Source organism: Muscardinus avellanarius (genome assembly GCF_963383645.1).
Source record: "Muscardinus avellanarius genome assembly, chromosome: 6".
NCBI classification, from domain to species: domain Eukaryota; kingdom Metazoa; phylum Chordata; class Mammalia; order Rodentia; family Gliridae; genus Muscardinus; species Muscardinus avellanarius.
This window is the reverse complement of record NC_137791.1, coordinates 136059513-136345060: the sequence shown is the minus strand read 5'-3', so window position 1 is coordinate 136345060 and position 285548 is coordinate 136059513. Positions and strand designations below refer to the sequence as shown.

Below are 285548 nucleotides of genomic sequence, written 5' to 3'. Positions count from 1 at the left end.
AGGTAGAATGTCCCTGGGTTCCATCTCTGGTTCTGCAAAATAAATAAATAGACTAAAAAATAGAACTAGGGGTGTAGCTCAGAGGTGCAATGTCCCTGGGTTCCATCCCTAGTACCGCAAAAAAAAAAAAAAAGGTGGAGGGGCACAGGACTCGGGGAAACCACCGCCCCCCCCCCAGCATGGCTTGGAGCTGAGACTCCAGGAGCACATGCCGAGGACCTGCCCTGGGTGCCACGGGAGGAGCCCAGGAGCAGCGATGCCAGCTCGCCTGCAGGAGGCTGGCACTTGATTTGTATTCACAGGCCGCTGGGAAGCCGCTGGAGTGTTTTAAGCGGGGGAGTGAGATTACTGGCATTTTTACAGCCTTCCTCCTGGCCGCAGTGAGGACGGGAACATGAAGTCACTTAGGAGGCGACCTCTCCAACGTCCAGAGAGAGGCCATGGTGCTGGAAGCTGCCGCAGAGACAGAGCAGGGGACAAAGGAAGGAACCCCTGCAGACAGCCATCACCCCTTCCAGGCATCCCTCCTAGTGACACAGGAGTAAGAGGGGACATCACGTGTGACAGGTCCAGAAGGAGGAAGGAGGAGGCATCATCTCCAGGGACCATGGAGGCGTTGTGAGTGGTACCCACCGAGGTGACCAAAGGCTCAGCGGGCACCGGGCCGTGGAGGGCTCATGGAGGCCCTGTTATGAGGCCCCTGCAGGCGCCACAAAATGAGGCCACATGGGACGCCGGCATCGAGCCTCTGACACTCCAAGTACCTTAGACGAATGTTACTGTTAAGCCCTGCCCAGGGTCAGGAAGCCTCATGATTATTGAGGACACTGAGGTCCTCACACTGGACCTCGCCACCTCCGCTCCGAGCTCCTCAGGGTGAAGTATGCCCGAGCTTACACTCAGGTACCTCTCAGTCTTGTGGCTGGAGGCAAAGATACCAGCAAAGCATGTGGTCCTCCAAGGGAGGGCCGGGTGCCTAAGAGACCCGAGAGTGGCTGGGTGGGGCTGCGGGAGGAAGGAACCCTAATAGAAAGTTCCAGGCAGCAGCAGTGATGGTCATTGTTCCCCTTTGCTGAGCACCTGCTGTGGGCCAGGCACGGCTTGAGGGAAGAGCTCATCGACCCCAGACCCCACCGTGGGGGCAGGAGGGATGAACAATGAAGGAGAGGAAGGCAGGCAGGGTCCAGTAATCAGCCCCAAGGATTCCAAGCCCTGCCCCCCAGCTAGAAGCTTCACCACCATCTGTTCTCAGGGCCTGGCCAGCCCCGCCCTAGCCCAGTGGTTCTCAGAGGGCCTCCCTGGCCCCACAGCAGCAGCAGCTGGCTAGAAAGGCTGACTCCTAGGTCCTAACCTGACCTGCTGAGCTGGAAGCTCTGGGGTCTGGCCCGCCGGGAGTCTGTGTTTTAACACACCCCCTGGCGCTCTGATGCCCACCAAGTCTGCTGCGTCCACCCAGTGTTCCAGGCCCAGCTGCAGATCAGTCACCTCTAGGAAACTCCCAAGGGCCAGGTCCACTGCTGACCCCAGGCGCTGTGAGGCTGTGACCCCGATGCTCCATCATCTCTAAGATGCCTGGGAGACTCGGTGTGCAGCCAGCCAGAGACCTACTGGCATCCACCTTAATCCCAGCTACCCGGGAGTCTAAGGCAGAAGAATCACAAGCTGGACATCAGCCTGGGCACCTAAGTGGGACTCTGTCCGGAATTTTAAAAAAGAAGAGGAAAAGAAAAGAAATAAATGGCAAAATAGGAAAAGCACAATAAAAATTAATTTATAACAAATAAGGATTCAAGAGAGAATAGATGCCGACGGTCTAGCTCACAGTAGGACCCCGATAAACGATGCCTCTCTGAAGGAAAGCGGGGCAGCTGAACCTCAGGCAAGCCTTCAGGTCAAGACGCGTACTGGCCGGCGAGTCCCTTCCGAATCCGGGAGGAGGAGAGGTGCTCCGCCATTCCAGAGCTTAATCAGACCACTTGCTCATTAAACGTCTTCAGCCTTTTAAAATTATTAAAGGTCCCTAGTGATGGCATTTTAATTTATCTTTATAAACGTGACAAAGCTCAGATGGTGTACCTCCCTGAGCAGGGTTGGCCTCAGAAATGGGAAAAAGGCCCACCTGATGCTCACCAAAAAGGGGGACCTGCCCCGGGGGAGAGCTGGGGTCAGGCTGTTTGCGCCCAGATGGCTCCTCGTCGCCCTCGGCTCTGCCTCTGACACAACAAAGAGGTTCTGTGCCTGCTCTCAGGACAGGAGGGCCGCGGCGACTTTCACACCACAGGGGTCAGAGGTGACGGCTCTGAGCCTGAAGGACAGAGCTGGACAATCTTGTTCTTAGGTTGTCAGGGGCAACGGAGCAAGGCAGGAGGGACAGTGGGTCAGGACCCTAACTCGGGCCAGGAGCCAAAGTCTGCTGTCCAGGCTGAAGGATAAGGCTCCACAGGAGGAGAGCCACGGCGGGCCTGGCCTCACCCCAGCCAAAGAGGGACAGGAGGCGGGGGCGTCCCGGCTCCTGGGGGCGGGAGGAGCTCTAGAGTGTGGTTCTCTGGAGGAGGCGGAACTTCCTCCCCTGGAACATGCATCTCTGTAGACCAGCCGCAGCCTGATGCGAGAGGGAATTAACACTGCAAAAGGGTGAGTCTCCACCATTCACCAAATGTTTAGTGAGCACCTACTATGCGCGAGGCACTGCTCCAGGCCTTAGGGAGACGGCAAGGAGGAAACCGGGTCAGACCCCTGTTCTCTTGGGCTTACGCTCTGATAGAGGTATAGACAATGGGCAAGAACGAGAGGGAACGGGGCAGGCTCCAGGAAGCCAGAGCCCGGCCACGCCCCTTCCACGAGCACCCCTCCCCCACGACCTAAGACCCCCAACTAGGCTCCCCCTCTTAAGGTTCTGCCTCCCAGTATGGCTGCCCAGGGAACAAGCCTTCATCACGGGGACCCCTGGAGAACAGAGCTATACCCCATGCAAAGCGTAGCGCATCACGAAGATACGCCAGCATCTGAACGTGACCGGGCCAGCATCCGGGACGTGTGGACTGAGGTGCGTGCTGACCGCGCCCTCTGACGTCTGCAGCCCTGTGCCCGCACGCCCGGCGGGTCCAGTGTGCATTCAAACCAAGCCCTCTCCCGCCGGGCACTGGGCGGAAAGCACTGCTGCGTGGACTGCGCCCTAAAGAGCAGCCACCCTGGCCAGCACACCTGTCTGTCCCAGCAGGCCCCCGTCCAGCTCTCCACCTGGCCACGCGCCGGCTGTGTGCCCTGGGCCTCGGTTTCCCCATCTGTGAAATGAGAGGACAGGCCACCCCAGCTCCCCCACAGAATGTCAGCCCGAGGGGTTCTCTGCAGAACTGGCTTGGCGGCATCTGGAGGTGTATCCGACGGCACCTCTCCCCTGGAGTCACGAGGCACTGGAATAATAAGGACTAGAAAGTTCTACCTTAAAAAGTCACTGAACTTAGCCGGTCGTGGTGGCGCACGCTTGTAAGCTTGTAATCCCAGCATTCCGGAGGCTGAGATGGGAGGATCACGGTTTGCGGCCAGCCTCAGCTACTTAGTGAGGCCCTTTGCAACTCAGTGAGACCCTGTTTCAAAATAAAGAGTAAAAAATAGGGCAGGGGGTGTAGCTCGGAGGTAGAATGCCCCTGGGTTCCATCCCCAGTACCAAAAAAAAAAAAAAAAAAATTCACCGGCCTTTGATTGACTCTACTGTTCCCAACTTTTTGGCCAGGCAGCCCTTATGCTTCTGCTTAACAGCTCTGCACACCCTCAAGAACCCGGGCTACTCTGGAAATGTGCACGGAGCAGGCGCAGCGGGAGGCAGTGATGTGTTTTTCTGCCTGGGGTGTCGGCTTCCCAGGAAAGTACACTCAAGCAGGCCTTGAGTGACGGGCAAGACCCAGCTGAAGTGGAGGAGGGAGCGCTCTGGGGGGCATACAGGCCCGCGCCCCGGAGTGAGCAGAGGGCCGCTGGGTGCGGCTGAACAGCAGCCGCCAGGCTCTGGGGAAGGTGGGCCCAGGCTGCGGGCTTGTGTACTAAGGGGTGTGTGTGCTTTGCTCTGGGGTCAAAGAGAACCTTCTAGCGTTTTCAAGAAAAAGAATGACGTGGTCAGCTTTGTATCTCAGAAAGTTAATTCTGGCAGCCTCCAAAGGCCAGAGGGAAAAGAGACAGGAAGGCCACTGAGGAGGCCAGGCGTGCTCCAGGGAGCACGGTGAGACCAGCACATGAGGCAGGGTGAGGGGGGTAGAGAGGAGGCCCCGCGCAGGTGAGGAAAGGGGAGGGCAGCCAGGGGGCCCTCGGGTGCGCACCACGTCCTTGGGAAGGGGAGAAGTTCAAAGGTGCACTGAACACAGCCCCTGAGACGTCTGGGATGCCAGGACCGACCAGCCAGCTAGGATAGGCCAGGCGGCCCGCACTGACAAATGAACCCTGAGTCTCCGAGTGCACCCCAAGGTGCATTTCGCTCAACCCCAAAGCCTGACGCAAATAAAGCAGCAGGGTCTCTCCTCCACCTCGCAGCTCTGTGCAGCGCTGCCGTCGCGAAAAAGAAGCTTCCAGATGCATGCCAGGCAGGCGTAGTGCCACCGGCTTGTGATTCCGGTACTTGGAAGGCTGAGATAGGAGGATCGCAGGTTCAAGACCACCCTCGGCTACTTAGTGAGTGAGGCCTTCTGCAACTTGGTGATACCCTGTTTCAAAATAAAGAATAAAAAATAGGGCAGCGGGGTGTAGCTTGGAGGTGGAGTGCCTCTGGGTTCAATCCCTAGTACTGCAAAAAAAAAAAAGGAATCTCCCAGGTCCTGAGATAGCAGAAAAACACCTGCAGGGAAAGCTGGAGGATGTCTTGGGGCACACGGACATTTGGGGGGGTGGTCCTGGGGATCAAACACAAAGGCATCCTGCCTCCAAGCTATACCCTTAGACCATTTTATTTTATATTTTGAAACAGAATCTCGCTAGGTTGCTGAGGCCAGCCTCAAACCTGTGATCCTCCCGTCTCAGTCTCCCCAGTGCCAAAATTACAGGTGTGTGCCCATCCCCACACCCAGCCAAATACAGACATCTGATGAATCCCGACCGTCACTGCCGCGTGGGCAGAGACACTCTTAGAAATAGTGAGCAGAGACATGAATTCGGGCCTGTCTGCTACGGACGACCAACCAGGGAGAAAACAGGCATGAGATAAAATCGGCAGACAGTAACTGCCTCAGAGGTTGTACTTAGGAACTTCAGGGAACGACTCAAGACTGAGTAAAAAAATCTCCTGTTTCCAAACACCAGCTTGTTGCTGGCGTCTAGAAAAAGCACCCAGATATTTTGCTGTGCTTCTCAGTTGCCGTACGGTCGCCTGGCAAGGCGTGGGCAGCCAGAGGGGCTGGCCAGGGCCTCCTCTCTGGCAACCAAGGCCTGAGGGCTGCGCACTCTCAGCCCTCTCTGAGGAGGAGGGTTTTGGGTTTTGTCTGTTTGTTTTGCGGGTCTGGGAATGGAACCCAGGGGCATTCAACCTCTGAGCTGCACCCCCAGCCCAATTTTTTATTCTTTATTTTGAAACAGGGTCTCGCTGAGTTGAGGAGGGCCTAACTAAGTAGCTGAGGCTGGCTGAGAACCGTGATCTTCCTTTCTCAGCCTCCCAAGTGCTGGGAGGACCAGCGTGCGCCACACGCCCGGCTGCTGAGGGTTTTAAAGTCTCCACTCTCGTAGCCGTTTTGAAGAGACTTCGCAGTGTTCCTGCTTTTAGGATTCATTTTAGAAAACAAAAGATTTGCTACCAAATTGTTGGATGTGAAACTGATGCTTCATTTAAATGTAAGAATTCTCACAAGTCAAATTTGGTTGGAAGTCATGGTTGGAAGCATATCCACTTGGGGGCTAATTAACACTCACTGCTTTCCTTGCGAAGGGCTGCTGCCTTCATCGAGACCAGCAAATGGACATGGGGGACTTCTTCAGACTGGCTCCTGGAAGACCTTTTACCAAAACAGAGCGAAGCCACTCTCAGTCTATCGGGGTCAAGGGACAGTGTCAGTTACTGTTCACCCCAGTATCCCCAGATCCCTGCACATGGCTGGGTACACAGTGGACACTGAACTGGTGTATACTGGGTAGGAGGTGGGGGGGGTGGATGGATGGATGGATGGATGGATGGATGGATGGATGGATGGATGGAATGACTGATGAGTGAGCAGGCAGATAGATAGATAGATAGATAGATAGATAGATAGATAGATGTAATACCAGATTATTTTTACCAGGTCCTTGTCTCACAGGGTCAACAAATGAAGACATAGATAATAGAAGGGTAGGCATAAGAGTAAGAAAGTTTATATTAAGCCAAGAAAGAATCGACAAGAGAGACACGGAAAAGCTCCCACAGAGGCGGGGACTAAGAAGGTTACTATTGATGCTTTTGGGAGACTGGCTTTTACCCCCCGCCCTTTATTTTCTCCTCCCATCTTTCTCTGATTGGTCTGATTTGGGTCCTGGGGCCCGATGTCCGTGGTCCAGTTTCAATGCCTGGTCTGAATCTCTTTCACGCCCCTAGAGCTGTCTTGGGGGTTTGGCAGCTCTGCTCATCCGGCGCTCTCCGGTCTCTCCTCCCCCTTGGTGACTCTTGGAATTTGCTCACACTGGTTGCTTTTGGACTTCAGCCCACAGAAGGACCGAAGCTTTGTTTTAACTCGTGCTGTCCCAGCCTGGCCACTGTCATCCCAATACATTATGAACCTTCCCTGTTTATTACAGATGATTTTCCTTAACCCTTTCTGCTCCTAGGTCCTCTGCCCTAGAATCTCCTAGCCATTTCTAACTCCTCAGCTGGATGGATAGATGATGGGTCGGTGAGTGGGTTGGTGGATGGGTAGGTGAGTGGATGGATGGGTGGATGGGTAGGTGAGTGGATGGATGGGTGGATGGGTAGGTGAATGGATGGATGGGTGGGTGGATGGATGGGTGGGTGGATGGATGGGTGGGTGGATCCATGGGTAGATGGGTGGTAGATGGGTAGGTGGATGATTGTGCTGTCACACTAAAAACTACTAGATCTGAACTTCTAAACTGCCACTACTAATGTGACTAGAAATTTGGTAGAAGGGAAAGAGCACTAGATTGGGAGTCAGGAGACCCAGGTTTCAATGTCATCTTTTGACTAACATTCAGAAACTGTGTGAAAATCCCTTTTCCTCGTCTGCTAAATGAGGCTCCCCAGCCCCAGGCACCAGGCAGCTGTTCAGGCTCTCACCCACCCACCTCCCCCTACTCTGAACTTCCTTGGATCCTCATTTCTGTCCACATTTCCCAGTAAGAAATTTACTCCTGGGACACAGAATTCTCAGGTATGCGCAAATGAGGAGACTGGCAAATCCTGTCTCCAGAAGTCTATTCTAGCACTGCACAAAATTAACCGAACAGACATTTCTATCCTGAAAGTTACCCAGAAGCATACCCTCACTGAGAGGGGCTTGTGCTTGAAAACCGCTGAGCTCCAGGTAGGAGAGTGGAAGTCCAGAGGATTCCAGCCCAGGGCTGCTTCCAGACTGCCTCCCAGCCGGAGAGACTCGGAGACTCCTCAGGTGGAACTCCACAGGCCACGTATTTTGTAGCTTCTAAAGCAATCACTAAGAAAATCTAAACATGCAGTTTATAAAAGTTAAGGTGGGACACTAAGATGTTGATTTATCACAAGAGAAAGCAGCAAAGAAACAATATCGCAACAGCAAACAACCCAAGAGACATAGAAAATAACAAAATGGCAATATGCAATGTAATGTCATACTTTACATTAAACGTGAATGGTCTAAACACCCTAATCAAAGGCACAGGTTATCAGGTGGGATAAACGAGCAAGATACCATTATATACTGCCTGCAAGAGATATCTTCCATTCAAACATAGAAATAAGATAAAAATAACAGGATAGAACGGTGATGTTCCATGAAAGCAATGACCATAGGGAGAAGGGGTGATCCTTTTAATATTTAACAAGATAAACTTTAAGACAAAAATGTTCCTATCAACAAAGGGGTACTTTCATAATGACCCAAGAGTCAATACATAGAGAAGTTGCAAAAATTATAAATACATACACCCCTAATAACAAAGCCTCAAAATACATAAAGCAAAAACTAGCAAAAATAAAAGGAAAACGTTGGCAAGTCTACAATCACAGTCGGAGAACCTCTCCATAACTGATATAGCATCCTGGTAAAAGAGTCAGAAAGGATACAGAAGACTTAAACACACTGTTCACCAGCCTTATCGAATGGGCCTGAGGACTGCAGGATGTATGTTCTTTCTGAGGACACATAGAACCTTCTCTAGGATATAAGATGTTCCAGGCCATGATATGAGCCCAAATACATGTTAAAAGACTGAAGTCATACAAAATACATTCTCTGACCACAATAGAAATAAATTAGAAATAACAACAGAAATCAGTGACAACTCAAAGATTTCAGAATTTAACATTGCACTTCCAAATATCTCAAGGAGCAAAGAAGAAATTATGAGAGACACTAGAATATATTCTGACATGGATGAAAAATTCCTATACTACGTAAACATTTATAAAGTGCATAGAGGGATTTATACACTAAAACAGCTACTTAGAAAAATAGATCTTAAATATCCCAAGCTACTACCTCAAAAAACTAAAAGAAGAACAAATCAAACCAAAACCAGGCAGTAGGAGATCGGGATGGTTGGTAAGTTTTGTAAGGTTGCACAATACAAGATCAATATACAAAAATCCACTCTGTTTTTATATACTTGCAAGAAACGATTCAAAGTAATATTGAGAAAGTAATTCATTCACAACAGTGTCCAAAAATAAAACGCGCAGGAAAAAAAATCCAACAAGAGAAACGCAAGACCTACGTGGAAGTCTATCAAATATTGCTTGTAGAAAGTATGGATGATCCAGCTGGACATGGCGCACACTTGTAACCCCAGCATTTGGGAGGGTGAGGCAGGAGGATCGCGGTTCGAGGACAGCCTCAGCTACTTAGTGAGACCCTCTGCAACTCAGTGGGACCCTGTTTCAAAATAAGAATAAAATATAAGGGCTGGGGGTATAGCTCAGAGATAGAATGCCCCTGGGTTCCATCCCCAGTAGCTCAAAAAAAATTTTTTTTAATGAAAGAAAGTATGGGATCTAAATAAATGAATCACATTCCATGTTCATGAACTGGAAGATCTGATACTGTCAAGTTGAAGCCAGGCACAGTGGCACACAGCTGTAATCCCAGTATTTGGGAGGCTGAGACAGGAGGATCCAGGTTCAAGGACAGCCTCAGCAACTTAGCAAGACTCTCAGAAACCTAGCAAAATCCTATTTCTTTTTTTATATATTTATTTATTTATTTATTTATTTTGTAATCATACATCACTTTGGAATACAAGACTTGAGAGGATATACAAGCACATATCATCCAATAAGCCCTCTTCCAATCCCCATCCCATTCCCTCCCCCTCTGTCGATCCCATGCTTAATTGGTAATTATCTTTGATATATTTGTTTACGCACCTCATGAGTTTTAAAGCGCTTCCATCCTCCCCCATCCCCTCCCCTCTGATTGGTCACCTTAATTGCTTCTCAATAGGGCCTTTTCTACTACTCGACTTCCTCCTGTTACCCCTTTCCTCCTAGTTCTTGCTAATTAGGGGAAGCATCTGGATTTTATTTTCTGTGCTATCTCTCTGTGCATGCCGCATTACAAGTTCCGATCCCACTCTTGACGGCCCCAGTAGTGGCCTGGCCACCCAGGGGACTCTTATCCCGACCCTCCTGGCTCCAGCACCGGCTTTGCCTCATGGGAGGCCCCAATCCTGGCCTCACTGGCCCCCGCACAGACTGACCCCTTAGCTGGCTCTACTCCCAGCCTCAGAGGCCCCAGCACCGGCCTAGCCTCACAACAGGCTCCAATCCCAGCCTCGCTGATCCTGGCACCGGCCTAACCGCTCGGCAGGCTCCTATCCTGGTCTCGCATGTCCCAGCTCCATCCTTGCCTCACGACAGTTTCCAATCCCAGCCTTGCTGGCCCTGGCACCAGCCTTACCCCTCGGCAGAGTCCGATCCCAGCCTCGGAGGTCCCAGCACCAGTCTTGCCTCATGGCAGGCTCCAATCCCAACCTTGCTGGCCCCGGCACCGGCCTAACCCCTTGGCTGATGCCGATCCCTGCCTCGGAGGCCTCAGTAGCGGCCTTGCCTCACAGCAGACTCCGAACCCAGCCTGACTGGCCCCGGCACTGACCTCACCCCTCGGCAGGCTCCAATCCCGGCCTTGGAGGCCCCAGCACCGGCCATACCTAAGGCAGGCTCCGATTCTGGCCTCGCTGGCCCCAGCACCCGTCTAACCCCTCGGCAGGCTCCTATCCAGGCCTCGGAGGCCCCAGCACCAGCCTTGTCTCACAGCAGGCTCTGATCCCAGCCTCGCTGGCCCCAGCACCAGCCTAAACCCTTGGCAGGCTCCGAACCTGGCCTCGGAGGCCCCAGCACTGGCCTTGCCTCATGGCATGCTCCCATCCTGGCCTCGCTGGCCCTGGCACTGACCTAACCCCTCGGCAGGCTCCAATCCCAGCCTCAGAGGCCCCATCACCTGCCTTGCCTCATGGCAGGCTCCAATCCGAGCCCCCTCTTCACCCAGCAGGTTGTCCCACGTTCCCGAGGTGCATGGTGGTAATATTCTACCTCTGAGGTAATTTCTTCAAAAGTTCCAGGTGTATTACGTCAGATCTCTGCCTTCCCTGAGTACTTGCCGCTGCCAGTGCGGCTGTCTCCACCATTTCAAATCTTTCCCAAGCTCTTTTCCCATACCGCACAATGTCCAGTGTTCCTAAGCATGCGCGATGGTAGCATTCGACCTGTGGGGTAATTTCATCAGGGTGGATTGGATCAGATGTCTGCCTCTCCCAAATAATCCAAGTCTCCACTGCCATCACGGCCACTGCTGCCGCCACCGCCTTCCTCCTAGGCCTCTGCTAGACTCTCTCCTTACAGATGATGTCCAGGATTCTTAACAATGTAGAGAAGCAGCAGTCCTCCTTCGCAGGGAATTTTTCCAAAAGTTCCAGTTCAGATGTATATGTTTTGTCTGCATCTCCAATATTCTAGCTGCCATCTCGGCCATCTTAACCCCTCTCAAATATTTTTCTTTTTTCTTTTCCCTTTTTTTTTTTTTAAAGAAGAGAGTATGTGTGGTTTGGGGAGGATGTGGGTTCAGGCATTCGGTAATGATGAAAATTTTTTTTCATTCCGGGTGTATGGGGTGGGGGTTGCCTAAGGGTACCCCGCCAGCACCCGCCCAGGCATCCAGGGTTGGTGCCTGGCAGCCCAGACCTCAACGTCCTTCCAGGTGGGGAGGGGGTCGCCTAAGGGTGCCCCGCCAGTGTCTGCCCATCCTCCCAAGGTCGGGGCCAGGCGGCCTGGACCAGCAAAATCCTATTTCAAAATTAAAAATAAAAATGGCTAGAGTGTACCTCAGACGTAGAAAGCCCTTGGGATCAACCCCTAGTACCAAAATATTATCAATTAGACAAATATATATATATATATAATCAATTTAGACATATTGACAATTTTCCAAAAATTTACCTATATCAATACAATTTCTATCAAACTTTCATTAGGCTTTCTTTTTAGTAGAAACTGCCTAGCTGATACTAATTTTTTTTTACAGTATTGGGGTTGGAACTCAGGGGCATTCTACCTCTGAGCTACACCTCCAGTCCTATTTTTTTATTTTGAAACAGGGTCTCACTGAGTTGCAAAGGGCCTCACTAAGTAGCTGAGGCTGTCCGCTAACTGTGAGCCTCCAGTCTCAGCCTCCCAAATGCTGGATGACAAGTGTGCGCCACTAAACCCGGCTTAGCTGATACTAAATTTTAAATGGAAGAGCAAAAGAACTAGGATTGCCAAAATAATTTTTAAAAAGACCACAGTTGGAGGGCTTATATCACCGTATTTCACACTTACTAGTAACCTGACTGTGGGCATCCGTGGGAGATGCACAGATCAATGGAACAGGCCCAAGAGCCACACACACACCCTGACAGATGTTCCTGGGTAACTGATTTCTGGCAAAGATGCCAAAACAATTCAATGGAGAAAGAACTCTTAAAACTCAAGAAAACACACACGCATGCACACACACACACGCACACACACACGCACACACACACGCATGCACACACACATGCACACACACGCATGCACACACATGCGCGTGCACATGCACACACATACACACACGCATATGCACACACGCATGCACGCACACGCACACGCACACACATGCACGCACGCACACATGCACACACACATGCACATGCACACACATGCACACACGCGTGTACACACGCATGCACACATGCATGCGCACGCGCATGCACACACGCATGTACACACGCATGCACACGCATGCACACATGCACGCATGCACACACGCATGCACACACGCATGCGCACACGCACACGCACATGCACACACACGCACACACGTACATGCACACACGCATGCACACACACGCACATGCACACACGCATGCACACACGCATGCACACACACGCACATGCACACACACGCATGCACACACGCACACACACACATGCACACGCACATACACACACAGGCACAGCCACTAAGCACAGGAGGAGGTACTCAGCATTGTTAGTCTTCAGGAAAATGAAACTTTAAGCCAAATGCGTTGCCCCCACACCTGTGAATTGACTGTAGTAGACACAACGCCGCACGTGGCTGGTGGCGACGGGCAACGGCACAGACACTTTAGAGAAGACCTGGTTATAAAAAGTTGCCGTGAACGTCACACAGCAGAATCGCAGAGCCTTTCTTCCTCGTGCACAGGGTGGAATGACATTAACGGCGTCCACTGCACGGAGCTGAGAGGGGTCCCATGCCTAAGACTCCACCCAAGAGAAATAAAACCCACAGGGAGGCCCGGATGCAGACGTTCCTGGCAGCGTCATTCCCAACAGCCCAAACCTGGAGACCATCCAGTGCCCATCACCTGAGGGCTGGAGGGGTGGTGGCGGATTCCAATGACGAAGCCCCCATTGGTCAGTAAAAAGGATTGAATAACCAAGACACGCCACAACACAGGAGAACCTCAAGAGCTGTCTGCCCAGTCAGAGAAACCCGGGCCCAAACTTCCACAGACTATGTAACGGCATTCATTTAAAGGTAAATGCAGGCCGGGCATGGTGGCACACATTTGTAATCCCAGCATTCAAGAGGCTGAGACAGGAGGATCACAGTTTGCAGACAGCCTCAGCTACTTAGTGAGGCCCTCCGCAACTTAATGAGACCCGGTTTCAAAACAAAGAAAAAAAAATAGGGCTGGGGATGTAGCTCAGAGGTAGAATGTCCCTAGGTTCCATCCCCAGATCTGCAAAATAATTACTGAATTAATTAATTAAATGAAAATGCAGCCAGGTGTGGTGGTGCACACTGGTAATCCCAGTATTTGGAAGGCTGAGACAGGAGGACTGTAGTTTGAGGACAGCCTCAGCTACTTAGTGAGGCTTTTTGCAACTCAGTGAGATCCTGTTTCAAAATAAAGAAAAGAAGTGGGGCTGGGGGTATAATAATAATAATAATAATAATAATAATAATAATAAATAGTTGTTATTATTATGGTAGTAGTAGCAGCAGCAATAGTAAATGCAGAGTAAGGGAAATAGCAGCAGTTGTGGCCGGGGCCAGAGTGGGACTGGGGATCCGCTGCCAACAGGTACAGGGTGGGAAGGGATGTGTTCTACAACTCAGCTGCAGGATAGACGCACAAATCTATAAACATTTTAAAAAGTCATTGGCTGGCATATTTAAAACAGGTGGACTTTATGGTGCACGAGCTAGACCTCAATAAAGCTAGTTTTTAGGGGGGGGAAACGTGTCCAGGCTTCTGTTGTTCATCAGCTCCATTTCTCCTGCGACTGTGTTGCGCCAGGCTGGTGGCAGCGACTGGGATGGGGTCAGTCCTGACGGTCGGTGTGCCCCCAGCCTTCACCTCTGTGGAGGTGGGCACCACTGCTGTCATCCACTTCAGCGTAAGAAGAGCGAGGCTCATGGGGCCAAGTGTATTCCACCTCCCCAGCTCCCCGCCAGGCTCCAGGACCTGGTCCTAATGCGCCCTCCAGCTGCCCGCTCCCGGGTCCCCTGCCCAGAGGCACACATCTTCTTGCCTCGGCTCAGTTACTGGGGTGCCTGAGTTACCCACCCCATCAGACCTGGTCTAGGGAATGGGGTCTAAAGTGAGTTGAATGTGTCCCTCAAAAAAATATGTCCAGCCAGAGCCGGGTGTGGTGGCGCATGCTTGTAATCCCAGTACTTGGGAGGCTGAGACAGGAGGATCGCACAGGTTCGAAGCCAGCCTCAGCTACTTAGTGAGGCTCTCAGCAACTTAGTGAGAACCTGTTTCCAAATAAAACGTAAAATAGATCTGGAAGCGTGGCCCAGTGGTAGAAAGCCCCGGGTTACATCCCTAGTGCCACAAAAGAATTAAAAAAAATAAACCAAAAATATGTCCAGCCAGGCGTGGTGGCCACACTTGTAATCCCAGTACTTGGGAGGCTGAGACAGGAGGATCGCAGGTTTCACGGCCAGCCTCAGTACTTAGTGAGGCCCTTTGCAATTTAGTAAGACCCTGCTTCAAAAATAAAATAGGTCTGAGTGTGTAGCTCAGAGGTAGAATGCCCCTACGTTCTATCCCTAGTATGGCACAAAAAAAGAAAAAAATATATGTGTCCAAACTGGGCACGGTGGCACATACCTAATTACCTAGTACTTGGGAGACTGAGACGAGAGGTTCAAGGCCGGCTTGAGCAATTCAGCAAGACCCTGTTCCAAAATAAAAAGGGCTGGTGGTGTAGCTCGGAGTTAGAATGGCCCTGGGTTCAACCCCCAGTGCCACAAAATAATAAAATTAAAAGGGTTGGGGGTGTCACCTAGTGGTAGAATGTCCCTGGGTTCAAGGCTCAGTACCAAAAAAAAAAGGGGGGGATGTCAGAGTCCCAGCCCTCAAGACTGTACCTGTGAGCTTTGCAGAGGGTCTTTGTAGATGTGACCATGTTAAAGCGCTCAGGAAGAAATCAGCACGGGTTTAGGGTGGGTCCTAAGTCCTTAGAAGATGGAGATAAGGAGACACAGAGGAGAGGGCCACGTGGGGATGGCGGCGGAGCCTGAGTGGCACCCCAAGCCCAGGAGCTGTCTTCAAGGCCGGGGGCCAGGGCAGCGGCCTGCCCACTCTCCGCTCTGGACCTGGCCTCCCGAGCTGCACAGGACACACTTCTGTGGCTTCGAGCCCCCCTATGGTGGTGACCTGTTATAGCCAGAGGAGAGGCGGCTGGCATCCAGCCCAGCGCAGGGCCGGCCCCCACGGGCTCCATCCCAAGGAACTAGCGTGCGTTGGACCCAAACTTCATTCTCCCTTGAATTCATCCACTGGTGCGCGCTCCCTCCCTGAGACGGTCGGACAAGTTTGATGGATGGTTTTATCTTTTCTAGAAAATCAGACACTGTGCGGTGACCCGGGGACGCTGCCTGTCCCTCCCCACGGGACACTCTCCACTGCTCTTACAAGAGGCCCTCGTCACCACAGCAACGCCACTGCTGGCCGAGGGCCCCTCGGCGTCAATCCACTTGGAGCAGGAGCCGGGTGCGGTGGGCTCTGAGTTCAAAGCCAACCACCAGGAACAGTGGGCCTCTGGGAGCCCGGGCTTGCCTAGGGCCCTGGAGAGGTTACACGGGGTGTTCAGGTGTAAAAATCAGAGAGAGACCATCGTGCTAGGTGCCCTTTCTAGCTAGTGTGTGTGTGTGTGTTCCAGGGGATTGACCCCAGGATCATTCTACCTCCACACTACACCCCCAGCCGTGTGTGTGTGTGTGTGTGTGTGTGTGTGTGTGTGTGTGGTACTGGGGATGGGACCCAGAGGCTTTCTACCTCTGAGCTATACCTCTAGACCTATTTTATATTTTATTTGGAAACAGGGTCTCATTAAGTTGCTGACAGCCTCACTAAGCTGCTGAGGCTGGCTTAGAACCTATGATCCTTCTGTTTCAGCCTCCCAAGTACAGGGATTACAAGTGTGTACCACCATGCCCAGCTTACCCCCAGCCCCTTATCTACCTATACATATATTTTGAAACTGGGCCTCACTAGGTTGCTGAGAATCTTGCTACTTGCTGAGACTGCCCTCGAACCTGAGATCCTCCTGTCTCAGCCTCCCAAGAATTATGAACATGAATTGGTTTCACCCATTACATAACAGAACTTCATACATAACTGGAATAAAGTACTAATGTTTAGGACCAGCCAAATCTAAGTCCAGGTTTGGGATACAGTGGTCTTTTCTGGTGTAACTTTTTCATTTTCTTTTTTTTTCACTACCGGGGATGAAACCCAGGGGCATTCTACCTCCAAGGTACACCCCAAACCTATTTTTTATTCTTTGTTTTGAAATAGGGTCTCACTGAGTTGCAAAGGGCCTTAGTAGCTGAAGCTGTCCTTGAACCGCAATCCTCCTATCTCAGCCTCCCGAATGCTGGGATTACAAGCATGCGCTACCACACCCAGCTCCTATAATAAAATATTATATTTTGCCAGGCATGGTGGTGCATGCTTGTAATCCCCAAGCTTGGGAGGCAGAGACAGGAGGATCGCGCTGGTTCGGAGCCAGCCTCACTGGCTTAAGAGACCCTGTTTCCACATAAAAAAGTTTAAAAAATAGGTCTGGGAGTGTAGCCCATGGGAGTGTAGCCCGGAGGTAGAAGGGCTTCCAGGAACCCCAGAACCACCAAAATAAATAAATAAATAAATAAATAAATATTATATTTTCTTTTTTTATTGGTGCATTATATTCAAACATCATATTTTCAGTGTTTTATCATTTTCTTTGTAGAGATCTTTTACCTCCTTGGTCAAGTTTATTCCTAGGTATTTTATTTTCTTGTGGGAGATCCTGAGTGGAAGTGTTTTCTGAATTTCTTTTTCAGTGGATTTATGGTTGGTGTACAGGAAAGCTTCTGATTTTTTAAGATTGATTTTATATCCAGACACTTTGCTGAATTTGTTTGATCAGTTCTATAAGCCTTCTGGTTGAGTTTGTTGGGTTTTCTAAATATAGTATCATGTCATCTGCAAATAGTGAAAGCTTGAGCTCTTCTTTTCCTTTTTGTACTCCTTTGATTTCCTTTTCTTGCCTTATTGCTCTGGCTAGAGTCTCTCGTATTATATTGAAGAGAAGTGGTGATAATGGACATCCTTGTCTTGTTCCTGTTTTTAGAGGAAATTCTCAAAGTTTTTCTGCCTTTAATATGATATTGGCTCTGGGCCTATTGTAGATTGCCTTTATGATGTTGAGGTATGTTCCTTCTGTTCCGATTCTCTGCTGCTTTTAGCATAAATGGATGTTGGATTTTATCAAATGCTTTTTCAGCGTCTATTGAGATGATCATGTGGTTTTTGTCTTTGATTCTGTTTATATGATGAATTACATGGATTGATTTTTGTATATGGAACCAGCCTTGCATCCCTGGGATGAACCCTACCTGGTCATGGTGAATGATTTTGATGTGGTTTTGAATGCGTGTTGCTAGTATTTTGTTTAATAATTTTGCATCCAAGTTAATCAGAGATATAGGCCTGTAGTTTTCCTCCCTTGAACTGTCTTTATTCGGTTTGGGTATTAGTGTGATGTTGGCTTCATAGAATGTATTTTGGAGAGTCCCGGTTTTTTCTATTTACCAAAATAGTTTGAGTGGTATTGGGGTTAGCTCTTCTATATAGGTTTTATAGAATTCACTTGGGAAACCGTCTGGTCCTGGGCTTTTCTTTGATGGTAAGCTCTTTATTGCTATTTCAATCTCTTTGATTGTTATTGGTTGGTTTAAGTGTTCTATATCTTCTTGACTCAGTTTAGGAAGGTTGTATTTATCTAGGAAGTTGTCGATTTCCTCCAGATTTTCCATTTTGTTGGAATATAGTTTTTCAAAGTAGTTTCTGATAATCCTCTGGATTTCTACGCTGTCAGTAGTAATGTCTCCTTTTTCATCCCTTATCTTCATAATTTGGGTTGATTCTCTCTTTTTTTTAGTTAGGTTGGCTAGTGGCTTATCAATTTTGTTAATTTTTTCAAGAAACCAGCTTTTGGTTTTGTTGATTTTCTGTACTGTTTTTTTATTCTCTATTTTGTTAATTTCTGCCATAATTTTAATAATTTCCCGTCTTCTGCTGGCTTTGGGGTTCAATTGTTCCTGCTTTTCAAGGGCTTTGAGGTGTGTCATTAGGCTATTTATTTGAAGATTTTCTGTTTTTCTTATGTGAGCACTCAGTGCTATAAATTTTCCTCTTAATACTGCCTTCAAAGTGTCCCAGAGGTTTTGATATGTTGTATCTTTATTCTCGTTTCTAGAAATTTCTTGATTTCACCTCTTACATCTTCTATGACCCATTCTTCATTCAGAAGTGTGGTATGCAGTCTCCACATATTTATGTTGTTTCTCTGGGTCTTCTTATAGTTGATTTCTAGTTTCATTCCATTATGGTCTGAAATGACACAGGGAAGTATGTAACATTTTTTAAATTTGCTAGTGCTCATTTTGTGTCCCAGGATGTGATCTATTTTGGAGAAGGTTCCGTGAGCAGCTGAGAAAAATGTAAACTCCGCTGTAGTTGGGTGCAATATTCTATATGTGTCCCACAGGTCCATTTGGTTAATGGTGTTCTTTAGTTCTGAGACATCTTTACTGACCCTTTGTCTGAAAGATCAGTCTAGTATTGTGAGAGGTGTGTTGAAGTCTCCCAGTATTATTGTGTTGGGATTTATGTGTGACTTCATGTCACAAAGAGTTTGATTTATAAAAGTAGCTGCCCCTATGTTTGGGGCATAGATGTTGATTATTGTTATTTCCTCTTGCTGGACTATTCCTTTTACCAGTAAATGTGACCTTCTTTGTCTCTTCTAATAAGTTTGGGTTTGAAGTCTAACTTATCTGATATCATAGTTGCTACTCCTGCTTGTCTTCAAATACCATTAGCATGGATTACCTTGCTCCAGCCCTTTACCTTGAGTTTGTTCCTATCTTTACTTGTAAGGTGTGTTTCCTGTAAACAGCAGATGGATGGATTCTGGCTTTTAATCCATTTTGCCACTTTATGTCTTTTTATTGGGGAGTTGAGGCCATTTACATTCAGTGTGATTATAGAGAGATAATTTTTAATTCCCAACATGTTAAGATCTTGTTTCTGTTTGAGATACTGTTTATTCTTCTTTGCTTAGTTGTCTGCTGGATGGGAATTCTTGTTTCTTTGGCTCTGGAGTGTATTACCCATTTCCTCTTTGCAGTTAATCTCCTTGAGTATTTTCTCTAGCGCTGGTTTTGAAGACATAAATTCCTTCAGTTCCTGTTTGTCATGGAAGCTTCTTATTTCCCCATCTAATTTGATGGATAGTTTTGCTGGGTAGGAAATTTTTGGCTGGAAGTTGTTTTCTTTCAGAGTTTGGAATATGTTACTCCAAGCCCTTCTGGCTCTCATGACTTGGTTTGGGAAGTCTGGAGTGATTCTAATTGGTTTGCCTCTGAATGTCACGTGGCCTTTTGTCTTTGTTGCCTTTAAGATTCTCTCCTTGGCTTCCACATTAGTCATTTTGACAATTATGTGGCATGGGGATCCTCTGCTCCAATCCTGTCTAAGGGAGTTCTATAAGTTTCCTGGACCTGTGTATCAACCTCTTGCTCTATGTTTGGAAAATTTTCTGCTACTACTTCCTTGAAGAGATTATTGATCCCTTTGGTTTCACCTTCTTTTCCCTCCTCTATTCCTGGTTTCACCTTCTTTTCCCTCCTCTATTCCAATTATTCTTAGGTTAGCTCTCTTAAAATGGGCCCATATTTCTTCAATGTCAGATTCCTGCAGTCAAAAAAATAAATAAATAAATAATAAGAAATAGAAAAAAAAATTCCTGCAGTCAGATTTTTTTTTCTAAATTAGAAACTATGCGTTCATTTTTGGAGTGATCATCTTCAAGAAGCGAGATTCTATTCTCCATGTGGTCTAATCGGTTGTTTATACTTTGAATTGAGGCCTTTATTTCAATGATTGCATCCTTTATCTCTTTTTGACTCTCTCTGAATTCTTTTCGAAAGTCCTCTATTATTTCTAAAGTTATTTTCCTGATTTGATCTTCTAGAGATCTCTGGATTTCTGTGTTATCAGATTCTGATGTTGTGGGGTTGTGGGCATTCACTGTTCCATTGTTATTTCTCTTTCCCATGATTTTGGAAGTTTGTGCCTTCTCTGGGTTCTTCCCTGGGTCACTACGAGTTCACTTAAGATGCTCTGGATCTCGAGTCTGTGGTATCTCAGTCACCACTACTCCTTTACTGGGTTGTATCACAAAGTCTCAGACCCAGGGAGTCAATCGAGGCTGCTTAGACCGTGGGGGGTGCCAAGTTGGATGTTCTCCAGCGGGGAGTTGTGACTATGGTATGATATCTCTGCCACTGCCACTCCCCCACTGGGCTGCACTGCTAAAATCTCTGACCCAAGGAGACTATCTGCGCAAGTCCTGGGAGTGCAGTACTGGGATTTCTCCTCTAGGGGCCACAATTTGACTCACAGTTGTTGAGTGCGCTGATGGAGCTATAGTGAACTCCGTGGATTCGCAGCTGCTGCCACTGGCAGTATGGCACCACTGCCACGCCCTCGGCCATGATGCTGGCATATTTCTTCTCTGGTTTTAAGCTCTGCTCCGAGTCCCTGTGGGGTGTGCTGATCCCAGCCCTTGGGAGCTTTAAACGCTCCTTGCGCCGAAAAAACTGCTGACTACCACCCAGCTGTTCAGCAGTGGCTCACCTCGGCTCGCTGTCCACCCCTCCTCTCTGGCGCCTGGTGGCTGGTTGAGTGTGTTGGTCTAGAGCCGTCCGGTGAACTCGCTGCTGCCGCCAGCAGTAAGGCGCTGCTGCTGCATCCTAGGCTGTGAGGCCGGCGTACCTCCTCTCTGGATTTGAGCTCTGTTCTGAGTCTCTCTCCTCTCTAGAGCCTGGTGCTGCGAGGGAAGATGTAGCCCGCACCGCTCCACACAGCGGCTCTGGCCGCTCCGGCTGCTCTGCACCGCAGCTCTGGCCGCTCCGGCCACTTCGCACCACGGCTCCAGCTGCTCTGCGCCACGGCTCTAGCTGCTCTGCGCCACGGCTCTGGCCGCTCCAGCTGCTTCGTGCCGCAGCTCCGACTCCTCCACACCGCGGTGACCGCGGCACTTCGGGCTGGTTTCTTTCTGGTGTCTCATTTTCCAGCCCTCTTTTTCTCTGTCCCTTGTATTTACAGTTTTTATTTCTTTGCTGGTGATGTTTTCTGGCTCTGAAAGGCGCTGGTTTTATGGTAATAGAGATCGATTAACGGGACTTGTAAGTGCCGCTTTTCTCTGTCGCCATCTTCCTGGAAGTCAAATTTATATTTCCTTGACAGTGTCCTTATGATGGTTAATTTTGCATCCAGATAACCAAGATAAGGGGTGCCCAGATAGCTGGTAAACATGACTTCTGGGTGTGCCTGTAAGGGTGTTTCCTGATGATACCATCATTTGAGCTAGTGGGTAGGCCTCATCCTTTCCTCTAGGGGCCTGGATAGAGCCACCAGGAGGGAGAAGGTTGGATTTATCCCTGTGTTTAGGGGTAGATGGTACTGGGTATTGAACCCAAGGATGTTCTACCTCTGAGCTACACTCCTGGCCCTATTTTTATTCTTTATTTTGAAACAGGGTCTCATTAAGTTGCCAAGGCTGGCCGTGAACCTGCGATCCTCCTATTTCAGTCTCCCCAGAACTTGGATTATGAATGCCTGCCATTATGCCCAGCTGCTGCCTGGCTTCTGGAACGGGGACAGCAATCTCTTCCTGCTCTTAGCACTCGGGTTCTCAGGTATCCAGGCCCTGGCTGTAACCTATACCATGAGTTCTCTGGTTCTCAAGACTTTGAACACCACCACTGATTCTTCTAGGTATCCGGCTTGTACACAGCAGATCCTGAAACTCCCCCGCCTCCAGCACCACACAAGCCAATTCCTTGTAATAACTCTCATTCTAGAAAAAGGAAGATGGCAGCCAGGCATGGTGGTGCATGCTTATTAATCCTAGCACTTGGGAGGCTGAGACGGGAGGATCACGGTTCATGGCCGGCCTCAGCTACTTAGGTCCTTTGCAACTCAGTGAGACCCTATTTCAAAATAAAGAATAAAAAGTAGAGCTTGGGGTGTAGCTCAAAGATAGAATGCCCTGGGTCCCATCCCCAGCACCACAAAAGAAAAAGAAATAGGAGGGCACAAATACTGTGTGCATGTATGCCGTCGTCGACACGATCCACATTACGAGGTGAGACGATAGTGCACCAATAAAATAAAATAAATAGGGCTGGGGGTGTGGGTCAGATGTAGAATACCCCTTAGTTCCATCCTCAATACCAAAAAGAGAAAGAAGAGGAAAAAGAAAAGAAGGGAGGGAGGGAGGGAGGAAAAAAGGAAGAAAGAGAAAAGGGAGACGCCCTCCTGACTCTGTCTCTCTGGAGGCCGCAGCAGAGGGTCACTTCTCGGCACCCTGGAGGGCTCCGCTGTATTCACACTTTTCTCTGGGATGCACAGCTCCTCCTCCAAGGGCCCCCACAGGGGAAGGGCGTGGCAGAGCCCAAAGCAGCAAAACAACCGCTCTTACCTCCCATAGCTGCTCAAGAGGGCTGTCCGGGGACTGAGCGTGGTCTCATACAGCTGCAGAACCATAATGGACCAATGGACTGCCCACAGGCAATGCTAAACAACATGTGGCCTGCATATATGTGGAATAGTATTCAGTCTTAAAAAGAAAGGGAATTCTGACACCTTTCATATCATGGGTGGGTCTTGAGGACTCCGCTCGCCAAAGGACGAATACTATAGGAGTTCTCTGATCTGAGGGACCTAGAGGACTCAAAACCATAGACATAGAGAGCAGAGAGTGGGTGCCTGGGGCTGCAGGAGGGGCTTGGCATCGCCCAGAGCTTCAGTGTTATGAGATGGGCGAAGTCTGAAGGTGGCGGCGGCCATGCAGCTATGTGAATGTGGGTAACACCGTGGGATTCATATTCTTTAAAATGGTTAGGGTGGCACATTTTATGTTCTGTGTATGGTACCTCTTTTTTTCTCAAACATAATGGATTACCTCTACGATCGTCATCTTCCCCATCCTACTCCTCCTCCCCCCCCCATCCCCATCATGTTTTTGAGCTGAGAATGTGCTCCAGTCAGCATTCTTGCAGCTATAATTAAAAGATTCACCATGTCATTTAGAGGAAAGGTTTATTTTCTTAAGGTTTTGGGATCCGTCCCTGTGAGGCTGGGGACCACAGATCTCAGGACATGGCGGTAAGAGGCAGAAGGAGAGTACAGGGCTGAGCTGTTCTCCTCACACCATGGAGGCTAGAAGATAGAATGATCAGGAGGAGGAGGAACTATCTCTTAATCCCGAGGCTGCACCCTAGGGACCCGCCTCCAGCCACACCCTGCCTGCCTCCTGGCTACCAGCCAGGTGAATTCATTACAATGGGTTTATCCACTTCTGGGATTATAACCCTCATGACTCAATTACAGCAGCTCCAGACATTAAGTTCTTTAAGGGACATTTTATATCTAACTATAACCGATGGCTACTAGTTTCCACCCACACGTGATATGATCCATTGGGAATGTCTGCCAGGAGCTTGCTGTGGAGATCAGGGCTTAGTGGGAAACTGCCTGATGGATTAGCAATGTCTGCCATGGGCTTAGGAATGTCAGCAGCTCTGCGGTGGGGTTACCAGTCCTGGCTGAAGGTGTTCAGCTCCTGGGAAACTGACTTTGTTTAACAGGAGCCTTGGGAGTCGCATGCCAGGTACCAAGAGCCACTTTGGGAGGGACATCAGGAGAGGGGAGAGCCCCTCACAAAGCCCCCAGCTCAAACTACAGGAGGCCAGGTCCACGGCAGACCCCCCACTACCCCAAGGCCTCAGAGTTTGCCTGATTCCCTTTTCAGATCGATGAAATCAAATATGGCCTGAAGGGAGAGAAGGACTGAGGAGCTGTCATGGGAAGTCAGTTTCACAGTCACGGGCGCTCCCCTCGGTCGCCGTGCTGCGAGGTGACTGACCATATGATTGAAATAGATTTGCACTAAAAACGTCTTAAAAGCTCTTCTCCTGATTTATACGCAGAAGAAAATACCACAAAAGCGAATGAGTTTTCAACTCAAGTAGCACTTACTCCTGATCTAACTAAATTAGCTCTTTTGAGCGGGCAGCTCTGCGCTGATACTAGTAATAAAAATAACAGTAATGTGCATTTGGAGGGTGTTTTATCCTCTCCAAAGCACAGTCTTTCGCAGCGTACGATTCCCCTCAGCCATGCCGGAGATCAGCTTGACAGGGCAGCAGAAGGGGGAGGCAAGGGCAGGAGTTTCCCGATGGCTGATCACATTTGGTAGAATCAGCACATTTTAAACACACCAGAAAGCTGATCTCATGGTGTCCAGAGGCTAAGAGACAAACGGGCCAGAAGCTGAGCCTTCTCTCTGTTATGAACTGAAGGACCACACTTTTTTAGGGGGGTGTGGGTACTGAAGTTTGAACCTGAGAACATTCTACCTCTGAGCTACACCCCAGCCCGTTTTAGTTTTTACTTAGAAACAGTTTTGTTAAGTTGCTAAGAGCCTTGCCAAGTTGCTGAGGCTGGCTTCAAATCTGCGATCTTCCTGTCTCGGCCTCCAAGTACTGGGATCACAGGCGTTTACCCCGCGTCTGTCGGGGTTCACAGATGTATGTGTTGAAGCCCTATCCCTGGTGTGATGGTATTTGGAGGTAGGTCCGTTGGGAAGTGAATTGGGTTAGATGAGGTCATGAGGGTGGGTATCCTGCGGATGGGGTTAGCAGATTCATAAGAGACACCAACCAGACGTGGTGGTGCATGCTTGTAATCCTAACATTTGGGAGGCTGAAACGGGAGGATCGTGGTTTGAGGACAGCTTCAACTACTTAGTGAGGCCCTCAGCAACTCAGTGAGACCCTGTTTCAAAATAAAAAGAATTTTAAAAAGGGCTGGGGGTGTAACTTGGAGGTAGAATATCCCTGGGTTCTACCTCCAGTACCGAAGAAGAAAGGAAGAAGAAGAAGAAGAAGAAGAAGAAGAAGGAGGAGGAGGAGGAGGAGGAGGAGGAGGAGGAGGAGGAGGAGGAGGAGGAGGAGGAGGAATCAAAGAACATGTTTGCCTTCTCCATGTGGGGATACAGAGAGAAGGCTGTCTGCAGCCAGGAAGACAGCCTACAGATCCTGTACCTGCATCTCAGACCCTCCAGAGCTGAGAGGAAGCAGCACCGGTACGATGCTTTGAATGGCAGCCCAAAGAGACTAAGACTCCATGCCATCTCTGGAATTGGGCTGCTTTCCTGGACTGTGCAAAATAAAAAATTACAAAGGGCTGTGGGTGCACCTCAGAGGTAGAGTGCCTTTGGTTCCAAGCCCCAGTGTGCCCCCGAAATATTTTAAAACTGGTGTTTGTTCAACATCACCTCTGCCAGGAAGTTACCCTGGACTCACAGCCTCTTGGCAGTGCTCCCCGCCCTCCCATGGCCTCCTGAAGGCTGAGCAGGCAGCTCAGGGCGGGCCTGGGAGTTCTTCCCCGAGCCCATCAGATCGGCTCCATTGAAGGTTGTAGAACCGAGTTCAGGATGGGGCGGGCCAGCTGCCACCTGCAAACTCAGTAGCAGCTCAGGCTCTGGGAACTGTGGGCCCAGGCCATCTCCAGAGCCTCCGGGGATACGAGGAGCCTGCAATTGCTTCTAGTTCAAGGATCCTACTATTGCCCCCAGAGCTGCCCAGAGACAGGCAGAGGAGTCGAGCTCCAGCCCTGAACACCGGCCGAAACCCCAACCAGGCTGGTCTGCAGAGGGAGTCGGATGAGCGGCCCGCAGGCGCCTCTGAGCACTGCTCACCTCCTTTGCTCTCAGCTGACCGAGATGCAGAAACCAGCTCCGAGCGGGACCTGCTTGGGGCCCTGTTGCTAGCAAGCCGCAGAGGCCGGACTGGACCCCTTGTCTAACTAGAGGTTCTCACCCCGTGTCTGGACCTCAAGAAGGTTCTGGATCAGTAGGGAGCCATGGGAGGGGGCCGCAGGCAGAAAGCGCTGGCACTGTCCATCTCCTGGGCCCTGCGTCGGGGTCAGCGCCTTTCCTGTAGATCCCTCCCTCCCTCAGAGAGCAAGCCTTGCTCCCTGGCCGCCCTTGACAGTCCTCATTACGTCGACATTAGTTTAATTACAAGTGACAGGCTGGCAGGCTGAGCACCCTGCGTGGGCAAAGGCACGGAGGAGTGACAAGGCAGAAGAAATTTAAGAAGCCGTAAATCACTCAGGGCGGGCTTCACCACGCCAGCCAGGGAGCTGGGCAGAGGGCAGGGCTGGGGAGGCGGCTGGGCGGCTCTGAGGCTCAGGTCTCGTACGAGGACCATGGGAGTCACGTCAGGTCCTGGGGCAGAGCCAGGGTTCCCACTGCCCTTCAGAAAGGGCCCCCGAGGCTGCTCCCCAGGAGGACTGGTACCTCTGTGCCCCATCCCCAGTTCTTTTTTTTTTTTTTTTTTTTTGGTGCTAAGATTGAACCCAGGGATAATTCTACCTCTGAGCTACATCCCATTTAGTTTTTATTTTGAAACAGGGTCTTGCTAAGTTGCTAAGGCTGGTCTTGAGCCTGCAGTCCTCCTGCCTCGGCCTCCCAAGTACTGGGACTACAGGGGTGCACTACACACCCATGCCCAATCCCAACACCGCTATCTCCAGCCCTTTCTGGTTCAGCTGATAGCTCTGATGTCTTCTCTCCAAGAAGTGAAGTGTCACTCCCAGGCTGATGCCAGGAGCAGACGCCCACAGCCCACCCCGCCTCCTCCCCGACCCAACACCTGCACCATCTGGGAGCCAAGCAGGACTCATAAGGCTGCCCTCAGATACAGGACGCTAATCCTCAGGCAGCCCTGGCCCCAGCCCACTCGTAAATGTAAAAAGCCTAGTGAAGAAACAGACCAGCCATACAGGGCACTGAATAGAAAGTGTAGCTCAGGAACAGAATGCTCCTGGGTTCAATCTCCAGTAACACACACACATGACACTTTTGCAACTAAGTAGTATGTATTAGCCTCCTCAGGTTGCTGTAACAAAGTATTGCAGCCAAGTAGCTCAAACAACAGAAGTCAATCACCTCAGATCTGCAAGGACAAGATGCAGGTACCCTGCGGGCTGGTCCCTCCGGGCTGGTCGCACCAGGTGCTGAGGGACATGTGTCCAGGGCTACTCCTGCTCCCGGCATCCCTGCAGTTCCTGGCTCCCAGATCTACCTACGGCTTTACTCGGCATTCTCCCGAGCCTGTCCTATGTCCCGATTTCCCCTTCCTGTAAGGACAGGAATTGGGTTAGGCCCCACCAAGGACTTGCATTTACCTTAAAGCCTCTTCAAAGACAACGAGGCGACATTCCAAGTAGTCCCTGAAGATGGAGACTTGAACCCAAGGACCGTGTGGGCATGGTTGAACCCGTAACACGACGTAATTCACATGGACAAATGTATCTGGAAAAGCAGCATCCCACTTCACCATGGAGACAGAACATTCACCTCCATGAGCCCGGTGTGACCACCATCCAGGTCCACAAACAGAACGCAGCAGACCCAAGGCTGCGTGCCCCCTGCTGGTGACCCGGGGTGGTGCCCCGATGGGTGCACACCATCCTGCCTGCTGTGGAGCAGCTGCGAACCCCACAGGCGTCTAGACCCAGGCCAGCCAGCCCACTCTCTCAGCGCCACCCTGGGACTGGCTTCTGCCACCGCGTCCTGTTGGGAGGTCTCTCTGCCATCCCACGCTGCATGAGGGCAGGGAGCCTACCGTGTGGACACGGTGCCACTCAGAGCCCTGACTCCAAGACAACACAGCCATCCTACTGGGGTCGGGGATCCGTGTCGCCTGTTTGGGCCACTGTGGCGGGCTTCACACACCCACCTGGCCGGTCATTGCTAGGGTGGCAGGTCCCAGAGCCGTCGAAGGGCGAGATCATGCCAACGTCTGATCCTAAACAGAATGCCCTGGGAACACGTTCCCAGCTCCAGTCTTCCTGCTCTGTACAATCAATAACGGCCACCAAATCCGCCTCTGGGGCTGCGGGGCTCCCCCTCTTGGTGACCAGGTCCGAGCACCTTCCAATCCCGAAGCTCTTCTGCAGGGAAGGGTTGAAGCAGGATGCCCGGCTGACTGGCTGCCTAAGTTCAAGACGCTTGAGCCCAGCCAGAGAGGAGGCGGCCGCCCGCTCTCCCCGCCCTTGGGAAGCTAGCACAGGAAGGTCACGGGCTGGAGGACAGCCTCTGCAGGTAATGGGACCCTCAGCAACCTAGTGAGGCTGTTTCAAAACAAAAACAAACATTTTTAAAAGGTTGGGTAAGCCAGGTGTGGTGGTGCATGCTGTCATCCCAGCATTCGGGAGGCTGAGACAGGAGGATCGCGGTTCGCAGACAGCCTCAGCTACTTAGTGAGGCCCTCTGCAACTCAGTGAGACTCTGCTTCAAAAATGAAGAATAAAAAGAAAATAAGTGTAAGGCGAGATCATGCCAACATTTAATCTTAAACAGAATGCCCTGGGATATGTTCCCAGCTCCAGCCTTCCTGCTCTGTACAATCATTAACCATTAACCACCACCAAATCCGCCTCTGTGGCTGCTGACCTCCCCTTCCTCGTGACCAGATCCCAGCACCTTCCAACCCTGAGGGGTGTAGCTGGTGGTGGACTTCAGAGGTAGAATGTCCCTGGGTTCCATGCTCAGTACCGCAAAAAAAAAAAAAAAAAAAAAAGAGGGTTGGGTAGAATGCCCTTGGATTCAATCCCCACTACTGAAAAATAGGTATAGCTCAGACCTAGAACTTTCCTGGATTCAATCTCTAGCACCAAAAAAAAAAAGACCCTTAAAAACTGCAGGTACATGAAGATCACTTGACCCCGATGCGGTTTCTCAGACATAGAAGATAAAGTTTCATGACAACTGCGTCCTGAAAAGCTGCTGCTTCCCTCCATCAAGGACAAGAAGGCCAAGCCCAAGGAGCTGCGTGCAGGGCTTGCAGGCGCGCGTCTCCGGGCCTCATCCGTCCAAGGAGAAAGAGGCATGTTAGGGATGTGGTGTTTTATTGTCCCCTTTTCTTGAAGGATGACACACACCTCCAAAAAGAGGCCGAGCTGCAGCCTCAGCCTTGGTTTCCAGAAGACTCTGCTCAAGCAGGAGGAGACCCTACGCGCCCAGGAGGCCCCATCTCCCTGGCAGGATGAGACCTGGGGGGTGAGAGAACCAGCCAGCTGTGGTGAGGAAAGGACACTCTGGGTGCTGTAATGTAACAAAACGCCAGGAGCTGAGTGGCTTGTGAGCCGTGAGCACTGAGTTCCTGCAGTTCTGGGAATCGCGAGATCGGGGTGGGACGGCCGGGCTCTGGCAAGGGCGCTGCTGGACTGCAGCGGGTCACTACGCAGTGGTGGATTGAAAGGACGCACCCTGAAGCTATACAGTGCTGGAGGCCAGAAGCCCAGCAGCAGCCCTGCCAAAAGCAAGGTGCAGCGGGACTGGCGCCCTCTGCAGGCTCTGAGGGGAACTGCCCCTCGCCTCTTCCCACCTGGCGTGGCAGGGTTCCTGGCCTCGCCCTCCTTCAGCGCAGACCAGCCGCTTTGCATCATGGGCGGTGGTCTCTAGGTCTCTGTGTCAAATCTCTCTGAGGCTGTGTGTGTGTGTGTGTGTGTGTGTGTGTGTGTGTGTGTGTGTGTGTGTGTGTTTGCTGGGAATTGGACCCAGGGACATTCTACACCCCCAGCTCTATTTCATTTTTTGTTTTGAAGCAAAGTCTCACTAACTTGCTGAGGCTGGCCACAAACCTGCCATCCTCCTGCCTCAGCCTCCCAAGCACTGGGATTATAGGCATGTGCCACCACAGCTGGGCAGATTACATTTAAACTAGGGAACTTGGGCTGGGAGCAATGGCACACGCCTGTAATGCCAGTACTTGGGAGGCTGAGACAGGAGAATTGCAGGTTCAAGGCCAACTTCTGTAAGTTGGCTAGACACCGTTTCAAATTAAAAAATAAAAATGGCTGGGGCCCCTGGGTTCGAAAAGAAATAGTAACAATAAACAAACAGGGGACTTTGGGTGAAGCAGAATGCTCTCCACCAAGTGGGCAGGCCTCATCCAATCAGGCAAAGCTCTCAAGAGAACAAATAATTCAGCCACTCTAAGCAAGAGGGAACTCCCCGGACAGGTCTCTGCGGTGGCCGCGCTGCAGATGTAGACCTGCACCCTCCGTCGCTCTGGGAGCCAGCTTCTTGTAATGTATCTCTACACAGGCATACGTCCATCAGCTCTGTTGCCCAGGAGACGGCATGCGTGGTGACGCAGGAGACCTGCCCCTGGGGTCACGGGCTGAGCATTTTGGGGTGAATCGTGATGTCTGCATCCACTCTTGAATGGTTCTGCAAACAAAAAAAGCGTGAGAGCGTACACACTCTTCACACACGTACATCCGTGTACATACCACATATACACGTGTGTGTTCTGGGTGTGAGTGTCTCTCTGCAGGGACACTTTTGGCCATTTCAGTTACCCACAGTCAACTGTGGACTGCAAATATTACATGGAAATTTTCAGGAAGAAACAATAAGACATTTTGTGTGGGTATCTGTGTGGTACTGGGGATTGAAACCAGGGACATTCTGCCTGTGAGCTATGTTGTCCGCCCTAATTTATTTTATTTTTATTTGAAAACAGGGTCTTGCTAAGGTGCTGAGAGACTTGCTAGGTTGCTGAGGCTGGCCTTGAGCCTGAGAGCCTCTGTTTCAGCCTCTCAAGTACTGGGGTCACAGGCACGCACCACCCCATGTAGCAACGGTAAGACATTTCGAGAGAGACCATATTTACCTAACAATTACAGTATAGTGCAGTTTTAATTTTCTTTTTTTGTGTGTGTGGTGCTGGGGATTGAACCCAGGGGCATTCTAACTCCTAGCTACACACCTAGCCCTATATTTTTTTATTCTTTATTGAAACAGGGTCTTACTAAGTTGCAGAGGGCCTTGCTAAGCAGCTGAGGCTGGCTGCGAACCTGCGATCCTCCAGCCTCATCCTCCCAAGTACTAGGATTACAAGCATGTGCCAGCATGCCCAGCTAATATTCTATTTCACAAGTAGTGTTGATCTTTTACTGTACCTAATTTATAAGTCAAACTTTATCACAACTATGTATGTATAATAGGAAAAAACATGAGAGAGAGAGAAATAGGGCTCAGTACTAGCCAAACTTTCAGATGTCTGCTGGGGTCTTAGAACATATCCCCTGTGGAGAACACTGAAGAGAGTGTGTGTGTGCATGTGTGTGTGCGTGTGTGTGTGCGTGTGTGTGTGTGTGCATGTGTGTGTATTAATATGTGTGTATAGTCTTTCTCTGTGCATGTGTTTATGAAAGTGGATGGACACAACACAACTAAATGTTAACTACCTAGATCTAGAAAAGAGTGTGCCCATTCCTTCTATTCTTCTAACCTGTCTATAAGTTTTGAATGTTTTACAATTGAGCTTTTGACCCCTCTCCGTGATTTTTGGGACCAAGTCGAGACTCAGCACCTGCTCTGGAGATGGTCAGGCACCCGAGGGACCCAGGAGGCCTCCGCCCCCTCTCCCACCCTGATTTGGAACTAACTGAGACAAAAAGAGCAGGCATCACCAGCAAAAACAAAGTGCTGCCGTGAGGGGTCCCTGGGCCCGACCCCCTGGAGAGTCTGCCAAGCAGGGCCTCCCTACTGGATCGCTGGTCCAGAGGTGGGAAGGAGGCCCTCAGATGCTCCCAAGCCCTGGGCTTTGACATCAAGGCAAGTGGATCAAAGGGCATCAATGACCTCTGGGGAGAATCTGAGACAGGCAGGGGCACAAGGAAAGCCCCAGCGCCCAGCAAGCCCCCTCCTAGGCCTGCCCTTGATAGTCACCATGGTGGACCGTGCTGGCACTAGGGACCCCCGGCCCACCATGGCCTCTGCCGGGGATCCTGCCCTCTGGCCCTGACCTGTTGGGCAGCTGTGTTGCTAAGCTGTGTCGTTGCTAAGGCCTCTGTCTCCAGAGTATGGCTCATCCCGGATGTGGGGCCTCTTAGCAAGCAAAGCCACATTCAGCCTCATGGTGCAGTGGGACCTGGGCCACACCGGCCCACTGTAGGGATACTGAGGCGGTCACTGCCTGAAGCCAGCTGCACCAGTGTTAAGCAGCAGCCCAGGGGACCACTCTGGACCTGGGACCCAGGGCCGTCACGCTAATGAGGTCCACCAGACCCAGGGACCTGGCAACACCTCTCCTCCCAGCATCCTTCCAGGACCTGGAGTTGGAAGCAACCTGGGGAGGGCACTGATCTGCCAGGGCAGACATAACAGAGTCCAACAGGCTCCAACGGGCCGGGGGGCGAGGCATCAGGGACCTGTCCCTCAGCGCTGGAGAAGCAAGACCAAGGTCAAGGTCCTCCCAAGAGCGCCCCTGGTGTGCAGACAGCATCCTCTCCCTTTCTCTTACGCCATTCTGCCTGCGGATGTCTCTGTCCCCGCCTCTTCTTGTAAGCTGCTTTGCTTTGGATTTGAAGCACCACCCCACCCCAAGCTCACGGGTTGAGGGCTCGGTACCCCACACAGCACTCCAGGTGGGGCGCATGGGACAGGTCTGGACCAGGGGTGGACCACTGGGAGGAAGGTGGACACTGGCGGCAGGCGGGTGGGCTAGACGAAGGAGGTCGCTGGAGGCATGGCTTTCGGGCCACCTGTGAGCAGCTCTGCTCTGCTGTGCCCTCCCTGCCACGACCCAGCAACATGGGACCATGGCCAAAACCAGGAGCCCAAATCGCCCTTTCCTCATTTAAGTTGATTTTTTCAGAGCATTTTGTCATAGCAACAGAAAGCTGACTGCCACATACGGACATCAGCCACACCCGATAAAAGCCCTTCTTAACGACCCGTTTTATCTTCATGCCTTCTATAAAGTCCCTTTCTCCAAATACAGTCACAATCTGCGGTGCTGGGGGTTAGGGCCTCGACCCATGGATTTGGGGAGCACACGGGACCTAGCACCTCAATTCACTCAGCAGGCTGGGGACGCCCCAGTCGTATCCAGCGTCAGACAGGAGCTCGTGGCCAGCACACGGCGACTTTCTCCTTGTGGCAGAGACATGCAGTCCACCAGCGCCTTCTCCTGTCCCCTTCTGCCAGAGATGAAGCCGCCCTCCGCCCTGTTTGAGACGGGGTTAGGGCTGCGAGCCTGGGTTCTGTCCAGCAGAATGTGGAGAGACGTGACGTCCACCCCTCCTGGGCCTGGCTGGAGGGCCCTGTGGAGAGCGGCTGCACCCCGCTCTCAGCTACTCCAGGATGGATAGATCAGCCACGGCAGGCTGCGCCTAGCTCTCAGTGACTCCACTGGTATAGTTTGTCATGGTGTGTGTGTGTGTGTGTGTGTGTGTGTGTGTGTGTGTGTGTTTTACTAGGGCTAGGACCCAGAGCCCAAGGGCATTCTACCTCTGAGCTACACCCCAGCCCCATTTTATTCTTTTATTATTTTGAAACAGGGCTCACTAAATCGCTGAGGCTGACCGCATGCCTACGATCCTCCTCCTGTCTTAGCCTCCAAGTGCTGAGATTACAAACGTGCTCCACAACACACCTGCTTGAATTATTCCATTTTGAGTTCAAGTTTCAAGATAGAATGACTCTAGATCCTATTTGTAAAAGTCAACAACCACCATCTGCCCAGCACAACCACGAGGCACAAATGTAAATAAATTATGCTCGTAAGAAATGGCCACCTGTGAACTCACTATATTAAATCAGTAGCACATGGAGGCCTGGGGGTGTCAGCCCTATACAGAAGAACCAGGCTCATCATCAAATACACCAGACCACCAAATGAGGCAACCCGTCCCCTAAGACCCATGAACGGGGAGCCCCGGGGCCAGACACGGCGACACACCCACCTGTCCTCAGCTCATCCCGTGATGCACCACGAGGTCTACAAGCCATGAAGATTCAACTCTGTCCCCGGCCACAGCTCGGCTCCCTCTCCTGCCTGACCACTTAGGAACTGCGTGATGCTGGCCTAGAATAAGCCCCAGGCTCTGGCAGCTCCCCGCTGGCTGCTCCGACCACTGCAGTGACCTTGCCGCGTTCCTGCTCTCAGCCTTGGCTCCCAGGGGGCTCCGGAACCCCCAAGGCCAGGGCTGGCCGACGCTTGCTCAGCCTCGCTGTAACCCTCTGTGTACACAGTGTACAAGGCGATGTGGGACGCGCGTCATAGATATTAAGAGATTAATGAAATCACTGGGTAATGAGAATTGGAATAAAACAAGTAATAAGTCATAATATTGTAATTAGATGATATAGTTGATTACAGTGATAAGTAATAGGTATTAAGTTTGGAATAAAAGACCTGTGGTTGTTTGGTTTCTGGCTGCCAGGTGACCCACGAGCACTCGGTGACTTAGAGTTACTGTTACTCAACAGACTCTGACCTTATAGGACACGGTGTGGCCTGTGTCACCGGCACAGATGGCAGATAACGACCCCGGCAGTCATCCAAGCTGCCCCTCTACCCCACCCCTCATTCGTGGGGTCCTGGGAGCCACAGAGGGGTCCCCGACATTACACAGACCAGTCCTGATGGGGGCTGGAGGGGGAGGGGTCAGGAGGAGGGAGTTGGGGGAGGGTGGGGCCTCAGGGGGGGTGGGACATTTAGGGGTCTGAGGAGCAGGGATGAGATGTCCCCATCTCCATGCACAAATAAAGGGAACCAATTTCCGTGTGAGGTAGAGGAAGTAGAAAGCTGCTCCAAGGGCCCTTTAGGAGGGAGAAATGGCGGACTTCCATGGCAGAGAGAGCCCAGGTCCCTGCTGGGAGAGAAGCGACAGGCGAGGGCCCAGTGGGAGCCCCCACACTGGACTTTGCTTTCGGGGTCCACCCTGTGCGACCCTGGCACTCACCTGCGCTCCCTGCCCCGCCCCTGCAGCACCAGCGGGAGCCACCCCCAAAGCCACGGGGTCCCCGCTTGTTCTCCACTGGAATGTCTCCCAAGGTCCAAAAAGGGCCCTGCGGCCCGGTGTGAGCGCACAGCCAGTGCCCGGGAAGGTGAACAGAAAAGAGCACAGGTGTGACAGGGAAACTGACGGGAAGCCCCCCCAAACACACTGGGCAGGAAGGCGGACTCCAGATCCAGAGAGGCCTAGTCTAAATCTCAGCTTCCCCTGAAGCCAGTATGAAACCCAAGCCAGTTCACTGAACCCTTCTGAGCCTCTATTTTCCCACCTGTAAAATGAGGCCAAAGGTCCCAGCAAATCCCACAGGGCCGTGGCCAGGGTTAAAGGATTCTGTGGTCAGGTGTGGAATGTTCCCTAGAGAGCTCAAGTATTAATGTTCAGAGTGTGATTAAGTCACGAGGGCTGTGATCTCTGCGGTGGGTAAGTCCTGGGTTCACTGGGCGGTCACCACGCAGGTGGGTGTGGCGGGGAAGGTGGGTCCCAGGGGTGGCCTTAGGGTCTGCACTTTTGCGTCTGAATCCCTTCGCTCGCTCCCAGTCTGCCTTCTGGCCTCCCTGAAGTGAGAGCAGAGCCTGCTCTCTTCCTCTCTCTGCTCCCACCACCATGCTCTGAGCTCTGCAGCTCAAAAAAACTGTGAGCAAATAAATCTTCCTTCCTCTAAGTTGTATGGTCAGTTGTTTTGGATTCTAGCAGTAAGAATGACTGAGACAGAGAATGATCCTGGTGGAAGGGGAGACGGTCTACCAATCACCGCCATCACTGCTGTTATCTATTATAAGCTGCCGCCTGGACCAGGAAGGGAGGGCTCGTGGGCACAGGCCCTGAGGCCAGAGAGCAAACGGGCCAGCACACTCAGGACCTGGGGACTGGGTCCGCCTGGAGCAGGGGTGGCCCGTGAATGTGGCTAAGACAGTTGCCTTGAGTCAGGCCCAGCACGGCCCTCCTGAGCACAGTGGACACGGCAGGGTCAGCTCTGCCTGCGAGCAAGTCGCTCTCGCTAAAGTGTGAAAAGCACACAGGACAGGGGAGGCCGAGGAGGGAGGAGGCGGCTCCGGGTCCAGGTCCAGGTCTGAGATGGTGGGTGCCTGGACCTGGGCTGGGACGGGGAGGGCACCACAGAGACGAGGGCCAGTTAGAATAGCAGGAACCAGCAGCTGAGTGGGAATGTTAGCGCCACCTCTCATAGTCCACAGCCCCGTGGAAACACAGCTGTCACTGTGCAGCGCACTCAGGCCCCACAGCACGAGGCTGCCGGGCAGCCGAGGGCACAGGAGTTGGGTGTCAGGGGACAGAGTCCTGCGCCCGCTGAGCTTCCAAGGTCTGCACCACCCTCCACATCTGAACAAAGAGAACCAGTCTCCATTGGGGCAGCAGAGGACACACCGTAACCCTTGGAAGAAGCGGGAAGACTTCTCGAGGCAAACATGGTCATGGCAGGGCTATGTGTGGCTCAGAAGGGGAGATTACAGAAACCAAGTCTGGAAACCGGAGGGGCTGCAGTGTCCGAGTGCACAGAGCTGGGTGCGGGCCCAGGAGAAAAGATGACCAATGAACAGGCAGCTTGAATGGAAAAACCGGCAGCAGAGGAACCCCCAGGAGAGGAGGAGACCGTGGTCCTGGGCTGGCCAGGAGGGCCAACTTGCAAGAATGCCCATGTGATTTCCAGGGCAAGGGCCAGGCCCTGGGTCCCCCGAGGTGCCCTGCCATAACAGGCAGGACTCAGTTGCTAACAAAGGCACTGGCGGCCTTCTGGCCCTCAGAGGGACCTGCTCTGGTCCTAGTTCTCCAGGGGAACAGAAGCAGCTGTGTATAGTCACCTCTTCTGATTCTTGGCTTCCTTTAACTTATCCTCAGTCAACCCCAATCCAAAAATTCTAAATGGAAAATTCCAGAAATAAGTGATTTATACATGTTAACTTGTGCACCATTCTGAGGACTACGAGATCTCAAGCCATCCTGTACTATCCCAGATAAGACATCAACCATACCTTGTGCAGTGTATCCACACCATATACACTACCCTCACGTTAGTAGCTCGATTAACTTCTTAGCTCTCAGGCTGCTGTCAGGACATCACTGCACTTGTGTTCTAGTGACCCTTGTTTTAAGTAATCACAGCCCCAAAGTCTAAGCCTCGTGATGCTGGTAGCTCAGATGTGCAAGAGAAGCCCTAAGTGCTTAAGTGGAAAGGCGACACTTCCCAACTCAACGAAAGAAAGACATCCGACGCTGAGGTACTAAGATCTCTGTTTCTGTTGTTACCCTCTTTCTATGCCTAATTTATAGCTTAAACTTTTCACACGTGTGTCTTTATAGGAAAAACAGCATACATAGGGTATAGTACTAGCCAAGGTCTCAGACATCTAATGGGGGTCTTGGAACGTATCCCCCACAGAGAAGGGGTACTTGTGTATGGAGACATATGTACACACATGTGCACACACAGTCGGCCCTCTGGGTCCACGGGCTTCAGATCCACGGATTCATCCAAGGATCAAAAATATTTGAAAGAAAAACTGTGTCTGTGCCGAACATGTGGACTTTTTTCCTCGTCATTATTCCCTAAACAACAGATTAAAACAACTATGTACATAGCATTTGTGTTGTATTGTATATTAGAAGTAATCTAGAGATGAGTTAAAGTCTACAGAAGGATGTCCCTGGGTTGTACGTACATGCTCCGCCATTTTATGTAAAGGACTCGAGCATCCACAGATTTTTTAACCCTCCAGGTTTCTGAGAACCAACTCTCCATGGCTCTAAGGGTCAGCTGTGTGTCTCTATACAAGTGCATGTCTAAATGGAGAGATTCATTTTAAGAAACTGACTCAAGTGACTATGGAGGCTGAAGGCCAAAATCTACAGGGCAGGCTGGAGTCCCAGGGAGCACTACCGAGACCGAGGGCCATCTGCAGGCAGAACTCCCTGCTTCTCGGGGCAGAGCCCCTCCTTTCCCTCCTACATCTGTCAACTGATTGGTGCAGCACACCCACACTGCAGAGACTGTCCAGCTCAACTCGAAGTCTACTGACTGACATGTCCCTCTCCCCTAAAACAAACCTTCCCAGCAGCCCCTGGAGGCGTGTGTGACCTGGGCACCGTGGCCCGGCCAGGTTGACACGTAACACTGACCATCGCAGGTGTCTTAGGATCCGCATGCGCCTGGCCCTGTGGTAGGGGGAATGGGGCACAGGATGCAGCCCCATCCTCACCAATTCCAGGTCCACGAACAGTGCCCTCGTCCCCATCCGAGCTCCCGTCCAAGTGAGAGCCCCAGGCAGGCTTCAGGCATTCTTGGCTCCCAATGTGGACTTTGGAACACTTAGGCCAGGATGAGAGATGGGGCTTTGTGGTGCTGTCCCCCAGATCACAGTTACAGCAGAACTGAGCCCCACCAGTGAGCATACCCAGAGCTCACACACATTCATTCATATTCATATTCTCTCTCTCTCTCTCTCTCTCTCTCTCTCTCTCTCTCTCTCTCTCTCCTTCTCTTCTCTCTCTCTCTTCTTCTTTCTCTCTCCTTCTCCTCTCCCTATCTCTCCTCCGCCTCCTCTTCCTCCTCCTTCTCTTCTTCCCCCCTCTCAACATAGCAAACCTGTAAGAATAACACTGAATCCTCTGAGCATAGAGAATTAAGTGGCCCAGTGCCCCAGCCAGCAGCGAGCCAGGCCTGGGGCCTGACCCTCTAGAGGTCTTCAGATGCAAAGAGATGAAGGTCTGAGAACCCATTCCCCTCCCCAGGTTTGCCACCGGGGCTCGCTGCCCCACCCAAGGGCATGAGAAAGGCCACCGTCCGCGCCAGATAAAATACAGGATGCCTGACTAAATAGGAGCCTCAGCCAACAAGAACTCTTTAGCACAAGTATAACCCAAGAGCCTGAGCCCATGCCGAGATCGCAGTGCAGGTGGCAAGCCAGCCGAGGGTGGCGCCATGGACTCTGGGAAGCACCTCCACCACTGGCAGACAGGAGGGGGTGACCTCGGAGCAGGCATGCCGACCCCGCAGGCCAACAGTGCCACCTGCAGACAGGAGGGGGTGACCTCGGAGCAGGCATGCCGACCCTGCAGGCCAACAGTGCCACCGGCAGGTGCAGGGCAGGGAGCGCAGGCCAGCAGAGGGCGGCTGGAGACCTGAGCCCCTGGCATGTCTGCACAGGCTGTGCCTCAGTTTCCCACCCTGTAAAATGGGAGCAAGCCTCCTAAGAGTGGAACAAGGCATATCCCTGCCCTCGGAGGGCCCTAGGGGTCTGTGCTGCGGAAGCACAGTGCATGGAAAGATGCCCTCTTGGCCAACTGACGGGGATGGCCGTGCCCACCCTCTGGGACGTGGGCTGCCAGGGAGGAGAGGGGCACCACGGGGGCCTCAAGTTCTCCCGAGGAAGGCCAGCGCTCAGAGCTCAGCCCACAAGGGCGGCAGGGACGAGAGCCCTGAGGACAGTGCGGGCCTGGGGGAAGGGGCGCACGTCCTGCAGCAGGCCACGGGGCCAGCATGGCCAGGTCCAGCCTGCCTCAGCTACTTAGTGAGGCCCTCCATGGCTTAGTGAGATCCTGTTTCAAAATAAACAATAAAATAGGGCTGGGGATGTAGCTCAAAGGTAGAATACTCCTGGGTTCAATCCCCAGCACCACACATGTGCGCACGCGCACACACACACACACACACACACACACACACACAAATGCCCTAATAGGACCTGCCCACCCACACTGATAATGTCATTCTCTCCCACTCTCTCTCTTCTAGAAAACAAAGTTCAACATGAGTAAAAAAAACAGATTTTTTTTTATAAATCCTGGAATTATATGTTAATGAAAGTGTGCTACATATCACAACCTGTAGAATGCAGCAAATGTTGTTTTTAGAGGGCAATTCATAGCCCTAATAGTCGAACCTGTGATTTCAAATTTAAAATAAAATAAATTTAAAATTTAAAATAAAATAAATTCCTAACAAACGTAGTTATTGAATTGATCAGAAAGAAATAAAAACTCTGAAGAACCTCGTCATTCAAAACCAGATCCAATGCCGGGCGTGGTGGTGCACGCTTGTCATCCCCGCGCTCGGGAGGCGGAGACAGGAGGATCGCGCAGGTTTGAAGCCAGCCGCGCTGGCTTAAGAGACCCTGTTTCCAAATAAAAGTATAAAATAGGTCTAGGAGTGTAGCCCGGAGGTAGAAGGGCTTCCAGGAACCCCAGTACCACAAATAAATAAGTAAATAAATAAACAAACAAACAAACAAACAAACCAGATCCATTGAGCCAGGCATGGTGGTGCATGCCTGTAATTCTAATACTAGGGAGACTGAGACAGGAGGATCACAGGTTTGAAGCCTGCCTTAGCTGCTTAGTGAGGCCCTCCACAAGTTAGAGCATGTTTCAAAATGAAAAATAGGGTGGCCGGGCGTGGTGGCGCACGCTTGTAATCCCAGCATTTGAGAGGCAGAGACAGGAATATCACGGTTGGCTGACAACCTCAGCTACTTAGTGAGGCCCTGCTTCAAAATAAAGGATAAAAAAAAAAAATTAGGGCAAGGGGTGTAGCTCCGAAGTCGAATGACCCTGGGTTCCATTCCCAGACCCGCAAAAAAGAAGGAAAAGAAAAAAGAAAAAATAGGGTAGGGGTAGCTTGGAGGTAGAATGCCCCTGGGTTCCATCCCCTGTACCACAAAAATAAATAAGAAAATAAAACAAGATCCATAAGTGAATCAATAGTTTCCCATTAAGAAATCTCAAGATGTGGAGAGCACCAAGCCCTCAAGGAACAAATCATTCTGATAGTTTACGTCTGAATTGGTGAGTGGAGCTGGGCACAGTGGCACGTGCTTGTAATCCCCTACATGGGAGGCTGAGACCGGAGGATCACAGGTTCAAGGCCAGCCTCAGCTACTTAGCAACAAACTATTTCAAAGAGAAAACATTTAAAAAGGGGTGGAGTATATCTTGAAGGCAGAATGCTCCTGGAGTCGATCTTCCCTGATCTGAAAGAAATCAGCACGATACATGTGACCATCAGATATTATCAGATGAAGGAGACAGGCCTGTCTCAATAATGCAGAATTGGGCTTTGATGAAACCTACCAGCCATGACTTGGGATCAGATAGAATAAAACACTTAGTGAACTAGGGGTAGAAAGAAATTCTTTTAACTTGAAAGAGTATCAATAAACCTTCTGCAAACATAACTTTCCTTGGTGGAAACTTCAGTAGCATTTCCTCTAGTGAGGACCGCAGCAGAGCATCCGCTCAGTGCTCACATTTGACGCTGAACCCAAGGTCCCAGCCAGTGCCATCGGGCAGGAAGGACAAAGCATAAGAAAGGTATGTATCCTCCCGGTACGTAGGAGGCTGAGACAGGAGGGTCACACAGGTTCAAGGCCAGCCTCAGCTGGTTTAAGAGCCCCTGTTTCCAAATAAAAAATAAAATAGGTCTGGAAGTGTAGCCTGGAGGTAGAATGCCCCTGGGTTCCAGTACCACCAAAAAATAAAAAAATAAAAAGGGCTGGAGGTACATCTTAGAGGCAGAATGCCTCTGGGTTCAATCTCTGAGAAAAAAGGAAAGAGAGAGAGAGAGAGAGAGAGAGAGAGAAGAAGAAGAAGAAGAAGAAGAAGAAGAAGAAGAAGAAGAAGAAGAAGAAGAAGAAGAAGAAGAAGAAGAAGAAGAGGAGGAAGAGGAAGAAGAAGAAGAAGAAGAAGAAGAAGAGGAGGAGGAGGAGGAGGAGGAAGAAGAAGAAGAAGAAGAAGAAGAAGAAGAAGAAGAAGAAGAAGAAGAAGAGGAAGAAGAAGAAGAAGAAGAAGAAGAAGAAGAAGAAGAAGAAGAAGAAGAGAGAGGAGGAGGAGGAGGAGGAGGAGGAGGAGGAGGAGGAGGAGGAGGAGGAGGAGGGGAAAAGAAAAGAGAAGATAAAGTAAGTGCCGGAGCCAGCTGGCAAAAGTACAGGTTCCGAAGAGAGGCGTGAGGATGAAAGAATTTAACTCTTAAGAATTTGATTCCGAGAATTTTTAATTCTAATGTGGGGGAAGCGCCAGCCTACTCCTGAGTGGATATCTCTACTGGCTGACCCCTGCTCCTGGGTCAATATTCTCTATTGGGCTGACTACGAGTTTATTTCTCTAGAGGTATTTATACAGTTACAGGTCAGTCAATGTCCTCGTGCCGTCACCACCTGAATACAATAAAGACCGAGTCAAAGCACATACATCACGGCAGGTCAATCAATGTCCTTGTGCCGTCACCACCTGAATACAATAAAGACCCATCCGAAGCACATACATTACAGGTAGGTCAATCAGTGCCCTCACGCCATCACCACCTGACCTTCTCCCAGACCTTTTACTTTGAACTTTCCATGACCCCAAACCTTGTTGACTCTGGGCGAAGGACAGTCAGCTGAGTCAGAAATATTAATTTAGGGGAAAACTTTAATAGCTTCCCACAAGAAAGAAAGAAAGAAAGAAAGAAAGAAAGAAAGAAAGAAAGAAAGAAAGAAAGAAAGAAAGAAAAAGAAGGAAGGAGAAGGAAGGAAGGAAGGAAGGGAGGAAGAATTCTCATGATTCATAAGCAACATGTCTACATGAAAAACCAAAGAAAATACAAAATCAAGTTATTAAAAGTACTAATGACACACAAACAGGCTTTGGGACTTAAGCTCTGTCTAGACAAATCAATTACATTTCTATATACCAGCTACAAACAGAAAATGGAATCCAGAAAGATACCATGTATAATATCAACAAAAATATTATCTAGAAATAAGCCTAATAGCTATATGGAAACCTTCACCAAATCCAGATGGTTTTAGCAGAGATGTTTAGCAGCTAAACACACCCCCTCAGTGCACAGCTCTGTGGATTTTGACAAACACACACAGTCATGGACCCACCAGCCCGGCCAGGACCAAGGGCCTTGCTGTGCTCCTAAGGGCTCTCTGCGCCCCCAGAAGCTCCCATCAGGACCAGCATCCTGTGTGCCAGGGGACACATGGGACACTTGGGAAGATACTCTCGCTACCACAGGATGGGACAGAGTCACAGAGGTGACAGAGAGGAGACAGATGGGATGTCCCCCGTGGGGCCCTGGGGGTGACCTAAAATGCTCTCGGCACAGAGGAGTTGGGCGTTTTGTAGAGTAGGCCCACATCGGTGGGTTTCTCCAACCCAGAGTCCTGATGCAGAGCGGCTAAGCTCCCTGCAGAGTCACACAGCACATGAACAGCCGAAGCCCCAGGGTCCTGCCCCCCACACAACCACCTCCCCTGCCCTGACGCGTCTCCCAGCCTTCCTCTAGTGCAGATGACCAGGGAAGATGTGTGCTGAGCCCGCAGGAGTACTCAAGGACTCTGTGTTGTGGGGAGGTACTGGGGATTGAACCCAGGGTCATTCCACCTCTGAGCTACACCCCCACATTTTTTTTTTTAAATCAAGGTCTCACTAAATTACAGAGGGCCTTGCTAAATTACTGAGGCTGGAAGCAAACCTGTGATCCTCCTGTCTCAGCCTCCCCAAGCTCTGGGATTACAGGCAGCAGAGTAAATATTTTTTTATTTTTTATTTTTTACTTTTTGTGGGTGTGGGTATGGAACCCAGGGGCATTCAACCTCCGAGTTACACCCCCTGCCCTATTTCTTTATTCTTTTTATTTTGAAACAGGGTCTCACTAAGTTGCAGAAGGCCTCACTAAGTAGCAGAGACTGTCCGCGAACCGCGATCCTCCAGTCTCAACCTCCTGAATGCTGGGATTACAAGCGTGTGCCACCACGCCCAGCAGAGTATTTTAATGAGAGTAACTTCCTTCCCTCAGGAGGGCCTGAGGCCGGAGAGTGATAAGGCTGTTGTGACTGACCCTGTCAGAGCTGCTGATAAACGGCACCAAATCCAGAAAGAATTTATCAAGTCCCATTAATAGTCGGCCATAAATAACACACTGGAGCCGGGAAGGAAGTGCCAAGGCAGGAGAAAGGGGTGACATGGGCCGGCTGCCGGCCATCTGTCCACCCCACCCAGCAGCAGCTTGCCCGGCCCCCAGGGGTCCCAAGCCGGACCAGGTGGGAGCCACCACGAAACTCCAGGGTCTTAGTTGTGGGGGGTCAGCTACTGCCATGCCAGAGGCCCCCAGGAAAAGCAGGGGTGGCCAAGCCGGGGACAGCCCTGAAGGCAGCAGGCTAAGCCAGCAGGGACACTGCAGATGGGAGAGACCCCCGTCCACCGGCCAGAGGCCCAGGGACTCAGCTTTCCTGTGCCCTCGGGGCCCAGACACCTGTGGGTCCTGGCCCCTTTCTTTCTTCCTCTCTTTCCCTCTTTCTTCCTCTCTTTCTTTCTTCTTTCTTTCTTTCTTGGAGTGGAACCCAGGGGCACTGTACCTCTGAGCTACACCCCCAGCCCTATTTTTTGGTCTTTTTCTATTTTTGAAACCTGGTCTCACTGAGTCACAAAGGGCCTCGCTAAGTGAGGCTGTCCACAAACCGCCATCCTTCAGCCTCAGCCTCCCGATACTGGGATTACAAGCGTGCGCCACCACACCCGGCCTCCTGGCCCCGTTCAGCTCAGCGGGGTAAGCCACAGCAAGCGTGACTTCCGGGAAATGCCCTCCGGCCTATGCGCCCATTCATTCCTGAGCACCTACTTCATGCTAGGCACAGGCCAGCTGGGAGGCAGACGCCCTGCTCAACTCCCGACCGCCTCCCCTCCGGCCCCCAGGACGCCATAAGACCCTCGTGCTGGTGGGACACTGCGGGGGGATGCCTGGGCTCCTGCCTCCGGGCCCCACATGGCCCTCAGGTGCTCAACCCTGGCCAGGGAGCCCAGGAGGCAAGGCGCAGGGAGGAGACAGCACCGGGGCTCCCAGCTGGAGTTATTGGTCTAGGGGGCTGGGATTAGATCGTCCTACCCTCAATGAGTACCACTAAAGACAGGCACAGGGCTGAGCCAGGCGGAACAGACAGAGACTCACCCTAGGAGACTAAGGCTCAGTGGGGACACGGGCCCCAAACATCCCAGCAGCCCGAGCTCCAGGACACCGGCCCCAAAAATCCCAGCAGCCCGGGCTCCAGGACACCGGTCCCAAACATCCCAGCAGCCCAGGCTCCAGGACACCGGCCCCAAACATCCCAGCAGCCCTGGCTCCAGGACACCGGACCCAAACATGCCAACAGCCCGGGCTCCAGGACACCAGCCCCAAACATCCCAGCAGCCCCGGTTCCAGGACACCAGCCCCAAACATCCCAGCAGCCCGGGCTCCAGGCAGCCATGTGCCCAGGACAGAGACAGGAGGGAGGAACACGGCCCAGCCCCACCCAGCCTCAGGAGCCCACAGAAGGCGAGACACAGAGGCTGGTGAGGGAGGTCGGAGCCAGGAGGGGCTGGAGACGCACGGCCCCAGCAGGGTGACGGGGGCTTGTGGGGAGTGCAGGGCCTGGTTCTCCCCCCACCCCGGCTAGAGTGTGAGGGGTGGAGAGGCCCCCGGTGGTCTAGGGAGGAAAGCAGAACTCGCTGGGAGCCTCCCGCACACAGCGGCCCCGTGAGGTGAGGGCTCCTATCCCCACTTCACTGCTTAGGAAACTGAGGCACAACGGAGCTCTGGAACGGGTCCTGAGCGACTCTGCTAATAGAGCTCTTGCACCAAGATCTGACCCTCAGCGCCCGTGCTCTTCAGGACAATGCTTCTTGTCTCTTGGGCAATGGGGAGCCATGGAAGGCTACTGAGTGCGGGAGTAGTTGGCTGCCCAGTGTCCAGGAGTGACTCGATTGCTCTGTGTGGGGCTGAGGGGAAAGATGGTGGATGAGACTAGTGGCAGGGGTGGGGGTGGCTGGTCAGAACCCCACCTTTTGGCAGGACAGAGCAGCGGGGATGCACAGCCAGGGTCACACCCAAGACCTGTAGGGACAGTGACGGACGCCCACTGCCTGAGCTGTCCCCTTTGGCAGCTCCTCTCGGGAGCTCGGGATGGTCTGGGGGGCCGTGGACCCCCAGCTTGCTCCCAGGCCTCACACAAGAGCACCCACTGTCCCCCCTGCCTGCAGAGCCCGCTCCCCACTCCAGAGGCCCATCTCTGGGCTGTGCAGAAATGCAGCCATGGCTGCCACGCCCGGAACCCCGTTTCCAGAGCCCCGCGGTACCTGTGCCTGGCCGGGCCCGCTGTCTGCTTTGTTTTTACCTTGCAGGTAGAATATCCGGAGAGGAGACTCTGCCGCACCCTCCTGCAGGGCCTCAGTGGGGGTGAAAATCATGGGCATCTCCCAGGCTGGCTGGCAGGGGAGCAACTGGGCCTGTGAAAATAAAATACGACATTCATATTAATGTTCTGATTAGTCACAATTAGAATTTCAAAACGGACCCTGCGTTGATTGAGATCGACTGCGGCCTGTCGCTCAGAGCCATCAATCAATGCCTGACCCCCAACCCCCGTGGGATCCAAGCAGATTTCCCAGAAGAGCCCAGCGCATCCAGCTGGGGGTGCCGAGGGCTGTGCACCCACTGAGACGGGTGGGCAGATGTGCCTGAAGCCCCGGTTCCAGACGTGGGGATTGCAGACCCTGCCCCGGTTTCCATGCCAACCTCTCCCCAAAAGATCCATGCTGGGCAGCCAGGCGTGGTGGTGCAGGCTTGTAATCCCAGCATTCAAGAGGTAGAGACCAGAGGATCGTGGTTCGCAGACAGCCTCAGCTACTTAGCAAGGCCCTTTGCTACTCAGTGAGACCCTGTTTCAAAAATAAAAAGACCAAAAAAAAAAAAAATAGGACTGGGGGTGTAGCTCGGAGGTAGAATCTTTTTTTTTTTTTTTTTTGGTGGTACTGGGGTTCCTGGAAGCCCTTCTATCTCCGGGCTACACTCCCAGACCTATTTTTTTTTTTCCCTGTCCTGAAGTCTGTTAAAGACTTTTTCTGTCCTTGAAGTTGTCTGTTTGCATGACTGGCGTTTTGTCTATTCTGCCAAGAAGTATAAAGATTGTAACAAATCCTGAATAAAGCGGGAGGAGCTGCCATCTGGTCTCCTGTGCCAGAGTCTTCTCTTCACGACCCCGGCTCCTGCTCGGGCTGGACCCCGGCAGAAGACTCCGCCCCAGCCCTGGCACACGACTTATTTTGTCATCTTGAAACTCAGTCTTCCACTCATGGGCCTCTTCCTGTCCATGGCAGAATGGTGAGATTCAACAAATAAAATACATAGGGAGCCAGGTGGGGCCGGGCACCTGCGATCTCGGCTCCCGCGGCGCCTTCCAGCTTGCTGAGTGTTCTCGTGGGTCTAATTTGGACAAAAGTCTTCCCGCAGTGAGCTGTTCGTAACCGCATCCGTGTCGTGGATGAGGCGTGGAGGCCGCCCGTTAACCAGAGCCAGCGGCCGGTGCGGAGCCCGTGCCAAGTCTCTTGCTGTGGGCCATGGGCCTGTCCAAGCTTCAAGAGGCAGGGCCTCTGGGGGTGGCTGTGGTGAGGGTGGAAGGCCCGGGAGGGTCCCTCTGTGCTGAGAAGGTGGCCGAAGCCTGTGAGCACGTGTGAAAACCAAAGTTAGATTAGACCAAGAACACCCAAATGGTATCCTACTGAATCTCTTTGGATGGAAAACTTCACCCTAAAGCCGAGCGTGGTGGTGCACTTGGAATCCCAGCTTTCAGGAGGCTGAGACAGGAGGACCACGGTTTGTGGACAGCCTTAGCCACTACGTAGTGAGGCCCTTTGCAACACAGTGACACCCTGTTTCAAAATAAAGAATAACAAATAGGGCTGGGGTGAAGCTTGGAGGTAGGATGCCCCTGGGTTCCATCCCCAGACCCGCAAAAAAACAAAAAAACAACTTCACCCTTTTCTCAAAAGGGCAGAAATTTTTACTTCAATCAATTTGCAGATGAGACACGTTGGGGCCTCTGCTGCCCAAACGGGCTTTGGCTCCTGCTCCGCTCTTGCCTGGACTCCCCGGCCCCGGCTCACCCTGCCTGTCCTTCCTGCCTCACCCCCAGGCCTGGCAGAAGCCGCTCATGGCATCCAAGTCCACCACCCTGGCTCCAGGCCTGGGCACCAAGCTGGCCTAAACGGTTTGCTGTGTGGACCTGGGGAGGCTCTCCCTTGAAGCCTGGACTCTTCTCATGTGGCTTCATTAGCGCCCTGGAAGAACTGCAACAGGAAGCCAAGGCTGAGAGGGGAGAGAGATGAAGACCGCAACCCTGGGCCAAGTTCAGCAGAAGCCAGAGCCAGCCCCACAGACCTTCATCAGCAACGTGCCTCTTCTTGTGACTCAGTTTCCCCACCTATAAAATGAAGCTGATGGCCATCGATGTTTCTCAGCACCAGCGAGTAGCTGACCCGAGAGTCCCCTAGAAAGGCAAGAGCGCCATTCAGAGGAACGACGGGTCTCCACGCCCAGCACGCCCCCAGACCTTGGCTCCGTAAGACCAGGAAGCTGACCCTCACCTTTTCACCCAACATCCCACACCGTCACCCGGAGGCATATGAGGAAACCCTGGATGGGTAGTGGCACCTGTCTCTAATCCCAACTCAGGAAGCTGAGGCAGGAGGATTGTGGGTTCGAGGCCAGCCTGGGCAACTTAGCAAGACCTCGTCTCAAAAACAGTAACAATGGTTAGGGGTGTAGCTCAATGGCGGAGTGCCCCTGGGTTCAATCCCTAGTACCAATGGAGGAGGAAGACGAAGAGAAGGAGGAGGAGAAGGAAGAGAAGGAGGTGGAAGAAGAAGAGAATGAGGAAGAGGAAGAGAAGGAGGAGGAAGAGGAGGAGGAGACAGGGATCTGGATAGGTACATCACCAAAAGAATTCAAAGCAGGGTCTCAAAGACATATTTGCACACCCATGCTGATGGCATTATTCACAGTAGCTACGAGATGAACGTAACCAACATGTCCGCCGTTGGGGGACATGTGAAGTAAACGTGAAGTTACGTGTCTAAACGTGAAGGCCATTCTGACACACACTCAACACAGACAAATCTTGAGCACGCTATGCTCAGATATAGTTGTTAGGCTGGAAGTTGTGCGCTGTTAGCACGATGTCCTTGGGAACATAATGGGTGGGGTTGTGCAAGATGCAAGGCATCCTGGGAGTGAGGGCATGGACATGTGCACAACCATGACCATGTGCTTGATACCACTGAACTACACCCTTAAAATAGTCAGCTGGAAAATTGTACGTTATGTGTATTTTATTAGAATTACAAATGCAACCCTGGAGAGTCTGGCTTGACATGCACCAAATGGATCAAATTAGGGGCTTCAGCAAAGCAGACCGGGCGGCCGGGACACATGCCTGTGTACCACGAAAACTGCTCCTGGCATCCCGACGGGAGTCGCTTGGTGCTTGCAAAACACCAGCCGGGACTCAGCGCTCAGCAGAACACCCCCCTGGCTGTGAAGCCAGGGCCTGGGCGGGGCCTGGGACTGGATTGTTCCCAGACACAGGCGGAGGGCGGCCAACTCTCACCCCAAGGTAAGCAGGAGGGAGCAGAGCCCCCGCCCTGTGACTCGCCAAGAACACGCAGCCGGTGTGTGCGCAGAGCCCGGCGAGCATCCCTGGCTTGAGCCCCTCGCCCGCTCCCTGCTCCGTGTCTGCAGCGATCCTGGGGGTTCCTGGAGCCTTCACACTTCCCCAGCCTGTATGCGACTCAGCTGCTTCTGTTTGTTCAGCTGGGTTTTTTGTTTGTGTTTTGGGATTTTGTTTGTTTAGGGGTGTTTTGGTATTTTTTGTTTGGTTGGTTAGTTTGGTGCTGGGGATTGAACCAGGGGTGCTGTAGCTCTGTGCTCCACCCCACCCCTTTTTATGTTTTTTACTTTGAGGCAGAGTCTCGCTAAGTTTCTGAGGGGCTCACCACTGCTCAGGCGAGTCTTGAACCTGGGTCCTCCCGTCTCAGCCTCCCGAGGATCAGCGTTACAAGCCCGGTTTACAAAGAGCTTCTATGGCCACCGTTGCAGCCGGTCTTTGAGATGACTTCCTGTGGCCATAGAGATGGGCGAGTGTGGATGAGCTCAGGCCACTGTCCAGCTGGACAGTGAAGAACGAGACAGCAGCGAGGCCCTGCTCAGAGGCAGGCTGGAGCCCGCACGCCTGCGCCGCCTGCCGTGAGCCCCGGCCCTTCCCCACCGCTCAGCTCTCCATCCCCTTCCCTTCAGGATGGTCCAATGCTTGGAAATGTGGCTCTCGAGATAAACTGGAGTGGCTTTGCATGCCCCCATGAGACCAGAGTGCAGGCGGGCTGTGGCCCACGCACCTCTGACTCGGGCCTGTGCACCTGACCCCACGCCAAGGCCATGAACGGATGCTGGAGCGGGGGAGGGGTGGCACACCGGAAGACAGGTGGATTAGACACAACTGTCACAGGGTACTGACCAAAGAGAACCTCCTGGACCCAGTGATCCCAGCAGGGACTTTGTATGTAAACTGCTAATGGCTAGCTGGGTGTGGTGGTGCATGCCTATAATCCCAGGGCTTGGGAGGCTGAGCCAGGAGGATCACAGGTTCAAGGCCAGCCTCAGCAACTTAGCCAGGCTCTCAGCAACTCAGTGAGACCCTGCTTCAAAGCAACAACAGTAACAATAATAACAGCAGGCATGACGGCACACCTGTAATCCCAGTACCTGAGAGGCTGAGCCTGCCTCGGCAACTCAGTGAGACCTTGCTTCAAAACAATAACAATAATAGTAATAATAATAATAATAACCAGGTGTGATGGCACACCTGTAACCCCAGGACTTGGGAGGCAGAGTCAAGAGGATCATGGGTTCAAGGCCAGCCTCAGCAATTTAACAAGACTCTCACCAACCTAGTGAGACCCTGTTTCAAAATAAAAAATGAAATAAGGCCTGGGTTGTAACTCAGAGGTAGAATGCCCCTGACTTTAATTCTAAGTACCAAAAAAAAGGAAAAAATCCTAATGTTTCATCTCTTGGGCATAATCATTGAAAGGGTGTGTGGAGCTGCCGTGCCCAGGTGCTTCTGGTCGGTTTGGCAAGTAGGCAGTGCTGCCCGAGAGGACCTGCTGTCCCTGGAGGTCTCAGGGAAGACGTCCCAGCGTGGAGCCGGGCTTCACACACCCACCTGGCCGGTCATTGCTAGGGTGGCAGGTCCCAGAGCCGTCGAAGGGCGAGATCATGCCAACGTTTGATCCTAAACAGAATGCCCTGGGGACACGTTCCCAGCTCCAGTCTTCCTGCTCTGTACAATCAATAACCGCCACCAAATCCGCCTCTGGGGCTGCGGGGCTCCCCCTCCTCGTGACCAGGTCCCAGCGCCTTCCAATCCCGAAGCTCTTCTGCAGGGAAGGGTTGAAGCAGGATGCCCGGCTGACTGGCTGCCTAAGTTCAAGACGCTTGAGCCCAGCCAGAGAGGAGGCGGCCGCCCGCTCTCCCCGCCCTTGGGAAGCTAGCACAGGAAGGTCACGGGCTAGAGGACAGCCTCCGCAGGTAATGGGACCCTCAGCAACCTAGTGAGGCTGTTTCAAAAAACAAACAAAAATTTAAAAAATGGATATGGTGGCGCACACTTGTAATTCCAGCATTTGGGAGGCTGAAACAGGAGAACTGCGGTTCACGGACAGCCTCAGCTACTACTTAGTGAGGCCCTTTGCAACTCAGTGAGACCCTGTTTCAAAATAAAGAATAAAAAATAGGGCTGCCGGGTGTAGCTTGGAGGTAGAATATCCCTGGGTTCCATCCCCAATACTGCAAAAAAAAAAAAAAAAAAAACCTAAAGGATAGCTTCTGCGAGCTGTCCTCACAAGGGAAGTCTAGATCAGGCACGGTGACACAGCCGTGTGGATGAGGAGAGCGCTGTCCACTCAGGCTGCAGACACTGAGCCCCGGCGGCCGTGGCCACAGGGGTGGGTAATGTGGACACAGCCCTGGGAGCTCCCGGGGGCTCCCGGAGGACAGCCATGCCGAGAGCAACCCTCAGGGTCTCTCAAGGCCAAGCCTGCCACTCGCTTCCCCGTCTCACGTCACCCACAGCCTTCCCAATGGGGCAGGCAAGGAGGAGCCCCGCTTACACCGCAGCAGCTCAGAGTCCCCCCAGCCCGCGTCCCGGGCTTGCAGGACACCCAGCACTGTGTGTACCCGGGGACCCTGAGGGTGGGGAGCACCCAGCAGGCCAGAGACAGACGGAGGGGCCAGGGGAAGGAGGAGACACGTTTCAGACAGGGTGCAGAGGCAGTTTATCCAACCCATGTGGCCTTCAGGGAGTCGGCAGGAAAGAGCTGAGCTAGAGGGGGAATGGGCCAGGGCCAGGGCCAGCAGCTCCCGTAGCTCAGGCTAAGCGAATGAACTAGATTCTAATGGAGCAGGGCAGCGCTGAACGCTCCAGCAGCCGGCTGCCAACGTCTGATCTGCCTTTCATTTTATTTATATATTTATTTGGGAGGAGGGGACTGGGGATTAAACCCAGGGGCATTCTACCTCCAAGCTGTACCCTTAGCACCATTTTTTTTAAACAGGGTCTCACTAAGTTGCTGAGGGCCTCACTAAGTAGCTGAGGCTGTCCACAAACTGCAATCCTCCTGTCTCAGCCTCCCAAGTACAAGTGTGCACCACACACTCAGCTTCTGATCTCCTTTGTTTTTGTTGTTGTTGTTGTTGTTGGGTTTTTTTTTTTGTTTTTTTTTTTTTTTTTTTGGTGGTGGTACCGGGGTTCCTGGAAGCCCTTCTATCTCCGGGCTACACTCCCAGACCTATTTTTTATATATATTTTTGAAACAGGGTCTCTTACGCCAGCGCGGCTGGCTTCGAACCTGCGCGATCCTCCTGTCTCCGCCTCCCAAGCGCGGGGATGACAAGCGCGCGCCACCACGCCCGGCTCAGTAGGTTCTTTAGATGATTCATTAAAACAGCTCCCTCTTCTGCATGGCAGCTCCGGAGCGGGGTCCACACCGTCCCCAGGCCCCGTGGGACCGAGCCCCAGTGCCCACGGCAGTCTGGCCTCCTGCTGCACGTGTGCGCCCTGGTCTGGCTTCTCCCACCCAGCAGCGCTCCACTCCCTGCTGGCATGTTCTAGAAGCATCTCCCCAACATGTGGCATGTTGACGCTTTCGCGGTCGGCTGTCTGGGAACCCAACTGCGTGTGGGACAAGAAGGACAGGCAGCAGGGCCCTCGGCTGGCCCGCAGCAGGCGTGGAGGTCGAGCCAGAAATAACCATCTGTCCCAAGCTTCTGGGGAGAGGCTGGGGGTCACTTATGGGGCACCCTAACTTAGCTGAGCTGGGTGTACAATCCCAGTGGGAGCCGGGCACAGTGGCGCATGCTTATTATCCCAGTACTGGGATGTTGGGCTAGGACCATTGCAGGTTCGAGGCCAGCCTCTGCAACTTAGCAAAGCCCTGTTTCAAGATTTTTTTTTATTAATTAATTAGAACCAGGTGTGGGTGGCACACACTTATAATCCCAGCATTTGGGAGGCTGAGACAGGAGGATCGTGGTTCGCGGACAGCCTCAGCTACTTAGTGAGGCCTCTGCAACTCAGCGAGACCCTGTTTCAGAATAAAAAATAAAAAACAGAGCTAAGGGTGTATCTTGGAGGTAGAATGCTGCTGGCTTCCATGCCTAGTACAGAAAAAATATTAATTACAAGAGCTGAGGGTGTAGGTGAGAGAAAACACCCCTGGCTTCCGCACCCAGCAAAGCACACAATCAGCATCGTCGTCTAGCACAAGATGAGGACCATGAGCCCAGGGAGGTCCAGCGAGAGCCCAGGCCGCAGGCCAGGGAGCAGACACAGGATTGGCTTGGGAGCTGCCTCTTTCCAGAAGTCTTCAGCTCCAGCTCTGTGCTGTGGGAGGGAGGAGGAAGGAAGGAACAGGGACAGGAGGAAGGGACCGCAGGCCGGCACAGACTCCTTAGCACGTGCACCTCAGGGCAGGGCTGGCCAGGGCTCCAGCTGCACTGCCAGCCGGCCAAGGGCACGCAGCCAGACTGGCCTCTCCTGGGTCGTTTCCTTGGACCTAATCAGACCTCAAGGAACAGCACACACGTTGGCAGACGGTCTGGAAACCTGGCATGCGTCCACATCCTCCCCGCCCCCGACAGCACCCTCTGCGCACGCCCCTCCTCGGGCCTCCCTGGGGCTGCAGTGCCTGGTGGGAGAATCCTTGCTCAGCCCTGCCTTGAGTAGGCCAGAGCACCACTGCCAGCTGTGCACCCCTCCGCCTGCAGTTTCCCTGGCAGATCAGTGGAGCGCCTGGAAATTCTCAAGGTGTCTTTTGTTAAGAATCTTTTATAGCTTGAGAGAGAGAGAGATGAAGGAGAGGGGGGAGGCTAGGGAAAATCGAGATGGAGTCATCTTCCCAAACCCCCTAGGACGCATCCACTCAGCAGGGGGGTTTGCAGGAGGGCGGGGTGGGAGAGGCTCCCTGAGCACAGGGCAGCTGTCAGCAGCATGGGAGCAGGGACCGGGCAGGTGGCGCCCCTGGCCCCTGGGCTTGGCTCCTCAGCCTTGTTCTCCTAAGCACTTTCTCTAAGTGCCTTGAGCAGAGCCTGGCTTGTGCGTGAAGCTGTCCAGGCCGGGTTTTCATGACCATCTGCTTTCTAGTCTCCCCAGGAATGGTGAGGGCCTCGAGGAAGGGCCTGGGTCCTCAGCCTGAGAGCAGAGAGTATACATTCCCTCAAAATCTTGCCAACAAAACATGCTGGATTCAGCCAGGCATGGTGGAGCACACCTATAATCCCAGTTCTTGGGAGGCTGAGATAGGAAGATCACAGTTTCAAGGCCAGCCTCAACAGTTTAGTGAGACTATTTCAAAATAACAACAACAAAAAAAAAAAATGGGGGCACAAGCTTGTAATTCCAGTACTTGAAAGGCTGAAACAGAAGGATCGCAGTTTCAAGGACAGCCCCAGCAATGTAGTGGGACTCTCAGCAACCCAGTGGGACCCTGTTTCAAAACTATAGAGCTTGGCAGGGCGGTGCACGCTTGTAATCCCAGCATTTGGGAGGCTGAGACAGAAGGATCTTGGTTCGCAACCAGCCTCAGCTGCCACAGTGAGGCTCTCCACAAATTTAGTGGGACCCTGTTTCAAAATAAATAATAAAAAATAGGCCTGGGGATGTAGCTCAGAGGTAGAATGCCCCTGGGTTCAATCCCCAGTACCACAAAAAAAAAAAAAAAAAAAAAAACTATAGCCGGGCAAGGTGGTGCACACTTGTAATCCCAGGATTTGGGAGGCTGAGACAGGAGAATCTCAGTTTGAGGCCAGCCTCAGCTACTACTTAGTGAGGCCCTCTGCAACTCAGTGAAACCCTGTTTCCAAATAAAGAATAAAAAATAGGACTGGAGATGTAGCACAGAGGTAGAAGGCCCCTTGTTTCTATCCCCAGTACCGTTAAACAAACAAACAAACACAAAAAACTATAAAAAGGGCTGGGGTGTATCTCAGAGGTAGAGTGCCTCTGGGTTTAATCCCTAGTATACCACACACAAAAGAAAATAATAATAAAATAAAATTGAGCTCGGGGTGTAGTTTAGTAGAGTGCCCCTGGGCAACACACACACACACACACGCACACACACACACACACACACACGCACACGCTGTACTGGACTCAAGCAACCCTCCATGCATCTGTCTACACCGCCATGCACCCCCAGCCCTCCATCCTCACGCGATGACATCTGTATGTCCTCCCTCCCCCTCCACCCCCTGATCTCTCAGGAAATTCCCTGGCGCTGGCACCATGCTCACGAAACAGCCCAGCAGAGCCGCAAACGCAGAGACGCGCTGGCGAAGGTTAGTGGGCCAGACAGAGGGCGGCGCGTGGGGCTCCGGGCCCAGCGGGGCTGCCCCAGCCGCAGCTCGGAGGCGGCCGGTGTTGGAGCAGATGGGAAGGGGCGCCTCACACCGAGGGCAAAAACGCTGCACCCCACAAGTGCTGGTCGGGAGCCAGGGCCTGAGCTGGGCCCGGGGACCGAGCCGGGCGGGAGTCGAGTGGGAGAGGGCAGGCACCGCCATGCTAGCTTGTTGGACCTCCACACTGCCTTGGGTTTATACCTTCCATCTTTTCTTTTCATGTTTAATGTGTGTGTGTGTGAGAGAGAGAGAGAGACAGACAGACAGACAGACAGACAGACTGGGGATTGAACCCAGGAGGGCCGTTCTAGCACTCAACTACACCCCAGCCTTCTCAGTATTATTTTATTTTGAGACAGGGTCCTGTTAAATTGCCAAGGCTGGTCTTGAACCTGCGAGCCTCCCAAGTACTGGGATTACAAGCATGCACCCCCACACCCAGGTTTTTTTTTTTTTTGGGGGGGGGTAGGACTGAGGATGGAACCCAGGGGCATTCAACCTCCGAGTTACACCCCTAGCCTATTTTTTAGTCTTTTTTATTTTCTGAAACAAGGTCTCACTGAGTTGTGAAGGGCCTAAGTAGCTGAGGCTGTCCGCGAACAACGATCCCAGGGACTCCACCTCCCAAATGCTGGGATTACAAGCGTGCGCCACCATGCCTGGCCCACACCCAGCTCTGATATCCTTTACTTGATACTTTTCAAGTTTTCCATGTAATCTATGCCTGACTGATTTGGAACCAAAGCAATACAAAGATCCCACGGGCCCGCAGCCCCTGCCTGCCTGCCGTGACCGGATCCCACGGGCCCGCAGCCCACCTGCCTGCCGTGACCAGATCCCACGGGCCCGTAGCCCCTGCCTGCCGTGACCGCCTCACAGCCCGGCCCTGCAATACAAAGATCCCACGGGCCCGCAGCCCCTGCCTGCCGTGACCGCCTCACAGCCCGGCCCTGCAAGCTCATCTGAGGAAAGAGCCCCATGTGGAAGGAGCTCGTGCGATGCTTCTGATTGGAGAAAGGACCGTGGGCTTACTCACTGCGCGACCGGCTGCGTCCCCTACGAGACGCCACGCGCATCCCATGGGCCCATCACCAAACACCAGGGCTATCATTTTTCTGACTTTATTTTTTCTGATCTCAAATATCACAGTCACTCCCGGGAATTCTGGCAGATGCTTCTTCTGGAGCTCCTCCTTAGAGGACCCCGGGGTTCAGATCCAGGAGCGCACGGGGCCTCCAGCCCAGAGTTGAGGCTACTAAGTACTAGATTCGACAGCTCAGCACCCACACTGGCCTTGGCAGCGGCACAGCACCCAGACCAGGCTGCGATGCCAGGGCCGGCCTGCTGGCTTACCCCACGGAGGAGCCATTGTCTATTGTTATTCTCAATGGGAAAGTCCTGTTCCAGGCCCAGATCTGACGCCACCTCTAAGGAAACCTTTCATAAGGCACCCCAACCCAAGTGCCCCCAGGCCCTGGGGCTCCCCAGGCCAAGGCTCAGGCTGCTGGGCAGCGTTTCCTGCAGCACAGAGGCGGCCCGGCACAGCAGGCTCCACTCAGATGGCCTCCTAGCTTGCCTTTCCCAGAAGCCTGTCCTGGGAGGGTGTGCTCAGCTGCTTCCTTCTGATCAGCGTTCAGGTGTCTTGTGTTACTGCTGCCACAGATTTGTGGCACAGGGGGGCATCCCGGCCCCCACCCAAGCCCGGGGTCCCGGAGGCGCAGCTGCTCTGAGATCCTGCAGGGTCCCCACCTGCCTCCAATTTTCCTCTAATGACCAGATCCCTCAGCTCCTGCCCTGATCAATGGACGAAGGAATTTGGGGACAACCTGGGAGGCCAGGGCAAGCTAGCAGCAAGGCCAGGTTCCCTCCGAGTCTAGGTTGTCATCTACCGGGGGCTCCGAGGACCAGCTGGAGAGGGCCCCCCATTTCCCAGGGGCACACAATGAGGATCTAGCCCCTGCAGACCCTGCTCTAGGAGGCGGCAAAGCTCAGCTGATCAGATCCAGGAAATCCTCTTGTTCATGAAGAGGGGCCACTGGCGTGGGGGACAGAAGGCCGGAGAGGTGGAGCCTGAGATGCCACAAAAGGTGGGGAGGCTCCCAAAGGCACACAGCCCCTCCCTCCCTCACCAGGTGAGGGCACCAGCACTTGTCAGGCCCTGACACAAACCTGGGAGTCTTCACCTTTACTGGAGTGAGGGAGAGGCTCCAACCATTAGCTCAAACCAGATGCCACGCCCAGCTCCAGAGGAAGGCAGGAATAGCTGGCCTGGGTCCCAGAGAAGGGGAGGGCCCGCCAGGTGAGGGGGAGGGCTGGTGCAAAGCTCCCCTTCCAAGGGAGACAAGAGGAAGAAAGGAAGAAGTGTCCAGGGCTGGGGACGCTTGAAGCCGTGCTCCCTGTGCAGGCAGAGGCCAGCGTGCCTCCTCCTCGCGGCCAGACACCCAAGCACGAAGGATCCGCCCAATGGCACCCTGCCTTCCTGCCTCCGGCACAAAGCCCACTTCAAAGATCAGTTTGCCAGGTGCGGTGGCGCACACTCGTCATCCCAGCATTAGGGAGGCTGAGACGGGAGGACTGTGGTTTGCAGACAGCCTCAGCTACTTAGTGAGGCCCTTTGCAAATCAGTGAGACCCTGTTTCAAAATAAAGAGCCAAAAATAGCCCTGGGGGTGTAGCTCGGAGGTAGAACGCCCCTGGGTTGCATCCCCAGTATTGCAAATTAAAAAATCAAGGTTTAGGGGAGCAAAATTCACCAAAGAACGAGGTTCCAGAGAGAAAAAACAACAAAATTCCTTGTCTTACCTCGGCGAGCTCCTCACTCGGCGAGCTCCTCACTCGATGAGGGTGTGCAATGTGAGCCCAGTCTCTGCGGAAGACAAGGGCCGCTGTGGCCGCGGCCTCGAAGGGCGGCAGGAGGCCCAGGCGGAGGCCCCTTGGCCTTGGCCTCAAGTGAGCAGAGCCTCAGAACCAGAGGGCCGGGGTTGGAACCGGCGGCAGCTGGCTCCCTCCTCCTCGCCAGCTCTGGACCAGGTGCTAAGGATGTTGTTTCCCCTCCTGGGGTGGGGGCTGCTGACCTCCCCTTCGTCTGCCTCCCCCAACAGAGGAGGAAGCAGGCTCAGGCCAGCTCAATAGCCCGCCCAGCTGCACCTTGCGAGGGCCCACTGGGTCCAATTTTGCTCCGCCCAAACCAGAGGCGGAGCCCCGCTGCAGGTGGGCTCTCCCGGCGCCGCAGGGAGCTTCGGAGGAGGCGCCCTGTTCCCAGTGGAACCTCATTCGTGGGCTGCACACGAGACCGGACCACACGCAGCACATGCAGGCTCACAGCACACGTGACGCACACGTACACACATGCACCCACGCATGGACCCCAGACCAGAGACGCCAGGCTTCAGCCACCAGAGGCCACGCGCTGTGGTCCCTGGGGAGGGATCTGAGTTTGCATGGGTGCAAAGCCCCAGACTAAGGAATGGGACTGGGCGGGTAGCGTCCAGAAGCCACCTCCGTCCTGGCACACCAGCCCCAGGTGCCCCTCCAAGATGCCAGGAATGGGGGTCCCAGTGCCCGGGAGTCATCTGTGAGGCTGAAATGGGCCAGATGGGAGCATCAGCTCACTGTCAGCTCCCACGTGGAGCCCCCAGGCCACAGGCCCCGCCCCCAGACTTGGAGTGCTGAGTCTGGGAAGGGGTGGGGAAGCCCCGCCCACTGCTCCTCCCGCTGCTGGCACCACCCCCAACCCAGGAGGGCACGGTCTAGGGGTACAGATCCACATTTCCCACTCAAAACACTTTTTTGCGGTACTAGGGATGAAACCCAGGGGCATTATACCTCTGAGTTACACCTCCACACCTATTTTTTGGTCTTTTTTTTTTTTTTGTGTGTGTGTGTGTGTGTATCTAGGGATGGAACCCAGGGGCATTCGACCTCCGAGCTACACTCCCTGCCCTATTTTTTATTCTTTGAAACCGGGTCTCACTGAGTTGAAAGGGCCTCACTAAGTAGCTGAGACTGTCCGCGAACTGTGATCCTCCAATTCTCAGCCTCCCAAATGCTGGGATTACAAGTGTGCACCACCACGCCTGGCTATATATATATATATATATATATATATATATATATATTTGAAACAGGTCTCACTGAGTTGCAAAGGGCCTCGCTAAATAGCTGAGGCTGTCCGCAAACCACGATCCTCCAGTCTCAGCCTCCCAAACGCTGGGATTATAAGCGTGCAGCACCACACTCAGCCAGGGACCTCATTTTAACTTGATACCTCAGTAGATCTCCTGTCTCTGAATAAGGCCACATTCTGGGCTGCTGGGGGTTAGACTTCAACATGTGAATGGGAGCACAGTCGACGTGTAACACCAATGCCAGGCACTGGGGCCTTGCAACTCAACCCACTGACGACGGGAGAGAAGCGGACGTCCATGGAGGGAGGGGGCCGCGCTCAGGCGAGGGGTCAGCTGTGGGCAGGAAGGTCAACGGCTCTGGGAGCGCTCAGCTCCGGCATCTGGCCTGTGCTGAGGACGCGCGGCTGCAGCTGATTGGAGGGCACGCAGCCACCTGGCCGTGCTAGGCTGACGTGGGCAAGGGCGCGCACGCTGGGCCCCATGGGTGGCCACCGTCCCAAAGCCAATTCAAGGTTCCAGACTTGGTGAGGATTTCCCATCTGCACCATAGACTTGTAATATGGGTGGGCCAACCACCTGTTCAGCCTTGTTTTTGTGAGAAGTATTTAATTTGTTGGTGGTATATATGTTTTACTACTTAGAAGAAATTAATTTAAATTGCTCAAGAAGAGCACCTGAAGTGCTTTAATTTGCTTCCGTTCCAATCTCTCTGCCAGGATTGTGGCAACATCGCCCTTCCTGTGTCTCCAGAACTTCTTTAAACCTATCCCAGGGATTTCTTTTACAGAACTGATTTTTTTTTTTTTTTTTCCGGTACTGGGGATGGAACCCAGGTACATTCTACCTCTAAGCTACACCCCCAACCCTATTTTTTATTCTTCTTCTTTTTTTTTTTTTTTTTTTTTTTTTGCAGTAGGTACTAGAGATGGAACAACCAGGGGCATTCAACCTCCGAGCTACACCCCCTGCCCTATTTTTTATTCTTTATTTTTAAACAGAGTCTCACTAAGTTACAGAGGGCCTCACTAAGTAGCTGAGGTTGTCCATGAACTGTGATCCTTCGATCTCAGCCTCCCAAATGCTGGATTACAAGCGTGCGCCACCACGCCCAGCTATATTCTTTATTCTGAAACAGGGTCCAACTGAGTTGCAAAAGCCCTCACTAAGTAGTTGAGGCTGTCCATGAACCACGATCCTCCCATCTCAGCCTCCCAAATGCTGGGATTACAAGTGTGCGCCACCACGCCTAGCTCAGAACTAAATTTTTATTTTATTTATTTATTTATTTATTTTTTGGTGAGACTGGGGTTCCTTGAAACCCTTCTACCTCCGGGCTACACTCCCAGACCTAATATATATTTATATTTTTGGAAACAGGGTCTCTTAAGCCAGCGAGGCTGGTTTTGAACCTGCGTGATCCTCCTGTCTCTGCCTCCCAAGCACGGGGATTACAAGTGTGTGCCACCACGCCTGGCTTTAATTTTTCAAATAGATGTAATATGAAAGTTGTCGTTTTAACTGTGTTTGAGTGTCCAGTTCGGTGGCATTAGGGACATCCTCACCGCCCTGCAGCCGTCAGCACCGGCCACCTCCAGAACTTGTTCATCTGCCAAACTGGAGCCCCGCCCCTGGGCCCCAGCCCCTCCCCGCCCTCCCGCTGCCCTTGGCAGAGGATGTCTGCTCTGAGTTTTCCATTTGAGGAGAATCCGACAGCGTCTGTCTTTTGTGGCTGGGTTGTGGCTTGTCCCACTAGCACCCATCAGGGCTCATCCATGCGGCACAATTTCCCCTCTTTAAGGCTCATTCGCTGCGTGAGGACACCATGATCTGTTAGTTTACCCACTACTTACTGGAGAATGGAGTCCCCCACCTCTCAGCTGGGGGACTGAAACCGCCCGCACGAGGGTCTGACGGAGCTCCTGCTTTTACAGCTTTAAGATAGCTGCCCAGGAGGGGACTTGCTCGTCAAACAATAAAAGACAGCTGGTGCACGCTTGTGATCCCAGCCCTCGGAGGCTGAGAAAGGAAGATGAGAGTTCGAGGACAGCCTCCACTACTTAGTGAGGCCCTTTGCAACTCAGTGAGATAAGACCCTGTTTCAAAATAAAGAATAAAAAGTAGGGCAGGGGGTGTAGCTCGGAGGAAGAATGCCTTGGGTTCCATTCCCAGTACTGAAAAAAAAATTAAAAGGACAGCTGGGCATGGTGTTGCACGCCTATAGGAGGCTAAGATAGGAGGATTACAGGCTTGAGGCCAGCCTTAGCAAGTTAGCAAGGCCCTCAGCAACTTAGTGAAACCCTTTTTCAAGATAAAAAATACAAAGCCGGGGTTGGGGGTGCACGCTTGTAATTGCAGCGCTTGGGAGGCTGAGACAGGAGATCACACAGGTTCGAAGCCAGTTTCAGCTACTTAGTGAGGCTCTCAGCAACTTAGTGAGACCCTGTTTCCAAATAAAGTATAATAGGTCTGGTAGTGTAGCCCGGAGATAGAAAAGTCCTTGGGTTCCACCCCCAGTACCACAAAAATAAAAATAAGAAATAAGAAATAATACAAGCTGGGCATGGTGGTGCACACTTGTAATTCCAGTACTTGGGAGGCTGAGACAGGAGGATTGTGGATTGATGGGCCAGACTTGGCTACTTAGGCCCTCCACAACTCAGTGAGACCCTGTTTCAAAATAAGGAATAAAGAAATAGGGCTGGGGGTACAGCTTGGTGGTAGAATGCCCCTGGGTTCAATTCTCAGTACTGGAAAAAGAGAAAAGGAAAAGGCATTTTAAACCTTTAAAACTCAGCAGCACTGTGAACTTGGGTCTTTCGGCTGGCAGAAGAGGCTGGCCAGTGGATGCCTGTCTGAGTTGGAAATGCAGACCCAGCCTGGGAGCTCAGCCAAGGCTCCGGCCCTCACTGCCCGCCGCCCCTGAGGAGCACCCTGGCCTGGCCACGCCATGGTGCAAAGCCAGCGTTCACTGTGGTTGGGTGGCTTCAGGGCCCCGGGCAACAGGCCACAGTCCAACTGCCAGGCCGAGCTCTGCTTGGCTCTGCCCTGGGCATACACTGGCCTCAACAAGGACGGGCTCGGCAGAGAGCCATGGAGCCGCCGCAGGCAATCAGACACTGACTGTGCAAAATAAAATAGCAGTGAGTGTGGGGCTTCTAGCACAGGGTACACTCACAGAGACACAGACAGGTAAAAGGACATGGGCACGCAGGTGTGCGCGCACGTGCACACACGCTGGCAGGAGAGAAGCCCCACTCCCCCTGTGTCCGTGGGTCCACGCGGGCAGCAATGGTGATGGGAGCAGGGGGGGGCTCTGCCTCCACTTCCAGCAACAGCGAGATGGCCTTGGACGGCCCACCTCCAACCCCAGGCTGCGGCCATCCTGGCTAACTTCATGCCCATGTCGGGCACTCTAGCCTCCCAGGGGATTCTGTGGCCTCTCCAGCCTCTCCTGGCGCAGAGGGAGGAGAGGGAGGAGAGTGCAGGGTGCCCGCTCTCTGCCTGCCCTCCAGGAGCCTGGCATCAGCTATGGTGGCTCCAGCCAGATGCAACCCAGTCCCATAGCTCCCCAGCTGTGCGGGCCACGGCCACCTGCCAGTGCCAGTGCCACGTGCCCCTACTGCACCCCAGAGCCACCCGCTCCCAGGGCAGACCTCCATCCACCTGGACAACCGCATGGGACAGAACCCCAAGGGGTGGAAACACCCACCGTGGGCGGGAGCCACGGAGACTGCAGGGTTCTGCCCGGTGGCCAGAATGGCGGGCACCCTGTCCTGCCAACAGGACACCTCCCTTCTTTGCTCGGGGGCGCTAATCTTCACGAGGCTGTGGGGACAGAAGGTGACAAGGCCTGTGGCTGGCATGTAGCAGGCGTGTGCCTGGCAATTCCCTTCTGCCCCGCAGGACACACCATTGGAGGCCTGGACCCTCCTGCTCAAAATTCTGCATGCTGGCCGGGACAGAGTCGTCACTTTCAAGAGCCTGGTTGGTGTCACTGGACCAGGGACACGCAGAGGAGGGTTTGCAACCTCCAAAGGTGTGCGGCCAGGGGCTGCTGCTGAGATGCACAGCGGCGGGGGGCTGGTCCCGTGGCCAGCTCCTTTAAGGACCATGGAGGAGGTTGGGGCGAGGGCGCTTCCAGGCCACTGGGCAGCCTGCTAATCGAAGCGGTCCTGTCTACAGGGCAGTACTGGGAGCAGCAGCGTGGCGAGGTTCTGAAGCCTGCTCAGCTGCGTCCCTGCGGGTGCCGCTGGGTTTAGCTTGGTGTGCTTGTGCGCGTAATTGGTTTTAAAGGTCAGGCCGCGTCTTTATGACACGCTGGTGTTGCGCGCTCTGGTGAGCAGCGTGGTCTCGGATGAAGTGTCTGGCCTTTGGAATCGGAATCGGGCCCTGCCCTGTCACAGAGGTGATGACCCAGAATTGCCGAAGAACCTTCCAGAGCTGGAAGAAAATGTGCAGATCAAAGCAGAGTCGGCCTCAGCCGCGCTGAGTGAAACGGGGATTGGGATCACTGCGAACAAATTCAGTTAAAATAAAAGGCACGTCATACACTGGCTGGGGAGTTCCAAATGGTGCTGCTGTTACCTGGCTGAGACGCCGAGGTACTGAGATCATGGCTTTTATTTTTCACTGCGTCTTAATAGAAAAGACCAAGAGACACTAGCCAGGTGTAGTGCACACACCTGTATTCCCAGTACCTGGGAGGTAGAGGTAGGAGGATCACATGTTCAAGGTCAGCTTCAAAAACTCAGCAAGACCCTCGGCAAGGTAGCAAGACTCTCTTTCAAAATAAAAAATAAAAAGGGTTGGGGTGTTGCTTACAGGTAAAATGTCGCTGAGTTCAATTCCCAGTAACAAAAAACTAAGAGACTCTCGAAGTTAATTTCTCAAATGTACCTGTCTCATCTTCTGAATCACTGCTAACAACCCTTCTCAATGACTCAATGAGTTAGCTAGCTATTGCTGCATAACAAACGGCCCCAAATCTAACGGCTCAAGACAGCAACCGACATTCCCACCAGCTTTTGATATTTATGTCTTTTTCACTGAGGTCCAGTTGTTGTGCCCACTGTGTGTAGTGACCTGTGTTACGGCCACGGGAAATTCCTCGGTGGCCATGTCTCCATTGCCTAGCACAGCACTGCTGGCACAGCCAAGGTCCCGGGGCCAGAGGGGCCCTGGGCTCCGACCCAGGTTCCAGCACTTGTTGCCTGTGAACAGTGGCGGGTCCCGTCACTTGTCTGAGCCTCAGTTTAATAGTAGCTGAGAGGAGAGAATGAGCACTGGGCATCCGAGAGGATGGAGGTACGGATGAGTGACAGGTGAGCACCCTCCCAAGCTGCAGAGCAGATGAGATGGTGTGAGTGAAGCAGAGAGGTCTGAACCAAGTTCTTCCAGCGGCAAGGGAAGCACGGGTCGCCCACACTCAGAGCTGGTGCAAGGCTCACAGAAGGCTCAGGGGGCACTGTTGCTCGTGTCCCCAAACAGCCTCTGGCCCTTGGTCTGCAGTAGAACTTTCGGTGGGGAGTAGACTCTGGGGGACTGGGGGGGGGGGACCACATATCCCAGCCTCCTCTGCAGCTGGGCGTGGCCACATGTGAAGCCTGTCTCTTTTCACAGCAAGCTATTTCGACCTGATTGCCTGCAGCCCCTTCTGGTGGTATTTCTCTTACCCCAAGTGCGACCTTTCCAGTTTAGAGCCCGTGCGCCAGGAGCCTGGGGGGGCACCGCTGCCTGGCCCTCAGGTCCCTCCTTCCAGAACAGCTTCCTGGGGCCATGGGTCACGCTGATGAGAACAGGATCTAAGGATTAGGAGGACTCCACTCAGGGTGCTAAAGGCCAAAATAAAGACACAATAAAGCAACAGACACACCCGCCTCACCTGACTAAGAGGTGGCTTAGGCGTATCAAACCAGGTTCCCATTCTGGGGCTCTCTCAAGGTCAAAATCGAGGCAATGGGCAGGGTGGCTCGGCCTGCAGGCTCTGGGGAGGGCTGCTCCGCTGCAGCCAGCTGGTCAGCAGAGTCAGCTCCTAGGGCCGCAGATGAGAAGCCCCTCTCCTGGCCTCGGCTCCTAGGGCTGCCCACAGGCCTTGTCATGACCCCTCCACCTTCCAGCCGGCCACGGCAACACACCCCAGGCTTTCTCACGTTTTAGATCTGACTGTGCCTTCTGCGTCAGCTGGAGGAAATTTCCTGGTTCCAAAAGACTCGAAAGGTCAACTCCCCAGTCATCTCTGCCTCAAGGCCAGCTGCCTTGGGACTTAATTCCAAGTGCAGAGTCCTGCTCCGCGGCACCTGGGCTAGTGTCTGATTGAATAACGGGCAAGGGCTGAGGGACTGAGGGTCCATCTTTGGAATTCTGTCTGCCATACCCATCAAAACCCATGTCTTTCTAAAGGAAAGATGAAAATCCACCCTGCTGCAGGGCCATAGTACGGCCGGGGTTAGCAGCAGACACTTCTGGTAGTCAGATGTAGGGTCTGGCTTCAGCCCTGAAGCAAGCCGGCTCAGTGGAAGATGTCCTGAAAGCTCTTCCTCTCCCCACCTGCATGACCTTATGCAAGTCACCTAGCTGGCCTGAGCCCTACCCCCTCCTGGCCGCATCCTTGGGCTGACCCAAGAGAGGCCATCTTGGAAGCACCCCGTGCAGACCAGCAGGCAGCTGTCACCACCCCCACAGTGGAGGTGAGGAGATAGAAAGGAGATAGGCAGATAGGGAAGAGGCCTCATAGAAAAAGCTTAATTTCCTGCTCTTCCAAGGCTCAGAGATAAGAAGGACCCAAGCTTCACAAAACCATCTGTTTACTAATCAACAAACCCAGGAGACATCACTGGAGCAAGTCTGACACTCCTACTGAAAGGAGACTCTTCAAAGGACATGCAAATACCCTGTGCAAATTCTGAGAGCTGCTTCCCAGAATTCCCCAAATCCCAAACCCACCACAACCAACAGAGGACATGCAGACATATATAAACACCTAGCGCAGCCACAAAGATGGTTTTTCCCTCTCAGAAAACCCCTCCCCTTTGGGGAGCGTCTCTCAGATCGCGTTAGCCTTGAGAGAAGGTGGAGTGCGACATCAAGTCTGACCAGGGCCTCTAGGGGTGACCTGCACCTCTTTTCTGGCAGATTGCGTGGACTCTGGGAGAAAGTAGTTTGTAATTGACGGCACTTGGCTCGGGCAACACTCGGCTAGTGACCTGAAGGCAGCTGCTGGACACCAAAGCCCCGACAGCCCTAGAGGTGTTCTGCCACTTTCCCTATTCCTTTCTGGCAGATCGCGTGGACTCTGGGAGCAAGCAGCTTGCAACTGAAGGCACTTGGCTTGGGATACCCTCAAGTATTGTCCTGAAGGCAGCTGCTGGACTCCAGAGTTCCGACAGCCCCTTTGGGGTGTTTGGCCACTTTCCCCTATTCCCTGCTGCTTCCAATAAACCTTTTTACTCCCCTTCCTGCGGTCTGCGGGTGTCATTCTTCACTCGCTGCACACAAGAATCTGGTAAGGAAACGCCGAGATTCTTCTCAAGAAAGTTCGTTTATCTTTGATGAAACACCGGGTTTCTTCTCAAGAACCCCCCCCCCCTTTCATCTTGGGGGCTCAGAAGAAACCCCCGTTTCAGAGGTGCTGTTGTGCCATCTGCATGGCCTTCTTCTGAGGACTTTCTTCTTTTAAAATAACACCCATCCTTTAGAGGGGCACCGCATGCTGTTTAGTTTGCTTTTCCTACACCCTGCTGCCTCCCAGGCCCCGCTGGGCCGCCCATGACCAGTGTTGGACCGAGCTTGATAGCTGATCAAGCTTGAAGTCTTCTCACACAGAACCTCCTTCTCCAGGATTCCAACGGAGCGGAGATGATGTCGAGTGCGATGAAGTTCCAGACCTCAGGGTAGCCTTCCCAGGGCACCTGAGCAGATAGCGTCCCAAGAGCGGTTCCAGATGTGGCCACGAGGTGGCAGCACGGCGGGCCAGAGTAGGGGAATCCCATTGCTCTGGGTGCGGATAGCCGGGTGGCTGGCCTGGACTGTGCACTCTTCTCTGCACAGGAGGAAGACCATCTGATTGATTCTGAGTCCCCAAGAGAAAGGAAGCTACCATTACCATCTCTTTTAAAGCTCATAAATGACAAGATCCCAGTTTTATGGGTCAGCAGATTCAGGATGACAGCAATTAGGAGACTTGGGTAGAGCCGATGAGAAACACAGATGTTTAAAACTTTATACCAGAGCCGGGCGTGGTGGCGCACGCTTGTAATCCCCGCACTTGGGAGGCTGAGACAGGAGGATCGCACAGGTTCGAAGCCAGCCTCAGCTACTTAGTGAGGCTCTCAGCAACTTAGTGAGGCCCTGTTTCCAAATAAAATGTAAAAAAGGTAAAAAAGGTCTGGGAGTATAGCCCAGAGGTGCCTTTGGATTCCACCTCCAGTACCACCAAAATAAATAAATAAATAAAAAATAAAACTTTATACCAGAAAGCCAGCCATAATGGCGCCTACCTGTAATCACAATACTTGGGATGCTGAGATAGAAGGATCACAGGTTCAACGCCGACCTCAGCAATTTAGCAAGACTCAGCAACCTAATGAGACCCTGTTTCAAAACCAAAAAGGGGGGAGGCTAGAGTTATAGCTCAGAGATAGAATGCTTCTGGATGCTTCTGGATTCAATCCCCAGTACAAAAAAAAAAAAAGTTTATCCACCAGTGACGACCACTATCAGTACATCGCCACTTGTGTTTCACCTTTTTTTCTGCAGTGTTTTAAATCAAATTCCAGACACTGTAGCGATTTACTGGAAATGTTCCTGTCTGCACCTCTGACTAAAAGGACATTTTTCCATAACCACTGGGCTGTTATTTCCAAATAAAAGTATCAATAGCTCCAAATTCCAGTTCATATTCTAACTTCCCCACCATTTAGCAAAACTCTTTTCTACAATTGATTCGTTCTATCATGATCCGAATAAGTTCCATACATTTGACTGAATTCTCTTAGGTTCGTTTGTTGTCTACCAGTTCCGGTTCCGTTTTTCTCCCCGCGGGCCCCAGGTAGTCAATAACCAGGTCTTTTGTCCACGGAGCATCCCACATCCTGGGTCCGGCCGCGGGCCTCCTCTCACAGGCGGCACGAGCGCCCGGCAGGTAGGAGGCGCTCAAACCACGGAGGTTGAGTCCTGGCAGTCCCGGCGGGAGGCCCGGCCTTCGCAGTCAGGACTGCGCTGCCAGCCGAGCGCGGAGCGCAGGTCCGAGCTCCCGCGGAGGCCCCGGGCTCGGGGCGCAGCACGCTCCTTACGGGTGTGAGGAGCAGCCGGCTCGCTCCGATGGACGAAAGCATTCCAGCTGTGAGTCCACGGGGCTCCCCCAGAACGTGTTCCTGTACTCTACTTTCTGTGTGATGTCTTATTTTGAAAAATCAGAAGGTGAGAGCAAGCTAACACCGACAGGCCCCTCACTTAACATCGAACTTGCTGGGGCATCACCTCCGCTTCCCAAGTCGCCTTTCCGCTGGCTGAACGCGGACGCAGGCAGCGCGGCGGCGCCGGGAGCGCGCCCTCCCGCCTCTGAATCGGCGCAGCCGGCCTCCCGGAGCGCGCTCGCCGCAGGCCGGCGGGGTCCCTAGAGTCCCTACGGCTCCCACAGCCCGCGCCGACCCGGCGTCTGGGCGGGAACGCGGCTCCACCCGCGCTCCGAGCGCCCGCCCCGCCCTTCCCATTGGCTCTTCCCCGCCTCACCCCGCCCACAGAGAGGCTCCTCCCCTTCTCCTCTCACCTTTCACCTCACTTTGGACTCCCAGGGGCCTCAGACCCCGCCCACTGAAGGGGGGGGGACTGTTCCGCCGTGACTCGCTATTATTGGTCACTACTATGTGTCCATCACAACACAAGCGGTCTCAGATTGGCTCAAGAGAACAGGTGGGGCGGGAAAGTCGGACCGGCGGCCTCCGCGCATGCCCCGTGCGGGCGGCAGGAGCAGTAATGGCGGCTCGGTGTGTGCGCCTGTCGCGGCGCGGTCTCTCGGCATTGACGTTGTCTCTCAGGTAAGGGCGCCTGGCCTCCCTGGGCTGAGGAGGCAGCGCGGGTCCTCACCGCCGCTCCGACCCCGGCCTCCTCGGGCCCGCGGCGCTCCGGCGCGGGACTCGGGCTCCCCTCGGGGCCTTATCGCCGGGGCCGCGATCCCGGGCTCCGCCGCGCGGGACGCAGACCACCCCACCGGGCCTGCCCCGCGCCGGGGCTCCCGGGCGCCTGGAGCGGAAGCGTGGGGCTGGGGCTGGGGCCGCGCGCCGGCGTCTGCAGCGAAGGCCCGCGGCCCGCAGGTGCGTGGTCCCGCGCACCGCCCACCGCCGCCAGGCTGCCCGGCTTTTCCTGGGGTTGAAGAAAGTTGCCAGCGGAACCCGCCACTTGTCCAAGGTCACGTAGCGAGGCGCTGCCCGGCTGGGTGGGGCCTGGACGTCCGAGCTTACGAGTAGCCAGCGCTGCGCGCACGTCTCAAGGCCAGGCCAGCTCGGGGCAGTTCCGTGGGACCGATTCACGGGCTTTTTCCACTCTGCCGATCGCCCCCTTCACGGGCTTTTCCCACTCTGCCTCAAGCTCAAGCTCCCGCTCCACCTTCACCTTCCTGGGAGTGTGAGGTCAAAAGGGCAGCGAAGCCTGCTGTGGGCAGTTTGTTTAGACAAGTGCACACTCCCCACCGAGGCCTACTAGAGCTACCGCCCCCTGGGGCTTTTCTTTTGGTTTGTGTGTGTGGTACTGGGGATAGAACCCAGGACTGGAGATTGAACCCTGGGGCATCCTACCTCCTCTGAGCTACATCCCCAACCCTATTTTTCTTTTATTCTAAGTTGCAGAGAGCCTAAGTAGATGAGGCTGGCCACCAATCTGCGATCCTCTCTCCCAAATCCTGGGATTACAAACGTATGCCACCATGCCCACCTAGCTTCTGCTTTTTTTTTTTTAAATCTCACCTTTTAGTTCAGCAAATACTAAAGTACTTTTATATTGTCCCTCGGAGGATCTGCCAAGAAGCAAGGTAGTGACTAAATCCCGAGAAGCTGCTCTGGCCAAACCCTGGGTAGCAGCAGGGCAGAGTGAGAGCTGATACTTTTCCACCATCTGGTGAGACCAGGCAGGCAGGTGAGGCGAAGATCACTTACATTGCAGGCATGAATGCCAGATTAAAGTCGTGTACAAGACCACGGGGACCACAAAGTGAACCTCCTGGAGTACTTGAGTAAAAGGGCTTTTTTTTTTTCCAAGTTGCTTGTGGTTTTTGTATCTGGAATTAACTTGCCAGGAAAGTGACCACCAAGTCAGCCTCATTTGTCTCTGAAATTGTGGCTTTGTGGAAAGATGCTCAACTAGGGAGACCAGGCAGGAGAGCTGCACGGCAGTCAGCGCTCCAGAGCAGCTGCGTGTCCTGAGGGTGCCTCTCCTGGGATGCAGCCCAGCTCTGATTCTGGGCCCTGCTGCACTCCTTACGGTGCCCGGCTCCTGTGTTGGCGGGAAAAGGTCTGTGCAGAGCGGACCTACAGAAGGGCAGTGTGACTGTCAAAGCCAGGGCAGAAACAACTTAGAAGACAGTTTTCAAGTTCTTAGCTTTTCTTAAACCACAAGTAGAAATGTAACAAAGTTCATTGTTTTCTACCTCTGACCATAAATGACCATTCCTTTTCTGTAAGCCTGGGAGACATGGATACATACATATGCAGCATCTCAATTTGTCTTCACAAAAATAGGAACCTGTTTTATGTGGTCATGTGCTCCATTAACTTCTATCAGTGATGGCCTACGTGGAGGACAGGGGTCTCTTAAGACTTGGTGACTCTTTAGCCATCTTGGTTTACATTACACAATAGCCCAGTGACATTTTTCTTAGTGACAGATGTGAGTTCTTTCTCTGTAAGCTGCCTTTCTTAACAACACCGGTAGTGCATCCAGAGGACAACTACGTAATGCATGTAAGCATCTTTTCATCAGCTGCATGATACTCTGGGCTGTAGAAGCACCGTTTACCCATTTCCTTGTTTGTGAACAGTGTTTCTGGCTTGTCACAGCGCTGACATAAACATCCTTGTATGTGAAGCCTGTGTAATGATAACTTTCCCCTTCGTTGAGGCAGTTGTCTTGAAGCCGAGAAGGCCAAATGCAGTGATTGTGATTGGACGGTGGCATAATTGGAGCGTCTGTTGGTTCTGGTCAAGAAACCTGGGATTTAAGACAGACGTTAAAGGCTTTGTGACCTTGGGCTTATCACTTAACCTTTTCATATGAGAGCACTTCCAGGATTCATCGCCCCTCATCTCCTGTTGCCACACCTTTTTTAGGAGTGCCCTATTTCTGAGGTGCGTCTTCCAGTCCACCTTAATCCTTTGGTGTAATTCTCAGCTGTTCTGCAGTGTTCCTCCTGGTCCCACCACCCCAGGCTTGCTGCCTCCCTGTCCTGTCTCTCAGAGCGTCTGAGCACAGTCTTTGAGTATAGGTCTCTTCCCTGTTTTGCATGACGCTAAGGCTCTGTGTGCAGGTCTCACCCAGTCCATATTTGTCAGCAGTACCAGCAGTGGCCTCACCTCTCATAGTAGCTGCCCCATAAAGAAAAGGTGGGGTCTGGGCCTGGATCTCAGAAGACTCCTAGCATTCGAGAGGAGGAGCTTAGGTACACGTGTTAGTTTAAGCAGGTATCTTAAAAGGTCTTGTATAACTACAGTCACAAACCGAAACAGCTGGGATACATTCTGAGAACTATGTCATTATTAGGTGATTTATTACAAACCTAGCCTAGTAGACACATGGGCTCTGAGGTATAGCCACCGTCACATTTGTGGTCTGTTGACCAAAATAATGTTATGTGGCATATTTATCTTTATTACATTTGAGATAGATCTGTTTGCCCCCAAAATTCAATAGCAAATAGCTTAAAATTATCCCACATTCTAAACTCTGTATTTGGCTTTAACAAGCAGAGGATCTGTCAGTTTCTGACCTTTGGGTTTTGCTGTAGGTCCTCTCCTCGGCTGCTGTGCACAGCTACAAAACAAAAGAACAATGGCCAGAGTCTGGAAGAAGACATGGGTCACAGTGAACAGAAGGCAGATCCGCCGTCTACAGACAAGATCCTTCTGGAAGAGAAGGTCAAGTTGGAAGAGCAGCTAAGAGAGACTGTGGTAAGGACTCGTGTTCTCTTGTAGGACACTGGCCCAGCCGAACTGTTTCTCAGGCATCCTCACAAAAGATCCCATGTTTCACTGATGACAGATCAAAGCTAGAGATGTTTAGTCACTTGTCCACCACCACTGAAAGTGGTCTTTACGAGTAGGAATGCTCGGTATGGTTGTTAAAGCTGGGGCTTAGGAAAGAAACCAGAAAATTATAGGTGTAGGGGCACACATATGGTCATGTGTTGCTTGTGTGGGGTAGGAGTTCTATGGATTGGCTAGTAATATGATAAAGCAGAGGTGGCACAAATCGAGTTCCTTAAAGACAACCGGGCGTGGTGGCACACGCTTGTAATCCCAGCATTCAGGAAGCTGAGACAGAAGGATTGCAGTTCGCAGACAGCCTCAGCTACTTAGTGAGACCCTTTGTAACAGTGAGACCCTGTTTCAAAACAATTAAAAATAGGGACGAAGGTGTAGCTTGGAGGTAGAATGCCCCTAGGTTCTATCCACAGTACCAAAAAAATACATATAAAATATACATATATATACACTAGAGCCGGGCGCGGTGGCGCACACGTATAATCCCAGCATTTGGGAGGCTGAGGCAGGAGGGTTGCAGTTTGCAGACAGCCTCAGCTACTTAGTGAGGCCCTTTGCAACTCAGTGAGACCCTGTTTCAGAAAGTAGTCGGCCAGGCACGGTGGCATCTGCCACCTGAGGTCTCAGAGCCAGGACCTGGCCTGGCGCGGGCTGCCTGAGAGCCCTGTGTGAGCCTCTGCACTGTGACCACCCATGACTGAACAGCTGCTGTGCAGAGACCTGCACAGAGCCGGGCAGTAAGTGCTACAAAGGGCGCTCGGTGAGCGAGCCTGTGGGAAGAGTGGTGAGGGGTGAGGAAGGGTCCAGAGCTCCCGTGAGCAGTAAACAGCGAGCCCTTGGGGCTCACGGCAAAGGTGGGGGGTTCTCCATGCGGTAGAGGCCTCCGTTTCCCCCAGGGAGGCCGCCCTCATCCCTCGCCCTGCGCTTAGATCAGAACGGGGAGTCGAGCTCACAGTGCTTCCTCTTCACTAGACATAGCGAGGAGGTGTAATTAGTCCTCCGGATTGAGCCTCTGCTATCCAGAAGCACAAAAGCACTAACGGATCTTGTGTGTATGTTGACTTGCAGTTTGTAATGTTGATTCGTGTAAATCGTTTTTCTTTTTTCTTTAGGAAAAATATAAACGAGCTTTGGCAGATACTGAGAACTTGCGGCAAAGGAGCCAAAAACTAGTGGAGGAGGCAAAATTATATGGTAACTTAATTTATTTATTTATTTATTTATTTATTTTGCAGGTCTGGGGATGGAACCCAGGGGCATTCGACCTCTCAGCTACATCCCTGCCCTATTTTTTATTCTTTATTTTGAAATCGGGTCTCACTGAGTGCAGAGGGCCTCACTAAGTAGCTGAGGCTGGCCGCGAACCACGATCCTCCCGTCTCAGCCTCCCAAATGCTGGGATTGCAAGCGAGTGCCACCACGCCCGGCTTATATGGTAACTTTAAATATTACGTGCTTGGGTCCCCAGGAGAAGATAATAGGAACAAGGAAGGGGCTGCCCCTTTGTACGTACCAAAGCAAGACTGGGCGGCAAGTGGGCACCCAGCAGCCACCCCCCACCCCATATCTTCAAGATGAATTGGCAGTTCAGGTGTCCACTGAGGGGCAGCGGTTACACAGCCGAGGCAGTGTAACCCCGTGGGCCTCCCCTTGCAGACCTGGGGCCTGCAGTAAATGGCTAGCATGCCAGCTCTCCTTCCCATCCTCGAGCGGTTGCTGTCACTGCGGAGCTCCCCGTGCCGCCTGCGCTGTCGCCATTGGGTGTTTTGTCGCCGCCTTGCATGGTACAGTGCAGTTCCCTGAGGCTGGGTGACTTGCCGCACCTCAGCACATCACGAAGCTCGTCGGTGCTGACACCGACCTTGCCACACGTCACAGGGCGACTGTGCCTGTCGTGCGAATGGGACCTGAGGCCACCCTTGGAGCGTTTGCCGAGGGACTCCGGGGTGTGGATGAGGGATGAAGGGGAGGCCCCGTGGCTCGCTGCGAGTCCTTTCTGGGAACACTTCCTCTCCTTGGGTGCTGCCACCTGTGTGTCCCGCGGTTACTCCTCATTTCTGGTGATATGCGATTGGGGGCCTGCCTCGCCTGCAAACGCCTGGGCTCTTCCCGCTAAGTGACTTCAGATTAAATGGCCTTCACACTCAGGTCTGTCTTCCAGGACCCCTCCTGAGTTTTAGACCTATACTTCTTTCTTTCTTTCTTTTTTTTGGCGGGTCTAGGGATGGAACCCAGAGGCATTTGACCTCTGAGCTATATCCCCTGCCCTACTTTTTTATTCTTTTTTTTGAAACAGGGTCTCACTAAGTTGTAGAGAGCCTCACTAAGTAGCTGAGTTTGACCACGAACCGCGTGATCCTCCAGTCTCCGCCTCCTGAATGCTGGGATTACAAGCCTGCGCCACCATACCTGGCCATACATCCTTCTTGACATCTTTGGAAGTCTTGAGATGGTTTTGTTTTGGTACTGGGGATTGAACCCCAGGGGCATTCTAACTCTGAGCTGCACCCCCAGCCTTCTTTTATATTTTTACTTTGAAACAAGGGTCTTGCTAGATTAACGAGAGTCTCACTACTTGCTGAGGCTGGCTTTGCACCTGCACGCCTGTCTCAGCCTCCCAAGTACTGGGAGTACAGGTGTGCACCACCACACCCAGCTTTGAGGATATTTTAAACTTCATCTTCCCCTTTACCTGGCTTGCTTCCTCATTTTAGTAAGTGAAACCAGCTCCCACCTCAGAAAAGGCTTTGGGGAATTTTTGTTCTTGTTTTAAATAATCAAGGCAAAGCCAGGCATGGCAGTGCGTGCCTGTATCCCCAGTACTTGGAAGGCTGAGATAGGAGGATTGCAGGTTCGAGGCCAACCTCAGCAGCTTAGCAAGGCTCTTACAAGTCAGTGAAACCCTGTTTCAAAAAGAAGAGAAAAGGGGGATAGCTTAGAGGTAGAATTCTCTTCTGTTCAATCCCTAGCACCCCCTCCCCCCAACACACACAGTCATGGCATCAAAATTCTGGGGTGAACGTAATTTGGCCAGGCATTGTTAAGCAGCCTGTGTGCAAAGTAGACGGTCTGGCCCACCCGTGTCATTGGTAGGAACTGTGAGCCGTCTCCTTTCACCCTGACAGGCATCCAGGGCTTCTGCAAGGACTTGCTGGAGGTGGCAGACATTCTGGAGAAGGCAACACAGAGCGTTCCAAAAGAAGAAATCAAAGACGACAACCCTCACCTGAAGAGCCTGTACGAGGGGCTGGTGATGACTGAGGTCCAGATCCAGAAGGTGTTCACCAAGCACGGCCTGCTCAGGCTGGACCCCGTCGGAGCCAAGTTCGACCCTTATGAACACGAGGCCTTGTTCCACACGCCAGTCGAGGGAAAAGAGCCGGGCACGGTAGCACTGGTCAGCAAGGTGGGGTACAAGCTGCATGGGCGCACCCTGAGGCCTGCCCTGGTGGGGGTGGTGAAGGACGCCTAGCGGCCTCCTCGGGCCTGTGGCTCGTTACGTTGCTTGCTGTAACTCTTTAAAGGTGGAGCTCTTGTTTCTCATCTGTGAGTACCTTTGACCTTTGTCCAGCCTGGTTGGACGGCTTAAGCAAGCAATGGCTAAACAGAAAATTAAGCCGCTTGCACAGTTGCGTTCAGGAACTCTGATTCGGGAGTCTAGTCACTGGTTCTTAGTACCACGTGTTTAATAGCCGCGTACTTCCAGAAGAGGGACACCAGGACTCTAGAGTGTCGTGAATAACACTGTATCTGCCCAAACTGGTGATTGCAAAGTATCCTAAACAAATAAAAGGTCTTCGGGAATGGCTTGGCTGCCTGGCATGCCCGTCTGCGCCGCGGGGTCCGTGGCGCGGTACAGCGCTGAGTGAGCCGCTGGTGGCCTTGGCCCACTGCGCAGCCCGGGAGGGAGGCCAGCTGGCTCGCAGAGGGTCCTGCTGAAGAAGACGAGCCTGCTTTGAGAAGAACGTGCGCTCACGCAGGGTTAGTGTCCAAACACTGCAAACGGGCAGCCTGTGTTGTCTGTGGAGGTAGGAAATGAACACATGGACGTTAGTATCAGCACCGTCTTTATTTTGCCAACTGAATTTGACCAAGTAAGTTCCTTTCTGTGTTTTGCCTGTCTCAGCGTGTAAACCTATATTCAGCTAAGGTCCCGTAAGATGGGCCACCTCAGAATACCAAGACCACAGTCTGGCTCTACTTTAAATGTTTAATTTTTAAATTTCGCTTAAGAGGATTAAAAACACACTATGTTTATTTTCCTACCTTCTGTAACGACCTTTTGTCCTTGGGTGGAGACGCAAGCATGAGTCTTCCCCCTCCTCCACTCTCACCCTGGAGCTGTGCGTGGTATACTGGCGCCTTGTACATGAGACAGCAACCCTCCGGCAGCTGCAGGCACTGGGCACAGGCCTGTTACAGTGGACACGGACCACAGGAGTGACTGAGAGAAAGCCCCGGCTGCAGTCACAGCACGTGAGCTGTGGAAGCGGACTGGAAACTGGCGGAAGGACCTCCTGCTCCTCATTTACAGTCACCCCTAGGGCTTAGGTCGAATGAGGTGTGTGATAGATAAGTGAGAAGAAAGGGCCTTCTGTCACCTTCGTTAGGGTGGGAGGCCATCCCACTGCAGGTCCAGCTCCTGATTAGGAAACACTAGGGCATGGTCCCTGTATTTTGCCAGTAATTTTGAAAGAGGCAAGTAATAGTCCAGTAGTAAAAAAAAAAAAATCTCAATTTTTCTACTTTAAACATTTTCCTCCTTTCCTTTAAAGCTGCCTTCAGTATTCAAAACGACCTTATGGAACTGAAAGCAGTGTAACCGTAGAGGACCCATGCCCGGTCCAGCTCCGCCCTCTTTGCGCTGTTCCACTGTGGGCATGCCCATTCGCCTCCCAGCTCGCCTGCAGGACAGCCTGAGCGAGGAGGTGCTCGACGCGGCTGCGTGTGCTGCCCTCCCTGCCTTCACAGCCACAGCCGCCGCTGCCAAGGGCCCAAGAGAGCAGCGGTTTAAAGTTTGCTAGAGAATAGGGCATTGCAGATGTTGTATTTACACAAAGCACTTCCGCATCCTCGGTTTGGCCTCCTGGGGGAGGACTCTGTGAGATAACTCCTTTGGGGGGGGGGGTTACTGGGATCAAACCCAGGGCCATTCTACCCCTGAGCTAGAGCCTGGCCTGATTATTCTGAAGCGGTCTGAGTTGATGAGATCAGCCTTGAATCTGCAGTCCTCCTGCCTGAGCTTCACCAAGTACTGGGATTATAGGTGTGCACCACTACACCCATGTTCCTTAGAGTGTATTTCAAACATCCGCCACTAGTAGGAAAACATCTTTTAATACGTACACACTTGCACTGGACATTAGATCTGTTCTTCTCCGTTCTGATAAAGCGCCTGGGTGAAGGCGGCATGGGCCAGGCTGTACCAAGCGGACAGTCAGAACTAGATCGGACTCCAGTGACCCTGAGAAGGTTCTGGGAGCCAGCCTGCCTTGCCACAGGACTGGTCTTTGGAGGGAGGGATGGCTGCTGTCAGGGACCGGGCAGCCCGAGAGGTTTTCTGCCCAATAGGAAGCAATTCTCGGGAGTGGGGGGTGCCAAAGTGCCACCCTAAAGCACGCCGCGTCTGCTATGCCTCGTTGGCACGCTCCTACATCTGTGCACTCTAAAGACCCCGAGAACAGCGGAGGAAGAAGCAAGCGGTGACACTGTTTTGTTCTCAACTTGTTTAATATGTCAAAGGATAATAAAAATGGTAGTCAGAGTTGCAGTTTTAATACATTCTTGGAATGTTGGCCTCCCAGAGAGCATTACTTCAAGTAGCCGAAGAATGACCTTTCTGGACTTTAAATTCTGCAGAGACCTAGTTCCATAGGGTTATGGCGGCTCTGAGCTAACAGCAGAGGTGAGGGCTGATGTGCGAGCGGCAGCAGGTAGGCGTAGGAGGCAATCCATCCTAAAGTTACTTTCCCTTGGAACAACATATTAATACTTCAACATAAATTAATTATACATTCATCATGGTGTTTTAGAACAGTCAAGCCTAAATAAATTCTTCATACCATCAAAAAGATATATTTACATTAAAACTGCATAAGCACAGAGGTTTTCACTGGCTAGCGCTTGGCCTGGGCCACACATTTACAGGATCCTCTGCCTCTCAAGCTTAATGCAGGTCTGGCTATCATTTTATAGGAAATAAGACTAAAACAAAACCTCACCAAGCTAGGACTCTGGTGTTGTAGCTACTCAAGGAATGAAGGACAGCTGAAGCCAGTGGCCCAACTGAGCTTGCATCAGCCGCCTGGCAGACCCGAAGCCCTACCCGAGCCCCCAGCTCCAGAGGACCGTCTGGGGCCAATTCTGCATTCCGTCACAAGAGCCCAGCAACCCGCTTTGAGAACCACCGGCTGAGCACCCAGGAATTAGCACCATCGCCGTCCTGCTGCGTGGTGGCTCCAGCTCGCTGACCATGGTCACCTACAGGCGGGGCAGGCGGCGTGGAGCGCCTTGGGCAGCACTGCTGCTGAGCAGGGATGCAGTCTAGTTCTGGCTTGGCCAAGGGCGCGTCAGCAGCCCACGGCGCTCCGCAACCAAATCCACATACAGTGTATTTGAAATATTTTATTTAATGCTGAAAAACTTACCCTAAGAGAGAGAGGATGTAAAGACAAAGGAAAAGGCACGTAATCAGGCTGTCCTTGGGAATGAGGAGGCTTTTCTTTGCAAATAACTTCACTGTAATGTAATTTCAAGCCCATACATTCTGGGAGGTAAACAGGCTCTTCTACCTGTGGGGAAAGGGACAGATGAGCTCGGGAGGGACGTGAGTTGGCCTGTGGTCACTCCAGGGACTCTAAAGCAGGGTTTGGGCGTGAGAATCCTGAGCAGCTGGAAGGCAGGCAACCTTCCTAAGTTTGGAAAGGTACCATGCCCATCCTTGAAGAGGACCCCAGAAACAGCTTGCATGGGGCGGGTAGGAGCCCTTTCTGAGTCTGACTGAAGCCTGAAGGGAAGCGGCACACGGGTTCCGAGGCACAGCCCAGGCACCCCTGCCAGCCAGCCAGCCCCACGGCTCTGCCCGGCCATACCCTAAACAATACACTTAGCAGGGCTCACGTGGTCATATTTTTCAGTGGGAAAAGTACTTGGAATTGTGATGAAAATCCTGAGGAAGCTAATGCCCGAACTCAGAACCCTGAGCACTGAGCCCTGAACTCTTTAAAATGGGGTCTTCCAAGAAAACGCACTACAGGGGGTCACACATTAACGGGCACCCCAGGGACCTGAAGCCCCACTGTCCCTACAACCCTCCGCTAACCGCTTTCCTGTTCTCAGGACAAGGGTGCGTCAGGGGAGCCTGCCCAGGGACAAGCTCTCCCCGAGCAGGCGGCAGGGTGGGCTAGGCACCTGGGCCCCCAGCTCGCATGGCCACTGCTCACAGGAAGTGGAAGCTCGCGTGGTCGCTGTGTAAGCGGTGTGAGGAAACGTCCGAGCGAAGGCCCCTCCGCCCCACCTGCTTCTGCTCCACAGTGGAGGGCTCTGCCTGGGCGGCCTCCCAGTAAAGTGCCGGTGCCCTGGGCCACACGGCTGTCTGCTGGGGGCAGCGGTGGGCTCAGAAAAGGGGCGCCATGGCAGCCCTGCCTGAGAAGAGCTTGTCGGCCCAGCAGGAAAGCCTCACTCCTGGCGCCCACAGCACAACAGTTTTTGTACCCTAAGGGAAGAAGGCTCACTCCAAACGGAACGCACAAAGGCAAGTCGTCATCTTAAAGGGCTTTAGGACTAAGTCAAAGTAGACACATCTTGGTCTCCCCCATGACCCAATAAAGGATTGTTACTATTGCTTCTTTCAGAGGACCACAAAGAGAATCTATACCTTAAAAAGGAATTCAATTTGTCTAAAAGCGCAAGGATGTGGGAAGGACGTGCTCCCCGGCCCTCCCCAGTCCAACGTTTGGCTCACAAGCTGGCGGCGAGAGGCTGGCCTCCCTCAGGACGCGTCCCTGGATATCCAGCCGCTCTCTGTGAGGAAGTTCAGGATCCGCTTCTTCAGCACTTTGTCCAGGTAGCTGGGCAGGCGGCTTTTGGAGGGGATCCCTTGCCGCTTCTGGAGATGGTCCTTAATTATAATGGTTTTCACAGTCACGTAGCGCGCCGGACTCAAATTCAAAGAGTTACAGAGCACCTTCTCACGGTCCGACAGGAGCTCGAACCCAGGGAGGTTCTCGATGGCTGCAAACTCGCTGTCTTTGCCGTCCTCCTTTCCCCGCTTGGAGCCGGCCATGTTTTTGTTCTCCTTCCTCCTCTCCCGTTTGTGCCTGGCCGCCTCGTACTCGGCTGACTCTTCCATCTTGGTGATTCCGTTGCGCCGATACCGCTGCAGTTCTCTGATCTTGGCCCGGAGCATCTTCTCTTTGTGCATGTTTTCAAAGAGATCGTCGAACTCCTTGCAGGACATGAACTGGTAGAGCGGCCTCAGTTTGAGCCGCAGCTCCTTCTCCTCCTTGGTGACCTTGCGCTTCAGCGCCTTCTCTTTCTCCCGCTTGTCCTTGCCCAGGAAGGCCGGCACCAGGTTGTAGTCGCGGGCGATGTTCTTCCGGCGCTGCCTCTCCTTGAGTTTCCGCACGTACATGTCCACATGTGCGCGCTTGAGCTCGATCTCCACGTCATCATCGTCGTAGTTCACCGAGAGCCCGCTGATGAGCGTCTCGGCGTCCTGGTCGTACTCGATCTCATAGTCATCCCGCAGCGGCATGTAGCCCAGCTGCTGCTGCTCGGCCACGGAGATGTCCAGCGGGGGCAACGGGGTGGTGAGACTGGGCGAGAGGGGGCCGCCGCTGGGGCAGGTGTGGTCGGTCACCCGGTTCGGGATGGTGTCGGGGATGCAGGCCTTGCCCAGGTTCCCGTGGATGTACATGCTCACGTAGTGTTCCATCACTTCTTGGGGCGTCCGGGAAGCTCCAACATGAGCAGCCATGTCTTCCTGCAACAACAACGTTCACAAGTTATTTCTAAAGCCAGACCACTGCCTGTCTCACACGAGCCCCACTGGGGGTTGGTTTACTGGAGGACCTCCCCTGGCCATCGTTACCCGCCCTCCGGAGGCACTGGGGTCCCTTCTCTCCAGGTCAGTGCTGCAAGGAACCTGCGCTGATCCTGTGCCGGGAGAGACCTGGAGAGCTGTGAGCACAGCCCATTGTGGGGCTGGCGGCGGAGCCGGGATCTTCCGTGGGACGGACGAGTGTCGGACCCTTCACTCTCGGGCTGGGTGCCCTGGGACAGGGGCAGGGACGGCTGTGACTGAGGACCTGACCACAGGAGGGCGCACGCTTGTGTTCCTGCCTCCAGGAAGGAGAGGCCAGCCAAGTGCTCTGGAAAGCCAGTCTGTCTTTCCCGGGCAGAGACTGCAGATGACAGGGCCTTGGCTTTTCAGGGGAGGGGCCTGCTTCGACTCTGCCACTGGCTGCAAGCACACCCTGCTCCTGTCCCTGGCAGCCCCTGAACACAGGGTTATTAATGGGAGGAAACATGGGACTCCCTCAATCTTTCCCTTCTGCCAAGAGGCCTCTTCCTTAAAGGCAACCGCTAAAGCCACTTCAGAAAATAGCTGCGCCAGTGTGCCCTAATTCACCCAGCCACACCCGTGTGCCCGCCAGCCCAGCCCACGGCGCCTCCCCACAGCCCCAGCTGCCCGGGCGGGAGGCAGGCCACTCTCCACGCAGCTGAGCCACGCAGCTCCCCAGCAAGCCGGCCCATCCCTGCAGCACCGTGCTTCTCAGGCCCACCACGCATGTCTAGCTGGGCGGCGTGGCAGGAAGCCTCCACCTCCCCAGGCTCCTCTGGGGCACACACGAGTCAGGACTGGGGACCTTCCCAGGAGACCTGGAGCTGTGGGTGCAACTTCACAGAGCAGGAATGAAGGTAGCGGCCCACCATGAGGACTGGTGCTGAAGGCAGACTCTGGGCTTAAGGGCCCAAATGACATGGCCCCTTCTCTTCAGAAACATCATCAGCAACATCAATTCTGTTCACTTTGTTTTCTTAGGAAGTATTTGGGCCAAACACAACACCAGGTCGTGACTATTCCCAGATGGACACTTAAAGAGTGTGTGACCCAGGCTGGTGGTGGCCAGTCTGAGCCAGGGACCCCCTCCACAGGGAACGGGCCCGCGCCATGGGAAGGCGCAGTACACGCTGCAGGGACACAAGTTCCCCTAGTACAGCAGCCCCGAGGGCTCATTATCCTCCCACCTCCTGCGGTGGCTGCTAGGCAGACAGAATGACCGACCAATCTAATGGGACACAGTGCCTGGCCTCTGCTCTGGGAGGGAGGGGTCCTGTCCGGCAGAGAGCCTCAGCAGACGGCCTCACCAGCATGCCTGCAGGCAGGAGGGCTGGGCCTGCTAAGGCGAGGCAGGGCCAGCAGGGCCCACCTCGGCCTGGCGGCCTCTCCAGCAATAAGCAGCCATGTGAGCCAAGAGGAGGGGCCTCCGGGAAGTGTGCCTGGGCTGAGCTCCCAGGCCAGTGGGGCTGGGGTCCTTTCCCCAGGTGCTCAAAGGTGCCAGGCTGCTTGTCCAGAGCCGCATGGCAAGGGGCAGCGTGGCCCACCACACCTCGCTTGCAGAGAACTGTGCTCTATAAAATATCATTATACTTGGAAGCTTTTAAGGTTAGCACCTCTATGCCAGCCTCCAAAATACTTTTCAATGTGAGTGTGTGAAGTCTGGGGCCAGCCACACTCCCTAGTCCAGGCCTGCAGGTCCGTCCTGGGCCAGCCTGTCCCTCAGTGCTCCCCAAGGCCAGCAGAAACTGGCCTGGCGCAGAGCTGCTCTCTCCAGGGGTCCAGGCCTGGCTCCACCCTCCTTAGCTGTGTGACCTGGACAGACTGTGACCTCTCTGTGCCTTCAGCTGAAGTCTGGAATAATGACAAGCACCACTGGGCAGGGTGGCGAGGAAGGCATCAGGGCCAGGTCCACGGCAGGCGAGCCATCCCTGCACCTGGGGCCCGCTCCGCTCATGCAACTGTGCCTCTCCCTCAGGCCCCAGCCCAGGAGGCTCCACCAGTGTCTCCGTTCAGCCCTGCTGCTTGCTGGTCTGTGACCCAGGATAAGACCCAAATGAAAGAAACGACAAGCAGGACGTCATCTCACTAAAAGTCCTCACGGCAGCCCCACCAGAGCGCAGGTCGTTACTGCCCACAGCTTACTCATCGGGAAAGCAAATCGGTGGCTGCCATCAGGCAGGGCCAGCCAACATGGAACAGGGAGGTCCCACCATCTGCTCAGGGGCAAATGCATCACCACAGCACAGAGCGCCCAGGTCCTGCGCAAGGCTGGACCATGGAGACCACAACCCCTGCACCAAGTACAGCAGGGGCCACAGCTCAGGCAGGGCCCAACCTCGAGGTCAGAAGGGGCGGCGTGATCGCGGGTCTCACACAGCTTGCCTCCTACCAGGGCAGTGCAGCCCTTCAGCACCCATCTGCAGCCACGCAGCTCCACTGCCAACCCCGCCTCACCTGGCCCTGGAAGGGCCACCTGCTCTTCCCAGTGGGCTAGGGCTGAGCTTTGGAGCGGGGCGTGCACTGTGTGAAGCCTCACCAGGGCCAGAAGGTAGGCTTTCTGGGGATACTGGGTAAGAGGGCCCTGCCAGGAAAGGGCAGCCATGAGCAGGGCTGCCTCGGAGGAGCATCTGGGCGCGGGCGGGCGGCGCATGCAGGCTGGGAACAGGAAGCAGGACTCGCAATCCACCTGCCGTGTGTGTGGGCAAGGGAAGCAGAGCCAGGGCCTCTGCTCCTGCGCTACAGGAGCCACTGCCCGCCACACCTGCTGGGTGCTGTGAGGAGGGAGGGAGGGAGCCTGTCACCCAGAGGGCAGGGAGGGAGGCCGAGCAGTGCTGGCTGGCCTCCTCTGCAGCTCCTGACCTGCCACCTGGAGGCAAAGCCTCCCTGGCGCAGACTGTGGCTCTCACAGGAGCTCCTTATGCCACCTTCCCTCGAGAAGGTCCCCACTGGACAAAGCTGCCTCCTCCTCTTGGCCCAGCCATCCCCTCCCATAGCCAGGCCACGCCTGTGCCACCACATCTCAGGGCTGTGCAGCCAGGCCATGCTGAGAGGCCTCAGCACAGTGCTGTCTGCCTCCCGGCTCCCCAGCTCACAGGACGCAGCTGGCCCCAGGCCACTAGCTCTCACTGGCCAGCAGCCTGGCTTCCTGGGGTACCAGGGTGGCCCATCCCGTTCCTCCTGGCCACAGTGGAAAGCTCTGTAAGCCTAGTTCTGGGCACCAAGCAACTGGGCTGTCATTAGCTCCAGTGAGCCTCAGGCCAGAAGAGGGAGGGACAAAGAGCTTTACAAAGTGGTATGCCCCTGGGGAGAAAGAGGGTGCCATTTTCTCAAAAACTAAAGCGAATCCCATGAAGCAATTCTGCTTCTAGGCACTAAAAATAGTGTGGAAGAGAAGCACGTTCAGCAGCGCTATCACAATCACAAGAGCTGAAAAGCAGAGACAGCCCAGGGATCCGTGACCTTGTAAGTAAAATGAGGTACACTCCCGTGATGGAATATTATTTGGTCATCAAAAGGAAGAAATTTCTGGCACATGCCGTAATATGGATGAAATCTGAGGACATTGTGATACATGAAATAAGCCAGTCACAGAAAGGCAAACAGTGCATGATTCCAACCCATGAAAGGCCCCTGGAGTCATGAGATCCGTAAGGACAAAGCAGAAGTGTGGCTGGCTGCTGGGGCTGGGCAAGGCTAGGAAGCTAGTGTTTAGTGGGGAAGCGTTTCAGCGTGGGAAGAAGGCTTTCTAGAGGTGGCCGCACAACAATGTGAATGTCCTAGACACCACTCACCTGGCCACTTAAAACAGGCTCCTGTGGCCACGCAGTGGCACGCACCTGCAATCCTAGCCATTTGGCAGAGTGTGGCAGCAGGTCACGAGTTTGAGGCCAGCCAGGGAAACTCAGCAAGACCCCGACTCAAAATTAAAAGGCGGGGGAGGGGGGTGTTTCAGTGATTGAATATCGGTGGGTTCAATCCCCAGTACCCCAAATAAAGTTAAGATGACAAATTTTATGTTAAATATATTTTACCAAAATAAGAATAGCTTTTAGGTGGCACACACCTGGAATTCTAAGCATCTGGGAGGCTGAGAAAAGAGGATCGCAGATTCAAGGCCTCAGCAACTTACACAAGACCCTCGGGAACCTAGAGGGGCTCTGTTTCATAAAAACAAAAAAGGCTGGAGGTGTATCTTGGAAGGAGGATGCCTGTGGGTTCAACACACACACACACACACAAACTGCAATATTTTTAATAATCTAAAGGCTTTTAAGTGGCATGTCTAAGTATTCCACCTGAGCGCTTCTTGCTGGCCCACCCCTGGGAAGCTGTTAGAAGTAGAGCCTAACAGCCGGGCGTGGGGGCACACTTGTCATCCCAGCACTCGGGAGGCTGAGACGGGAGGATCGCGGTTCAAGGACAGCCTCAGCCACTTAGTGAGGCCCTTTGCAACTCAGTGAGGCCCTGTTTCAAAGTAAAGAATAAACAATAGGCCTGGGGATGTAGCTCATAGGAAGAACGAGCCTGGGTTCCATCCCCAGACCCACGAAGGAAGGAAGGAAGGAAGGAAGGAAGGAAGGAAAAGAGAAAGAAGAAAAAAAGAATAAGAAATAAGAGCTGGGAGTGTAGGCCGGAGGTACAATGCCCCTGGGTTCCATCCCCAGTACCACACACACACACACACACACACACAGGAGCAGTGCAGCCCGTGCCCCTCCTGACCTGGGACTCGAGGGGTGAGCAGCGCAGCCCAGCACGTTCATCAAGCACTGCCAGCTGCTCCTATAAACACGGAGGTTCAGGACTGCCGCTCTGCCCAGCACCCCTTAATGTTGACTACCTGGTATTTCCAGCCCTTCCTTAAAGAAGTTCACAAACGCCACTGTCAGGATGCTAGTGGGCTGGTGACCACAGCCCCCAGGACACAGAAAGCCTGGCCCTGGGGAGAGGGGCCCTGCCTAGGAGCTCCGGGCACCCTTTTCCCACTTGCCTGGCTTTCCAGGAGCCCCTCACAGCTTAGTGGAAGCAGGCCTCCTGCTGTGCCATCAGGAGCCCCTTCCTTCAGCACAGATTCTTCGTCAGGGATGGAGGCCGGGACCTGGGAAATGGAGGCTGCAAGTCCCTAGTCATGCCTCATGCCTGGGGCTCAAGGGAGGCTTTGCAAATTGACACCACAAGCTCATCTACCTCCTTGGGCCACCCCAAGAGATGGTCCCCAATGCCAATCCTCTGCTTCAGGAAGCTGGCTCCTGCCTGACCCCCAGTACACACCCTTGCGTGTCCCCTGCTCCGCCCAGCCACCTGGCCAGCCTCCCGTCCTTCCCAGCACCCGGCGCCTGCAAGGTCACCGCCACTCCCAGCAGCGTTTCACCGCAGGCTGGCACACAGCGAGCACGGGGCAGGCCCAGTCGCTGGCTGAGCAAGCATACAGTGCAAGGCCCCGCACCCTGGGCACCGGCCTTCCCTGCATGGCCACCTGGTGGGAAAGAAATGGCCACTTGCCACTCAGGACGTCACAACCACCAGTCTCCGACAGGGAGCCGAGCAGACGGCACGGTCCGCAGCCGCTGGCACCGTGCGCTGAACTCAAAACCTACAGAGCTTGCCTGAGCCTGACAAGGGCTCAGCCTCCGACTGCCCCTGCAGGAGCGGCCTCCTCAGCCTGCCCCGCTGCCGCAGCCAGTGCTTTGGGGAACAAACCAACGTTCTTAAATGATACGCACGCGCGCATGTGTGTGTGTTGACACTGAGGATAAAGCAGGGGCATTCCACCACTGAGCTACGCCTCCAGCCATATATATATTTTTTAAATTCCAAAACGAGTCTTGAGGCCGGGCACGGTGGCGCACCCTTGTGATCCCAGCATTCTACAGGCAGAGACCGGAGGACGCCGTTTGTGGCCAGCCTCAGCTACTTAGCGTGGCCCTTCGCAACTCAGTGAGGTTTGATTTTAAAACCCTGTTTTAAAATCAAGAATAAAGCCGGGCGTGGTGGCGCACGCTTGTAATCCCCGCGCTTGGGAGGCGGAGACAGGAGGATCGCGCAGGTTCGAAGCCAGCCGCGCTGGCGTAAGAGACCCTGTCTCAAAAATATAAAATAGGTCTGGGAGTGTAGCCCAGAGGTAGAAGGGCTTCCAGGAACCCCAGAACCACCAAAAAAATAAATAAATAAATAAAATAAAATAAAGAATAAGAAATAGGGCTGGGGGTGTAGCTCGGAGGTACAATGCCCCTGGGTTCCATCTCCAGTACCGCAAAACAAACAAACAAAAAAACAGGTCTTGCTAAGTTGCCAAGGATGGTCTCCAACCTGTGATTCCTGTCTCAGCCTCCCAAGCACTGGGATTACAGGTGTGCACCACCATACCTGGCTAAAGGCCCTGCGCTTCTCTGTCTGCGTCCTCCAACTCAGAGCCAAGGGACCCACAGTCTGGTGCCTCTCAACACCCAGCAGACCTGCCCTGGGGCCCCTGGGCCTTGGCCAACCCTTCCCCAGGGTCGCCAAGGTCTCATCCCCGTCACAGCCACACCTGTGCTGACCGTCCTCACCCTCTCCTGGCCTGTGGCTAGCCTTCCTCAAATACAGCCTGCTCTCCCAGGCCCTTCGGCGACCCCCGCCCCCTGCCTCCTCAGAACACCCCCAGGAACCCTATACAAAGCACAGGAACCCAAGAGCCTGACACCACCTGCCACCTGACTCAAACCTGAGCAGGCCTCGTCTCCCTACACCGCCTCCTTCTCCATGCAACCTGCAGCCCGCCAGCTGGGCCCAGCCCTCAGCCAGTGCGCCAGCCCCCCACCCTCCCATGGGGCCGCAGCCTGGCTCCTGCCGAGAGCCCTTCCCAGCTGCCCACACCCCCACTGCAGCAAGGAGGCGGCCTCCGACCCACATTACTCAACGCTCTTGCCCCCTAGGCAAGGCCCAGTCGGCCATCATGGGCCTGTGTCCAGTCCTGGCTCTATCACGTGAGCCGTGGGATCCTGGACAAGTAACTGACGCTCCCGGCTGCCGTCCTTCAGCTGTGAGCTAAGAATGAGGACCCTCCCCACAGAGCTGCTGCGCAGACCACGGTAAATGTAGAAAGAGCCTGGCACAGCAGGGCACGGGTACGCGCCTGTGGCCATAGTACCTAGGAGGCTGAGGCAGGAGGGCTGTAGGCTCGAAGCCAGCGTGTGGCAACTTACTGAGACCCCCCCATTCCAAAATAAAAATAAAATAGGGTTGGGGAATATAACTCAGTGGTAGAGCACACCTAGGCCCAGTCCCCAGGACGGACGGACAGGAGGGAGGAAGGCACGCCTAGCACAGCACTGGAACAGGCTACATATGTCCTACCTGGGCCAGGGGTGTGTGACTTCTGGGTACTGGGATATAAGCTCCGAAGAGAAGCACACACCAAGACGGAGAAGAGCCTCAGGTGGACACAGTGAAGGCCAACAGGTGAAGCCACGGGTCGGGCCGCCGCCGCAGACAAGACGGAACAGCCTCCTACTCCAGGACGCCCGCACCTGCGGCCCCTCAGCAAGAGGGTAGCTCGGGCCCACCCTGAGCCTCCTGATGGCCCAGCAGGCAGCAGGCCAAGCCTGTACCAAGGCACGCAAGCCCAGGGCCCTTCCGTCTGCGGCCAAGAGACTACGGACTGCCTGAGCCCTGACCGCCACTCCAACAAGCTTTCCAGGGTGCTCAAGTCTGAAAAGTACTGTCCCATTTCCAGCCCAGTCTCTCCCACAGGCTCCCTAGGTCTTAGTTCAGGAGGGGAGGGAGTGTAGACAATGCAGCTGGGACGCAAAACTAGTCCATGGAAACCTCCTACCTAGGGCTACGGAGAAGAGTTCAACAGATACACAGAGAGCTCAGCTAGCAGCTGCCCAGCACTTGACGGCGCTTTATCTGGCCCACTATTTTCAGCTGTGACTGTGGCGATAAGCACAGCAGGAAGGGAAGGGAAGGTCTCTCTAAGGCACTGATGATGGAGAAAGGTCAGTCACTGGCCGCGACTGCAGGAAGAAAGTGACAGAAATAAAAAAAAAATGGCGGAGGGGTAAACAGTGAGATCCCCGTCGTCCACAGACGCTGGGCAGCCCGGAGAACGGTGAGGCTACCTAGCAGCCACTAAGAGTCCGAGAGAGGTGACTTGGGTTTGAAGATCGCCCTACTGTGGGCGTGAGCTGGGCTGTAGGAGCTGGGACGAAGCAGGGAAGGCCAGAGTTCCAGCCAGCCTGCACTCGGGTCCGGGCAGCGCCGAGGCTGCACACACTGAAGGAAACGTGTGAGAAGACACTGGGGGTGGCCCCAGTTTGCAAGCTGAGTTCAGAGGGAGGACCGAGGCAGGTGGTCTGACCGGGAGGGCAGTTTAGGGAAGAGCTCCGGGGCCCAGGAGCACCACACGGTAAGCTCCCCGAGGGCAAGGATGGCCTGCTCTCCTTCAGAGCTCCTCACCAGCCTCATCTCCACAAAGCAGATGTTCACTCACACCAACAAGCTGACAAGGGCAGGGTGGGGCTGCTGCAGGGAGGCGGCGTGGCCATACTCTGTAGAGCAGCGTCTCCCCTAAGGACTTGGGAGGAAAATAAAGAGTCCAGGGCCCCAGAATGGCCGGAGGGGGCTGCTCACCTGATGCAGAAGAAACTGAAAATGAAAGCGGCGGGTTTGGGAAGAGGCGCAGAACCACCAGCTCAGAGTAGGGAAAGCTCAGGTCCCGCCTGGCTTCCCCAAGCCCACGACGCCTGAAGACGGCCACATACCCTCAGTGGCCGCGGTGACGGCGCGGCCAAACGTTCTCATTCTTCCTTGCTGGCACAGACGAGGAGTGGCCAGAGGGCTCTTCCAGACTCCCTAGGGAATGACGGCCTTGCTCGGTCCCAAGGAGACAGGCTGACACTCTGGCTAAATGAATGGGTCGGGCTGCGCCTCTTGCCCAGACAGCAGCACCTCTACAGAGCCTCTGACAGCAGCTCCCGGGCCCTGGCTCCCGGGACAGCCCCCTTTGTTCACTAGGTACTGGCCACCCATCCCACGGGGTCCCGGGTGCCGAGGGGCCCACTGCGGACCTGGGCACGGGCGGCCACACGGCGCCACGGGGCGGGCGCGGGGGAGGCAGGGAGGCCGGCGCGGGGGAGGCCGCCGGCGCACACCTGCCGCCCGCCCGCCCGCCCGCGGCCCGCGGCCTCTCCCCCCGCCGCGGCGCTCACCCAGTTCCCGAAGCCGAACTGCTCGATGGCGTCCAGCAGCAGCTGCTCCTCGCGGCTGGTCCAGCCGCCCTCGGCCTCGGGCCCCCAGAGCGTGAAGCGGCCGCCGTCCACCAGCTGGTAGCCGTGGTAGCGCCGGTGGTGGCCGATCTCGGCGCCGGCCGAGAAGCACTCGGGGCACAGCTCGATGTCCTGGCACTCCGTGCAGCGGAAGCGCAGCGGGCTCACCTCGGCCAGGCAGTACACGCAGTACTTCTTGCCCAGCTCCGCCATCTTCCCCCGCTCGCCCGCCCGGCCCGCCGCGCCCCCAGCCGTCAGCGCGCCGCCGCCCGCCGCGCCCGCCGCCGCCACGGCCGCCCCCACCCAGGCGCCGCCCGCGCCCGCCAGCCGGGCCGCGTCCCGCCGCAGCACGCAGGCGCCCTCGGGCCCGGCCCGGACGCCGCCGCCGTCGCCGCGCCGCATCGCGCAGGCGCCCGCGCGCCCCCACCCCGCGCCGGCCCGCCGCGCTGCGCCTGCGCGCCCTCAGGCTGCCCGGGCCGCCCCGCCCCGCCCCGGGGCGGGAGTGGGCGGCGCCGAGGCCGGAAGCCGCGCGGGCGGCCACGCCCCCGCGGAGCCGGCCGCGCCGCCGCCCAATCAGCGCCAGCCGCCGCCCGGCCTCGCCCTTCTATTGGCTATCCCTGGCCCGGAGGCGGGGAGGAGGGGGCGGGGCGTCGGACTAGCGCTGGGCCAATCGCGGGGCCCACCGCGCGCGCGCCCGGTTGCCCGGGAAACCTAACAGCCGGCAGCGCGGGTACTGGGCTGGCCCAGCGGTCCGCGATGGAGGGCGACCCGGAGCAAGCCGGGGACTCCGCGGGGGAAGGCGGAGATGAGGAAAGCGTGGCCTCCTTGTCATCAGAGATCAAGGCCAGCCCGGGTGCCCAGACCCCGCCGGAGCACTCGGAACCGGAGGCCGAGCCCGAGCCACCGGCGGAGGAGGTAGAGACCAAAGAGGGAGGCCCCGCCGCGGACGGGCAGGCCGAGGGCGCGGAGGGGCCGGCAGTCTCCGAGGCTGCGGGCGAGGACCGGCCCGGAGAGCCAGGAAGTCAGGCGCAGCCCGAGCCCGAGCCCGAGCCCCAGCTAGAGCCCGAGCCCGAGGAGGAGCCAGCAGCGGCCGCGGCCGAGGAGACCGCAGGGCCGCGACCCGAAGCCCAGCCGGAGGAACGCGAGGAGGCGGCGAAGGAGGGGGTGGAGGAGGAGGAGGAGGAGGAGGAGGAGGAGGAGGAGGAGGAAGAGGAGGAAGAAGAGGAGGAAGAAGAGGAGAGGGCGGAGGTAACGAGGAAGAAAACGAAGAGGAAGGAGGAGGCCGGGTTACCGATCTCTCTCTCACTGAGCGGGACGGGTGAGGAGGCAGCTGCAGCCAAGGGGAGGAGGAAAGGGGAGGAAGAGGGGGTGGAAAAGGGCCAGGGGCGCGAGAGGGAAGCCGCGGACGGACTGGAGGAGCAGAGGACCCGGCTCCTGCGCGGAGAGGACGAGGACGACGAGTGGTCGGCGGAAGTGCAGAGGGAGCAGGAGCAGCAACTGCGCAGCGAGCTCCTGGACCAGTACCACGCCCTGGTGGTGGAGCGGAACCGCTACCAGCGGTACAACTCGTTCCTGCAGCACAGGATCTGCGAGGCGCTGCGCAGGAAGAAGGGCCTGGAAGTCGCCGAGGCGCCCGACAGGAGCCCCGAGTCCGAGGCGCCCGAGAAGGAGCAGGCGTACTTGCGCTGCCTGGCCATGCTGGAGGACCTGAGGAAGCAGGAGGCGGACGACCTGGAGTGGTACCACCAGGAGCTGGGCCAGCTGAAGCAGCAGTGCCAGGAGAAGCTGGCCAGGGTGGAGAAGGAGTGGCGCCGCTTCCAGGCGCTCAAGAAGCAGGTGGTGATGCAGGCCATGGGCAGCTGCCGGCTGCGGGGCGGGCGCCAGGCCGCCCTGCGGGAGGTGGAGCAGATCCAGGCCTTGGAGGAGAAGAAGGAGAAGGAGATGAGCGCCGTGCGGCTGGAGAACGTGCAGCTGAAGCAGAGCCTGGTGCACTTCCAAACCAGGATGCGGGCCCAGGAGGACCTGGCCGACGGCCTGCTGCTCATTGATTTTGAACAGCTGAAGATTGAGAACCAGACCTTCAACGAGAAAGTCGAGGAGCGAAATGAGGAACTCCTGAAACTGCGCAGCAAGGTCACCAGCAACGTGCAGGTGGTCACCCACGTGAAGGAGAAGCTGCACTTCATGGACATGGAGAACTCGTACAAGAAGGCTCAGCTCCTGGAAGTGGAGGCGCGGGTGGCCCTGGGAAGGGACATCCTGACCAAGACCAAGCAGGCCCGGGACAGCCTGCGGGCCGATAACCTCAGGCTGAACCAGAAGTGTGGGCTGCTGGGTAAGGAGTCGCTCCTCCTGGACTTGGAAGCAAAGGTGGACAAGACGGAGCAGCTCACCCGGCGCCTAGAGTCCCTGAAGCACCATCACGCCGGGCTCGCCATGTCCTGCAAAGGCGTCAGGCAGAAGATCAGGGAAGCCAAAGCCTTCCTCCCATCTTGACGCCGGGAACGAGGAGTCGGCAACATGCTCCACCTCGGCGCACCCGGCCGCCACGCGCTCCCCCTCCATTGCTTGCTGCTCTTAAAAGGGCCTGATAGGCCAGCAGAACCATATTTTTCTCTCATTTTTCAGCTTCCAAATTAGTGCTGACCACGGACTGGGGTTAGCAGTAGTTCCATATGGGAGGAAGCAACATAGGCCCAGAGGGCTGACTGCTTAGGAAAAGCAGTAAAGGTCTTTCTAGAGTTGAGCAGCCCCACAATCTCTGCGGCTTAATCCTGAGGAGCACCGTTCCTCTTCTATCTAAAGAGGGCCTAGAAGTTCAGCAGGTGGGCAGAGTGCAGAAGAAAAGCCTGCGCACTGAGCAGATTATTAAATTCTCTTTGGTATTATCCAGCTGTGAGGCCCTGGTTCTGTAGTCTTTCTTCATCTCAGAAACACGTGAATCCTCTTATGTTTTGTATGTAACCAGGAGTGACTTCTGGTTAAAAAAAAAAAAAAATCCAGGAGGAGCCAGGCGTGGTGGCGCACGCTTGTAATCCCAGCATTCGGGAGGCCAAGACAGGATCGTGGTTTACAGACAGCCTCAGCTACTTAGGCCCTTTGCAACTCAGGGAGACCCTGTTTCAAAATGAATAAAAAATAGGGCAGGGGATGTAGCGCCCCTGGGTTCCAGCCCCAATATCACAAAATTAATAAAAAAAAATGCATGCATGCAACGCGGGCCACTGGTTCTGCAGCAGGGAGGTCTCTGTGAAGTGGCTGTCATGCTAATGGTCCCTTCATCTTGAGAGAGAACAGGTATTTTCAGCTGACTTTGACCTACTGTCGGGGCCAGCCCGACAGTGGCGGAGCTGACGGGAAGATAAGCACCGACGCCCGGTCACCACATGGAGCCGGTAGTAGGTTTGTTAAGCAAGATCTCGTTTATTCTCTATTAGGCAGCCCAGTTTAAAGCAAAAGGCAAGGGGGGATTTTCTGGTCAGGAAACTAATCTGTCAAACTAAAGGTGGGGGGGGGCAAGGAGACGCCCCTTGCATCTGTTCGGTGCTATTTGTTGCAGGTCTCATTGGAAGTTCTGGCATTTGCTACATGCAGTCCATTGATAGCACGCTTCCTGCTACATGTAGCCCATCCATTGACAGCTACATGTAGCCCATTCGGAAGTTTTGACAGGTGTCATCTGGCCGTTTGATGTAGCTAATTTATAGGAAGTTTTGTCAGGCAGTTTGAGCAGACCCCAACAACCTACCAGCTATTAATTACCCAGCTCCACGCTCCCTCACAGCCTGCAAACCAGTGACAAGCAGCTCTCAGCCCAAAGAGCTTGAGGTTGGCACTACCGAGCTAAGCTGCTAAGCAGACGTGTCCTACGTACTGGCCCCACAGTGGGTCGCCAGCGTTCTCTCAAGTAACCCTCATGCCGGAGAGGATGCAATTAGCTAGAGGACAATCTCCTGCGGGTGGCCTCCAGCACGGGCCTTTCTAATTAGAGTATCTGACACCACTCGATCTTGAAGCAGCACGGTCAGCAGTTGCTGAGCCTCTGAGGAAGTCCACAGCCCTCGGGTGCCCCGTCACTGCAGCCCTGTCGAGCCCCACCCGGCCCCAGCTCCCCGCCACCCCCCCTTTGGCGAGGCCTTAGTCTTCTGTACCCATGAGGGGTCCCGCTGGGCAGACTGCTGTTTCTCTGTTCCTGACACCCTCCCCAGGGCCTGCAGCGCTGGCACCTAAGGTACTTGACGAAAGTGGAGGCCCAGACCCTAGCAGAATGCTTGTCTCCTTTTCTCAAGTATCCTTTTGAATGTCTAATATGTGTGAGGCGCTATATGTGAGTCCCATGTTGGATTAAAAAAATAATTGTAGCCAGGTGTAGTGGCGCACACTTGTAATCCCAGCACTGGGGAGGCTGAGACAGGAGGATCGTGGGTTTTCAGACAGCCTCAGCTACTTAGGCCCTTTGAACTCAGTGAGACCCTGTTTCAAAATACAGAATAAAAAATAGGGCTGGGGGTGTAGCTCAGAGGTAGAATGCCCCTGGGTTCCATTCCCAGTACCGCAAAAATAATAGTAATAAAAATAATCGCAGGCACAAAGGACCTCAAAAGTAGAACCAAGGAGTTGGCGCTGTGGCACAGGCCTTTAATCCTAGTCCTTGGGAGGCTGAGACAGGAGAATCACAGGTTTGAGGCCAGCCTCAGCAATTTAGCAAGACCCTGTTTCAAAATATTTTAAATGCCTGGGGTGTAAATCAAAGGGAGAGTGTCCCTGGGTTCACTCCCTAGTACCAAAAAAACAAAAACAAAAACAAACAAAAAAAAAAAAACAAGGAAGGAAATAGGAAGGGCCTGGGGGGCTAGAGTGAAAGGAAACACTGCAGATGCTGTTGGTCCCACCAGGGACGCCCCGGCGCTGGGGCGGGGACCGCTGCCTCTGAAGAAGGGTTACTTCTATGAGTGCCTTTCACCTTGTCAAAGAGCACAGGCCCGAAACACCCAACACAGGCTGAGTGAGACGTCACAGTGCCACATGAGGCCTCAGAAAGGGCAGGGTGTGAATCCAAGGCAATGTCCCTCAGAGTCCAGGCCTCCACCTCGGCAGAGCCCAAGGCCCCGGCGAGGAGACGCTTTTCTTTGGTCTATGAAGTCATCTCATGACGACTTACCACATTTGACTTTTTTTTTTTTTTTTTGCAGTACTGGGGATGGAATCCAGGGAAACTACACAACCTTAGCCCTATTTTATTTTACTTTTTTGCGATACTGGGGATGGAACCCAGGGGCATGCTACCTCCAAGCTACACTCCCAGCCCTATTTTTTATTCTTTATTTTGATACAGGGTCTCACTGAATTGCACAGGGCCTCACTAAGTAGCTGAGGCTGTCTGCAAGCCATGATCCTCCTGTCTCAGCCTCCCAATGCTGGGATTACAAGTGTGTGCCGCCACACCTGGCTCTCATTCTCTTAATTATTGTGTGTGTGTGTGTGTGTGTGTGTGTGTGTTGGTACTGGAGATTGAACCCAGGGGCATTCTACCTCTGAGCTACTTCCCCAGCCCTGTATTTTTTAATTATTTCTTGAAGCAGGACCTTGCTATGCTGCTGAAAGCCTAATAAGTTGCTGAGACTGGCCTTGAACCCGAGATCCTCCTGTTTGACCATCCCAAATATTAGGATTCCAGCTGTGGACCACCATGCCTCATGGTCCACACCCCATTCTTTAGCTGACCAGGGCTGCTGACGTTTCACCCAAAGGCTAAGGCTGAGCACAAGGCCTGTCAAAAGATAATGTGGCACCGAAACTTTGGATCAGGCACTCCTAGCACAAAACATCGCATCTTCCTGAGCCTCGACGGTTCCTCTGTAAAAGGGAAAGAAATGTACTGTGGAAAAATGAGTGTGACCAGGCGTGGTGGCGCACACTGCACCCGGCTCTGAGGCCCCCGCGGGCCAGGCAGGCCCTCCCCTCGTCCACCTGCAGATGCGCTGCTTCATTCCCTCTGCACCTTGGGGATGGCTTTGGGCTGTCAGCACCGCTCCCCAGTCTGAGAACTTGGTCTTCAGTCAGGTAGCTGGAAACAGCCCACAGCTCCGTGGGCAGTGGTCTGACCTCCCCGGAGGGCCGCATATAGGAGGTGCTTGGAGGAACCGGGAGTCCAGGCCGCCCGCCCCCAGGCCCTGTGGTGACGGCCGCATTGCAGTCGGGATCCTGAACCCAGGAGGTCGGAGAGCCAGCACTTTGGAGTCCTTGTATGTATCACACATCTGGAATGGGGACAACAGATCTCCGCAGGGCTGCTATGGAGATTAAGCACCTGGTGTCCAGCACTTGGCCCAGTGCCTCACGTGGCCGGAGCAGCCACGCCACAGCACGTGACCACTGCCAGCCCACATCAAGGCCTGTAGGCGCGGCGGCCCACAGTGACGCCATCCTCCAGGAAGGTGGCCTGGATCTGAGCATCCTGCTGGGGGCAGAGACGTCAGGGTGTCCGTGGTCCCTGGAGGTGACGGGTGCCTGGTGAGCGCCTCCTGGGCCCTCCGCCCTCATAGCCAAGGATGCCACGCCACCTTGCTGGCCACTGGCTCTCACAGGTTTCCATGGTTCCTGAGGAGAGGGTGAGGGCCCTCAGCCCGTGGCCCTTTGTGTACAGCGGTGACAGGACACTCCGTGCTGAGTGAAGCCACGGGCAGAGCCAGGCCTGAGAAGGTGTGGCACGACTGAGCTCCCAGGGGCCCAGAAGGGTGCGTCTTCCACTCAACCCCAGCCCAGCGGCACCTTCCTCTGGTTTAACAAGGCCAGTAGATGGGTTTTATAATATTCCAGCAGCAAAGGGCCCTATGTGAAATTTCTGCTGTGCTTCCAAGTGAGAACTTCAATTTTAAATCAAACAATAGTAGATGCAAGTAACAGTTTTACATGACTTTTAATAAAACCACATATTTACAATTCAAAAAGCCCTACTTTGATATACTTTACTAAATAAAGTCAAAGGTTAACTGTACAAGCAATGAAAACATGATATGCAGCAAAGTTCTCGGGAGTTTTCTATCAGCAACCACTTAAAACAGTCACACTGAGCAGCTACAAAGTGCCCGGGGTGGACACTTCCCAAGAGATCTCAGTGGTGGGGCGGCGCTCCGCAGGAGGAGCGCGAGCAGGCCGACGGCACCCCTCCTCGTGCCTTCCCAGTTTACCTGGTAGCAGGGACACAGTGTGCTACCGTGCCCGCCAGCGCCCTCCGCAGAAGGGCCAAAACCGGGAACGCGGCAGCCTCTGAAGAGGACATGTCGAACTCTTGTGAGCCCTGAATGGCCCCGAAAACTTCGTCTGGGCTGAAGCTGTGGCCAGCGCCCGGCTGGCCTGAGTCTGTGTGAAAGCTCGGTGCACACCATGGATTTATGCAGACCCATCTGACAAAAGCGGCAAGGGCTGGGCCGCCGCACACAGGACTTTCACAGCGCGGTCCTCAACAAGCCCCCACCGCCCTGCTCATCCCCTGCGCGACTTGAGAGCATTTCTATGTACAGTAAGAAAATATATACATCTTTAAAGGACGACGCCCGCCGCAGAACGCAACGTAGCACATCTGTGCAGGACAGAGCGCAGGGCGGGCCTGGGCCTGCGCCACGTTCAGCATCTCGGCGTCAGGAGTGGTTGGGGCTGGAGGCCACCAGGCCACCAGTGAAGACTGAGCCTCCTCCACAAGGCCGGGCGCACAGCCGCTCAGGGTGGGCAAAGCTGTAAAGCAGTATCCACGAGGCTCTGGCTTCCCGGGCAACTAGGTGCGACAGTAGGGAGAGGATTGTGGGAAGGGCACGCTGCGGGGGGGCGGGGCCGTTCACCTGCTTGGTGACCTGGGTACCTCTAGGGCTGCAACAGACAGAGGCCTGTGGGGACAGAAGGCTGCCCAGCTGCCCCACCGCAGCCGAGGTCTCCAAGCTGTATGACAGCCATCAGAGCTCGGCCCCAAGGTCAGAAACTAGACATGGTGGCCTGTTCCCTGGGTTGGGAGCTAAGGCTGAGAAAGGCCCCGGAACAGACCACAGCACTCACCGGACGCTAGGCCGCACCCTTGACCTGGCCTCCCACACCCCAAGACCTACTTGTTTCTGCAGATGCTGGCCTGTCCTTTGGTTATTCAATGGAAAAACTGTTCATTTTGTGACTTTAGATAATCAAATTGCTTATATAAAATTCTCAAAACAGTTAAGGAAAAGCTAGAACAAATAAAAGGTGCCAATGAACTTGAGAAAATCAGTTAAAATGGGAAAGGACTGAGGTACACTGAGAATCCACGAGACTGGGCCATTGGCATGTGGCACCGGCTCCTCAATCTCATGACAGTATATGAAACACACGTGAAGCCAAACGTGGGACACGGGCACTTAGGAGGGCCTGCTGTCCAGGTGACGAGAGCAGAGGGGTCCTGCTGGCAGGGGCAGGTCTTCCCAGGCGAGCCGAGGCCGAGGGCGCCTGCGCGCTCTTCCCCCTGCAGGCCCTGCTCCAACTTCCCACCGTGGCGCCACAGGGGCAGGGAGGGCTCTGGGATGCAGGCCCCGAGCCTAAGGTGCGCTTCCAGCCGTCCTGCTGTAATTGTGTCAAGGCAATGTGGTCAGCGGTCACCACGAAGGTTAGGTGGACTCGCGGGGAGCCCAGGAGCACAGAGCAGCAAGGACCCTCTCTGCAGGCCCCTCCTCCTGTAATGCTGTCTGGGGCAGGCGGAGCTTGAAAACATGGCCTCCAGCTCTGGAGAGATTATCTCAGTAACGACATCAGCAATTCCTTCTCCATCTGAAATACGAGCCGGTAACGTTGCCAAGGTCTCCCCAAATAATGTTTCTCATGCATCTTGGCTAAGAAAAATTGTAATGTACTTTCCAGTTGTTGGCATAATAGCATTACAATTTAATTAACTTTTCTGAAATAGAGGAGGAGGAGCCAGTCACTACCCTCTCTAACCGTGCGTGCAGAAGAAGCCGCGCCGCCGCCGCCCGCCGCCCGCCGCCCGCCAGTCCACTGAGCTGGGTAAGGCTGAGCCTGCTGTGATCTGCAAGAGCTGTTTTGCTGTGTGTGTTTAAGGCCAACTCCAGTGACAGGAATCCAACAGGAAGAGCCTGCTCCCCTCCGCTGCGGCCCCACAGCCTCAGTGTCTGAGGGACGGGCTTCCTTTCTCCGTTTCCCGGCTGTCCTTCTGCAGCGCGGCCAGCACCTGGAAGCACAGAGTTGTACTCGTGAGCACCGCCTGGAAGGGGTGAGAAGCCGCAGGCTGCGCCTCCCTCTCACACACCTTCCGTCCCCCCCGGAGCCCCCGTGTTGTTTCTGTGCCAACTGCCGAGGCTCCCTCCCACCAGCCCTGGCACCTGGGCAGGCCCCTGTGCACACACCCCCACCGCCTCCACGTGCTGCTCCCGCTGCCCAGGCCGCTTCACAAGCAGCCTGGCCCCTCAGAGCCCTCTGTACCTCTCCACAGAGCCGCTCCCTCCACCGTGCCCGCCGGCTCTTGGCCGACACCCTCAGTCTACAAGTCATTCTGCCGCACCGTGTCAGCCCAACAGCAGCAGCGATGCAAAGGCCGGTTCCCTGCCCACCCGCTGCTCGCGGCTCCCGGCCGCACAGGAGCTACAGCCCATCTGATGCACAGGAGCTCAGGCCCCCGGAAGGACCTGGGCCACACAGCTCACCTGCCCAGGATGGACATGGCGACGCCAGGTCACAAAGGAGTGAGGAAGCAGGAGCGCCCGTGTGGGTGCACGACACAATCCCCTCCCTCACCGCTGGACTAACAGCACTGCCGAGCAAGCGGCGCTTCCTGTGAAAAGCTCACCAGCATCTTACACTCAGGCACACCATCCAGGAGAAATGCCACTGAGCCGTGATTCCCACGACACCTGAAACGTGAAACGCCACTGACCACCCCCGGCTGACCCCTAACGTTCTCCCATCAAACAAACAGGCCCAACTCTCTGACTAACCCCAAACTAGCTTCAACCAACAGGTTCTTCCCAGTCCCTGAAACACAGGAAGCAAAATGGTAAGATGGGGGTCGCCCTTCCTTTCTGCGCAGCCTGCGGGAGGGTGCAGCAGTCCTCGTGTGGCACCAGGGCAGCTAGGCAAGGCCCCAGCTTTCTGTCGAGGTCTGGGAGCTGGCCCCACGGTGTGTGGCAGCGCCCAGGGAGCTCGGCCAGCCCTGAGGCTCCTGGCAATTTTCAAGCCAGGCCCGTGTTACCATTCGCGCTGTCCCTCTGCTTACTAACCAGAGGAAGGCCCGTGCTTCTCACACACAGGCTGGAGGCTCATTGAGACATAAGTCACACAGCTAGGTCTTGACAGTTACGCGCGAATACCACCACAGTCGCCTACAGACACGTGGGACCCTTCTGTTGCCTCAAGCCCAGATCCCGGGCCCCATCCCTCTGCGCCCTTTCCTCCCACAGCCCCAACCTCAGCCGCACAGCTGTGGGTTGGCTCCTGCCCCGGCCTCATGTGCATGCTGCAGCGCCTGCTGCTAACCAGCACCCGCGGGTGCCAGCTCATCTTCATGAGCTGCGCACGTCAGACGTTCCAGAGCGTGGCCAGGCACAAAGGTGGCCCTTCCGGCTAGTAAGGCCAGGGGAGGGTGCCGTGCAGTCATGCAGGGCAGGTCCCAATAGACCCCAGGAAAAAGGAGGGCCACCAGCCACTGGGGTGCCAAGTGGGGCGACAGGAAGCCAGAGCGGGAGGGAGGCCTCCTCGCTTAAGAGATACAAGGCGCTATTTCATACACTTTAAAAGGGGCGATTTTACAATATGGATATATCCCACAGAATGTAAATGTTAATAAAGCTGTTATAAAAACAAACTGGGTGCTAAGACCAAAGAGAGATAAGCCACACTGAACCCCACAGAGGCGCCAGGCCCACTCACAGGTCACAGAGGCCTGTGCGAGCAGCCACGGAACAACCAGGATTGCTCTCTCCCACAATCAGAGGGCAAGCAAGGTCAGAGAACACACCTACGGCCTTAGGGCTTGAAAGGCCAGCCTCAGCAACCTACAGGTCCAAGGCCAGCCTCAGCAACCTACAAAGACCGTGTTTCAAAATAAAGACATTTAAAAGGCTGGCTATAGCCTGGAGGTGAATGTCTGAGTTCATTCTCCAATACAAAAAAAAAAAAAAAAAAAGACTAAAGATCTTTTGACCAATCACAACTGCAAGGACCTTATCTCGACCTTGATTCAAACACTACAGAGCCATTTACGCCATTTGAACAACCAGAGATGTGACCCTCAGCGACAGGAGGGACTCGACTCAGGTGGGCAGTACTGGAGGCATCGGAGAAGCCCGGTCTGCTGTGGAGGCTAGGCTGCCATGACGCCCGGAGAACGCGCGATGTGGGCGGGCCCAGAGCTGTGACAGGTGGGGCAGGCGGGGGCTGCTACCCACTCTGCTGGGGTTTTGCAAGTACTGTAAACACTCCCTGGCCTGGCACGTAGGGAGTACACAGGCGTCCAGGCAGCTAGACCCAGGGGCTCGGACGCTCAGGCCCCATGCGCTTTGCTTCCCGCGTCGTCCTGCGATGGCATCCTCTGTCAGGCTTCCGGATCTCTCAAGGGCCCCGGGCAGCACGCTCTCCACGCTGCATGCTGGCCAGCGCCCTGGAGGTAGAGGACAGGAGCTGCTTACCTGTGCCCACTTCTTGTTCCGGCTGTGCATCTGGACTGTGGCGATGGCTGCAAACACCTCGTCGGCCGGCAGGTCCTCGGGCAGCCTGGTCAGGAACTGGGCGCCATGGATGAAGTCCATCCTGGTCAGGATGTCCTCAAACAACTTCAGGATGCCCAGGGCCGTGCGGAAGAGGAACTCCTCCCCGTCCCGACAGAACACATCCCAGATGCGGCAGGCCAGGTCCAGGGGCAGCGACTTACTGTACAAGGTGAAGATCCTGGTGGAAGTGGGGGACTTTCAGATTTAAGAGGGTACAAGAAGGAAGCCTGAATCCCAGTCTGAAACTGTGAAAAAGCCCCGAGTTACAAGCGGGTACACGGTCCCGCTCACTCTGAGGCCGCTGTACGAGCCCGGCATAACTGGACCCCACGGGTCCCGGGACTCGCTGGTCCCAGCACTCCCACTCCCAACCGGTAACCGCGGAGAGCCTCCTGTGCGCTGCTGTGGCATGGCCGATGCTATGGACAACACCACAGGACAGAAGAGCCTGCTTCCCGAGCCTGGACGCTGCTGCAAATAAGACCTGTCTGTGACCCTGCGGCCCGCCACGTCCCCCAGTAGGGCCAGAGAGAGCCAGGTAAGCTTTTCCCAAGGAACTTGGAGATTACAACACACTAATCTTACACTATTTATTTATTGTGGAACTGGGGATTGAACCCAGGGGCATTCTACCTCTCAGCTATATCCCCAACCCTATTTTTATTTTTTTAATTAATTTTTTTTTTTTTTTTTTGCGGAACTGGGGATGGAACCCAGGGGCATTCTACCTCTAAACTACACCCCCAGCCGGGCGTGGTGGCTTGTAATCCCCTTGTAATCCCCGCGCTTGGGAGGCAGAGACAGGAGGATCACGCAGGTTCGAAGCCGGCCGCGCGCGCTGGCTTAGGAGACCCTGTTTCCAAATAAAAATGTAAAAATAGGTCTGGGAGTGTAGCCCGGACGTAGAAGGGCTTCCAGGAACCCCAGTACCACCAAAAACAAAAAAACAAAAAAGAAATAAAGAAAAATAAAAAAATAATAATAATAAAAAAAATAAACTACACCCGCAGCCTTATTTTTTATTCTTTATTTTGAAACAGGGTCTCACTGAGTTGCAAAGGACCTCACTAAGTAGCTGAAGCTGTCTGAGAACCACGATCCTCCTGTTTCAGCCTCCCAAATGCTGGGATTATAAGTGTGCACCACCACGCCCAGCTTTCTTTTTTTTTTTTTTTTTTTTGAAACAGGGTCTTGCTGAGGTTGGCCACAGACCTGCAATCCCCCTTCTCATGTACTGAGATTGCAAGTGTGCACCAGCACACCCGGCTCTAACCTTAACACTTTTAACAATGCAAACCAACAGACGAAAAAGTCAAATAAAGTTACGTTTTCCCTTAAAAATCTGGGTCTCAATCCACATCACCTAACAGTATAAGCCTGAGTGCCAGCTGCCTTGCCAGGGCCAGGTCACCACAGACCAGACCCAGGCGAGGACCGAGCTGCTTCTCTGGACAGTGTTCGAGCTCGCGGCGGCCTGGGAGACACCCTCTGGGGTCTCCGATGCGCCCGCCTGCTCAGCTGCCCTCGATGCAGTGCCTATGGCTGTGCTGCCGGCCTCTGCTCTCCCGCCAACCCTTGGCACCTAGTGCTAGTTGCCACCTTTGCTGACGACTGATGGGCAGCCCAGCTGCTTCAGGACTCCACGCTTCCAGCAGCAAAGTGCTCACTCGCATGGATTCCCAGTGTGTGGGGACACCCCGTCCGCCAAGGGCTGCTCTTCCAGACTGCAGTCCCCGCGTGGACTCAGAGTGAGGTGTTCCCGGGCTGGGAGTAAAGCCAGCACACCTGCCAAGGCCTGACTCTAACTTTCTAGTAATTTAGACCACACGGGACCGCCGATAGCCTCAGGCCGCCAACTCCAGAGTGCAGGTGGCACTGACCTGCCCCCAGCAGAACGCTCTGTCCAAGACCAGAGGGAAGGACACACAGGCAAGGACCTGAATCCCACACTGCACACAACTGTGGGTCAGGGCCACTACCGTTCCAGGCTCTCCCTCGGGACCCGAGCGTTCTGAGACCCAAAGAAGACACAGCAAAGTAGAATCTCATTCACCTCTGATGACGGAGCCGGGAAGAGGCTGCTCTGGGAAAATCTTGCATCCTACAGACGAGAGAAGCCGAGGGCCGACTGTGCTATGCACTGGCGCACCGCCTCCCATGGTGGGAGCCCTGGGGATGGCCGCGGAAGAGTCGGGAGGGTGCTAGGCCCCAAAGGAGACAGGATGACCTGGCCTACGAGCTCTAGTCCTCACTACACCCCAGGGAGGTGCAGCCTCACCCGCACTCCGCAGACGGGAGGCTGCAGATAAGGCAGGGGTGCGGCAGGTCTGTCTGTGGAGCAGGGTGAGCCACGAGCAGCCTCGCCCATGAAGAGGAGGCTCTGGGTGGTGTCCAGCCATGCCCGGAGCCCCCCCCCCACCCTCTACCTGCCCACCCAGCCCTACTCCAGCCCCGCAGCCTTCTCCTCTCTAACCAGCACCTGGAAGGGGAGTGACGCAGTGTCCCCGTGTGCAGAAGGCGCACTGCCCAGTCCTCCCCCACACGGTGGCCAGCCTATGGGAGACACGCTCTTGGGGGAGGAGGCTCTGCGCCCCTGGCAGGCCCATAACCAGAAGTTGAGAGCCACCAAGGAACTGTATGCAGCACGCAAATGGAAACCAAACCTCCCGAGCCATTTCTCTGGGCCTTCCTCCTGAAGGAATTCCATGCAGTGACAGGACCGCTGAGGACCAGTCCACATCATTTCAAAAACACATAATCGCCACATGGGATGTACCACTCGATCCTCTGGTCCATTCAAGACGATATATCAAGACAGGCGTGGTGGCACAGGCCTGTAAGTCCAGTACTTGGGAGGCTGAGATAGTAGGATCGCAGGTTCCAGGTCGCCAGGTCAGCAATGCAACAACTCTCTTGGGAACCTATCAAGACTTTGCTTCAAAACAATAAAAAGAGCTGGGAGAGTAGCACAGAGGCCAACCACCTCCAGGTTCAGTCGCCAGAACCTCAAAAGACTATCACAAGGCCAACCCAGGCCTCGGAATAGCTCCACCACAGCAGCAGGGCGCACTTTGAGCGTGAAGGGCCTCACGCCGTGAGTCAGATGCTCTGGCCGTCCGGTCTACTACAAGAAATGGCCAGGTGGAGCCCTCCTGGAGAGGGATGGAGTACAGCCAGTTCTCAGCTAGGCCAGGCTGACAGAGCAGCACCCAGAGGGGTGCAAGCAGCTGACGCCTCCCGCTGAGAACAGACACACCCGTGGCCCCCGGGACCTAACAGAACTCGGGCCAGGCTCTGGGGGCACACAGGCGACCCACGATGCTGACAGGAAGAGCAAGAAATGGACGGTACCTCAGGGTGCGGCTGGTGCTGGGAGGGAGATGGGCTCTGGGCAGGCAGCAGGGCGGGGAAGGTGGCCGTCCCCCTGACATGGCCTTCTGGGTTGAGTGCCTCAGAGCTCACAGGACCCTGGAGGCCGAGCCTAGAGGCCCTCAGGTTGAGGCCGAAGGTAGCCCGGGCTCACAGTGTGAATGGGCTTCCACAAGGTGGCACGGCGGAGTAGGAGCCAAAGTTCTGCAGTCAGACCCACCTGGACCACAGGCTTCAGGGCGACTGGGTGAGTCTGCGGGGACCTCTGTGCTCAGGAACGGGGCCCTGATTCTGGCTATGACGGCAGCGGTGGTCAGTGCTGCGCGCAGGACAGCTTCCCTCTGCAGAGTTGGTTCTTGCCCTGTTTCCCTCAATCCCCTCTGACCAGAGCTCTCAGCTGCCAGTAGCCAGGACAGGGCCTGGGTCGCTGCAGGCCACTGCCAGATAGCAGTGACGAAAGAACAGTCACTAGCCCAGTACTCCGGGGGCTGAGACAGGGGCCTGCTCGAGACAGCCTCAGCAACTCAGAGAAGCCCTGTTTTAAAAAAATAAATAAATAAAATAGGGTTGGGGGTGTGGTTCAGAGGAAGAACACACCTGGGTTCAATCCCAGTAAGAAAAGAAAAAAAAAAGAATAAATCACGAGCCAGGTATACTCATGGGAGTACGTGGAAGGCTGAGGCAGGAGGATCATAGGTTCAAGGCCAGCCTCAGAAACTTAGCATGATCCCGTTTCAAAATAAAAGGGCAGGGGTTGCGGCTCTGAGGCGGGATGCCCTTGAATTCACTCCTCAGTACCCCTTCTCTCTCTCACACAAACACAGTAAGTCACGAATGTCCGTGTGTCCTGCGCTGAGTTCTCTTGAACACAGTCCTCACCGAGATCTTGCCGCCTGCCTCACCTGCACTAGAACAGAGACAGCGGATGGCACCCACTCGGCCCCACCTAGAAAGTAGCCAGCGTTCCTTCAAGCGCGAGCCGCCTGGCTGTGGGCCCCGTGTGTGGTGCACGTGGACGGCCTCGGGCATCGAGCGCACCACAGCGCACAGGCTCCTCCTCTTGCGGACACCTGGGTGCAGAGCCACACAGGCCAGCGGGGACCCAGCCCCCCAGAGGACGGGGAGACCAGAGAGCGCCCGAGAACCGCTTTGTCCAACGCTGGACACACGTTACGTTTCTGCGCCCAGGCCACACACTGATCACCATGAGAAATGTACTTCCTTTTATATGTGCATAAAAGGTTTGCAAGACATTACTGACTCCAACTAGAATGCTAACACTCTGGCAGAGAAGCCCAACTTGATCAGGCAGACACTGCGATTCTGGACCCCTCCCTTCTCAACGCCTCTTCCTATCCCAGGCCAGCGCACAAACCTAAGGGCCAGGGTTCATGTCAAAGGGAATAACGTGGTAGGCACACTGTCATCCCAGCATTCGGGAGGCTGAGACTCGAGGATCGAGGTTCGCAGACAGCCTCAGCTACTTAGAGAGGCCTTCTGCAACTCAGTGGGACCCTGTTTCAAAATAAAGAATAAAAAACAGGGCAGGGAGTGTAGCTCGGAGGTTGAATGCCCTTGGGTTCCATCCCCAGACACACACACACACACACACACACACACACACCAGAAAAATGGGTGTGGCAGCAGGCCAGGGGCTGCTCTCCTGTAATCCCAGTACTTGGGAGGCTGAGAAAAGAGGATCCCAGGTTCAAGACCAACATGAACCACTTAGTAAGACCAGCTTCAAAATAAAAAGACCTTGGGGTGTAGCTCAGAAGTAGAACGCCCAGGATTCAATCCCTAGCACCACACATACACAGAAAAAAACGAGGAGTCAGGCATGGTGGCACACACCTGATACCCAGTACCTGGGAGGCTGAGAGAGGAGAATCACAGGTTTATGGCCAGCCTCAGCAGCTTGGTGAGGGTGTGAGCAACTCAGGGCAGCTGTTTCCAAATAAGAAACTAAAATAGGGCCGAGGGTGTGGTCCGGAGGTAGAAGAGCCCTGCATTCCATCCCCAGTACCACAGACACACACACACAAAGAATGGACATGGCCAGGGGCTGTGTGTAGTCGGCTGCTGGAGGACCAGAGAAACCTTCAATGTTGAATAAAAGTGCCCTTTAAGCCGGGCATGGTGGCGCACGCTTGTAATCCCAACATTTGGGAGGCTGAGACAGGAGGATCGGATCGCGGTTCACGGACAGCCTCAGCTATTTAGTGAGGCTCTCGGCAACTAGTGAGACCCTGTTTCCAAATAAAATAAAATAGTATTACCCGGAGGTAGAATGCCCCTGGGTTCTATCCCAGTACCACACACACAAAAAAAAAGAGAAGCCGCGATGACCCAGAGCTTGTTACTGCTCCACAGTGACCGCTCCAAGCTCCAAGCTCCAAACCTCTGTTCACATGAATGACCCCAAAGCGCAGCCCACCCCAGGTGCAGACTGTCTGCTCCATGAGCCGGGCCTGGCCTCATTACCACTTGGACTTCCTCTCCCAGAGGCCTGTGCTGGGGAGAAAATTGAAGCCAGCCGCCACCTGCTCACAGCAGCTCCAGGCTCTGAGCTGCCCAGGCCAGGCTTCTGACTGAGTGGCGCCCTCCCGCCTCCACAGAGCCCCTTCCTCAGCTGCTGGCAGGATGCCTGTGGCGTGGCTGGGGCCACCGGCTCCAGATCTCACTTGTCCTCCACGGGACCCCAGAGACTGCTCCCTAACTCAGGTCTGGCCCTCCACCTAGCACTCTGGGGTGACGGCCACGCCCTCTCTTGCAGCCACACCCCTGCACGGGGCGGGCCTGGCCTACTACTCCAGCACACAACTCTGGAACCTCTTACTGGATCTCAGATCACTACGTTCAAACCCGCCCGAGGTTCTGCCCTCAACTGCTGACACTGCCCCACCGCCCGAGGCCCTGGCGGTGCGTGGCACACACCTGCTGCCCAGACACACCTCCTCTAGGGAAGGACAAACAGCACTGTGAAAACCAACAGAATCCAGAGGGGTCAGGTGGAGCGGCAACAGAGCACCCACGTGCCGCGATGGCCCGCAGGGCGGCCAGAGAACAAGGGCGCCTGGCAGGCAGGGCTGGGGGACAGCACAGGCTCAGGAGGGGGAGGCAGAGGGCAGGGCGAGAGGACGCTGCGGGCACAGGAGACTCAGCCTTACCAATCTATCAAGTAGATGTCTGGAGTTAGGTTGTTTTTCTTGAAATGAGCAAATAATTTCGGCAAATTTTCTTCGAAGAATACCTCAAATGCAGCAAAATAGGTCAACATCTAGGGAGATGACATGAAATATACTAATAAGCCAATTGTCAGCACAGGTTTCACATATTCACACCTTTAGAACCTAACAAGTGTCTCTTTATGTAATTGCCGGGTTTTGAACAGCAACTCAGTGTAGGTGCTATCCAGGCACATTATGCGCCAACACAGTCTCTAGTCTCCCAACAGCCTACTAGCTACATCGAATTTCTTCAGTTTATAGAAAAAGGGGTAGAACGTTAGCGTGTCGTAGAGCTGGGACTTGAGACCAGGCCTGGCCCCCACAAAGGCCGAGGCTTTGGGGGCTCATTCTTGTGGAAGACCAGCTGGGAAGGCGGCGCGCCTCACTGCAAGCACCGGCCCTGCCAGGGGAGACAGGATGAGGTCCTGCAACTCAGCTCCAGCCCCTGCGCACCGCAGCCAGGACGCCAGGGAGGAGGTGGCCAGCCAGCACGTGGCCGCAGCACCCGACCTGGGGACTTGACTGCGACTTGCCACAGCCAAGGACGGGCCAGCGGGCAGTGGGCCGCGCGTGGTTGGCCAGGCGTGGGTTACCGACTTCCCGCACCCCTCCTAAGGAAGGGCTGTGCAGCTGGCTCCGCGGGTGCTCGCACCTCCAGCAATGTCTGGACACACTTTTAATGGTCACCCACAGCAGTTCTCAGGCCCCTGCTAGAGAGAAGCCTGCCGGGAGGGAAGGGCACTTAATACTGTGACTCCACGGCTCTCCCTCAAAAACACAGCGAGCCGGGCGTGGGGGCGCACACTTGTAATCCCAGCGCCTGGGAGGCGGAGACAGGAGGATCGCACAGGCTCAAAGCCAGCCTCAGCTACTCAGTGAGGCTCTCAGCAACTTAGTGAGACCCTGTTTCCAAATAAAGTATAAAATAGGTCTGGGAGTGTAGACCAGAGGTAGAAGGCCCCTGGGTTCCACCCCAGCACCTCAAAACAAAAGAAACCACAGGCTAAAACTACTAAGTACAGTTGTTATTCCACATGTCCAAAGGTCTTCAAAATTATCAGAAATTTAGGTAGGAATGTTTGAGCATGTGTGCATGGTACTGGGGATTGAGTCCAAGGGCATCTACCGCTGAGCTACATCCCCAGCCCAATTTTATTCTTTGAAACAGGGTCTCACTAAGTTGCAGAGGGCTTCATTAAGTAGCTGCTAATAGTACATCTAGCCAACCTGATATCCCCGTCTCAGCCTCCCAAGTACTGAGATTACAAGTGTGCACTACCACACCCGATCCTATTTTATTTTTTATTTGGAAACAGTTTGAAGTCCCTGTATCCCACTTACTTCAAACTGTTTCCATAGCCACAATTATAAACACTTATGTAATGACTGTTTCTGTGGGTCTCACTGACGGTCTTGCTAAGCTGCTAAGGTTGGCTTTGAACTTGCAATCCTCCTATCTCAGCCTCCCAAGTACTAGGATTATAGGTATGTACCACCATGCCCAACCAGGAATCATTTTATTATAAAAAATAATTCATAAAAATTCCAGAAAATTTTCTCAGAAAGTAACATCATAAACAACGAAAAGCTAGAATATTAAGTATCAATGAGTTATTTCAAGGGTGAAAATCTCGTCTAAAGACTTTTTCTTTTTTGGTGGCACTGGGGTTCCCGGAAGCCCTTCTACCTCCAGGCTACACTCCCAGACCTATTTTATATTTTTTTTTATTTGGAAACAGGGTCTCTTAAGCCAGTGAGGCTGGCTTCGAACCTGCACAATCCTCCTGTCTTCGCCTCCCAAGCACAGGGATTACAAGTGTGCACCACCACACCCAGCATTCTCCTAAAGACTTTTTTTTTTTGTAGGCCTAGGGATGGAAACCAGGGGCATTCGACCTCTGAGCTACAGCCCCTGCCCTATTTTTTATTCTTTATTTTGAAACCGGGTCTCATTGAGTTGTAGACGGCCTCATTAAGTAGCTGAAGCTGTCTGGGAACCGCAATCCTCTGGTCTCAGCCTCCCGAATGCTGGGATTACAAGCCTGCACCACCATGCCCGGCTCTCCTAAAGACATTTTTAAGTTGCTAACCATTTGTTTTCTTGGAAAGGTAAGTTCTTTTTTTTTTTTTTTTTGGTGGTACTGGGGGTGAAACCCAGAGGCTTTCTACCTCCAGGCTATACTCCCAGACCTTTTTTTTTTTTTAATTTGGAAACAGGGTCTAAGTTGCTGAGGGCCTCACTAAGTAGCTGAGGCTGGCTTCGAACCCATGCGATCCTCCTGTCTCAGCCTCCCAAGCGCGGGGATTACAAGCGTGCGCCACCATGCCCGACTAAGTTCTTAAATGATTACAAAGACAACTGGTACAGAAAACTTAGGAAACACATAAGCTACACGAATCCATTAACTACCTATCCTGAATATTACCAATATTGTGGTGCATTTGCTTTTGCTGTCAAATATGGTAGCAATTACAGTAAACGCTCTATTTTGCAGTCTTTGGGGAAGTCTGCTCACACTCGCGTGCCTACCACTGCACTGGATGCGATGCCCGATCTTCAGTTACTGTCTGCAGGCCCCGATCCCACTTCAAACTGTCTTCACAGTCACATTATAAACAATTATGTAATGACTGTTTCTGTGCAGAATGCTTTGTTCACATTTACAACTCTCCCGGAACTGATTCTTGCAGGTAGATCTGCACACCGACTCTGTGAAGCACAACACCAACTTTTCCTCAGAGGGGCCCTGCTGGCGCGCACTCCCCTGACAGCCACCAATTTAGCAGCAGCTTCTGAGCAAGTTACACTGAGGGGTCCTCAGGAGAGTAAGGAAGCCGACTCCCCAGCTGGCGACAGCCATTAGAGCGCTTGGGTCTGGACGTACATTAGCAAATCAAGACACTGTGAGCGTGTGAGTGTGTGAGTGCACACACGCATGCAGCACGTGTGTTAGTTACTGGGGATTGAGCCCAGTGGGGTTCTGCCTCTGAACTATACCCCTAACCCTATTTTATATTTTATTTTGAAACAGAGTCTTACTAAGTTACTGCTTGCTGCCTTCAAGCTGCAACACTCCTACCTCGGTCTCCCAAGTACTGGGAAGACAGGCTTGCACTGCTGCACGCAGCAAGATCCTGCTGCTCAAAATCTGATGTATCTGTTGAATAAGTGACTTTTCGAAGGCTCAGGAACCGGAATGGACGCAAACCTCAGCTCTTCCCATACCAGATGTGCCTTGGCAGGTCCCTACCCTCCAGAGGCCCTACCTTTGTCTGTGCCATGTGAGGAACCATGTGGTGGCATGACACAAAGCATGCTGGGCTCCCGGGCCCCACCAGCTCCCTCCATCTTGTCCCTGTGGTGAGAGCATGCTAAGCAGACAGCCACCTTTTTAAGAAAAGGACCATGGTTTATCCCGCCTCCTGCCTCCCGCCTATGAGAACAGGCCTTAGGCGGCGCTCCAGCGTGGCAGGGGGCAGCAGCAGGGGTCAGTTTCGAGATGCCCGATGGACAGACCCAGCGTGTGGACACTGCTGTTCAGCGTCCCTGACACACCAGAAGGGCGTCTGTCTGCATAGAACCCATGGTCTTCCCTCGTTGAAAGAATACAATTTTCAGCAACACGGCCTCTCTGAGGGAACGCACTAACACGTTCATGCAGATGGCCACTGAGGACATGTGTCTGTGCGCAGGGCAATACAGAGCCCACGCTCCCCTCTGCCCACAGCGCTCCTTGCTCTGAGCGGCTTGGTGGAGGGAGGTGCCTTCCTTCTTCCCCCACACAATACCCAGGGCGCGTACGCGGAGCGTACTCACAAGGCTGTGGTCCACTCGGAAAAACGCCATCTGACAGGGCTTGTTCAAGAGGTTAGAAAAGGCGATGAAGGCGTCCGCAGCGTCCAGGTTCAGGACCAGCACGGCCGCTATGAAGGACATACCCTGGACCTGAGGGAGGGAGGGACAAGGCGTGTTAGCAGTGCTGTGAGCGCAGCGCGGGGCTGCCCTTAACAAGGGGGCCCAATGCCCCCAGCCGCCTGCCCTCAGCCGCGCGGCCAGCCCATCCGCCCCGACCGACCGTCCAGCCCTCTCCAAGGGGTGAGTCTCAGGCCACCCTCGGACCACGGCCCCCAGCCAGCGTCACGTCCTGAGGCTCAGCGTGCGCCTGCCTTAGTGTGGCTGACGAGGGGCGTGCCCGCGTACACATCTGCAGAGCTGCAGAAGTAGCAGCGGCTCGCCTTTGTGAAATGGTTACTGCCAAAGGCTTAAGAGCGAATGTTAGATCACATGCAAAAAATTAAAATCACAGCCAGCTGCAATGTGATTCATGCTACGGATCAGCCACGCCGGCTCAGTTTCATATGAGGAAAGCCAACTCATTTACCATGAGATGTTTTCATATTCCTAACAAAGAGATAAAGCATTCAACTGGAATATGCATCTAAAATGTTCCAGACAGTATTTTAATTTTCTTTATGGGTGAAAATGTTATAAAATACTGAAAAACTTTCACTTACATAGCCCACATCCGGTCGGTAACAAGTATAAGCGCCCAAAATACTGTGCAACATGTCGTGATAGGGGCCACCCTAGAGGATCGACACCAAAACAACACATGCGTGAGTATGGTTAGTGCCACAGCGCGCTCAGGCCTGCCGCCGCCACCCGCCCCGCCGCTCAGAGCAGCTTTACATGCATTATGCCATTAACACATCAACTACCATCTCCGTCAACAGGAAGCCGGCAGCTCCCTCCCTGAAGCCGCTCTGTGAGCACCTGGTGAAGTACCCCTAACTTGTCTGTGGCCGTGTAACTGGTTCCCATCAGAGTCCAGCAGGCGGCCCCTGGTCAGTTGCGCCCTCCCCGGGCCTTTCTGCCTCCTCCTGTGTGACAGGCCCGCTCAGCCTCAGGCCCTAGAACCTGTTTCTCGGTCCCTTTCCCAGCTCCCCACCCCTTCAAGGTCCCCTTCGTTTCTTCAACTGCTTCAAAAAAACCTATGTCCCACTCTTTCTCCCTCTCCCTCTCCCTCTCCCTCTCCCTCTCCCTCTCTCTCTCTCTCGTCCTAGGGATGGAACCCAGGGGCTTTCTACCTCCAAGCTACACTCCCAGCCCGATTTTTTATTCTTTAATTTGAAACCGGGTCTCACTGAGTTGCAAAGGGCCCCACTAAGTAGCTGAGGCTGGCCACAAACTGCGATCTGAGGCTGGCCGCGAACTGCAATCCTCCGGTCTCAGCCTCCCAAATGCTGGGATTACAAGTGTGCACCACCACGCCCAGCTTAACTCTTTCTTCTTTCTTTCTTTTTGGTGGTACTGGGGTTTCTGGAAGCCCTTCTACCTCCGGCTACACTCCCAGACCTATTTTATACTTTTTTATTTAGAAACAGGGTCTCTTAAGCCAGTGGGGCTGGCTTCAAACCTGCACAATCCTCCTGTCTCTGCCTCCCAAGCGCAGGGATTACAAGCGTGCGCCACCACGCCCCACTAACTCTTTCTCCTAACTGAGCACAGAAGAAAGCCCAGAGCTGCCTCCCACTGTGGTCATGTGCAGTACAGTGACGGGACCTGCAGGGTCCACATCGCACACATACTGTCCACGCCTACTGTGTGCCTACAGCTGGCACAGAAGGAAAACATTCCTGCCCTGTGCCCAGGAAGTCACTCCACAGGTGACCAAGGGGTGTACCTCACATTCTGGCCAATGAGAGAGGAGAAAGGACGACAGCCAGGCTGGGGCCCCTAAGGAGGCAGGCTGGCTGGAGGCGCTTCCTGGCCGCGCTCCCCGGACACAGCTGAGCTTCTCAGCTGGGCGCAGCTCCCTCCTAAGCCTGCTGTGGCCGTCTCTCCCCACCCGCCCTCTGCACCCAACATCACCCGCTCATAACTCGGGACCCACCGACCAGTGAGATTCACGAAGCAGCCCAGTGAGAGGCAACCTCGGCCAGCTGCCAAGCCCACCCAAGGGCCCCGAGCTGCTGCGCCCCCTTCCTAGCCACCCTCTGCTCCCAGATCACACACAGCATTCCTGAGGCCACGCTGGGAAACACTCCGGGGGCCCGGGGGTGGGAAAGCCGGAGGGGCTGGGGTCAGGGCCTGTGCAGGCTGCCAGACCTGGGCTGGCGCCGGGCCTGTGCAGGCTGCGTATGCCGCAGGCAGCCCAGACTCCACCCCCAGGGCGAGGAACGCTGCAGGAAGCGTTTGGGAAGCCTTGGCTGCTGTTGTGCGTTCTCCGTGCTCTGCTCCTCAGAACGGTCCCTCCAGAGTCCTTGTTTTCTTCTACCTCTGCTCATCAGAACGGTTACCAGGCTCCTTCCTGCCAGGGTGGAGCGATCTTCCACAGCAGGGAAGGACTAGGAAGGCCGCGCCCAGGGGCCGCCTGGCCTGAAAGGCCCTTCAAAGCCCTGGGAGGAGGCAACGTCTCCCAGTTTCATTTTGTTCAAAGAGAACTGGTAATCACTAGCACTGATGGAATGCCCGTTTTGTGCCAACCACTGTCAAGGGCCCTGTTGGGGCTAAGAGGACCCCCAGGTAATAAATGAACAAACCGAGACCCAAGACATCAAGCGGTACACCCTGACCGACGGAAGGCTGGCAAGACGGCAACCTGGGACTCAAAGGCTCATCTGCTTGGATCCCAAACCCTTTCTGTAGAGCAGCATTCCCGGGTCCTCCAGCAAGGACGGAGGAGGAGCATGAACCCTGGGGTGGGGCGTGGAGCCAGAGAGCCCTCTAAGGTAAGAGCCAGGGGACTCCTGAGACCACCAGGCCTGCGGACCTCAAGGAGCAGCTCGGGCGGACAGAGCACAGGAGCTGAACTGCGGGAGGGAGAGGGAGCCAAGACAGGCCGCCGGCGGGGTCACTGCCCGTCCCAGGCTGGGGCAGCACTCGCGGGGGTTATGGCCCTGACGGCATGACAACGCTGGGAGGCTTTGTAGTCACCCCCCTTTTGTCTTTTAAAAAGAACCTCGGGCCGGGCGTGGTGGCGCACGCTTGTAATGGAGGCAGAGACAGGAGGATCGCGCAGGTTCGAAGCCAGCCGCGCGCGCTGGCTTAGGAGACCCTGTTTCCAAATAAAAATGTAAAAATAGGTCTGGGAGTGTAGCCCGGAGGTAGAAGGGCTTCCAGGAACCCCAGTACCAAAAAAACAAACAAACAAAAAAAAACAAAACCTCAAGACTCAGATGGAAAGTCTGGCTGCATTTAGAAAGGGGAGGAGGTAAAAGCAAAGCGGGGCCCACCAGCACCACCACGTCCTCGCCACGCCCTCAGCCACCCGCAGGCAGAGCAGGCAAGCAGTGCAGAACGGGGCCGCAGGTCGGCATCTGAGCACCTGAGCTCGGGCTCCTGTGCCTGCCTGTGAGTCCTTCTGACATGGCAGCCACTCCCTGTCCCCAAGGCCCAGGCCTTCTCTAGTCCTCCCTGTCAAAGCACCGCAGTGCTGGAGTGGTGCTGCCCTCCAACTGGCCACTCCCCAAGTGCCTGGCCAGTAGGGTCTCTAAGAGCCTTCCCCAGCCAGAGACCAGTGTCCCAAGCTCTGCCCACGGTGCTCTGTAGCGCTCAGGCAGTCCTCCTTAGTTCTTCCATCCCCAGTGGCCTAGCAGCGCCCCTGGACCACGACATCCCCGCCACCCCATTTAAGCCCCGCATCTCTAGGCCTCACTCTGCAGCCACATGACTGACCTCTCCTGGCTCAACTGACCATGTTTTACTGGTAGGCTGTGTGCACAGTATGGCACTGGAAACCTGGGCCTGACGTCAGAGGGAGCACCCAAAGACTGCCTGCAGGCAGTGAGGTGAAGGGACCCAGTGAGTGCCCACTGACCCCCAAAACACAAGGTCTTCAAAGAGTTCTACTAGGCCTCCAAGCTCCACCTCCGGCAGCACTGGCCTCTGCTCCAACGCCCTCCGCGAGGCCCCACTCTGCTCTCCCCTCCTCTGCAGCTGGCTCCTGCATCTGGCTACAAGGGCCCCACCCATCTGGCCCACCTGCTCAGCAGCCTGGCCACCCACTCCTCGGGCACTGACTGGTCTTGTGACCACCCACAGAGGCTGCGCCAGGAGCTCTTCACGGGATGGAATCGCCACTGAAGCAGACGTGCGGCCGCGGTCACAGTTGCCAATGAGCAGTCACACGTATCTTAAAATGTGTAAATGTACTAACAGAAATATCTACCCTACCTTCCCCAGGAAAACTCCTAGCTTTCAAACTTGGTTACAAATAGACGCAGCTTGGCGCTTGTGACTTTTAGACAAAACATACGTGAAACGAATCACCACTTACTTGCTGGAATATGCAGAGATTAGGAAATGTTCTAGAAATGTCCAGTTTAATAAGCTCCAGGCTGGCTTCTCTGTCTGCGGCTGGAAATCCAGCATCTGTCAAGAGATCCAGAGTCACTGCTCCTAGGCCACCAGGTGGGCCAACCCCGAGGCGCTGGGGGGCTATCAACAGCCACACAGATCGTGCGCTCTCTGAAGGTGCTCTCTGACCTCCAGAATGCGTCCAGGAGTAAAATCCCTAGGCACCAGCCGAGGCCAGAGCATCACCAGGTCACTCTCTAGGTCAGAAACCAAAATGCATGTGTGGGACGCAGAGCAGGTGCCGTGCCGCGTATGTCCTTACTACTCTGCACTACGTTATGCTGTGGGGCTGCAATTCACCAGTGAAAGGACGTTAAAAATCTAATTAGCCTAATCTACCACCACCAGGGAAAGTAAGAACAGCAGGAACGTATATACAAATGAGCACCAGGCACAGACAACCGCTCACCGAATCATCACTGGACTTTACGTATCATTGGTATAAAGTTTATATATATGGCCACAAGAAATTAAAAATACGACCACAAATGACCCAGAAATCCACCACGGAAATCAGATCAGTGTGTAAGAGACCTCTGCACCCCGCGCTCCCTGCAGCTCTTCACAGCCGACAGGACTGGGATCCACCCACTGTGCAGAGGAGACATCGTACACACACGGGAGGACACTACCTAGCCAGAGGAGAAGGAAACCCGCCAGTGTTTACCACGCGGGCGGCCCTGGGGGCCTCGCACACGAAAGCAAACCACCAACCTCATTTGGAAGCAGAACCTGAGAATGTTAAACTCATAGAAGCAGAGTAAAACGGGGGCTGCCAGAGGCTGGGCGGGCAGTGGTCTAAGGAGACAACATTTCAGTTCGATGTGAGGAATAACTACAGGAATGCTATCATTATTTTATTTTATTTATTTTTTTATTTTTTTGGTGGTACTGGGTTCCTGGAAGCCCTTCTACCTCCGGGCTACCCTCCCACGGGCTACACTCCCAGACCTATTTTTTTACTTTTTTTTTTTTTTATGTGGAAACAGAGTCTCTTAAGCCAGCGCGGCTGGCTCCGGACCTGCGCGATCCTGTCTCCGCCTCCCAAGCGTGGGGATTACAAGCGTGCCCACCACGCCCGGCCAGGAATGCTACCATGGTGACTATAATTAATACTGTATTGAAAAATGAAAAGCTAAGGATGAAGTGTTCTTATCCTAAAAGTTATAACGACATGTAATACATATGCTAATTAGCAACATTTAGTCATGATGTATATATTTTTTAAAACCTGTTGTACAAGGCAAATATTATGCAATTTTGTCAACTTATTAACTAAAAATAAAGATGAAATTAAAAGTGAAACAAAATACTGTGAGAACTACTTCAACAGGACACTTGTGTAACATTTCCAACAAATACTCATGGATGATCTGTTTTCTATTTTTTTGAACTCCAATAACACATAGATAGTATTCTGTGTGAGAGCATGGAGGGGGGGTACTGAAAATTGAACCCAGGGACGCTACCTCTGAGATACACCCCAGCCCTATTTTTTATTCTTTATTTTGAAACACGGTCTAAGTAGTGAAGGGCCTAAGTAGTCGAGGCTGGCCGCGAACCTGCAATCCCCCTGCCTCAAGTGTGCCAAATACTGGGTTCCCAAGCATGCACCACCATGCTTGGCTACAAACAGTATTTATTTATTTTTATTTATTTAATTTTGTGGTGCTGGGAATGGAACCCAGAGGCTTTCCACTTACGGGCTACACTCCCCGACCTATTTTCTATTTTATTTGGAAACAGGGCCTCTGAGTTTCTGAGAGCCTAAGTAGCTGAGGCTGGCTTTGAACCTGTGCGATCCTTCTGTCTCAGCCTCCCACGTGCTGGGATTACAAGCGTGCGCCACCACGCCTGGCTCTGCATACGGTATTTAAAAGGCCATCCACGCGGCGGACCCACGGCGGACCCCAGCAGGGGCCCAAGCTTCAGAACCCTCCGTACCTTCAGTCTCCACCTCAGAGCCTCCGGTGCTGAGGGACCGCCACCGCTCCTTGGCCCGGGCAAGACAGATGTCAAAGAGCTCTGGAAGAAAAGGCTCCAAATGAGTCCTGTGTGCGTCACTCTTCATGAACCCCCGGAACGCACAGCTGCTACTGCGTGTGCATCACTCTTCATAAACACCCCGAACGCTACGGCCACCCAGCAGGCTTAGCACACACCACAGGCAAAGAAGGCATGTTCTTCTCTCCCACCTACAGACCACCTGGCCCAACCCACTGCCCTGTACCATGCCAGCCGGCAGGCCCTCATGCACCTTTGCAGACAGAGCAATGGCCCTGGCACCGACACAGTGGGACAATCCCTGGAGAAAATGAGGGGCAAGCAGGGACCCCCTGGCCTCATGTGGCTTTGGGACGCAACACCCAAAGACAAATCCCAAATACCATAATCCCCAAACAGGAAAAGTCCTCAAGTCTAAGATCCTGGGAATAGGCTTCGAAAAAAAATAGTTTAAAAAATTCTTTAAAAGATATTTACGTATATGTATGTCCACACAGTTTTTTTTACCCATTATGATGTATGAATACAATGCATCAATAAAAAATTTTAAAAAGACATTTACTTACTTTTTTTTTTGGCAGCACCAGGGATGAAACCCAGGGGCATTCTACTTGAAGCCACACCCCCAACCCTATTTTTTATTCTTTATTTTGAAACAGGGTCTCACTGAGTTGCAAAGAGCCTAGGTAGCTGAGGCTGTCTGAGAACTGTGATCCTCCTGTCTCAGCCTCCCGAATGCTGGGATTACAAGCGTGCACCCCACGCCCAGCTTTATTTCCATTTTTAAAAGATTTACTTCAGAAACATATAAACACGACAGATCACTTCACAGGTCACTTTACAAAACAAAATAGACAACAACATATTTTTAAGAGCAGAAGCACTCAGTATTTTTGGTGTAAATAACTATTCATAAAGAAACAGGCTGAAAAGCTTAAGACGCGCAGGCCTATCACTGTGGCTGGCAGCTGTGTGCCCAGCCGTGTTACTGCAAGTCATCTGCAGTACTCAGACAACTCTGAACAAAATTGCTCAAAATGTGTGAGCTGGCACTGGAGGCACTGTGGCTTCACAACGCAGCTGCACCTGGGCACCTGCTCGTCACTCTAGGACGGGACGTGTCAAGCCTGCTCAAGGCATCTGCGCAAAGTCCACACTACGCTAATGCACGTTCATGGAGTCACGTTTGCAAAACATGCATAAAACTAACCAGAACTCACTAAGTCTTTACACCGTTTATGCCTCTGATGTTGAGATGAGACGCTTGGTATGAGAATTGTAAAAAGTAATGCTGACAAGCGGGCGTGGGGGCACGCTGTAACCCCAGCCTTGAGAGGCTGACGCCGGAGGCCTGCAGGTTCACGGCCAGCCTCAGCTACTCAGTGAGGCCCTCTGCAACTTAGTGAGACCCTGTTTCAAAATTAGGAATAAAAAATAGGGCTGGGGGTGTGGCTTGGAGATAGAATGCCTCAGTTCCCCCACACACACACACAAAATAAAATGCTAACAACTGAAAAATGGAAAAAACTTTCAAGACAGTAAAAAACTAAAAAGAAAACCAGATACATGACCAAATATATTAGAGTGGCATCGCAGTTCTCCACATCCATCCCTCTACGGAGAATCCTCGCCACGAGGAGCCCCCAGGCCTGGCTCTCCTGGCCACGTGCACAAGTCCATGCAGCCCGGGCCCTGGCGAAGCTCTTCGTGACGGGCAGGAGCGCCCAGGCGGGCCTTCTCCTGCGCTGCTCTGCGCTCAGGCCTCGGCTCTCCTGCCCCAGCACGAGCTCATGGAGACAGGAGGGGACCCAGCAGACACCACCGTCTGTCTGCTCTCCTACTGTGCGCAGTGTTACCTTCAGGCCAGCCAGCAGGTCTGCTGGCTCCTACAGACGGCAGGGACTTCGAGTCACTCAAGGCTCCTGGCATCTCTTTAGCTGGAAGTGGTGCCCGTGCATACCCTGACGCACTATTCAACTGAAGCTTTAGCCCTCACCGCTTTCTGCTCTTTATTTTTTTAATTTTGTAAAAATTTTTTGCAGGACTGGGGACTGAACCCAGGGGCATTCTACCTGAGCTACACCCCCAGGCCAATTTTATTCCTTTAAATTTTGAAGCAGGGTCTTGCGCAGTTGCTGAGGCTGGCCTTGAACCTGCGATCCTCCTGTCTCAGCCTCCCAAGTGCTAGGATTACAGGCGTGCGCTGCCACGCCCGCTCTGCTCTTCTTATACAGCCTCCCTTCTTCCCCAGCAACTGCAGTTTTGGAAATTGCAGTTTTCAGGGTTTCAACATTTGGAATTTTCACATTTTGGGATTAGGATGGGCTCTGTTTTCTCCTGAGGACAGGAGGGAAATGCTACCGCGTGGCCCAGTCTCGCTCACCTTGCTGCAAGAAGTGGAGCCAGGGGGGAGAGGGGCTCAGGGGCAGGCAGAGCTGGCAAGGAACAAGCGCTCCTCCTGTCACGCAAGCGTCGCGAGGGCTCCAACGCGCTTCCATATTTAGAACCTTTCAACAGCTCTTCTAGGGCAGGCTGGTAATAGGTGGTAGCCCAGGCTCAGGAGTCTCAGCGGAACGCACGCCCTTCACTGGGCACATCCGAGCCCCTGCCTGTTAGGAAGCCGCCCTGTCAGGGCAGGCCCTACCCAGCCGCTCAGCTGGCCTGATGCTCCCCAGCTCCCGAAGCTCCGGACCCCACACCACCAGCCAGTCACTGAGGAGTTAAGCTCCCCACAGAATCTTCATCTCTTTATTCTCTGATTATTACTTCTGGAAAATAAAGCAGGTCCCGTGTACTTTCTGGGTGGTACGTGTTATTTTATTAAAACGTAATACAGCCAGGTGTGGTGGCGTACCTTGTAATCCCAGCATTTGGGAGGCTGAGACCGGAGGATCACGGTTCTCAGGTAGCCTCAGCTACGTGGTGAGGCCCTTCGCAACTCAATGAGACCCCGTTTCAAAAATAAAAAGACTAAAAACTAGAGCTGGGGGTAGCTCGGAGGTACAGTGGTCCTGGGTTCCACCTCTGGTACCTCAAAAAAAAAAAAAAAGTAATGCAAATGTTAGTAACACCACAGTACTCCAACAAGTAAAATCTTGCTTAACGACCCTGCTCCGGCCTTGTGAGGCCCTAACATGAAAGCTCTGGTAGTCTGCCATGGCAGGCGGGCACCGCTGTGAAATGCGTTGTCATCATCCAGAAAGCCGAGTGCTCACAAGACAATCCGAGGAGTCTGAGCACCTGGAGGGACGGCTCCTGCTCTCGGCTTCCAGGAGTGAGCTACGCTTGTCATTCTGGCTGGAGATGGACAAAAACCACTGCCAGCTGTGAAGGTAGCAAGACTGCAGCCTCAGGGCAAAGGGGCCCGAGTGTCAGGGTTTATGAAATCGCCCGCACAGCTCACTGGCGGGATGGGGGTCTCCCAACGCCAACTTCAAAGTCCAAGGCCGAGTGTCCCATCGTGAGGGAGCCAGTCGTAGTCCAGCCGGCCAGCTATAAAACTGGAAGTGGAGACACTGCCCGGGCCAAGGGACAGCTGTCAAGATGAGAACAGGGCCAGCCAGGAGGACAGCTCAAGGCAGTGGTCGCCGCGTGCAGACGCCGTCTTCGGCTGCACAGGCAGATGGCGCCCTGGCAGGGCAGAGCGGGAGCCCAACTGTCCTGGAAGGAGGGAGGACAGGTGCCCACTGCCTGTGGCAACGCGTCACGCCCAGCCCGTGGGCACTGCGAGTCCTGAGGGAGCGCAGGACTCGCTGACGGGTAGTGCGCCTGGCCAGGGGGCGGCACAGCCCGACGGACACCAGCCGGACACCCCCACGACCCCGGCCTAGGATGCACGGCACGCTGCCCCTCCAGGGCTGACTGGAAAGGCACCCCAAGTCCAGTAAGCACCCCCGTTCGTGTCTGACCAAGACTGTCTCTCAGGACTCTGCTGAGTGCTGCTGCACCCCACCGCCGAGGATCTGCCGAGGATCCGCTGAGGATCTGCCGAGGATCTGCGGTCCGTGCTCTCCACCCCACCCAGGGCCCCTGCCCTGCACCCAGGAGACGGAGGGCCCCGAGACGGCCCCTCCCTGGCCGCAGCTTCCTAGGACAGCACGAAAGGGACCCGGGCTGCGGCGTGCAAGCCACTCACCGTGGGTGATGTTCAACTCGTTGCCGATGGCTAAGCTCCACACTTTGCCTCTCACACTCGGAGGAATTCCCTGCCACCACAAGTCTCGAACTTTCCTAGAGCACCACCTGCACAGAATGAAAGTTCCTGAGTCTTTTCTCCATGAAGGAAAGAACACACCTGTAATCCCAGTACTTGGGAAGGTGAGACAGGAGGAGAGCAGGTTAAAAACCAACTTTACTTAGCAACTTACAAGAGCCCCTCAGCGAGACTCTGTTTTAAAACTAAAAATAAGGCTGGGCGTGGTGATGCATGCTTGTAATCCCCGTGCTTGGGAGGCAGAGGAAGGAGGATCGCGCAGGTAGGTTCGGGAGTGTAGCCCGGAGGTAGAAGGGTTTCCAGGAACCCCAGTACCACCCCCCCAAAAAAAAAAAAAAAAACTAAAACTAAAACTAAGCCAGGTGTGGCAGCACACGCTTGCAATCCCAGCACTCGGGAGGCTGAGAAAGAAGAATTGCGGTTCGTGGCCAGCCTCAGCTACTTAGTGAGGCCCTCTGCAACTCAGTGAGGCCTTGCTTCAGAATAACAAATAAAAAATAGAGCTGGGGGTATAGCTTGGAGATACAATACCCCTGGGTTCCAAACACACACACACACACACACACACACACACACACACACACACACTCTCTCTCTCTCTCTCTCCCCACACACACACACACACACACACACACACACACTCACTCTCTCTCTCTCTCTCTCTCTCTCTCTCTAAAAATAAGCTGAAGCCAGGTGTCGTGGTGCACGCTTGTAATCTCAGCATTTGGGAGGCTGAGACTGAAGGATCGCAGTTCAAGGATAGCCTCAGCTACTTAGTGAGGCCCTTTGCAACTCAGTGAGACCCTGTTTCAAAATAAAGAAAAAATAGGGCAGGGGGTGTAACTCAGAGGTCAAATGCCCCTGAGTTCCATCCCCAGACCTGCAAATAAATAAATAAGCCAGCGTGGTGGCACAAGCTTGTAATCCTAGTACCTAGGAGGCTGCGATAAGAGAATCACATGTTCAAAGCTAGCCTTGGCAACTTAGAAAGGCTCTCAAAGACCTTGTGAGATCTTGTATTCAAATAAGAAATAAAATCAGGCTGGGGGTATAGTTTGGAGATAAAATGCCTCTAGGAAGAAAGAAAAGAGAGAAAGAAAGAAAGAAAGAAAGAAAGAAAGAAAGAAAGAAAGAAAGAAAGAAAAAAAGAGGGTGGGTGGGTGGGTCATCTGTGAGTGCTGGCCCTCCCTGCTCCCAGGTGTCAGACCAACTTCCCACTGACACGGACCAAAGGGCTCAGCACACAGAGTAGAGGGCCAGGTGCCCCAGAACCAGGCTCTAAAGCAGCAGCAGCAGCTTACACCCACGAGAGACAGACAGGAAGGCCCTCCTGAGAGGCCAGGAAGAGATGACCTGGCGCCCGCAGACTGCAAACGGCCTTGTAGCCGAGCTGGACGGGAGCACACAGGCGGCCTTGGGTGTGAGACACTAAGCCTGGTGGCTGGGCACAACAGGCACACGCTGCCAAGAGACTGGACGACTGTGCCGGCACCAGAACCCCGTGGTGCTCCTGAACACGGCACAGTGCAGCTGCAGAAACCGCCCCGTCCTAATCCCATCCTGACCTTGGGAACCCAGAGCGTTTATTTCTTTTCTTAGGACTGCCTCATCTTCTGACACCCAGAGGACAAAACCCACCTCCAGGACGTGATGGGTGTTAAGAGCAACAAAGTACAAAGCGCCCAGCACCGCATGACGTGGAGCCGTGCACGCTGGACGGCAGGCGTGTGTACCGGACCCACATCCCACACGTGGGCAGTCTAGACGAGGACCGCCCCCGAAACAGCTCCGTGCTGCCAATGCGAAAATGGCCACAGGTGAAAGCTCTGAACGGGCTGTCCGGGAGTGGGCAGCCCACTGCAGGCTCAGCAGCCTGCCCGGACGCACTGGGCAGAAACTGCCGCGGTGCGGCCTGGCTGGAGGAAGCCACCTGGGGCTCGGCCCGGGCGACTCTCGCTGCCCCGGCCACTCCCACGACTCTCAGCTTCCCAGCTACCAGGAGCTGAGCGGCCCTGCACCACCACACCCTGGGTGTTCCTGCCTTGGAGCCAGGGAGCCAAGGACCGACTTCTGAAGCCATGAACCAAATGAACCTCTTCCCTCTAAGTTGCTCCTGTCAGGCAGCTCGGTCACAGCATGAAAGCCACAGGAGGGCACGGACCAGGCTGGGCCCGGGCCACCCAGGCAGACGGCAAGGGTCTGAGAATCAATGCCCCGCTCCTAGGTCCCACTTAAGGAAAAGTGTTTCCTGGAAGCATCCAGCCTTTGGGGAGGAACGCAGAGAAGCAGGCTGAGCATACATCTCTTCTTGGTGGAGACCTCACTGAGCCCTGTAGTGACAGAGACAGCAGGCATCAGCGTGAGCCCCCAGCACCGTGACGCCGAGACAGGAGCGGAGCCGAGCTGGCCTCCACGCCCCACAGCACCGCCGCGCCCGGGGCTCCAACCCACGCTGGACGTACGTGGGCTGGCCCAGCAGAGGCTGCCGCGGCTGCCAGACTGCACCAGCACCAGGGGCCTTCTCCTCCCTGGAGAAGGCAGAGGCTAGAGCAGACAGCTGCAGGCACCCACGGGAGCCAGGGCACGGTGGGAGCAGGAAGTCCCTCCCGGGCGGGAGGGCAGACAGGAGTGAGGGACGAGGCGATTTAGGGCAGGGGCACTGGCGGCCCAGGCAGTGGGCTTTGCGAGGGCCCAGGACAAAAGCAGCAGCTCCTGCTGGTGGCCCCAAGGCCAGGGCTGGGCCCAAGGGGAAGCCGCAGAGGCAGGGCAGGCCGCCTCGCCAAAGGCCCTGTCAGCTAAGCTGCACACACCAAACTCCACCCCGAGTGTCATAGGAAGGTACTCAGGTTTTAACATGGAGCGACACAAAGGCCCGCATCACAGACAGCCAGGTGGATAGACACAGGACGAGCTAAGGGACAGGCTCAGTGTGAGGCAGCAGACAAAAGGGCGGGACCAAGGCGCCCCGCGCCAGGTCCCTCAAAGGCGTCACGATGAGCGCCAGTGCCGACAGCGGCTGCTACGGTGCCCGAAAGACACGGCCGCGGCTCCGCTCTTACACGGTCTCCCAGTGAGGCAAGATCTCGTTGTTCCAGGTGAGGACCGCGCTGCCGATGCTGTCTTCCACTCTGCATCTCTCTTCCAGCTGCCTTTTCCTCCGCTGGGCTTCTTTAAGCTCTAAAAATCATGGTAACGAGAAGCAAGCATCTATTAACGGATGCCCACTAACGCGAAGCAAGGGTCTATAAACGGATGCCCACTCTCAAGCTGGGTCATGTTGCAAAACAGCACGACACTGGAGCAGAACACAAGTTCTGGGGCTCAATTCACACCCCAAGGACTCTGAGATGCTTAGCACTGTGCATTGTAAGTTTTTAAAGAACAGCATGCTTACAGACAAGTATCCAAGAAGAAACACTACTCAATTAAAACAAAAAGACAAACCCCTGAAACGCCCATGGAAACCACAGAGCATTCCCAGAACTGGGCAGCCCTGTGCTCCCTGCCCCTCTGCAGAGGTGACCTCCGGTCACTGCTAACAGCTCCCGACTACTTAACTACTTAACACACAGCAAGCCATGCATTGAGTTCCCTACACTACACAATAACCTCCACGCCCACGGGGTCCGCACCCATGAATCCACCAGGGATGGAAACACTTGGGGAAGGAAACCGTGTCTACACTGGACCTGCAGACCCTCCCGGGCCGCCATAACCATGTCTACACTGGACCTGCAGACCCTCCCTGGCCGCCATAACCATGTCTATACTGGACCTGCAGACCCTCCCTGGCTGCATTAGCCATGTCTACACTGGACCTGCAGACCCTCCCTGGCCGCCATAACCATGTCTACACTGGACCTGCAGACCCTCCCTGGCCGCCATAACCATGTCTACACTGGACCTGCAGACCCTCCCTGGCCGCATTAACCATGTCTACACTGGACCTGCAGACCCTCCCGGGCCGCCATAACCATGTCTATACTGGACCTGCAGACCCTCCCTGGCTGCATTAGCCATGTCTACACTGGACCTGCAGACCCTCCCGGGCCGCCATAACCGTGTCTACACTGGACCTGCAGACCCTCCCTGGCCGCCACGCCTTAAAGTGCAGCGTAACAGTATTTACGTGGCATTTACATTCCTTTTTTGGGGGGGTGGGTACTGGGGATGAACCCAGGGCATACTACCACTGAGCTACACCCCAGCCCTATTTTTTATTCTTTATTTGAAACGGGGTCTCACTGAGTTGCAAGGAGCCTCAGTAGCTGAGGTTGTCCTCAAACCATGATCCTCTGGTCTCAGCCTCCCAAATGCTGGGATTACAATTTCACTCATGGCACTTACGTTTCACCAGGTAATACAAACTTGATTTAAAGTACAGAGGAGGACACATCGGTTATATACAAGACTTCAGCACAGGACCAATGGCTCACAATACCCAGGGACAACTAGACTGCACTGTACTGTGGCAATCCTACAGCACAGAACTCACGTTAGCCAGAGCGCCTCAACAGTCGCCAGCAAGAGCAAACCACCCTGCTCGCAGCCATCAGCAGGCCTCATCCCAGAGCATTCTCCTTCCCAGTGCCGCTGGAGCCCATTACCACTACCTCCCCGCCCCGGCCCGGGCACCCACCAGGCCTGTCTCTGTGGCTCTGACGACTCAAGAGACCCCGCTAAGTGGAATCAAAGGTGTTTGTTCTTTCAGGACTGGCTTACTTTGCTTAGCATATGCCCTCAATGTTCATCTACGTTGTGCATCGACATTTCCTTCCTTTTATTTTATGTATGTTTTTATTTATTTTTGTGGTACTAGGGATTTGACCTCAGGGGCATTCTACCATCAGGTTACACCCCAGTCATTCATATATATATATATATATATATATATATATATATATATATATATATTTTTTTTTTTTTTTTTTTTTTTTGGTAGTACTGGGGGTGGAACCCAGGGGCATTCTACCTCCAATCTATACTCCCAGCCTTATCCTTTATTTTGAAACAGGGTCTCACTAAGTTGTGAAGGGTCTCACTAAGCAGCTGAGGCTGGCTGTGAACCTGCAATCCTCCTGTCTCCACCTCCCAAATACTGGGATTACAAACGTGTGCCACCACACCCAGCTTCCCAGCCCTATTTTTTAATTTTTACTTTGAAACACGGTCTCACTAGGTTGATGAGTCTCACTACTTGCTGAGGCTGTCGTCAAACCTGTTAACATCCCCTGTGAGCCTCCCAAGTACTAGGATTACAAGCGTGCATCACCACATCCAGCAATTTTCTTCTTTTTACAGGCTACATAATCCATCACGTATAATACCACGATTTATTAGATACTTTTTGGGGTCTTTTTTACGGTACTGGGGGCCAAATCCAGGGCCTCACACATGCAAGGCAAACACTCTACCTACCACTAAGCTCCGTCCCAGCCCTATTATATTTTATTTATTGTCATTTTGGTACTGGGGGTTGAACTCAGGGGCACTCTACCTCTGAGCTCCAGCCCCAGACCTTTTTGCTCTTTGTTTTGAAACAGGGTCTCACAAGGTTGCTGCAAGTCTTGCTAAGCGGCTGCAGCTGGCCTCCAATATGAGGTCCTCTTGTCTCCACTCCCCAGTACTGGGATCACAGGTGGACACCACCGTGTGTGGCTTTACACATACTTTAAAATACCCTACACTCCTGAGAGCTTTTCAGGCACTGCAAGGGATTTTACCATATCCAACCACATCTTCTTGTAAATAAACAAAATTCTGCATGTCATCCGGGCTTTCCTTCTCTCCAGTACAGAGTATTTATCACAAAGAGTTCCTTCTCACGTCGGCCGAAAGTTTTATTGACCTTAAGTAAAGCTACCAAGTATGGATAGGAGGAGCGCGTGCTGTTAAGTGCAGTGATAGACTTCACGATCGAGGCCCAGCTCAGGCTGCAGGCCCCACGAGGTGCGGGAGCCGGGGCAGCGGCGCGCTCCAGTACCTCGCTTCTTGGCCTGCACCACCATCTCTTCATACTGCTGCCTGTGCTTCTGGGCCTCCTCGGCTGGCTTTGCAGGGAGATTTCTGGACAGAAATAAGTGGTTTGTCATCATTATAAATATCAAAAGTCTAGAAAAATACACGGAGCATTATTTATAATACAACACACACACATAGCACAAAGGTCAAAAATTACATTTTTTAAAATTACACAGTTCAGCCAGACGTGGTGGCGCACGCTTGTAATCCCAGCACTTCGGAGGCTGAGACAGTAGGATTGCGCAGGTTCTCAGCCAGCCTTACTTACTGAGACCCTCTGCAACTTAGTGAGATCTTCTTTCAAAATAAAGAATAAGCCGGGCGTGGTGACGCACGCTTGTAATCCCCGCACTTGGGAGGTGAAGACAAGAGGATCATGCAGGTTCAAACCCAGCCGTGCTGGCTTAAGAGACCCTGTTTCCAAATAAAATATAAAAAATAGGTCTGGGAGTGTAGCCCGGAGGTAGAAGGGTTTCCAGGAACCCCAGTACCACAAAAATAAATAAATAAATAAATAAATAAATAAATAAATTATAGTTCTTTCATAAATAACTGAATTATAACTATAAGTAGAAAAAAAGAAAATAACATTGCCCATAGTTGCAATAGAGCTAAGTCCTGCTAAACGGTTGCAGCTGGCCTCCAATATGAGGTCCTCTTGTCCCACTCCCCAGTACTGGGATCACAGTGGACACCACCGTGTGTGGCTTTACACATACTTTAAAATGGTGCTTTTGGACTCCATTCTCCAGAGAAACTTTGATTTGAACACAAAGGACACAGAATTGTCGGTGTGCAAGCCCTGAATTAGAGAGTCCTCAGAGCACATGTTACACACAAACTCCCTGGCCTGTTTCTAAGTGTGTAAGGTTCATATTCGCTCTCTGGTTCTTTTCTTCTTGTACTGGGGATTGAACCCTGGGGTATTCTACCCCAGGATAGATACAATTCCCCAGCCCTAATTTTGTTTTGTCTTTTTTTGTGGTACTGGGGATGGAACCCAGGGGCCGCCTACCTCCAGGCTACACCCTCAGACCTATTTTTTATATTTTATTTGGAAACAGGGTCTCACTAAGTTGCCGAGAGCCTCACTAAGTAGCTGAGGCTGGCTGCGAACCTGCATGATCCTCCTGTCTCAGTCTCCCAAGTACTGGGATTACAAGCGTGCGCCACCACACCCGGCCTCCTAATTTTGTTTGGAAACAGGGCCTCTATTGTTGAGGCTGGCTGGCATCAAACCTGCGAGCCTCCTATCTCAGCCTCCCAAGTACTGGGATTACAAGTGTATGCCACCACACCTGGTTTATAGTTTTTTTTTTTTTTTTTAATCATTGCTATTTGGCACTAGGGATTGAACCAAGGAGCAAGCTACCTCTGAGCTACACCTCCAGCCTTTTTACTTATTTTTTTAAAACAGGGTCTCATTAAGTTGCTGAGGTTCTCAATAAATTGCTGAGGCTGGCCTCGAATCTGCGATCTTTCTGTTTTAGCCTCCCAAGTCCTGGGATTACAGGTGTGCGCTATCATACCCTACTTCTATGGTTTTGTTTTATATGAATGTGTTCCACAGTTCCATGCATTCCACTTAAAACAATAAAATGCATGCTCTTCCAGAAACGTGCCTGCGGACAGCTGGCTCCTGATTCACAGGAGGGCAGCAGCCTCCGGCCAGTCCCCCTCATACAATGTAACCCACACGCCCGGGGAGACTTGACACTGCTGCCCCTGGCAACAGGGAGCATGGCGAGCCCCAGGCCAGCCTCAGGGTGCTGAAGGGCCGGTCGTCACTGCACAGTGGCTTGAGCTGATGGTCCTCACTTCAGGGTCTCCCCCACACTCAGTTTCCAAGGCCAAGAATTAACCATAGAAGATAGTTCTTGAGATTGCACCTGTTTTAAATGTCAGGGACGGGCTGGGGCCTTATGAATTAAGTAGCCCAAACGTGCGTGCGTGCGTGCGTGCGTGCGTGCGTCTGGGACTGAACACAGGAGCATTCCACCTCTGAGCAACATCTCTATCTCCTTTATTTTCCCCTGTGGGGCTGTCATTGCGGATTGAACCCAGAGGCATTCTAACTCTGAGCTACATCCTCAGCTCTATTTTATTTTTAAAACAGGGGCTCATGAAGTTGCTGAGATTGGCTTTGAACCTGTGCTGCTCCTGTCTCAGCCTCCCAAGCACTGAGATTACAGGTATGTGCCAACACGCCCAGCTATTTTATTTTTTACTTTGAAACAGAGTCTAAGTTGGTGAAGCTGAACATGAACCTTCACTCCTCCGTCTCAGCCTCCAGGTACTAGGATGCAGGCATGTACCGCCACACCTGGCTTTTTGTCTTTGTAACGTGGGACCTGCTATTCTAGCAAAATGTACTAGAAAAAATTTAGTGCATGAAAATAGATCAGTTGTGACCTGGTACAAGGGAGCGACCCCAGGAGGCCCCCAAAGGTCTCCAAATAGGATCTCCTCCACAGGGAAATCAGAGGCCCAGAACAGGCCCTGCCTCGATCACCCAGAAATGCTCAATGCAATCCCAAGATGTAGGCAGTCCAGGCATGGTCCTGCGATGGCGCCAAGGCAGCTCCAAAATGCTCTCAGAGCATACCCTCCAGGTTTCTTATGGCTACAAACCCGTCTACCATAGTACCTACCTACATATTCTCAAGTGCCAAGTTAAAAAGGGAGGCCACCTGAATGGCAAACCTAGAGCTTCAAGCTGAAGGGTCGAATTCTAAGCCAGCCACGTGGCTCTGCCAGCGCAGTGACAGGGATAAAGGGCTACAGCCCTCTGACCCTCGCACGTCTCCCTGTTGCTACTGCAGCTTTTTATTTGCTTTGGTTTTTATTTTTATTTTGTGTGTGTGGTATTGGGGATCGAGCCCAGGAGTGCTCTACCACTGAGCCATACCCCAGCCCTTCTTACTTTTAAATTTTGAGACAGGGTCTCACTAAGTTTCCCAGGCTGTGCTCAGAGTTGTGATCCTCCTGGCTCGGCCTCGGATGCCCTGGGCTTGCAGGCATGTGCCTGTGCCCAGCGCTTGCTACTGTCTAGGGAGACGGGAAGCAAGCTGCCCCATCTCCTAAAGCAGATCCTCAGACTTACGCTGGTCTGTCTTCGAGGATGAGTGCAGTGGTGGAAAGAGGCTCGAAGTCAAGACTCTTCCTCACATTCTGCCTTGGGGAGGGCGGCCGGCTAGGTTTTCCAGCCTTGTCTTCATATTCCTAGGAAACAGAAACCAGAAATGACTCTGGGCCCGGGCGGGTTACATATAAAGAAGTTACTCAAAGGCAAGAAAGTTGTTTTGTAGTGAAAGTCTTCAGGTCACTTTTTAGAAGGACACACTGCTATTCAGAAGGGAACACTGCCCACCGACGGGCCCACGGCTCTGCGGCGGAGGCAGTGCTCGATGGCAGAGGCCTGTCACTCCCTTCCTGGTGCAAAGTTACAAATGGACTCCGCATCGTGCGGCCTGCGTAAGGACCCACGGACACTGACTCAGGCTCCCTGTGCTGCTTGCGTGGCAGGCCTGTTCTGTGTATCTGTCTTCTGGGCACTGTCCTGGCCACCGGGAAGTCATCACTGCAAGCTGTTATGTAAATAACTTTGCCTGCCGGGAAATCTAAGCGCAGTCTCCGTTCCCACTGAGTCACTGATTTATTCCATGGACTGCAACCACAGAAGCTTAGTCACACCTGGTGACCCACACTGCAGACACCAGCCTGGGGGTTCAGGGAGTGTGCTGGTGTGCTCCTGAAGCAGTGTGCCTGCAAGCACCACCCGCACCCTCCATCCCCGGACATCCAACAGCAATGCGTTGTTGCCCGTTACAGACCAGGCTCTCAGGGCACCCTAAGGGAAGATGACCCAGCTGGGAAGCTAGGACAAGCAAACGCAAGCTGGCCGGGATTCTAACACCCTTCCTGAGATAGGAGAAACGTTGTCATGAGTTGGTGGCTGACAGCTAGGGATGGATTTTACTGCCATTAGCTGCCAAGAGGGGTCTTATTGCTAATATCTATATTATTCTGTCAGAAATGTCCACTGGTGCAACTTAGTGAGACCCTGTTTCAAAATAAAAAATAAAATAGGGCTGGGAGTATAGCTCAGAGGTAGAATTCCCCTGGAAATGTCTACTGGGACTTCTAAAACAAAAACAAAACAAGAAAAAGAAAGGAAGGAAAAAAATTATGGCCTCAAAATACCACGAAGCTGGGTGTGGTGGCGCACGCTTGTAATCCCAGCATTTGGGAGGCTGAGACAGGAGGCTCATGGTTCGAGGACAGCCCCAGCTACTTAGTGAGGCTGTTTCAAAATGAAGAATAAAAAATAGAGCTGGGGGTGTAGCTCAGAAGTAGAATTACCCTGGGTTCCATCCCCAATACCACAAAACAAAAAACAAAAACCAAGGCTTTGAGAACAGGTGGCTGGGGCCGTCTCTGTGCATCTGATGCACAAGGCCGGATGCCAGGCCTCTGCTTGGGCTGATGCACGGTGGTTGCTGTTGTACTAAAGCTGCCTTTCTTCACCTCAAACTGAGAAAGGACTCACTCGGCTCAGGAATTCAAATGTCAGCACCTGCCCGTGCCAGGCACGATCGTGACTGAGCACGGCACCAGCAACAGAGCGCTTCAGGTCCAGTCTCTGGATGTGTTAAAACCTTCCACTGTACAGGAAATCTACCAGATACTGTGTGCAAAAAGGGATTCTGAGACATGCTGCATTCTTACAAGAATCTCAGACCCCTAACAAAGTAACAAAGACCCCTAGAGGCGTTGTTTATGTACCAAGCTGGTCTAGGGAACTGCAGGCCAAGGCAAGGATGCTGGGGCCAAAAGTCAGATGCCCCCAAAGCTGGGTGCCTCGTTTGTGTGGGAGACTCTCCACGCCTCACTGGGACTCCGTGGCCACATGCGGGGCGAGTGTCGTCCCGCTGCACAGTGAAGACAAAGGCTCAAGTGCAGGCTGGACCTGCAAGGCCTGCGCTCTGTCCCTCTGTGGATATCCCCACACGGTGTGGGGTTTCAGAGGGAAAAGGACACAGCCTGTCCCTTGGCCAGGTGCGGCCTCTTGCGCTGCACGCGTCTCAGCATAGAATTCATGCGAGCAGCTCGCAGACAGGAACTGGAAGTAATGTCATCCTGGTTCAGTGTAAGCAGAGCTTTCAACCACGACAGAAACCTCTAATATTGAACTGAGTGCACGGTTAGTGGGGACGCAGGGTCACGTGCATGTTTAATCACGCAGAGTAACACGTGGCTAGAGCAGCAGAGGAGGCCCGGCCTGTCCCTACTTGAAATCCCAGGCAGGGCCTCTCCAAAGCCCCAGGCGGCGCTCCCCATACAGAGAGCTGGGACTGGTCACAGGACTGCTCCCAACCTGACTCTCCTTTTCCCGTGGCCACCTTCGGGGGTCCATGGTAAGCTCACCTTCCACGCCACACAAACCAAGCCCAGAAAGGAAAGGGTGACTCACACCAAGGAGGGGCAGGAGGCCCTGGGAAAACCGTGCTAGGCCCAGCACACCGTGCAGCAGGCACGCAGGCTTGGGAAACAAGAGACTGAGCCCTGACTCCTGTCTCTGCCCTTAACAAGGCACCTGGACTGCTCCAAGCCTCCGCCTCCTTGCTCCAAACGGCAGGAGGACCACGCTGGCGGCTAGCAGGATGACACGGTGCTGGCGACCCACTAGAGAACTGACCCTTTGGGTGCCAGGCAGAATCAGCGGAGTCCCTACTTCAGTCCAACTTCCAGCTCCAAAGTTTCCACACAGGGCCAAGTCAGGCAGGTTCTTGGCTTACGCCAAGTAATGTGCGTGTCACTGCTGGGTGCATCGAAAGATCTGCAGCTGTACTCGCGAAAACAAAACACCTATCCAAGCAACTGCTACCCGGACCACCCTGGACAACTACAGAGGGGATTCAGAGCTGGAGTCTTCCAAGTCGTACTGCAATTCAGTGTAGTTGGCCACAACAGCGTTTCTTAGAAATGAAGCCGCGAGCTGGGTGTGGTGGTGCGCTCATGCAGTCCCAGTGTGGAGGCTGAGCCAGAGGGTGGCAGGTTCAGGTATCCTAGTGAGACGCTCGGCACCGTACTGAGAGCCTTTCTCAAAATAAAAATAAAGACGAAGGGGGTGCTGCTCAGAGGCAGAAGGCCAGCCGGGCGTGGTGGTGCACACTTGCGATCTCAGCATTTGGGAGTCCGAGACAGGATCACGGTTTGAGGACAGCCTCAGCTACTTGGTGGGGCCCTCTGCAACTTTATGAGACCTTATTTCAAAGTAAAGAAAAGCCGGGCGTGGTGGCGCATGCTTATAATCCCCGCGCTTGGGAGGCTGAGACGGGAAGATCGCACAGGTTGGAAGCCAGCCTCAGCTACTGAGTGAGGCTCTCAGCAACTTAGTGAGACCCTGTTTCCAAATAAAGTATAAAATAGGTCTGGGAGTACAGCCCGGAGGTAGAAAGCCCTGGGTTCCACCCCCAGTACCACACACACACACAAAATAATCACAATAATAGAGTAGGGCTGGGGGTGTAGCTCACAGGCAGACCGGCCCTGGGCTCAATGTCCAGTGTCAGTGATGATGACATGATGTCAGTGGAGCAAAAGAGAGGGCGTGTCCAGCAGGGCGGCTTCACAGAGTTCTACCCGTAGTTCTACCTGTGCGCTGGGTCTCAACTCACTGAGGGTCACTTCAAATATGCTTGCAAGTCGCTGTCTATAAGCACCTGTGAGTCGTGTGGACTGAGTCCTGCTGGGGAAGACGTGCCACACCAGCACAGCGGCCGCACACAGAACACACCCCCCCTGAGCAGGGTAAGGCTGTGGGGTGTGGTCTGATGAGCGGCAGGTTCTGGGAAGGAAAAGCTGAGGCCAAGGAACCTGAGCGGGCCTCAGCTAGGCAGGAGGAAGGGGGAAAGGGGTCACGCAGGAAAGAGGAAGCGCGTCCATGAAGAGGCCGGGCGGGTCCAGGCTCCCCCGGCCTCAGCGAGCCCTGCGCAGGCACGGTGAGGCAGGCAGAAGCTCCAGCTGCGGAGATCCTGAGTGCTGTGGGCGGGGAGAGCAACAGGTGGTGGGAGGCCACAGCACTGTGGGAAACATCCCATAATGGCACCATTGAGCAGGGACAGGACAGGCCTGGGCCCGCAGCCCCGGGGAGAGCTTCTGAAAGAACAAGCGCAGACAAAAGGTACCCAGGAGCGGCTCATCTGTGGGCCAGCTGGCGGGGACATTTCGGAAGCTGAGGCAAAGGTGTCTGCGCTCAGCTGATGGTTTCCACGAGCAGCTACCTAGGACTGACAGGACAAGCCCAGGATGGGGGAAGAGCCAGGCCTGGTGCAGAACAGAAAGCAGAGTGAGAACACAGGAGGCCGCGCTAAGGGGCCGGGGAACTGACCTGAGGAATTACAGGAATTACAATCCTGAATTACACTGAAAAGTCGTCAGTAGAGATGAAGAAGAGCCTGCCTCCACAGACATCCGTGTTAAGAGTGACAAGAAAAGACCAGGGTTCTCAAATGATTAAAAGGAAATCCTCCAGGTAAAAAGAAGAGAGGGGTTGCCGATGCTACTTACAGAACTGGAAGAGTGCTACAAAGATAGCCAACCACACCAACAATCGGGCCAGGAGAGACCCATGGCTTCCTGGAAATCTATTTTAGCGAGAAGGAGAAAGAGCCATCCATCAGAACCATGCTCACAACCCGACTTGCTAGCTACAGTGCCAAGACTAACTGTGGGCAGAGCCCTGGGGGGCTTCAGGAGGGCTTTGGGGACGAAGGGCAACCTGAGAAGCCGGGCTTGGGTGAATGTCAGAAAGCACAGGGCCACCGCACCGCCGGGCCCGGGCGCCCTCCAGCACTGCCGCCTGCGGCGAGGCCGCCTCCTCGGCTAAACGTGAAGCTGAGTGACCGTGATAGGGATGGGCGCGCGGCCACGGCAGGACTGACGAACGCCGGAGCGTGGCTGGAGCTCTCACTACAGTGGCCTCTCACGGCATTCCCCCACAGGGGCACCGAGCACAGCCAGGCCCGCCGGGCCGGGGCCGCACCCACGGCGGGCTTCGCGCGTCCTCGGCCTGCGGGGAGGGGCCGCACGCCCGCGCCGGGCACCCCCGCCTCCTCCCGGCCGCCGGCAGGACGCCGGGCCTCCCGCCGCCCTCGACTCGGCCGGGCTCGAGCGGCCAGGCCCGCTGCGGGCCGGAGACGCCGCCGTGTGCGCACACGCTCGCGGCGGGACACACGTGCGCACACGCGCTCACACTCACCATGAACGCCGGGCTCACGGGCGCGCGGCCGGCGGCCCCATGCCCGGGCGCGGCCTCCTCGCTCGGCCTCGGGACCCGCCGGGCGGCGCCGCTGCGGGCGCGGGCGCAGGCCGCACAGTCGCGCGCAGATGGCGCGATCGCTCGGCTCGGCTCGGCGCTCGGCGCTCGGCGCTCGGCGCGCGGGGCTGGCGCGGGCCAGGGCTCCGCAGACGGGAGCCCGGCTGCCCCAGCAGGGGCGTGAGGAGCTGGGCGTTGACTTCTTCATCGCCGTCCTCGGAACTGAACCCGAGTTACTTTGCCACTGACCGACATCCCCAACCCCTTTTTATGTTGAAACAGGGTTTCACTGAGTTGCCCAGGCTGGCCTTGAATTCGAGACCCCCCAGCCTCAGCCTCCAGGAGTTGGCAGTAGAGGGAGGGGAGGGAGGGAGAGAAGGGGTGTGTGTGTGTGTGTGTGTGACATGTATATATATTTGTGTCTTAAGCTATGGCTTGGGTCGTAGGTTTTCTACAACAGATCCTTTTAAATGTCAAGACACACACACACACACACACACACACACACACACACACAATGCATGCTGAGAAGTCACTAGTGGTTGCTCCTGGAGGGACTCACTGGGAAGGATATAAACTTTAGGGGTGATGGAACTGTTAACCTGATACACTTTCACGGAACTAACTGAATGGTACCTGTCCAATCACAGTACGCCACCGTCTGTAAGTTATACCCAACTGAAAACTTCTTCAAAGCCTGCATAGGATCAGAATCGTTTCTGGTCAACACTAAGTTCTCTTCCTTGGCGGACTGCACTAGCTCCCCGGTTCCCGCCCAGCCTAGCAGGTTTTAAGGACCAAGTCACCACCAGGAATTCCTCCTCTCAGGAGCAGCCTGTGACATCCACCAGGGCTCAAGATCAAAAGGCACTGGACTCGGCGAAGCTGGGTCTCACAGATCCTGGGGAGGGGCCTGGAATGACGCAGCCATTGTGGGAAAGTGACAATTTGGCATTTCTTATATAATTCCACATATATTTACTGCACTCCTAGGAATCGACCCAGGAGAAAGACATCCACAAAATGAGGCCTGCATGCAAAAGTTCATAGCATTATCCATAATAACCGAAAGCTGAAAACCCACATGTCTGCTGATCCAGGAAAGAACAGCACTGCAATAAACTGGCACACTTACTATGTGGTGAGCCTTAAAAACACCACGGCACTGCTACGTGGTGAGCCTGGGAGGCGTCTGACAAGGTGCCTGTGTGGCTTTATTTATTTATTTATTTATTTACTTATTTAGCAGCACTGGGGATGGAACCCAGGGGCATTCCACCTCTGAGCTACACCCCCAGCCCTATTTTTTCTTCATTTTGAAACAGGCTCTCACTGAGTTGCAAAGGACCTCACTGAGTAGCTGAGGCTGTCGGTGAACCACAATTCTCCTATCTCAGCCTCCCAGATGCTCGGATCACAAGCATGTGCCACCACACCTGGCTTGCATGGTTCCCTTTAGATAAAAGATTTTTAAAAAGTGAAGTTCCAGAGAGAAATCAAATCAAATCAGTGTTTGCCTGGAGGTGAGAGTAGGTCTGGCTAGAAAGAGCAGGAAAACAGCCCTAAAACCTTGGGTGCTAAGTTTTCTAAAATGGGACTATAAGCCGGGCGTGGTGGCGCACGCCTGTAATCCCTACGCTTGGGAGGCCGAGACAGGAGGATCGCACAGGTTCAAAGCTAGCCACGCTGGCTTAAGAGACCCTGTTTCAAAATATAAAATAGGTCTGGGAGTGTAGCCCGGAGGTAGAAGGGCTTCCAGGAACCCCAGTAGCACCTAAATAAATAAATAAATAAATGAAAGAAATGGGACTATAATAATAAATAATTGTATAAATTTATTAAGAATTGCCATGCATGGATGAGACCCTGTATCAAAATAAAAAACAAAGCTGGGCATAGTGGTGCACACACTTATAATCCCCATACTTGGAAGACTGAGATAGGAGACTGAGACAGGACCACAGGTTTGAGGACAGCCTCAGCAAGTAGTAAGACCATCATCAACCTAGTAAGACCCTGTCTTAAAATAAAAATAAAGTAGGGTTAAGGATACAGATCAGAAGTAGAATGCCCCTAGGTTCAATCCCCAGTACGACAAGAAAAAAAATATGTCAAGAATCCCTGAACATTTATAATGAGCAGATTTTGTGGTATCTCTTTTTCTTTTTGCAGTACTGCAAAAGGGGATCGAACCCAGCGGCGCTCTACCTCTGCGCTACACCCCCAGGCCTATTGTTTTATTCTTTATTTGCAAACAGGGTCTTGGAAGGTTGATGAGAGTCTCACTACTTGCTGAAGCTATCCTTGAACCTGCATAATCCTCCTGTTTCAGCCTCCTAAGTACGAGGATTACAAGTGTGTGCCACCACACCCATCTTTTTATGGTAGAGTAATTGTATTTCAATAAAGCCAGTGTTAACAAGTAACAGAAGGGTACAAGGAGAGGTTGACTCTAGCTACTGAGATTACGGAAGACCTTATTAAGAAAAAGTACCCAAAATATAGAAATAAGGCAAAAACAGGCTGGAGTGGGTCCTTTCAATTCAGACGTGGTCACCACTAACATGCCTGCCTAAAGATTAATACTCTAGGAGCCAGGCGTAGTGATGCACGCCTGTAATCCCAGCACTTCGGAGGCTGAGAAAGGAGGATCATAAGTTTGAGGCCAGCCCGGACAACTTAGAGAAACCCTGTCTCAAATAAAAAGTAAAAAGGACTGGAGGTGTAGCTCTGTGGTAGAGCAACCCTGGGGATTGGACCAAAAACCAAACAACAAAAAGGCCATCATTCTCCAACGGACAGCCTAAGGCTCTGAAATTACACTGTAGAGTCCTGTTCACTTGACAAGGTAATGCCAAAGATGGCGTTTTACTGTCTCTATGGTTAGTCTGTTCAAATCTAACCTAGCGGTCTTGTCCTAATCATTTTGTGATTTTTATGCCTATCTGTATACTTAATTCGGTAAACACTTCTGGAATCAGTTTCACATCTTATCTCAAGGCATGAGATAAATCTCTGACATATAGTCATTTTGTTTAAAGGTAAACATAATGAGAAGTGGGCAGACCTTGTTTACACTGAGAGAATAAAGGAAGAGGCCGGGATGTGTTCAGTGGTAAAGCACCTGCTCAGCAGCAGGAGGAGGGAGAAGGGCGATGTAACCAAGGCCAGCACACAAACTCAGCTGGGTCCTGGCCTAGGAGTGCAGTTTGGTACAACTGAGGAAAATGGTCTGGGTATCAGATGCCACCGTGGAGTTACTGCTAATTCTCTTGGGTAAGTTTTATGGATGTGCAGGAGAATGTCCTTACTCCAGAGAGCCACGTGCTAAGGTATTCAGGAATAAAAATGGAACATGGCATCTGCAACTTATTTTCAAATGGTTTGATATTTTTAAAATACAGGCACATAGCTGGCCATGGTGGCACACACTTGTAATCTCAGTACTTGGAAGATCTCAAGTTCAAAGCCAGCCTCAGCTACTTAGTGAGGCTCTCAACAACTTAGTGAGACCCTGTTTCCAAATAAAACATAAAATAGGTCTGGGAGTGTAGCCTGGAGGCATAAAGCCCCTGGGTTCCATCCCCAGTACCACACACACACACCAAAACATATATATATATATATACATACATATATATATATATATATATATATATATATATATATATATACACACATGCCAGAGGTGGTGGTGCACACTTGTAATCCCAGCATTTGGGAGGCTGAGATGGGAGGATCTCAGTTCGCAGCCAGCCTCAGCTACTCAGTGAGGCCCTTTGCAACTCGGTGAGACCGTTTCAAAATAAAGAATAAAAATAGGGCTGGGGCCAGATGTGGTGGTGCACGCTTGTAATCCCAGCATTTGAGAGGCTGAGACAGAAGGATCCCCCCCACTCAAGGAAAGCCTCAGATCTTAATGAGGCCCTTTGCAACTCAGTTCTAAATAAAGAATAAAAAATAGAGTTGGGGATATAGCTTGGAGGTAGAATGCCTCTGTGTTCCATCCCTAGTACCGCAAAACAAAAACAAAAACAAAAAAATACAGACACAACCAACTGAACACACCAGCCTGTCCATGCTGGCTGATCTGAGAGAGGGGTGTATGAGTTCATTATCCTTTGGGCCCGCTATGGGTCTGAATTTTCTTCGCAAGAGCAAGAGACTCTTAAGAAGGCTGGGTGGCGGTCCTCCAGGTCTCATCCTCAGTACCCATGATTGCAGAAACACTCCCTGTCCTCCCCGACCCAGCGCCAGGTTCTGGCTGGAGACCAGGCAGTGCAGTCACCTGGAGCCATGCGTCCTGCCTCCAGCCAGACAGCCAGCAGGAACAAGGTCTCTGCCCCGCTGTGGCTCCAGGACGGGCAAGCAGACAGGGTCCACACAGCCTGGTGCTCAGAACGAGCTGAGGGGAGCCACAGGGGGCCCCGACCAGCCTGCAGAGTCAATGGTGACTTTGTGGGGCAGGACTGTGAAGCAGCCTCTCCAGCCTCCTACGACACCTGGCCGGCCGACACCCCAGGCCCACGCGCTTTAGACGCTGGCTCACACTGGGAGCCTGTACATTCGCTCAAGTGAGTTCCGGGAGAGCGATGCTCTAAGTGGGTGCTGAACACACAGTTAAGCTATGCTTCCCCAAATACCCTGTGTATCTCTTCTGGTAGGTTACAGCAATTCTGTCACTTATTTACTTTTGAGGTGCTAGGGATGAAACCCAGGGCCTCCTGGATACGCTATGGAAGCACTGGACCAGTTCACTGAGCCAGAGCTACACCCCCGGCCGTCGGTCTTATATTTTAGAACTGAACACCACTCACCAGGCTGACGTGTTGCAGTGCTGGGGCTTGAACCCAAGGCTGTGTGCATGCTAGGCAAGTGTTCTATCACTGAGCTGCCTATTTACTTTGACACTAAGGTGCCCAGGCTGGCCTGGAACTTGCAATCCTCCTGTCTCGGCCTCCCAAGTAGCTGGGATTGCAGGTGGGCGCCACCACACCAGCAGCAGGGGCAGTGGGGGGCAGGGCGGATGGCCCTGGTCCACACAGAACAAGCTGCCATTAGATCTGCGGGGCAGGACTGAGGTGATTAGCCAGCCACGCAGATTGGATCGCGGACAGCCTCAGCTACTTAGGCCCTTCACAACTCAGTGAGACCCTGTTTCAAAAATAAAGACTAAAATATTTGGCTGGGAGTGTAGCTCGGAGGTACAATGCCTTTGGGTTCCATCCCTGGGACAACAAATTAAATAAATTTTCATTTCTCTCTGGCAAATTCCAAGAGTGACGTTGCTGGGCTAAATCTAAGCACGGTCAGTCCTCCATATCTGCACGTTTCCATCCAGGGACTCAACCAACTGTTGATCTAAAGTAATTCCAGGGAAAAACCCCACATCTGTACTGAATATGTTCACTTTCTCACCATGATCCCCTAACGATACGGCGTAATGTTACACAGCACTGACACTGTATACGGAAAGTAAGCTAGAGGTTGTTCGGACACTAGTTTATATGAGGGACTTGAAAGTTCAAAGATGTGGGGAGCTGCAGAAGATCCTGGAACCAATATCCTGCTAAGAAACCTCTCAACTGTTTTTCCCAAATGGCTGGACCATTGTGCATCTCACCAGCAACGGCCAGCCAGGCCTGTGAGTGACACTGAGCAGGAGTGAGCTGCCCGCTTTCAGGGTGAGGGAAGCACACAGCCCGCCTCTGTTAAGCGGTCTGCTGGCTGCACCGCATCCGCCCAAGTCCTACCATTTAGGAAGTTCCCTTCCACTACTTGGCTGAGAGGCTTTATCAGAAATGGATGCTGAGCCGGGCGTGGTGGTACATGCTTCCAACCCCTGTATTTGGGAGGCTAAGACAGGAGGATCACAGGTTCACAGCCAGCTTCAAAAGCTTTGTGAGACCCTACTTCAAAAGAAAAATAAAATAGAGCGGGGAGTATAGCTCCAAGGTCGAACACCTCTGAGTTCAATCTGAAAGAAAAACGAAGAAAGAAGAAAGAGAGGGAGGGAGGGAGGGAAATGGATGCTTTCTCAGCCTCCACTAACAGGCTCATGTGTCTTTAGAGCAGTAATACGGTAGATCCGGCTAACCCGGCTTTGCACTCGTAGGCTAATGTCACTTAGGCAGATTGCTTTTATTTATTTATGTGTTCTTGTTTTTTAAACATATTCTCGGGTTCAATTTGCCAGTGCTGTAAGGAGGATTCTTTGTATCTTCATGAGGGATACTGGTCTGCAGCTTGTTTTCCTGGTACTGTACTTGGTTTTGATATCATGGACTCAGAAAATGAGCCAGGAAGTATCTCCTCCTCTTCTAAAACTGGTGTTGTCTTTAAGTGTGCAGTGGACTTCATGGAGATGTCTGTTTTGGAAGATCTTAACTATAATCTCCTTCTCTAAGACTCCAGGGTGATCTGGGCTACCGACTTCACCTCCGATGATCTCTGATTTGTAATTTTCAAGGAAATAAACCAGCTCGTCTAAATGACCAAATTTCTGTACAAGAGCTATCCAAGATGTTCTCTTACCCTTTTTCCTGCGGGGTCCATAACAGTATCCATGTTTTTCATTTCTTTTGTAATTAATTTCTCTTTTCTCTTTGTTAATTTAGTGAAAAATTATAATAATTTTTACAGGTCATTTCAAAGAATTAGCTTTGGGTTCTACTATCATTGGGGGTTTTAATTATTTCTGTAGAGTTTTTTTTTTTGCTTGATTTTGTTTTGATTCTTTTACAATTTCTTGAGATAAGAATGGATCTTTTACAGTTTCTTGATATAAACACTGATTTTTTAATATAAGGACTTTCTTCCTCCCAATATAACTTTTTTTTTTTTTTTTTTTTTTTGCAGGTATGAGGATGGGACCCAGGAGCATTTGCCCTCCGAGCTATACCCCTTGCCCTATTTTTTACTCTTTAATTTGAAACAAGGTCTCACTAGGTAGGTGGAGGACCTCGCTGAGTAGCTGGGGCTGTCCACAGACTGCAATCCTCTGGTCTCAGCCTCCCAAATGCTGGGATGACGAGAGTGCGCCACACGCCCGGCTCTACCAATGTAACATTTTAATGCTGTAAATTTCCCCACCAAACATTATAACCTACCAATTTTGATATGCTGTATTTTAAAATACTTTCTTACCCCTGTGACTTCCTCATTGCCCATAATGACTTCTACACTCTGTTACTTATTTTAATGTCCATGTTTTGGGGCTGGCCTTGCTATCTGTCACTGCTTCCTACTCTAATACCACCGTGCTCACAGAACGCTTGTGTGTGTGTATATGTGGGTGTGTGGGGGGTTGTTGTTGTTGTTGTTGTTTTTGTGGTGTTAGGGATTGCACCCAGGAGTGTTCTACCTCCAAGTAACACTCATAGCCCTATTTTATTTTTACTTGGAAACAGGGTCTCGCTAAGTTACTGACAGCCTCACTAAGTTGCTTAGGATGGCTTCAAACCCGTAATCCTCCTGTCTCAGCTTCCAAGAACTAGGATTACGGGCATGCACCATCGTGCCTGGCAGAAAGAACATATTTTGTATGATTTAAATTCTCTCAAAATATTAAACTTCTTTTATAATCCAGAACGTGATCTATCTTGCTGAGTGCCCATGAGCAACTCTAAAGGCAAGCGTCCTGCTGCTGTTGATGGCTGGAGTCAACAGATCCAGCTGGCTGATGGTGGTGGTCATTCGTCCATGCTCTGGCTGATTCTGTCTGCAGTTCTCTGCAGTTCTTAGTCATGCCTCGGGAGGAGTGTGGACACTCCAGGGATAAACGCGGGCCCAGCCGCCTTCCTCGCTACTTCTGCTTCATGTACTGGCAACTCTATTACTAGAACCCCATACACTGAGAACTGTTATATCATCGGGCAATGTTCCTCTTAATCTCCGCACACTCCCAGGCCCGGAGCCCATTCTGTGATATTCACAGGCCCGTGGTTGGAAGGGTGCTGGGGTGCTCTCAAGGCCTCATGCATGCTAACCACGCGCTTACCGGGCGCCGCACTCCCGGGCCTGGCTTGTTCTGCTGTTCATTTTTATCTCGCACAGTCTGTCTGAACTGAGCCTCTTGTAGACAACAGATGGTTGGGTTATTTTTTTTAAAAAACCCATTTGGACAATCTGTCAGAACTGGTTGGTGTACAAGTGCAATCTCAGCTACTCAGCCTGAGACATGAGGATCATAAGTTCAAGGCCAGCCTAGCAACGTAACAAGCTCCTATAGCAAAATGAAAAGGGCTGAGATGTAGCTCGTGACAGAGCACTTGCCTTGCATCGCAAGGTCTGTTCCCAGGTCCATGAATTATATTCCCAGTACTTCAAAATAATAGTAAGCCAAGTACAGTGGCGCACGCTTGTAATCCCTCTACTTGGGAGGCTGAGACAGAAGGATCGCTGGTGTGCGGCCAGCCTCAGCTACTAATGCCCTCCACGATTTAGTGAGACCCTGTTTCAAAATAAAATAATGAAAAATAGGGCTGGGAGAATTAAAAATAGGGCTGGGGGTGTAGCTTGGAGATAGAATGCTCTTGGGTTCAATCCCTAGTATCACCAAATAAGAAAATAATAATGATAACAGCAGCAGCAGCACCACCACCACCTGGGCATGGTGGTACACATGTAATCTCAGTAGTTGGGAGGCTAAGACAGGAGTCACAGGTTCCAGGCCAGTTTCAGTAATTTAGTGAGGCCCTTGGCAACTTAGCAAAATCCTGTTTTAAAATAAAAAAATCGCCGGGCGTGGTGGCGCACGCTTGTAATCCCCGCGCTTGGGAGGCAGAGACAGGAGGATCGCGCAGGTTCGAAGCCAGCCGCGCGTGCTGGCTTAGGAGACCCTGTTTCCAAATAAAAATGCAAAAATAGGTCTGGGAGTGTAGCCCAGGAGGTAGAAGAATAGGTCTGGGAGTGTAGCCCAGGAGCCAGGGAGGTAGAAGGGCTTCCAGGAACCCCAGTACCACCAAAAAAAAATAAAAAATAAAAATAAAAAATAAAAAAATAAAAAATCAAATAGGTCTGTGGATATAGCTCAGAGGTAGAATGCCTCTAGGTTTATCCTCCAGCACCAAATAAATAATAAAATAATGGTAATAACTGAGTATAGAGACACACAGTTGTAGATTCCGACCATTTACATTTGATATGTTTCAATTTAGGTCAACCATCTTATTTGCTTTCTGTTTATTCTTCAGTTTCCTCTTTCCTACCTTAATTTTGAACTTCAGAATTCCATTTTAGCTTATCTATTGTTTTTGTATACCTTTTGGTATAGTTTAGTGATTGGTCTAGAGAGTAAAATATATTCCATTTTACAAGATCTAATTGGAATCGATATGTAGCCACTTCAAGTAAAATGTGGTAACATTTTATATATATCTTTTATATTTTATTTACCTCAAGCATTACATCTACATATGCTTGAAACACTGGTCAACGCTATAATTTACTGAATTTACCCATTTCGATTCCTTTTCCTTCCTGATCTGCCAAGATTCCTTCTTTTTGTGTGTGTGTGGTACTGGGGGTGGAACCCAGGGGCTTTTCCACCCCCGGGCTACACTCCCAGACCTGTTTTATATTTTATTGGGAAACAGGGTCTCACTAAGTTGCTGAGAGCCTCACTAAGTAGCCGAGGCTGGCTTTGAACCTGTGAGATCTCCTGTCTCAGTCTCCCAAGCGCGTGGATTACAAGCGTGCGCCACCGCGCCCGGCTAAGTTTCCTCCTAATATGAGGACCCTTCTGTCTGAACAACTTGCTTGAGCAATTCTTTTCTGGCAAGTGTGCTGGCAACAAGTTCACCTTCATCGGTGAAGGGGTTTTAGCCTGATACAAAATTCTGAGTTGACCATTCTTTTTCTTTTTTTTCTTCAGCACCCTAAAAACGTTAGACTTCCTTCTGGCCTCTCAGTTCTGATGAGAAATCCAGACATTCAAACTGTTATTCCCTAATAAGCGATGCCCTGTTTTTCTCTGGCTGCCAGTGAGATTTTGCTTTTAATTTTCTATTTTTTGGTGGTACTGGGGATGGGACCCGGGGACATTTTACCTCCGATTTACACCCCCAGTCCTACTTTTTGTTCTTTAGTTTTAAACCGGGTCTCACTGGGTTGCAGAGGCCTCACTAAGTAGCTGAGGCTGGCTGAGAGCCGCGATCCTCCGGTCTCAGGCTCCCAGTGCTGGGATGACATGTGTGCGCCCCGCGCCCAGCTGGCTTGTGAGACTTTACTGGCTTCATTTTCAGCAATTTCGTTACGATGTGTCTCGTCGTGGACTTCTTAGAGTTTGTCCTCTTTCGGGGGGGGGGGGTCACTGAGTGTCCTGAATCTCTAGGGTTGTGTTTTTTGTCAAATCTGGAACATGTTTAATCAGCCACTATTTATTCCAACAGTTTTTTTCTGTATCACATTCTTTCTCCACCTCTTCTGAGACCCCAGAGCAAGAAATTTAGACATTTTAGCATTCCCCATATGTTCTCAAGGTCTTATTTTAACTTTATTTTACTTTTATAGTGCTAGGGGTTGAACCCAGGGGAATTCTACCTCTGAACTATAACCCTAGCCCTATTCTTAAATTTTATTTATTTATTTTGATAGTGCTGGGGACTGAACCCAGGGGTGTTATATCTCCAACTTATGTCTCAGCACTATTTTATTTTTTATTTGGAAACAGGGTCTCACTAAGTTGCTGAGAGCTGTGTTAAGTTGCTGAGGCTGGCTTGGAACACACAATCCTCCTGTCTAAGTCTCCCAAGTACTGGGATAACAAGTGTGCGCCACCAGGCTAAGCTTTTTTTTCTTTTTTCTTTTTTCTTCTTTTGCGGGTCTGGGGATGGAACCCAGAAGCATTCACACTCCAAGCTACACCCCCTGGCCAATTTTTTATTCTTTAATTTGAAACAGGTCTCACTGAGTTGCAGAGGGCCTCACTAAGTAGCTAAGGCTGTCCACGGACCACGATCCTCTGATCTCAGCCTCCCAAATGCTGGGATTACAAGTGTGCACCACTACGCCCAGCTTTATTTTTTATTTTGAAATAAGATCTCACTAATTGCAAAGAACCTCACAAAGCTGCTGAAGCTGGCTACAAACCTGGCCCCTCCTGCCTCAGCCTTCCAGGTTGTGGGATTGAGGCAGGTGCCACTGCACCCTGCTCAACTCTTTTCTTTGTACCGTTCAGATTAGATCATTTCTACTGGTGAGCTATCTTAAAATCTACCCTTTTCTCTAGCATGTCTGCTCTGCTATGGAGCCTCTCTGGTTAGTTATTTTAGCCATTATACTTTTCCGTTATAAAATTTCCCTTTAGTTCCTCTATTTCCTATTTCTTCACCAATACTTTCTGGCCTCCCATCTCTAGAGTGTTCGCCCTTATTTACTGCAGCACTTTTGTAACAGCTGTTTTAAAATGTTTGTTGAATCTAGGCACAGTGGTGCATGCCTATAAGTCTTGTACTTGGGAGGCTAAGACGGGAGGCTCTCAGCTTTACGGCCAGTGCACAGTAAAGTAAGGTGATCCTACTTCAAAATGAAAAAAAGAACAGAAAGGGCTGAGGGTGTAGCACATCGGTAGAATGCCTCTGGGTTCATTGTCCAGAATCATAAAAAAAAGAAAATGAAAAATAAAGTCTGTGCTGAATAATTCTGACATCTATGTTAACTTGGCAATGGTGTCTTTTGCCTGTCAAAAGATAATCCTAGTTCTTCATATGCCAGGTCATTTTGACCTGCACTCCAGATGTTTTGCATACTGTTAAAAGACTCTGGGTCTTGGCTAAGTGAACCATCCAGCTGGATCCCAGTCAAGTTCCAAAGGCCTCCTGCGAGTTTGGATCTATCCTGCAAGTGCGCCACCCAGTGGCCAGCGAGGGGCTTGCGTGAGGTCTATCCCAGAACTCAGTCCATGGTCTGTGCGCGCCAGGCCTTGGCAGGAAGCTGAGGCATTCTGGCCTTCAGGGGCCCCCTTCCTGTGCCGTCCCCCAGTACTTTCTGGTCCCGTGTGACTCCCCGATCTGGCTGTGCAACCGCCGCGGTGTCTTCACCAGGACCAGGTGGTGATGAGGGGGATAGTGTGCCAGGGTTCACCCACCTTCCGGGAGGAGGCTCTTCTCCTGGGCCCCTGCTGCTGCCTGGGGCGCGTCCAGCAAACCCAAGACCAGTGACAAGCAGGGTTTCTGCCCCAACCTAGGCCCACTCCTCAGACTAGCGCGAGAGCTTCTCCTGGAACCCTCTGTCCACACTAACACCCTTTCAGAGTTTGGGGTTGCCAGAGTCCCAGATGGGGGCCCAGGGGAGGTCGGTAAGCTTGGTGTCACCTTGAAAGAACCTGGTCTCCTCGCACAGCCCGCCGGCCATCATGCGCCTACCGGCACCAGGCCCTTACAGCGGAGGCTGGCTGGAATGCACTTACTCCATCACACCCAAGCGGGGCAGCTCTGTGAGCTGCTCAGCCCCGCTCCCAAGGGGGCCAGGGCAGGCGAAATGGAGGTCACTGCTTGTGACCTGGGAGCTCGCCTGTGGGCCTGGGCCGGCTTTTCCCACTGACCCTGCAGACCTGTCCTTCCTCTTGTGTGTGAGCATGTGGCTTTCTGAGCCGTTCCAGACTTCTCAGAACGCAGAGGTCAGAACGACTGTCACTTTAAGCTCCCCTAGATGTTCCATCTTCTGGGGTTCTCTAAGACCTGAGAGCTGGCTTGAAATTCCAGACGGCCATCCAAGACATTCCCAGTCATGTGGGCACAAAGCGGCCTTGCTCGTGACCATGACCCGGGCCTCTGCGATCCGCAGGCCTGTCCTTTCTTAAAGCCATTGCTGCCTGTGTCCACAGCTGTCTCAGCCCAGGACAGACCCTCTGCTCAATCTCGCTTCCCGACAGTAACGCCAGTTCCTGGGTCTATACAGTTATGTGTAATCTAGTCCCAACTCTGCTGCAAAGCTTCTCCATGTTTTCAGCCCTGAGCCGGACATCTGCTCAAATTACAAAGCTTCAGGCTTAATCTTTAATCATCTTCTACAGGTCGTTTAGGCCACTGGATGCCTGGACTTGGAGTTCAGGGGTGGTGTCCCGGCAGGAGACAAGTCCGGTTGGGGCTGCCAGTGTCGGCCTGGCCTGTGAAGCCCCATGTCCAGCGGAGATGCCCACGGGGTGGCCTCCATAGGAGGTGCCTGAGAGGTGCCCCAGTGCTCAGAGGGCTGGGAAGACGAGGGACACAGCGGAGGGGCCAGGGAGAGAGGAAGAGTGGGCGACCTGGAGGGGCAGGAGGGGAGACGAGGCCGGCAAACTAGCACGTCTGTCTGAGACCAGCTCATGACGTGCCTCACCTGAGACCGTACTTCAAGAACCATGGTTTTAGTGTGATTTTCTTAACCATAGTTACTTCTGTTTCCTCTGTTAAGGAAATCTCTGAAATCACAAGTTGATTAAAAACATGACTTAAGAGCCGGGTGCGGTGGCACACGCTTGTAATCCCAGCATTCGGGAGGCTGAGACCTAGAGGATCGCGGTTCGCGGACAGCCTCAGCTACTTAGTGAGGCCCTCTGCAACTCAGTGAGACCCTGTTTCAAAATAAAGAATAAAAAATAGTGCAGGGGTGTAGCTCGGAGGTCAAATGCCCCTGGGTTCCATCCCCAGACCTGCAAAAATATATATCAACAAATAAAAAATAAAGAATAAAAAGAGGGCAGAGGGTGCAGCTCAGAGGTCAAATGCCCCTGGGTTCCATCCCTAGACCCACAAAAAAAAGACTTACTTTTCAAAAATCTCATGACATTTGAAACAAAACTTAAAAGTAACTTTTTAACATTTTCCAAGGAGAAAAAAAAAAAAAGCCCAAGTCTGTAAGGCCCAAGCCAAGAGACGCGGCCCAGTTAGAAGGTCACAGAGCACCCACATCCCACACTGGGCCGTTCACTGCTTAAGAGTCATACAGCCCCTTCCCGACTAACTCTGGGCCACACGCTGTGCTAGACTCCAGTTTCTTAAGGCACAGCCACCCGGCGAGCAGGTATGGAGCGCACGCTGGCACACGAGGGAAGCAAGGAGAAGCACCACCTGTGGCCGCAGATGGAGGTGAGGCTGAAAGCCAGGTCCAGAGCGCTCGCCCCCTCGAGCCAGCCGCAGGCTCGAGAGGCACGCAGCCCGAGAGCTTCTGGGCTCCAGGTGCCCAGCCCAGAGCTGGCCACAGGCGCGGTGCTCCTGCAACAAGCTCAGGACGCCACGGAGGGCTCAGGCCGGCTTCTCACTCAGGACGCCACGGAGGGCTCAGGCCATCCTCTCGCTCCACCCACCACTTCCCGTTTCTCAGGGCGTCCTTCAAGGAAAGAAACAGTGGGGACAGCAAACCCGTTCCCAGGACTCATCTCGCTCAGTCCTGTTCTAAGCACATGAAGTCTACGCACTCAGTTAATCCTTACCACCTTGGAAATAGGCACCGTCTTTCTCCAAATTCAAAAGGTGAGGAAGTTTAAGGCTCAGAGCCACGTAAACTTGTCCACAGCCAGACAGCCCGATCGCGCAGAGCGGGGGCACTATGCCAGGCGGCCTGATCACCACGTCACACTGCTTTTCTCAAGTACTTAGAAAAATCCAGCCGGGCATGGTGCACGCTTGTCACCCCCGCATTCGGGAGGCTGAGGCTGGAGGACTGAGATTCCCGGACAGCCTCAGCTACTTAGTGAGGCCCTCCACAACTTAGTGAGACTGTTTCAAAATAAAGAATAGCTGGGCATGGTGGCATATGCTTGTAATCCAGCATTTGGGAGGCTGAGACAGGAGGATCATGGTTCTAGGACAGCCTCAGCTACTTGGTGAGGCCCTTTTCAACTCAGTGAGAGCCTGTTCCAAATTAAAGAATAAAATATAGGTCTGGGGGTGATGCTTGGAGGCTAAATGTCCCTGGGTTCCATCCCCAGACCCACCAAAAAAAAAAAAGAAAGAAAGAAAAAAGAAAAGAAAATACAACCAAGTGTGGTGGCGAACACTTGTAATTCCAATACCTGGGAGGCTGAGATGGGACTGATCACAGGTTCAAGGCCAGCCTTCGGCCATTTAGTGAGAACCTGTTTCAAAACTGAGAATTTTGAAATTTTCAATTCCAAGAGGATGTGGCCAGAATAGGGCCAAGGGTGTGTTCAGAGGCAGAATGCCCATGGATTCCAACACACACACACACACACACACACACACACACACACACACACACTCATTCTCTCTCTCCAAAGAGAAGGAAAAGGAACGTTGCGAGTCTCTAACACCTTACTTATGCTTTAGCTCTAACAAGGCCTGTAACCTCCTGGGTGGAGGCCCAGCCCCTGGGCTCTGCGCCGGGGCTGTGTGAGCTGCTGCCACGGCCAGAGTGCTGCCCAGGAGCCTGCTCCCAGCGGCAGGTACCTCACCCTGAACCGCCTGGCTCTGCCGCGCTGGGCAGGACAGAGACGAGAGGGCCAGAGACACAAAGCACAGCAGAGCGGCCCGGGTCCCGGCAGGCTGGTGACTCTGGCAGCTACAGCCACGCTCTTTATCATTGATGGCTGAGGCTGGAGGGGCTTCTTGGCAGTACTGTGTTACCACAGAGTCAGCTGGCCTGGTCACTGTAGTTCACACACACACCTTTGAGGTCAAGAATGAGCTCTTAGAAAAAATGAATAAAAGCCGGGCGTGGTGGGACGCTTGTAATCCCCGCGCTTGGGAGGCTGAGACAGGTGGATCGCACAGGTTCGAAATCAACCTCAGCTGGCTTAAGAGACCCTGTTTCCAAATAAAATATAAAATAGGTCTGGGAGTGTAGCCCGAAGGTAGAAGGCCCCTGGGTTCCATCCCCAGTACCACCAAAAAAAAAAAAAAAAAAAAAAGTAAAGAAAAAAAAAAAACAATGAATAAATAACTCAGGGCTCTAAAAGCATCTAAAAAGATAAGGAAATTCAAACACAATGCAAGTGATGTGAACAGCTATGGGGATCTCTTCAACATAACTTACTTCTCCTTAACATGCAGGTTTCTTTAAAAGCTTTACAAACACATAGCTTGTCTAAGAGATTCACAGCTGGGCTTTGTGTACACATCTACTGTTCTGTGCTCACTTAAAAAATCTACACCATGACTCAAGTTCAAACGTAGTGACCACGTAAGTGAACTCCGCGTGGCCTGCTGTGTCTCCGGCCAAGGCACCCCACAGGGGCAGAGACGGCGTCCCAGGAACACACGCGGGCGGCACTTGCCGCACAGCCTCCACCCCGACACCGCCTGAGCCCTCGGTGTGCTCAGCCTCACCAGGCCTGCCAGGGATGAGCCCCTCTTCCCTCACCCGGACTCACCGCGAGCTCACCTCCTTCCCCGCAGCAAGGCCGCAGGCCAGCGAGCGCCAGCAGCCCGAGGGCAGCCTCCGCGTCGACTACTGAGCCTGGCCCAGGAACCACACCGTGCGCTGCCCCATCCACCCAGCCCTGCCTGCAGCGAGGCCCTGGCACCCACTGCCTGGGTTCCCAGGCCAGCTCTGCCACTGCCTAGCCGCACAAGTCCCCTGGCCTCGGTGTCAGTGCTTCTTTGGTAAACTGAGGATAACAATCCTACCTTCCTCCTAGGGCCACTGTGAGTTGTTGGTGGGTTTTTTTTTTTTTTTTTGGTGTTTTTTTCTTGCAGGTCTGGGGATGGAACCCATGGCCATTCGACCTCTGAGCTACACCCCCTGCCCTGTTTTTTATTCTTTATTTTGAAACCAGGTCTCACTGAGTTGCGGAGGGCCTCACTAAGTAGCTGAGGCTGTCCGCGAACCGCAATCCTCCAGTTTCCGCCTCCTGAATGCTGGGATTACGGCTTCCATTGTGAGTTTTAACTGAACCAGAAATGCAAATGCTGAATCCCTTAAAACTAGCACATGGCATCGCTAGGTCCATGATCCCACCATAGCTGGGACCTCCAGGACCTGTGTGCCTCCCTCTCACACACTCCAGGCACTCCTTGCACACCTGCACTAGGATCATCTCTAAGCAGGCACTCCTGAGAACAGGTGCCACATCCTTGTTCTCACCCCAGTGCCAATCACAGGGCCTCGCCCTGAGTCCTCTGTTCCCCGGACGATGTCAACCACACACAACTGAGGCTGGAGGGGAAGGCGCCCAAGGGCAACATCACAGCACTGGCCAACAGCTGCCTGTCAGGATGCCAGGACGGCTGGGCTCTGACCTGAGCGGGGCTGCAGGTGCTGGAGGTCAGGGCTGCCCGGGCCACACCCACTGTGTTCACGCATGAGCCCCTCCGCCCACACCTGAACACGTGACTCCGGCTCCCGGTGTCACTGCGGCAGGCCTGGCTGACCTCCACCCCACAGAGACGGAGCCTGGGAGAGTGGCGGCCTCGCCGTCGGGCCCAGAGCCCACTGGAAGGATTTCAGCTCAGGAGCCTGGAGAAGACTCTTAGTACCAAGTCTGTCATCAAAATATGGAACTCAGCAATAAATGCTTACAACTGTCGCTGGAAAAGTGACTGAATTTAATCAGGTTATAGGTATCGAAGGCCCAGCTCCGCCCAGTCAACTTTCCTGCGTGCACGTTACAAGTGATAAGAAAGGAAAAAGGTGAGATTCACCCGCACCGTGAGCACACACTAACTTTCAGAACTTGGCATGCAAATGACACGGTGTTCCGATTCCAAAGCCCCAGCAACGTCTCTTTGTAAGGTCACGAGTATCTGCTGCACACAGCGGCGCGCTTCGGTTTTGAATCTGGTATACCTTTTGTGTTCTCTTTGACTCTTTCTGAGCGTTCTCGCGGAGTGGTACTTTTCCAAATAACTTCCATCCCAAGTCACTTTGGCTGTCAAGTCTTGCATTTTGTTTTCTAGCAAGCAAATTCCTATAGGAAGAAAATGAAAGGTTAGGGAGGCTCTGGGCATTTGAAGAACACCAGGACAGCCGAACCACTGAGAAAGCAAGCTTTCTGTAAGAGGGCAACGAGGCGAGCCACATACTTCAATTGTTCAGACTTGATTTCCACACAGACACAGAGCTAACAGCGGGAGAAAGGCGCTAAGCCAGAAATGAACTTGGTTATCAACTGTTACATGTGTATATTCTAAAATCTGGAGTAGGGAAGTGTTCTCTAACAACAAATTGAACAGAGAAAATGAGCCACGCTGACTGCAAGCCTGGCTCAGCAACGCATTAGGATGGCAGAGCTGCTCTGGACCAGTGCACCAAAACCTCTGAGCTTAAGCTTCCTGTGTCTAACGAAGAGGCACCATCTCAAGATTCACAAGTTGTGACACAAATTAAAATTTTAGGTGCATAATCAGTGATTAAGAATGGTGGCTAGCCGGGCGTGGGGGCGCACGCTTGTAATCCCAGCGTTCAGGAGGCTGAGACATGAGGATCGCAGGCTCACGGTAGCCTCAGCTACTTAGTGAGGCCCTCCGCAACATGGTGAGACCCTGCTTCAAGATAAAAGAATAAAAAATAGAGCTAGAAGTGTAGCTCAGAGGTAGAATGCCCCTGAGTTCCACCCCCAATAACACACACACATACACACACACACACACACACACACACACACACACACACACACACACACTGATGACTGCCTGCCAGGAACAGTGGCACACACCTGTAATCCCAGCAACTCGGGGAAGCTTAAGCAGGAGGATCACAATGTCAAGTCCAGCGTCAGCAACTTGCTGAGACTCTGTCTCAAAATTAAAAAAAAAAAATGTTTAAAGGGCTGGGTGTGTAGCTCAGTGGTAGAGTACCCCTGGGTTCAATCCCTAGTACTGCAAGAAAAGAAATTACTAGTTGCCTTATACTTCCAGCTACATGGAAGGATGAGGATCACAAGGTTTTTCTGGCAACCCAGCAAGACCCTGTCTAAATAAATAAATAAATAAGTAGGACTGTGAGGCAGCTCAATGGTGGGTGGTAGAGTGCCACTGGATTCAATACCCAGTACCTCCCACTACAAAACAAAACAAACAAAACACAGCTGCTAGCTACTTTAGTACTTAACCTCTAACTCAGTTTAAATTCTCTGTAAGGTTAATCTGTATTACCTACTTAGAGTCTTCAAGTATCACGCAAAGAAAGCCACTCATGAGACAGTCACAAGGTCTTCTCTCCCAAGAACACGTAAGTAAAAGTTCCAAAAACAAATCCAAACTGGCAGTACAAAATAAATGATGTTTTGAAATACACTATATTGGTACACTCATTAAAAACAAGTTTGGAGCCGAGCGCTGTGGCGCACGCTTGTAATCCCAGCATTTGGGAGGCTGAGACAAGAGGATCGTGGTTCACAGTCAGCCTCCGCTACTTAGTGAGGCCCTTTGCAACTCAGTGAGACCCTGTTTCAAAATAAAGAATAAAAACTAGGGCTGGGGGTGTATTTCGGAGGTAGGATGCCCCTGGGTTCCATCCCTAGTACCGAAAAAAACAAAACAAAACAACAATGGTTAGCAGGGCCCACGAGAAAGCCCATGGTGTGCCTGCAGCACTTTCCTAGGTAAGAGAGAGAATACGCCAAGAAATAGGGGGACCTGTCTCACACAAACAGTAGCTGCCTTGACAGGGCCCCCTAGCCAGATACGGAACAGTTTACTCATCAAATAATGAGACAAGTGGATTATAACCCACTGATTAAAACAGCACTCTTGTAATCCCAGTACTTGGGGGCCTGAGGAAGGAGGATTGAAGGACCGTAGGTTTGTGGACAGCCTCAGCAACTTAGTCATATCTCCCGCAGTTTAGACCCTGTTTCAAAATAAAAAATAAAATAGGGCTGGGGTGTAGCCCATTGGTAGAATTCTTCTGAGTTCAATCCGAAAAAAAAAAAAAGAATGAAAGAAAGAGAGAAAGAGAGAGGGGGTGGGAGGGGGGGAAAGAAAGAAAGACAGCCTAAACCCCATGATCCCAGAGAGGTACAAGGAAGCACACATAAATGGCGCTGGGGCAGGGTCTTAGAAGGCCGCCTAGACCTGCCCTGGTAGCTCACCAAGGGACGAGGCAGTGAGGAATGGGCGTTAGGACTAGCGGGTGGAAGCTGGGTGAGGATAGAGATCCTACCTAGTGTGAAGACATCTCCTAAAGTCTTGCAAAGACAAAACCGGCTCGTGTAACTGGAGACACCTGGGGCACCACCTTGCCGAGTACCCCAAATCAGCATCGCCGAGGTGAGGACGGGGCCCAGGTGCCGACTGGTGCTCTGAGATGCCTGCACAGCGACACACCGTGACCGCGCAGCCTGGACCGTCCACAACCAGACTGAGGGCCACCCGCAGCACAGTGGCCCTCGCCCGAGGGAGGCCGAGGCGGCGCCCCAGTTACCGGGCCAGAGACGTGCAACGCAGTTCATCTGGGCTAGCTCCATCGAGGCCACGCAAAGGGAAGGGGCTGAGGATTAGGATCATGGGCACAGCCGAGGAGGTCTAGTTCTGGACTGCGTTTAGCATGAAAACTGCCTCGGACTAATGACAAATACTGACTTTGGTAACTGCTGTGGTTATGTAAAAGAATGTCTCTGTTTTGGGCAATATGCTGGAAACGTTGGGGATAAAGGGGGATGAATTCTGATGTATTCTAATGGTTCAGAAAAACATGCATAGGAGAAGAGGGGAAGGAGAGAGGGAGGGAGGGTGACAGCTTGTCAACAGGGCAAAACATAAACAGCTGGCAAATCCAGATAAAGGACATGTCGTTGCTGTGTTGGTGTTGGTGGTGGTGGTTTTTTAACCTTTCAGTAAGTTTGAAATTATATCAAGATAAAGTTATAAAAACTTTTTAAAAAGAAAACCAATCGTCCCACTGTTTTCTTCCTGGCATCTCCCTTGTGGTTAGAATCAAATCCATATCAGAACTAGCTTCACAGCCGAAGGCAGTTTCTATTTACATTTACAAGAAGTGCGCTTTGAGCTGTCTGGAGCATTTAAATCCCTTTAAACATCTAAGATTTCACCATCAGAGGCACTTACGCAATTGAAACCAGGAAAAAGCCCCAGGCATCCAGAAGATACCAAGAGCCCAGACACCCAGAACTGGAGCTCACAAAGGCTTACATTTTGCTGAAGAGGAGCTGCCTCTCTCTGGGGAAAGCCGCTGGCACAGGAAAGGAAACTTGCAGAGGAAGGCAGGGCCCAAGGTGCGGAAGGGCAGAGCAGGGCGGGAGAAGAGGACAGACCCGCAGAAGCAGCTCGGGTCTGGAAGGTGGCCCCGGCTTAGCCATGAGGGGCTGAGCACAAATGGAGCTCCGTGGTGAGCGAGGGGCCTCGGGGCCCTGGCTAAGAGCTGGAGAGCCCCGGCCTCCGCTAGGGCTGCCGAGGCTGCACAGAGGCGCTGGGCACCGCTGCCTACGCTGCGTGCCTAGTTTTGGCCTGAGGGCTTAAGCTCCCACAACTGCCGTGATGTTTGACAGATTCATGGAAAGCACCTTAGATACCTTTCCTTTTGTGGTTAAGCGGTCGAAACCCCAGAACAGGTCACTACAAGTCAAAGGGAGCTGCAGCTGGGGCTCTGCACCCAAAGGGGCCCTCTGCAGGCATCAGGTGTGAGAGCCACACCTGGGCTGGGCCAGAGGCATTCCCACAGGGCACCGCAGGGCATGCCAGCGCCCCTTCTTGTCCATGCCCCTCGCCTGTTCAGTCCCCTTGACCGGCCTGGAAGCAACCTCCGCACATCCTGCAGGAACGCGCTCAAGGGCGCCTCTCCTGGGCTGTGTAGCCTGCTGGGGCAACTGGGGCCACTGCCCCCACCTGACCGACGCTCCAGGGGAGATGGAGCTGGAATAGAGCTTCTCACGATTTCAGAATTCCCGCCCTCTGCAAAGCCTTCCCTCAGCAGGGGCCCAGGCCCAGCTCCCAGCGCCCGTCCCCTCTGCACCTTCAGTGTCTACCCAGCATGCAGCAGGTGCTCCATGCACCGCGGGGCCTGCAGGGAGGAGCGAGGGACACAGCCCCCAGCTCGAGAGGCGAGCTCAGGAAAGGAGCACCAATGCAAGGGGCTGGAAGGCGCCGCCCGCGGGCAGGGGTGCCGCTCTGGAAGCGCCTGGCACACTCCAGCCAGCCTGCAGATGCGGCTCCTTTGTCTTGCACCCCAGTGACAGGTGCTTCCATGAGGGAGTAAACTTGTCATAGGAGGAAAGGCGCTCGCTCCGCTGGCAGCACTGGGGAGAGACAGCTTTTGGTCTCCGGTGGACTCTGACTAGAGAGGGACTCGGCAGTAGAGACAGTCTAGTGGCGGCTGCGTGGGCCAGCCACCAGTGCTGAGACCGTGGCTCCTGCCTCCAGCCCCACGGCCGCCCACACTGTCCCCGAGCTGCGGGCCACGAGGCCTGCCGCATACGCGCCGCAGGTCAGCGCGATGGCCTTTGCCCCACTGCCTCAGTGGCGCAGGCAGCCCGGCGCAGGCCAACACCAGTGACTCGGCTCCGTACTTAACTGGTGAGCGCCTGCGGGGGCCCCGGCCTAGACTGAAACAGCTGAGGTCCCAAGGTGGCCCCATCAGACCTCCGGAAGCCACCAGCATACCGCCCACCACAGGGGTGGGCAGCCTTGAGGACCAAGAGGATGGGTGGCCCGCCCTGGGGGACAAAGGACAGCACCAAGAGACCGCTCGGCAGCACCGCGTGCTTGTGCGTGTTTGTGGGGACCACCTGTCTTCACCCTAGCCCACCCCCCACCCCTAGAGCACTGAGGTCAGGGTGCTCGAGGGACACGACCCGCCCAGGCCAAGCACAGGTGTGCAGTGGGTGGCGCTACTGGGAAGGCAGCCGCAGGCCCTGCGGGGACACCGCGCGGCGGCCAGCACGCGCTCCTGGGCAGCAGGGAGCAGTGATGTGGGCTTAACCTCCGCAGGAGGCTTGGGACAGCCCAATAGGACAGGGAGCCAGCCTTGGAAAAGCCGGCACCTGACTTCCTAAGACCACCGCAAGCGACCGTCCCGTCACCAGCCCAAGGCCCCGGATGGCCGAGATGGCAGAGAGCAGGCCAAAGCTGTGAGCCCTCAGCAGGAGGAAGGCCCAGCCTCAGGAGCAGGCGCCAGGGTCACCTTCACCCCTTCAAACACCGACTGACCTAAACAGCTGTTACGTGTTCAACACACGCTGACCATGTCAGGCTGTCTGTCCCGAGCTTGGAACTCCTGCCGGCGGAATTTACTGTAAACATCACAGTAAATTCCAGGGATAGTGTTCCAAGGAAAATGGCCACCGAGTCAGGTAAGTTCCCAAGGCCGCCCACCTGGGACTCAAACCCAGGCCCTTCAGTCCTCCCCAGTCAATGGCTGGTGGGCAAACACAGCCGACTCTGCTGGGCAGGGCCCACAGGTCTCCCGGCTTCCTGCCACGAGGGAGGAATGGCCGGCCACCACACTCAAGGGGGCATGCAAGCAGCGTGGCTACGGCGCGGGCAAACACGTTCCCGCCCCACTCCCCGGCGCGTGCCGAGGACGGGCAGGGCGCAGGCAGGGCAGAGGGGACACGGGGAAGTGGTAAAAGGAAAGACGACCGAGGCCAGAGCAGCCCCTGTGGCTGCCCTCGTCCCACTGCTCCTGGCGCACCCAAGCCAGCCAGACACCTCACATCCCAACTCAGCAGCTCAGCACATGCATCAAGAAAACCACAGGCAGGAGGGTGCCACCATGCCTGACGGAAGCGCATGGCGGGAGGCCACGCCGACCAGGCCCCTCGCAGAACACGGCCCTGAGCAAGCAGCTCGGGGCCGGGCCCACCCCTGCATCACTCACTGCGCAGGTATGACACGGACTCTTCCTAGGCCTCCTGAGCGCAGCCGTGGCAGGTGCACAGGGCCATCACAGAGGGGGGTAGGCTGGGTTTTCTTTCAACACCATATTCTTCAGAGTGAATTATTCATTGAACATTTCTAGAAATCTGGAAACTACAGAAGAACCTGGCTTTCCGGCTTCTCTGTTCCTGCGGGACAGTAAGCAGGGCTGCACGGCGGCCACGGGGATGCTCCGTACTGCAGGCCCTGCCCCACGCTCACCACATTGGTGACGTCAGCATCCCAGCACCTGTTTGCAGGTGAGCCAAGCTGTGGGGCCTGTGAAGGTCTTATAACTTAGGAAAATCTCTTTAAGAAAAAGCCTTAATTACTCCTTAGATGAGACTGTACAGCCCAAAGGGCTGGTTCCCTGACCTCTATTGGGCTGTCCCAGGCCTCCTGCGGATGTCAGTGTCCCTGCTGCACACCTGTGCCTTGGCCCTGGCGGGTCCTTTTCTCCTTAGGTATTGTTACTCTTGCCCTCCACTAACCTAACTTTCGGGATGTTACTAAAGACAAAAGAAGGTGATTTCTGGAGGATGCGAGTCCCTGCGGTGCCCTGAAGAGGCTGCGATTCAAGTGGGCAGAGTCATCGCACTGATGTCTCCTCCACCAGAACACACTGTACCAGTATTGGGAATGGCCTAGGAAGATTTGAGAAAGCTCTGATTATTAATATATTTCAAAAACTGGGTGAGGGGCAAATCTGTGCAAGGACTTGGTTTCTGTCTAAAATCAGGCAACTATTCCAATGTAAATTAACCTAGCCCAAAGCAATTAACCAGTCAATAGGAGAGAACTAGGCCTTTATCTCAAGACATCTACATGATTGGATAAGCTAGCTAAGATGGGGCAGGGTTTGACCTTGCCCCTCTTGAAAGAAGACACCTTGCCACACCTTATTGGGGGAGGTACCCTTCAGGGTTGAGGGGAGGTACCTTACAGGGACGTTCACTGCGTCAGAGTCACGCAAACAAGATGGAGGTCATGGGTATAAAAGGCCGCGTCCACGTGTAAGCCCTCTGGTGTATTCATTTCGAGTCACCCCCTCATGCCATTTTGGCATGGGGCTGTATTTCTATTTTCTGTGTTTCTATCTTTTAATAAACTTCTTTAAATCTTCAGCAACTGTCCAAGCCTTGCATATTTATTCTTAGCTTAGGACAAGAACCCGCGGTTTTCCTGGTTTTGGTCGTTTTAGCTTTTGTTATGGGTTGGGGGAAAGTGTGTCCGGGACCCTCGCAGGGGTTCCCGGGGAACAGTTTCCTCAAACCATATTCTCCCAATCCGTAACACATACCATTCCTGAGGCTAAACACGTCTGTGTCTCTAGTGCCTAGAACAGCACTCACACACAACACTCCAATGTGTGCAATGAGGGCTTTGCCAAGGAATTTTCAGAAGAGTTACACGAGGATTACTGTTGTGCGTTTAAAACAGGACGCTAAGGTCCAGAGAGGTTGGTGAGCCCTGCCCAGAGACATCCAGCCAAGCCGGGGGACTCAGGCTCCAGTGTCAGGGCCGTGGAGGACGCTCAGTGGAAGGAGGCCACCCCAGACCTCCAGGTTCCGCTGGGCACAGACTCCTCGGGAGTTTCCCCAGCTCCTCGGGGTCTGCGCGGTGAGCCCCAAAGTCCTCCTCCCCAAGCACAGTGCACACTTGGCTCCGCTGTGTAACTCAGGCGTTCCTTGGGGCTTCCTGCTCCTTCCCTCCTTTGTCCCACTACCAGGAACAGAACGGTGAGCAACTTCTAGCTCCCGTACAGCTGCCCTCAGAGCCCAGGAGCAGCCTGGCCCGGAGGCCACCGCTCCACCATCTTGAGTCGCAGTGACCTGTTACAGGTGCCTGGCTACACACCAGGCACCTCTCATCTACGTTACGGGCCCTCCCAGCCCTAGAGGAAGGACCGCACGCAGTCACTGCTCAGCAAGCAGGGAGAGGTGGAGACTACCGCGCAGACACAGCAGCGCAGGGACACTCAGAGCAGAGGACTGCTTGGACACTCAGACGCCACCCACCAGGCGCACCCGCCCGGCCTCAGAAGGGAAGGGCAGGGCTGCCTGTCCTCACATCAGCCTCCCTCTGGCTTTTCTTTGAAAATACAAGGGGAAAAGGCCTCCTGCCTCAAAGACGCCAAACAAAGCAGCCTCTGTCTGGACACCTGCTGTGTGATCCACATCCTCCCCGGAGAGGAAGCAGGAAGACACGGAGGCTTTCCGGCTGCAGTGTGGCATGGGTGAACAGGGCCCAGGCGGCCCGCAGCCGCCACCGCAGAGAGCGCCCTAGATGCTGGGGCAGCAGGGGACACCCACCCATCACCCGTCTGATGAGGCAGGCAGGTCTCATCAGAGCTCTTCATGGGAGACCCCTCCTGCTCCACTGTCTCCAGTTACAAAGAAGGAAAGGTGGGGCGGCAGCCACTGACCTGTCTGTGAACAGGAGCGCAGGGGAGAGGGCCATGGTATCTACTGTGGCCACGCCGCTCCCAGGGGCCGAGCGCAGAAGCAGTCTCTCTCCCAGGGCCCCATGCCTGGCAAGCCACGGCCACAGTCGCAGCGCAGAGACCGGGCACAGTGCTTTTCCTCCACATAGGACTGGCAGGGCGGGGCCGGACACTGGCTCCGGAGTCACGGAGGGCGGGCGGGAGGGGGCAAGGGTGGGGCGCGGCCAGGGTGCCCGTGGCTCCCATCCAGCACCCTGCCATCGGCTGTGGCAGGGCAGGTTGGCAGTCACAACACACGCTGGATCTTCGGGCCTGAGGCGGGCAACATTGAACAAAGTGCCAGCCACCAGCACCCCTGGAGAAGCAACTGGAAGCCGGGCACGTAGGCGCTGCCTGTCATCCTAGGACTTGGGAGGCTGCGACAGGAGGACACAGGTCCGTGGTCAGCCTCAACGCACTGTGAGGCCTGCACAACTTAATGAGACCCAGTTACAAAATAAAGTGGGGGGCAGGTGTAGTGCAGAGACAGAATGCCCCTGGGCACTATCCCCAGTACCACACACGCAAAGAAGGGGCAATCGCATGGGCAGTGGTCACCAACATGGACACATGCCGCAAAGCCAGTGTGAGAACCGGCGGGCTGGGGATTCTCCCCGCTCACAACTTCAACAGAAGGCCCGAGCCGACTAACATCTCCACAGTCCACAGAGGGGCCGTTCCCACAGCGGCCGGCTCCCTGGAGCGACGTCTTGGCGCCCTGAGGTAGCCCTGAGCCCTGGTGAAGCAGCCCTCCCACGCTCAGCCAGGGCCGCTGCCAGGCCCCTCCCTCACCCAGGACCCCACCGAGAGCACTGTCCCGCCGCGTGCTTCTATGTCTGCAACTGCACCAGAAACGTCCACGACGGATACCAGCAGCCGGCGGCCACGTCTGGGGAGAGGATGGTAAGGAGCAGAGGGGGCCCAACTTACTTTACACATTTCCAGACTGTGCTTTTTAATGTCAAGCCAGGCGTGGCAGCGCAGGTTTGCAATCCCAGTACTTGGGGGGCTGAGACAGGAGGACCACAGGGGGTTCATGAAGAGCCTACACATGGTGAGGCCTCTGCACTTAAGATGACCCTGTTTCAAAACAAGAAATAAAATAGGACTGGGGGTGTAGCTCAGTGGTAGAACAACACCTCTGGGTTCGATCCTCAGTACCATCAAAAAATTAATAAAATGTCAAACAAGCACTTATTACTTTCATAATTAAAAAAACAAAACTGAAGATAATCAAGGAGCCAGGTGTGGTGGCACATGCCTGTACTCGCAGTATTTGGGAGGCTAAGACAAGAAGATCGCAGGTCTGAGGCCGGCCTCAGCAACTTGGACACACTCAGTAAAATAAGAAGACCCTGTTTCAAAGCAAAATATAAAAAGGGCTGGGGTGCAGCTTGGAGGTAGAATGCTCCCTGTACCTGGGAGGCTGAGACAGGAGGATCACAGGTTCGAGGCCGTTTCAAAATAAAATAGGACTGAGGATCTAGGTCAGAGTAGAATGCCCCTGCCTTCAATCTCTAATACACGCGTATTAGAGGAAGGGAGGGAGGGAGGGAAAAAGACATACAGCCATCAATAGATATCAAAAGATCATTTGATGAAACACAAAATAGTCATGTGTGTATGTAGGGGGTGTCGGGGATTGAACCCAGGGTCATTCTACCAACAAGCTACACGCCCAGACTTATTTCATTTTTTGTTTTGAAATAAGGTCTCACTAGGTTTCTCCCTACAGTGCTGAGGCTGGCCTCCAACCTGCGGTCCTCCTGTCTCAGCCTCCCAAGTACTGGGATGAGAGGTGTGTGCCTGCACGTGACTAATAGTTGTGAACTTTTAGAAACCTTAAAACTAGAAATAAAATGTAAGTTCCTAACTCTGATAAAAGGTATCTAATAGAAAAAGAGGTGGCTGATGAAAGGTATCCCGCGGCCAACGCCACACGGTACGTTCTCTCTCCCAGGGACCAGCACCACCTGAGCACAGCAGACACCACGCGTGAGGCAGGAAACCCAAGGGAAGGGCTGGAAGCCGCTCGCTCACAGCCAACATGGCTTCTACAGAGACGTCCAGAAGAAACTCCAGAGGCACGGTTAGAATTAACAGCTGGCTCGCAAGACCACGGGATTCAGACTTGTACGTAAAACAGCTGCTCTGTCAACAAACACGACCCCAGGAGTCAGGCCACATTTCTTGACATCTGTAAAACCACCAAAAGTAGTACCGTTAAATCTTAAAATACATACACATTTTTTTGGGTGGTACTTGGGACTGAACCCAGGAGCATTCGACCTCTGAGCTACGCTCCCAATCATACATGCATATATATAGATACACACATATATATACAGATATTTGGAAACAGGGTCTCACTAAGTTGTTGATACCCTCAGTAAGTTCGAACCTGCGATCCTCCTGCCTCCGCCTCCCAAGTACTGGAATTACAGGCACGCACCACCATGCACAGCTGGGAATAAATTCAATGAGAGAAACGTAAGCACTTTATATTTTAAAATAAACTATAAAACACTGTGGGAAAATGAAAAGAACCTAAATTAGCGGAGGAACATACCATAACTAAAGATAAAAATTCTTCACCTCGTACCAACTAATCTATAAAAATCACCCAAATCCCAAAGAAAACCCCAGCAAAAAGAAAAAAAAAAATTTTGATAGGACCTGCCAAACTGTCCGTAAACGTCACACGGAGGTGAAGAGAGCCGAGAACGACCCCAGCAAGCCGGCCCGGCGCACGGCCAGGCGTCAGGGCCGCCCACAGCCGAGCGAGGCGAGGGCGGCCGGGGAGACGAGACGGCGGCCAGCGGGGCGCAGCCTCGCCACACGCGGCTCCTTCACCGGCACGTTTACGTCCAGCCAGGCCCTGACAGTCATGGCACTGACCACGCTTAAGGAGGACACAAAAAAGAACCCACAGCAAGAGGAACAGACTTATTAACAAGATTCATCACAGCTGAGAAATTCTGATGCCCGAGGCCCTGGGTTCAAGAAGAGAAGAAAAATTGTGTTCATTCAGGAAACAAAGCAAAGCTGGGCACGGTGGCACAGGCTTGTGATCCTAGCCACTTGGAACGCTGAGGCAGGAGAGTCTCAAGAGCAGCCCGGGCAACTTCAGAGGCCCTGCCCCGAAACAGAGGCCGGGGCGGAGCTCAGCCGTACAGCGCCCGGGCTCAACCCCACAGCCCCCACACACGCACAGGTACCTGAAAGGGTACACCACATCATTCCTCATCAGGGAAATGGAAATAAGACCTAAATACCCCAGCCTGTCTACAAGGCTGCAGAGAGGAAAACGCACCAACGCTGTGGGCCCACGTAGCCCCGGCTGCTGGAGCGTGGGCCAGAGCGGCCAGGCACTGGACGGCCCCCGCAGCGCCCGCCGACACCCTCAGCGGCCCTGCCCAGGTGAGTGCAGGTGTGCCAAAGCCCTTGCCCCTCAATGTCCACAAACACACGCCCATGCCCCACCCCAGGGGCACACAGAGTACAGAAAAGCCAGATCTGGGAGGGACGCCATTCATCTCAAGTCCAGAGCAGGCGAAATCGACGCTTGGGGATGTGGCAGCACGGCAGCCACCAGTGCCAAGGAGGCTTCCCAAGGCTGGGAACAGTGTCCTCTAAGTGGAGCTGCCGGGCACCTCGCTGACCTTCAACCCTGAAGGCTCCCTGGCCTCCTCACAGCCGGCCAGGCCAGCTGCCCTCCCGCACGGCCCTCCCGGCCCCAGGCTGCCAGAGCACGTCCACAGTCATCTCAGAGCTGGGGCGGTGCCCTTCACTCACACACCTCCTCCTGCCACATTCTGGGGACAGAGTGCGCCCCACTACTAGGTCTTTGTACCCCCAAGGCCTGGCACAAAACCTGTTCAACAGCACTGCATTAACCTTTACCAGTAACTCATTAACTAACCCTGAGACGACTCTACCCACGTCTCCACCAATCAGTGCGTAACTGTCCACACTGCCCAGAGGCTGCTGACTCCTCCCAGCCCTCTCCAAAGGGCAGGCACGGGAGGGCAGCCGGAGGGACCCCAGCTGACACCAGCCTCGGTTTGCACAAGGGGAGAGAAAAGGCAGGGTGAAGACGCTACCTTACTGGGGAAGAAAAACACTAATTTATTCTTAACCGCCAACGAAATACTTCTAAGAGAAGAGGAAGAGCTGCTAGTTTACAGTCTGTAAGCATCATCCAACCCGTCACGAGCAGTCAGGAATCTCAACTTTATTTTTTAGGTACTGGAGACTGAACCCAAAGCACTCTGACCCCCCTGAGCTGCACCCCCAGAAGTCTCGCTAAGTTGCTGAAGCCGGCCTTGCACGTGAGAGCCTCCTGTCTCAGCCTTCAAGTACTAGTTTACAGGCTGCATCACTCCACCCCGATCAGACCTCAGCCTTTCAGGGAAGAGGTGAAATTGTGTACGTTCCTCAATACCAGACACCTTAGGAGTCAGATCCAACCACAGACAGGCAGAGCGCACCTGGGGTTTAAACTGTGAAGCTGGGAATGACGGCTCATACCTGTAATCCCACTACGCAGGTGGCTGACACAGGAGGGGGTAGGTTGGAGGCCAGTCTTAACAAAATAAAAGATAAAAAGGGCTGGGGGTATAGCTCAGACATAATAATGTCCATGAGTTTGCTCTCCATTACCTAAAAATATAAACAAACGAGCTGGGCGTGGTGGCACACATCTGTAATTCCAATACTTAGGAGGCTAATTCAGGAATATCGCAAGTTCAAGGCCAACCTCAGCAACTCAGTAAGGCCCTCATCAATTCAGTGAGACCCTGTTTCAAAATAAAAATTAAAATAGGGCTGGGGTGTATGTCAGGTAGAATGCCCCTGGGTCCATCCCCAGCACTACAACTAAGCAAACCAACCTCAGCAGAACAGGCTGAAATCCCAGCATCGGCAGCCGCCGGCCTGGGCAGCAGGGCGCCCCAGCCTCGGCTTCCTCCCTGCGGACACCACGTGCCCCCCAGGGCTCATGCCAGGTGCTCATTAATTAATAACACAAAGGGTAGCGTACTAGTTATATAAGGCTGAGCAGGTCATCTAATTCTCACTATATTCACACATGCTACTTCTTCACTCAACTAGTGCTGAGAATCAACCCACACTACCAGCGCCGGGAACACAGTCACCGACCCGGAAAGGCAGGTCCCGGTCCTTAAGGGCTGAGGCGTGTGAATTGCCGGAGGTTGTATAATCGCCCCACAGATGAGGAAATGCAGACAGGAGCTCACCTATGGTCACGGTCACACAGCAAGTGGAAAGCCGGGGCGGACTTAGTTCTGAATGTCAAGTCCACACTTCCTGGGTGGGTCTCACTTCTGGCTGTGAGCCAGTCACCCAGGGAGTGCGCAAAGGTCCTGACACCCACGTCTCACCCAAGCCGCCAAGCCCGACCTCCATGCTGCCTGGACACTCATCTCCTGAAGCTTCCCAAGCAATCTTAGTGTGCAGCTCAGGCTGAGAACTCTGCCCCTTAAACAGTGAATGTTTGCCTTCACCAGCTTGTGTGTGTGTGTGGGGGGGGGGGTGTACTGGGGGAGGAACCCAGAGGCTTTCTACCTCCAGGCTATACTCCCAGACCTATTTTATATTTTATTTGGAAACAGGGTCTCACTAAGTTGCCGAGAGCCTCACTAAGTAGCTGAGGCTGGCTTCGAACCTGTGCGATCTTCCTGTCACAGCCTCCCAAGGGCGGGGATTACAAGTGTCCATGACCACACCCGGCCTTTCACCAGCTTCTTATTTCTTTAATCTCTATGAGCTTAAAACAACGCCTTCCCTGGAGTCTCCATGAACAGTAAGTTATTATCGTTTAAACTCTGCTTTAAGCTACACCAACATTTCTACTCACTGAAGCAAAGTCAAATTGCCAATACCTGCCTTATGATATAAGCCTTTCTGGTATCTTCATGTTTCCTGACCTAGGAGGGAGCCTCCGAGGCCCAGTGCTGTGCACCTCCTCCATGCCAGCAATCCCTATCACATCCCAACCTGGCAGGCCCCCATCTGCTCTCACATGGAGATGCCGGGCACAGGCGCCCCTGCCTATGAGGATTAAAGAGACCACTGACGCCGCTCCAGGACATGGGCCACGCTGCGCATGGCCAGAACCAAGCCAACGCTCTGCTGTGCTTCTGGGCCAATCAAGAACAGCCGAAGTGGTGGGGACCCAGGCCCAGACCAAGCCAGGCCACGGAGCTGGAGAGCAGAGCGCCCTGGGGCAGGCTCCTTCTGCCCTGGGGGGCTTCCACCAGGCCTCAGCTGTGCTGGGTCTGCAGAACCTTGCGGCCAGGAGTGCACAAGGGCAGAGGCAGGGGCATGTGAGCCAACACTGTGCCCAGCCAGTCCTGAGAGCAAGAAGGCCGAGCACTCCCCAGCCTGGACTCACAGCAGCCAGAGGCTAGGGCCACGGTGAGCCCAAGATCACCCCCGCTCTAGAGGGGGCTGAGGGCTCGCTACCACTGAGCCCCTGCCCAGGGCGGTGGTGCCACAGCCTGAGGAGATGTGGGTCAGGGCCAGTGGTCATCAATCAGCAAGCACTGCAGGGAGTCTGTCACGAGGCCATCATCTGCAACATACAAAGCTGCTGAGGTACTCAGGTACTAGTAAGGAGAAAACCAGGGCCATCTTCCCGGAGCTGGACAAGTAAATGAGTCACAGGATGGAACACGGCAAAGCCATCTTCAAGTGTGTGCAGTGTTAACTAGGTGAGGAAATGTGTCCTGCTGTGGAAACAGCCCCAACTGTTACATGTTCAAAGCCATAAAAAGTCTGTAAGGAGTAAGATAAGCAGAAACGCTTAGGTATAAAAGTGGAGAGAATCAAGAGTAACGGCAAACTTTTCCTCATATTTTTAAACAAAAAGAAGCTTTAAGAAGATGTATTTAAGGTTCTCAGTGATAAGTCGGGTCCCTCCCCTCCCCTCCCCCATGTGATCGCAGCGGGAACAGGAGGCAGAACCCCAGAAGCCAGACGCGGAGCTATCACAAGACTACAGATGTCACGAGAGAATCAGCATGCCTGTAAAACAGCGGTGCCTCCGATCCACCACGTGACTCAGCCAGCCAATCAGGAGTATGCGCAACTCTCCAGACGCGTGGCCCATGGTCCCTTCCCCCGCGGTCAGCTGACTCCCCAGAGGGTGCCGGGTTGGGTCTGAATAGAGCGGCGGTCTCTGATAACCCGGATGGTGTTTCTACCTACCTCCTAAACTCCCTGACTCTACTTTCAACCTTTCATCTGGTGCCGGCCCCAGGAGGATTTTGGTTTATTTTCCCCTTTATTTTTTTTCTCTCATTTCGAGCCCCGGACTCTCCAACCCGCCAGCAGCTCAACTGCCGACACTTGGCTCAGTCACGGCTCTGCCCACCATCGCCATCACCATCACCGTCCACTGCCGCCACTGCTTGCAGGTTCTGTGCGGCCGCTGCAGGCTCTTCTGGCTGCCAGGCCACCAGTTCCACAGTCACCCGCGCCAGGCTTGATTTGCAGGCGTGGCTCCCCTCGCTGCCGCCACTCCATTCCGCCCGCCCCGAGCCAGCCTCGCTGGGTGGTGCGCCCTGTGCCCTGGCCTCAGCATCTGCCGTGCGCCTGGTAGCCATTTTGTTTCCATGCCATGGGCCCGGCAAGCCATGCTGCCCACGCACCACCATTTGATTTTATCTGTGTGCCAGCGCCACCCACACCAGGCACAGGCACCACACACCCCGGCTCCACTGCGCCCCCAGCAGCTTCTCAGCACTCTGCCACAGCCGGTGCTGGCCGGCAGCACTTCACTCCAGTAAGCTTCCTCCCTTCCCTTGGCCAGCGGGCCCCGGCTTCTTGCCTCTCCGGACTTGGGTCGTCCCTTTCTGCTGGTCCACTGGGACCCCAAAATCCAAGTGGGGACCCACTGTCCCCCAGTCCACTGGAACCACCCTCCGGATGACCAGGTCATCCTCTAGTTTTGAGAAGGGATGGAGACGTCCTTCCCCATCTCTTAACCTCCATTTCCAAACAACCTACCAGGAAAATGGGGACGCCTGTTTCCTGTTCTTCATTTTCACCCGCGAACCAATTATGGGAAGTCGAACCTCCAAACTAGCGGAGGACGCATGCCCTGAGCACCTGTCTGCCTTGATACGAGCTGGGTAATGGGTTGCGGTGTCCCAAGAACAGTTAGCAACTTTGTAAGCGGTCTGGTAAATGGTCAGAAGTCTTTATGTCCAGGGTTTTTTTTCCTGCATTCTGGCCCTCCATATGCTCTCCCCCGTCAGCTCCCATTTTCCCGTCAGCAGCCATTTTGTGATGGCGGGTAGTTGCTACCTGGTGACGTCACAGTCGCCATTTGGTTGCCATCTTGTGATGGTCACACAGTCATGGCCTTGTGACGTTACGCAGTCTCCATCTTGGCCTGCACCAGCCTGTAATTTGCTGAGTCACAGGCACAGTTGCCATTTTGTGGCGACACGTGGACGCCAGCATCTGACCCGGCTGGCTTGCAGGCACCGCTTTCTGAGGATCCTGATCCACAGGTTCCCTCCTCACCGCCCGATCACCATCCTATCCCAGGACAGCCTTCCACTCTAACCCGCTCTGTTCCCCCTGCCTTTCTCCCTTAAGGAACTAACTCAGGAGGCTTTTCGAAAAAATTAAGAAAGGCTGAGGACGGTCCTCAAACCCCAATCCTAGATTTGGTTAACATGCATTTAAAGTTTTAATTCCAGAAAGGAACAGGCGGAGATGGAGTGTACACTCCGACTTCACCAAAAGGCAGATCCCTGATAGCTGATCTGCGGCCAGCAGAGGAGGCTCAGCCCTTGGGGTGACGAACGCCACCTAGGGGTGGAAGACAGCAATGACAACCACCTCCAGGAGCCTGTTTTCAATGTGGATTAAATGGGCACTGGGCACGTAGTTGCCCTCAACCGCGTGCACCAACCAGACCGTGCCCAGCGTGTGGCCAGGAAGGACACTGGAAAAGCGAGTGCCCTTAAAAAAGCGGTGAGCCCCAGGTGCTTCAACACAGGGGGACCACCTTTCCAGACCAGGCCCCACCGCTGGCCCTGCTCGGCCTGGCCGAAGACTGATGGCTCCTGGATCCCTCAACCTCCACCCTCCTTGCCAGCCCAGGGTAGCTCTCCAGGTAGCAGGCAAGCCAGTCTCCTTTCTGGTTGCCTGCTCAGTCCTTCCGTCCTTTCAGGTTCTAGGTTTTCCTTTTCTGATCTCGACACGGGGGATGGATAGCAAGCTCTCCTGCTCACGCACTACAGGCCTTCTTTTACAGGACAAAATTGCTCTGCCTGAAGCTCAGGCCAAGTCTAAAATGGGCCCTGCTACAACAGCCTCATGACACATTCTCTTGCACAATGTTGGGACCCACTAAGCTTCATTTTTCTCGGCATAATTCTCTTTAATGTTTTTGTTTCAGCAGGTCCACTTGTCTACATAGTATGGTGCTCTCTCTTTCTCCGGATGCCAGACAGCCATAAGTATTAAACTCTCTAATATCTGTTACTGATGCTCCTGACCCAATAGCATATTTTCCATTTGAACAGACTGACCCAAACCCACTCACTGCTGAAAAGAATGGTGTGTGTCTCTCTCAGGGAAAATGCTGTTATTAACGATTCTGGTCTAATGAAGAAAAACTACTAAAAGGGTGGTGTATGTCTTTCTCAGGAAAAATGCTACTATATATTAATAAATCCAGTGACAATCTACCTCCTATCTTGAAGAGCTCCAAGGGCCAGCAGCGGCTGGGCTCCTCCCTTCCAGGCAAGGACCGATAGCTGATGGGCTCCTGCCTTTCCCAGGACCCGCTCTCACGATTTGCCTTTTAATAGTTTCTCGTCTGTTAAAGTCTCTTTGAACACACATTACCAAGCTGTCCAGGGTAACCTCCGACTCCTGCTGCAGCCATACTCCCACCTGCCCACTTCTGGAGGACCTGACCTCTCCTGACCAAGGGACCCCCTACGATGCCCCCTGACAGCAGAAAGTAGCTTAAGACTCGGTCTCCGCCCATTATCACCAAAAGACCGGGATGATAAGTCGGGTCCCTCCCTTCTCCCATATGATCTCACAGCAGGAACAGGAGGCAGAACCCCAGAAGCCAGAAGTGGAGATATCGTGAGACTTCGGGTGCCACAAGACATACTTGAGATTGCAAGACTACAGACGCCGCAAGCGAATCGCATGCCTATAAAACATCTGTGCCTCCGATCCACCACGTGTCTCAGCTGGCCAATCAGAACTATGAGCAACTCTCCAGACCCGTGGCCTGTTGGTCCCTTCCCCCACGGCCAGCTGACTCCCCGGAGGGTGCCGGGTTGGGTCCGAATAAAGCAGTGGTCTCTGATAACCCAGTTGGTGTTTTTACCTCCCTCCTAAACTCCCTAAGTCTATTTTCATCCTTTCACTCAGTAGAATGAGGCTGTTGGACAGAGATCAGCCAAGCACCACCACGCAGTGGAAAATCTGGCAGAGACATGGGCCGACAGCCCAACATCCAGGGCTACCAGTAGCCAGAACGGCAACACGACTCAAAAGGAAAACCCGTGGACTTGAAGAGGCCAACACTAGGGCTCTCTGCCACTTGGTCTGGATTTATGCCCTACCCTCACTCACTGAAGCTTATTTACTGGGCAACAGAACAGCCAGACACAGGCCAACCGTAGGCAGCTTCACGGCCACGGGTCAGGAGAGTGGCCAGGGCTGCCCGAAGGACTTCCAGGCACTGAGTGACCCCGCAAGGGCTCCGTGAGGGGTTGGGGAGGCCAGAGATGGCTTCCGATGGCTTCCGAGGAGGGACTGTCGAATCTCGACGGTAAGGGACAAACAGTAGCATGTCCAGAGCCGCAGCAGACGAGGCCAGTCAAAGCCGAGACCACAGCAGCGAGCACAGACGAGCCGAAGACAGGAGACGCGGGAAGAGATGCTCCAGGATGCTCCTGACGCCACACCAGGGAGCCGGGACCCTTGTTGCTGCCTGGACAAGTAACTACCTGGCAAGAACTCACAGGTAAGAACTACCTTCAAGACAGGACAAGGATACTTGTATCCCCAACTAATCAGCTGCGGGCATTTAATTCTCGGGAGATGGGAGGGGCCGAAGGTAAAGAAAGCACGCGTGGCCAGGGCTATTCTCCAAACCACCTCCTCACTGACCTCAACTCCCTCGTAAGTTCCAGGCAGTTACCCCTAGGTGGAGTGGTGTGGCCTCGCCCAAGAAAGCGCCCACATTATCCCTGCACATGCTCTTGGCTGGAAAGAACCTGGCAGAGCTCCAGCCAGAGTGAACGTCCTTCACACAGACTGCTGTAGCGCCAGGGTCCCCCAGCTCAAGACAGACCCAGGTGCCTGCCCGTGAATTGTGACCACCGCTCTATTTCTTCTGCTTTAAAAATAACCTCTAAGAGATGGAAATCTGTGGGTTCGAGGGCAAACTCAAGGTGGGCAAGCAACCAGGTGCCAGGGCAAGGGCTGATGGGATATGCTTCCTCAACCTCGGCCTCAACTGCCCCTGGCCTCCAGCCTGGCTCCTTCCGCCTGTCCAGCCACGAATAGGTTAATCACCCTCTTGTCCCACCAACCATGCCCCCACTGCCGCAAGGAAATGTGCTTGACACCCAGATTTGAAGCCTAAACAGAAATGAGAACTTAGATCCAGCTCTTCCTTTTCAAACACCTGCAACACGTACGGTTCCCTCTAACACTGTACACACAGCATGGATTCTAAAAGCCTCTTGCTGGAATCAAAGGGAAATTAACAGGAAAACGGAGGGACCCAAATGGCCATTACACAAGTCTGATGGCTCAGCACTCCCCATATATAGAACCTCACAGGAACCCCACAATAAACCACAACTGTCCACAAAGGATCAGCACAGCTGGAAATGAAATCACTCTGGTTACAAACCCAGCTCACTCGACATCAACAGGAACTGATTTGTGTGGCAATCCAGCAAGACTCGTGCCATTCAGAAGGTTCAAAGGGCATGAGAGAATTCAGGTTGGCTACGCTGAGCTTCTCGTGTCTAAGAACAAAGGGACCATGTGAACAGTTTTAAATAAAGTAAACACTACCCAATGTAGAAAGCGAGATAAGGCAGTTTTAATTATCCATCTACTATTCAGCAACAGTTGCAAAGCAGAACAGATTTCTCCAGCCTTCTGGTAAAAGGAAGTAGTCAACTTCTGGGCAGAAGACAGCCGGAAGCAGAACTGCTTTGCGGGAAGGGCCTGACTACCGCTCACCCCCCCAACCCCACACACTCTCATGATCCACAAAGTTCCCTGAACTTTGTACTGAATCTGCAGCCCAGGCTGACCACCAGCTCACCTCCCACAGAACAGAGGTGGGCAACCAGCTACCTACCCAAACACACAGACCTGGGATTCCCACGAAGCCTGGACACTCTTTCCTGAGAGTGTCAACATTGTGAGGTTTTCCATCAACACAGGCAGGCGAATGCATCCTGCAAGGAACAGACCCAGCCTCTTCCCCTCCCCTCCAAAGCTAGCTGTGGGGTTTCTAAGGACATCAACAACACATTGCTGAAGCACTGGGGAGGCTTGTGCTGGTCCACAGGTGCCGTCAGAACCCCGCTGGCTACTGCGCAGAAAGGCATTTGTGAATGTCACCAACTCTACAGCCAAAGAGCCCTCTGCCCCAACCAGGGCCACAGGAATTGGGATGTGAGCACCATGGGAAGTGGCTTGCCTCAGGCAGAGGCAAGGCTCCTAGCCCACCCAGGGAAGGAAAGAGAGGGTCAAACCCCTCTGGGATACAGAACACACACCCCGACCACAGAAACACCAGCCAGAGCCCTGCGCTGAACCCGGCCATCCGCAGCAAGGTGCGCTCTCTGGCGCCGGCCCTCAGGACTGACGGCATCCTCTGCTGCTCGGTCTTCCCTTTCTGCTGCTCATCTCTTGAGCAAGCCAGCGCTCGCCGGCATTCACCATCCAGCCCCTCCCGCGGTAAGCAGGGATGGAGCCCCAGTGCCGCCCACTGACAGCGCCCAGCGCTTGGTACATGGTGCTTCGTATAGATGTTTAAGAGAGAAGGAAACCAAGGTTCTGGAAGATAAGGCCACTTGTCCAGCCGTCCAGCCAGGAAGGCAGAGCAGACACTCCCACCTTTGGAACCACAAGTGCACCCTTTGAGTCCCCAGCCAGGTCTCCATCCCTATCTCAGAAGGGGCACCAGATGCTTCCAGGCACATCTGAGAGTTCTAGGCCCCTCCACCTCCCGCAGCCCCCTTGGCTATTTTAACACGCACTCGAGCTCACAGGAACCATCAAACCTTGAGGCCCTCAAGGAGAGCTCCACTCCTCCAGCACAAGTCCCAGCTCAAGAGAGAGCAGTCAACAGGGGCCTCCGGGCAGTGCCCCCAGCACTCAGCCTCGGGCCCTGGCCCTGCCCTGGCCCCGTGGATAGTTTTTCTGCAGGCTTCTCTTAAACTCATATACTTCACTGTAAAGTGCTTGTTAAACAACCACAGTGTAAGGATTTTACACATCAAAGGGCCAGTAAAAGTTAAAAATACAGTCATGAGTAGCACATGGTGGCACCCACCTGTAATCCTGTACTTGAGAGGCTGAGACAGGAAGAGCTCAGATTGGAGGCCAGCTTCAGTAACTTAGCAAGACACTGTTCAAACGGTTAAAAGAGCCGGGCGTGGTGGCACAGGCTTGTAATCCCCACGCTTGGGTGGCAGACAGGAGGACCGCGCAGGCTCGAAGCCAGCCGCGCAAGCCTCGCTGGCTTAGGAGACCCTGTTTCCAAATAAAAAAGTACAGAAGTATAAAACAGGTCTGGGAGTGTAGCCTGGGGGTAGAAGGGCTTCCAGGAACCCCGGTACCACCAAAAAAAAAAAAAGGTTTAAAAGTGCTGGGTTGCGTGGTGGCCCATGCTTGTAATCCCAGCATTTGGGATGCTGAGACAGAAGGATTGTAATGGTTGAGAGATGTTGACGTGGGTTCTTAGCTAGTTTAGAAAAAACAGCCAGAACTATATTGCTGCGAGCTTAAGCATTTTTTTATTATTACAAAGGCAGAACGAAGGGACAGAACCAAGCTCTGCGTTAGAGAGACGCAGCGGAGCGCCCTGAAGGGAGGACACCGGCGTTCTCAACACGGCAGTGTGTGGAGGATTCATTCTCTCCTCCCCGCCCTGCTTGGCCAACAGTCTTCCCACCTCCCCCTGGCCAAGGCAGCCAGGCCCGCCAAGGACCTCCCTGCTGCTAGGGAGCAAATCTTGTTAGATCTGTGTGTCACGGGGTGAACAAGGTCAGGGGGCACGTGGTATGTGCCCGCTCTGGAGAGGGCCTGGACCATCCACCCGCGTCCTTGGGGAGTTTCCAGCCTTTTCTATCTCTACCTGCTAGATGTGATTTACTATGTAAACTTGCCTTTAAAGTATGGAGACTTCGGGCTATAACTCTTTTGCGTGTCTGGTAATTAATATAGGGTTCTCATAACCTTAATTTCAACTACTGTGAGAATTTAGTGATTCCATGGTTAGCTGGGCTAAAAGCCAACTTTTAGCTGACCGAGGTCAATATTGGCCGCAGCTCTTGGCTGACAGCTTAGGAGCCAAGAAAAGGATTTTATTGTTTTGCCAAAGTATGAAAGCTTATTCTTATTACTAATTAATACAGCTCTTACTAACAATCAATACAGGCTTAATCCCCATCAGGATCACAGGTTCACGGCCAGGATCAGCTACTTAGTGAGCCCCTTCACAACTTAGTGAGACCCTGTCTCAAAATAAAGAATAAAAAATGGAGCTGGGGGTGTAGCTGGTTCAACATCCAATTCTGAAGAAAAAAAAAGTGCTGGGGGTATAGCGCAGGGGTAGGATGTCCCAGAGCTCAGTATCAAATAAACAAATAAATAAAAATAAAGTCACTTGTTATCCTCCAGAATAGCGCTAAAACAGAACTTCCCACGAAGCCGGAAGTGTACAGATCTGATCTGATCAATACACAGCCATAGCTACCTGAGTATGGCCACTGTGACTGAGAAATGGAACTTTCTGCTAGGCGTGGTGGTGCAAGCTTGTAATCCCAGCATTCAGGAGGCAGAGACGGGAGGATTGCAGCTTCTGAACGGCCTCAGCTACTTAGTGAAGCCTATTTGCAACTCAATGAGATCCTGTTTTAAAAAACAAAAGAGACTAAAAAATAGAACCAGGGGTGTAGCTCAGAGGTAGATTGCCCTTGGGTTCCATCCCCAGTACTGTACTGCAAAGAAAGAAAGAAAGAAAGAAAGAATGAAAGAAAGAAAGAAAGAAAGAAAGAGACAGAGAAAGAAAGAAAGAAAGAAGGAAAAGAAAAGAACTTTCTGTTTTATGAAACTTGGTTTAAATTTAAACAGTTACAGCCAGTGGTCAGCACATTAGACAGCACAATGCTAGACTCTAGGCTAAGCGCCGCATGCCCAGACAGAAGAGTCTAGAGCTGAGAGGTGGTGGGAAAGGAGCTCAGCAGGGTCCTGAGCAGGCAGGCAGGCAGGCCAGCCACAGAGACCAGGCAAGTAGGACTTCAGAGCCTGGGTTCCTGCTGTGTCCTTGGCAGGACACGAGTCCATCTTGCCCTATTCAGATCTTTACCCCAACGTCACCTGCTCATTAGGCCCTCCCGCCACCCTGCTCAACGTGGAGCTGCTGGGCTCTCCACCACCCACCCAGCACACTGAGACCTGCCCCTCTCCAGGCCCTGCAGCCTGGCTCCTCGGCGCTCTTGGCAGCGGGCCCGGGTACGCAGCGCGTGTGGGAGGCGGGCACTGGCCTCCATCCCAGAGCTGGGTCTTTGGGTGGACGCTCTCTGAGCAAGTGGAAGACATCGAATTCAGATCTTTGCTTGCAGGCACTTAGTGAGCTCTGCACGGGCAGCACAGGTGGCCAGAGGCCATCCCTCCAGGCGCCAGCCGGGGGCCCAGTGGGAAGCTGCTGCTCGGTGGCGCCTGCAGGAGCTGGGAGCTGCAGGCCCAAGCGCCACGGGGCGCCTCGGCCACCTGTGGATCTCGTGGACTCTCCTGTCTTAGAGCGCACGGGGCAGCGAGGCCAGGCCTACTGGAGGGCAGTGGGCACTGTGAGCAGAGAGGAGAGTCAGGACGGCTGTCCCTGCTGGATGGCATGAAGAAGGCAGGGCCAGCCTCCCTCAAGTGCAGAAGCTGTGTGCGAGGGAGGGTACCAGGAGCAGGCCGAGGCGCCCGCCGCCGCAGTGGCAACTGTCTGCGCGTGGGCCTCCTCGTGCTTCTGTGGCCTTCGCAGGCACCACTCCAGGTGGACCGGGCGGCCAGGATGGCAGCCGTTGCTCGTTGTGCAGGCCCACGCCGTCCTGGTGGGCCCCTGCCAGGACGGACACTATGTGGGGCGCTGTTGTAGAGGAAGTTCCCACAGACCCAGACGGCAGGACACTGGGCACGCGGGAGAGTGGCAGCGCCACAGCACCTGAGCAGCCGCAAAGACACACACGAGCATGCCCAGCGCCGTCCCTGCGCCCCACCCGTGGGAGCAGGGCTCCACCAGACAGACACGGAGGCCCAAGCTGGTCCCCACGCCAAGGCTGCAGAAGGCAGGAGGCTGCCACTGTACAGACTCAGGGTGCAGCCTCCTCAGAGAATCACGAAGGCTGTCCTAGAGAGGGACGCTGGCCAGGATGGCACCCACTGTGGGGCAGGGGACACAGGAACATGGGCAGGGGCAGTCAGCTGGCAGTGAGGGTGGAGGCCAGAGGTCCAGAGGCTGGGAAGGAGGAGGAAACAGCAGCTCACGCCCTGGTGACGCACCCGTTCTCCCTGGAAGCTTCCTCTCAGCAGGTGCTTCCCCTCTGGCTGGCCCAGCCGGCCTTCTGCAGAGGACCACATCCAGTTACGTCCACCTTAGTGCCCCGGTGAGCACTACTGGCCCCTGCAGCTCCTCAGCACCAGGGCCCCCAGGGGCCCCCACTCAAGGCTATTCCCCACGGCTCTCCCAGCCCAACACGGACACTCTGCACCCCACACCAGTGGATCCCCGAGGCTGGGGTGCTGCTCACAAAGGACATTCACTTGTACCACAGGAAGATGTCTCTTGGCAAGGCCCAGGACAGCATGTGGCCTTACCCCAGCCCTTAGCGGGGGCAGGAAAGGAAACACAGCTGGAACCACAGTCAGTGGAGCAGAGGGGCTCGCCCCAAGTCCACCAGCCACCAGCTCCACAGAGGCAGACACCCAGCAGACCCGAGGCTTCCTCCAGCCTCCTGCCCCCCTCCGTTGCCCCTCACTACTCCCTACCCAGCACAAAGGCCAGGTAGGGAGTACCCCTTGCCGCTTTCCTCCTGGCGTCCACAGAGGAGCCAGGACAGGAAGGGCCGTTGGGGGCTGATCCCTGCAGGGGAACAGCCCGCAGGAAGCCCCCAGGACCTCCCCCCGAAGCCGCCAGCCAGTGGGTGTTTTTCCCCTCTGGGGACACAACTAAGTCCTTTGGTCTGGGCCTGATCAAGGCAGAGTCTCACTGTGTTCGAGGAGGGGGTGTCACACAGGGGCTCCCGGATGGTAGTGCCTCCGCGGCCCTGTCCAGGGTCACCAGCAGAGCCAATCCCCGCAGTTTACCTTTTAGCTTCCTGACAGGCAAGTGAAATTCAGAGGGTCTTTCTGTGGACTGACCACAGCCTTCCTCTAGGTCTGCCCGGGTGATTTCCTCTTGTCTGGCAAGCGGCAACTACTCCTCTTCAGCCCTGCGTTTGGTGCCCCTGTGGCGGGGTGCGGGTCGAGGTGCCCCCCAGGATGCTGGGTGACGGTCACTGCAGGAGGGGATGGTGTCTCGTGGATGCACACCTAGACACTAACGTGGTGGGAGGAATTCTGGTCGGCTTTCCTGGCCACCGAGCGTGACGGCGTCCTCGCCGGCCCTGGTACCTAACCCATGTACCGCCGGCTTGGCCGGCTGCTCGGGTCTCGGGTCCGTCGCCAGGAGCTGTGTGGCGAGGTCCTCTCCTGCTGCTTCTGGCCCCCACATCTTTCTTCAACATCACCCACCTCTCAGCAGATGCTTCTTGGAGGGGACTGTCCCTGCAACCTGTCCATCAAGGACTTAGCGGTAATTAATTCAGCAGCTCGTGTGTGGAACGCCTAATCCCTGTCAGGCTTTTGGCCTGGCGGTGCTTCCCAGAAACAATGGTACATTCCTGAAACCTGGAGTCCAGCGGGGAGGGAGACAGGAGTGCGTCCTAGCATCCCGTGTTCTAGGAGGGCTCAGGAAGGAGGCGCTGCAGCTTCCTGGAGAGCGGAGGGCTGTTCAGGCTGACAGAGGCTCACGGAGGTGCCTCCCTCCCTGGGCTGGGGCCCAGTGAGCTCTTAAATGCCTGAGAGAGAACACAAAGCGTCGCCACTGCCCTGCTGGGGGCTAGCCCAGAGCCAGCTGGGGTCCCAGAGCCTGCTGCGGCCCTCCAGAGCCCCGGCCTCCGGGTTCCCACCCACCGCGCTCCTGGGCACTCTGCTACAGCCCTGCTCCTGGGACTGCACACTGCACATCCCTCTGCCTAGGCAGCTTGTGCTGGGCAGGAACAAGTGCGAGGGCAGAAGCGCTCCCAAGTGCCAGCGGGGCAGACCGGGCGTGGCCGCACCTGCCCACCTTGGGCCCTTCCCACCCCCTTCTCCTGCCATTTGCAGCTCAGCGCCTTGCCCAGGCTGCGCCTTCGTCATCTCAACCCTGGAACGTGGGCGCCTCGGCCCCTACTGAGACAACGACACTAAGCCTAGGGACACAGCCTAGTCCAGAGAACACCACCAGGCCCGCGGCGGACACCTGGAATCCCAGCGCTCTGGAGGCTGAGACAGGAAGACCACAGGTTCAAAGCCAGCCACAGCTCTCGCAACTTAGTGCGACTGCTTCAAAATTAAAAATAAGTAAAACAGGCCGGGCGTGGTGGGCACACTTATAAGCCCAGCATTCGGGAGGCTGAGACCAGAGGATTGCAGTTCGTGGACAGCCTCAGCTACTTAGTAAGACCCTGTTTCAAAATAAAGGAAAAAAAATAGGGCAGGGGGTATAGCTCGGAGGTCAAATGCCCCTGGGTTCCATCCCCCCCCCAAAAAAAAAAGGATTAAAAGAAAAACAGGGCTAGGGGTGTAGGTTGGAGGTAGAATGCCCCTGGATTCAATCTCCAGCACCACAAGGAGAGAGAGAGAGAGAAAGAGACAGACAGACAGACAGACAGACAGAGACAGACTGATTCCCACCCAGCACCTCCAGGCATGGCAGTGATGCGCAGGCAGGCTCACCAGCAGCACTCAGGGACGCAGTGTTTTCTGCACATCCCTAAGGTCAGGTCAAAGTCACCAGGGACATTACCTACAATTACATCTCTGTTCACTGGTGCTAATTCTAAAATGGTCAAAGCAGTAGAAAATGAGTCAGGCAGCATAAGAAATCTGACCAGCCATCACTACACCTGCCACGTGCCTTTCCCGTTTAAGCACAGACCCTTGCCACGTCAACTCAGCAACACTGCGACATATTAGTGTTCCTATTCTGCAGACAAGAGGCCTGAAGTTCAGAGACCAAGCCCTAGGCAAGCTCTCTAGCCAGCCTGGCCTGTTTCCTCTGGTGTAACAAGAACGGTAGACCAGGTGTGGTGGCTCACGCCTGTCAGCCAGTACCTGGGAGGCTGAGGCAGGAGGATCACAGGCTGAAGGCAGGATTGGGGGTATAGGTTGGAGGTAGAATGCCCCTGGGTTCAATCCTCACCCAGGACCCCCCCCAAAAAAAAGAGTAGATACCTGAATTAATTAGCCTCCAGTGCAGGACACAGACACCACCCTGCATATTTTAAGTAGAAAGGGACTTAAGGAATTGAATGATTTCAAGACAGTTGGAAGGAGTTAGCAGAGAAACAGGTGCCCAGGGATGGCCCTCTGAACCATACAGCACACACAGGGCCGATGCTTCAAGAAAGCCTTCCATCTCCGCCACAGCGCCAGGAAGAAGCAAGAAGAAAGCGGCCTCCCATCTTGGAATTCCTCAGAAACAGGGGGACTTGACGGTGCTCACTCACACCCAGAAGCCTAACCATAAGAGACTCTTGCAATGCTCACTAGCTCCCACACCCACGAGAGCAGAACTGAAAGAAGAAAAAAGTTGAGCGCAGTGACACACACCTACAATCCCAGCCACTCAGCAGGCTAAAGCAGGAGGACCACAAGTTCAAGGCCAGCCTGGGTAACCTAGCAAGACCCTGTCTCAAAATAACAAAATAAGGAGGGCTGAGGGTAAAGCTCGGGTAGAGAGCCCCGGGCTCAACTCTCAGTACTGCAAAAAGGGAGGGCGGATCTCACATGAAACTCCAACACACACCGAGAGGGGCTAGAAATGCAGGCTGGACGCTGGGCGGGCGGTCGAGCATGCGAGGATGTCCATCACACGTACCTCCATTCTCCCTGCGCCCTGCGCGCACACTGCCAGCCACAGGGGTGAAGTTCACTGAAGGCCTCACAGCCCAAAATGGCAGGCTGAGGCTCCCACGGCTCTCTGCCACCACTCTCCTCCGGCCATCTGAGTTATACCTCAGTGCCAGACACAGACTGTGCCCACGAGGGCTCTCGGCCAGGCCAGGAAGCAGACTGGAAAAATCCATCATTCCAGTCCTTTAAACAGCCAGGTGCCCCAAGCCACCCAGCCGTTCGCGGGCTGTCCCTCCACCCCCGCACAAGCCCTCATTTGGCAAGTTCTCTGCTTCCTCCAAACGCAGGTCAAAGGTCCCTCTGAATGCAGCAAAGGGTCCTCTATTACCTCCTCTGACAGCGTAACAGAGAACTAAGGAAAGGAGAGGGTGTGCTCAAGGCTCACCACCACCTTCCCAGCCTGCCGCAAAGCAGCAAATTAAACCCTTGGCTTCACAGGAGAGCTGGGGAGAGCAAGCACACCACACTGTTACTGACTCCTCTCACACCTGCTGCCTGGGCTGCTACATAAACACTGGGCTCACAGGATCCGCTCACACAGTCCCGCCTCTACACGACAAGGATCCTGCTCACATGGCGTCGTTAGTAAGTGTCCTTCAGGCAAGCAATTACGCACCAGCAGTTAGACGTCCAGCTCAGCGTCCTAGAAGGCTGCGCACCACTTTGGACATCTGGCAGTGTCTGGAGGCATGCTTGGTGGTCACACCGGGGTGCTGCAGGCCCCTCACGGGCAGCGGTCCGCGGTTCTGTAGTGTGTCCTCCCACACAGGACAGCTGCCTACATGAGGAAGAGTCTAGTTCCCCTCCTGGGCTCAGAAAGGTAACCTGCCCAAGGTCACACGGTGACCAGAGAGGCGCTCCCAGCTGGGTGACCTGGTGACCGGGTGACCAGTCAGAGCTGCTGCTGCAGCGGGAGGAGAAGGAAGAACAAAGGGCTTCCCTGCCGGGCGTGGCCGGGCCGCCAGCCCTGCGGTCACTCCCCAACACTGTCTCACGGGACGGACGGCCTCACTGAGCAGTCAGGTCTCCGGCAGGCCTGCTCCCTGACCATCTCCATCCTCCTGCCTAGCCCAGAGAGGAGGCGGAGGAGGAGGAGGCCAGAGGAGGAGGAGGAGACAACGATGACAGAGGAGAGTGAGGGCCAGGCAGAGAAGTCAGTGTCTGCAGTCAGCCCTGCGCTCAACCCTCCACGAAAACTGACAGGGCCCACACTCCCCAGAGCTCCCGCGGGCCCTGGGGCGAGCTCCCGACATCTCTGTAAGTCCACTGTGAGATGTTCAGTGGGTTCTCGTATTTCAGGCAAAGAACTCTTCCCTCCAAAGGAACTCTAGACGGAAACTCAACTACTGAAGACTCCAGAAAATCCTCTAGGCCCAGCACAGGGGTGCTCACTTGACCCTCTGTCGTCAAACCCCACCCGCTTTCCAAAGAGGCTTAGAGGGGCTCCCAGGAAGTGTCACACCCATCAAAACAAGTGGAAAGGGCAGCCACGGTGGCGCACGCTTGTAATCCCAGTACTTGGGAGGCTGAGACGGGAGGATCACGAGTTCACGGCCAGCCTCAGCTACTTAGTGAGGCCCTCCGCAATTTAGTGAGACCCTGTTTCAAAATAAAGAATAAAAAATAGGGCTGGGGATGTAGCTCGGAGGTAGAATGCCCTTGGGGTTCCAACCCCAGCACCACACACAAAACAAACAAACAAATAAAAATAATAAAGAGCTGGAGGTGCAGCATAGAGGCAGAATTTCTGCCCTGGATTCAACCCCCAGCACTACAGAAACAAACAAACAAACAAACAAACAAACAAACACGAGGGAGAGAGCTGGGCATAGTGGCACATGCCTGTAATCCCAGTACTTGGGAGGGGAGACAAGAGGACTGCAGGTTCAAGGCTGGCCTCGGCCACTTAGCAAGACTCCCAGCAACTGAGAGAGAACATTCAAAATAAAAATAAAATCAGGACGTGGTGTGCCGTAGTGGTAGAAAGCCCTCAGTTCAATCTCAAGTAACAAACCAAACCAAAACCAAACAAAAACCAAACAAAAACCAAAAAGGAAAGGAGAGAGCTGAAGAATACGGTGCAGGGAGACGTTCCTGTGGCCCAGCTGAGGACGGCTTCCAAAAACAGGAGCCTTAGAGCGCATCTAGAAACTGCATACGCCATGAGGCGTCCTTCAAACGGGAGAGGTCCCCGCAGACACAGCCACGCTCAGCCCAGGCAGCTGAAAGGGACACCTTTGCCATGTCGAGACCACACGAAGCTTCACACGTGAACCCACGTCACCCCACGGCCACTTCCCAGGGGAGAGGCCAGCAACGGTGGGACCCCGGGCGAGAGGGCGCGGGTCAACAGCGCAGCAGGCACACGGTGGTCTCTCATGAAGGCCGCACGGTTTAGGGGTGCGGCCTCCTTGTCCTAGGTCACACAGCCCAGTCACGCTGCAGAATTCCCCGGCCGAACCCTTTCCCCAGCCACCCATCTCCAAAAAGGGCCTCCACACATGCCAAGAAGCCCAGGTGACTGAAAACCTATCTTCCAGGCCCTGCCTCCTGGGATCCTGAAGTTCTTGTGGGCCGGGGGGTCCTGGGGATGAAACCCAGGGGCAGTCTACCTCTAAGCTACACTCCCAGCCCAATTTTTCATTCTTAATTTTGAAACAGGGTCTCACTAAGTTGAGGAAGGCCTAAGTAGCTGAGGCTGGTGGCAAACCCAGATCCTCCCGTCTCAGCCTCCCAAAGGCTGGGATTTAGGGTGCGCACCACCACGCCCAGCTACCTCTGGATGGAGTCCAGGGTCCTCATTTAATGGTCACCCTACACATTCATAAACAGTTCATGATAAAAACACTTCATCCCACTGACGGGAGCTGCTCATCCACACTGGTGAGAACCCGGCGCAGTAGCGTAGGGCGGCAGCCACAGATCGTACAGCAGCCTCCCCGGAGGCCGGCCCCGCCAATGAGGACAGTCCCTGAGCGGGGACCTGGCGTAGCAGGGCCCGTCTCTCAGCACATCAGAGAAAAAGGTGTCCCTGCAAAACCACAGGCCACGTGGCAGCCATTATCACTCAGAGCTGGTCTTAGACACATCCAACCGGATCCACGTTTAGCTGATGAATCAGGGAGGCAGCGAGAGGCTGCGTGTGGCCAGGCACAGTCAAGAGAGGGGACGGTCCCTGGGACGGGGAGAAGAGACCACACACGTGTGGCCAGCCACCAACATAGAGCCGTGTGTGCACCCACAGCCGGTCGCCATGGCAGTGACAATCACGTGCGGCCAGCCACGTGTCCACAGGTGACTCCGGCCGGCCTTGCACCCCCAGTACTGCAAAGGGCCCAACATGGGCTTGTGCGGGGCAGGCACAGATCGGGCGGCCAGTGCCAGCCTCGGAAACGCTCCCAGCTGCCGAGCCTGGGCAAGAGGCCCCGGAGTGAAGCTGTGGAGCAGACTGCCATCCCACGCTCTCCAGACCCCTGCACACCCACGTCGCACTTCAGTTTGGGAGTTCGCGGTATCTCCTTCGAGTGTCCGACACACCCACTCCCACCGCCCTGGCTGCAAGGCCACGCTTCACTTCACTTCCTAAGACCCTTCCCCTCACCATTCTGCCCCCCACAGCCCACCTGGAACAGGGCCTTGGACGCGGAGCACAAGCAGGTGCCGGAGCAGCCGTCCCACGAGAGCCCTGGCAGGCCTGTCTGGACCTGGGCACAGGTCACCACAGGGAGGAGCGCACAGCCCATGCCCCAAACGGGGGGGGGGGGGGGGGACGAGTGTGTCTGCAGGGGGCGACTACACACGCCCAAGGCAGGGCCCGGGCAGGCCCTCAGGCGTGAGCACGGCCACACGGGCGCTCAGGGCTCGGGCTTCACAGCCCTCTGCCCCTCTGCTTGGCCCAGAATCTGAGGTCACTAGTAGCAGCCCTTCAGGGCCAAGGGCTGACAGCTAGGTTGGGCTCTGATAACAGTCCCTGCCCATGGGGCACCAGCAGCCACACCACGCTAGAGCGGCGAGTGCCAAGCACACGGTGACAGCTGGTGGCGGGGACCCTGCATTCCACAGCGCCCGCTCGGCAAGGCAGGGGTGCACGTGCACACTCAGGGAAGGGCACCGAGGCAGCCGTGCACTCAGCAGCCAGCTCTGCCAGGGACACAGACGTCATTACCTCGTAAAAAAGTTGCTAAGTGGTCCCAGGATCTTCAGCCGACCCCCCGCCTCGGCGCCGTCCACGCCGTCCGGCGGCTGCAGGTCGCTGGCTTCCTTGATGGAGCTCAGGGTGACGCTGGTGAACTGTGGGCCGTCGTCATTCTCCAGGGTCACGATGGCACTGGAGCTGCTGGTGACCATGAGGTCCAAGATGTCCTCACTGCTGACCGACAGCGTGGTCGACAGCTCTGTGCCGAGGCTGGACACGCTGCAGACCGAGACATTGTCGCTGCGGCTGAGGGCTTTGGAGGTGGGGCTGTAGAGCCGCACGGAGTCGTAGCCCGTCCTGGGAAACGTGGAGGACTTCCGCACCGTCTGCTCGCGCTCGGAGCTGGCGGGAGCCGGGGGCGCGCAGGATGGCAGCGGGCAGGCGCTCTGGAAGGCCCGCTCGGGGGAGAGCTCGGGCTCGGGCTGCTTCCTCTTCACGTGGACCACGCTGCAGGGCACGGGTTCTGGGTTGCTGATCTCCAAGGTCGGGATGCCAGAGTCCACCGAGTGCAGGCTGTGCCGGTCCTCCAGAGCGCCGAGCGTCGGCTCGGGCCCCCGCTCGGGTGCCGACAGACATTTGGGCGCCTTGACGTGCACCTGCGGCCGGCTCTGATGTGGGTCGCCCCGGGGACCGTCAGGAAGGCCGAGCAAGGCTACGCCATTCGTGGAGGTGGAAAGGTCCCCATCAGTCATCGTGGTCCACGAGAAACTAGGGAAACAGACAAGGGCGTTACGAAGGCGAAGCCACTCCTTGGGCTCACCACTCAAATCTACCTGTGAGGGAGAACGCTGCAGAAAGAGTCCTACGTACCTGTTTTTCTTTTTTCTTTTGTGGAACCAGGGACTGAACCACACGCCAGCCCAATTTTTTTTTTAATTTTTTTTTTTTTTTGCAGGTCTGGTGATGGAAGCCAGGGGCATGTGACCTCCAAGCTACAACCCCAGCCCAATTTTTTTTATTTTTTATTTTGAAACAGGGTCTAAGTTACCAAGGCTCCAACCCATGGCCCTCCAGTCTCGGCCTCCCCAGTACTGGGGTTTCAGGCATGAAACACCGCGCCCACTTTATACCCAAGTTTTGATTTGGGACCAGAGCAAGAGTGTAACACATATTATCTTGTTATTATCACGACATAAACAAGCAGGAAGACGACCCAAGCAAAGCACACGTCTAGGGCAAACGCATGGCCTCTGTCATCAGTTACACGCCGCCAGTCACATCCCTGACACCGGACAGCACTGGAGCACAGGACTGGGAGGGCAAGTCCCAGGCGGGGTGGGGGCACCGAAGGCTGGCTCGGGGCCGGGACATCCCTAAAGGCCTGTGACACTCTTCAGGAAGCAGGCTCGGCGGGAGAAGCTGGGTCGCTGGGGACCTGAAGGGGACCCTGGGACCGTCCTGCTGCTTTCCTCGCCTCCTGGCCACCGTGAGGGGACAGGCCTCACCACCACAGGCTTCCTGCCATGATGCACCGCACTGCCCAAGCCCAAAGCACAGGAACAATGGCCACGCACTGAAACCTCCAAACCAAACACTGTTCCGTGTGTGTGTGTGTGTGTGTGTGTGTGTGTGTTATGGGGATGGAACTCAAGCTATACCCCCAGCCCCATTTTATTCTTCTATACTGAAACAGTCTAAGTTGCAGAGAGCCCCACTGAGTTGCTGAGGCTGGCTGCACACCTGCCGTCCTCCTGTCTCAGCCTCCCAGGCACAGGGTTGCAGGAGTCTGACACCACGCCTGGCCCTTTCCTCTTCATAAGCTGTTCATCTTAGCTGGGCCTGGTGCCGCACACTTATAATCTCGGTACCTGGGAGCTCGCGGGCTTGAGGCCAGCCTCAGCAACTTAGTGAGACCGGTTTCAAAATAAAAGATAAAAAGTGGGGCTGGGGTTATAGCTTGAAGGTAGAATTCCCTTGGGTGTTAGAAAATATAGGGATAAAGAAAACAACAGTTCTACAGACCAGAACGGGCTCTTTAGCTGCAGTGGAGCCTGGGAGGGGGCTGCTGGAGAGCGGGCCAGGAGCCCCTCTTCACAGACTAGGCTTCAGGAGGGAGGGGCTGAGCACCATGGAGTCCCCACGGGTGGGCTGGCCACACAGGGATTGATGGGGCTGGCAGCAGGGGTGGTCAGCAGCGTCTCCCACCTTCCCAAAAGTCCTTTGTTCTCAACCTCCTCTGGCTGAGCCTCCCAGCTCCACACTGGGTTCAATCCCCAGCACAAAACGATATATGGTTTATCTGGAGTGTTTTGTCACAGTGACACAAAGCTGTCACTCATGGTAAACAAGAAACAGGATACCTCCCTCAAAAGCATATGAATTCATGTGTGCTCACCTATAATCCCAGCTATTCTGGAGGCTGAGACAGGAGGATTACAAGTTAGAGGAAAGCCTCAGCAATTTAGACCCTATCTGAAAATTAAAAATAAAAAGGGAAAAATAGAATAAAAATTAAAAAAAAAAGAGAGAGAGAGAGGTAGAATGTTCCCTGGGTCCAATCCCCAGGAAAATACATAAACAGATTAAAATAAAATAGAAAACAGGGTTGAGGGTGCGGCTCAAGGATAGAGGGCCCCTGGGTTCGATCCCCAGAATCACAAGAAAAAAATAAAAGAGCGGGGTTTGGTTGGTGACATCCCTGAGTTCCAGCCCCAGCTCCTCGGGCAGCCTTGGTACCACCCGGGGCTCTGCTGAGGCCCTCAGCAACCCTCTGGAAGCCTGGCGCCCCTCGGTGCCAACACAGCAGAAGCAAACTAATTAAAAGCAGAACATGGGGAGGGTGCCCTCCCTCCCAGAGCAGAGGAGCCCGTCGGGCAGGGCAGCAACAGAGAAACGCGGAGGAATGAAGCGAAAGGCAGTCAGAAGCAGGCGGGAGGGAGAGCTGGGAGCTCCGGCTGCACGGGAGGACTGCTCGAAGCCGTGCTGGGCTGCTTACCAATTTCTTACAGGTTAGAACCACACTGCCCTGGACCAAAACAAAAATACAGACTAAAGTAGTTTACACAAGAGTGAGATTAACAGGTCAGGTGCTCCTTGGCAAGTGTGGCAGCACCCATCATCCCAGCGCTCAGGAGGCTGCGGCAGGACTAAGTTCAGGGCCAGGCTGGGCAGCTTAGCGACCGCCTCAAAACAGCAGAAAGGGCTGCGGGCGGCAACCAAGGCCAAGGCCTCCTGAGCCCGCAGAGCGCAGGGCCCCTCTGAACCCGCGGCACTCGCCTGCTGTTTTGTTTTGACTCTTTATTCTATCTCTCCCTCGTTTTTTATTTTCAGGTGTCTCTGTGCTCCCAGCCCTGGGAAACCCTCAAGTTGTCATGCTCTGAACAACAGGACTCAAGGGAGACATGGGTGGATTCAAGTAACACAGGAGAATGGGCTAGAAACCTTTCATGGCACACTTAAGAGCTAATCTCTGACGAGGCAAAAGGTGATCTGACTTACCAAAATACTATCAACGCTCCAACAAGTGTCACGGAGGAAAGGCGCACAGGAGCGGAGCCCTGGCGCCAAGTGTGGCGGCCCCGCCTCCAGCTGGGCCGCAGCCGCCTTCCAGAGCCTTCCAGAGCCTTCCAGAGCCCCGGACTGGCTGGCGAGGCGCTTCGCTTTTCTGAGCCTCAACTTCCCTAAAGTGGGCAACACCACATTCCTCACAGGCTGGTGGGGGGTAAGCGGAGCGGGAAGGCTCACTGAGACTGCCGGCAAGCCCGGCTCCTGGCACAGAAGGTGTCTAATGAATGTGCGTTTCCCCATGCTTTTATTTTATTTTTGGTATTGGGGGGCAGTCTACCTCCAAGCTAACACCCCTAGGCCTATTATTTTTATTTTAAATGGTCTTGCTAGCCGGGCGTGGTGGCGCACGCTTGTAATCCCCGTGCTTGGGAGGCTGAGACAGGAGGATCGCGCAGGTTCGAAGCCAGCCGCGCACGCTGGCTTAGGAGACCCTGTTTCCAAATAAAAATGTAAAAATAGGTCTGGGAGTGTAGCCCGGAGGTAGAAGGGCTTCCAGGAACCCCAGTACCACCAAAAAAAAAAAAAAAAATGGTCTTGCTAGGTTGATGCGAGTCTCACTACTTGTGGAGGCCGTCCCAAGCCCATGAATCTTCAGTCTCAGCCTCCCAAGTACTAGGATTATAAGCATGTGGCGCCAAACCCAGCTCCTCATACTGTGTGTGTGTGTGTGTGTGTGTGTTTTACTGGGGATTGAACCTAGGGCGTTCTACCTCTGAGCTATATCCCCAACCCTACATTTTTATTTTGTTTGGTTTTTTTTTTTTTTTTTTTGCTTAACAAGGTCTCACTAAGTTGCTGAGGGTATCATTAATGACCTGGGGCTGGCCTGGAACCTGCGATCCTCCTGTCTCAGCCTCCCAAATGCAGGGATTACAAGCGTGCCCACCACATTGCCCTCTGCCTTCTAGCCACATAACGCCGTGTTACAGGACAGACGTGGGTTTGCCCACAAGCCCACCAGCGACCTGGACCCTGGGGCAGGCAGGACCATGAGAGCAGTCTCCCTTTCCTAGGGAGATCAGTGCCTGGGCACACAGAAGGCACCTGCTAGGGCCGGCGGAACCGGAACCTTCAGGTTAGACAGCAGGACCCTTCCCTGAACTGGCGAGAGGAAGCCCGGGACCCAGCTGAGAGCCCAAAGCCAACTGTGTCCTCTTCTCCTCTGCCACGGGCTGGGGACAGCAACCCAAGGCCTCTTCCGGGAAGAAGCCGGGCGACCTTCGAGTCCTCCATGGTCCCAAGTCCAGTTCAAGTTCCTTGACCCTCAGTTCCAGAGTGTCAGTCTTCAGGGGAGGAAAGCTAAAAAGGAGAGAAGCACTTCTGCTTGGGCACACTCTAAAACCAAGCTCTGCAAGCTGTTCTCAGCCCTCGCCTGGTGCCGCTGGTGCCATGAAACCACACGCGGCATCCAGGCCGTCTGCCTTCTGCCGGTGCCCAAAGGGGAGGCCGCACCGGACACCAGCTGAGCCAGCTCCAGGCAGGTGCCGGAGGCCGGCCAGGGCGGCGGCCCGCCTCCAAGCCACACTTTCTAAATGCGAACTCAGCCCAAGTTCCCAGGCGGGGCAGGAGCAGGGCCTCCACATCAGCTCTGCAGACTCCCCGCTGCACCAGCCTCCTCGTCCCAAGTCCAGCAGGGCCCTGGCTCCAGTAGCACGTAGGACAAAGAGCCGCTATCAGCCTTCCTAAGCCAAAGCCTCTGAACAGCCCTCCGCTCTCCAGGAAGCTGCAGCGCCTCCTTCCTGAGCCCTCCTAGAACACGGGATGCTAGGACGCGCTCCTGTCTCCCTCCCCGCTGGACTCCAGGTTTCAGGAACACACCATTCTACTTGTTTCTGGGAAGCACCGCCAGGCCAAAAGCCTGACAGGGATTAGGCATTCCAAACACTAGCTGCTGAATTAATTACCGCTAAGTCCTTGATGGACAGGTTGCAGGGACAGTCCCCTGCAAGCAGCATCTGCTGAGAGGTGGGTGATGTTGAAGAAAGATGTGGGGGCCAGAAGCAGCAGGAGAGGACCTCGCCACACAGCTCCTGGCAACGGACCCGAGACCCGAGCAGCCGGCCAAGCCGGCGGTACATGGGTTAGGTACCAGGGCCGGCGAGGACGCCGTCACGCTGGGTGGCCAGGAAAGCCGACCAGATTTCCTCCCACCACGTTAGTGTCTAGGTGTGCATCCACGAGACACCATCCCCTCCTGCAGTGACCGTCACCCAGCATCCTGGGGGGCACCTCGACCCGCACCCCGCCACAGGGGCACCAAACGCAGGGCTGAAGAGGAGTAGTTGCCGCTTGCCAGACAAGAGGAAATCACCCGGGCAGACCTAGAGGAAGGCTGTGGTCAGTCCACAGAAAGACCCTCTGAATTTCACTTGCCTGTCAGGAAGCTAAAAGGTAAACTGCGGGGATTGGCTCTGCTGGTGACCCTGGACAGGGCCGCGGAGGCACTACCATCCGGGAGCCCCTGTGTGACACCCCCTCCTCGAACACAGTGAGACTCTGCCTTGATCAGGCCCAGACCAAAGGACTTAGTTGTGTCCCCAGAGGGGAAAAACACCCACTGGCTGGCGGCTTCAGGGGGAGGTCCTGGGGGCTTCCTGCGGGCTGTTCCCCTGCAGGGATCAGCCCCCAAAGGCCCTTCCTGTCCTGGCTCCTCTGTGGACGCCCGGAGGAAAGCGGCAAGGGGCCCACTGACCCTCCGAGGCCGGTGTGGACCCCGCCTCCACTCAGCTCTACCCAGCTGGGATCCTCATCTGAAGCGTCCAGCCAGCCACGGCCTGGGGCACGCGTCACTCAGGCAGATATCGCACCCAGCAGCACCAGAGACTACAGCTAACAGGACCTGGCGCTGTACCGTGGCTCAGAGCTACCCACAACCCCATGCGCTAGGTACTATCCATGCTACACAGGGAAGGAAACTGAGGCATGTGGCTTGCCCTGGGCCCCACTGCGCGTGGCGGAGCTGGGCTGCACCCCAATTTGTGACTTCCTGTGATTCTTTGCGCTTGGAAGCTTTGCTGCTTGTAAGGGCCAAGGAGAGGCAGCCCAGCTCCGCTGATCTCGCCGCGGGAGACTGGGTTCTACCACTTTTTCCAGGGGACCTGCCCCGGGTCTCCTCGGCAGCGCCCACCTGAGCCGCCGGCTCCAGCACTCGCCTCTGGAGGCCTGAGCTTCCAGTGAGGGTTCTGGCGAGGCTGCCGGCTTCGTGCAGGAACAGGCACCGCCCCAGGCCTGCAGCTCCACCCCGGAACACAGGACTATTCCAGAGAGATGGCCTGCTCAGCCTTAGAGACGCGGTCCTGGCACCGAGGAGCACCTCCCCCAGCAGAGAAGGCTCCACAGGCACCAACCGGTGAGCCACTCACCTCTAAACTCAAGTCCTGGCTGAGGCGGAAAAGGCCAGGCTGCTCCTGGATCTAGGGCACTTCCACGTTAACAATTAGCTGCCTCTGCCTTCTGGGTGCATGTGACCTGTGGGCCCTGTGCTTGGTGTCTACACCCTGAGCTAGGTAACCTTCCCCACGACCCAAGGAGCCCAGACTGTCCTTACCCGGACACACACTCCAGACTGAGGGCCGCTGATATAAAGCAGCTGTGGGCCCTGCCTGCATCGGACTCGGAAGCGCTTCCCCTGTTCACTGCTACGTATGAGTCCAGACAGAACCATGTACAGGCTGGAAAGGCCAATCAAAAGAGGGGACCGGGCGTGGTGGCGCATGCTTGTCATCCCAGCATTCTAGAGGCTAAGACAGGAGGATAGCGGTTCGCAGACAGCCTCAGCTATTTAGTGAGGCCTCTGCAACTTAGTGAGACCCTGTTTCAAAAATAATTAGCTGGAGCCGGGCGTGGTGGCGCATGCTTGTAATCCCTGTGCTCGGGAGGCTGAGACAGGAAGATCGCACAGGTTCAAAGCCAGCCTCAGCTACTGAGTGAGGCTCTCAGCAACTTAGTGAGACCCTGTTTCCAAATAAAGTATAAAATAGGTCTGGGAATATAGCCCGGAGGTAGAAAGCCTCTGGGTTCCACCCCCAGTACCACCAAAAAAAAAAAAAAAAAAAAAATTTAGCTGGGCGTGGTGGCGCACGCTTGTAATCCCCGCGCTTGGGAGGCTGAGACAGGAGGATCCCGCAGGTTAGAAGCCAGCTGTGCTGGCTTAAGAGACTCTCTTTTCAAATAAAAAGTATAAAATAGGTCTGGGAGTGTAGCCCAGAGGTAGAAGGGTTTCCAGGAACCCCAGTTCCACCAAAAAAAAAAAAAAAAAAAAGAGGAGGGGCTGGGAGGGGTGCAGGACTGAGGATGGAACCCAGGGCCATTCTACCTCCGAGCTCCACCCCCAGCCCAATTTTTTCATTCTTTATTTTGGAACAGGGGCTCACTGAGTCGAGGAGGACCTCACTAAGGAGCGGAGGCTGTGAAGCTGTGATCCTCCTGTCTCAGCCTCCCAAGTCCTGGGATTACAGGACTTGGGTCTTTAAATGAGTCTGCTTGTTTGTTCTTGGAACTGGGGTTAAAGCAGGTGGATCCCACTGCCCAGCTACGCCCCAGTCATGCTTGTGTTTTTCTATTTTGAAGCAAGGCCTAAGCTGCTGAGGCTGATGATCTTGAAGTTGCAATCCTCCTGTCTCAGCCTCCCCAAACACTGGGATGGCAGGCATGTGTCCCCACACCCGCTAAATGGGTTGTTTTTTAAGACAAAAGTAATCGATAAGACCTTCCTAGAAGTTTCTATATTCCTCCAGAGGGCGAATGGCAAGTTCCAGGCACCCTGAACTTAACCACAACCTTAAGCGCATTTCATCCATGAATATTTCAGCACACCCAGACAAAACTGGGTAAACTGTGGAGAGTGCCCCGAGGCTCCCTTACAGCCCTACAGAGCAGACACTTAACTTACACTGGCCACAGGTAGCTGTGCTTAAAAGGCCTATGTGGGACGTTTAAATTAAGGACACTCAACATATGGCCTGCTCTCTCTTCTCCAGGCCCCACTGTCGTCAGGACCTGTGAAGTGACAGGGACCCCAGCGGCGGGCGGGCAGGCCAGGAAGACGTTCAGGCTACCTAACAAGGTGGCGGCATTTATCTTTTTTTCTTTTTCTTTTTTTGTGGTACTGGGAATTAAACCCTGGGGTATACTAACTCTGAACTACACCCTAGCCCTATCTTATTTTAATTTGGAAACAGGGTCTCCGAAGTTGCTGAGGCTGATTTCAAACCTGTGATCCTCCTGTCTCAGTATCCCAAATACTGGGATTACAGGCATGAACCACCACATCCAGCTTATATAGTGTGTGTGTGTGTGTGTGTGTGTGTGTGTGTGTGTTGCTGGGGGTGGAACCCAGAGACTTTTCTACCTTCGGGCTATACTCCCAGACCTATTTTATACTGTATTTGGAAACAGGGCCTCACTCAGTAGCCGAGGCTGGCTTGGAACCTGTGCGATCCTCCTGTCTCAGCCTCCCAAGTGCTGGATTACAGGCGTGCGCCACCACGCCGCTACTTAAAAATTCTTAATGATTCACTCACTGATATTTACCATGCGCCACACATGCTAAGAGCCGCCACATGCTCTCATCAACACAAGCCTGCCAAGGACACCGAGGAACCCTAGACTCAGGCCAGAAACTCTCCACTGTCACCAGCACGGGAAACTGGACCAGACCAGGTCTGACGTCAAAGCCCATACACAGTACTTACAAATATGAGTACTTACAAAATATAGGTCCTAAGCCAGGCATGGTGGCACAGGCCTACAATCCTAGTACTTGGGAGGCTGAAACAGGAGGACTGCAGGTGAAGCCAGCACTGGCAATGTAAGCAACACTCTTAGCAACTTAGTGAGACCCTGTTTAAAAAAAAAGCTAGGCCTGGTGGCCCCAACTTGTAATCCCAGCTTTTGGGAGGCTGAGACAGGAGGACATGGTTCGTGGACAGCCTCAGCTACTTAGTGAGGCCCTCTGCAACTCAGTGAGACCCAGTTTCAAAATAAAAAAAATAGGACTGGAGGTGTAGATCAGAGGTAGAATGCCCCTGGGTTCCATCCCCAGTGCCATACACACACACACAGAAAGATAAGGGTATAGCTCAGAGATAGAATGTTCCTGGGTTCACTCCCACTACGGAAATGTGTGTGTGTGTGTGTGTGTGTGTGTGTGTGTGTTTGTGACCTAAGATTGGTGACACTAAGTTAGGTGAACACAGTAATTTTTACTTTTTTTTTTTTTTTTTTTTTTGCGAGTCTGGAGTGGAACCCAGGGGTATTCCACCTCCAAGCTACACCCCCTGCCCTATTTTTTATTCTTTATTTTGAAACCAAGTCTCACTGAGTTGCAAAGGGCCTCACTAAGTAGCTGAGGCTGTCCGTGAACCACAATCCTCTGGTCTCAGCCTCCGGAATGCTGGGATTACAAGCGTGTGCCACCACACCCGGCTCTAATTTTTACATTTTTATGTATGTATGTTAGATTTCAATTTTTAAAGTTTTTTAAATAAATGAGGGGAAAATAAAGCAGGCTCTAGAAGGAAACTGCCTAGGTTCAAATCCCAGCTCCTCCACTTACCAACTGTGTGACCTTGGATTCGTTTAACGTTCCTGTGTAATAAATGGGCACAGTCCTAGCCCCCGGTGATAACAAGGCAGGGGAGGACACCTGCGCACAGCCTTCAGAGTCGTGCCGGGCGTGCGCTAAGCCGGGGAAGATACTGGCTGGTGTTATTCTTCACTGGGCACCAAACAAGGCCAGCCAGCTCAGCCCCACTATTTTAGCAACACATTTGCATAAGCCCAGAAACAGCGTGTGTGTGTGTGTGTGTGTGTGTGTGTGTGTGTGTGTGTGTACACACACAGCCTCACAGCACAGCTTCTTCCTGTCACTACCATTTCTCCTCACACCTGCCGCCTGGCGCTGACCGAGCTCTCGCCTAGATTTTCCCACCTGTCAAGCCAAGCTGATCCACCTGGGTCCTTCCCGCTTGACATTCAAGAATTTTTTTTTTTTTTTGCGGGCCTGGGGGTGGGACCCAGGGGCATTCGACCTCCGAGCTACACCCTCTGCCCTATTTTTTTTTTATTATTCTTTATTTCGAAACCGGGTCTGAGTTGCAGAGGGCCTCACTAGGTAGCTGAGGCTGTCTGCGAACCGCGATCCTCCGGTCTCAGCCTCCCGAATGCTGGGATTACAAGCGTGCACCACCACGCCCGGCTGAAATTCAAGAATTTTAGACATTCAAGATTTTTCAGCAACCCACGCTCAAGAAACTTCCTATTTTTAATGGTATTGGGGATTGAACCCAGAGGCATTCTACCTCTAAGCTACACCACCAGCCTGATTTTTGTTTCTTACTTGGAAGCAGGGTCTAACTAGGTTAATGAGAGTCTCACTACTTGCTGAGGCTGTCCTCAAACCTGTGACCCTCCTATCTCAGCCTCCTAAGTACTGAGATTACAGGACTGCAGCACCACACCCGGCAAGAAACTTGCTTTCCTAAAACCCTCTCGTGTGCCGTGCATCACGTCTGCGTTGATGACAAACCCTCTCTGAGGTCTCGAGGCTCCACAAGCATCTTTGCACACTGGGCGAGCAAGCAGGCTGAGGCTGGGGACGAGAATGCCAGCAGCCCCAACCCACGGGGCACAGGCGCGAAGACGCATCTCCCAGGCAAGCTGGCTCCTCACCTTGAGAGACGCCTTCCACAGAGCACAGGGAGGGGATCAGTGCAGGGGAGGAGGGGCAGTGGGAGTGGGCCCCACGCACAGGACTGCAGGGGCTCAAGGGACAGGGAAGCTGGGTGTGGGGGTGCATGCCTATAATCCCAGTGCTTGGGAGGCTGAGACAGGAGAATCTCGGCTTGAGGCCACTGGCCTCAGCAACTTAGCGAGCTCCTGTTTCAAAATAAAAAATAAGGCCAGGCGTGGTGGCGCTCGCTCGTAATCCCCGCGCTTGGGAGGCGGAGACAGGAGGGTCGCGCAGGTTCGCAGTCAGCAGCGCTGGCTTAAGAGATCCTGTTTCCAAATAAAAATATTAAATAGGTCTGGGAGTGGAGCCCAGAGGTAGAAGGGCTTCCAGGAACCCCAGTACCACCAAAAAACAAAAAAATAAAAAATAAAAAGGGCTGGGGGGGGGGTGTCGTTGGGAGGTAGAATCTCCCTGGGTTCAATCCCAAGTACTAAAATAAAGGGACATGAGATGGGCAGGAGTGAGGTGAGGTTCACAGTCACGATGTGGGGTGTGGGGCAGACCGCAAAGTTGTGGTGTAACAGAATCGAGTGCCCCTCAGGGCAGGCAAAGTGCTGCAGGGGGCCTGCGAGCCAGCCTTGGACACCAGCCGAGCTAGACCTGCCCCAGGGGCCTGCCTCAGCCTGAGTCCTGCCTCAGCCTCTCTTGTGTACTGGCTCCAAACCAGACTCATCTCCGTTTCAGTTCCTTTAATGTTTTCCAAAGGATGTGTCTGTCCCCCCAATAACCCTGAGCACCAGGTACAGCCAGGTTTCCATGGAGCTGAGCCTCATTAATCCCAGTACCTGGGAGACTAAGACAGGAGGACTGCACATTTGCCAGCAGCCTCAGCAACTTAGACCTTGATTCAAAAAAGGAAACGGGGCTGGGGTGTAGCTCAGAGGCACAAAGAGCCCCTGGGTTCGACCCCCACTGTGGGGCTCACAATCTCTAGGGCCCAAACACATACAACAATACAACTAAGAGGGCTGGGGGAAGGAGAAGCCAGACCCGAACCTGGTTCTTGGACTGGTTCTGGCCAGATGCACGGGGCAACAGGAAGTGTGCCCGGTCAGTGCCAAGCACCTGCCAGGGCCGAGGGAAAGCCGTCCTCCCTCACAGCCCGCCTGACAACACTCGGAGCTCACTTTCTGCGGACCCGGCAGAGCAGGAGGGCGGGCGCTCGGTTTCAAGGCACCAGGGCGCCTCCCTTCTGGGCTAGCCCCGGGTAGTGGCAAAGTGCACGGGGCACAGAGAACTTTCCAAGCAAAGCTTCCAGTTGCACGAGGGAGAAATGGTGCCCCATGCACCTCTAACACAGAAACGGCCTCGTGCTGCCTGGCCAGGCACGGTCACTGAATGTCCACTACCCAGTTCACTCTGGAGCCTGCAAGGCCCTGTCCTCCAGCCTCCTGGCCAGCGTCCTCCCCGCTGCGCCCCCACCTGCGCCAGGTGTCTGGATCCATTCCCCCAGGCTACCCCAGCCTGCAGCCCGGCTCGCCCCCTGCGGAGGGTCTCTCTCTGGCCCCGGGCACAGGGTCCTCTGCGGCGCAAAGGGGTCTGCAGCCCAGGGGCCGGGGCTCTGAGGGGGACGGGGCCAGGATCCCGGGACCCGGGCGCCCCGCGGGCGAGGGGGAAACTTTCCGCCAAGGTCCGGAAGAGGAGCTCGTGGCGGCGCGTCTCGCCGCCCCCGCCCCGCACCCCGCGCGCCCGGGGGGGCCGCAGGCTAGGGCGCTCGGCGGGACTCCAGCCTGGCCGCCGCGCCCCGGCCAGCGCCGCAGGTGGCAGCGGCCGCGCCCGCCCTCCGCCCGGCCTCCGCAGGCCCCAGTACCGGAGTCAGCGCGGCTCCGACGCCATCCGGGCCGGCGGGCCCGCAGCCCAGGCCCGGCAGGACCCGCGACTCGCTGGGCCGGGACGCCGGGCGCGCGGCAGGTGCAGAGTCCGCGACAGGTGCGCCCAGCCGCCCGCCGCTCCCAGCCGCGCAGCCCCGCCCGCGCGCTCGCCACGCCCCCGGGCCATCGCCACGCCTCCCGCCCCGCCCCCACGCTCTCGGGCCCTGCCCCGCACGCCTTCATCGCACCCCCACGCGTTCTCACCCCTCCCGCGCTCTCGCCACGCCCCCACGGGCCTTTACCCCGCCCCGCGCGCCTCGCCACGCCCCCGGGCCACCGTCACGCCCCCACACCCTCTAGCCCCGCCCCGCGCCCTCGTCACGCCCGCTCGCGCTCTCGCCCCGCCCCGCGCCTCCCGCCACGCCCCCTGCCGGCCGGCGTCCGCTCTTCCGCCCGGCGCGTCGCCCCCCGCCCCGCCGAGAGCTCGACGCTAGCCCCGCAGCCCCTCCTCCGGCCCGCCCGCCGGCCCGCCGGGGGCCTCCAGGATGGCGTCCCCTGCGCGCTTCTGCCCCAAGAGCCCAGCAGAGGGCCAGGGGAGCTCCGCGGCGGCCTTCCCATCCGCAGAGCCGCCGCAGACGCCCGACGGGGGCCCCTCACCTGGTCGGCTCCACCCGCGGCCATCTTGGAAGTGGGAAGCGGCCGGGAGGGGGAAGGGGCACGAGCGGGCTGGGACCAGGCGTGGGGAGCCGAGCGGCGGAGCGCATCGATGGGCGCCCCTGCCAGGCAGGTGCGGGAGGGGTGTCCCGGACCCACCAGCCGAGGGACTAGACCTGTGTGCGAGACCTGAGCCCAGGCCCCTGGCCTGTGCCCCAGGGACGGCGGTTCGGCGTCCTCCCCGCCCGGCCTTAATTTCCCCATCTGTAAAACGGGTCTTGCTAATCGTTTTTTCATTGCGCTTTCACAGGGCGCCTGTCTCTCTGGTTCCCAATCCTGTGTGCACTTTATACCACCTGGGGGCTTCGGCAATTCCAAAGCCAGGCAGTGCCCCAACCCAGTTAAGCCCCAGCCTTCGGAGGCGAGAAACAGGCATTACTGTGTTTTGAAAAGGTGTGATGCTGGCTGCGCTGGGAGCCACCGGCCTGGCGTTTACGGACACCATTTTGCTTCATCTTCGCCAAGACTGCAGAGAAGCGTTCTGTTTTGCAGAGCGGGAAACAGCCGACGGCCTCTGCTCGGGCCTGGACGGGTCAGTAGCCGAGGCCGGTGAGCCAAACCCAGCGCAGCCTGTTAACTACGACTTCCCGGTGCCTGGCAAATAGCCGACACCCGAGTATTTATGAGATTATCCTTGCATTCTGGGGGCCTCGTGGCAAGAAGGAGGACTTAAGTGGTTGGAGTCGGAAGGTCTGGTTTACAAGAAGTCCTGAAGGTTATTGTCAGAGTCATTACCAGAGGAACCCCGGAAGTTGAACTCCAGCTCATGGCCTGGGCGGACTTGAAAGGCCATTAGTCAGGGGCAGGAAGGGTAATCTCCCACCACGGAAAGCGTCTGCAGGCCTGCAGGCCTGCGGCAGGAGTCATTCCTCTGGGCTGTAGTCCTTAGGGTTGGGCCAAAGAACTACCTTGGGGTCCTTTCCCGGCCCACGGCTCTGGGAACTCCCGCATCTGTTTGTTACAGTGGCCGGAGGGTGAAGATCTCAAAGGCAGTCTCTTGATGGAACACCAGAGGACGTTTGCAAGGCCCCGGACACCCCCGCAGTGCTTCGTGCATAATGGGAGCTTTATAAATGCTCCCATTTCTAGGTGTTTTAAGTGAAAACAATGCCAGGTATCCACCACATCTCTCCTGGCAGCTAAGTTCTGCCTCAGTTACAGCCCCAGGCATCCTTGCGTAGTGACAAGGATCCAGGTGCAGATAGGCCGCGGTCCACAGGCTTGCGTTTGGCGCCCCCTGCCTGCCCCTCCTTCACCACCGCCTGCCGCCCTGGAGCCAGCCCTCCTGCTATTTGAACTTGGCTTACCTTTCGCCATTAGCTTTGGGATGTGTTCCAGATACAGCCTCATCTGACAAAAACAGCAGACAGGACTTAGCTCGGCGACATTACACTTCTCAGAACCCCCGTGCCCCTCCCACCATTATAAAGAATCAACTCTCAGGGCATCGGCCCCGTGAACCCCACAGAACCACCCTGCTGAAGCCACCCTGTCCCCCATGCAGGCTCTCCCCCAGGCTCCAAGGACTCCTCCCACTGTGGTTCCTTGGATGGCCGTAGACAGAGGGCCGGTGCCTCGTGCACCAGCACCCCAGAGCCCTTGCCGGTCTTGCTCACACCTCAGGTGTCCAGGAAGGCCCCTCTCCTCCCCACTCCCTTCTCTACAGGGCACATGGCTCCTCCACCCCACCCAAGTTATCCTGAGAAATAATCAGGCCAAGGTAAACAAAGTGATGGGTTAAAAACAAAAAAAGGTCTAAGCCAGGTGCAGTGGCACATACCCACCACAGGCTGAGACTAGGATGGCTGGTTCAAGGCTGGCCTGAGCAACTTAGCAAGACCCTATTTTCAAAATAAAAGACCATCAGGTATAGTAACACATAGCTGGAATCCCAGTACTTGGAAGGCTGAGACAGGAGAGTCACAGGTTGGCAGCCAACCTCAGCAACTTTCAAGGCCCTCTGCAATTTAGTGAGACCCCTTTTAAAAGTAAAGAATATAATGGAACTGGAGGTGTAACTCAGAGGTAGAATGCCCCTGGGTTCAATCCCCAGCACCAGGCGGGAAAAGAAATCGAATGTCTAAGCCAGGTGTGGTGGCACATGCTTGTAATCCCAGTATCTGGGAGACTGGAACAGGAGGGTCGCAGTTCACGGCCAGCCTCAGCTTCTTAGTGAGGCCCTGTTTCAGAATAAAGAAAAAAAGCTGGGCATGGTGGCGCACGCTTATAATCCTCCCGGTTGGGAGGTAGAGACAGGAGGATCACACAGGTTCGAAGCCAGCCGCGCTGACTTAAGAGACCCTGTTTCCAAATAAAAATATTTAAAAAAAAATAGGTCTAGGAGTGTAGCCCGGAGGTAGAAGGGTTTCCAGGAACCCCAGTACCACCAAAAAAATAATAAAAAAAAATAGGGTTGGGAGTGTAGCTTGCAGGTAGAACGCCCTGGGTTCCATCCCCAGTACTGGGGGAAAAAAAAAAATGTCTAGTCCAAGTTTCTAGCATGTTGGAGAGCTCCCTCCCACTCCGAGCAACAGTACAGAGAGAGCGTGGGGGGCAGCCTCCACCTTGAGGCCCACAGCTGCCCTCACAGGGCTCCTGAGACAGGCAGATGTGGCCCTTTGCAAATGCAGCCATGTCCTCTTGCAAGGAAAATGGTTACCTGAACGCCGGGCGCGGTGGGCACGCTTGTCATCCCCGCGCTTGGGAGGTGGAGACAGGAGGATCGCGCAGGTTCGAAGCCAGCCATGCGCTGGCTTAGGAGACCCTGTTTCCAAAATGAAAATGTAAAAATAGGTCTGGGAGTGTAGCCCCGAGGTAGAAGGGCTTCCAGGAACCCCAGTACCACCAAAAAAAAAAAAAAAAAAGAAAAGAAAATGGTTACCTGAACAGTTGCAGAGCACAGGCGGTGTGAGAGGCAGGGGGTGGGGACGCCCCTCGCATCTCTCAGGAGATACTGGGATGGCATCTCCCAAACACTCTTTTGCCCACCCATTCCCTACCCCAGACGTAGCCGTGTGACTAGATGCGTGAATCAGGGTTTTCCTGTGTCTCCCTGGGGCCGGCCCATGCACCTGGGGCCCTGTTGGCTGACACGGTTGGTCACGCAGTACCCCGTGTCTTACAGGGGGGCACAGGTGCTGGAAGTGCAGCCGTGCAGCCCAGCTCTGGAAGCTCTGCCCCGCTGTCCCGAGGCCCTCACCCGGCGGCCCCTCCTGTTTGGAGCCACCAGGGTCCACGACGTGGATAAAAGTAACAGCAGCCACTGCACATTAGGCTAGGGCTTGACTTGGGGCCCAGGCCAATTGCAATTTGTTTTCTCTAAAGCGCTCCCATGATCCCACCTCAAAACGGATCCCTCCTGTCCACACACCTTGGAGTGTTGCCTGTTTTACCACTGAGATCAGTCTTAATTTTTAGTACACAGTATTTGGAATTTATTTTTACTTATATGGCCTTGAGGATTGAACCCAGGGGCCTTCTACCTCCAAGCTACACTCCCAGCCATATTTTATATTTTACTTAGTAACAGTCTTCCTAAATTGCTAACAGCCTAAGTTCCCGAAGCTGGCCTTGAACCTGAGGTCCTCCCGTCTCAGCGTCCCAAGCGCTGGGATTACAAGTGGGCAACACGATGCCCAGCTGAATCCGGGCTTTCTACCCTAAGACCCCCAGCCCTGTTTTATTTTTATTTTGAAACAGGGTTTCACTGAGTTGTAGAGGGCCTTGCTGAGTTGCTGAGGCTGGCCATTAGCCTGTGATTGCCCTGTCTCAGTCTCTCAAGTCCTGGGATTCGAGTGTGCACAGACCCAGAAGTGTGGCTCCTTGGGCATGTTGAATGAAGGCCCTCAGCCTCTCACCAGAGCCCTGGCTGGCCGGTGCCCAGTTGCAGGGGCCATCAGCACTGCCAGGCCCAACAGCCGCGGCGTGGGAGTCAGCACAGCAGAGCCGTGACTGCGGTCCCCGTGACCTGCCCGCTCTGCAGTGTTCGTAACCGTCCTGGGAGTCCATGATGTCCCCAGGTTGCTGGGGGCCTTGGTCCAGCTGGGGCTGCTCCCTGTCTAAGGTCACTCATTCAGAGCGTCCTAAGTAGACTGGAAGGACCACGTGATCGTGGAAGGCCCCTCTGGAGCTGGAGCCATGGCCCGTGGGGAGCAGAGACACGGATCCCCTTGTGGCCTGGCTCACTGGGTTCGTTCGTTCGTTCATTCATTCATTCATTCATTCATTTTGTGGTGCTGGGAATTGAACCCAGGGGCGTTCTACCTCTGAGCTACACTCCCAGACCTATTTTTTATTCTTTATTTTGAAACAGGCTCTTGCTGTATTGCTGAGTCTCACTATATCGCTGAGGCTGTCCTCGAACCTGCAATCTTCCCGTCTCAGCCTCCCAAATGCTGGGATTACAGGCTTGCTCCACCACACCCCACTCCCTGATATTTCTTTTTCTTTTTTCTTCCCTTTGTGTGTTTGGGGGGTACCTGGGATTGAACTCAGGGGCATTCTACTCCCACACCACATTCCCAGCCCGTTTTTAAGTGTGTGTGTGTGTGTGTGTGTGTGTGTGTGTGTGTGTGTGTGTGTATGTTTTGCTGTCCTCGAATCTGTGATTCTTGTGGCTCAGCCTCCCACATACTGGGATTACATGTGGCTCACTGATCTTTAAGAAGTACCAGCCACCCAGGTGTGGTAACCCACACCTGTAATCCCAGTTCTTAGGCCAAGACAGGAAGACCCCAGGTTCATGACCAGCCGCAAAAACCTAGCAAGGTAGGTCCTGTTTCAAAATAAAAACTAAAATAGGGCTTGGGGTATATCTCAGAAGTAGAGCATCCCTGGGTTCAACCCCCAGTACCTCCACCAAAAAAAGGTACCAGATGTGGAGACCTGCAGCTCCGGGTACTAAGAACACAGACAGCCTAGTGCTGGGCTCCACACCACAGCGGGCCCAAGTGGAATTTTCCCAATAGCCGTGTTTTGAAGGCACCATCCAGTTGCCTGCTGCCGTCACCATCTGCAGGCACAGCCAGATTCAGAAGCCTGCAGGAGTCTGCTCAAGGCTCACGTGGAGCCCCGTGCTGGGGGAAGAGGTGGGCAGGGATGCGGGCCTGGCTCCAGGCCCTGCTGTCCACTGCAGGCAGGGACCCCACCCGGCCGGCGTCTCCCCAGGTTCAGGCAGCCGCCTGGGGCTCCTCAGAAGCACTGGGAACGCCCACATGCAAGGTCCCCGGCAGTGACACTGTGGTGCACACAGCCATGGGTGCCTCACCCAGCCATCAGCGCCCATCTGTACTAACCTGACAGCTCGCTGGCCCCGGGCCCTGCTCGGCCTGCCAGGTGCCAAATTCACTTCTCTCAGGTATGCAGACGCCAGCCTCAGAGTCGTGGCCTCCACCTGGGCCCTGCCTCCTCCCTCTCTGCTCTCACCTAGCCAAAGCCCCTCGTGCATCCCCTCACCCCTCCATGGCTGGTAGCAGCCCCGAGGGTAAGGGTCTCCCAACCCAGGGGAGCCGGAGAAAAGACTCAATAGAAAACACCTGCTCCGTGACCTTATCTAACTCTTCAGTGGAGAGCCAGGTGCGATTGCGCATGCCTGAAGTCTCAGTACTTGGGAGGCTGAGTCAGGAGAATGGCAGGTTCACAGCCAGCCTCAGCTACTTAAACCTTTTGCAACCGAGTGAGACCCTGTTTAAAAAAATGAAAAATAGGGGGCCAGGCATGGTGACACACGCTTGTAATCCCAGCATTCGGGAGGCTGAGACAGGAGGATCACAGGTTCACAGACAGCCTCAGCTACTTAGGCCCTTTGCAACTCAGTGAGACCCTGTTTCAAAATAAAGAATAAAAAATAGGGCTGTGGTTGTAGCTCAGGGGTACAACCTATTTTATATACATACATACATATATACATATACATATATATATTTGTGTGTGTGTGTGTGTGTGTGTGTGTGTGTGTATGTGGTACTGGGGTTCCTGGAAGCCCTTCTACCTCCGGGCTACACTCCCATATTATTTTTAATATATTTTTATTTGGAAATGGGGTCTCTTAAACCAGCGTGGCTGGCTTCAAACCTGCGTGATCATGCATCACCATGTTGGCCTTTTTTTTTTTTTTTTTGAAACAGGGTCTCTTAAGTCAGACTCATGCAGCACCCCAGGGCAGGCTTCCCAGTGGCAGCAGGCCTTCCAGGCGAGTGTAGGCTGCAGGGAGGGGAGCACAGAGAGCAGCAGAGGTGCGGGTGCCCCACACAGGGACAGGGGCTGAACCCCGTGGTGTGGCCACAGAGCAGCTGTGTTGCTAGGATGCAGGGCCTGCCGCCAGTTACTGTGTGTGTGTGTGTGTGTGTGTGTGTGTGTGTGTTACTAGGGTGGAACCCAGGGGCCTTCTACCTTCAGGGTATACCCCCAGTCCTGTTTATTTTGTGGTACTGGGGATTGAATTCAGGGGCATTCTACCTCCGAGCCACACCCCCACCCTATGTTAATCTTTATTTTGAATCAGGGTCTAATTACAAGCGTGCGCAAACATGCCTGGCTTTTTAAAAAAATTGTAAATAGGGTCTTCGTACGTTGTTGAGAACCTAGGTTACTGAGGCTGACTTCAAACCTGAGGCTTCGATCTCAGCCTCCCAAGTACTGGGATTATAGGTGTGTGCCACACCAGCTCACCAGTTACTTTTGTCACCTAGGCAAAAAGGTTAGGGTTAGGGTAAGGGCTAGGTTAGGGTTAGCATTGGTGTTGGGGTCAGGGTATAATCCTAACCCTAAATCCCTAACCCAACCCCAACCCTAACTTTGGCCAGCTAGGCAAAAGTAACTCATCTTTCTGAGCACTCTGCACACCTGTGGCGAGCAGCACTGCAGTGGGGCCCGGGAGAGCACTGCAGCCCCAGCATGTCAGGGAGACACGGGGCCCGGGGGGTGGCTGCTCCTGCTATCACGGGTTCGCAGCTGTGGCTTGTGGCAGGACATGGTGGTTATGTTTGATATCTGTGGTCACCAGGAGCTGGAGCCTGAGGGAGCTGTGGATGGTCCAGCTGGTCTTCGCATAGGACCCGAGGCCCAGGGCAGGGCCCACTGAGCCCGGGAGGTCCCGGCTGGAGCCTGGAACAGAGTTCTTTCAGCACCATCTCCTCTTCGGCAAAGGAGGAAACTTCCGGCTCTGTTCATACAGCTGGCTGGCACTGGGTAGCTTTAGCTGCTGTGTTCAGCTTCCTAGCCTGTGACCTGCTGGCAGGCTTCTGTGAACCCTCACGGGGTTCCCAGAGCTCAGTCCCACCTGAGCAGGGGTGGGATCCTGGCTTTCAGGTTTGGAGGCCACTGTGGCATGAAACTGGGCCTGCACCTGGACTCTGAGCAGCCTTGGTGGGTGCCCCAGGCCAGCCTCTGGGACTCAAGAGTCCCAATGATGGACACCCTGGGCCTACTGGAGAGGACCCAGGGATGACGGGCACACACCTGGAACAGCACAGGGCAGGCGGAGGTGCTCAGGAGCCCCACGTGGGCTGGCCACTCCCGCCCAGGCACTGGGCACGCTGGCCCTCAGGGCCCAGGGAGGGAAGCTCTTCCCAAGGTCTAAGCAAAGTGTAGCCCCAGGGCCCTGGCCTTCCCTGCTCAGGACCAACACCCACAGGGCCCCACAGCTCTGGTGCGTGCCAGTCTAACCCTTGAGACGACCTGAAAGGGGACACTGTCCTCACCTGGGAGGGCCCATGGGGGTGGCAGACAGGAGGGCAGGGCCTCCCCAGCCCCCGGAGCCCTGCATGGTCCCTGAGCCGAGGCCCTGGGCAGTGTGCAGGCTTGGCCGGCTCCGCACACTTGGTTCTGCTGTGGCCCTGCCCCCCCCCCCACCTTCTGGCCCAGGACTGCCCGGGAAGCCTGGCTTCCGGTCTCAAGGGGCCGGCATGACTCCAGGTCAGGGCAAGACGGTGGCCACAGGGTGACATGTGCCTGGCCAGTCACAGTGGGGCCACAACCAGGTGACCCTGGCAAGGGCTGCCTTGGAACTAAGGGTGCTGGCCCACGGGCCTGGGGCCAGACCAGGAAGCACCCATTAAGGACGGGGTGAGGCGAAGCGGGGCCACCGGAAGACACTTCCTCCCCAGTTACTGGACTCACAGAGACAGGGGCTTCTCGTTGGCCTTTCATTCTAGCATCTACGAAAATGAAAGTTCTACTGGGTGTGGGGTATGGTGGTACCTGCTTGTAATTCCAGTCCTTGAGGGGCTGAGATAGGAGAATGGCAGATTTGCGGCCAGCCTCAGCTACTTAGTGAGACCCTTTGCACTTTTTTTTTTTGGAGAGGGGGCAGTACTGGGCATAGAAACCAGGGGCATTCTACCTCTACCTCTGAGTTACTCTCCCAGCCTTTTTTTTTTTTTTTTTTGGTGGTACTGGGGTTCCTGGAAACCCTTCTCTGGGCTACACTCCCAGACCTATTTTATATTTTTATTCGGAAAAAGGGTCTCTTAAGCCAGCGAGGCTGGCTTAGAACCTGCACGATCCTCCTGTCTCCGCCTCCCAAGCATGGGGATTACAAGCGTGTGCCACCACGCCCAACTTTTTTTTTTTTTTAATTTAGAAACAGGGCCTCAAGCCAGCAAGGCTGGCTTCGAACTTGTGCAATCCTCCAGTCTCCAACCTCCCAAGCGCGGGGATTACAAGTGTGCGTCACCATGCCCAGCTTTATTTTTTATTCTTTATTTTGAAACAGAGTCTCACTGAGTTGCAAAGGGCCTCACTAAGTAGATGAGGCTGTCTGTGAAACACGATCCTCTTGTCTCAGCCTCCCGAATGCTGGGATTACAAGTGTGCACTACCACTCCTGGCTGACCGTCCACAATTTAGTGAGACCCTGTTTCAAAATAAAGAATAAAAAATAGGACTATGGGGTGAAGCTTGGAAGTAGAATGTCCCTGGGTTCAATCGCCAGTACCACACACACACACAAAATAAAAAATAAAAAACATAAAGGGCTGAGGGTGTAGCTTGGAGGTAGAATGCCCTGGGCTATCCCCAGCAGCACCACCACAGCGAGAACTGGGAAAGGGGGAGGAAAAAAAGCCTTGCCCTGGGTAAAATATGTACATTTCAAAGATGAACTCTAAGGCCGGGCGTGGTGGCGCACGCTTGTAATCCCCGCGCTTGGGAGGCGGAGACAGGAGGATCCCGCAGGTTCGAAGCCAGCCGTGCTGGCGTAAGAGACCCTGTTTCAGAAATATAAAATAGGTCTGGGAGTGTAGCCCGGAGGTAGAAGGGCTTCCAGGAACCCCAGTACCACCAAAAAAAAAAAAAAAAAAAAAAAGATGAACTCTAGGTCTGAGGGGTAGCTCAGCGGGGTCTGCGATGCTCCTAACTCATCCTCCCGAGGACCGGATGACAGGCATGTGCTATGCACCAGGTTCCCGTTACATTTCTTCCAACACAAGCTGACTTCTTTTTACAATGAGCATCAGTCATGTAACATATATAACGATGTCTTCCCCCAAAAGAAAACGAGGAGGAGCGCTGTCTGCCAGGAGAGGCAGGGCAAGGCCTCTGCTGTGGGGCGGCGGCGCCGCCTTGCTGGACGCCTCCCCCTCGCCAGTGGTCCCGGAAGGCCCTAAGGAGCGCTAACTGCCTTCTCAGCTGGGTAAGGGTCTTTTCAGCTTCATAATTAAGACCAGGCCGGGGGGCATATTTGCTGCGGTAAATAAAAACAACAAACTGTTTTTGAAATTTTTATTTGGTGTTAACTCCACAAGAAAACAAAAAAATCAGTTACTCTGGTGTACGTGAAATCAGAACAGTACAGTCACGGGAAACACTCTCGGCCCAGGAGTGGAGACTGACACTCAGCGCTACGGTCTGCAACGCGCCTCATGCCACAGTGCGTCTCAGCGTTCGCCAACTTTTTATTAATGCTTTTTTTGATCATACATTCACAAAACTAAAAACCACACTTTCAACTCTGCTGCCAAAGGCCTCTGAGCTTTAGCCACTTAACTAAGAAAACAAATAAATCCAGGGTTTGTTAGTCCCTCGCGTGTTTATAATGCAGCCCAGCCCCATGGAAGGCGCGCCCGGCCCACCCCTGACCACCAGGAGCCGGCTCCTGACGACAGCGGCTGTTGGAGGCTGCGTCTGAATATACTTATTTGGCTTCTGCTACATAAGCAGCGGCTGCTAGGGTAACGGTCGCCACAGTGCCTTTAGGAATTCACAACTTCCAATCCTCTTTCTGACTTTGCTGTTAAATTATATTTCAGTGCAGATGCTAATCAATTTTTAGGAAGCTCCAGAAGAAAGAGAAATACACAAAAACTTATCTGATGTCTGTAAATAAATAGCAACATAAAACCTTACACACGCACACGCACACACGCACGCACACGCACACACACACTCACACACACCCCCACTGTAAAGTGTCAAAAATGTGCTGTATAAAAATAAACCCTAAGAGGTGGTGAGACGGAGCCACCATGCCGTCTTCCCTCGGTGAGGACCAGAGCTCGTGCTCCAGAACCTTGACGATGTCTCCGTGTTATCAGCCCAGGAAAAGGCAACAAACTCCAATGCTCGACACAGACCCAGGACTCCCGGCAGCTCAGCTCCCAGCCACCGCAGCGCCGGGCGTTCGCTGCCTAGCGGAGAGCGGAGAGCCGCCTCGGCCGTGCCAGACTCCGTGCCATTCTGGATGTTAGACATGCTAACTCACTCTGCACGTTAGGTGTTTTGCAAAATGACAGGTTAAGAAGAAAAACAACTGTACACGTTTAGGTTTTGCAAACACCGCCCTCCCAGCTCCACCCTGCTGCTTGGCCCTGCGAGCCAAGGTGGCCAGCACACCCAAGGTGTGCCGGGTCACCGAGCCAGCCAGGGCAGGCCACCCGCGGGCGGGCACAGCACGTGGAGAGGCCTCTGCCCACCCCGGCCCACCACATGCTCAACTTGCCAGAACATTCTCTCAAACATGAGATGAGATAGGACTTGCACTGCATCACAGCCACAGGAGTGGCTAGCTGCAGCGGCCGGAGGCTCTCTGGGGTGATAAGGTGGCCTTTCCTGCCCGTCACATGTTCACAATTTCAAGTTCTGGGCCCTCGATTCAACATCACCAGGAAGCGTCAGCGTGCATCCATGGTCCTCAGCGCGTGCTGCGAGACCCGCCAAAGGAGCCCTGACTGGTGTCTGGGTGTGAATGCACCGCGGCGCAGCCCAGAGCAGGCGGGCATCCTCGCCCACTCTGCCCCGCCCGCCACCCACACCATAAGCCCTTGGCGTCTTCAGTTAGCAAAAAATTACAAACCATAGTATCTCCATGATACTTTAGGGGAAGTTCTAAGAGAGAAAACACAGTATGTGGAAGTCTCTGAAGCACACCCCTGTGGTCTCCACTGTGACTGCACAGAGCTCACCGAGCTGCCCCGGGCACAGGGAGGCCTGACCCCGCGGGGCGCGGACCTGCCTCCAGGGCTAGGGAGCAAAGCCAAGTGTGCGCAGCTAGAGTCTCTGGACAGAGAAGCGGCTGTCGACACCGCGATGCTAGGAAGGCGACAGGAAGCAACCGCGGGGGGAGCGGCGCTCTAGGACAAGCACATGCACACCCATCCGACTTGACAACACGGTCTAGTCTATGCAGTAGCGAGAATCTAACAGCGTGGAAAGAATCTTCAACAGGACAGCTGTCCTCAACGCTAAAGAAAGCAGGAGGAGAGGGAAGTACTGACGGAGTCAGTGGGTCGAAGAAGAAACCCATTTGTAGCTTTAGATTAGCAGGCCCCACTGGAGGGCACCTCCCATCACACACCCCTAAGACACGTGCACTACCCTGCAGGTCAGAGGTGTGTCCTGGAGAAGAGCGCCCCCTGGCTGCGGCCCCCCCAGTCGCCACCGTCGCCGTCGGAGCCCGAGTCCGCCGAGCCGGAGCTGGCGCTGGCACTGCTCTTCCTGCGGAGGCCGTTGGCTCTCGCCCCAGTGACCGGCTCTGTGCATCGTGCTTCATAAACAGAAGACACCTACGAGTCAAGACACAATTTCAACACATCAACATCAGATTTCGCCCCAAAGGGCTGAGATAGTCTTTACACAGAGATGAAATAGCAAATCACTGATGTTCAGCTGTGGAGAGTGAGAGGAACATGAAGACTTTGACTATTTCAGAGCAAAACCACCTCTCCTCCCCACCTCCCCAGTTTCTGCATGTCGAGTCTCTTGGATGAGACCGCATCGGGGGAGCCAGAGGGTCCCTTCAACTCCCACCAAACTGGAGCGCCTGCTGCGGGGCAGCGACTCCACAAGGACGACGGGCAGGGTCACGCCCTCCGGAGAAGACGAACACGCGGACGGACACACGGCCTCACACTCAGGTGCACGGCCCAGCTTCCCACAGGGCTCATGGCCAGCGGTGCGGGGTGCCCCCAGTGGATGCCAGCGCGCCCGGCCCTGCACCGAGCTGCAAGTGGTGGCCGGGCCAGCTATGCTAACTAGCAACGAACGCCACCCTCCCAGCACCGCAAGCAACCCCAGCCCCAGCTCTACGTGACAGCGCTGCCCTGCTGAGCCGGGGCTGAGGCAGGCGCACAAGCCGGAGAGCGAGGAGTGGGCGTGGGGGAGGCAGGAAGAGCACACAGAGCCGCACGGGTGGAAGGAGCGGGGACCTAGCCCCTTGCAGTGGGTAGCGTGGGTCCTGGAGCCAGAGGGCTGGGTGCGCGTCCTCGGCAGCTCTGCAACTGAGAGGCACCTCGTAACCTCTCGGTGCCGAGCTTTCTGTTCTGCAAATGGGCGGGCGTGCCAGCAGCCCAGGCGCTGTGCGGCTGCCTTGTGAGCTGAGGCGGCTGCGGGGGACGGGGAGCGGGGAGCAAGAGGCTGAGGCGGGGCAGAGGCCAGGTGGCTGTGAGTGGAGACAGGTGGCAGGAGGGCTGTGTGGACTCCCCTGGGAGGTGACTTAAGATGGGCAGCTGCCCTGAGCTGTCACCGGCTCCCAACACTGCTGTCGGCCTGGACACCACAAGGAGCACGCCGCCAGTGGGCAATGAGCCGCAAGCTTCCTGGGCCTCCCCGCCACCACCCAGAGGCCGGGCTGCCCGTCCCAGAGGCCAGGGCAGCAGGGAAAAGCACCGGGACGGGAGTGGCAGGCCGGCTCTGCATTCGGCGCCTGCAGGGCAGGGAGACTCTTACGGAGGCCCTGGCTGCAACGGGTCAAGGTGGGAGCCGAGGAGAGTGGGGTTGCCCTGGGTGGATCTGGGTGTTTCCAGGGAGGGGTTCTGGCCGAGTGGTGGGGCGATGGTGGCCATCTCTATGTGAATAGCACGGAGGGCAGTCCACTTACCCTGTTAAAATCTAACAGGCGCTCTCCAGTACTGGGCATGTCTTTAGCATCTGGGTGCTCTTCTATACCACTCTCTCCCTTGGCATTTGTACAACATTCTTAATCATTGAGAATGGAGAAGGGAAAAGAGGGAAGGGGAGAGTCCATTAAGACACAGCATGAAACATACATTCTGTTCCGCTTCCGCCGAAAAGCGACGTCTCCCAACCCTCTGGAGGTTCTAAGTAGCCACTAAACAGACAGCTGACCAGGAGTAAATGGAAAAAATGGTACACATATTAAAATGTGAAATTCTCAGACCCGATTGGTTAGTGATTAAAGAAAAAACGAGCATGAGCACACATTTCTGTTTGGCCAGCATGAGACACTCAACCAGTGCAGTCACGCCTGCGCACGACAGCCCCGGGGACGCAGCTGACGCCCTCAAGAGCGGACACTGGAGGAGGAGACAGACAACACACTGTGAGTACGTCCACGAAACACGTGACAGGGAGCCCCGGACGCGTGTGGCAGCAGCCGTGCGGGGCCCCATCCTGGTGGGTCGCCCAGCTTCACACCCGCTACGTGTCTGTTCCATCTGTGCTCAAGGTTCTGGGCAAATGGCCCAAAGAACGGGAAGGAGACGTCAGCTGGATCAGAAGGGCCTCGCCGGGGCTGCCCAGCAGGCCACCGGGGGAGCTTTGGGAGGCTGAGCGGCCCCAGGAGCCAGGCACCGTCCCTGGGACGCTCCCCTGGACGGGCAGAGCCTCCCAGCTCCCTGCTCCACGCAGAAGCAGCTGCTGTGGAGGCCGCGGGGACCCTCCGACGCCACCACACGGGGCTGGGCACAGGCGCTTCAAGTTACTAGACCAGGTTCACAGGAACGACCCCGGCTCTGGGCTCAGACAGGCCGCAGGGAGTCCAGGCTGTGCTGCTCATCAGAGGCGCTTCTGCGCAGAGACCCCTCCCTAGCCTGGCCCCCTTGTCTCTGAGAGGGAGCGCAGTCACCTCCCTCACAGGGCTCTGAGCATGTCAGCTGCAGGCCAGGCTGGCATGCGGCGACACCACACCCACTCAGCCAGCACACAGGGCTCGGCAGCAGTCCCACTCCTTCTTCGCCACTCGCCCCACCCACTGGTGCCCGGCCAGGGGCAGGGGGATGGCAGCCGCTCCCCAGGCCTGGACACACATATGGGGAGAACCCTGACACCGCCCTTCATGCGAGGCGTGAAGACGGAGCACTGGGTGCTGCCCGTGTTTCCTGTGACGCTCACGTGGCCGACACTGTGCGGAGCTCTGGAGAGCGCCCCTACACGGTCAAGGCCCTCAGCACCACGGCTGGCTGGACTCGTCCCCACCGCATCGAGCTGTCCCCTCTAGGTCAGCCACGTGCCTGCCGCTCTCTGCTTGGGGAAAGCACCCTGCTCGGACCTGGAGGACAGACAGAGACAGTTTGCTTGGGCAGTGCCCGGCGCCAGCCTGCGTGCCCTCGCTGGTGGAAGCACCTGGGAATACCAGCAGGCTGGAGGGCCAGAGAGCCAAGACGCACGCTCTGGGGCCATATGGGCGCGGGACAAGCCGCCTTGCCTGCCGCCGTCTCCACCCTACTGCAAAAGGGGGACCCCTCCGAAGGCTGCTGAGGGCTCCAGCTCAGCCTGGGTGCAGAGCAGTCCGGCCGGTCCCTGGGCCTGTGCAACATCGGCAGTTTCAGGGGTTCCCGCCACTTCTGCCGAGTAGGCGGGTGGCTGCGCGTTTGCCTGGCCAGCCCCTCCTAGGCTACGTGCCCCACGCCCCGGCCCAAGAGAAGGGCGCTCTACAACACCATGGCGAGGCAGTGCGTAGGACAGTGCACAGCTGTCATCCGAGCAAACGGTCACCTGTGAGAGCCTCTCCGCATCCACGTCACATGTGGGCATCACCCATAACCGTCCTTGCCGCTACCGCGGGTGGTGTCAACAACCCAGGGCCATGCAGGGAGCTGCACGGGGCTCTATCAGCGAGTCCAGAGAACTGAACCAAGCCAAGGGAGCAGGAGCTGGGGCCTGAAGCGCACCACGCAGAGTGCTGTCCTGCCATGCTCCCGGCTCTTCCCCTGCCTGTGCTGTGCGCTGATGACTGCGCCAAGGCCTGCATAGCACTCCCAGCTCTCAGAATGGGCATTCATGGAGCAAGGCCTGCGTACCTGGTGCAGACCCCAAGACACACACCTAACCTCCAGCCCACACTCAGCAGCTGACCCGTGACTTGGACAAATTATTAACGTGGAGCTGGGCGTGGTGGCGCACGCTTGTAATCCCCGCGCTTGGGAGGCGGAGACAGGAGGATCGCGCAGGTTCGAAGCCAGCCATGCTGGCTTAAGAGACCCTGTTTCCAAATAAAAATATAAAAAATAGGTGTCTGGGAGTGTAGCCCGGAAGTAGAAGGGTTTCCAGAAACCCCAGTACCACCAAAAAACAAAAAACAACAAAAAAATTATTAACGTGGCTTCCTCACCTGAAAACTCAGGGCAACATCTCATCAGGCTCTCTGGAAAAAAGGTGGACTGCACCCTGCACGTAGGAGGGGCTGCCCAGACGCCAGGGAGCAGGAGAGCAGCAGCGCAACGGACTTGGTAATGCTGGGGACACCGAGCTACCAAGCGAAGGCTCAGCCCCCCACTGCCCTCGGCACCGCGGCCTCTGGAGGAGGTAGGAGAGGAAGCTGCCTGCAGCTGCAGAGCCCGCAGGCACCAAGGAGGAACCCCAGGCCTCCGCCCGCCCTCCCGCCAGCAGGGCAGCGTGGGCAGGCCCCTGGCAGTGAGGGGAGCCACTGGCTGCATGGGACCGGCGAGCAGCAGGCCGGGCGTGCTGGATGTCAATGTGTGAGCACTCCAGGGCAGTCCACAGCCCTGCAGGGCCGACAGGAAGGAGTCTGCTAGCCGACCGCGGGGGCTTCTGCACGTGTCCCCCCAGGACGCGCAGACGCTCTGTTCACAACCTGCCCAGAACTCAAATCATCTTCTCACCAAATAAGCTTCTCCTCCCTTCCCTCCTCCCAGCTCCCCGCAGATCACGGTGGGCTTGGGGTCAGGTTCCATCCCGCCCAAACCACTCCAGGTGCTTACAGCCCAAGGTCTCCTCTGCCCTGAGAACTGCCTTTCTGCAGGCCCTTCACCCGCACCCCACACCGTGGCCTCCCTCCAGCAGCTCCTTCCTGCTGCCTTCCCAGGCCCCTGCGCCCAGCTGGGCCTCCCGCTCACTCAGGGTGGCTTGTGCGGTCTCACTGGAAGCCACGCCTTTGCCTTTGCGGAGTGTCCGTGCCTCTCCCCTCCGCCCGCCATGGCTGGGTGAAGAGCAGGGTCCAGCTCTCACTCGTGTCTGCCCACAGCACAACCAGTGCTGGCCACAGGGATCTTACAAGTGCCCCCTGGACTGATGCTCGTGGACGAGTTTTCAGCTGAGGGCGGGTGAGCAAACACAGCCCTTACCTTCACACTCGGACGCGGGGAAGAGAGGGGAGCGCAAGGCTTTCTCCCACCACGTCTGCTTTGCTTGGTTTCCATTCATTTCTTGCACATCAGTGTTCAAGACAGCAAACTGTTTAGATTAAACCAAATACAGAAAATGCTTATGAGCTTCCAGGATAGAAGGAGAAATTCAAGTGTTATTAATTATGGACTAAAAACCTAGTACTTTCAAAGTGATTTGTTTTTAACTGTTCTGGATGAGGTGAAGAAGAAAAAAAGCCAATGTGCTCACAGCAGTTAACAAGAATTCCTTAAAAAGCACTCAGGCTGGAAGTGGAAAGAAAATCTTAACGACCCTTAAAAGCTCTTACAAAGCCCAAACAGAATGGAGCAGCAAATGCTGGCAAATCAGGGCCAATGTCTAGATTTCAGAAGTGCACACAGATAACAGGCACCCTGAGCCTGGATTCTCTAGAGAATGGGAGACTTCTCCTTTACACCCAGGAGAAATCAAAGAAGGAATAGGAGGAAAATTCTGGGTTTGTTTGTTTTGGTGGTACTGGGGTTCCTGGAAGCCCTTCTACCTCCGGGCTACACTCCCAGACCTTTTTTTTTTTTTTTTTTTTGCGGGTCTGGGGATGGAACCCAGGGGCATTTCACCTCCGAGCCTCACCCCCGGCCCTATTTTTATTCTTTATTTTGAAACAGGGTCTCACTGAGTTGCAGAGGGCCTAAGTAGCTGAGGCTGGCCTCGAACTGTGATCCTCCGGTTTCAGCCTCCCAAATGCTGGGATTACAAGCATGTGCCACCACACCCGGCTTTTTTATATTTTTATTTGGAAACAGGCTCTCTTAAGTCAGTGTGGCTGGCTTCGAACCTGCACCATCCTCCTCTCTCCGCCTCCCAAGTGCGGGATGACAAGCGTGCGCCACCACGCCCGGCATTGGGAGGGAAGTTCTTTCAGAGCCAACAACCTGGAGTCTGTCTTTAGAACAAAATCATTGCTTGGATGAGAACCAGAAGATGAGACAAAAAAGCAAATGACAAACCCGGTCTCAAAACAGGAAGCAGCCACCTAGAGCAGAGGAGGCAGCGACTCCGAGGCCGGCCGGCCGGCCGGCCACGGGCTCCTCAGGGCCAGGCCGGCGGAGCGAGGGCCGAAGCCCAGCCCGGGCGCCATCCTCAGAGTGGAGCCCTGAAGGCCTGGCCACGCCCGCCTGCCACCTGGCAGCAAGGGCTGGATCCACACACAGGCCTGCAGCTGTCCGGCACGCGCGAGCAAGGAGACCCCGGCAGCTGTGGTCAGCACACGTTCCCTGGAGCCCTGGGTGGGGTGAAGGCGAGCGCCTTCCCTGCACCTGCGCACTGTGCCTGACGGGGCGCCGTGAGGCCCTCCAGGTAAGGCCTGGGCCCCACGTCTTTGTACCTCCCAGGCTCCCTATGCTACGCTCCCATCAGAAGCCTGCTCCTTGGGATGCCAGCAAACTGCTTGAACTGTTACTGTTTGAAGATGTCATTATATGTGCAAATTGTATCAGCAACTACTGAACATAAATTCCTTAATAGGATTCCCTTGTGGCTTTTTTTTTGGTCCCAGGGTTTGAAAGCAGGACATTCTACCTCCAAGCTAAGACCCCCAGTTCAATATTTTTTGTTCTGAAACGGTCTTGCTAGGTTGACGTGAGTCTTGCTGAGGCTGTCCTTGAACCTGCAATCCTCCTGTCTCAGCCTCCCAACTACTGGGATTACAGAAGTGCACCACCACGCCTGGCTTCTGTGATGGTTTTAAGTGTAAACGATGGGTCCCGCACTGCTCGACTCAGTAACATGTCTTTCATTACATAACTAAATGGGAAACACACTTCACATTTCATTTTCACTTAACCTTTCAGAACTGTTACTAAATTAGGAACCTAAGGAGCACTGTACTGTCTCCCCAGACCCACAATTAGCCACCTCTGCTTTTTCCGGCAGCCTGTCCTAACAGCGAGCGCGTGCTGCCCTTGGGTGAAGGCACAGCAAGGCCGCCGGAGCCCAGGCGCGAATGCATGCCAATGGGACAGCAGGTGGTGGCTGACAGAGCTAGTAATGGCACCGACCCCTCCACAAGGCCCTGCCTATCCTGTGAGATCCCGGACGCTATTCAGATGCAGGGAAGGCTCCTATGGCGCTTCTGGGAGGTGGTGAAACCTTGGGGGGGTGATGCCCAGTGGGAGCAAGGTAGGTCACTGGCCTGTGCCCCTCCTCTGCCTCCCGCCCACTGCCGTGAGGTATACAGCTCTCCGCCACGCGCTCCCTGCCAGGACGTTCTGCTTCGCCACACGCCAAGCAGCCCTGAGCCGACACCACAAGCCAAACTCAAGCCTAATTTGTGTATATGGTTCTGGGGACTGAATCCCAGGGTACTCTAGCACTGCACTGCCCTCCTGCCTTTTATTTTTTTAGTACTGGGGGTTGAACCCAGGGCATTCTACCTCTGAGTTTCACCTCTAGCCCTATTTACTTTTTATTTTGAAACAAGGTCTAAGTTGCGAGGGACCTCACTAAGTATCCGAGGCTGGCAGCGAACCTGTGATCCTCCCGTCTCAGCCTCCCATGTACTAAGATTACAAGTGTGTGCCACCACATCCAGCTCCAGCCTTTTTGAGACAGGATTCTTGCTAAACTGCCCAGGCTGATCTCCAACTTACGATCTCCTTGGCTCAGCCTCCTGAGTAACTGGGATCATAGGTCGATGCCCTCACACATGGACCAAACTAATCTTTCCTCCTTACAGATTCCAAGTTCTTCCCATCACAGTGACAGAAAGCTAACGGAAGGAACCGGCAGCGAGATGGACGGTCACTGCTGCATCTGCATCCGATATAGTTTAGAAGCCTTTGGAAGTGCGTTTTGGAAGGAGACTGTAGGACTTTGGAGGAAAGGTTAGAGAAAGCCTAGAATGCTGGAAGCAGAGCGTCACGGTGATTCTGGAGGGAGCTCAGAAGACTAGAAGGCCGACGAGAATAAGAACATGGATACTAACAGCAACACTGCTGCTCCGAAGAGAGGACCAATCGGGAGCGGGACTGGACTATGGAGACACCCCTCCAGATCTGGGCCGAGGTGCTATGGAGGGGAATTTAATACACTACTCTGGTGGAGGGAATCCCAAGGCAGCAGCAGGGAAGGTTCGAGAAACTCACAGTGTGATGAAAAAGGGATGCGCAGAGTTCTGGCCAAGCAGGTGGAGTTGCTTGAGATTAGTGCCATTAAAAACAAACCATCAGGCCGGGAGCGGTGCGCACGCTTTTAATCCCAGCATTCGGGAGGCTGAGACCTGAGGATCGCGGTTCGTCGACAACCTCAGCTACTCAGTGAGGCCCCTTGCAACTCAGTGAGACCCTGCTTCAAAATAAAGAATAAAAATTAGGACTGGGGTTGTATATTGGAGGTAGAATGCCCCTGGGTTCCATTCCCAGTACTGCAGAAACAAACAAACAAACAAACAAACAAACAAACAAACAAACAGAGTCGGGTGTAGTTGTGCATACTTGTAATCCCAGCATCTGAGAGGCCGAGACAGGAGGATAGTGGTTCAAGGACAGCCTCGGCTACTAGTGAGGCCCTTTGCGACTCGGTGAGACCCTGTTTCAAAAATAAAGAATAGAGTCAGGCGTGGTGGGGCACGCTTGTAATCCCCGCGCTTGGGAGGCGGAGACAGGAGGATCGCGCAGGTTCATAGTCAGCCACACTGGCTTAAGAGACCCTGTTTCCAAATAAATAAAAAATATAAAATAGGTCTGGGAGTGTAGCCCGGAGGTAGAAGGGCTTCCAGGAACCCCAGTACCACCAAAAAAAAAGAAAAAAAAGAAAAAAAGAAAAGAAAGGAAGGAAGGAAGGAAGGAAGGAAGGAAGGAAGGAAGGAAGGAAGAAAGGGCCGGGCATGATAGCACACACTTGTAATCCTAGCATTTGGGAGGCCAAGACAGGAGGATCACGGTTCGTGGACAGCCTCAGCTACTTAGTGAGGCCCTTCGCAACCCAGTGAGACCTGTTTCAAAACTTAAGTACTTTCCACCAGTACAATAGGAAAGATGTCGCAGGCTCAAAGCTGTCTTATGAACCAGGCATGGTGGTACACACTTGTAATCCCAGTATTTAGGAGGCTGAGACAGGAGGATCACAGGTTCGTGGCCAACCTCAGCAACTTAATGAGACTGTTTCAAAATAAAGAGTAAAATAGGGCTAGTGATATAGCTTGGAGGTGGAAGGACCCTGGGTTCAATCCACAGTACTGGAGAGAAGAAAAAAAAAGGCTGTCTTCTGAGAAGACACGTGGCGCCAGCTCGCACAGGTCCGCCCAGGAATGGTTTCCCGAGGCTCATGCCTCGCCCCTTCGGCCAACACGGCACGGAGACTGCCAGTTACTAGGCCATGGAGGCTTCTACCAGAATTTCAAAGGAAAGCCGGAGGCTGCGTGGTGTGTAGCAAGATGGAGTCCTTACAAGTCCTCGCTGAGAGGGCACCTGGGAAGCTGGGGAAGCGAAGCTAAGGCTCTAGTGGGGACCAGCAAGCCGGGAGGCCGGGCAGGGCGCTGTGCTGAGCAGAGCGCCTCAGAACGTCCACATGGGTTGCGGCACTCCCTGCAGGGCGGGGGCTGCCCAGGCCCTCTGGACCTCACACCAGCCCACGTGCCCTGGACACTGGACAGGGAGGTCCAGGAGTCAATGCCTGCTTGCCGAGTTCTGGTCTTGCTTTGGTTAGATTCCGCCTGGCTATATCTGTTCCTCCCTTTTGGGGCGAGAGCATTTACCCCCTGCCACTGGATGTTAGGAGTATGCCAGCTGTTCCTTGGTTTTTATAGGGGATCCCGCTAAGAGTCCGCCTTGAGTCTCAAGAGGAGACTCTGGACTTGGACTTTGGAGCAATGCTGGAACTGTTAAGGCTTTGGGGATTCTTGAACATGACCTAAACACACTGTGAACTATGAGATGAACATGAGCCCTGGGGGCCCAGGGGAAGAACAGCCAGGAAGGGAGGGAGGGAGGGAGGGAGGGAGGGAGGGAGGGAGGGAGGGGAGAGAGGGAGAAAATAGGAAAAAAGAGAAAGACTAACACACTAAGTGACCTTGTGTTTGCAGTTCTCTTGTCTGAGCCTCCCAAGTCCTTGGATTATAGTAGCGCCTCACCACGCTTGGCTTTAATATATACTTCATGAATGAATGAAACAGTGGGAAAAAAGACACAAACATTCCAAAACCCTGACTAGACACATTTTTTTTTGGGGGGGGGTGGTACTAGGGGCAGAACCCAGGGGCTTTCTACCTCCGGGCTATACTCCCAGACCTATATTTTATTTGGAAACAGGGTCTCACTAAGTTGCTGAGAGCCTCACTAAGTAGCTGAGGCTGGCTTTGAACCTGTGCGATCCTCCTGTCTCAGCCTCCCAAGCGCGGGATTACAAGTGTGCGCCACCACGCCCGGCTGTTTAGTCACTTTTTTTTTTTTTGCCAAGACATATCCCTCAGACTTTCCCTCCCAGTACTGGAGATTGAAACTGGGGCCCTCTACTACTGAGCTATATCCTTGCCTTTTTATTTTTTATTTTGAGACTGGGTCTTACAAAGCTGCACAGGCTGGCCTCACTTGCAATCCTCCTGCCGTAGCCTCTGGAGTGGCGGGGCTGGCAGGCATGTGCTAAGATGCCTGGGGGGCTCTCTAGACGCCCACATCTCCTGGGCTCACCTCAGCACTCCACATTACACGAAGGCCACAATGGCCCCGAGGGTCCTGGAAGGAAATGGCCAGTTAGGGGGCACCCATACTATGAAACTCTAGGCAGGAAATCTTAATTCAATGCCATTTCGACTGAAAGAAAAAAATGAGTGCTTGTCTAACATGTGTGAGGCCCCGGGTTTAATCCCCAGCACCACATAAAGAAAGGGGGCAAGAAGCCGGGCGTGGTGGCGCACGCTTGTCATCTCGGCACTCGGGAGGCTGAGAGCAGATGATCACGGTTCGCGGACAGCCTCAGCTACATGGTGAGGCACTCCGCAACTCAGTGAGACCCTGTTTCAAAATAAAGAATAAAACAAAATTGGGCAGGGGGTGTAGCTCGGAGGTCGAATGCCTCTGGGTTCCATCCCCAGACTCACCAAAAGGGGTGGGGGGAATAATCCATGCAATGTGTTTGCTTCCCATCTAGAGGCTCTCCTTGGGGACCCAGCAGAAACCACCCGAGGCGCCGAGCTGAGGAGAGTGGCGCTCTGCCGCCTCCTAGGGCTCCCGAATGTGAATCAGACAAGTGGACGATTCCAGCTAAAACACTCTACAGACTGGCCTTCTTGCCAATCTCAACTCTTCACGTGGGAAAGGGTGAGAGCACCCCTGTAGGAGCTTCCAGCACTGAGCAGGTGATGTGCCAGGGCCGAAGGGCACAGCTTCTGGTCCCCAAATGTCACTTCCGGCCACTCTCACGGGCAAGCCCTGCACACTGAGGTCAACCCAGGAAGCGGGCTCAGCCTGGCTGCTGCTGAGATCTGTCCTGGCGGCACTGACACCCGGCCCCTCAGACCCCCAAGCGTCCGCTGGGCGCTGGGCTCTCTCGCAAAAAGCCGGGATTCTGATAGCACGTACGTAAGCGTATCAACATACTAGCACGTGAAGGAAGAGAGGAGTGGTATGATGCAGGATCTGGCTTCTTTCCTCCTTTTCTTTCTTCCCAATCTGGAGCCAGGTGAAATACCAAGTACAAAAAGGAATATTTAGGAAGAAAAACCGGGGCAGTAAACATTAACACAGGCTAACAACACTGCCGATTCCCCTTAGTTCTAGACTTCAGTGTTCTGATGGGATTAATCTCAACCCACTGGGGTTGTCTACGAAGCTGACCAGAGCAGGGACCCCCGAGTTCCTGGGGCTTCCTACAATCACAGGCGCACAGCCGCACACCCGGGCACTGACTCACCTCTAGAGCGAGGCGTGGGCCACAGCCACAGGAGCCGATAATTAAGTGAGAGAGGAAGTGCCGAAATAGCTCATAAAACTGCAAAGTGCAATCAAGGGCAAAGAAATGAAAGGGGTGGCATCTAATGCTGCTGCAGGGCGGGGTGACAGGGGAGAGAAGACGTCTGGGGACAGTGTCAGTGAAGGGTGCGGCAAGCCAGGGGCCTCGTGGTGCAGGTGGGACTCCATGCACAGGACAGACGGGCAGGAGGGCAGCGCTCAGTCTCGGGCGGCAGGGCTCCAGACACCTCAGCCCTGCTCAACAAGCCGCTCTCCTGGAAGAAGGCCAGGGGCCACTGTGCGAGGATCGCTGCAAGGTGGGCACGCGCTGCGCTTGTCTGAGGCGGGTTCGGCCTTAGCGCGAGCTCTGGTCCGGTCAACTGAACCTCAGGCCATTTCTTAGGAATACAGTGACTCCTACTAACACTGCTGAGGAGCCTCGCTCGACAGCAACCCCAGCTCCCGGGAGCCCGCACCGCACACAGAGGGCATCTACGTATGTCGTAGAAGGTACTTCGCTGCATTTGCACTGTGGGCTCACTTACACGTACCACAGTGCATTTTAAGAACAGTATCCAAGCCAGGCTCGGTGGCGCACACCTGCAATCCCAGAACCTGGGAGGCTGACACGGGAGGATCGCAGGCTTGAGGCCAGCCTCAGCAACTAGCAACTCTCAGCAACCTGGAGAGACCCTGTTTCGAAACAAAAATGCAAAGGTCTGGAGGTGTAGCCTGGTGTAACACCTCTAGATTCAATCCCTAGTAAAACACACACACGCACGCACGTGCACGCACTTTAAAATGTCCCCATTTACCCCAGAAAAGTCGAATATGTACTTCAAATTTATAAACATCAAATCCACTTTTAGTCCTTAAATGTGAAATTCTAAGAATGCTAAGCCCTAAGACATTCAGAAGCTAACTTCCCAGTAACTCAGCACTGTCTTTCATTGCTGATATGGCTAGTCTTAGTGCAAAGAATGGACAGTGGTGATTATACCTGATTAAACCTTCACACAGACACATACCTCTTCCAGCTGTCCTGGTGAAGCCGGGTCATCTTCATAAGCAGGGAACTGACAACCTGCTTTGCAACCGCAGAAATTATTGATTTCTTCCTCACATTGTGCCATTATTTTACAATTTGCTTCTGAGCTGTCTAGATCTATCTCCAGAGATTCGTTCATGCTACATTCCAAGCACTGACCCTGCTTTCCGACCAGCAGAGGTCCAGCCGACTCCTCCTGGGAATCCAGGGACGTCTGGGCACTCTTTTCCATCCCAGACTTTTTCAACCTGGGAAGGAACTTCCCAGACTCAAGCTCCGACTTCCCATAGTAATGGCCTTCTTTCTCTGCATCTTCTTCCAGAGGCTTCAGGTCCGCCTGTGGGTCTTCAAAGACATCGACTTGAGAAGGGGCGGGAACAGTGGCTTCGTCTTTCTCAGATTCAAATTCTGACTCACTCCCTCCTCCTGGGGACAGTTCGGATGCAGAGATCGGGCGGAAGTGAGTCCGGGGAGAGATCCGAATAGCCCTGTACTGTGTCCGGTCGACGCCGCATATCCTGGGGTGAAACACTTCGCCGTCTGAATCAGAGCAGAGGATTGATTTCGGTTTGAAACTAGGGCTGAAAGATGCAATCCCCTCGGGTTCAAATGAACATTCCACATGAAGAACTTGTGAAAATGGATTGCTTAAGTCAAAGGAAGAGAATGAATATTCAAGTCCAGGATCTTCAACTTGAAAGTTACCGCAAGCGCCTAGTAAGTCTTCATGGAAGATAAAAGAAAATCCCTTATTTAATCCATTTTCCCCCCCTTTCGGCTGCTCGTTTTGTTCAAAGGACACGAAGGGTTTCCATAACTGCCTGTGACCAGGAGCAAAGCTGCTTCCTGGGGTCATGAAGACATCGGTACCAGCTATTGTCACGACGTCGGAAGCTGCGCACTGCAGCAGGCTTCCCTTGGAGTGGCCGGGCGGTACCACTGCCCACTCCCCATCGCTACTGAAGGTCTTGAGCTCGCCGTAAACTCCCCCGAGAATGAACGCGTTCTCTTTATCCTGGGCCACGTCCCAAGGTTTAGAGGGCGTGGTGTAATCACCACAGTCCACCTTTGACAGCTCGCTAGAAATAAATGCTCTTTTCTCCAGGTTCTCTTTCTGCCCGTCCCAGAGATGATACTCGGATCTCTGCACAGCCCTCCGAGGCTCCTGAAGGGTCTCCATCTTAGCTTCGGCATCCAGACAGCAGCAGTAGTTATTCACATCGGTTGGAAACAACTCGTCGCCAGCTCTTTCCATTTCTCCCGTGGTCGCAGAATGTCGATCTGCCATCTCTGTCCAGATGTCTTTAATAACCCCTGAGCTGTAGCCATCTCCGTGTGGACTGCTCTCACTGCATACTTGCGTAGTTTCAAAGTTTTTTCCTGTTTTTTGTTCTAGCTGAATACCACAGACAGATTCTAGTTTTGATCTTTTCTTGAAAACGAATGCAGGAATTTCTCCTAAAGTTCTACTCTTTTGCTGGCAAGCTTCATCTTGCAAAAAATCTAGTTCTTCATCTACGTAATCCGACGAGACTCGAGGGACCACGTAATTAATATCTTCTGCGTTAAACTGCGCAGATTCCTCGAACTGAATGTTTAGCGTCTCATTGTCTGAACGTGTTTCTTCTGAATGGGACCACGGACTACAAGTTCTTGTTGAAAGATTAGAACAGTGTTCATTTTCTTCAAAGGCACTATTTTTGGTCCATATTAGCAATCTAGACTGTGTTTTCCCAAGCATATTAGCACTAGAATCTGTATTTTCATTTCCCAAGTTGAGTGTTTCAAAAGAAAACGGTAAAACAGAATTACTGCATTGCACTTCAAACACTGAAAAACAAGAGTTTATACCAGATCCTTCATTAATATCTGAGAAGAGCTCTTGATTGCCAGCAAGCAGATGTGAGTTGAGCATCGTGCCGTCCAAGATCGGCGAGAGTCTAACTGGAGAGTCTCCTCCGAAGCTCTCCCCGTCAGCATCGCCGGAGCTGGATGAACAGCACTCCCAAAACTGCGCCAGATTGCCAAGGTCCTGAAGGAACAGGCCCTCGGCGCCCACAGGGCTGGCAGGATCTGTCCATATTGCACGTTCCCCTTGCAGCTCCACTCCGTCTAACACTATGCAACATTCTGCCTCAAAATCAGCATTCTCTTTGCTTTTCTGTCGAATCATATTCAAAATTCGACTTTCTCCTTGCATTGTTTCTGAGGCACCAGGATCCAACATGGATTGATCAATGTCCACTTCATAGAAGTGTGTTAATTCTGACAGATGAATATCATCCAGGTATTTGTTGTCCTCTGGGAGAGAACATAATGAGGTCCCAGTGAGGTCGATGTCCTCATTTATAACTGCAGGCATTTCTACAAAATGACCATCAATGAAAGTACCCGCTGCGAGGTATGTTTTATGAGTATTATTGTTGCTGATACACAGACCGTGCACTGATTCAGATAAGTCGTCCACCGCCTCCGGGGCCAGCGCGCTCGTATCCTGCCTGTTTCGGTACGTGGTCTCGAGTTTGCTTTTTCTGCTCAGAGGAACAAAGTACTCAGCTATTGGTTCGGTGTACCACAGCGGCTCCTCTTTGTATTCCCGGTCGTTCCTGCTCTCCGCGTACACGTCTTCTCTGCCAGCGCTGCCAGGCTCTCGCCTCCCCGCCTCTTTCGCTGGTCTTTTGCCCCGCTTGCACAGCTGCCGGGCGGGCCCGCCGCTGCTGCTGCCGCCGCCGCCACCCGCATGGCTACCGCGTTCTGCCTTCTCGCCGTACTCCAGCGACAGCCGGCTCTGCCCGTTCCGCCCTTTTTTGTTTCGAGTTTCTCGTGCCTTGTGTCTTACTTTAACATACTTCATGGATGCCTTCGATTCTCCCTGATTACCACTTGAACTGGAGCCGGCTTCGCTGGAGCCAGAAGACCAGGAGCGAGGGCGGCCCTTCCCTTCGGCCTTGTGTCGGCCCTGCTTTCTGAACGTGGCGGGCTTTTCCGGCGGGGCCCCCCTCTCGCGCCTGCTTCTGCTCTGGGGCTTGGCCTGCCCAGCGGGTGCCGCCTCGGTGCCTCGGTCCTTGATGACTTCACTTTCGCTGTTGCAGTCCTTGGGAGAGGATGTATCTGTGCTTGCTGGGGGGGCTGTGGACGACGAGGAGGAGCTGGAGTAAGAACAGGCTTTGGACTTGTTCCACACGGTCATAATTTCTTGCAGACAAACCGGTTTCTCAGAAAGTGGTGGGAATGCTTCATAGTACCTGAAAGCAGAGTGAAGAGTTCCGGCATGAGCGCCTGGCTGGACAGCATCAGGAGAACGCCGTTAGAGTCTACGAGTCAACAGCTGCAGCCCAAGAAGGCCGGCTCTGCATGATTCACAGCATGAAATAAGCTATACTTTAAAATCAGTCCCACACGAGCCCCCTTCTGCACGGCACAGTGACAAGCACTATACAGACCATGGAAAGACGGAGAGCAAAGCTTTCGTCTCAAAACTTACCGTTCTTTTTTTTTTTTTTTTTGCAGCACTGGGGATGGAACCCAGGGTCATTCAACCTCTGAGCTTCACCCCAGCCCTATTCTGTATTTTGAAACGGTCTCCCAGAGTTGCAAAGGGCCTCATAAAGTAGCTGAGGCTGGTCTCAAACCAGCATCCTCCTGTCTCAGCTTCCCAAATGCTGGGTTTACAAGTGTGCACCCTCACTCCCGGCACAAAGTTGACTTTTTAAATTAAGAAGCAGACACCCGCCGGGCGTGGTAATGCACACTTGTAATTCCCATGCTTGGGAGGTGGAGACAGGAGGACCGCGCAGGTTCAAAGCCAGCCGCGCTGGCATAAGAGACCCTGTTTTCAAACAAAAAGTATAAAAAAAAAAAAATAGGTCTGGAAGTGTAGCATGGAAGTAGAAGGGCTTCCAGGAACCCCAATAACACCAAAAAAAAAAAAAAAAAAGTAGAAACCGAGAAATCCACCGTGCTAGAAAGAACGCAGACTTGGCACTCAGAATGCCTCGGTCTCCACCTCAGCCGGCACTCGCTACACCTGTGACTGAAGGCCGTCGTCCAGTGCGTGGCCGCCTCCTCCCGCTGTGAAGCGGCAAGCACGTAACTTACCTCAGGAGTAGCGCGCACTGGGAATGCGTGCAGTTGAAAAGCTGGGCAGCAAATGTGCAGGAGCGTGCGCTCTGGAGCCGCCTGTCCTGACATGGAGGCCGGGCTGCCGCTCACCCGCATGGCCTTGGGCCTGGCCCTCACCCGCCGCGCCCGCACAGCAGGAGCAAGAACTGTGCTGTGAGGACTGCAGGGGTTACCACACGGCGCGGGCAGACCTGCTGAGGGGTCTGGGTGACAGCTCGGTGGCTGGCAGGCGGGCACTGGTGCTCTGGAGCCACCGCGCTCAAGGTCATAAGGGAAAGGACAAAGGCCATGCTTTCACAGGGGCTGCGCTTGACTCGCTCTCCTCAGTCTATGAAAGCTGTCCAGTGGAAATATATTGTGAGTTTCATATGTAATTTCAAATGTTCTAGCATTCATATTAAAAGCTAATAAGAAATTAACCCCAATATTTTATATATATATACATATACATATACATATATATATACATATACATATATATATATATTAGCTGTGTGTGTGTGTGTGTGTGTGTGTGTGTGTGTGTGTGTGTGTATAACCCAGGGGCTTTCTACCTCCGGGCTATACTCGCCGACCTATTTTATATTTTATTTTGAAACAGGGTCTCACTAAGTTGCTGAGAGCCTCACTCAGTAGCTGGGCTGGCTTTGAACCTGTGTGATCCTCCTGTCTCAGCCTCCCAAGCGCGGGGATTACAAGCGTGTGCCACCACGCCCGGCTAACCCCAATATTTTATTTTACCGAATTAAGTCCACAATACTATTTCAAAATGCAATCAATATTAAATGATTAATGCAGTATTGTATACCATGTCTCTGAAATCTAAAGAGAATTTTACACTGCTAGTTCATACGAACTTGAACTAGCCACATTGCAATAGCCTCGTGTGACCTGTGGCAACTGTGCTGGATAGTACAGGTTTCTACACACCAACCAAATGTAATTTTATTCTAATGCTACAGAGGTTCCAAAGATTAAAATAAAATGCTTATTGCTGGGTGTGGTGGTGCAAGCTTGTAATCCCAACATTTGGGAGGCTGAGACAGGAGGATCACGGTTCAAAGACAACCTCAGCTACTCAGTGGGGCCCTATGCAACTCAATGAGACCCAGTTTCAAAATAAAGAATAAAAAATAGGGCAGGAGGTGTCACTCAGAGGTAAAACGCCCCTAGGTTCCATCCCCAGTACTGCAAAATAAATAAATAAAATAAAACACTTATCAAACTGGAAACTGGATACAGTGGCACATGCCTGTAAACCTCGTACTTGGGAGACTGAGACAGGAGGATTACAGATTGGAGGCTAACCCTGGAAAATATAAATAAAGAGCCAGGCATGGTGGCACACACTTGTAATCCCAGCGCTGGGAGTGAGGGGGCTGAGCCAGGAGGATCACACAGGTTCGAAGCCAGCCTCAACTACTTAGTGAGGCTCTCAGCAACTTAGTGAGACCCTGTTTCCAAATAAAAAATATAAAATAGGTCTGGGAGTATAGCCAAGAGGTAGAAAGCCCCTGGGTTCCACCCCTAGTACCACAAAAAAAAAAAAAAAGAAAAAAAAGAAAGAAAGAAAGGAAGAAAGAAAGAAAGAAAGAAAAGAAAAGAAAAGAGAAAAAAACCTGAGGGTGTAGCCTGGAGACAGGCTGCCCTAGTGCTGGGCATGGTGGTACACACCTACAATCTCTGTTCTTGAGAGGCGGAGACGAGTGGGCCACAGGCTCAAGGCCAGCCTCAGCAACTTAGCAAGACCCCCAGCAACTCGGCGAGACTCTATTTCAAAATAAAAAGTAAAATGGTTCTGGGGTTGTAGCTCAGAAATAGAACGCCTATACTCAAAATATTAATAAGTAAAAGGAAAAAATGTTTAATAAGGAAGTCAGTTTATAATTCAAATTACATTAATACTCACCATTCACAAAGAAAAGGACTGACAGCAGAGACAGGTTTACTGAGGTCACAGTCTGCCCACGTTCTCTTTGCAATACACAGAGGAAACTCCGTTTTCTTGTTTGTATATAAGGGCAACAGCAATTTTCTTATAGCTAAGACTGTGAACTCCCAAGGTCACAGGACATAAATGGACTCTATAAACAAAACCTCCCTTGTATATTCATGTCACAAATATTTACTGAATGTGCAGGGTAAGAACAGAACCATCTTAGTAACCTGTCACTTCTCAGTGCCGAGCAGTCAATACTTGCTCATAAACGTTTCGTGAATTATGGAGTAAGAGATGACAAACCAAGGCTGGCGAGCAGGCGGCAGTGCAGCCTGAGCTTACGAGCGCGCGCACGCTTTACGCAGTGTGACCGTACATACATTTCCACTTGATCCTTTGCTGTAGGGGACAGCTCTGCCTCTGGAGAGGGGGACCCCTCTAACTTTTTGTGAATCTTCTCTTCTGTTATGAAACAAAAATTCAGAAAGATTTGTCTTATATCTAGGTAATAAATGCTCATGTTTTTATAAGTTTCACATGTAATTATAAGCACAAACAATATAAGCTTTGCTGATTAAAAAGAGAACTCTATACTAGTCTGTCTTTTTAACCAAAACCCACTTTTTCCGTGTGCCAGAAGGGATTCTCTGGCTTAACCACATTAGCACCAGGCCGAGAGGCGAGAGGCGTTCATCTGGTCGCTGACGCAAGCTCTAGAGACACTCAGTTAAGAGGCTGAGTCCTCTGTGTACTTATTAATTAGACCAGAAGGAGAGAACATGTGTTTGGATTCCAAAAATATTTTCTCACAAAATTCTGACTCATGACTTTATATTGACTCATTTTTTGCTAATACGTAAAGAAACTTCTTCATCACACTTAACTCTCTTATTTAACAAGTTGGTGAGCAAGGGCTGTGTTTCAACTCAAATAGAAACAAGAGCTGTACTCTTAGCTTAGCCCAGGATAGCGTCTCAGGCTCAAAACAAACAACCTGTGTATCAGTAGGAGGCTCCAGGCTCGGCGCACGCCGAGTGACCGACGTGGCAAGGACACGGAAGCGCAGGGTCCTCCTCGGCTTGCCAGAGCCACCGGGGACGAGCAGCAAGAGTTCTGTGGCAACCTGGCTGACTGCGCTTGTCCAATCTGCCCATCCCCAAATGCAGAGCAAGGCAGAGTTCCCTCCCAGCCTGAAATAATCACCGCCAGTGCCTTTGGAGGCTGTCATCAGGCACACACGGACAGTGGGGCAAGGAAGGGCTTCAGTCTGAAGACGCAAAAGGAGACGTATCTGAGGGCAGCCATAAGCCCCTCTTCTCTGGGGAGCAGAGATCTCTGTGAGGGGCTGCTACGGGCCAACAGGGAACCCACCAGTGGCGCCAGGCTCTCCCCTGACCAGTCCTCAGACCCTGCACTCACCTTGCTCGCCCTGCAGGTCTTTCAGTCTGCAGCAGAGTTCCTCCACTAAGGTCTCGATTCCAGAGCTCTGCGAGACGACAAAAGGACGGTTAGTCCACCTCCAGGCACGGAAAAGGCAGGCACTCAGGTGTCCCAGCAGTGCCGGACAGCCACAGACAGCTCCGTGCCAGGGACGCGGGAAACTGAGGCAGGAAGAGAGCAAGCTTGGGCCCAAACTGGGCCACTCAACAAGACCTTGTCTCAAAAATAAAACAGTTAAAGGGCTGGGGTGTAGCTCAGTGGTAAAGCACCTGCTGAGCATGTGCAAAGTGGGCCCTGGTTTCAAAGTCTAATACTTAAAGAGGTAGGCACGTGTTTACTGTTTGAGTGTGTGAGGGTCCTGGGATTGAACCTAGAGACCATCTACCTCTGAGCCCACCCCAGCACCGCTAGGATTTTTATTTGGAAACCGGGTCTCACTGAGTTGCTTACAGTCTTGCCAAGCTGCGGAGGCCGGCTTTGAACCTGCGATCCTCCCGTCTCAGCCTCCCAAGTACTGGGAGTCTGTATGCACCATGCCTGGCTATTCTTTTTTAAATATAGAAGTTAACAAATCTCCAGATTCCAAGAGAAATACATCATTAATACTTAACTTTTTTTTTCTTTTTTTTTTTTTTTTTGCAGGTCTGGGGATGGAACCCAGGGGCATTCGACCTCCGAGCTACACCCCCTGCCCTATTTTTTTTTTTTTTTGAAACCGGGTCTCACTGAGTTGCAGAGGGCCTCACTAAGTAACTGAGGCTGTCTGCGAACCACGATCCTCCAGGTCTCAGCCTCCCAGATGCTGGGATTACAAGCGTGCGCCACCACGCCCGGCTCATCATTAATACTTAAATGAATAGAGTTTTTAAATGCCTATCTATAGATGCAAATCAGCATATTTCACTAATAAATAGTGTTAAGTGGAGCTTCCTGATACAATGTGGAAATATTAACATATGGTTTCTGTCTTCTCAGAGGCCCCTTGCTCAATAAGACAGGACAAGGGCCCAAGTGCCCATCATATTGTAAGGAATAAAGATAATCTTTTCTGAGCAGCAAAATGACATAGAAGTGGACAACTTTTCATTCTGTACACCTGTAGCTGAGGCCTTCACTTTGTGACTTTTGTACATGTGTCTACAGGCTTCACTCCCAGAATGTCAGACATTTTAGCTCATTTAACCTCTAGCTAACTGGAATCTTCCAGAATCTTACAATTGTTTCAAAACTCCAGTCTGTCTTAGAGAACTGCCAATCCTGCAGAGTGTGAGCTCAAGCCCCCACCAATCAGGGCAAGGGGCGGGAGGGCATCAGGGATAGAGCAGGTGTGCTTGCTTACTGCGCTTCTTGTAACTCCCACACCCTTCGGCAGAAGTGCACTGACTTGCTACGTTCCTCCAAGTTCGTGAATTTTTGGCAGCTCCCTTGAAATCCATTTCTGACAATATGGCCAACAACAATCACCAACGAAAAGCATTAAGAATCTGTGTGCCTATAATCCCAGTACTTGACAGGTTGAGACAGGAAGATCACGGGTTTGAGACCAGCCTCAGCAACCTAGCAAGACTCTTTCAAAATAAAATAAAAATAGAAAGGGCTGGAGGTGTAGCTTGGAGGCAGATGCCCATGGGTTCAACCTCCAGGACAACAAAATAAATAAATAAAATTTAAAAAAGAATCTATGTGAGCATAGTTTTATACAGACTCGGTGCAGAGTAAAATCACAAAAACCTTCTTGGTCTTCTAGGAGCTCACAGTCTAAAGAAAACAAAATGCCTTTTTTCTTTTTTAAAGTGAACTCTTCATGACTACAACAAAGACCGCAGCTGGGAAAGAAGGTATTCTCTCCATATCTCAGACATATGTGAACGCTTTCCTTTCTTTTAAGGACCAGAAGAGGGTAAAATGCCCTGTCAGGCATTCAGAACTGGGATAAAATTGAAGGAGGCACATGGAAGAATATGGAATTGGGAGGATAAAAATAAACGTTACATTTTAAAGAAGCATGAATGTTGGAAACAGGCACAAGCAAATAATCCTTCACTATGCAGACCATTCAACCATAAACTCTTGATTGCTCATAAGTCTTTTACAACAGACAAAAATATGAATACATTTCTTAGCAACTTTATAGATTTATTCAAAGGTCAAAGTCTCTCTAGGTGGGCACAACTAAACAGATGCACAGACACGGCCTGTGCTCTCCCTGGGTCTCCAGGAGCCCAAAATAGAACTTCACCACTCACTGAACTCAGAATGACTCAGCACAAGTATAAAGATCCTAAACCAGAAACCCATGGTCGGGGTCCAGCCACTCCAGCACCGAGAAACAGACTGCCTCAAAGTTGCGCTCAAAGTGGTTAACTGCAAACACCAACAGTTACATTCTATTCACATCAGACTGTAACTTTTAATAGGGACACAGGAAATCAGGCCAGATGAGATCTGCCTCTTCCTTCAGACACACTCCTAAACCCCATGGCAGATGTTAGCTGCAAGTCCGCAGTCCATGGAGAGGGTCTGCTTACCATGATGTCCAAGGTGTGGCAAGGACGGCACTTACACTCCACCTCCCCAGACCGGGAAGCTGACACCGGGGTCAGCTGACAGGCCTGTGCCGCGGTGTCGGTGCAGGCGCCGGCCCTCCAGGGGCTGTTTAAATACACTCCTCTCCGTACGCTAGAGGGGCTGCCATTTGATATACTACCAGAGAATGACCACTGCAAGCTGGGGCCAGACGGTGTGTGGCTTGTCTTGGAAACTAACCATACATACACAAAGCTACTTATTTGCATATGAGAATACGCATATTTATTTACTTATTTTTGTGGTACTGGGGATTGAACCCAAGAGCATTCTACCACTGAGCTACATCCCCAGGCCTATTTAATTTGTTATTTTGAAACAGGGTCTCCCTAAGTTGCTGAGGCTGGCTTGGAACCTGTGATCTTCCTGTCTCAGCCTCCCAAGTACGGAGATTGCAGGCATGTGCTACCACCCCCACTGAGAGCATGCATATTTAAAGGAGTGATATATACATACACACATATTACACTATGTATATGAGTGCTACATATTTGCTCTCATACATGTAAAAATCTATGCATGTTTGCATATAAAAATAGCCAAAGAATACTCCTTACTCTATGTAAAACCATCTTTTCAACCATTTTCTTTCTGCAACTAACTGTAGTATTTTACTTACAGTTTTTAAAACAATCGTCAGGCCACTGGGTTCTCAAGACAGCAAACTGGGAAGCCTAAAGAAATATCAGAAACTGGCATATGGTTGTCACGCCCTGTCAGGCATTCTAAAGTACTAATTTAAAACTGTAATGAGAAGTTCTATTTACTTTCCTAATTATGATATAGCTACTGAAGAATCTTTAATAATCACATAGTAGACCATGCCCACAGGAGCACTGAAGAATGCTCCGAGAGCCTCCAGCAGCGTAAGACTCGGGGACAGGTAGAGGTGTCCTCAATTGTGGTCCAGCTCCAGGAGCACGTGCTGGGCAACATGGACGCCCTGCGACTGCGCGCATGCCTCACCCCCCGCCATCATAGCACAACACCCACCGCCTGTCAGCATCCAACCAGCAGGCCGAGAGACGCTGTCAACGAAGAGCACGCTGGAATTCAAGCGCAGGAGCTGCATGCGTTCAGCCTCCGGCTCAGCAGGCAGGCACACACGCACCCTCCAGCGAGCAGTGCTCTCGGGCACCCACGGCCAGGCCGGCTCTGGAGGATGAGCGCCTGCCCTTCCACTGCTCGCACGGGCACCGCGCTTCTCCAGGAACAGGGCTGAGCTTGGCCCTGCCACAACTCAAAGGACGCTAAGGACTGTGTGCCCCTCGCCCCAAGCATCTCGCCAACTTCCTCTCCAAACTCGCCGGCCTCGGACCTGTGACTCGCCACAGAGCTGTCACTTCAATGTCAGCGTTACCGCTGGATTTTGTAGCTTTCATTTTTCAGAACCTCGATAATGGATCCATCCCTTCAACGCTTAAGTGAATGCAGCTCACCTAAGCCCTCTGGCCCCCACCCGGACCCCTGGCCTGCTTCTCTCTCAGATGAACAGGGGCCCAGCCACTGCCAAGCACAGCGTCCTGGTGGAGATGGTGGATGTGAGCCTCAGCTCGGCCGCCCTCTGGAGATACTGTCCCTGACAAGTTCCTTCCTACACTGCATTGGACTCTGGAGGTCCTCCGTCTTCACTTCCAGCCCTCCCCACTTCTGACCTCAGTCATCAGGGCGGAGCGCAGAGGCCGCCTGGCCTGCTCCGCCTCGCCACATCCAAGGGCTTCGGCGGCTGTGGTCATCACCCCTCAGGCCCATCTTTCACGGAGAGCTTGCGGGCTGGGCGTTCCCTGTGCAGGACAGACGCCCCAGCCTTCCCTGTGGCCACAGCTCAGCAGGACAGGGCACGTCGTGGCCAGCTGCCTTTGGAGAGGAGCCGCCGCGGTCTATGGTCTGTGCCTGTAGCAGCCAGTCACCGCACTGAGCCTCCAGCCGGATGCTGGCCGCAGCCTGGGTTCCCAGCAGTCCCAGCATGTCTGCGAGCTTTCCCCATGGCCTCCTCTTGCCTTTTGTTCTACTCTGTGGGAGAGCTGCTCAGCTGCACGTTACAGCATTCTAGAGCACAGTGTCAGAGGTGACCGTGTGCCTCCAGGGCCTCTCCTCCCTCAGCCTCTGTCTCCCAGAGCAACCCTCTGCTGCCTACCACAGAACACCTGTGTGCCAGGCGGCACGAAGGGCTGGGCACCCCAACCCGCTCACCCGCATGAGCCCCCAGTCTTCATGGGAGCATCTTCTGCCTTCCCCCAAGGGTGCCTGCTACCCCGAGTCCAGAACCTAGCTCTTCAATCCTGCAGAAAGCCCCTGGCTGCAAAGCCTGTGACCCGGGGGCCCTGCTGCACTGTCCCCTGGCGTGGCCCTGCCACTGCAGCATGTGAGCAAGCAGGACCACGTCCTCCTGGAATGCGAACCCTGGCCGCCACCTACCACAGGGGGATGGCAGTCTGGCCCGCCTCTGAGCCCAGTTCCACGAGGAGAGCAATCCTACCCTTTCGCTGCAACTGCAGGACAGCAGAGAACTTCCCAGCTGGGCCCCAGCTAACCCATAAAATCAAGAGCAAATGAACGGCTACTTAAGCCACCAAGCTTTGGGCCACTGTCTTAGGTAGCCACAACCAAGACTCCCATCACACACCTACTTTCAGCCCAACCCACATACGGTGAGCCCTTCAGTTTTTCTGATCTTAGTTTGTGGTATGTGTGTGTGTGTGTTTATTGGAGATAGAACCCAAGATATTCTACCTCTGAGCTATGCCCTCAGCCCTATTTTTTATTATTTTATTTTGAAATAGGGTCTCACTAAGTTGTGAGGGACTAAGTAAGTTGCTGAGACTGGCCACACACCTGCGATCCTCCTGTCTCACCTCCCAAGTAAGGAAATTACAAATACGCCCAGCTGCTGGGCATGGTGGCACACGCGTGTCATCCCAGCATTGGGAGGCTGAAACAGGAGATCCGAGTTCACGGCCAGCCTCAGCTACCTAGTGAGGCCCTTTGCAACTCAGTGAGACCCTGTTTCAAAATAAAGAATAGGGCTGGGGGTATAGCTCAGAGGTAGAATGCCCCTGAATTCCATCTCGAATACCGCAAAATAAATAAATAAATAAAATATGCCTGGCCTAGATTCTAATTTCTAAAGCAGAACTGGGAGATGAGTGGGAGGAAACCCAGGTAAGACCAAAGGAATGGTTACAATGGAGAGCAAAGGGTGACTCCACACTTTCATGATTAGGATTTTTTTGTTTTGTTTTGGTACTGGGGATTAAACCCAGGGCAGGGGACAATCAAGTTCCAAGTTATATCCTCAGCGTGTGTGTGTGTGTGTGTGTGTGTGTGTGTGTGTGTGTGTGTTACTGGTGGTTGAACCCAGGGGCAGTCTACATCAGGCTACACCCAAGTCCTATTTTTTATTCTTTATTTTTAAATTTTATTTATTTATTTATTTATTTATTTATTTATTTATTTATTGGTGGCACTGGGGTTTCTGGAAACCCTTCTACCTCTGGGCTACACTCCCAAACCTATTTTTATATATATATTTTTTTAATTTGGAAACAGGGTTTCTTAAGCCAGCAAGGCTGGCTTCGAACCTTTGCGATCCTCCTGTCTCTGCCTCCCAAGCATGGGGATTACAAGTGTGTGCCACCACACCCGGCTTATTCTTTATTTTGAAGCAGGGTCTCACTGAGTTGCAGAGGGCCTCACTGAGTAGCTGAGGCTGGCTGCGAACCCAGATCCTCCTGTCTCAGCCTCCCAAGTACTGGAATTAAAAGCGTGTACCACCACGCCTGGCCCCTTAGCCCTTTTTAAAATTTAGTTTTATTTTGAAACAGGGTCTAAGTTGGTGAAAGTGGCCTCAAACCTGTGACTTTCCTATCTCTGCCTTCCAACTACGGGGATCACCAGTGTGTGCCACCACACTGGCTTTGATGGTTAGCTCTGAAAGAGGAGGAACACTCCAAGCTCGCCCGCCCTCAGCCCCACCGTTGCGCTGCGGCTCTGAGGTCTGTTTGACGCACACACACTCCGTCCAGCAGAAACACGGGGAGGAGGGGGAGAGGGCAGCTTCTCCCTCCTGACAGCCATGTTCTGAAATACCCGGCCTCTAAGGCTCTTTAAGTGACCAAAGATCTAGTCAATTACCCAGGTTCAGCAATGGCACTGCTATTTTTAAATGTAATTTAAATAAAAAACCATTTCCACTGCATTTAATTTTAATTATTCTTCAAACAGGGCCTCATGTTCTTAATCTTCTAACTGCCCCCAAATGGAGAGGGGTACTAGCTTTAGTTAAGCATTCTCCCCCTGCCCTCCCCTCCCTCCTTCCTTCCCATGGACAGTAGTGGACCGAACCCAGGGGCATTCTACCTCTGAGCTATGCCCCCTGGCATTTTTATTTTTTAATAGTCTAAGTTGCCCAGGCGGGCCTCACACTTGTGACCCTCTGGCCTCAGCCTCCCGAGTATGTTGTGAGGAACTAGATTATAAATTTGGGTCATTAGTGGAGAGAGAGTGAGAGTGAGAGAGAGAGAGAGAGAGAGAGAGAGAAAGAAAGTGTGTGTGTGTGTGTGTGTGTGTGTGTGTGTGTGTGTGTGTGTTGGGTCATTAGTGGAGTAGGGTTCTGGGGTGTGTGTGTGTGTGTGTGTGTGTGTGTGTGTGTACTGGGGACTGAACCTGCATCTGCACTGGGTGGGAAACAGCACCAAGGCCAGGACATGATGCCGCAGGGTCCAGGCGCTGAGCTGCAGGTGCGGATACCGCGGACGTCCCTGGGCAGTAGAGCACGGCTCTGCACAGTCCTTTCCCGTGTAGGTCCTCCTCACTGTTTCTTCTCACTGCAGTCAACAGACGACACAAAACTGCAGAGCAGAGGGCACACAGTGCTTACAACTCACAATTCGCACTGGTTCTTTCTATTGCTGCGAACAGTAAAGAGCGCACTTTTTATTGGCTCCCAAGCCCGAGAACCAGTGTGCAGCGTCTGTGAACTAATGCTCAAACGAGAGCCTGTGGCTGTGGGTGGGCAGACACTGACGGCTCCCGCTCTTCTCAGGCCAAAAGGAGGCACGGAGGGCCTGGCACATTCATTCCCTCTGCCGATTTCAACTTCATAAGATCTTAAAAATCACCTCTACAAAAATTAATGGAATAATTCTACTAAACAAGAAGAAAAGAACAAGGTAGAACACGTGTTTTATTTTACTGGGGTTGAAATAAAAACCCTGCCTATGACAGCCAGACAAAGGAAAGCCTTTCTTATGTGATACTGGGGATGGAACGCAGGGGCATTTCACCTCTGAGCTGTGCTCCCAGCCCTATATTTTTTATTCTTTACTTTGAAACAGGGTCTCACTGAGTTGCAAAAGGCCTCATGAAGTGAGACTGTCTGTGAACTGCGATTCTCCTATCTCAGCCAGGCTTAGGAAAGCCTATTTTTTAAAAAATTTATTTATTTATCTATTTATTTATTTATTTTGGTGGTACTGGGGTTCCTGGAAACCCTTCTGCCTCCGGGCTACACTCCCAGACCTATTTTTATACTTTTTAAATTTGGAAACAGGGTCTCCAACCTGCACGATCCTCTGTCTATGCCGCCCAAGCGCTGGGATTACAAGCGTCCACGCCTGGCTTAGGAAAGCCTATTTTAACATCAATAACCTAAAGAATCAAAGATCTTTGCAAGTCACTATCCTACAGTTTCTACCAAGTTCTTTTCAGCAGACAACAGGCTCAGCAAGTGTGACTCTGCACAAACTAAGCGAGCTCTAGAAGCAGGGCCATGCATTATTCTCTGCTTATTGGTACTGGTGATTGAGCCCAGGACGTCCTACCTCCAAGCTACAACCCCAGCCCTTTATCTTTGTTTTGAAACAAGGTCTCTCTAGGTTGCTGAAAGTCCTAATAAGTTGCTGAGACCGGCCTTGAACCTGTGATCCTCCTGTCTTGGCCTCCCAAGAACTGGGGTGACAAGTGCATGCCCCATGCCTGCACCGTGCCACCCTATCTGCCAGGCCAATACCTATCTGTCAGCTGCCCTTGCTGCTCACTGAGCTGAGCCCCAGCCATCCGCGGCAGTGCTGGCGCAAAGCAGGAGGAAGACCTTCTCCCTGACCGAGATACCCTGCTCACAGTTTCCTCCCAACCATGACTCAGCTGCTTTTCTGGACTTTGCTCAAATAATTTACTTGAGCTAACCTCTCACTTGTAAAGATCACATGTATTCTGAATCCCTTTAAAGCTCCAACTCACTTCATGAACCCACTCCTTCAATGTCATGAGCAAGACCACACTCTTCTCTGAGGTCTACACCAGTCACAGTCCCTGCTGAGGGCGCCCCGGCGGCCCTGCCCCGGCAGCCACAGCCAATTAGATTCTCTAGTTGTCAAGCGTTGGATTCTAGAGACCATCTGGATGGTCTGGTCATGCTGGGCTAAAGCAGAACAAGATTCAGAAGGAGGGAATGCCAGCAGCAGAGAGCAGCACAGGCCAGCACAGCTAGAGTGACTGCTGACTGAGGGTCCCAGCTGCGGTCCTTCCTGAGGCTGCTACACTTGCGGTCCTTGAGTTCAGAGCATTACCTCTGTATCCTTTAAGTATATTCTTTTTTCTTTTCTTCTTCTTTTTTTTAAATTTCTTCTTTTTTTCTTCTTCTTCTTTTTTTTAATGTTTTGCAGTTCTGGGGATGGAACCCCGGGGCATTCTACCTCTGAGCTACACCCTCAGCCCTACTTTTTTATTCTTTATTTTGAAACAGGGTCTGAGTTGCAAAGGGCCTCACTAAGTAGCTGGGGCTGTCTGTGATCCTCCTGTCTCAGCCTCCCGAATGCTGGGATTACAAGCGTGTGCCACCGTGCCCGGCTTTAAGTATATTCTCTCTCTCTTTTTTTTTAATGGTACTGAGGGTGGAACCCAGGGGCTTTTCTACCCCCAGGCTATACTCCCAGACCTATTTTCTATTTTATTTGGAAACAGGGTCTCACTAAGTTGCTGAGAGCCTCACTAAGTAGCTGAGGCTGGCTTCGAACCTGTGCGATCCTCCTGTCTCAGCCTCCCAAGCGCGGGGATTAAAGTGTGCGCCACCACGCCCGGCAAGTATATTCTCTCACTTTAACCAGGTCAATTATGAACAGATGGTTTCTACTTGTGATGATGAAATGGTGCACAAGAGGCACTGATGCAGTAACCTGCAGGCGCCTGTCCACAGCGTATGGGGCAGCAATTCCAGGAAACCAGGAAGTAAAAACCCAAGGGATGGAGGAAAGGAAGAGCTGAGAGGGAAAGGAAGAGCTGAGAGGGAAAGGGTCGGTGGGGACACCTTAAAGAGTATGTGGTTTTGTCCAGGAGGAATTACTGAGCTTCGGCATGCCAGGCGATCCACTGCCCGAGAGGAGATACAGGCGATGAGGGTGGGAAGTGTCCTTGCTCCCACACACGAGTCACACTGCAAAGCAGGGTGGGGTCTGGGCGGGCACAGCACCGCGAGCAGGGCCACGGACAACCCAAGATGGACGGAAAGCTGAGGCACACGCTCTGTGGCAGCCAGACAGGACAGAGCTCTGCCGGTCGTCGGTGAAGCAGGACTGGCCTCCAACACTAGACCACTGCGCATCTCAGCCCAGGAGGAGGGTCTGGAGATCGGAATCCCGCAATTTCACCTTGCACCATAAAGGTAGATATCTAAGGACATTAGCGCGGTTAAAGCACAGCCATTAAAGCAGTTCTGGTCTCAGTTTATTATTAGTAATAGCGGGGATTGAACTCAGGGGCATTGTACTTCTGAGCTATACTCCCAGCCCTATTTTGTGTTTTTGTTTCTTTGTGTGGTTTTTGTTTTTGTGCAACTGGGGATTGAACCCAGGGGCATTCGGCCTCCAAGTTAAACCCTCAGCCCACTTTATTTTCATTTTGAAAGAGGGTCCGTTAGGTTGATGCGAGTCTCACTTTTGTTGAAGCTTTCCTCCTACTTGCGATCCTCCTGTCTCAGCCTCCCAAGTACTGGGGTGACAGGCATGTGCCACTATGCCCAGCTATTACTTTTAGTTTTGAAATAGGGTCTCACTAGATTGCAGAGCGCCTCACTAAGCTGCTGAGGCTGGCTGCAGAGCTGTGACCCTCCTGTCTCAGCCTCCCAAGTCCTAGGTGACAGGCGTGTTCTACGTGCTCTAATCTCAGTGTATGTGGGTAATAAAGTAGGAGTTCACAGCATTTATTTAAATGAATGATCACATCCTAAAGTATTTTACAACTTTAGAATGCTAAGAGATATGAGAAATATTTTGCATAAAGTACTAAAAGAAGCTGGGCGTGGTGGCGCACGCTTGTAATCCCAGCATTTGGGAGGCTGAGACAGGAGGATGGCAGTTCACAGCCAGCCTCAGCTACTGAGTGAGGCCCTTTGCAACTGTATCTTCAAAATAAAGAATAAAATAGGGCTGGGGGTATAGCTTGAAAGTAGAATGCCCTTGGGTTCCATCCCTAGTACCACCAAAAAAAAAGTACTAAAAGAACAAAAACATTTTGTAAATGTTTTCTAAAAAACAGAAAAAATCATGAAACAGAAGCAAAAAGTGTTCTTAAAACATTAGAACTGCTCTCCAACTTCCCAGAATGTACCCCAAAGAAATAATAGACCGTAAATAAAACCCCACTTGCAATATCTAGACAGCAACACAAACATACAAGAGCACTACACATCTAGTAAGAATGGCTGTTATACAGCTACCAGAATATGATTTGGTGAGATACAACGTACCCAAGAGGGAAATGTAGTAACAGGACTGAGTACCCACTAAATTGAAAAAGGATAAAATTTCGTACATGTGCTAATTAGAGCATTACACACAAAAGGAGATTTCACCAAAAGGATACATGAGAAGTTTCATAAAGGAAAAATGGTAGTGTATGTTACCGTGATGAAATAGCTTTCTTCCATTTCTCAGGTCAGGCTGTGTGTGCGTGCTCCTCTACAGCAGCTCGCTGGCTCGCGCGCACACAATCCCCCTCCCTCCCTCTCTCTGTGGTGTGTGTGTATGTGTTAGAAATAAATGGAAACTTACTTCGTCAGAAGCAGAGCGGAGACACTGGACAGCAGCCTGCTTTTTCATTTCTTCTAGAGTTAGATCTGAGCACTTTTTCTTACTCTTTCCCCATTTCTTATAAGCTCCTTTTTCCCAGCCCAGGAAGATGTCATTCTCCTACAACAGGATTATACCAGGTTAAATTTAAGAGCAAGACTGGGTAACAAGTTTCAAGAACAATTTGTCTTTTTTTTTTTTTTTTTTGCTGTACTGAGGATGGAACCCAGGGGCATTCTGCCTCCAAGCTGCACCCCCCAGCCCAAGTTTTTATTCTTTATTTTGAAACAGGGTCTCACTGAGTTGCGGAGGGCCTCACTAAGTAGCTGAGGCTGTCCGTGAACCGCGATCCTCCTGTCTCAGCCTCCCGAATGCTGGGATGACAAGCGCGCGCCACCACGCCCGGCTTAATTTGTCTTCTTACACATCCATTTCTCCACAAAACATAACTCACTACAAATGGGACAGACAGCAAAACGTTAAGAGACCACAGAACACTTGAGAATAATCCATTTTTTTGGTATCTAACATTAGATTATTTGTGATTTATTATTTATCATGTTAATATATCTGACCACTTATATTTATAGTAAATAATTCATTAAGAATTCAATGTATATAAATGCAAATAGAAATGTATTTATTATTTCTAAATTATAAACAGAATTAGGTGTTTTCTCTTTTATAATTTCTGCTTTTCAATAATGAGTATTCCAGCCCGGCATGGTGGTGGGCATCCATGTTTAAAGACAGACTAGAAAGAAGGGTAGGCGATGACAAAATTGAGGACACTATTCCTTGGCTTTACTGTTTTAAGTACCGGGTGGAGCCTTAGCATATACTAAGCAAGCACTGTACCAGTGGGCCACCCTCCCCCAGCCCCTCGACGGTCTCAGGAGAGCAGCACAGAAATGAGGCAGTGTAAAGGGGAACAGCGTAATAGTAATAAAGCACAAGGTCTTTTTTTGGTGGGGGGAGCTACTGAGGGCTGAACCCAGGGGTGTTTTACCTTCCAGTTATACCCCCAGTCCTTTTTCTAATTTTGAAACAGGGTCGTGCTAGGTTGCTAAGAGTTTCCTTAAGCTGCCTAGGCTGGTCTCAAAGCTGCAATCTTCCTGTCTTAGCCTCCCAAATACTGGGATTACAGGTGTGCTGCACCACGCCCAGCAAAAAGATCTTTTAATATCAAATCACATGTCAACTGCCTAATCCAGTTTCTACTTTGGTTTACATCATAAACATCACTTGTATGCCACCCCTTAAGAGTGAGAGATCACTCCCCCATAATTATCATAATTTATGTGATAAAATTATAAATTTAATTTCTTGGGCATGGTTTTAGACATCATAAACCTGAACAACAGTCTTTGGTGAATGGCATTACTTGTATTTTCCGTGGGGAAATACACAATCGGCCAAATGAGAACTCTCAACTCCTCACTTACGGATCACATTTATTAGCGGGGCTACATCGGAGTCCTAATGTTGCTCATCAGCAATACCTTCTAGAGACAGAGCCTTTCCCGTTACAGGACCCTAACAGTGAACACAAAGCTTCTTGTAAACATAGAAAACTGTTATAACTATATGTTGTTCACAAAGAAATGCAGAAAAACTATTTATAAATTACTGAAAATAAAACTGATTTTTTGGTGTGGACTGCTGACATTATAAATACTCCTTACTTAGCACTTATAATGACATACTTCTCAATTGCACATATCATAGCTCAGCAGAGGAAGGGCATTCAACAGTCCAATGAGCCTGTACTAGAAAGACAGAAACTTTCAAAATTCAGAAGGACATGCCTTTATTCAGTTTGACAATACATCTTAAACACATACATGTACTGTGAGTGTGTGTATGAAAGTTACTGAGGACTGACTGTGGTGATGAGGCGATTCTACCTCCGAGCTGTACCCCCAGTCCTTTTTATTTTTTTAAATTCTGAAACAGGGAGGGTCATGCTAAGTGCTGAAGCTGGCTGCAACCCTTCGATCCTCCTGTCTCAACTTCCCAAGTTAACTGAGATCACAGGACTGTGCCATCATGGTGGCTTTTTTTATTCTTTTCTTTTCTTTTCTTTTTTTTTGGTGGTACTGGGGATTGAACCCAGGGGCATTCAACCTCCAAGCTACACCCCTAGCCCTACTTTTTATTCTTTATTTTGAAACAGGATTTCACTAAGTTGTGAAGGGCCTAAGTGGCCGAGGCTGGTCTTGAACCTGTGATCCTTCCACCTAGCCTCCCAAGTACTGGGATTACAAGCGTATGCCACCACGCCCAGCTTTTATTTTTATTTTGAAACAGGTCTGCTAAGTTGCTGAGGCTGGCTGCAACCCTTTGATTGTCCTGTCTCAGCCTCCCGAGTCCTGGGATCACAGGTCTGTGCCCACCATGTCCAGGGACATACATGTATTTTTTATCTAGTCATTCCAAAATGAAGAGTTGATAAAAAACGCACAAAGATGTAGGTATAGAGATGTTAACTATACTGCTCTCGGTAATGGGAAACACACAGACAACTTAAAAGTCAAATGGGAAGATGTAGTAAATTAAACAAGTCACGATTCATCTGGTAATGGGACATAGACATTAACAAGTATTTACTGACATGGAAAGCTACTGAAAATATAGAAGAGTAGCTTATACAACACTATGGTTCCACGTTTGGTTAAACACACACAAACCCATCTAACAAGACGTGGAACGCAGTGGTTCATGCCTGGAACCCCAGGGAGGCAGAGACATGAGGACCTCAAGATTACGCCAGCCTCAGCAATTCAGTGAAACCCTGTTTCAAAATAAAAAGTATAGTCGGGCGTGGTGGCGCACGCTTGTAATCCCCGCGCTTGGGAGGCAGAGACAGGAGGATCGCGCAGTTCGAAGCCAGCCTCACTAGCTTAAGAGACCCTGTTTTCAAATAAAAAATATAAAAATAGGTCTGGGAGTGTAGCACGGAGGTAGAAGGGTTTCCAGGAACTCCAGGAACCCCAGTACCACCACCAAAAAAAAAAAAAAAAAAAAAAAAGTAAAATAGTAATGGTCAAGAAAGTTTACTGTAATTTTAAGCAGAAAATGCCCAAGTCAAAGGAAATGAGATGAGGCCCTGCTGATGTTCACGTGTTACAGGCCTGGCAACAGCCTTAGGCTTCCCGCCGGGCATCCCTCCCTTAGATCACACACAGATAAACAGATTCAAGCCCAGCCGCCAGAGCGGCCTCGTGGCACTAAGGCACACCAGTGCAGACGGCCAGCGCCTGCCTGCCAGAGGCGCAGTCCAGTGGGAAAGAAAGACAGAAAAGGGCACAGCTACAGCACAGACCGCTGGGGCAGACACCTGCAGGAACACTAAGAAAACGCAGGCACCACAGCCCTCACCTGGCCAGGAAGGCAAGCAAGGGCTCCTGTGGACTGAAGGGCTTGGTTGAAGAGGTCTGCGCTAGCGGCGGGGAGCACCAGCAGGGGAAACCCGGTGCCCACCAAGGCACGGACGGGAACTCTGTAGGGCCTGGGCAGTGTGCGGCCAAGAGGATAAACTAAGGATACGCAGGTACTTTTACAAATCAAAGAGAAACCACACGTCCATAGGTTTTTATTACTAAAGTTTAATTCCACACGATTCTGTACAATACAGCTCTTTTAATAAGAAGAATGTAACTGTTTCAGGGGGGAGGTGAGTATATTGGATTAACTGGAATTCAAAAACAATTTTTTTTTTTTTTTTTTGCAGTACTGAGGATGAAACCCAGGGGCATTCTACCTCCAAACTACACCCCCAACCTTATTTTTTATTCTTTTATTTGTAAACAGGGTCTGACTGAGTTGCAAAGGGCCTCACTAAATAGTAGCTGAGGCTGTCCGGGAGCTGCGATCCTCCGGTCTCAGCCTCCCAAATGCTGAGATTACAAGCGTGCGCCACCACGCCTGGCTTGGAATTCAAGTTTAATGTTGGCTAACCACCAACATCAGCTACAGGCCTGGTTTGGTTGCATGCATCTTTAGTCCCAGCTAAATGGTAGGCTGAGGCAAGAGGATTGCTTGAGCCCAGAAGTTGAAGGCCAACTTGGGTAAAATAGCGAGACAGTCTAAAAAACTAAAATAAACTCAACCAGGAATTCTGATGCTGATTTTTCTATCTTTTGTGGTAAAATACACATAAATGTATCATCTCTTTCATTTTTAAGTACACAGTTAAGTGTGAGTGCTAATTTTCAAATAACCATTTTGTTAACATATAATTCCTATACCAGCAAAATTATTCTGGGGGACGGTGCTGAAGGTTGAACCCAGGGCCTCGCACATAAAATTTACTTTTAAGTTTATATTTTATATATATATATATTTTTTTCTTTTTACTTTCTTTTTTTTTTTTTGGTGGTACTGGGGTTCCTGGAAGCCCTTCTACCTCCGGGCTACACTCCCAGACCTGTTTTATACTTTTTATTTGGAAACAGGGTCTCTTAGGCCAGCGCAGCTGGCTTCAAACCTGCACAATCCTCCTGTCTCTGCCTCCCAAGCGCGGGGATTACAAGCGTGCGCCACCACGCCCGCCTATATTTTATAATTTTAATTGTATATCTTTAAAACTTGTATATTCACAGGTTATTCAACAGCCAACACTATCTTTTTTTCTTTTTTCCTTTTTTGTGATACTGGGGAATGAACTTAGGGACATTCTACCTCCAAGCTACAACCCCCGCCCTATTTTTTTTTTCAATTATTTTGAAACAAGAATTCACTGAGTTGCAGAGGACCTCACTAAGTAGCTGAGGCTGGCCACGAACTTGTGATCCTCCTGGTCCCAGCCTTGCAAGTACTGGGATTTACAAGCATGTGCCACCACGCCTGGCTACCACTATCTAATTTTAAAATATTTCATCAGGCCGGGCGTGGTGGCGCACGCTTGTAATCCCCGCGCTTGGGAGGCGAAGACAGGAGGATCGCGCAGGTTCGAAGCCAGCCGCGCTGGTGTAAGAGACCCTGTTTCAGAAATATAAAATAGGTCTGGGAGTGTAGCCCGGAGGTAGAAGAGCTTCCAGGAACCCCAGTACCACCAAAAGAAAAAAATAAATAAAAATAAAACATTTCATCACACTGTGCCCCTGAACCCATGAGTAGCACTTCCCATCCCTAAGGTACCGGTGACCACTAATCTGCCTTATGTATGTGGACTTGCTATTCTAGACGTCTCAAATAAATGGAGTCATATTTATCTTTTGGTCGTTTCTTTCATTTAGCGCGGGGTGTGTGTGTGTGTGTGTGTGTGTGTGTGTGTGTGTGTGTGTTACCAGGAATTAAACCCAGGAGCATTTTACCTCCAACCTGCACCCCAACCCTTCTTTTTTGTTGTTTGGTTTTGTCCTTTTGTCTTAAGAGAGGATCTCCCTAGGTTGCTGAGTCTCACTGCGTTGCGAGGCTGACCTTGAACGGCTGACCCTCCTGTGCCAGCCTCCAGCCCCTGGGGTCACAGGCGAGCTCCACCTGGCAAGCGCGGTGTTCTAAGTTCACTGAGGCTGTAGCATCATCAGCACTTCACGGCCTCTGTGAATGGAGCACTGGGTCTTGTTTGTCCGTTCAGCCATCAGTGGATGCGCGAGGTGCCTCTATCTTTGGGTTTTTAAGTTAGTTCTGCTATGAATATTCAAGTACAAGTTGTTCTATGGACACATATTTTCAATCCTCCTGGATATATACTTAGAATACAGTTGCTTGAGGCATATGTTAATTCTGTTTGACCTTTTGAAGAACTGTCAGAGTATTTTCCAAAGTAACTGTTTTTTGCAACCACACCAGCAATTTTCCGGGGTTCCAGTTTTTCTCCATCCACGTCAACGTTTGTGTTTATTTCAGTCATCCTAGTGGGTATCAAGTGGAAGCTCACTGTGGTTTTGATTTCTCTAATAACAAATTATGTCAAGCATCTTTCTACATCTTCAGATAAGCGTTTACTCGAATCCTTTGCTCAATTCAAAACTGGGTTATCTTTTTACAGTTTTGAGAGTCTTTGTTGTGTGTGTGTGTGTAGTACTGGGGATGAAACCCAGAGGCATTCTACCTCCGAGATACACCCCCAGCCATTTTTAATTCTTTATTTTGAAAAGGGTCTCACTGAGTTGCAAAGGGCCTAAGTAGCTGAGGCTGTGTGTGTGAGAACCATGATCCTCTTGTCTCAGCCTACCAAATGCTGGGATTACAAGCGTGTGCCACCATGCCCGGCTCGTTTTGGGAAGTCTTACTCCGTCTGGATACATATGTCTTATGGACATATGATTTGCAAATATTCTATGGCATTTTGTGGGTTGTCTTGAGGTACGAAATTTTTAAATTTTTGATGGTCTAATTTACTGTGTCTCCTGTGGTTGCTGGTGCTTTGGCTGTAACACCTAAGAAACTGCTGCCAAATCAAAGCCACAAAGATGCACTCCTGTCTTCCAAGATGTCTGCCATTTGGCGCTGACGTTCAGGTCTGTGGTCTGTTTGGGTGAACTCTTGTCTGTGGCACAGGGTGGGGGCCCACCTTTATTTTTTGGTATGTGGATACCCAGCTGTTCAGGAGCATCTGCTGAAAAGACTTCTCTGCCCACTGAATGGTCTTGCTGGGGCCCGACCTTGGACTCTCAAGTCTACTTCACTGATTTACACATCCAGCCAAACGCCAGTACTGAATTGTCTGCTGGAGCCTTTCAACAGGTTTTGAAGCTGGGAAGTGTTGAGTCTTCCAACAGTACTCTTCTTTTTAAGCAAGATTTTTTGATTCCCTCCCATTTTCTACATAAATTTTAGGATAAACGTATCAATTTCTGCAATAAAGGCTGGATTCTGACAGGGACTGTGCTGAGCCTGTAGATCAGTCTGGGGATGATTCCCATCTAGCCGACATTAAATTTTCCAATCATGATAACAAGATGATTTTTCCATTTATCTTCTTGGACTTCTTTCAATGACATTTTATTGTTTTTAGTGAACAAGTCTTACTTTTTTTTTTTTCGGGTCTGGGGATGGAACGAGGCATTTGACCTCCGAGCTACACCCCCTGCCCTATTTTTTATTCTTTATGTTGAAACAGGGTCTCACTAAGTTGCAGAGGGCCTCACTAAGTAGCTGAGGCTGGCCACGAACCATAATCCTCCTGTCTCAGCCTCCTGAATGCTGGGATTACAAGCGTGCACCACCATGCCCAGCCAAGTCTTACACTTCTTTTGCTAATTTTATTTGTAGTGTTTTATTCTTTATGATTTTATTATAAATGGAATTATTTCCTGTATTTCATTCCTCAAAATTTTCTATAAACAAGACTGTGTCAAGCCAGGCATGGTGGTGTGTACCTATAATCCCAGTACTTGGGAGGCAGAGACAGGAGGACGGCAAGTTCAAAGCCAGTCTCGGCCACTTCTGTTTCACTTTAACAAGTCAGTGTGTCACTGGTATCATCACTTCCAAGCCAAAGTTAGGTGAACGTTTCCCAACTGAACAGGTAAATAGACACTGAAATAAAAAAACTTCTTTTGCACTGTCTGTATGGATGGATGCATGTATGTACATGTATGTTCATACCTATGTACAAACACACACAGACTTTTTATTTTGGGCACCAGAGACTGAATCCAGGGGTGTTTTAATACATCCCCAACTAGGTCTCGGTAAGTTGCTGAGGCTGGCCACAAACCTGCACTCCTCCTGTCTGAGCTTCCCACATACTGGGAGTACAGATGCGCACCAGCACACCGGCTCCCGGCCCTGTGTTACGGTGTGCACGGCACTGCTGGAGCCGCAGTGTGATCTGCACAACACAGCCTGTAGTCTGTGTGGGAACTGACACTGTGCGCCTAGTTTTAACTTTTGACAAATGAGAAGGGTATAAAGCACTTTGGTATATTTATGATTTAAGCAGTAGTTACTAAAATGACTTCAGCACATTATATATTTTGTGCATAAGTGCTGTTCTGCCTTGTAAATTCGGGGGAGGCTGAAGTGGGAGGATCGCAGATTCAAGAACAGCCTCAGCAAGTATCGACTCTCATCAACCCAGTAAGACCCTGTTACCAAATAAGAAATAAACAGGGGGAGCTGGGGTGTAGCTCAAAGGTAGAATGCCTCTGGGTTCACTCCAGTACCCCAACACTGCAGAACAGCCATGCAGACCGCAGCATGTCACTCCGCTCATTTCTCCCATCTCGTTCCAGAGGCTCTCCTCATTCTGTTTTTTTTTCTGGCTTCAAGTACTTTGATAAAATATCCTAACTTATTACCCAACACTTAACCACCAGCTCTGAACTAGTAGTAATGAGACGTATGAAAAGACACAAGATGGCCGGGAGTGGTGGCGCACGCTTGTCATCCCCGCGCTTGGGAGGCGGAGACAGGAGGATCGCGCAGGTTTGAAGCCAGCCGCACTGGCTTAAGAGACCCTGTTTTCAAATAAAAATATAAAATAGGTCTGGGAGTGTAGCCCAGAGGTAGAAGGGCTTCCAGGAACCCCAGTACCACCAAAAAAAAAAAAAAAAAAGAAAAGACACAAGATGAGCCGGGTATGGTGGCTCACTGCTGTAATCCCAATATTTGGAGGCTGAGACAGGAGGACTGCAGGTTGGAGGACACCCTCAGCAAGTATTGAGACTCTCACCAACTTAGCAAAACCCTGTTTAAAAAAAGGGGGGGGGGGGCTGCAGGTTTAGCTTGGAGATACAAGGCCCTTGGGTTTAACCCTTAGTACCACAAAAAAGGAAAAGAAAGATATTTCTATTAAGTCAACCGACACATAAAAAAATATCAGGCATGTGCCAAAAAAACTGAGTAAAATCAAGTGCAGTTGTTTAAAGTCCTGATCCTGATGACAAACACAGAATCGCCAAGCCCAAAACCAGACGCGGCCCAAGGTCTCCCCAGCTGGGCTCTGCATTACAAGCTGCCGGCTGGACACCAGCGTGAGCTAACAGAAGGCTGGAGTTTGGCTGACTTTTTCGTGCTGTCTTCTGTCAAAAGGAGACTGGGAACTGGAGGAGGAAAAAGAACACAGCATTCCCGAGCGCAGCTGCCCTCGGGGCCGTGCGGCAGCGGCGGCCCGCGCCTACGCTCGCAGCCTCAGTTGGCCTCCCAGGCCGGTGAGAGGGGCCTGGGCCCCGCCCCTGCAGGTCCCAACTCCAAGGCAAATCTGGACATTTCATTCCTTTGGCCACAAAGACCCGACCAGAGAGAGTCAAGAGACTCAGGAGAGGTGAGTAGCTGTGGGTTTTGACGGGAGTACTTTTGGGGATGGTGAGGATGAGGGCAGAACTGTGCCCACCGCCCCGCCCGCCAAAGAGCTGCTCCCAAAGCAGGGCACGAGAGCAGGCGGTGGGCAGAGCAGAAGCGCCAAGAGCACGGTGAGGCTCTGCGTCAAAGCCCAGGCCCTTCAGCTGCGGGAAGCCGCCGGCAGCTCAAGACAATTTAAGCCAAAACTTTGGCTGCTTGGGAATGAAAACTCCAGTGAGAAGTGGAGGGAGGACTTTGTGAAGCACCTGGCTTCTCCCTGCTCACAGAAACTACTTGACTCAAACCTTGAGACCCTCCAACCAAACAGGGACGCTGCTAGTTTAGGTAGACCACCCTTCTCCTCCGAGTGTCCAGCCCACAGGGCTGCTTCCTGCGGCCCGCCTCCTGCGCCCGACGTGGCCAAGCCCTCGGCTTGGATTCAGCGCCTCACCGGGCCCTTAGTGCCGGTGCTTGGCATCTGCTTCCTGTTGGTCTTTCCTGCCCGCTCCAGCCACCCCGCCACACAGCAGAGAGCCCTGCTGTTGTGACCTCGCACACCAATCCTCTCTTTCTCATTCAGATCGTTCGGCAGCCCTCTCCTCCCTGGCTCCTAAGAATCCCATGCTCTGCCAGCAGGGCATCTACGCATCCACACGCTGGCGGCTCTCTCCAGGGACCATCATATGCCCGACAATGTCGGCTACGTGCAGGGCCTTCACATTTGAATAAGAGAAAAGTGTGCAATTTCAAGTGTGATATATTTATTTATTTATTTATTTATTTATTTATTTATTTATTTATTTATTTTGGTGGTACTGGGGTTCCTGGAAGCCCTTCTACCTCCGGGCTACACTCCCAGACCTATTTTTACATTTTTATTTGGAAACAGGGTCTCCTAAGCCAGCGCGCGTGGCTGGCTTCGAACCTGCGCGATCCTCCTGTCTCTGCCTCCATTACAAGCGTGCGCCACCACGCCCGGCATGATATTTATATTTAAAGCTTTAGTTCATGAAAAGATGTGACACAAAATACCTTAAATATGACACCGTGGAAAGTATGTGGACGTTGAGTTTGTACACTAAGCCCTACGCTATCTTTACTGTTATATCCTTATTAGTAAAAATTTGATATGCTTTGCTCATATAATCTCAATCTAGTGGGCAATGATTTTAAATTTTAACCAATTCTTATAAAAGAATCAAAATTAATTATTTCATTCCTAGGAGTTTGAGAGGGAAGTCTCTGGCTTTATTTCAGATGTTTCAACTCATTAACTGTTAAGCATATGCTTTAGCTGAAAGCAATCCTTATAAAAATTTGAACTTTTCACATAAAAATTTATTGGCTAATTTCATCAAAAATTCTAATTTAGTGAATATTAACTACATGTAAATAAAAAATGGCTTTAAAAAGCCAAAAATGCCAGGCATGGTGATGCACACTTGTAATCCCAGGATTTGGGAGGCTGAGACAGGAGGATCCTGGTTCTCAGCTACTTAGTGAGGCCCTGTTGCAAAATAAAGAATAAAAAATAGGGCAGGGGGTGTGGTTCGGAGGTCGAATGCCCCTGGGTTCCATCCCCAGACCCGCAAAAACAAAACAAAACAAAAACCCTATTGTTACCATCATACTTAACAGCTTGGGTAATTTCTGCTCAACTGGAGATGATTTTCCTAAATTCTGACAGGTATCGCTCCACTATGTTCTCAAAAGCAGTACTAGAATTAGAAGTCCTGATTCTTTGAGGGAGACTCATTTCTGTCTCTTTCAGAAGCTACAGGCTCCTCTTTGTCCTTGGTGGTCTAAAAGGTCAAACCATCAGAAGAGAATGCTGCCCTTCCTCCCCATCCTGTCTGCTAAGCACAGTGCACACGATGCTGTGTGACCGCTATGGTCAGAGCCTCAGGTGGCCGCAGATCTTGAGCTGGCACCTGGTTCTCTTAGGCTGCTTGCTTCCATGCAAGTCTGGACCCCAAGAGGACGTCAGCAACCCTAGCTGAACCTGACCTTTGAGCACCCTTCAACAGGGAGGCGGGCACCTCAAGGAAGCTACCTTAGGCCTCTGGGCAGGCAGCCCGCCTGCTGGCTCGGTACCAGTAAGTAACTCCACATGAGCAAAGCCAGGGAGAGCAGAAAGCAGAGGTCGCGCCCCTCTGAGCGCGCCCCAGCTCCCACCTACAGACTCTGCCAGTCAAAACGAGGTTCTGAGCTGCTACGTCCAGCGTCATCTGTTACTCACCAATACTGTTATCACTACAAATCATTTCTTCTGTCCCGAAGCATTTTCCCCTGGGGCATTCTATATTCAAGTTAGACACCCAGCCCTATTTCTTATTCTTTATTTTGAAACTGGGTCTCACTGAGTTGGGGAGGGCCTCAGTAAGTAGCTGAGGTTGGCTGTAAACCTGCGCTCCTCCCAGACCCCCAGGTACTGGGATTATAGAGTATTTCTTTTGTACCAAAATCTGTTTTAAGTTCAAGAGACCATTCCTTGACCCTATCCTCTACGGTCAACAAATCTAAGTTTATTCTAGCTCTATGTACTATCAAAAGATTTTGGTTTATCTTCTTAAAAATTTATTATTTTTTAACCTGGTCATCATGTAACAAAGAAATAATAGTAATTGCCACCACAATTTGTCAATATTTGTTTTTTTATAAAGCACAGTTTCAGGAGACCCAACTGTGTCAAAAGTAGTAATTACATCCAGAGTGACCATGTTTGCGGAACCCAAACTAGGATACATGGCAAAGCCACGTGTTTCAAACTGAGGTTGGTATGGAAAATGCTGGAGATACATTTATCACTAGCTTATCCGACTAACAAACGCACCCACCCACCAGCTAAAGAGGGACAGTAAGAGGAGAAACAGCGGTCTGAGGGAGCGATGAAGAGGCGTCCGCAAACAGCCACTGCGACGGTACAAGTCACGGCGTTTACTGAGCACGCTCTGTACCTGGCACTGCTCAGTCCATGTTCTCCTTACCTAGAATGGTGCCTGGCACATATGCACCTCAATAAATACACAGATAATAGCCCGGCCTGGTGGGCACGCTTGTAATCCCAGCATTCGGGAGGCTGAGACAGGAGGATCGCAGGTTTGAGGCCAGCCTCAGCTACTTAGTGAGGCCCTCCAAAACTCAGTGAGAACCTGTTTCAAAATAAAGAATAAAAAATTGAGCAGGAGGTGTAGCTTGAGGTAGAATGCCCCTGGGCTCCACCACGGTACTGCAAAAAAATAAAAATAAAAATAAAAATAAAAACCCCACAAATACTGATTCTTAATCCCTAGTAACACACCAGGTATGCACGTAAGGCATGCGTTTTCAATGCACAAAGAGGCAGAGGTGCTGCCTGGGCAAGCCGGGTAGTGGGTCAGAACCCAGGTCTGAGAGTCCACAGCAGGGGAGAAACGCCCGCGTGGAGAGACCGGAGCTCTCAGCTGCCAGCCAGGCTGAACATCAAGATGCTGTCAGCTTTCCACCCACAGCCCTCCGCAATGCCCAGCTTAGTTCAGGAGTGACCTGCACCCCAGCCCCATGGCAGACGGCTCTGTCACTGGGGAGTGCCAACCTCAACACCGGCAGGTGCATATCCGCCCACCGGTGAGCAAGAGCAAATTCTGGGGAGGTTTCAGGGCTAGAGAAGGTTCTAGAAAAATATTCATAGCTTCCTTTCAAGCTCTGAAATGCAGATTTGAAAACTATTAAGCTTAAAAGGCACATTTAACCAAATGATAAGGGAATAAAGTGTCCTCTGAATGCAACTATTAATGCTTGGCATATACACTTAATGTCTACTGAGGAAAAGCTGGCTGAAATGTGGCAGATACTCCCCAGCTCCGAAAGGGGCTATGCCCAGCGCGGCCATCGTGCATGTGGTGAGGTCAAGAAGGCAGCGGACGCCTCAGCCCGCCCGCTTTAATGTGCCCACGATACTTACATCAGCCGACACGTGGGCAAGCCGTCCAACACAGAGACGGCTATTGATAACCACGTGTTGAAGAACTCAAGACACCGCAATACTGCACTGCAGGGGCCACCGAATGGCTGCAGGTACTTGCCAACAACGTCCAGAGCCGGAAGTGCACTGGCCTGAGGACGGTCTGCCGCACCGACCTCGAGGTATCTGGTGGGCAGGAGACAGACAGGCCCATCGATTGGAGAGACCAGGCCATCGGCTTCTGACGGGGAGCTGGGCATCGCTGCCACCGTCCAGTGTCACGAGAGAGTAGCATATCCACACGTCCCTCACCAGGGAGATCAAAACTTAAAACCTGAAGTCTGAATTTTACTGAATAAATGTTACTTTCACACCACTGTCAAGTCCAGCATTTTTGAGGCTGAGCCACAGTAAGCCAGGGACCGTCTGCATATGCAGCGAGACGCCAGAGTAACTCCGGCTGGGTTTTATAGCTCATTCAAGATTCTCAACGGCACTGGGAAGCACGGCAGATGCTGCGTTCTCCAAGGTGAAGGGTGAAGCCAACAGGAGATACTGCAAACGCGGGTCACAGACAGGCGGGGAAGCAGAGCCTGGGGTGTAGACGCGAGGCGTGGCCGCACATCCGTACTGGCTTGCTTTTACAGACAGGCCAACCCAGATAACCTAGCTACATTCCTAGAACGATGGTCTCACAGCTAGAAAACACAATTCAACCAGCTGATTTCAAAGAAACGCAAACGGCTTCTATGAGGGCAGGCCTGGGTGCGCACCCACCATGGTTCCCTGCTGCACACGTCACGAGCCTGGGAAGAAGCACGCAGCACACTATTCGTTTAGGAGACCCTGTTTCCAAATAAAAATATAAAAAGTAGGTCTGGGAGTGTAGCCCGGAAGTAGAAGGGCTTCCAGGAACCCCAGTACCACCAAAAATAAATAAATAAATAATAAAAATAAATATTCAAGCATCTTCTGTAATTTAGCAACTATTTTAAGGACTAGGAAGATAGCAGAAAATATGGCAGACAGTATTCCTAATTTCACAAATATGTATGCTCCAGCAGGGAGACATAAAAAGAAATAAAAACGACCAGGCATGGTGGCGCACACTTGTAATCCCCGCACTTAGGAGGCTGAGACAGGAGGATCACGGTTCGCGGACAGCCTCAGCTACTTAGCGAGGCCCTCTGCAACTCAGTGAGAGGAGCCAGACGTGGTGGCGCACACTTGTAATCCCACGCTTGGGAGGCGGAGACAGGAGGATCGCGCAGGTTCAAAGCCAGCCTCAGCTACTTAGTGAGGCTCTCAGCAACTTAGTGAGACCCTGTTTCCAAATAAATTATAAAATAGGTCTTGGAGTATAGCCAGGAGGTAGAAAAGTCCCTGGGTTCCACCCCCAGTACCACCACAAAAAAAAAAGCTCAGTGAGACCCTGTTTCAAAATAAAGAATTAGCCGGGCGTGGCGGCGCACGCTTGTAATCCCCGCGCTTGGGAGGCAGAAACAGGAGGATCGCACAGCCAGCCGCGCGCGCTGGCTTAGGAGACCCTGTTTCCAAATAAAAATGTAAAAATAGGTCTGGGAGTGTAGGCCGGAGGTAGAAGGGCTTCCAGGAACCCCAGTACCACCAAAAAAAAAAAAAAAAAGAATTAAAAAATAGAGCTGGGGTGTAGCTCTGAGGTAGTGTTCCTGTGTTCCTCCCCTAGTACCACAAAAGGGGGAGGGCTGAGGATGGAGCTCTGAGGTAGAATGCCCCTAAGTTCAATCTCCAGTACCTCAAAAAATAAAATAAAAGGTAACTGCTAAACCAGGTGTGGTGGCACATGCCTGTAATCCTAATATTTGGGAGGCTGAGACAAGAGGTCAGATTTGTCGAGAAGGGGAGGAACAGGAGTAGGGACAGCAGCAGCAGCTGCTTGTGGAGACCAGATCTTAGAATGTCATACGAAGGAGCCTTCCCCTAAAACTTAGGGAGTGGTTACAGGTCAGAAGGAGAAAGCGCTACTCTGCAAAGGGGCCTGAGAGAAAGGCCCTCTTCCAGAAGGGCAGCACACTCACCATCCAGGCAGCCCGGGCTCCCTCCAGAGCCCGGTGATGTGGCTCTGGGAACGCACAGCCAGGCCTGCAGCCCTCCTCGTGACAGCTGCCACGCCAGGGACAGCCAGGCAGGCTGACCTGCGGGACGAGGGCCTGTCCACCCTGCACTCCGCAGGACGGTGTGGGCAGAGAAGGCAAGCTGGAGGCTGTGCCAGGGCTCCAGGGCCTGGAGCCACAGCCCGAGGCCAGTCCCCACCCCTGGGCACTTCCAAGTTCTTCAGACCAGTAAACGCTCCAAAATTCACTTAGTTGTACGTGACCTTGAATACCTAGCCGGTACGCAAAAGCGTGTCCACATATAAAATGTGCGTAACAGCAGGACCACCGTGAGGCTCCGCTGAGTCACTGTGAACTGAAAATCGGTGCTCACAACAGTGCCTGGCACGCAGCACACAACATACACGCTGGCTTTTACTATTACTTCTGTCCAGCCTGACTGGCCTGCGTTTGCCATCAGAATCAGCTTCCAGGGTTAATGGTGCTGAAACATTAAACGCTTGGATGGCAGTTTTATTTAACTATAGAGATAATCTGAGAGTGTTTGGGACTGTAAAATGGTTTACTGAAGAAGAAAAAAAAAAGCCCCAGCCTCCTAAAACATCCCTTCCTACCTGTGGGGACGGTGGAGAGATGCCTGCCGTTGGCTAATAACAGAGCCCATCTTAGGACAGAAGGTGTGCCTGCCTGAGATGCTCATTCCCTGCAGCTTCCCTCTGCCTGAGATGCTCATTCCCTGCAGCCTCCCTATGCCTGACATGGCCATTCCCTGCAGCTTCCCTTCTAGCCATTCCTGAGCAACACAAAGTATTCTGAGCTGCTAGAACATGAATCTGTAAGACCCAGGCTCCAGGCAGGGTGCTCCAAGTCTCCTGCCAATCACTTTCACACAAAAAGAACCCTTAAGTCAACTGTTGATAAAGAAGGCAAGTGAACCATTCCCATCTCTGAAAACTACATGTTCAGTAAAAAGCAAAAGCCTCACTATTCTACCTAGTTTCTAAAACGCCTTTACAGGAGTTGGTTTGTTTTTTTTTTTTTTTTTTTTTTTTGGTGGTACTGGGGTTCCTGGAAGCCCTTCTACCTTCTACCGGGCTACACTCCCAGACCTATTTTTTACATTTTCATTTTGGAAACAGGGTCTCCTAAACCAGCGCGCGCGGCTGGCTTCGAACCTGCGCGATCCTCCTGTCTCTGCCTCCCAAGCGCGGGGATTACAAGCGTGCGCCACCACGCCCGGCGGAGTTTGTGTTTTTATCTGTAATCATCCATCACATGTGAAAAGAAAGAAAATCATGTCATCCCCAAACTGATTTTATCCGACCCAGGTTTCAATCCTAACTCATCACTAACCATGCAGCCTTCAGCCTATCCCTAGCTGCATTGACTTACATTTCTATGTAAATAAAAACAGGGAAATAATATTTTTTTTGTGGCACCAGGGATTGAACCCAGAGGCATATTAACTCCGAACTAAACCCCCAGCCCAATTTTATTTCTTATTTGGAAACAGGGTCTCGGTAAGTTGCGAAAGGCCTCGCGGAGTTGTCAAGGCTGGCTTCAAACCTATGACCCTCCTGTCTCAGCCTCCCAAGTACTGGGATTACAAACATGCGCCACAACGCCCAGCGGGGAAACAGTATTTAGCTTCAAGGCCTGCCCAAATAATGAATAAGGCAACCCCCACACATGGGGCGGCAGCACCACTTGGCTTGCTGGGGCCAACTACATGTCACAGTTACTGGTTTTAAAAGATGAAGGCCACCAGGTGTAGTGGTGCACACCTGGATCCTAGCACCATGGAGGCTGAGACAGGAGGACTGCAGGTTTGGGGCTAGCCCCGCAAGTGAGTGAGACCTTGTTTCAAAATAAAAACTAAAACAGGGCTGGGGATGTAGCCTGGAGATAGAATGTCCCCGAGTTCAACTGCTATTAACACACACACACACACACACACACACACACACACACACACACCTGGAGATAGAATGTCCCCGAGTTCAACTGCTACTAACACACACACACACACACACACACACACACACACACACACGCCCTCTGGTAGAATGTCAACCACTAAATGTAGAGGGGTAACTGAGCGGGAAGTGGTCAGCCAGCCACACAGTAACAGCGGGTTCAGGCGGGACTCATCAGTGGACACAAAGCTGTAACTGAGCCAGGCACTCTGGGCTTTCTGGTGGACTCCGGTGGACACCCCGATCGGCTCAGCCTCACCAGGAAGGGACCAGGCTGCGCACACGAAGCACAGAAGAGGAGGAGTAACTCACGTGATGTTACTGCCAGAAGCACACGGGCTGATTCCTAACACCAGGAAAAAGCAGTCTGCCAAGCTAAGGAATGTTCTAGAAAGAACGAATCTACATGCTCCAAAATGTCAAGGTCAAGAGACACAAAGGAACGGGAGGAGCATGGAGACGGGAGCACCCGGGTCAACACAGCCCTCGGTGTGCAGCTAGAGGGGGACTGCGAGGAGAAGAGCCTGGAGCAAGGGCAAAAGGAATGCCACCGGCATGCAGAGCACACATTTCCCAAACTTATAATTCTACTATGGCTGTCAGGGAAGTCCCTGACCTGAAGGAATACACACCAGGCTGGCATGGGTGGCGACACACCTGTGCGCTCAGCTACCCGGGGGCTGAGGCAGCAGGATGACAAGGCAACTCCCCTCCCCCTACAGAGGGCGAGGATGTGGCTCAGTCAGAATGCGCCTGGGCCCATCCTCAGTGCTAACAAAAAACTAAGAGAAAGACTGCAAGGCAGGACGCCTGCAGCTGGAGCCCAGGACAGCGGGGCTCCTCGTGCTGCTCCTGCTGGTCTTCTGACGTTTGAAGTGAGTTCAAAGAGAAGCTAAATGTTTGAAAACACGAACGCATGGTGTCCCACCCAAAAGGAGCGTATGCTTTACTGAGAAAGACAGCAGGGCCCAGCCACTGTGACAAGCTCCACAAGAGAAAGATGCTGCTTTCAGCAAGCACCATAAAATGTCACGCGGAAAAGTGACCTGGGCTTGGAGGAGGGACAAGTGCCAATTAGCGCCAGAGTGGTCATGGCCACAGAGAAAGGCCCAGGGAGATGAAGCCTCGGAGGCAGTGGGGGCCAGCGGGCAGCACACACCAGCGGTGGACAGCGACTCAGCCACGGCACACGCCTGGCTGGCCTTACGCCCACGTGGCTGATGCCAATTTGTGGCAAATGTGTTCAGGACTCAGGAACTTTGTGTTTTAAAGGAAGGCTGGGAAAAGGGTTGCACCGCAGAGCCGGCAGTTGAAGGGAGGGCCGTAAGGCCGGCCCCCTGTGATTCAGGACTACACCGGCCCAGACCCGAGGCGAGAGGGAGATGAGGACATGGACAGCCTCTCCTGTGGGCCAGGCCTCCGTGAGCCCAGGCGACAGTGAGGAACAGGCACTGCTGGCCTGCCTGCTGGCTGGAGCTGTGTCGCCCAGAACTGAGCGGAGGCCCCCGTTGTCCTTACTCCTGCCGGAAGACAACTTCAACCAGCTGTGCACCCAGCTTTCTCCCTGGGGAAGAATGTGCGATCCTCCCCGGGTCAACACCTGCTTCTGCCACCTCTACAAGGGGACTGTCACTGCAGGGAAAAGTAACGCAGGGGTACCTGGCCCGTAAGACACCTCACTTTGAGACGGGACGGTTTTCAATTTGCCCTTTCTCATCAGCACAGGAGGAGGCAGGCTCTGCCTCCCTGGGTGGGGTGGGGAAGTATCTTAGGGCGTTTATTTCCCTGTGGATCTACCTTGCAACATACTAGACAAACTCTGTTGCCACTGACCTCCACCTCTCAGTCCTGAACGGTAAACCACAGCGGTGGAGGGAGGCACCAACCAATGGACAGACACCGATGTCCCCTGGCTAATAGGCCCATGGCAGACACAACGTCCCCTGGCTGCTATACCAGCGGGCTCACAAGGCTGATCCAGATGTGTTTGCTACAATCTTACCTCCCCAGAAGAGGTCAGCCCTATAGTCTATAGCTAAGTGCTGTTTGTCCTAGGCGTTTGGCACATGAGTACTTTGGCCTAGTAAGTTCAATGCTGTCGGTTAAGCAGCCTTGGTTGAGAATGTGGATGTAATACAACTCTAAGAAATGAGAAATTATGCTGGGCGTGGTGGGCACGCTTGTCATCCCAGCATTCAGGAGGCTGAGACCTGAGGATCACGGTTTGTGGACAGCCTCAGCTACTCAGTGAGGCCCTCTGCAACTCAGTGAGACCCTGTTTCAAAATAAAGACTAAAATACAGAGCAGGGCTGTAGCTTGGAGGTCAAATGTGCCTGGATTCCATCCCAGACCCACAAAAAAAAAAAAAAAAAATCATTCCCTGCAAGCATATGTCAACAAGTACATGATTTTGAATTATAAGAAATATCTAAAGCTGGGCGTGGTGGCGCATGCTTGTGATCCCTGCATTCAGGAGGCTGAGACAAGGAGGATCGCAGTTCGCGGGCAGCCTCAGCTACTTAGTGAGGCCCTCTGCAACTCAGTGAGACCCTGTTTCAAAGTCAAGTATAAAAAATAGGGCAGGGGGTGTATCTCGGAGGTCAAATGCCCCTGGGTTCCATCCCCATACCCCCCCCCAAAAAAAGAGTATCTTCCTCGTTTCTGGAAATATAAGTTCTTCCATATTTATACATTTAACATTTCACTTGTTCCTAAATGAGTCTATTAGGAATATGGAGGCAAACAATAAAGATCTGCCAAGGAAACCATACCAAATACTGACACCCCACACACAAATGGCACCTGCTGATCACTGGGCCGAGTCAATCCCTTAAACCTTACTCCAGAGCCGGGCGTGGTGGCGCACGCTTGTCATCCCCGCGCTTGGGAGGCGGAGACAGGAGGATCGCGCAGGTTCCAAGCCAGCCTCAGCTACTTAGTGAGACCCTGTTTCCAAATAAAATGGAAAATAGGTCTGGGAGTGTAGCCTGGAGGTAGAAAGCCTCTGGGTTCCACCCCCCCGCACCAGAAAAAAAAAAGGACAGAATGAACACATGCATTCTAGCCGGGCGTGGTGGCGCAGGCTTGTAATCCCAGCATTCGGGAGGCTGAGACAGGAGGATCTGGGTTCGTGGCCAACCTTAGCAACTACTTAGTGAGGTCCTTTGCAGCTCAGTGACAGGTGTAGCTTGGAGGCAGAATGCCCCTGGGTCTCATCCCCAGTACCACAAAAACAAACAAAAACAAACAAAAACGTACACATGCAGACACAGACTTCAATCTCACCAGACATTTAAGGCATGTCAATACCTGTTCCTGCAGGTCGTAGTCAGAACTGTCGTGCAGCAGAAGACTGAGGACGTATCGAGTATAAATCATGGCATCTATGCCACATTTCTCCAGCTCTTGTCCCAGCCAGGTCTGCACTGGGCCCAGAGCATGAAGCAGAGACATGTCAGAAACAGACGCGGGGCCTGGATGCAGACGGAGGAGCTCTCAGACGGCAAACCAGCCACAGCAACCGTGCGGACAGGAGCGTGCATTTAGGTGGCTGACATCCTTAAAGTGCAACGCATTTTCTGCAGCTGCTATTCTGCTGGTATCTGGAGGGATCTCCACTCCAGTTAAAAGGAGAGGCGCTGGGCATCTAGGATGCGCACTGAGTCTTGCTGGCAGTCAGCTACGGAGAGCAGCATCTCCCTCTTCAGGCATGATCAGTTCATCAGCACCCTGACAGCAACATACATGTAGATGGGATATTCCACTGCTGTTTCACATTGAGGCCAAACGTAAGTCTCCAGCAGAACCTACGAAAGAGAGAGAGGAAAAGGTATGCATTATAAATAGAGCCTAAAACCCAAATGAACGAGCCCTCTCCATTCAAATGTCTTTGGCATCTTAGAACATTTGGCTCTCCCCTTTGGTATCTTTGACATTTTAATCTTTTTTTTTTTTATTTTGTGCTACTATGAATTGAACTCAGGAACATTCTACCTCCTACCTACAGGGCCAGCCCTACTTTTATTCTTTATTTTGAAACAAGGTCTCACTAAGTTGCAGACAGCCTCATTAAGTAGCTGAGGCTGGCTGTAAACTTGCAATCCTCCAGTCTCAGCCTCCCAAGTACTAGGATTACAAGTGTGCGCCACCATGCCCAGCAACAGTGAATTTTATAAGTTGACAATGTCACTTTGTTTAAAATGTCAAAGACAGCCTGGCGTGGTGGGGCACACTTGTAATCCCAGTACTTGAGAGACTGAAGCAGGAGGATCGCAGGTTCGGAGCAACTTTAGTGAGGCCATCAGCAACTTAGTGAGATCCTGTCTCAAAATAAAGAATAAAATAGGGCTAGGGCTATAGATCAGAGGTAAGACATCCCTGGGTTCAATCCTCAGTACCACAAAAATAAAAAAATAAATAAAAGTTCACTATCATTTAAGAGGAAAACTGAGAAATTGATGTTCCGTTTGTGCTCAATTATACAGATGTTGACTTTGCTCAAGAGGGGATAGTAAAATGCTATCTGTAACACGAAGGCATTTATAACGGAATCACGAGGTCATATATAACAAAAACAAGCAGTTGAAAATAATTTCAAACACTAGTTTATTTTTTTTAAAAAAGCAGTCCTTTAAGTTTAAATGTTTTATTTTATTTATGGTACTAGAGATTGAACCCAGTAACCTTCTACCTCCAAGCTATATCCCACAGTCATTCTATTTTTTATTTTGAAACAAGATCTCTCTTAAGTTGCTGAGGCTGGTCTCGAACTTGCAATCTTACCGTCCCAGTCTCCCAGGTACTGGGATTACAGGTGTGAGCCACCGTGCCCAGCTTAAATTTAAGTTTTATACATTATTTTATATGTCTCAAGTCTTTAGGACTGGCCATCATTTATTTCACAAAAATTAAGGTAAAGCACAATTCTGCTTTAAAACATGCCAGGCTACACTGTTATACCTACTCTGACTTTTCTTCTTGCATACCTCGATTGAATTTCTGATTACTTGTGATACTCTTAAATTAATACCACTCCCCTTTAAATCAACATACTTGCGATGCCAAACTAGCCTAACAAAGGATTTACTAAATAATATCCTTTACATTAGCTGATTAATATACAGCACTAGCAAATGCAAACTAACATAGTAAGAGGTAGAGCTCATCTGCTCTGCTCCGCGTCAGTCTCCGCAGCCTTTATAAGGCTGCCAAAATTGATTCTGAAAGAAGTATCAGGCCGGGCGTGGCAGCGCACGCTGTCATCCCAGCACTCGGGAGGCTGAGACAGAGTCACAGGTTCCCAGCCGGCCTCAGCTACTTAGTGAGGCCCTCTGCAACTCAGCGAGACCCTGTTTCAAAATAAAGAATAAAAAATAGGGCTGGGGGTGTAGCTCGGAGGTGGAATGCCCTGGGTTCCATCCGCAGTACCGCAAAAGGAAGGAAGGAAGGGAAGGGAAGGGAAGGGAAGGGAGGAAGGAAGGAAGGAAGGAAGGAAGGATGGATTCACTGTAAGTAAACATAAACACATAGGGTCAGAAAGATACATTCTCCCCCAAGATTTTAAGACTGAGTTTCTTGCATTTTATTTATAACTCCATAGCAAATTACATACACATTATAACAAAAACTACTTTACATCCACCACAGGACTAAGCTGCTCCATTAACAGGCCAATAATGAGCATTCTGCTACTTTCAAAATCTTCTCTCTGTATTATTGTTTTCTAAATTATGAAAGCTAGTTCACTTAGAGCAAAACTTTAACTTTTACCAGATGAAAATTTCCAGCTGTCTCTCAAAATTCAAACCCTTTCCAGAAAAAGTGGATCTGAGGATGCCAGATAGACCACCAATTACATATACGTTCAACCAGTCACTGAAGCGAACCGGCGCGTCGCCTCTCACTGAGACCCACGAGACGGTGAGAGGCCAGGAGCCACGGCTGGAGCCACGGCTGCTGTGGGAGAGCCCGAGAGCTAGAACTCCCAGGACACCGCGTAGGAAGAACCAGGCGCGCAGGGGCTGCCCGAGGACTCATCGGGGTCAACAAGGTGCGCAGGTAAGGAGCTGACCGCGGTGCAGGAAGGGGCCGTCCTGAGGGGAAGCGCACAGTCCTGGGGTCAGCAGGTGTGTGGGGACAGTGCCCCGGCCAGGTGGACAAAACCTCACAGCTAATGGACACTGGGAGAGTCACTGACCAGACGCTGGTCTGGTCATTGCAGTGGAGACTGATAAACCCTCAACACTGCTCTGGTCCTGCCTGACAATCGCCCTCTTCAGACCCGCCAGCCCGCCCACCTCCCTTCCCTCTCCCATTTCTTGTAGTACTAGGATTCTATCTCTGAGCTCCACCCTCGCCCTATTATTATTATTTTGAAACAGGGTCTTGCTAAGTTATTGGACGCTAACCTTGAACCTGTGATCCTCCTGATTCAGCCTCCTAAATACTGGCATTACAGACATGGACAGCACCACGCCCAGCTAAAATCTTATGTGTGTGTGGTACTGGGAATTAAACTCAGGGGCACTCAACCTCTAAGCTACACTCCCAACCCTATTTATTTTTTATTTTGAAAGAGGGTCTTGCTAAGTCATTGCACACCAGCCTTGAACCTGTTGACTATCCTGTCTCAGACTCCCAAGCGCTGAGATTTCAGGCATGCATCACAGCTGCAGTCTGCCCATTTTTTTTTTTTTTTCTTGTACTGAGGTTCGAACTCAGGCATTCGATCTCTGAGCTGCACCTCCAACCCTATTTTATTTTTATTTTGAAACACAGTCTCTCTAGATTAATGAGTCTCAGTACTTGCTAAGGCTGACCTCAAACCTGCGATCCTTCTGTCTTAACCTCCCACATACTGGGATTACAAGCGTGTGCTACCCGGCTCAGCTCTAATGAATCTTAAAGACCCCAAAGAGCAAACTGCTTCCTACTAATTCCACTCTGGTCCCAGAACAAAGCTCAAGGACACTTACAGGAATATAAGGTTATCCAGGAGAAGAGAAAGTATGACAGTCTATGATGCCTGGCATCCATTCAGAAATTAGCAGAGAATAGAAACAAACAAACAAAAAACCCCATTTAAATGAGAATGGACACAATGCTAGAGCTGGGGAAGACACTCAAAGTTACTACAGCCGGTATCATGTGTTCCAAAGTTAAGCAGAGAACAAAAGAAAATACAAAAGGTGTAAAGTCAAGTACGTGGAGATGAAAACTACACTGCCCAAGATAACAGCGAGGTGAGCGGCAAGCAGCCACCTGGCGTCGGCCAGCGTGGCCATCCGCACACGCGTCCCAGGGCCTGGGGCTCAGACGGCAGCACAGGTTCCAGATCAGCCTCAGCAACTCAGCAAAGCCCTCAGAACTTAGAGACTGTATTTCTTTCTTTCTTTCTTTCTTTCTTTCTTTCTTTCTTTCTTTCTTTCTTTCTTTTTTTTTGGTGGTACTGGGGATGGAACCCAGGGGCCTTCTACCTCCGGGCTACACTCCCAGACCTATTTTATATTTTATTTGGAAGCAGGGTCTCTTAAGCCGGCGCGATCCTCCTGTCTCAGCCTCCCAAGCACGAAGATTACAAGCGTGCACCACCACACCCAGCTAGAGACTGTATTTCCCAGAAGCATTCTACCTCCAAGATATACCCCCAGGGCTCTTCTTTTAATTCTTTATTTTGAGATAGGGTCTCACTGAGTTGCAAAGGGCCTCACTAAGTACCTGAGTAATCCTCCTGTCTCAGCCTCCCAAATGCTGGGATTACAAGCATGCGACACCACGCCTGGCTTAAAAACAATCTTTTCTATTAAAAAAAGAAAAAAAGGCTTGGGGTGTAGATTGGAGATAGAATGCCCTGGGTACAATCCCCAATACTAAAAACAAAACAAAAATTCCCAAAGGTTTCCAAAATAGATAAAAATTGAAACCAAGCACATATGACATGAACGAAATGGCGCACCAAAGCTGGGCACGGCGGCACGTGTCTGTAATCCTAGAGCTTGAGAAGCTGGCAGTTTCAGAGCCCAAATCAGCAACTCAGTGAATAAAAAATAAAATAGGGCTGAGGTTATAAAATGCCCCTGGGCTCAATAAGAAGGGAGGGAGGGAGGGAAGGAGGGAGGGAGGGAGGAAGGAAGGAAGGAAGGACGGACACATTGGTAATAAAATTTCTCAACCCTGTAACAAAAAGAAAAATCTTAAAGCAGCCAGAGGAAAAAACATTACACATAACCAACAATGATGATGATGTTAGAGTGCTTGTTAGAAGCAACATAACTAAAAAGATAATAGAGCAAAAATCTAATTCTACACTGACTCAAAATGTCTTTCAAAACCAAGGTGAAACAAAGACTTTTTCAGACTTATAAAAACTAAAGGAATTCAGCAACAAACCTGCCCCACAAGAAATATAAAAGAAGTCCTTTAGAAGAAGCAAAATGATAAAGAAAATATGGATTCACGCGGAGGAAAGAGGAGCCGGTGTGCTGGTGCACACTGTAGGCCTAGTACCTGGGAGGCTGGCGGGTGAGGCTGAGCGCAGCCTCGGCACCTAGTGAGGGCTTGTTCAAAAAGGGCCGTAGCTGTAGCTCAGAGGTAGAATGCTCCAGGTTCAGAACCTGGCACCCCTGTGCGCAGAGCTGGGAATGGTAACAATATTTGTCTGACTGCTCAAATACCTTTAAAAGATAGTTGCTAAAACAGAAATAACCCCCAGGCAGACCTTCTCATTTCACTGCATTCATCTACACCCAAGACCAGAGCACCCATCATAGGAGGCAGCTTCTTCCTGCACCAAGCTGCAAGGAGTGTGTCCTTGCAGCGAGCGCCCGTCCTCCTCGTTTTGAGCCTAAACCCGCTAGCAGATGGCTGTCCTGTGAGCACTGACCTTCAGGGAGCATCTGAGCAAGGTAGACACTTTCTAGCTCTGAGCTCAAGGGAGGACCCCCATGTACGCTGATTCATGAGCTGTCTGTCTCATTAAAATGTATTTCTGAAGCCAGGTGTGGTGGCACACACTTGCAATCCAAGCATTTGGGAGGCTGAGACAGGAGGACAGCCTCAGCTACTCAGTGAGACCCTCTCTGTTTTAAAATAAAGAATAAAAAATAGGGCTGGGGGTGTAGCTCTGAGGTAGAATGACCCTGGGTTCCATTCCTGGTACAGCAAAAACAAAAAACAAAAAGTATTTCTGGAGCCATGTGGTGGCTCACATGGGTAATCCCAGGACTTAGGAGGCGGAGACAGAGGATCGCAGGTTCAAGTCCAGCCTCAGCAACTTAGTAAGAACTAATGAGACCCTGTTTCAAAACAACAACAAAATTAGCTTGGACATAGAAGGTCTTAGGTTCAATTCCAAGTACCACCAAAAAAAAAAAAAAAAAGTTTTTCCCAGTATGACAACCATGGCAACACTTCCCTCTAGAAGTCGGAGTAACTGGGGGGAGGTTGACAAACAAAGGAAACCCACATTTATCCCTTGGCAAGGTCAAGAGCACGGCCAGCGAACACCCAAAGTCAGAGTCAGTCTGTTCATCTTGACATCACCTCAAATGTGAAATGTACTTGGCACATTTTTTAACTGTGCCTGGCATGGCACCAAGGCCCAGCTGGTGCTAGGCAAGTGCTCTACCACTGAGTGACACCCCCAGGCCTATTCAGTACAACATTAAATTTCAACTTAGTTTCATTAAATTCTAGTTTAAAAATTCTAAAGAAATAGCACCACTATATATACTCAAAAGCTTCTTGTTTTTAATGATCCCTTCTTCAGAGGGTTATGCCAAGGGAAAAGAAACTTGAAGTCATCCTGTCTTTCTCTTGTTCAAAATTAACCCAAATTATCCTAAAGATAGGATTCTATGAATGATAGATTTAAAAGGTCCCACAATTAATACATTTATTTATTTATTTATTTATTTATTTATTATTTTGCGGTATTGGGGATGGAACCCAGAGGCATTCTACCTCCGAGCTACAGATCCAGCCCCATCTTTTATTCTTTATTTTGAAACAGGGAGGGTCTCACTGAGTTGCAAAGAGCCTCACTGAGTAGCTGAGGCTGTCCTTGAACCCAGATCCTCGGTCTCAGCCTCCCAAATGCTGGGATTACAAGTGTGTCACCATGCCCAGCTCATTTATTTAAATTATTTGCAGTGTTGGGGATTGAACCCATGGTCTCACACATGCTAAACAAAAGCTGAAAATTTGCTGTTTTTTACCTTAAATTTGAATGGTTTCCATTAAAGATGTAATAAAAAAAAAAAAAAAGCCGGGTGTGTTGGCACACGCTTGTAATCCCCATGCTTGGGAGGCGGAGACAGGAGGATCATGCAGGTTCGAAGCCAGCCTTGCTGGCGTAAGAGACCCTGTTTCCAAATAAAAAAAAATATAAAAATAGGTCTGGGAGTATAGCCCGGAGGTAGAAGGGTTTCCAGGAACCCCAGTACCACCACCACACAAAAAAAGATTTAATAAAAAGGGACAGCTAATCCGATGCCGTGAAGGCGAGCATATCACTGGCATCTCCTGTAATTCACTGCGGTGGGCAGGAGGCAGAGAATGCAGCAGCCCAGCGTGCGGAGAATGGAGGACTGCAGTCAGTCTCGTCTACTCAACAGCTGCTCTGTAACCCTGACTTCTCTGTAGACAGAGAAGACACCCGCGCGCGCTCTCTCAACTCCTCGCAAGGAGACTGCAATGAGCAAATGAGGACCACGCGTGCCTTTTGTGGCCTTTGCATTTCAAAGTCCTTACGTATGCGGGCTACAACCCCCAAATTGTTTAATTTGCTGAATCTCACAGGTTCTTCACTAGTAGGCTAATTGGAATAGTAATTATTTTAAATAGCGCCTTTTAGAACAAATAATACCCAATTTCCTTATCATCCTTTTGAAAACACTATGCAATGGCCTTCACTTTCTAACATTTCCGGGCCCTTCCTCTCGCTAGGTCACCATTTTAGTTCCCTGCCACAAAGTTCAAATGGCACTGCCAAGCACCCAGGGTGGCGGGGCGGGTGAACAGATGCCCGCGGGCTCCCTCTGTGTCTTCTGTTCTTTATACTCGCACTGCGGCCTACATCCCGATGCAGCTGGCAGTCGAGGGAGCCGCGGGCACAGCGCTTGGCGGCTCCGTCCGCTCGGGCTGGAACGTGGCAGCTGCAGAACCACCTCTGCACTTGTTGGAGGGGGTGGTACTGGGGATTGAACACAGGGGTGGGGGTTCTACCTCTGTGCCACCTCCAGTCTTCTGTCTCCGCCTCCCAAGCACTGGGGTGCAGGTGTGCACCACCATGCCTGGGGCCACCGGGTCATGCTAAGTTATTGCGCACTGGCCTCAAACCGTGATCCTATTATCGCAGCCTCCCAAGCACGAGAATTACAGGCATGCGCCTAGCTAGCTGACGGTTTCTGCAGGTTTAAGCCACGCTGCCCCACAGCACAGCTGCGGCTAAGCTTTCGCGTCACCTCCTCCTGCCTGAGGCACTAAGGCGCAGGACCCTGATCCCACGGCACGTCTGCCTGGCAGACAGAAGTGCAGGCAGTCACACATCTGCACGCTGCTTCTGGCCTGTTTTTGCTCGCCTCCATGCTACGATCTGGAACGCAAGCACTGCTTATCCTCTTTAGTAGTCAGCCTGACTCCAAAGCCAGTCTACGGCCAGAAAAGACACCCAAAAAGAACCTACAACCAAGGTGGATGTCATCACCGACAACAGAAACAAGCGCTAACAGCTGCTCGCGCAACCTTTCCCTCTGGAGAGCTGAAAGACTGCAGAACAGACCACCAGGCCATGTATGGTGGCCCAGGCCGTGACCTCAGACCTGAGAGGCTAAGTCAGGTTCGCAGGTTCAAGACCAGTATGCAGTAACTTAGACAAGACCCTGTTTTAAAATTAAAAATAAAATAGAGCTGAGGGTATAGCTCAGATGCAGCATGTCTCTGGGTTCTGTCCCCAGTGGAGAAGGAAAGGAGGAAGGAAGAGAAGGAAGGAGGGAACCCTCGGACCAATGGTTTTCTGCCCCATTCTAAAAAATGTGTCAAACCCTAAGAAATGAATGCTCATTTTTAAGATAATGTAATCAACTAAACTAGTGTGGGCCCTGAGTTCTTTTTATGCAAACAGGAAGAACTGCATAAAGATTAAGAAATTTCACTTTTAGCAGTCAAGTTATCAGGAATGAACTGGTAAGACTGGGCACAGCGGCACACGTCTGAAATCCCAGTATTTGGGAGGCTGAGACAGGAGGAAGTCGGAGGACAGCCTCAGCGATGCGGCAAGACTCTTTGCGCTCTACTGAGACCCTTCTCAAAACAAAGATAAAAAGGGCTGAGGTTGTTGCTCGACATAGAATGACCCTGGGTTCAATCTAAAGAAAGAAAGAGGGAAGGGAGGGAGGGAGGGAGGGAGGGAGGGAGGGGGAGGAAAGGAAAGGAAAGAACTGGTAAACCAGGCACTGACACATTCTTATAATCCCAGTACTTGGGATGCTGAGACAGGAGGATTGCAGGTTTGAGGCCAGTCTCAGCAACTTAGGAAAACACTATTCCAAAACTAAAAAAATAAATAAATAAAGCTGGGGGTATAACTCAGAGATAGAATGTCCCTGGGTTCAATCTCCAATACCACCAAAAAAACAGGGGAAAAAATGAACTTGTAAGTCTGTATTTCCAGTGACAAAATTAATTCGTTAATTCTTTTCACAAATACAGCATTGGTCTTATAGGTAAGACCATTACACTTAATAGTAACATAACTATTAAATATCTTAATAAATTGCAGGCCTCTACCAGACAAGGTTAATCTTAATGTTTAAAAGATAAGGAGCACCGGCCGTGGTGGTGCACACTTGTAATTCCAGCATTCGGAAGGCTGAGACGGAGGATCACAGTTCGCGCACAGCCTCAGCTACTACTTAGTGAGGCCCTGTGCAACTTAGTGCGACCCTGTTTCAAAATAAAGAATAAAAATAGGGCAGGGGGTGTCACTCGGAGGTCGAATACCCCTGAGTTCCATCCCCAGTACCGCGAAAAATAAAAATAATAAATAAATAAAAGATAAGGAGCCAGGTGTGGTGGCGCATGCTTGTAATCCAGAATTCTGACACAGGAAGATCACAGTTCACAGACAGCCTCAGCTACTTAGTGAGGCGCTCTGCAACTCAGTGAGACCCTGTTTCAAAATAAAGAATAAAAAAAAACTTGGGCAGGAGGTGTAGCTCGGAGGTCAAATGCCCCTGGGTTCCATCCCCAGACCCAGAAAAAAAAAAAAGAGCCAGGCGTGGTGGTACACACCTGTAATCCCAGCAGTTAGGAGGCTGAGACAGGAGGATTGCACAGGTTCGAAGCCAGCTTCAGCTACCGAGTGAAGCTCTCAGCAACTTAGTGAGACCCTGTTTCCAAATAATAGTATAAAATAGGTCTGGGAGTATAGCCCGGAGGTAGAAAAGCCCCCGGGTTCCACCCCCAGTATGACAAATAAATAAATAGAAAGAAAGAAAGAAAGAAGGAAAGAAAGAAAGAAAGAAAGAAAGAAAGAAAGAAAGAAAGAAAGGAAGGAAGAAAGAAACTCTCGAGCCGGGCGTGGTGGCGCACGCTTGTAATCCCCACGCTTGGGAGGCAGAGACAGGAGGATCGCGCAGGTTCGAAGCCAGCCACGCACGCTGGCTTAGGAGACCCTGTTTCCAAATAAAAAATATAAAAATAGGTCTGGGAGTGTAGCCCGGAGGTAGAAGGGCTTCCAGGAACCCCAGTACCATGAAAGAAAAGAAAAGAAAAGAAAAGAAAAGAAAAGAAAAGAAAAGAAAAGCAAGCAAGCAAGCAAGCAAGCTGGGGCTGTAGCGCAGAGGTAGAAGGCCCCTGGGTTCTATCCACAGTACCGCAAAAAAAAAAAAAAAAGATAAGGCAAGCTAAGTGACACACATTTGTAATCCCAGCACAAGGAGGCTAAGACAGGAGGATTACAGTTCATAACCACCCTCAGCAATTTAGCGAGGCCCTCTACAACCTGGTGAAACCATTTCCAAATAAGAAATAAAATCAGCATGGGAGTGTAGCTCAGAGGAAAAATGCCTCTGGGTTCAATTCCCAGTACAAAAATAAAGTAAAATTTAAAAAATTAAAGAAAAGGGCTGGGGTGTGGCTCAGAAGTAGAATAGCCCTGGGTTCACTCTCCAGTACCAAAAACTAAAAGTTTTCCTCTTAGCTGGGTGTGGTGGCACACGCTTGTAATTCTAATATTTGGGAGGCTGAGATAGGATCTATGTTCAAGCCCAGCCTTAGCAACTTAGCAAGGTCCTCCCTACCTTAGACCCTGTTTCAAAATAAAAAATAAAACAGGACTGGAGGTGTAGCTCTGTGGCTGAATGCTCCCTGGGTTCAAGCCACAGAGTGTGTATATATACATATACATATACATATACATATACATATACGTGTGTGTGTGTGTGTGTGTGTGTGTGTGTGTGTGTGTGATATACTGGCAAGCTTGCCAAAGAGAGAGACAGGGAGGTAGATAGATTTTGGCAAGCTGTAAAGTATATGCAACTAAAATAGTCATCCTTCCCTTACAAAAGGTAACAAAATAGCTATCACGCCAAATGCAAAAATAAGACAGAACAAAGCTCATGGCTGTAAGATTTAAGAGCTTTTGTTGGCAAAGTAATAAAATCCAAATGAAAATAAAATGAATGATGAAAGCTACTGGAAAAGTAGTGAACTAAATTTTAGAAATTAAAAATCTCAGCCGGGTGTAACCCCAGCATTTGCATTCAGGAGGCTAAGACGGAAGGATCGCAGTTCGCAGACAGCCTCAGCTACTTAGTGAGACCTGGTTTCAAAAACAAGGGGTATAGCTCGGAGGTAGAATGCCCCTGGGTTCCATCCCCAGATCCACAAAACAAAAACAACAAAAAATCCTCTAACTAGAAGAAATGAACATACTCTAAGAAACAAATTTTCAAAAACCTAAGCAAGTTTATTAAGAAAAAAAAAAATAAAACAAGCAGGTCTGGGTGGGAATATCCTGGGTTCCATCCCCAGTACCGCAAAACAAAATGAAATAAAACTGGGGACTGAATCCAGGGGCTGTTCTAAGTCCAACCTACACTCCTGTCCTTTTGATGTTTTAAAACAGGGTCTCACTGGATTGCTAAGATTCTCCCCTAAACTGCTGAGGCTGGTCTTGAACAATCCTCCTGCTTCAGCCTCCCAAGTACTGGATTATAGGTGTGTACCACCAAACCCCTCTACAGGTAGATTTTTAAAAATTTTCTATAACGTTAAAAGCTCAGAAATGATAGAAATCACTCTGTCAAAGTTGAAACATTTTATATAAAATACTAGATCACAATGTGCCAAAATAATTTTTCAAATGTTGCTTGTCAAAATGTCTGAGCATAAACTTTCTACAGCATTCAACTATTAAACTGAAAGCCGGGCGTGGTGGGGCAGGCTTGTAATCCCCGCGCTTGGGAGGCTGAGACAGGAGGATCAACGCCAGCCTCAGCTACTTAGTGAGGCTCTCAGCAACGTACTGAGACCCTGTTTCCAAATAAAATATAAAAAAGGTCTGGGAGTATAGCCCGGAGGTAGACAGCCTCTGGGTTTTTCCACCAAAAAAAGTAAATAAACAAACTGAAAGCCACACTCTATCTTGCCCCTCCCCATTAAAACTGCGTGGGGGAAGTGGACTAAAATTCTCTTAACTCCTAAGAGTGTTTTGGGGTTTTTTTACTACTTCAAAAAGCCACAAGCTACATGAGAACCTATTACAGCTCACCAAAAAAGGACTGAGGTGAGTTAAGAACTGCTTCAAGTGTTTCCATCTGTCAATACATGTAATGTCTCATCAATATAAAAACCACGAAGTATCTCATCTCGCCAGTTAGGGATGCTAAAGGATCTGACTGAAACATACTATCTGATCACGTAAGGACCGCGTGCACGTCCTCCGCTTTCCACGGTACATCTCTTTACACGTGGCTCTTCCGCCAACTACAGCGACCATCAGTCTGAGAAGGTGCGTAGTCGTCCTCTAAAGGGCAGCCTGCGCACAGGGAGACCTGCAGCTCCGAAACAGAAGGTCCACGGCATGTCCTGGGTGACGTAAAAATAGACTGCACTGCTACAGAACGTATTTTCCACAAATTAGAGAAATTCCAGAGCCAAATTTTTTGTTTTTTGGGGGGACTTCTTGAAACTTTTAATATAGTAGTTATGGCTTCAAAATAGGTATGATTTGTCTACTTCCTTGAAACCCTCTTAGGGAAACAGGAACTTCTAATTAGAATTAATTCACATTTTCAAGGCCCAAGTTATAAGCAAGACAAACATACATACATCACCTGATGTACTGATATCCTAAATTTTCCAGGACTGAAAAGTTAAACTGATGTTATTTAAGAATAAAATTATGAGCCGGGCATGGTGGCACATGCTTGTAACCTCAGCATTCAGGAGGCAGAGATGGGGAGGATCGTGGTTCACAGACAGTCTCAGCTACTACTTAGTGAGGCCCCTTGCAACTAAGCGAGACCCTGTTTCAAACATTTTAAAAAGGACCAAAAAATAGGGTTGTAGCTCGAAGGTAGAATGCCCTTGGGTTCCATCCCCATTACCAAATAAACAAACAAACAAATAAATAAATAAAGATTATGGCCAAGTGAAGTGGCACATGCTTGTAATCCCAGTTCTTGGGAGGAGGACTGAAAGTATGTGGCCAGCTTCAGCTCCTTAGGCCCTCTGCAACATAGTGAGACCCTGTTTCAAAATAAAGACTAAAAAATAAGAGCTAGGGATGTAGTTTGGAAGTAGAATGCCCCTGGATTCAATCCTCAGTGTATCCATCCATCCATCCATCCCTCTCTCGCTCTCTCTCGCTCGCGCACGATTCTTAGTATATCCTCTTCTTTCCTTCAAATAACTGGCATCAATTTACTACTCTGTAGAGCGAGCCAATCAGTATTCCTTTCTGTGTTAACAGAAGCTCCCAGGCTGTCCCCCTTCCCCTGGCTTTATTTTTTTTATTTACTTATTTATTTGTGGTACTGAGAATTGAACCCAAGGGCATTCTACCTCTGAGCTACACGCCCAGCCCTATTTTTTAGTCTTTATTTGAAAAGGGTCTGAGTTACAGAGGCCTCACTGAGTAGCTGAGGCTGTCAGCGAACCGCGATCCTCCTGTCTCAGCCTCCCGAATGCTGGGATTACAACCGTGGCCACCAGCCCAGCTCATTTTTCCTCTTTTATAACACTGTGTAAATACAGCTGATTCTGTCTCCTATCGATGGACTTTGTTTCAATATGTTGCTAATTTCCAACACTGCTGTTAGAAAGAGCTTGTGTGCAGGTCTTGGTATGTGTCTCCCAAGTATACACCCAAATTGGACTGCCAAGTTACAAAACGTACAAATGTGAACTTCTCAAGACGGCATGAAGTCTTCCCCAAAGCTGCCACACCTGTGTTGCACTCCACTCGGCCGCACATCTGCTAGTCTTGCATACACGTCCTAATACTGTACTCAGGAGTTATCAATTTTTGCCAACACGTAGAATATAAAATACCTCACTAGAAAGCCGGGTGTTGCGCACACACTTGTAATCCCCGCATTTGGGAGGCTGAGACAGGAGGATCACAGGTTCTTGGCCAGCCTTAACAATTTAATGAGGCCCTCCACAACTTAGTGAGACCCTGATTCAAAAATAAAGAATAAGCCGAGCGTGGTGGTGTACACTTGTAATCCCAGAACTTGGGAGGCTGAGCGGGAGGATCACAGGTTTGCGGCCAGCTGCAGCTACTTAGTGAGGCCCTCCACAACTTAGTGAGACCCTATTTCAAAATAAAGAAAAAAGAATAAGGATGCAGGTATAATGAGGTAGAATGCCCCTGAGTTCCAGCTTGGTACCATCCATCCATACATACATAAATACACACATACATACTTCCCTCTCACTAGAGACAATTTGCATTTCCCCTATCAATCACTTACAAGGAGTACTTTTTTTTTTTGGCAGTACTGGGGATGGAACCCAGGGGCATTCTACCTCCGAGCTACACCCCCAGCTCTATTTTTTATTCTTTATTTTGAAACAGGGTCTCACTGAGTTGTAAAGGGCCTGAGTAGCTGAGGTTGGCCGTGAACCCAATCCTCCGGTCTCAGCCTCCCAAATGCTGGGATTACAAGCGTGCGCCACCGCGCTGGCTAGGAGAACCTTTTCAAGCAATAGCAGGCTGTGTGTTTCGCCTTCTCTGAACCACCTGTTGAGTTTCTTTGCTATTTCTTCATAGGTGTCCTTTATAAATGGACACTGAGCCTTCGCTAGTTACCTGAATCCTATTTCTTGTGCTGCATGGCTCATTGTTTTCTTCATGTGTAGTTGATGAATATCTAATTTTAATATACTAGACTCCTACTTAGGATACTGGATTAATCAATCTCGGCACTTTTGTGTCCTAAGCGGCTGCTACTCCATGTGCGCACGGTGCCTACATACCGGTAGCTTCAGCTAATCCGAGAGCTTCCAACTAGGGCAGGCTCCCAGGCCCCGCCGCAGCCACGGCGAGTGACGTCCGCGCCTCCCCAGGGCTCCTGGGAGGGCAGGGGCACTTCTAAGGTCTGCGAACACCGTCCTCAGACATCATTCCTCATGAGGACCTCTCTACACTTTTTCCTGGATGTCTGTTCTTTTCACCTTTATGATAGAATGAATTAAGGTTCCACCTCTTCCTTCCCTCCCCTAGTTACAGCAGCACGGGCGGCCTGCCAGGGCCAGCCTGCATCCCCACAGAGGACCTGACACACACTACGTCCAGGCACGTGACTCGGCCTGGCCTCACAGGAACCGCACATCCACCACAGCGGCGGCTAGGCCTGGGTACCAGAGGACGTGGGACAGAACCACACAGCTGCCAGTAAGTGATGGGGCCAGGAGGCAAGGCTTGGTGCCTAGCCACTGAGATGTAGTGCCAATAAAACATTCAAGTCCTTAATCCAGAACCGGTGACATGGAACTGTAAGAAAGCATCTCATTTCATTTTCTTCTGCATGGAAAACCAACAGTCCCAGCATCACTGTGCTCTGCCCTAATGTACCAAAGTCCACTGCAACCACAGGTCTGTCTGGAGCCCTCTTGGTGCTAAACGCTCACCCTGTGCCAACACCACGCTGCCGCCATTGCTAGGCCTTGTGAGGAGACCTTGGGCGCTTCTTTAGGCGTGTCTAACCTGTTCTTGGCTTTCTGCCCTCTCCTCCTCCTCCTCCTCCTCCTCCTCCTCCTCCTCCTCCTCCTTCTGTGTGTGTGGTGCTGAGGATTGAACTCAAGGACATTCTAACTCCCAGCTACACCCCCAGCCCAATTTCTTTTATTTTGAAACAGGGTCTCAAAGCTGGGCATGGTAGTACACACTTGTAATCCCAGTGCCTGGGAGGGTGACACAGAAGGATCGGGGGTTCATGGCCAGCCTCAGCTACTTAGTGAGGCCCTCTGCAACTTAACGAGACCCTGTTTCAAAAGAAAGAATAAAAAACTGGGCTGGAAGTGTAGCTCAGAGGTAGAATGCCCCTGGGTTCAATCTCCAGTACCACACAGGAGGAGGAGGAGGAGGAGGAGGAGGAGGAGGAGGAGGAGGAGGAGGAGGAGGAGGAGGAGGAGAAGAAACAGGGTCTCAGGCACATGCTTGTCATCCCAGCATTCGGGAGGCTGAGACAGGAGGATCGCAGTTCGTGGACAGCCTCAGCTACTTAGTGAGGCCCTCTGCAACTCAGTAAGACCCTGTTTCAAAATAAAGAATAAAAAATAGGGCAGGGGGTGTAGCTCGGAGGTCGAATGCCCCTGGGTTCCATCCCCAGACCAGCAAAAAAAAAAAAAAAAAAAAAAAAAAAAAAAAGTGGCCGGGCGTGGTGGCACAGGCTTGTAATCCCCGCGCTTGGGAGGCTGAGACATGAGGATCGCACAGGTTTGAAGCCAGCCTCAGCTACTGAGTGAGGCTCTGAGCAACTTAGTGAGACCCTGTTTCCAAATAAAATATAAAATAGGTCTGGGAGTGTAGCCCGGACATAGAAAGCCTCTGGGTTCCACCCCTAGTACCACCAAAAAAAGAAAAGAAAAGTAAAGAATAAAAAATAGGGCTGAGGGGTATAGCTGAGAGGTAGAATGCCCCTGGGTTCCATCCTCAGTTAACACACACACACACACACACACACACACACACACACACACACAGCAGATACAATTATTCTTTTTTCCTTTCCTCCTTTTTTTTTTTTTTTGTGGATATTGAACCCAGGGGCATTCGACCTCTGAGCTACACCCCCAGCCCTATTTTATTTTTTTTCATCCAGGGCCTCACTAAGTGCTGAGGCTGTCTTCGAACCTGTGATCCTCCTGTCTCAGCCTCCCACGTCCTAGGATTACAACAGTGCACCAACACACCAGGATATTGTTCCCTTGTCAGAGATGATGAAAAGACTTTGACTAGACCGCGTCCCACCAGAAGAGGCGGAGCTGGGAGGCGCATGGGCTGCACTGGCTCCAGGGCAAGCTGCCCTCCTCTGCCACACGGCTCAGTACCCAGAGAGCCTCTGGCCCCAAAGGCCACAGATCTCAGCAGCACTGGTTCCTAACTGCACTCTGGCTTGCCCACAGTCCAAATTGGGCACAGGCTCCTTAAGTCTTTCTCATCATCAAAGCTGGACAAATTCAACAGAAGGAAAAGAAAGAGGATATTAAATGAGCCAAGAATTTTAAGTTGATATGACAGAGGTTCCAAAATTTTAAGAATGAGCTATTGCTCCGAGGACTTACGGACACTGGCAGGCGTGTGAACCGCGCAGACGCTAGAAAGCACCGAGACCTGCGGCTCGGGCAGCAGCAGCTGAAATAGGGACCCGCGAGGTGACGTG

General features: G+C 52.8%; 5 protein-coding genes across 6 annotated transcripts; 2 read left to right on the top strand and 3 right to left on the bottom strand.

The window, feature by feature from the left end:
- Positions 1 to 69977: 69977 nt before the first annotated feature.
- On the top strand, positions 69978 to 76733 carry GRPEL1 (GrpE like 1, mitochondrial; the record flags this gene model as incomplete). Its single annotated transcript, XM_080698044.1, has 4 exons — positions 69978 to 70048; positions 73006 to 73168; positions 74374 to 74455; positions 76387 to 76733. The coding sequence occupies exons 1-4, from the start codon at positions 69987 to 69989 to the stop codon at positions 76731 to 76733; spliced, it is 654 nt and encodes a 217-aa protein (XP_080554170.1). The 5' UTR covers positions 69978 to 69986.
- A 4518-nt stretch (positions 76734 to 81251) lies between these two features.
- On the bottom strand, positions 81252 to 91798 carry TADA2B (transcriptional adaptor 2B; the record flags this gene model as incomplete). Its single annotated transcript, XM_080698043.1, has 2 exons — positions 91517 to 91798; positions 81252 to 82244 (listed from the first exon to the last, which is right to left on the bottom strand). Exons 1-2 carry the CDS (start codon positions 91784 to 91786, stop codon positions 81252 to 81254), a joined length of 1263 nt encoding a protein of 420 aa, XP_080554169.1. The 5' UTR covers positions 91787 to 91798.
- A 531-nt stretch (positions 91799 to 92329) lies between these two features.
- CFAP184 (cilia and flagella associated protein 184) lies at positions 92330 to 94069 on the top strand (the record flags this gene model as incomplete). The annotated part of the gene is made up of 1 exon (XM_080697286.1): positions 92330 to 94069. One exon carries the CDS (start codon positions 92330 to 92332, stop codon positions 94067 to 94069), a length of 1740 nt encoding a protein of 579 aa, XP_080553412.1.
- Positions 94070 to 100712: 6643 nt separating this feature from the next.
- Positions 100713 to 203531, bottom strand: TBC1D14 (TBC1 domain family member 14; the record flags this gene model as incomplete). 2 transcript variants are annotated; one of them, XM_080697783.1, is made up of 14 exons in its annotated part: positions 100713 to 100778; positions 103231 to 103489; positions 109851 to 109960; positions 113728 to 113856; positions 114426 to 114497; positions 118190 to 118284; positions 120214 to 120294; positions 124409 to 124515; positions 127546 to 127663; positions 130470 to 130552; positions 133611 to 133729; positions 156555 to 156675; positions 189688 to 190425; positions 203425 to 203531. In XM_080697783.1, 14 exons carry the CDS (start codon positions 203529 to 203531, stop codon positions 100713 to 100715), a joined length of 2205 nt encoding a protein of 734 aa, XP_080553909.1. The 2 variants fall into 2 exon arrangements, with proteins under 2 accessions (XP_080553909.1, XP_080553910.1); XM_080697784.1 differs by lacking the exons at positions 189688 to 190425; positions 203425 to 203531 and adding an exon at positions 165006 to 165040.
- An 11769-nt stretch (positions 203532 to 215300) lies between these two features.
- KIAA0232 lies at positions 215301 to 268193 on the bottom strand (the record flags this gene model as incomplete). Its single annotated transcript, XM_080697782.1, is given in 9 exon segments — positions 215301 to 215480; positions 216794 to 216891; positions 220239 to 220347; positions 228233 to 231497; positions 234694 to 234775; positions 235733 to 235799; positions 247387 to 247524; positions 267961 to 268136; positions 268139 to 268193. Coding segments are annotated over 9 exon segments (4170 nt in total).
- Positions 268194 to 285548: the final 17355 nt, after the last annotated feature.